The sequence below is a fragment of the Lagopus muta genome, chromosome 8, assembly GCF_023343835.1.
Source record: "Lagopus muta isolate bLagMut1 chromosome 8, bLagMut1 primary, whole genome shotgun sequence".
Classification (NCBI taxonomy): domain Eukaryota; kingdom Metazoa; phylum Chordata; class Aves; order Galliformes; family Phasianidae; genus Lagopus; species Lagopus muta.
The window spans coordinates 24,502,626-24,790,983 of NC_064440.1; the positions used below are offsets into that span (position 1 = coordinate 24,502,626).

The 288,358-nt window shown below is 40.3% G+C and overlaps 7 protein-coding genes across 27 annotated transcripts; 4 read left to right on the plus strand and 3 right to left on the minus strand.

Annotated features, from left to right (window-relative positions):
- Positions 1-3,135: 3,135 nt before the first annotated feature.
- Positions 3,136-83,794, plus strand: ADAM23 (ADAM metallopeptidase domain 23). 10 transcript variants are annotated; one of them, XM_048953805.1, is made up of 27 exons: positions 3,136-3,172; positions 20,733-20,959; positions 30,864-30,940; positions 36,898-36,961; positions 40,222-40,304; positions 40,983-41,046; positions 43,226-43,298; positions 43,808-43,881; positions 44,758-44,823; positions 48,039-48,110; positions 50,573-50,739; positions 53,251-53,335; positions 54,086-54,176; positions 55,095-55,143; positions 55,358-55,457; positions 57,565-57,636; positions 58,345-58,431; positions 58,677-58,757; positions 60,152-60,202; positions 60,667-60,730; positions 61,975-62,080; positions 62,872-62,991; positions 63,764-63,932; positions 65,521-65,632; positions 73,129-73,219; positions 76,557-76,611; positions 80,538-83,794. In XM_048953805.1, the coding sequence occupies exons 1-27, from the start codon at positions 3,151-3,153 to the stop codon at positions 80,682-80,684; spliced, it is 2,469 nt and encodes an 822-aa protein (XP_048809762.1). In that variant the 5' UTR covers positions 3,136-3,150; the 3' UTR covers positions 80,685-83,794. The 10 variants fall into 10 exon arrangements, with proteins under 10 accessions (XP_048809762.1, XP_048809761.1, XP_048809764.1 ...); XM_048953804.1 differs by lacking the exon at positions 3,136-3,172 and adding an exon at positions 19,589-19,756; XM_048953807.1 differs by lacking the exons at positions 3,136-3,172; positions 73,129-73,219; positions 76,557-76,611 and adding exons at positions 19,589-19,756; positions 69,779-69,869.
- Positions 74,813-126,182, minus strand: DYTN (dystrotelin). Its single transcript, XM_048953817.1, has 16 exons — positions 125,770-126,182; positions 123,680-123,754; positions 121,770-121,971; positions 119,911-119,996; positions 118,974-119,062; positions 118,226-118,297; positions 117,721-117,884; positions 116,749-116,860; positions 114,546-114,691; positions 112,821-112,989; positions 111,107-111,177; positions 109,433-109,592; positions 107,718-108,198; positions 107,010-107,154; positions 79,091-79,161; positions 74,813-74,925 (listed from the first exon to the last, which is right to left on the minus strand). Exons 1-14 carry the CDS (start codon positions 125,813-125,815, stop codon positions 107,012-107,014), a joined length of 2,016 nt encoding a protein of 671 aa, XP_048809774.1. The 5' UTR covers positions 125,816-126,182; the 3' UTR covers positions 74,813-74,925; positions 79,091-79,161; positions 107,010-107,011.
- FAM237A (family with sequence similarity 237 member A) lies at positions 97,548-102,373 on the plus strand. The gene is made up of 2 exons (XM_048953828.1): positions 97,548-98,058; positions 102,014-102,373. Exons 1-2 carry the CDS (start codon positions 97,650-97,652, stop codon positions 102,151-102,153), a joined length of 549 nt encoding a protein of 182 aa, XP_048809785.1. The 5' UTR covers positions 97,548-97,649; the 3' UTR covers positions 102,154-102,373.
- A 2,815-nt stretch (positions 126,183-128,997) lies between the features above and the next one.
- MDH1B (malate dehydrogenase 1B) lies at positions 128,998-142,637 on the minus strand. 6 transcript variants are annotated; one of them, XM_048953371.1, is made up of 10 exons: positions 139,591-139,660; positions 139,043-139,155; positions 137,989-138,120; positions 137,683-137,825; positions 136,508-137,010; positions 135,279-135,420; positions 134,228-134,382; positions 133,450-133,589; positions 132,670-132,754; positions 128,998-130,814 (listed from the first exon to the last, which is right to left on the minus strand). In XM_048953371.1, the coding sequence occupies exons 1-10, from the start codon at positions 139,610-139,612 to the stop codon at positions 130,783-130,785; spliced, it is 1,467 nt and encodes a 488-aa protein (XP_048809328.1). In that variant the 5' UTR covers positions 139,613-139,660; the 3' UTR covers positions 128,998-130,782. The 6 variants fall into 6 exon arrangements, with proteins under 6 accessions (XP_048809328.1, XP_048809327.1, XP_048809330.1 ...); XM_048953370.1 differs by having other exon boundaries at positions 128,999-130,814; positions 137,989-138,123; positions 139,591-139,679; XM_048953373.1 differs by lacking the exon at positions 139,591-139,660 and adding an exon at positions 142,564-142,637 and having other exon boundaries at positions 129,000-130,814; positions 137,989-138,123; positions 139,043-139,151.
- Positions 139,657-149,912, plus strand: FASTKD2 (FAST kinase domains 2). Its single transcript, XM_048953369.1, has 12 exons — positions 139,657-139,760; positions 140,212-140,973; positions 141,356-141,459; positions 142,625-142,733; positions 143,746-143,869; positions 145,467-145,606; positions 145,918-146,090; positions 146,501-146,661; positions 147,130-147,351; positions 148,169-148,253; positions 149,198-149,312; positions 149,775-149,912. Exons 2-12 carry the CDS (start codon positions 140,272-140,274, stop codon positions 149,892-149,894), a joined length of 2,055 nt encoding a protein of 684 aa, XP_048809326.1. The 5' UTR covers positions 139,657-139,760; positions 140,212-140,271; the 3' UTR covers positions 149,895-149,912.
- A 13,087-nt stretch (positions 149,913-162,999) lies between these two features.
- CPO (carboxypeptidase O) lies at positions 163,000-176,120 on the plus strand. Its single transcript, XM_048952676.1, has 11 exons — positions 163,000-163,079; positions 165,976-166,051; positions 166,467-166,591; positions 169,019-169,133; positions 170,071-170,172; positions 170,932-171,036; positions 171,609-171,719; positions 172,884-172,974; positions 173,459-173,661; positions 174,593-174,677; positions 175,852-176,120. The coding sequence occupies exons 1-11, from the start codon at positions 163,000-163,002 to the stop codon at positions 176,118-176,120; spliced, it is 1,362 nt and encodes a 453-aa protein (XP_048808633.1).
- A 26,675-nt stretch (positions 176,121-202,795) lies between these two features.
- Positions 202,796-262,241, minus strand: KLF7 (KLF transcription factor 7). 7 transcript variants are annotated; one of them, XR_007378495.1, is made up of 6 exons: positions 261,864-262,241; positions 232,774-233,386; positions 217,039-217,162; positions 210,395-210,681; positions 209,555-209,639; positions 205,096-208,728 (listed from the first exon to the last, which is right to left on the minus strand). XR_007378495.1 is itself a non-coding variant. In XM_048952817.1 (4 exons), exons 1-4 carry the CDS (start codon positions 261,963-261,965, stop codon positions 210,630-210,632), a joined length of 891 nt encoding a protein of 296 aa, XP_048808774.1. In that variant the 5' UTR covers positions 261,966-262,241; the 3' UTR covers positions 205,096-210,629. The 7 variants fall into 7 exon arrangements, 1 of the variants encoding a protein (XP_048808774.1); XR_007378493.1 differs by having other exon boundaries at positions 210,287-210,681; XR_007378492.1 differs by lacking the exon at positions 205,096-208,728 and adding an exon at positions 202,796-203,182 and having other exon boundaries at positions 209,555-210,681.
- Positions 262,242-288,358: the final 26,117 nt, after the last annotated feature.

The window sequence follows — 288,358 nt, forward strand, 5'->3', positions numbered from 1 at the left end:
AAGGAGTGCTGCATGGCCAGGAGCCCCTTCACCAGCTGGGTGAGTGCACATTTGTTATTCTTTTTGTACAGGACTATTGGTCTATTTGTGAAAACTTGGTCTGGTTTCACCAAGAATCTGTCAGAAGCAATTTTGCTTCCTTGTGAGCAGAACATTGATGTCTTAGTTTTCTAGTTCTTTTTGTTGTTTGCACCTGATGTTTATGCAGTAGTATCAAAATGCATCTCTGGAACTTGGATGCAGATATTCAGTTGTGTTTGTAAGACTGACCTAGTGCGAAGTTGTGTTTAAGTTTCACGCTGAATTTGTGCCCAAGTAAGGACACATCTTTATGGGTTTCATGTTCTCACAATTGGTAACTTTTGAAATGTTCTTGCCTGATGTCTCTTTAATTTGCTTCTTTACTGCCTGTGCTTATTTGGCACAATGTGTTTTTGTTGTTTTGTATGTTGATGTTAGAAGTATTTACAGTCATATTGTTAGATGTTCTTGCTCTGCATCCTCAACTTATTTGATGTCAGATTTATTATTTTCCTGTCTATTCTCAGTCATGCCTTTGGGTGTGTTTTGTTTTGTGTTTACATTGTGAAGAGCTAGACTATAAAACAGAGTATTTTATTTGGAAAAAAATTAGTGAGAGGTAATGGGAGTGGATGGTAACCTTATCTGAAGCATTGAGGACAGGTGCATCTTTGTGCTTCCCTGCTTGGTATTCTCCTTCCTTTACTGGGTAGTTTTAGAAGGGGGTGGTGTTATGAATCTTCTTCAGCTGTCTTCCTTTTTATTTCACCGAGGGTAAATCTAGGGTTTGAGAATTGAATAATCTGAATTCGTACTTAGGATTTGAAAGCATTTTCTATTTACAGGTTAATGTTTTGGGTATAGCTAAAAAAAAACCTAAGGTTTACCTCATTCACTAATGTAATTAAAGTCCAGTTATTTTTATCACTAATGACTTCCTATTGTATGAAGCATTCCAGATAATACATTTTGGAGAACTTTGTAGTTGCATAAATCTGAGTGTGCGTGGAAGGGAAGATTTTTGTTGTTCCTTGTTTGTTTAGGTTTAACAGTTACAAACTTATTCATTCCTTCACTAGAACAAATCCTATTTTTTCTTTCTTATTTAAATAAAGAGAAAATTTGTATGTGATGTAGTCTCTTTATTTTGGAAGTAGAATTTCGCTTGAAACAAGTTGCTATGATTTGTTATGGAGAGAACATTGCAAAATGCTTTGGAGGTCTTTGTTTTGTTTTATTTTACTTTTTAAAAGTTTATTTTATTTAGTTGGCTTAATAAGCAAGGGAGGTAGTGGCCAAAAATATCATAATGTTGAGTAGTTTTGAGTTTTTGAGTACCTTAAATATGTTTCCTGTTGAATAAAACATCAGCATTGTATTCTGTTTCCACTGAACAGTGGAATACCTTGTGTTGTCATATGCTGTTTTGAAACAGTGATGCATGCATGTAGTTCAGTTTGAATTAATAAATGCTTGAAAAGCACAGGCATGTTGTTTCTTGAGGCCTTAAGTCATAGATTTCAGGATACACTTCGCTGTTTTCAATTCATTGTTAAAGATTGTCATGTGTTTTGTTCTTAGCTGAATTAAGTTGTCTAGATGCATGCTATTGTGCTGTCAAATAGTGTTTCGTTACACATGTAGGATGAGGTTTAACTATCTAAACATGGAGATACAACCATCATGCTAATTTTAAGTCTGGTGATTGCATCTTGCATGGGATGTGTGAGCAATTAATGAAATGCTTATAGAGCATCGAGTATGACAACGATCCAGTTTGAAGGAATATTTGAGAATTATGATGAAGTTGGTCTTGGTTTCGTTGGAGTAATTAGTGGTTTAACATATGAAATTGTTTCTTTGGCTCTGGAAGTTGCAAAGATTTTCCTGAAGTGAAGCAGTGCTTTTGATGAGACCTGATCACTCACTGTAGCATATATTAGTTGTCAGTGATTTTTTTAAATTCAGGCTTTCTCGATAGAAGTTCCTCCCTTAAGGAATACTCAAAAGCAGTTCTTCCCAAATACTACCATTTGTGAATAGGCTTTTTTTGATCTCTTGTATCCTAAAGATATACATTAACACATTAAAGCCAGTCAGGTTTCCATATTTACTGTGTCACACTGCATTGACATTGGCACTGCTGCACTGAAAATACTGGTTGTACTTTACCATAGCCATTATTAATATTGACAAAGTAGTTGCAGACTCAAACTTAATCTTGCTATGTTGTGCATGGAGGTACCAGCTGGCCTGGAAATTGCTCTGTAAGAACAGTGAAGAGCACGGGCTTACAGTGCTCAGGACACGTTTCATCCTTTGTGGATGTGATGTGCATGCATGACTTGCTTTTGTTGAGATTAGAGGTAAAAATGAGTAAAACAGTTGCAAGGGATGAGATAGGAATGAAACCAATGAATAATCAGTTGTTTTTTTTTTTAATTTTAATATTTATGTTTGTTTTGCCTGAACCTTTGCGAACAACTGTCAAAATCCATTCACCTTCTGTGATAGTTCAGTTCATGTTCCATCATTCTTTCTCCTGGCACGTTACACTTATTTGCTTAAAACATGGATGGTATTTCTCTTTTTTTTACCTCTGGTCCTTTGGGCAACTGTTTACAGGGGAGAAAGGAGTGTAACAAAGGTTGTACACCTGTTTCTTTTAGAAGAAAGCAGTTAATAAAGAAGTTGTAAGGCAGTATGCGGCCACTGGCAGGAATTTCCAAACTCTGGAAACAGCTCTGTTAAAATTCTGAGTAGTGACTAATCCATCAGATGACCAAAGGATGACAGAAACTTGTGCTTTTCTTTACTTTTCAATAGCATTAGACTCAGCCTTCGTACAATTAAAAGTAAACATACTGAGCTTTTGCAACAGGTATTTCATGTCTTTAGATTTCTGAATGTCTAATATTTTCATTCTCCCTTTTTGTTTTAGCAAATTGTCGTTTCTTAAATTATTGCTGACATATTGCAGTTCTGGGTTGAATTTGGGGCACGATAAAGTTGGAGTCAGTCTGTACTTTCACCTACTAGTTAGTTAATGTTCATACCACACAAGAACACATAAGTGTTCAATATTATCCAGAATTATCTTCAGTATTCTTTGTTTAATGTTGGAGTTCCATGTTTTTTGTGAAATGCGTTGGTAAGCACAGGTCTTTTTTTGTTTTTTAAGAGCTTAAGAGATAATATGGTAACAGAAAATAATACAGAACTGAAAATAACTTTTTTTTAACTTCCAAGTTTACAGACAATTCTGTAACAAGGATTAGGTTAGTAGTCATTTTTTCCTGTGCTTTTTCTCTGTTACAGTCCTCCCTTTTTAAAAAAGAATTCCATCTGTGATGCAGAGTTGTTCATTTTTATTTTCTTAGAGATTAGGGTGTGATTAGTGTCATTTGTCTTTATCACATATATAGTAATTACACAATAAGCTATTGCTTATGTCTTCATATGTCTCTGCCTTTTCAAGAAAATTTTAGATTTAGATTTTAGAAGGCCAAGTATCCACATGTGCTTTTAGTGCTTGTGTCTTGTTCTGTTGGCTACTGCATCCTTTTCAGCTCTACTGTGCAGCCAGGGTCAACTTCTGTTTTCCCTTATTTCGTATAACTTCAGAGCATGTCAGAAAACAAAAACTTTAATTCGCAGAAAAGAATTGGTTAAAAATTCATATTCGTTTTTTTCTTCATAAGATCCACGTTCTTAAAGGGGGAAGAAACATGGACTGTGCCTTTTATATGTCAAAAGCATTTGTCATTAAATTGGACAGCTGTATTTTGGCAAGCCTTCTGTTCCTATCATCTCCTTGAGATTCACAGAACCATTTGTTTTTGTCTGAGATTTTTGTTTTGGCTTGCTTTGCCTTATGTCTAATATTTTGTTCTAACTGGCTTTGTGTTAATTAAATTTAATGAAATTTTGCAAATGTAATGCTCAGGGTAACTCACTGTGGCTTCTTTCTTTGGGGCTTGTTTTGAGCTTTGAGAGCTTTTTAAATGATTTCTGTATTTAAAAAAAAAAACAGTCAATTTTTTACAGTCAATTTACAATTTCCTTTGAAATTATATTTTGACTTTCTGCTAATCAGATTAAATAGCTTCTGATGAGAATGGGTTGTGGAAGGTGGTTTAAAACAAAATTCCTTCGCTGGCTTGTGCTGCCATTGCTTTCTTCAAACCGTTCTGTACAGTGGTGCAAAAAGGCAAGCTGTGTTAAGTGGCACCAGTGATATCTACTTCAGCAGCTAGGGATGTAAGTAAAAGTGCTGTAGAACAGCTGTGCCAGTAATACTGGACAGAACTTTTAAATCTGTTAGGAGCAAAAACTAGATAAATTTCTACTGGGGAGCTGAATTTACATTCACAGCATGTAATTGTTTTGTCTGTCTTGTTATGTTTAAATTTACAACGGGGATTTGTTTTCATTTTCTTGTTTGTGTACGGTGCCATGTTGGTATCATCGGTTCAAGTTCTTGGTCTGTCCTTGGTAGGAGGATAGAGCTGTCCTTCTGCTTTGTAGATATGGTAATTTATCTCAACTTTATAATGGGAAAGAATTGACATTTTTCAAAAAGGTTGCTTGTGAATCCACTGTCATCATACTGTATGATTCTTACCAAGTTCTTGAATTACATCTGGGGGGGGAAGGACATCAGCTTCCAGCTCAGGCATACTCCTCTGGAAATCTTATGCAAACTATTGAAGTTGTGAGTTTGTCTTGTCAATCCAAATGCTCAGTCTGTATGTGGATATGAAAGGACTGGGTGGTGAAATTCAGTGCAGGTTAATAACCTGATGTTTAACTTTGTTTCATGTTTCTAATTCTTCAGTGTGGCCTATCACTCATAACCATTTCTCACGTTTGTGCTTTCAAGAAAAGTGTGCATTTTTTTCTAGATGATGAATTCTGGAGTATTTACATGCTAAATGTCATGCTGCTTGCTCAATTTTTACATTTTTGAGTGAACTTTCAAACTTAATGCTGATGATGTAAGCAAAGGTTACATAAGATCTCAAACTGCTCGAGAAAACTTACTAAACAGTGTGTGGAAGTGTATCCGTTCTTTTTCAACCTTGTAATATTCTGTCAGCACACATGAAATGTTTCTTCTGTGATTGCAAAATATGTGTCTGTGTCTACTATGCTGAAGAAGAATGTTTGAAGAGATGTTAAGTAAAGGGGAAGGAAATATTTTTCTTGATAAAAAGAGATTTTTGAATATAGCACAAAAGGCCTTCATGATATTCACTGTGTGACATCAAGGCTTTCTTCATTCAAATTTAAGCGTGTGTTAGGCTTTATTTGTTGGCTAGAAACTGTTTCATTCAAAGATGGATCAACAAATTATTATGCTGAAGTAAGTGAGGTTTCTGAAACTTTGGATGTGGGTCCTGATTTTATACAAATTAAACTTCAGATTTGCTGTATCTGTTCTGTTCAGCAAAGGATAATAGAACAGGACTGCAATAAGTTGGAGCTTAAATCAACTTAGAGATTACCAGCAGGTTTCCATTCGTTCTGGGAGTCCTGCTTCTAAGCTTCAACTGAAATCTTTGAAGCTTTTTACTGCTTTAGACTGTCAGACTGCTCCAGCTGTGGCACAATATTCATCCACATGGTTGGTCTGAAATTAGCTGGTGTAAATGCAAAAACCTCCAGTTGCAGAAATATCTGGATCATTCCCCAAAGAGGATTTGTTATTCAATGGAGTACTCATTCCACTATTCAGATTCCAAAAATATTTCTGTTCATTTGATGCAACTGTGTAGCAAAATAAGCCATATATTTATCATTCTGAAAGCGCTTTGCAAATACAGGAAAGTCACATTAATTTACCTGTCTCACATGAAGAAGGACAAAAATGTTTGTATTGTTACAGTTTATCTGCTGCTTCCAATTAGGAATCTAAATCGTTTGCTTTTGTTCAATGGTTTACATATTGGATAACATAAAAATCAAAGTTTGTTTCCTGTCACTCTGCCTTGAGCTGAAATGCTGATTCTTGCTGTATTCTTAACTGGTGTTTTGATAGCATGTATCACAACACAGGCGATAGCACAGATCGGCTGCCAGAGTACGCGCTTCTCCCAGCTGTACAGCTGCCTCAGGCTTGCTAACTGTAGCTTTATTTTTGTGACTGCTGTGTCAAAGCCATCTATTTATAAACCAAATCAGAAAATGCCCTGGAACCATAATTTTTCTTTCAGGCTTCACTGTGAGTTATCCACAAGCTCAGTATTCTGCATTCGTAGATTGGGTTATAAAATTTTATTACCATTTAGGCTGGCTAAAACTTATTAAAAATCTCAGGACGTAAGTGCCAGTCACAACATTTAAAAATACTTGTGCTTTCAGCCCACAAGGTGAAATGTAGAGGATGTTGGGATGCTCTAACCAGACAACAAAAATGCATGTATTTTTTTTCGCTTTCCATTTCTATTTGGTTATTGTTCTTGACAATGTTTTCTCATGACAAACTAGTCTTGTGCTTGTTTTAAAGGTGGGGAAAGGGAGGTAAGAAGCTTAAAAGCAGTATTTTGAAAATGCTCACTAATTTTGACTTTAGTTTCAAATCAGTGTACGCGCTCATTTATTCTTAGATGTTTGAATGGTCTGGAAACAGCTAGTCTTTGCTAGCTATTTATTAGGATCAGGCCCTAGGTGACCTGAAACTAATACATAAAAATTGGCATTCAAATTAAATAGAGGTCCTTGATAATCTTCAAATCTTCCAGAATACACCAAAGAAACATAAAATCTCCAATTTCTTCCTATTTTCAGATTAAGAAAAAAATAATTGCAGGGGGTGACTTTGGTAGAGCCTGGCTAATGGGATGGACTAAGACCTCAATTGCATGAATCAAACTGCATTAACCTTTTGTGGAGTCATAGTTTAGGCTGCAGGCAACCATTCTTTTCTCAATTAAACAATTTTCTAATATGAGAGTGGTCAAGGAGTGAATAGCCAGCAGTCACCCACAGGCAAGTGATATTGGGAGCCAATGTAGATGGTTTGGAAGTGTTTGCATTACAAAATATTAGTCCTTTCTCACAGATTAATCTCCTATAACTAAGCACTTTCTTTAAATATAAATGGCCCTGTGCCATTTTTAGAACACTTGGATTACTTTGTTAAATTATTAACTAGTTTTTATCGTTGGGAGGAGAGGTTTTATAGAAATGAGAACAAGATCTTACTCATGAGTTATTTTTAAAATGTGTCAGTGTGAAGACTTGTTCTTGTGACATAAGTGCAGTAGAGCTGCTGTTGTATAGATATTAAAGGAATTACAGAAATGGCAGATAAGGAGAATTCTTTCTAGGTGTAAAGCTCTGTCCAGGTTTGGTCCCTACAATGTACTTCATGCTCTGATTCTGAAAACAGCTGTTCAGCAGTTCTTGGTAAAGTTTTCTGTTCTTTTTAGTCATTTTTTAGGATCCACCTAGTAGACTGTAAATACACTGAAGCAAGAGGAAAGCTGATCTTTGATGCTTAACTTACCAGTAAGCATTTTCTATCCTGATTTCGGACATAACATATAGCCTACTGCCATTTTATCTCCTCTCCTCAAGTTTCTTCTATTTGTTTTAGGAGATAGAGAAACACTAAGTTCCTGTTCAGCTTGAAGGCCTAGCAGGAGGGCTCACCTGCAGGGTACGTGCATGAGGGTCACAGAGCTGGTGGATTGCTGTGGGGCTCACGTCCCAAGCTCTCCATGATTTCCTTGGCATATATAAACGTACCTGCTCCCAAGCAATTCCCAAGTCCAAGCAGGGTCAGGTGTAGTTACGTGTCTCAGTAATGATGTCTTACCTGCTTCTGAGTAGCTCAGCGTCTGAAGAGGCATAATCTCATCTAGAGCTGGAACTCCAATCTCCTGGTAGGAAACTGAAAACAAGACAGGTGTGTTTGATTTCAGACTGCAATTAAACATAATGTAGGAATATTATCAAAATGCACTTGCAAATTTAATTATTCTTCTACAGAGTAGAACTTATCTGTTATCTTAACTGAAAATACTTTGAAAAAATGGTGTGACAAATGGGGATTGAGGGGATCACTACTTCTCTTCCTCTTAGCCCCTAGAGCATTACTTTCTCCAAATAAATGTCAAAGTCTTTTTTTCCCCATCTAACAAGCCATTTTCCTACTCAGATGGTTAATCACGTAAGGATTTGCTCAGCAAATATGAATGTCTTGAGGGTGACTTATGAAATCTGAATGCTTGCATTATGCAGACATTTCCCCTGATGTCAGTATGCCCCAAGTTAAAACCTATGATTCAAAAACATAATTCTATCTTATCGTTCTGTGCTGAACTTGCACCTCTCCTTTTTGCACTAGGCAAAATCATACTTTTAATGGACAACTATGAAGTTACAATATTGTAAGTGGATATATTCTTGCAGTTTATCGAGTAAAACACTCATCTGACATTGGCAAAGCATACTCAGCAGATGGCTGGGGGAGGCCTAATCCTTTTCCTCCTGGCACATAGTATGCTAATTACAATTTGCCCTGAGCAGAGAGCCTTCCGAATATTCAGTTAACTTTCATATTTGGACAGAAGTGTTTGTTGGGCAAGGTGGTGGGAAAATCCCTGTGCATAGCTGAAGACAACTATACTTTAAACAAAATCTGAGAAATCTGTGCTATCTGTAGAGTCAATTGGAAAGGTAACATGACTTGTTGTCAGCATAATTCAAATCCCACCAGGATTTATGCTGGATGGAAGTTGAGTTTGGCATGATAAATAAGAAGAAATGGCAGCATCTTCCATCAAAATAGTGTTGATTTTTCAGAGGAGGCAGCAAAGGATCTCTTGGTATCTCCTTGTGCTATCACACACAGCTATCTGAGTTCTGTGAAAGACATGCTATGGGGTTTGCTAAATGAGCATTTGGCACTTCTTGTCTCATTATTTTCACTTCCATTGAAGTGACAATGTAACATCACAGCAGAGGATCCAAAAAGAGGCCAGTAAAAAAAAAGCTGCTTGACTAACGAGGGAAAACTGTGTGATGAAACCTAAGGTGCTCCTTCACATGCCTGGAGAATTCCCTTTCTTCCATAGCAGTTCAGAGGGGTCATGCTTCCAATACAGTTCCAAAGTCCCCTTTTGCAGGTGCCTCACTTCCAACAGAGGCATGAGAGCAAGAAGCCCAGGGATGGTGACGACGAAAGGATGCTGTGCTTGTCCTGAAACCTGCAAGAGACAGCAGTTGTGTGTGTTCATGCAGCAGTAAGCCAGCTGGGAGGATTCTGAAGTGAATTGAGGACTGTGAACTGGCAGAGCTCAGACAACTGTGATCAGCTATGTGACAGTCTAATTGGAGGCCTGTTATTAGTGGCATTCTCTATGGGTCAGTGCTGGGTCCATTCTTGTTCAGCGTCTTCATCAGTTCCCTGGATGAAAGGGTTGAGTCCATCTTCAGGTAGTTTGCTGATGATACAAAGCTGGGAGAAGTGGCAGATGCAGCAGAAGGCTGTGCTGCCATTCAACAAGACCAGGATGACTGAAGAGTTGGGCAGAGAGGAACTTGGTGAGGTTCAACAAAGGCAAGTGTGAAGTCCTGCATCTGAGGAGGAATAACCACACGCATCAATACAGGTTAGGGGCTGACCTGCTGGGGAGGAACTCTGCTGGGAAAGGCCTGGGTGTTCTGGTGGACAGCAGGTTGACTACAAGCCAGCAACAGAACAAAGAGCAGTGGGCAGAAACTGGAACATAGGAAGTTCCATACTAATACAAAGAAGAATTTCTTTATTATAAGCATGACAGAGCATTGGAGCAGGCTGCTCAGAGATGCTGTGAAGACTCCTTCTCTGGACATACTCAGAACCCATCTAGATGCCTGCCTACGTGACCTGCTATAGAGAACCTGTTTTAGCAGGGAGGTTGGTCTTTTAGAGGTCCCTTCCAACTTCTACAGTTCTGTGATTCTCTTTACCGTGGATTACCTGGACAACATTGACCCATTTTGGCTGATGCACTGATATCTCTCTGCTACACGCATATGTTAAAATGTGCTTTGCAACAGTGATGGTGAGAGGTCAGCTGGCTAAGTACTTGGCACCTTTTGTCACAGTTCTCTTTCAGAGCATGCTCTTGGGCTGCAACTTACACCAAGGAAATAAACTCCTTTGAGACAAATACCTGAATTTTAGATTTTTCCTGTCTCCAAGAAAGTTACAGACACTGAATTTATGTTGCAATTGACTGGGCTAGCAGGAAAGAGAATTGTGGTCTATAACGACTTAGCATGAACCTTATCCTATGCATTGTTAACTTTATTTCAAAGGAAGTGGAAGGGAATGCATGTTTGGTTTGGCACGTCAAGTAATCCATTCATCCTGCTTACTTAAAGATTCAGCAAATGATCAAAGGAGATAGCCTTTTCTCAGAGCAAAATGAGTATCACTTTAATGGTTCAAATTAGCAGTGAACTTGAAACCTTACTCTAACACTCCTATCTCTAGTGAGTGAAAAATTCAAAAGCAAAAATTGCTTACCTGGACTTTGTAGGTGGTAACAACTTTAACTTCTGCTGTTTGCCTCTTTAGTACTGTAACATGGTCACCTGCTAGAACTTCTTTGTTGCCTCTTTTGTCCAGCACAGCTAGCAGGCTGCATTTCTTCTCATAACAGTATTGATGGTGAAGTTGTTAAGAGTCCATTGCTCCTGTGCCACTTTCTGTTGCTTGGAGTCCCATGAGGCCCATCACCAGAGCCATGGCGCGGAGAGGCAAGCAGGGCAGCCCGAACTGTGGTAGCAAGCTGGCAGTTATCGTACCTCCACCTTCAGAGTGTTCTTCTGCAGTTTAAATGCATCACTTCCTCAGTGGCATAGTACTGTGAATTAAAAACATTTATTCATAACTACAGAAAACAATAATTTTTATTAATATTTGAAGCTATAAAGGTTTCTGTTTTTTAATTTTACTAGGTTGCTTTTAAACCTTTAAAATCTTTATGTAAGTTAGGAAATAGCTTGCGATCAGCTGTCAGTTCTGTGTGCATGCTTCTAGAAATGACTCTGTAGGGATGACTCAAGCTTGGCAGCCCAACAAAAGATGTTCTCTCTGTAAAACAAATAGTTATATCTGAAAATGTGAGACTGTTTCTTCATTGCTCTCTTGGAGGGGAAGAAGAAAAAGAAGAGACTGCTAGCATGGTCATGAATATTTTAAGTTTGAGCTCTACAGTTCAGCTGTATGACAGCTCGTATAAACCAAATTATATTTTATACCCTGACTGGGTAAGCACATTAATGCTTCCAGTAGAGATGCCAGTTTTGGCTCCGCAACTCACTACCTCTGCACGTGTGAGATGAAAGAGTTCCAGAAGCCAGCATTTAAATGCCACTTTAAGCCAATTTGTGTGCTTATCTAAGCCCAGACAGAAGGCTGTTGTCATATGGCCACATCTGTAAGGGCTGCTCTGACATTAGGAATTGCTAAATACAACTTCCCTGGTAGTCCAGCAGTGAAGAGGAAGTACTCAGTAAGCTGTGGCCAGCATTTTCCTCTCTAAAAGAGAACAAAACAGAAGTGAAGGCAAATTGAAGGTGGCCATGCTACTGAGGATAGGTCCACAGAGAATTCAAGGTCACGTGAAACGCATTGGCAGCTTTAACCTGTATTTATGCTTGGAAATCAGGGAGTACTCAAGCATGGTAGCTCCTGCACAGTGACCGCTGCAGTTCTCCACTGGTCTGGGCACTGTGCTACAGTGTAGAGTAGGAAAGGCAAGGGTAAAACTGTTGGGGTCAAGAAAATAGTGTGATTGTTTAGGTATTATAAAACAGGCTGTGATTTTGAACTGCACTGTTGAGTGGCCAATCTTCTAGAGCTGGATTAAAATTGCATGGTTTTTCTCTGATTGTTTCTTAGCAAAATAATGCAGAAGAGCTTACATAACTCAGCTATGCTTTCATTCTCAATATCATTTCATTTTCTTTACGTACACTGATACTTCATGCCCATGTTAGTTCAGCCGTTGTCATTTCCTCCATAAAAATGGTAGGTGGCATAATATTATGAAAGGCTGCTGTATTGCTTAAAAAGCAGCTAAATCAATAGATGGCTGTGGCTGTTAAGATGCAGTTTTCTATAAGAAAACTCAATTTATCAGTTGCCAGAATAAGGAAAAAGACGTCTTGTGCTCAGTAGGCTCTCTTTGGTAAATGGAAGTTTCATTGATTATGCAGCAGTGTTGGAGAGCAGCATAAATTCTGGGATGAGGCCAATTTAATGTAAAAGCAGGAAAGTACTGTCCAGTGGGAAAAACCTTGGTCTGCAGAGGTCAGATTGTACTTCTAACTGTGCAATTAATCTGCTTTGTGTCTTTAGTCATGTTTCCCTACAGGTTTATGCTTTAATCTCTACCATTTGGAGTTTATCTATTTAAAAAGTCCTTCTGCGCTTCAAGCTCAATGTGCAGCATCAGCACATACGAACAGAAATAAAAACTAAAAGTAATTCAGTTTCTGTAACTAAGCTTTTGACTTCTGCAGCCATACAATGCAAGTTTCAGGCACGCCTTTGTCATGAGAACAGGGTTTGGTCTGAATCCCAATTTACTCAGAATTGTGATTCCTTTTGATTTTGGTTCTTGCTCACTAACTTGATAATTGCATTGCTTTGATTATCAGCAAATTGGTTCCTTTCAGCTAATTTTCTGGAATTGCTTACAATAAGCAAATGTTTTCTGCAGCAAGATAATGCAGGAGAAGCTGGAAGAAGGTTAAATTTGGAGCATTTATTAGCCGTAAGATGTGGATAGAATTTTAGAGAAAAGCAAATTCATGAATTCTCTGTAAGTAGTAGTATTATGAGTAATCAGAGAGAGGGGAGGAAAAAAGGATGGATTTTCCACAGTGGGGAGAAGGGATATAAGAGAACTAGCACTACTTCTGTCATGTATGCTGCAAAGATGCTGCACGCAGGGTACAATAATGCTATTTTAATTTCCATTAAGTCGTCAAGACCTGCTACATTTCCATATAACAACCCATAATTATGTGTGTTTAAACTTTATGGTTAACAGTGGGATAAGCAACCCCAGGTAATCATGGGGAACATATGCATGTAAAGAAATAAAAAGGTCTTTGAAGGGTGACTAAGTGTAAGTTCACATGGGCGAAAGGAAGAATGGAAGCTGTGGGATAAAGAGCACAGCTTCATATCCTCGAGCGTTGGTTCTTGATGTAGCAATCCACACGGTCAGATTGTATGGGGCTCTTGTGAGGGTGAGTGTGGAGTATCTGCTATTGTGGTTGTACTTTTGTGTGTTAGAGAGGTTTGTGACTGAGACCTTGGGCAAGAAAACAAGCAGAAAGTTGGAGAGATTAATTCTACGTTAGGAAAGACTGATGGGTCTCATTTTCCTGTGTACCAAACTGACAGAATAGAAGTAGTAATCACCTAGAACATTCACTGCATTACTGTGTTGACAGCTTGAGTCTAGTAAGCTAGTAAATATTGTTGACTTTAGATTATTTTTTTTATCTTTGGGGAATTGAAAGATCTCTTGCAGCTTTCTGCTGAAAGAATTGACTGCAGAAATTATAAAAAGTGCTCACTGGGAAGTGAATAATTTTGTTGTGATGTTACAAATCTGCCACGTTGATATTACTAGACAGTGACTTTGGTAGGTGAGTGCTGAGAATCGCCAAATCTGAGAGACCTCTTCAAAATTTGGGAACCCATGGGTCTGCACCAGTTAGTGGGGGAAAGCCAAAAGGTGGTGTTATATAGTTGTATATCAAACTTCTAAGAAATTGAGCTTAGAATGCAGGGGCAAGAAGGCTAGGAGAAGGGTGGTAATATACCAATCTGGTATGTTATTCACACACACACACAGGTATAGATAGACATCTCCATTTACACCATATTCAACACAGTTATTTATATAATTAAAAAAATACCCTATAGCAGCTCAAATGTAGGGGGCATCCTTAACCTTTAGTGCAATATTTTGGTATCACTTTACACTAGTTTTTCTTATAAATTCATCATAAGTGATGCTTAGATATTGATCTAGGGTCTCATGAGGAGTCAGTGCCAAATCCTATATATGTCCTCAAATAGGGATCTTTCAGGATAGTGCGTTTCACATCTGATGATTCATCCCTATGCCTAATTAGGAAAGGAACAGGGAAACTGGTCCAAGTTTATCTATGGAGGAAAGGCAGAATGCATAATTGGATGTAGCAGTTTCTATTTTTCTCCTATTTCGTAGAGCTGCATTTTATGGAAACACCGAGGCTTTCCTCTCCTGACTAACACTGCTGCTATTCAGCATTTTACCTACCTTTTATAACACAGAATTACAGCAGTGATGGCAGCAACATCAGCACAGGGATCTGCTGGAGGCGTGCAGAAAATCGGACTGTAAAGATTTGTTACTCGAGCAGCACCCACAACACCTGCAAATGCTGGAGAAAGAGTAGGGTTCTTTCAGAATTTTGGGAACATTTAAAAAAAAAAATCAACTATAGTACTTTTTTAAATGCTGTGTGCCTGTGTCCAGAAAACCAGCTTCCTACTACAAGCAGCTGTAGCTAGCACGTTCCTTTTCTTGGTGAGCTTCAGTACTTCAAGTAAGGATTATGCTGGCATGGCCACGTTCCTTCCTCCTCTCAAGATAATGCGGCCCTTGCAATTCTGGCCGTCTCTGTGCTGAAGATAACATCCTTTCTGTTTTCATCTGCAGTTTCATATTTTTACCCATTTCTTCTTGGGCTTTGATGCTGTAAGCATTGACATCCTGGACATTTCAACCAGCAGGGGGAATAAGCTGTTAATGCTAGTGCTGGCACAGGAACAAATAGGTTTCTGCTAGGCATGAATAAAATTAGACGGGTAGTAGGAGGATTTACATAGTGATTCACTGAGCTGCTGGAGCAGCTTTCCAGTGGTATTGGAAGGCCAAAACCTCTAGTTACTTTTAAACAACGTATGAAAGGAATTGCATAATAGAATAGCCAGTGTGGGCTTGACTGAATAACTCGAGAGATCCCTAGCAGCCCTTTTTTTGGCATGTGCAAATGGGTCAAGGAAAGAGTGCCGATAGGTTCCCTTTGCAAAGTCACACCAAAGTAGCTGCAATCTGTTTTTTCTAGAACCTACACTTGTAAGTATCTGATCAGCTGTGGCAAGTCCTTAGGATATGAACATGGGCTGTGTCTACTTACACTTCAACTTGCACTCACTTAAAAATATTTCAGTGAAACTTTCCCTGCCACCCCATTTTTTTCTTTCTTGACACTGTCTTTGCATGATAACACATGAGTGAAAAGAACTAGCGAGGCCCAGGCCCAATGTCACAGCCACAGTGACACAGTGAAGTGCTTATTAAAAGAGCAGCACTTTTTCTGCTGGTAGCTTATATTTTACTTGCTAAGTGTATCTGTATTGAAATAGATGACAGATGTGTTCTAGATGGCCTCATTGACCAGCATGTTTCTGCTTCTGCTCTCTATTACTAATAAATTGGACAATATGGTGAATAACTGCAGCCTGCAGAACTAAAATGCTTGCACCAGTGGCAAAAATACCTCACTGCAGTCACTTGCAGTATGCAATAACTTCATGCAGAAGTTTCAACATTGCCAAGGAACCCTAAAAACAGCTTGTGAAATCTTTTGGTTATGAATGCATGCTCACAAGCGAGTTCAGTCTGAAATGGGTTTGGTTTGGTTTATTCAAAATAAATCTTTCCTGCAATGAGAAGTATCTTACTGATGCTGGGTTTCACCTGGATACAGATTGAACTGTAATTAATCAAATCTTGGACTTGTTTGATAGTAGTGGCACAGCTGTGTTGTCTCCCTTGCCACATATAGCTAACATACATTTGTTTTATGATCTTACTTCAATTTACCATTAATATTTCACAGTGTTGAAGGGAGGAGATGAAAAGTATATCCTGATTACCATGTATATTCTAACCTGTGGTGCTGGAACAGATGGTGCTCATAAGAGTTCATTTGTGCTGTACTATTGTGGAGAAGAATAGCTAGCAGTAACGCCAAGCAAAGCTTGGTAAATGAGTGGCAATTCTAATGGAAGAAATTGCATTTTTACTGTACTCTATAATAGTAAGGTACTGTTGTGCCCAGTAGAAACTGGAGGGGAAAGCTGTAGTTAGAACTCTGAACTACTGAGTAACAGGAGAATGTTCTTCCTCTAGAGTATGAGGTTGAAATAAAAATTGCGAAGGTGAAGAGGCAGCAGAAACGCTGTGCTGCTAGATCTATAGTTTGGAAAGTGATGCTTCAGAAGAATCTAGAGCAAACAGTTTCCTGAATCTCTTCTGTGTTTGTTGCATTAGTGCAATGTATGTGCTGTCTTCCTCGGTTGCTGAAATGTATTTAATAAAACTAAGTGAAACAGTAAAATCAAAATGCTGGGTTGCTGCTGTGATGGAGGGATGCACAGCGAGACATGGACATCTTTTATGTAAGAGGGGAAAAAAATCAAAACAGCTTTTCTGATGGAAATATTCTCCTTCGCACTGATGACTGAGTTATTATTTGAGAATAGTTGAATATTGAGGATCAGTGCATGATGTATTATTTTAAAAAGGTTATACTCATGCATTGCATTGTTAATTATAATTCCCAGGTTTCTTCAAAGTATAAATTATTTGTATTATATCTGATATTTTTATACGTGCTGTAGTATATTTTATAAAAGTAATCACATATGAGTTGCATGAAGTTTCAGTGCAGCTTTGTTTTGGCTTTTATTCCCCTGCTGAGAAACAGAACAGCTACCGCCTTCTTTGGAGTGTACATTAGAGGTTGTGTGGATTAGCTCTGTGCCAGCTAATGAAGTTCTACTGTTCCTCAATGTCCTGTGTGCTTCATACCCCCTCCTGCCCAAGGCTCTTAGATTTGTGTTATTTACAGCACTGGCTGACTTACGTGCTACTGCAAATCAGAAGAAAATGTTTGTGTGACACAGGGCACAACAGGACCTTTGCCTATGGCTGAGCCTGCTAATTGTGCAGTAGTATCAGTAAGTCATAACCATGCTTGATTACTGCGCTCACTTAACAGCAGAGCTCAGCAGCGGATGCTTCTGCTCTGCTGCCTGGTTGCTGTGGTGCATGCCCTTTGGTCACCCAAGACTAGTCTTGAGCTACCCAGGTGCTCCTGGTAATTATAAAGGCAGCCTTGGTTAGTTGTGCTTGGAAACTCCTTGTTAAGCTGAATATTCAATATCCTATTCTAATACTTGATTCTGCAGTGATCATCACCAAAGTGAACTTGATGGTGATGTGATGCCGTTCTTGCAAAGAGATGACTGCTTCATCAAGCAGTAAATGTTTGCACCTCATGAACTTCTCTCTTTCGTGTTCTGTCTGCAAGAAAAATGTTCCTCTTTCTATAAAATCAGTAACCAGTTTGTCTCTATGAGCAACATACTGGAACACCTCACCTGCAGTGCACCTTACAGGGCTTAACTTGATTTTTGAAATTGTTAGGTGTTTGAACATATCTTTTACTGCTGTTGAAGTTTTTCCTCGCATCCCCGTGAGATGCACTTCCATAATGCTCAGTCAGCAAGACCAATATTTAGGCGTTGGGTAAGGAGAAAGTTCCTTAAAAAGGCTGTTTTCTGTAACTTTTTCCAAGTCGAGCAATACATTGACGCTGTATTTTCAGGTGATACCACAAGAAAGATTTGATTGTGTAGAAAAGTTGTCTTTAACATGGAGCCTAGGCTCCCATTTCCTGACTGGCTGTCAAGCATGAATAGAGAAGACAGTAAAGACAATATCAGCAGTTCTGCATCTTAAGTCTTTTCAATTTGAATTGCAGCACTGCATTTTCAGTCCATGTGTTCACTGACCCCCATGCTGATAAGCAAGTGATGAATTTAAAAGCTCTGGGAAATGGTCTGGAGCCATGATGCAAGCTTTGTTTAGCACCTAGACTGAAAATACGTATCTGCCCTGCATAATACATGTTTTTTCCATAGCCAAATATCGAAGCACTGACTGTCAGTGCTTTTCTGCGTGCCTCTGACTCACAGTTTTCAGTTCCTTCCATTGGACGCAGATGTTACTATGATAATCCTTTTTTTCTGGTATCTTGCTTTCAGATATTCACAGTACAATTCATTTGGGATTATTTCAGTCTTTCAAAGACGAAAGCTGATTTTTTAAAAAAATAAAAGGCAGCTGTCATTCTTAGTGGGTATTTCACATGGAAGTGACTTTGCTCTCCCATCTGCATGGCCACCTGAAACTTTTTATCAGCTTCATAAAACACAGCTTGAGCAGTGTGGCAGTGTGAGTGGGAGACTGTGTGCTGCTTAAGAAGTTCTGGTGACATCTGAAGCCGAGGAACAGCTGGGTTGTATGGAAATTGTCTGGGAAAATACATATCAAGGAATATCAGTTTGTATAGAAAACTGGTAGAGGTTCTCCGCAGTTCCACACAACAGCAATCCTAAGGCATTTTCTCCATCTTTATTTTTTTCCCTCAATCTGGGCCATTCTGTTGCTCTCTCCTGGCTGCCATTATGTGCTTAATTCTGAACTTCCATGTGCAGCACTGTCTTACCAGCACATGCTGGTAGGTAAGGGGCATGTGCAGATCAGAACAGTTTTGTGGTTTTTAAAAAAGGTAATTATATATATATATATATATATATATATATATATCAGTAATGGTACTGCTGTAAAACAGTCTGCATGGTAATGATCTGCAAAGTTTCTTGCATCTTCTAAATTAGCAATGGTAATTAATTTGGTGATACAAAGTTTGTGTTAATTCGGGCTGGCTGCTGAAGAGCCAGATGAAGCAGAGAAAAATTCTGTACTTTTGGAAATCTGTGTGGAACCGGCACTCAGCAGAGGATGAATAAGAAAAAGGGGATCCAGGCAAAAAGGAGAATCGCCCTTTTTCCTCAACTGGGAGGCCTGAACCCAAATAAAGTGTATCTATTCCTGAATATTGCCAGTCTGTAGGCAAAACGCACGCAAAGAGCTCAGCGTCCAGCCCGCTGAGGCAATGCAGCTGTAAGGCCTCCTGATTGCCAACGCTGCGTACGGACTACAAAGAAGCAGGTTAATCTACCTGCCTGAAGTTATTTTGATCTCCGCGACGGTTCTCCTCATCGTGCTGGTTCACCCAGGCGCGCTCGACCGGAGGCCGAGGGCTGCCGGCCTCGCCAAGGAAACGCGCAGCCCGCTCTCAGGTGCCACCGGCGGAGGCGTTAACGGCTGCGCGTAACGGCTCGCCACGCGCCGTAAGGGCCGTGAGCGCCCGCCCGCGGCGCGCGCCGGGGCGGTGGCGGCGCGGCGGACGGCGACCGCGCGGCCGCGCCTGCGCCTACCGCGGGGCTGTGCGGTTCGGGGGAGAGCAAAGGAGAGGGTGCGCGCGCGCCGCTCCCGCCCGCCCTCGCGCCGAGGTAGCGGACTCCGGTCGCGGCGGCGCGAGGAGGCAGACGGGCGGGTGCCGCGGTGCGGAGCCGCCTGCTCGGCCCCCGCAGCCTTCCCGGCCCCGCGGGCGCGGCCCGCGGTGGTGAGGGCCCCGCGCCGCCCGCCGGCCGGCCGCCCCCCTCGCCGCCTCGGGGCGCTATGAGCCATGAAGCCGCCCGGCAGCATCTCCCTGCGGCGGCCCCGCCGCCCCGCGCTCCTGCCGCTCCTCGTCGCGCCGCTCCTGCTGCTCCACGGCTCCGCCCGCTCCCGGGCTGCGGCGGCAGACGGTGGGTATGGCCGGTCCGCGGGCGAGGCGTCCGCCGCTCCTCGCGCCCCTTCCCGACCCCCCTCGCCTCCCTCTTGGGCGATGAACCCCGACGCGACGCGTCGCAGCCGAGCGAGCTCTTCCTCCGCCCTTTCCAGCCTTGCGTACGCGCCCGCTCCCCTGTATGTAACGCTGCGCTCGGAAAAGGTTTCCTTTGCTTGCTCGTGAAACGGGGAAAACGCGCTGTGCTGAGGCGATGCTGCAGTGCTTTACGGAGGGTGGTGTGAGGAGAAACGCCGCTGAGGTATGCGACAAAAAGGCATAGGTGGCTTCTGCGCGAGTCTGAGCGGGAGCCAACTTGTTCGCCGGGGCTCCGTGGCTGCCGGTGCCCTTATTTGCTTCCGAGAGACCGAGCTGGTGTCGAGTACCGCATACAGCCGCTCTGCCACTCGACTCGCTGCCGATTTTACGCTGTACGTTGGCTGACTGTATTTTAAGGTAGAAGGCTACGGCGTTCCATCTGAGAAGGTGCTACTGAAGCTAAAGGCTCTTGTCGAAGTTAAAAGATGTAGAGAACTTCCTATTATGTAGACTGTGTGTGCAAGTATTCTCAATCTTCTTGTACAAGTGTATGTATTTTTAATGTGCACGTATATCTCTTGATGTGGAAGAGACCATCGCTGACACGGGAGGTTGTAGAGCGTAACTGTATCCAGTAAGACTCTTTTCCTCTTGGTGGCTGAAAGGTGTTAAAATATTTATTATCAATGACTGTATGTAAAAATGTACATATGTGCATTTAAATAATTAACGTTATTTTAAAAGCCATTCATGAAAATGAATCAGATCTAGCTCAGTGAATAAATTCTTTTTGTTTTCTTGAGTAACTGATTAAATATTAGAAATCTGTGAGTTTGTCACTGCTGGTGTGTCACTTTTAAATGGAAATAAACGTATTCTGCTATGTAATTTATGGCTGGCGTATCTTTTTTCCTCAGACCTGCACTGGAATGAAACAGCAGGCAGAACTGAAGGGGTATGGGCAGACGAAGAGAATGCATTTCAACTGAATAAAAGTAACAACAGTGAAAATAACAGCAACAGCAATGCAATTCAGAAGGAAATCACACTGCCTTCAAGACTCATTTATTACATCAACAAGGACTCTGAAACCCCTTATCATGTCCTGGATACTAGGGCAAGGCACCAGCAGAGACACAACAAGGTAGGGTAAAAAGAGGCTTCTCTGTGGAATTTAAAAATAAAAATAAAATAATAGGTAATGCAGAACTGTGGTTGTGTATTTTATTTTGTAGATCTTCAAGGCTTAATGTTGGCCCTTACCATTGTTTTAGGAATTAACATAAAATGTTATTAAACAAGAACATAATTTCCTGTGTCTTAATTAAAAAATATTTTAAGTTTCAAGGTGATTCAGTAGTTGAACTGTAGATAAAATTGATGGTAATTAATCAAAATTGGTTTGTCTGACCAGTGCAGATTTTGGTAGCTTGACTTCATACCATCATCATCAAAATGCTTCTTCCAAAATTGCTCTACAATGGAGGAATGTTGTACAGGGAATTTTTTTAGAAATCTAAACTTAAGGTGTGAGTTACTTGACACTGAGTATATCATGCTCTACCTAATTAATGCAGCAGTGGTTTCCTGCTAGTGTATGACCAGTGAAAACCAATTTAAAATGGCTGGAGTTGGTGTGTTGGTTTTTTTTTGTGTGTGTGTATGTGAGATCTAATCTAGTCTTGTATTTTATATGGACAGAAATGTTTCTGAAATTGCTTGAGACTAGATAATTCTTTCTTTTTTTTTTTTAACAACTTGATGTAGGGTAAACCTCTTCTAAACTGTATTATTATTCAATTTCATTTTACAAATTTATATTTAAAAAAACAAACTTTTTTTAACCAATAAGTTACAAAGGTAAAGTGAAGACAAAGAGGGTTTGAATAGGGTGAGGTCACCATGGTAGAAAAAAACAGTAATGCATATTAGTGTATATAGACTTAGCTGTAGTATAGTCCTTACCTGTTGAATTACACTTCTTTTGGAATTTCGGAGTATGAATTAGTATGTGTTTTGTTTTTGTTCATACTATAACATTTCAGATGTGAAATTAATATGGAGTTACTGTATAATCTTAGAAATAGTTGTATGGTTTTGATATTTTCATGAGAAGAAAGGTTGCTTTCTAGCTTATTGAATTTGGATACAGTGTGCGTGTTCAGATGAATCTAAATGCACCGATACATTGGATGGCACGGAAAGATTGTCCCTGTGTTGGAAAATGAAGCTACTTAAGATAATACTGTCTTCTGAAGTTGCACCACAACCTTCTTGAAGCATGTGAGATTTTTGTTGGTTTTTTTTTTTTTTACACTGTGAAAATGTCTCAGACGTTACTTAGAAAAGAATAAGCCATGTCAGTGGTATACTACAAAGATCAACCTTCCCTCCTTTCCCCCTCAGTGCTCATGCAGAATGAAAGTGCTCTGTTTATGCAAACTTTAGAGACTTGGAAAAAGTGTAGATCCTTCCAAATTCTGTTTTCACGAGTATTGCCATGCAGTATTTCCTCTCTTTGGGGAAAATGTAGAGGCTTATCCCCTGGCATCTGGGGAGCTTCCCTTGAAGTGAGACCACTCGTTTCAATAAACTTACACACTGTGGACTTTGCCCCTTCTTTTGAGAGGAATATGGAAGAAAGGGCTGTGCTGTTGGTTGGAGACCTGCCCCTGGGGATATTGCTTCTCCCATGTTTCTGTGTGATGTTTTCACAAAACGCACAGAGGTGAGAGTGTGCCATTCTCTTTACTTATCCAGCATTCTCACAAGAACATTGCTGCCATTGCCTATCCTTCCCATGCCCCACCTTCTCTCTCCCTACCTGCTGGGGTAAAGCTCTGCAGAAATCAGTGCTGACAGAATCGGTATTGATTTCTTGGGGTATGCGTGGTGCTGAGTACTGTGTAAAATGGATCTTTCCACTCAGTGTCCATTTTAAGCTGAGGCATTGCAAACACTGCAGTATTCCCACGGAAAGGTTCTTTAGGTTTGGGTTTTCATGGAGGCTGGAATTTTGTTGACTTTGTTCTTCTGGCATGATACTTATTTTGCTTTGTTCCTTTTAACTGAATGTTGGTTCATTGTATTCCTTGTCTGAATTGCTTGTGTTGTTATTATCTTATTTATTTCAAATTTCCTATTCCCAGAGCGCAACATCGGGCTTCCCTTTCTCCCGCAGCTTTTCCTTCCCTCACCCACTTTGATTCTTTCATCTTTCATTGAGTGAGATTTTTTTTTTTTCTTATTTGCTCCTCCATCTGTTTCACCAATAACACAATAATCAGTATTTGGTTATTTTGTGCTGCTTAACATTCACTGTAATCAATGAAGAAAAAGTATTCCTACAATGTAAAGGGAAAACAACCCACAAACAATTAGAACATCACTAAGCAGCTGGACTGTAGAACATGCAGATGAGCATTTTGATTTGGGAGGAAAAAGGTATGGAGCTCTTACTGCTTGCTTTTATCCTTTCCTAGATTAAAAAAAATGCAGTATTGTAATAAATCCTGATTGTTAGGTTTTACTGTCTCCTATACAGCTAATAAAAATACCTTTGTAGTTGGGTGAAAAAAGAAATCTGTATTTAGGATTGATTGTTTGCATGTTCAAAAAAGAAAAACTTGTCTCTAGATACATTGGGCAGAAGTGGAATTCAGATGCTAGTATGGGTCATTTTATTTTTTTTTTTTCTGTATGTATATTTTCCCCTCCACTGTTTTTAGGACTGTATCCTTTAACCTAAATTTTCTTATATATTACATGATGTATTGAGACTGATGATTTATAGGTAATATGATGAGGATGTACTCCCTAACTATTTGTATTGCTCAGTTAGACCCTTTTGTCTTGAATTTTGCTGTAGTGGCCAGAATATAAGCTGTTAGGATCGTCTGTGGGGTTAAGCTTGAATGCTTCAGAAATGCTGAATCACTCATAAGGAGGGGAGAGTAGTAGAAGTTACGCATGTGTGTGGAAAAACGAGGTTAAGCTAGAGATATACAGTTATGTAAAATGACTTGAAATAAAATTTTATGAAGAGATTTTTAGAGAAAATCAAATTTAGAGTCTTCTTCACTTGTGTAGAAATGAAGAGCTGGCTAATAGAATAGTTGACTGAAGAATCAAAGGTTAAATAAGCTGCATTCTTAGCTCTGTTCTTTATCTCCTTCTACTTCTGAATTGGATGAAATGCCATGAGAAGAGGGCGTGTGTGTTGGTAAAATCTCTCTTGTTCATTCTTGTTTTTCCGAGAATGTTTTCTTGCTGTGAGCAGAAATGAACGTTCAGCATAGTTCTGACTTTGTGAAGTGGTCGCTCTCCAAGGTGGGCAATGTTGCAGTGTGTAATCTTTCGGTGCTAAAAGAATATTTTCACTACTTGATGCTTGAAGACTCTCAAGTCTGTACACTTCTGTTTCCTTAAATTAAGGCTGACTTTTCTTCTGAGGTTATTTTTAGTGTGAAATACAAAAAATGGGTACCTTTGTTTATAAAAGCACGCTAAAGAAGCTTGTGAGAAACCTGAAACTTGCTGAAAAGCTCTGAGTCATCTCTGTTCTGGAGTGTATCTTTCTAAACTTCTGCAGGTGGAAGTAGCCTTTCGATAAGCTCTTGGTTGAATCAGATAACTGCTTTGATACATTTGCACAGACTGCATATACAGATTGTAAGGACATAGGAGGAGGGCTACAAGGGCCACAACTTGGTATAGAATGCTAGGAGCAAATCTTTGTGATGGCCATCAGAGGGAAAACCTGTGGTTTTGAGATCACAGTTCATGGCAAACAGCAAATTTTGAGTGGAAAATGGCTTGAATTAAATCATAAGTCATAAAGAAGCAATGTATTTTGTCTTCATCATTCTGAGTTCTTAGTATAATTTTGGAAAAGGGATATTAAGACACTGAAAGAAGTATGTAATAGTAATATGTAATATGTAAAATAGCGAAGACAGTTCTATCCCCAAAGAAGTCTATTAATCGTGCCATTTTTCCTGGGATTTCTTTGGTTGCTTCTGTTCAGCTCAGCTGTTGGTAATTTAAATAAAGGCCTAATGCTGTGTTTTCTGCTGTTACCCTGTTTGAAAGGCTGAGATACCAATAAGTCAGTTTCTGAGACTTGGTTTCTTTCTTGATATGTAGCATGCCCAACTTGAAAGAGGCAACCTCAAGATGAAAGGAAAACAACTTTATCACAGCCATAGCAAAGGAGATGGTATTGAGGAAAAAACAGACCCGTTTTGTAAAGCTCGCAAGACTATCTATGGTTAATAACCTCTAAAAGATGGCATTGTGTGAGGTCTTACTGAAATAGAGAGAAGTCATATGCATTAATTACTATATTCCCTTTGCCTGTCTTATAAGTCTTTGCTTTAAATCCTCTTGTAATGAAAACATTACAATCCCCATTTAAATAACCAAATTAAGGAATGAACTTTATGTTGCTTACATATGAGTTTAATAGACTGTCAGGGAGTCTTTATCAGTCTTTCAGCTGACAGTTGCGTTTTTGTCAGAATTTTCAATGCTGCAGCTTCAGTTTATAGTACCTGCAAATGGATGATGACGTGTGCGTTCTTTTGGTTCTGCACTGAATTTATATTAATACAAAGGGCTTACTTGCAGCCTGCATCTTCAGTAGTTACAGTAGGGTTAAAACTGGTGTTCCTGTCTCCTTCTGAGGGTAGGACATCTGCTTTATCCAAACTTCTCAAGTATGAGGGCTGCTCCAGAAGTAATGCCTCCTATTTTATTGTGTTGGCCTGTGACCTCAGGTGGATGTTGATGGTACAGCAGTAGAAGATGAACCTTCCTGCAAATGTTCTGATGTTTGCTACACTTTGTTGCCATGTGACAGATGGCAGCAGAGGGGCAGTCTGACAAAATGGTTCATGTGAAGCATGTGAAGAAGTGCGTGTCACTGAAGCTCCACGTGGAAAAAAATTGCACCGCTTGACGCTCATTGATGCACTGGAATGTCACAAAGTTTGCACCAGGTGGGTCCTGCAAATTCTCTCAGAGGAGCAGAAAGAACACAATATGCCAGTTTGTCAGGACCTATTGAACCAGTCTGAGGCTGAAGGTGACAGTTTCCTGGATCATGTCATTACTGGTAACGAGACAAGGTGTTGTTGCAACTATGAGACAGAGTTAAAACAGCAGACTTTAGGGTGGCAGTGTGTGAATTCCTCATCAAAGAAAAGATTCAGGATGGGTACGGTGGGGTACAGTGCACAGTCCACTGAAGATGGGTCTTCAGTGGGTGCAGTGCACAGTGTCTTTGGTGACAGGAGAGAGGTGATCCTTCTGGGTCTCCTGGAACCTGGACAAGCTATCAGCTCTGACTTTTGCTGCAGCACTGACCAAGCTGAAAGCTGGAGCTTCAGACTTAGGCCAGAGAAGGAGACAGATCTCTTGCGACACAGTAACACCAGGCCCCATACCGGTTTGGAGACATGGAGCACGTTGTGCGTCTTGACTGGACTGTTCTACACCCACCATGTAGTCCAGACTTGGTGACTTCTGATTTCCGGTTGTTAGGGCTGATAAAATATGGGCTGTGTGGGCACCATATTCTTAGCAGTGATGCCATCACAGCAGCTGTGAAACAGTGAGTCACCTCCACTGGTACAGATTCTTACAAAAGTAGCTTGCAGGCTCTTGTTCATTGCTTGTGAAAATGCACGGCTGTTGTGTTTTGCAGCTGAGAATTTGCTCTATTGAGCAGTGTTGCTGGGCTCTTTGTATTTGTTATAATATCCATAGAAATGAATAGGAGGGCACTTTTGGAGTGGCCTATGTAGATCCCCATATTGGTTTTCTAGCTGAAATGTGGGTCATGTTATTTCTGAAAAGGAAATGTGTATGTTCTATCTAGTATTTGTAGGCAATAGGTTCTACAGAAAAGTGATTCAAGGTATGGGTACACTAGTTTGTAGAGTTTTGTTAGCAAATCCTAGAGGGGGATGTGAGTTTTAGAAGCCAGTATCAGCACTACATATGGGTAGCTGAGTATCATCATGCTGTGAGAGTTGTGGCTTACCAGTACTGTTGTCAGAAGGAAGGTCTAGATCAAGAAGTGTTTTGATTCAGTAAAATCTATCTAAATCTGATGTAGGTTTCTGATTCCAGAGTAGGGTGCGAAGCTCTCTGCTCACCTACTAAAATGAGAGAACTTTTGGCCCTTATTTCAGTCAGCAGAGCTATGTCGCATGGACATCATTATTTCTATGAACATAGTAGAAGGCCTATAGGTAGTATGAGTCAGTTAAATAATGCTGTTACACTTGTTAGTAGTTTTGCATTTGGAGTAGTTTTACTGTGAAGGTGTCACTTCTTGTGGTGATAGTTATGCAATTTCTGAAAATCTGTTAGACAGGAATGACAGACAAATGGTACTCAAGCATACTGACGAAAATGAGCTTTTGAGTTGTGACTTGAATCAGTGGAACTCAGACTCTGGTTACAAACTTCTAGTCCTTGCGTATCTTGAAACTTTTAGTAAGCCAGTGATTGACATGATAGAAACTGGAATTCTTTCTGTATATGTATAGATTTTTGATGTGGAATAAAACAGAGATGCTGCATTGCACAAAAAGCTACACACTCTTGGGATATTCTTAATATGAAGAATCTCTTTTTAGAGTGACAACATGAATAATCTAACCATTTAGAGCAGTGAATGTTTTCTATAGTTTTTTGTTGTTGTTGTTGTTTTTTTAATTCAGGTTGGGGAAGCGGAAAATATTTAAAGACTCCCACCATTCTTCAGCTCATTCCTGTATATCTGATCAGCAAGTCTGCTGCAGAAAAATTGTCCTGAATTTTGCTGCTTTGCAGTTGAAGTAACCTACGCCTATCAGAGCAGGCACCTCTGCAGAGATTTTACAATGATAAACATGTACAAAGGTACTTGGTTTCCTGTGTGCATAAGAATGTGCACCAAAGTGGTACACAGGACGATGCATAACGTGCAAATGAAAAGCACCAATTTTCAGATGACAGTCTTTTCAAATGATACTTCAGGCATTGTGTTACATACTAGCTGATAAGAGAATACAGTGAAATGATTCTTGTGTACACCTCGTTGCAGATAATTTTCTGAAATACTTTGTCCCATCATGATGATATACAGCAATTGTAATGGCTAAAACACCCGTAACAACTCACTGGTGCATTTCTGTGTGCTAGCCTGTTGTAGGAAAAATGTCAGTTTCAGGATGAAACAGTTTCATTACCTTTATCTGATTTCTGGCCCATATAGCTTTCATACGTGGTTACACATTATTAAACAGGACGAACAAGGTCTGTATTTCACTGCAGCAGTGGAGTATTATGTTCACCTGAATTCAAAGCAGTGCTTTTGCTGAACAGCAGAGACTTAAAATCTGGCGTTCTTTTTATAACCGATGGTAAGAGCTGAGTTTGCTGGAGAACATGCCCTACTGCAGGGTGCTGAATTACCTTGTCAGCTGCTTTACAGTAATTGCTTATGTGTATGGGCTTGCATGTATTGCAAGTGAAGCACAGTAATAGGTATACAGAAGTAATTGCTTTCAGAAATAGCACTAATATTATGTTTAATGCTACTGAATGAACGTTTTTTTCTGGTAATACTTTCAACTGAGAATACAATCGCTTTAAATAACTTTAAGTTGCAGAAATGGTTGGTAGGTTAGAAATTTGAATAAAGAATGTTACGCGTATTGTCAAATGGTTTGGGTGGACAAAATAAAGCCATAGCAGATCAGACTGGATTCTACCGAGCTGTCCTGAAGAGCAGTGAGTAGATGTCTCAGGAGGGCTATATGGTGTAACAGTCAGGGATGCTGTTGCCTGGAATGCTCTCCATCCTATAGCAATTGCTGAGTCAGGGCCCTCTAGAAACCAGAATTTGTCATTTGGATCTAACAGAACTTGATGGAATTCCCAATCTTTAGTTTATATGGTTTCTTTAGCGCATGAACTTTTGGTACCTGTGTTGTCTTCAGGATTTTCATGGGTTTCAAAAGCTGAAGATGTAATTGCCAACAAGCATTTTTGAAGTGTTTTACTATTGAGTTGATACATCTTCCTCTCTTCTTAAGCACTTCCTAAATTGGTTAAGTAGCTTGAAACATTGCTTGATCATTTTGAATGCAAGTATGTTCAGGAGTTTTAGTTATTTGGTTTATAATTGGCAGTCAAAACATAGTAGTGTTAAAACCAGAGAAGTACTTTGTAGAAAACTAAGTAGTTGCTGTCTCTCTCTTAGATGATGATTTAGCCTTATACTGCGGGTGTCCTAAAGAGTGTTTGAAAAGAACAGATATTTTAAGTCTTGCTTAGTCTGTTAGGGGAGGTGGAAGAAATGCTGCACCAGGACCAAAGTGAAGATGTTTTTTTCTAAGCTAACCCTGGAAGAAATAAGTAGTCACTTTTGATATTACTTTTCTGTTCAACGTAATTTAAAGGTAATGCTTGGGATCACTTTTCTTTTTGCATAAATTTAATCCTTGAAACAGACTCTCTCCATCAAGTCTCCTGCTTCTATGTGTACTCAAACTTTCAACCTGGTAATTCAGAGCATCTGTAAGCTCACCTTGCCAGTCCAGTGTTATTTCAGCAAATTGCTGAACTGCTGAGACAATCCCTTTGTTTACAAAATAATAAAAAAGAAACAAGAAATGAACCAAAAATCAGTGCTTGATACTGGTTCTCGTATTATTGTAGATAGCAACCACCTAGCAATGTTACTTTTAAATCTATTGTTTAGAGTTTTATATTTTTTTAATAAAGGAAAAAAAAACAGGCTTTGGATGAGGGCTGTTTAATACTGAACATTTTGTTTTGTAACTATACATTTTGTGGGGTTTGTTTTTGAAGGAGCTTTGTAAAGTTTCTGAGCTGAAAGGTAAATAATTCTGGGGGGCAAAGATAAATAACAGAAACATGAAAGCTGAATTTAGATGCTGTAGCAACTTCTGGAAACAGATTTTTAAATTGATGTTGAAGAGTTTTATGAAAATGAATGTGTTTGCTGAGGAAAAAGAAGATGAAAATCAGTGGTACTGCATGTAGTGCAAGAATAGAAGAGGAACAGGAAGAAATTGTTCATGGAAAAAAATGCTAAAGGTAAACCAGAGTTGCAGGTCCTGCGGGTTGTAAAAGGTAACCTTCAGGTTATCTAAGCTATGCAATAAACAGCTAGAACTTTTTGTTTTGTGATGTATCTGAATATTTATTGTAGTGTTTAATTAAAAATTCAATTTTAAAATGTAATTAGAAGCAATATGTTTTGGTCTTTTGAGTAGAGGGCACGGTACTCCAGCTTCATGTAGTTACTTGTTTTGTATCTTATTAGTGTATAAGTAAGCATGTTTTGATTATAATATTATCAGTAAAGTTCAGATCTGACCTCTTTTGCTCTGCTGGAACACAGTCATCACAAAACAGAATTCTTGGACCATCTTTTCTTTTTCTAGAAAACAGCTGAAGGTGTTTTGAATGTTTGTTGTGGCTGACATCGAAAAGTGGGGAAAAAAAAAGTTGAACTATACAGTCTATATGAGAGAAATTGAATATTTTTGAAGTTGACTGCCTATGTGAGACTAGCTAATGTCATTTTGTTTGTTTGCTTTGTGTAATATCAGTCTTTATTTATTGGTTTGGTTATAATGCCAGATATAAAGCCTTTAATTGTGAATGGATTATTTTGAATTAAGTCCTTGATAACGTGTAATACAAGCTTTACCCTTGTTTTCTTATAAGAAGGCTTTTATCAAAATGCTTTAATTATTTTGGGCCTTTTAAGGTGAATGAATGCAATAAACGTAATTAAAAGAACAGTATTCTGCATTACTTTGGTTACATAGCCATTGGGCTATGACAAAATACAGATACTTATTTGAATCTGGTTGGTTGGGAGATAATGAGCATGGTTTCTGTGACTTTTTCACTTTTTGTTAGTCACGAATACTTACTGCATATAAAGCTCAATTATTCTTTCTGACAGCTTGCAATGTTTCACAAAGCTCTATAGTATTGCTGTGTATTCGTGTTTACAGGCTGTACATCTGGCCCAGGCAAGTTTCCAGATTGAGGCCTTTGGTTCCAAATTCATCCTTGACCTCACTTTGAATAAGTAAGTGCACAATTTGAGGTTTCTTTCTTTCCTGTTCTAATTGTCTTCAACTTACAGCACAAGGTCAGAGCATGTGAAATTCCAGGATCTACAGAAAAGTGCTGTTGTCCAAGTTATATTAATAGAAAACAACATGTGGCCTATTTTAAGCAAGATTGCTGTTACCCTTACTGGCATCCATAACATGCCTTTAAAACTTCGTAACTCAGGAAGGAAAATGGTACATAAAGATGATAAATATAAATCAATACTGTGGTCCTCAGAAGCCTAAACCTAGCAGTGCAATTTAAAGGTCTTTAAAACTTACATTTACGTTTAAATTTGCAAAGTAGTCTTCGTATTAATACACATTCAGTAATTGGATTGTTACAATTATGGATTTAAAATCTGTAGTTCAGTTTAACTATAATTAAATTGTTGGCTGTTAAAACTTAATGCTACCAGATTTTGTGGTAATTTAAAAAACACCTCAGTGATTAAGAATAAAAAATAGCATTTTCTGTGTATATTTCATGTGAAAATTTTAAAAATGTCTCATTACAACAGAAGTAGTTGCAGAATGAACGACTTCACTACCTTCAGTTACCATGTGGTAACACCATAGATCACAGTAACCCACAGCGACCAATCCTTACATGTAGCAGTGAAATGTTGATAGGTATTACTGACTTACTTCCCATACTGGTACAATATTTCCATGCTTGCTGTATTTGCAGAATGTTACAGAAAATGATATATATACCATTTGTGCTTGCATCCTGGTATAGCATAGTTCAGCATATTGGACTGTGGCTAAAGATGTTTGCTGTCATCTTTGTTCTTTCATTTACATGTCTGCTCATATTCAGGACAACAATACCTATATTCATTTGTGGCCACCATGTGCTTGAAAGGCTAGATGTGTACAAATGTCAGTGGCTCCATTTATAGATGGTGAACATTCAGTAGCACCAGTATTGGAAGGGTGTCAATTTTCTTGTTTTTGATGTTTGTATTGTTTTAATATATTGATGAACTGTCACAGAGATGTTATTTTAGTTGTTCAAGTTGCCATGTGGGAATATTGCAAATATTTGTACAACTGGCTAGTTCTTAATTATCCAGAGAATGTATCATTGTCACTATAATCATGAAGTTCCTAATGAAGTGGGAGTCTTAGTGGTTTGGCTGCACTGAAAGGTACAGCCTAGAATGTATTTACCAGTAAAGTGAACAATAATTTTAGACAACTGTGGTCAAGAATGTTGAACTTGTAATAAAGGTCAGTGTTGGTTTAGTTGTTTACAGCACTTCTGCTTATGTGTCATCAGCTAAATATAGGGAACTGTTGGTCTAAAAAATGGGAGAGAGCTTTTGTGCCACTGAAAGTTTGTACTGATAAAGTTTAAGAATTAAGTGGAAGTATAAAATCAATACGAAATGACAGGTAAAATAATCTTTCATTACTGCATGAAAGTGCATTTGCAGCTTCTGCTGTCATTAGCTTTTCTGCATGCTTACGGGAAAATACAGAAGTAACGTATAACACATGATGTGTTTTTTGTTAAGTAATTAACAAGGTTCTCAATGTGATTGCTAAGTGTGGTTCTGAACTCGAATCACTTCACAGTACCTCAAAAAAATGACTGGTGGTAGGTTAGTGTAAAGGAAATTGAAGAAGGTAGAAATGTAATTAATCTGTAGTACGATTTTTCCACGGCCTGCATACTGAGTTCCTGGAAGCCAACTTAGTTACTTAAGTATGAGATCTTATGTCCTTTACCTAGTGTCATCATTTTTTTCCATAAGCATAGTTAGATGACAGCTGAGGTAAGCTATTTCTCACACGTCCATTCTTCTATTGGTAGTAGAAGAAGTGAAATGCGTGCCAAGGATATGGATGTCAGCTCCTCAGAAAGCATATGCTGCTTTAACAGCCGGCTCGTCTCTTCAAAGAAACTAGCAACCGTGGATGGCATTTCCATGGCTCTTTATTTTGCCTCTGTGTCTAAAGCCATCTCTCAACATGACTGAGGAGACAGTGAGGCAGCTCTGTTAAAAATAATCTAAGACAAGCAAGGTAGCATGGAGGGAACTGCAGAAGAGGGTGTAGCAGACTCTACTTCATTTTTTTTCCATGACTTTGTGCATCGTATCTAATTTTGGGTTGCAGTTTGTTGCAAGCGTTCGTTATTAAGTCGTGCTGACATGGTACTGGTCTAAATAGGCCTTCTTCTGATATGACCATAACTTACACAATTGTTGGGTAAACAGATGTGTAAACCGGTTGCATTTCTGCTGAACCAAAATGCGAATAGGTCAGCTGGCAGTCCTGGTGCAGATGAGGCACAACAAATATTTTCTGAAACTCAGAGCTGCCTTTCAAAAGAAGTTTTAAGCATTCTGGCAATAGTAATGAAGGATACAAGTTAATTTATGTGGAGTTCTCTACTTTATGACTTTACTACCAGTATGAAGAATAAGGCAGATCATTGTTAATATAGGAGCAACTGGTGTAATAGCAAAGCCATGGTAAAAATGCCTGCAGATATACTGTCCCCCCGCTGTTCTCCCTTGTTCCTCTGAATAAGATCCTGGCTGTCTGAAATCGGCAGCGTACATTAAAGAATTTCTGAATGATTGAAAGAATGTGTTCTTTTCAATGTTCACAAATACAGACTGGTAGTAGAAGTACACATAAGTGATACAAGGTGACCTCAATATGATGCTTTTTCCTCCCAGTTATGACAGGATTTCAGAAAATGAAGGAGGGTACAGACAAAAAACAATTGTCTGTAAGTGATCCAACATGCATGCTAGGTAAGAGGGTGGCTAGCAAAAATCAGGTATCAAGCAGGGTAGAAGCTTATTTTAAGGAGGAGATGGTTGATATTTTTCAATGGAATATATAAATAGAATATTTCCTGTGGGGAATGTTGAGTAAAAAAAATGCCCTTCCAATACTTTGGTGGTTAATTTTGGCAAAATGTAATGATCAGCAGCTAGCACTAAATACTCTGCTCTAGTGCAGCTTGTGGATCGACCAACTTCAAGGTGGTAGATCGTGTTGTATTTGTCAGGTGGATTGCTGACATATTAGAATGCATTTTGTTCACAGCCTGGTATTTGGGAAGTATATCATCAGTAGCAGGCCCCAGCTTTCTTCAGAGGGGATTTGCTCAATACAGAGAATTTTATCGACATGCCTTGTGTCCAGCAGGTCTGCAAGACATTAGAATTGGAAAGTCAGTGATGATGAAAGTGAATAGTCTACTGGAAAAGCCACTGTCTACTGCATGCTTTCTTTATGTATATGAATACATATAGGAATATTCTGTCATAAGGATATAATGTTGGATACTCGATAGAACTCAATTTACTTCCTGAATGAGGAAGCCCTCTATAGCTGGAAGCAATGCAAAGTTGAAGGCTGGAGAAGAACATAACTGAATTATGAGAGTAGCTCAACCAAAATCCAGGAAAATAACACTGAATTCTGGAAAGATTCTGTGAAGGTTAGACAAAAGAGCTTTTAAGCAGCTCTTACATCACATGCAATGGGACAATTCTAAGGGATAAATCTTGTAATTAAGTTAAGCGTGTTTGTGAGTCCGGATACAGTGAGCGACCACTCAGTGCAAGTCTTAACAAAATGCTAAAAGCACTGGAGAGTGGTGAGAGCAGTTTTGAAATGATGTCATGGCTATGAGAGGATTTAAAATAAAAAAAAATAAAAAAAACTTCCTTGATTTGGAAGCAGGTAAATCTAGATCCTGTCATTGTTTGAGGAAACAAAATGGAACTTGGAATTTGGAATTCCAAATGAAGCAGGAATGTCTTCAAAAATCTCACTGCAAATAGAAAACAGTGCTAGTAGTCTTAAGATTTGTATTAAAAAAAACAAACACCCAAATAAAATCAAAAGAGCAACTCTGGCCTTTGCCTGTACTACTAGCTTATAAGGCAAGAAATATAAACAGCCAGCTTTAAGACTTCAACTTTCAGCTGAGGAAAACTTAGGTATTACGGTGTGAATGTGACTTGTGCAAGAACAGCACTTTTATTCCTTGTGTCGGTTCAACCTCATCTCCTGAGGTTAAACTCATCTACTGTATGAGGCTGCAGTTGGCTGTGATCAAAGACTAATCAAAGCGTTTAGTGAGCACAGTGATAAGCACAGAATGATTGAGGTTGAAGTGGGATCATCAAGTCCAGTTGGAACCACTTGGTTAAGGCTGTTTCTAGTTGAGTGTAGTTGTAGGTTTTAACCATCCTCGTGGAATTTTCCATTTTCCCTTGTGTTTGTTACCTCTAGTCTTGTTTATACCATCCCTTTAAGTAGTTGAGGACAGCAGTCTTCATAACACTCATGAAAAAGACAAAGAAGAAAAGGATGTTATCAACACTCTTCAGTTCAAGTGCTTTGTATATATAATCCTTGTTAGAAGCTTTAAACCTTGTCGTGTTAAATGCAGTGAATATTTGTATTGAAGTCAAGCACTTGTGCTATTCATACTGTTTGTGTTTTCTTGCAGAAAATTTATAGTTTAGCATGATGCATATTGAGAAAGTCAAAATGATTTTATGCAGCTGAATTTATTTTTAAAGCAACACTTTAAATGTGTATATATTTAAATACTGTTATCAGAATGAAGGTTAAAACAAATGGTGAGACTTCATAGACTCATGGAATGGCTTGGGTTGGAAGGGACTGCAAGGATCATCAGGCTCCAACCCCCTTGCCACAGGCAGGGCTGCCAAGCTCCATATCTAATACTAGATCTAAACTTCAGTAGTGGTTCATGGCTATTGCTACTTTGCCCATACTGTGATCTCTCAGTGCTATGAAAAAAGGACTTTTAAGAGAAGCACTGGTAACTGACTTCAGCAGGAGCTGTGATAAATTTAATGCCTAATAAATGCGGGATGACAAATTGATTTTATGAGCCATTAGTAACAGTGTAATCAGGGCTGCTAATGGGGTATCTCATTTTGAGACGTGTTATTACAAATACCTGTTAGTCATGAATTCCTATCAGAACTACTTTGTCACACCAGGCTTTCATCATAGTGATGGTTTTTATTCATAGCAGCAGTACTTTTTTATCTGTGTCACTATCAGTTGCTTTCATGACATTTCTGTTTGGAAGGCTCTTAGAGGCCTTAAAACTGCTGAGAAGTCATTACATTGAGTAATGTGCTTATATCACATATGTGATGGTGCCAACTAACACGTTCAAATGCTTTGCTGTCCTGAGGGTGCTGTGCTGCAACCCGCTCACTGGGTGAGATGTGAATGAGACATTGGAGGTGTCTAAAAAAAAAAAAACCAACTGTAAGTTATTTACAGTACAGGGATTTCTTTTATGCTTCAGAAATGTATCTTGCCAGAGTGGTTTGGAAAAGAAAAACAAGTAAAAAAGGGTCTGAAAAGAAAACGTGAAGCAAACAAAAGGAATAGTGTGTGTTTTTTGCATTTGTGTTTGTTTGATTATTTTTAAAGAAAGTTTTTGGAAAACAGTTAAGATTTTTGCAGATGAGAAAGCAAGGTACAGATGATACAGATACACTTTTGTCTTTGGGACAGTCATGTATGCATTTGTCCATTCCTGCATATAATGTATATGATTTTTAGATCAAATATAAAATGTTTCTGAAAACAATAATGAACTAAGCATACACATAGAAAGTAACAGTCATGGGCAGCTAGCAAAATTCTAAAGTCACTGGATTTTTTATTTTTGTATGTTCAGGATAATCAATTGTAAGACTAAAATAGGATAGGGGAACTGAACACACTGTCTTCCAGAGTGCAATCAAACCATCTACTGGTTGCAAGCTGCGTGGTTGGTTGGTTTGTTTGTTTTAAGGTTATTTAATGGAAATAAAAATCGGTGCGATTCTAACTAAAGCATCCACATAGCAGTATAATCAGATTTTTCTCATCTTGATGTTTTGGTTTTTGCTTTTTTTTACAGTGATTTGTTATCTTCCAATTATGTGGAGATTCACTATGAAGATGGGAAACAGAAGTTGTCTAAGGTATTGCGCTTTTAACATGTGTCAGAATGGTATTTCTGGGGCAACAATGCCAGTAACATGTTTTGTTTTTTTTTAAAGGGTCAAAACATCAGAAGCCTTTTTACAGACACATAAGGATGTTCATCTGGGCTGGGGTAGGAAATAGGCAGTGATGGATGATCCAGGCAGTGCTAGGACAGTTGTGCTTTGTAAAACGTAGGGGATGGCAGGATGTGAGTCACGGTTAGCGTAGTGTTTATTGCGTGTACTTAGCACAAATTGCAAGAGGAACAGGTGGTGGAAATACAAGATGTACAAGCAGAAAACTTGCAGTGACTTTTCTTTGTAAGAATTATACAGCTGGGAAACAAAAAAAAAAAGAAGATGAAAACTTAACTAACTGGAGTTAGTAGAAATTCTGTGAAAGCTAGCATGTTATCTAATGACATCTACTTAATTTAGTTTGTCAGACTGGCTCCTAAGTTGGATTCAGTGCCAATAAGCTATTGATACAAAGACGTAAAGTTATGCTAGATAGTTTAGTACTATGGAAATCAGAATCAACTTCTGATTGTATTAACAACATGAAGACTGATAAGTTCAAAGGAGCATTATAAAATACATTTCCAGGGAATGACTTATTTCATAGCTGATACAAATGCTGGAACATTTGTTGTGAGCTTGTTATATGTGAAACATATCTCTATTTAGAGTGGAGAAAAGCAAGCAATTGCGTTACGCTTATGCATTCAGTGAAGTGACACTTTTTGGCCATATATTAGATAACTGATTATTTTGCCTTTGCTATAGAGAATTACAAATAAAAGAGATAGATTAGGTCAAAATAACACTATTGCAACCTAATTATTGCAGTGAATTGTTTTGTATTCTACTGAAAATAATTTCACGTAACATAGTAAGAAAAAGTGATTTTGTTTCATTAAGACTCCGTGCTGTGCAGAATGGGCAAAAAAGCTGAATGATGCAAGAAAATGGATCCTTTTGGAATTTGGACAAGCTCGTGCAATTGTTAGCTGCAGCGCTAGCACTGAGCACTGCGGTTGCTGAATCATGGATCTGACTGGAAAATTATATTGCAACTTTAGACTGAGCAAATGTACTGCCTTTGCATGCGGCAGTAATTTGATCCACGCTTCCTAGGGGATCTTCTCTCAATTGATTTGTTTAGAAACAATAATTTAGCTTTAATTTATAACTCTAATTAATGCATTGAAGTCTTCATTATAAGTTCAGAAAATACACAATCAATTAATTAAGGAGATCAAATGAGAAATACATCCTAAGCTTTTTACAGGATCTTATAATCCTTTTTAGACTTGAAAAAAATGATTGTTTTGTTTCTGGATGTGGATACAAATATGTGAGATCTTGATGAAAATACTGTAGATTTTTATTGAAAGAGTGAAAACTTCAGGGAACAAACAGTAATTTTCTCACTTGCGTGACAGTCTATAAAAAAAGGAAAAGATTGAAAAGCTGCTTGTGCAAGTAAGATGATCACCAGTTGTTAAAAAGCATGTTCTGAGTATTCTCACTAGTAGAGAAGTAAATACGTGGTGGTTGCATTTTGTATAATACTTTGATTTACTTGTGCAGAATGGACTCTGTTGGGAATTTCATTCAGAATTTGAATAACTCATTAAATAAGGCCCGAAGTAGAAATAATGCTGTGCATAGTTGAAGAGCATTTACATTTTTGTTAATTCCTCAAGTCATAGTAAGTGCGAAGAAATGGTTCTAGTATGCGTGCTGGAATTCAGATGACCCCAGAATTAAGAGTATGATGATGAATCTCATACTCATATGTCGTAGAAGCCTTTTAGCTTCTGGGTATAGAATTGTGCTTCCTCTTTCTGAGATCAGGAATCTGTCTTCCACAAATGAAGCTGCTTCAGCGTGCTTTATGGAATTCAGGGAGGGTGCTGTGACACATCGTAGCTGTAGACACAGTAGCCATTACATGTGGGATAGACTAAGCTCAGCTCAGTTTGTTCTGTAGTGAAGAGCTGGATGAGCTTGGGGAACTTGCTCTTTCAATTCGGAGGAAAGCATGCAGCATTCCCTGGAGTTTAGGTCACGTACGAGCAAGGCTTTTCTGGATTAAAACTTCAATATTTTATGTACCAATTTTTCTCTGTAGCATTTTGATCTCTCGTTTTGTCCTCTTCCCCTCGTATATACACATATTACAGCTTGACTAACTTTCCTGTGGAGACCTGACAGACTGTATTCAGAGTTGCCCTGAAAGCCCATTTGACAGCATATTCAGCACTAATTCTGTTCTGCCTAATTCTTACAGCTTCTGACTCGTCAAATCCTGTATTGCTGCATTCAACAGGGTCTCTTTCACTTTGTATAATTAAGGCTTTTGAGAACTGACATCTTGGGTGTAGTTCACCTAATGTTGAGGGGTTGTTGGGTTGGTTTTTTGCTTGTTTAATTCTCTAACATTTAAACATGCTTGTAGGAAATTTCTGTGTTATTTTTTAAGAACAGGAACTTGTCTAAAATATGACTGCTGATTAGTTTATGAAACCATGAAAATACTATCTTAACATACTATTAACATAGTCAAATTAACATAGTCACATTTTGCATCTGCTTTTAATTTTATGCAGTTAAAATCAAGAATTGACTTTTATTACTCTTTTGAGCTACAGAGTGAGAATTTAACTGTGCATTTTAGTGTTGCCAATCTAAAACACTAAAGCTCATAAATAATACTGGTACCTATAGTCTAATGATATAATGCTTAAATTAATACTTTTTTAGAGAGAGAAAATCAAACTTGGGTTGGTAGAACGCAAACTGAAGCCAAACACATGCAGGTAATTGATGAACAGTGTATTACTTATAAATTTAGTGGACCTGGCAAGTATCAAGAGACAAGTCAGCTCATGTAACCTGCATTACATAACAGTTCTGTAGCATCAATTTACAGCAAAGAAATATGTTTGAAAAAAAAAAAAAAAAGAAAGATGAGGTGTGCTGTGACATCAGCAAGAGAGTAACTCACATTGTAACTTGAAGGCATAAAATATTCTTTACCAGGCAAGGTTTACTTTTACTATCAAATTGTAATAGTCATTGGGATGCAGTTTAAGTAGAGGCTGCTTTCTCTGAAATTTTATCTAATGGAAGATGTTACATATGTTTCCCCGTAGATTTAAACAACAGACATGAAATCAGAGCAATTTCCTGTGTTTTTTCTTCTTTCTTTTCTTTTTTTTTTTTTTTTTTTTTAATTTAAACATGATTAGGGTGGGGAGCACTGCTACTACCATGGAAATATCAGAGGTATCAAGGATTCCAAAGTTGCTCTTTCAACTTGTAATGGGCTTCAGTAAGTGCACTTTCTCGTTTTTCAAACAAGGCTATTAACTAGTTATTACTCTTGAATATTATATCATAATGTGTGATGGACTAAAATTTTCCAGACCAAAAGATGCTTGAAATTTCAAAATACCAGTGCCTGTTATGCCAATCTGCTCACACCATTTTTTAGTATCATTAGAATTGAAGTCTTTTGATAATATCTCATGAAACCTTTGAATGTGGTAAGTGGCAAAAAGTATTTCACTAAAATGACTTACTGTAGTAGAGAATGAACAAGAATTGTCCTCTGGCAGTCTGTTTGCTCACTATGCATGCATGAAAGCCCACAGAAGCATTTTTCTTTTTGTTAGATAATGTAAAAAAAAAAATTAGCTACTGTTAAGTGTAACTTACCTCATTTTGCTGCTAATATCTGCCTTATGACTCCCTGTTTTCTAGGTCCAATGTGTATACTCTGGTTTTTCATCTTTACGTTACCATTATATGTACCTGATTTCTGAAAAAATAATAAAAAAAATTCTTAATTCTAAGTACGTATGATGATAATGTGTATACATATGGGGTTATTCTAATATTGATCAGAGTTTCAGCCATAATTTTGGTTTTATTTTGTTAAAAAAACATTTGATGGAGTCAAGTTAATTCTCATGTAATACTAAATGTCAGTTCTTTCTCCACGTTCCAGTGGCATGTTTGAAGACAGTGCTTACGTGTACTTGATAGAACCGATGGATTTGACTCACAGTGCAGTAAGTTTATTTTGATCTGATCTTCACTTGGTTTGAGAAAGAGAGTGCTCAGGGAGTAGCAAATAAAAACTAGAGGATAAATCAGTGAATCAGTGATCTGTGTTGTGTTCATATGGAAAACAAAAGTATTTTAAAACACCTGACTGGACTTAGGACGAGAAATGTGCAAGCGTGAACTGACTAACATTTTACTTTGCTTTCCTTTCATTTTTCCTCTTCCTATCTGCTGTTAATCACTTAGCTGCTGGAAATGGAATAGTAAGACGTTTTCCATAGCAGGTGGCTGGCACTGTCAAAAGGTGTCTATCCATTTGCTCTAGTACTTGAACTAAAGAATTTATAAATTTATAGAAGGGTGTGGAAGTCATCCTTCTCACAAAGCAGTTGGATCCAAGTTGCTCTTTGATCTACTGTACTTCCAGTAAGATCTTAATGAAATAGATAATTATATCTGAGTGTAGATGTTATGTGTGTAATATGTGTGTCACTTTAATTATTCTGATCCAGCTTAGTCATATATTCAAATATTTACATGGGATTTAGGACTGTATTTATGCAAAAATCTTACTAACTATAATTATTTTTGTACTTCACATGAAGTATATCACAGCACAGCTGTTCCTAAAACTGCCTATTTATAAAATTGACTACATTTCAGACAGTAACAAAACCGGGAAGGTCTCTACATCCTGAATGGTTCAAAGGTTTGAGTGGTTTTCAGCAGAATGATTCTGTAACATTGAGTTGTAGACCTTAAGACTTTTCTACCTCACCTAGTCTGTAGGGTCTGTTCCACATGCTGTATCACAGCTCCCAAACGTGCCTCACTCAGGTACTTACCAGTATATGATAATAACGTAGTGCTGCAGAATTCATGTCTTTTAGTGACTGTAAATATTGATTTGTAGCCCAGAGAAAGATCTGCAAAATCTTTGACTCCTGAAGCTTTCAAAGAAGGTGAATCAGCATTCAAAGGAATCACAGTTTCAACTCTTGGGCTGTGCAGGAAACTATATGGACACTGAAAAATGCTGCAACTGGGAAGAATGACATTTCTCAGTCTCCTCAAAAGCTGTACTACATGCCATGTGTTAAGCCACGTTAAGCTACATTTTGATGTAGCACATATTCATAAAGATTGTGAGGCTGAAAGCTGACAGTACAGACGGTGTAAATTTGTTGAAATTATACTTACAATTGTATCCGTACAGAAGTCAGAGGAGAAATTCTTCAACTGAGATACTGTCTGCCAATGCTGTTTAAGATTCAAGTGGTAGAATTCTAAATGAAAAGAGAACAGATGAATTTTTTTTTTCTTTTTCAAAATGCTGAAGATCAAAACAGTACAGCTACAGAGAATTTTCAGTGACTAGTTTTATTTTTTTTCCTGTGAGATAATATCTTGGCCATAGGCTTCAGGATGCAGATTATTCAGCTTGATTAACCTTAACTGTTGTGGATGCTATTTAAAACATTTTTTTCCAGAAGGAAAAAAAAAAACAAAACCAGCAAAAATGTGCTCTTATTTCCTTCAGTTCATTATATATTTCTCTCCCAGGAGTTACAGAACAGTAGCATCCTACCCTTCAAAAAGAATTGCATGTTTTGGCAGCCTCTATAGAAGAAGTGTTAGAGAAGAGAAGACAAGTGTCTTTTAGAGATATCAAAATGCAATAATTTGGGGCATGTCAGGCTTCTAAAGAACACATGCATTAAAAGGCTGCTTATTATTGGTGTACTCAACACTACAGTGGAACAATCCTCTTAAAGATACCGTATTCATTAGTTTCTTGCATTTTGCTGCACTGAAGATGGTAGGTTTTTGTCATAAATAGGAAACAGATCCCTGCATTTCTTCTGGGAGTGGAAGATTTCATCTAAACATGTGCTCTTTAATTTGGTTTATTGGAATCAATGATTTTGCATTCTCTAGCGCTAAGGGTTTTAAAGGACGCTTTTCAAACAATCTCAAAAACATCTCTGATATCCGAGTTTTGTATGCTGGTGAATGCTCTGTGATTGCTTAGGATTGCAAACATTACTTCAAATTGCTGCTGTGTGAAATTGGTACCGTGGTTGTGTTTTGTGGAAAAGCAGTAAGAATGATGAATATTGAAAGAAATGCCTTTTCACTCTACAGTATTAATTAGAAGAATATGTTGCATGTTTTTCTTAACAGGAAAGCAGAAGTAGACCACACATCATCCAAAGAACTTCTGGAACACAGGCCTCCAAGCAGCTGCAGGACTATGGTATGGTTTACTTATGAGTTTTTCAATATTGGAAATAGTTGTATGTATAACTTGAATAATTTGAATATTCGGCTAATAGAGATATTTAAAACTGTTGATCATTTAGAAACACTTGGAAAATAAATACTAAACTTTCTTTTTCAATAATTATTGCAATGGATCTCAGAAAAGTAACTGACAGACTTTCATCTATGAAGACCAACCAACTTTCTTCTGCAGATCATATAATTTAATCAGTGATAGGAATGCTATTGAGGAATAGAAATGAAAGAAAACGTATATCCTAAGCCCAGTCTACAATCTTTCTATCTTCCCTTGTGTGCTTTAATTCTAAATTTAGATTGCCAAGTGACTTGAGTTTTGATATGAAATACTTACTGCATATTTTGCAAGAATGAACTTTTCAGTATCAAATGTTATTCTAACTTTGGTGATCTTAATCTCTTTTTGGACTTTATACTCGCAGTTTGAAATAACGCCACAAAATTCTTAAATTCTGATTTGTACAGGGACTGAATCTAGTTCCAAATGGCCCTTTATCTCTGAACTATTGTGGCTGAAGAGAAAGAGAAGAAGGAGAGCAGTGAGTACAGATGTGACCCTTAGTTAAGAACATTTATAAAAACAAAGCCCAAACCATCCAGTTTGGATTTTGAGTTAACAGAAGCTTTAGAAAATAAATATTTTTGTAGCTTGAAATTGCTGTGTAATACAATTATCAAACAATTAAATTACATAAAAGCAAAACTATACATCAGTTGAACGGAAGATTAGTAATGAAAATGACTTTAGAAAGTGGGGTGAGTTTTAGATTTCAAATCTGCTTGATAAAGATTATTTTTGGATAAAATATTGCTATTTGAAGGTAGCTGATTTTATTTTCACTTGGTGTGTTAAGTAGCATGATCAAAGAAGAACTCCAAATAAGGACATCTAATTTGACTGGGTTACTGAGAGAACAAAAGTTGACAGTCCTCGTGATCTACACATGCATATGCATGAGAGCAAGGGGAATAATCGGGTTTAAGAAAAATAATTTGTATTTCTTCACTGACTTGTACAATTCGTGGCTTATTTTTGGAGGGCTCATCTATTTTTAGAAACTTTCTCTTCAATTCTGTGATGAATTGTACCCAACGGTTCCAGCAGTTTCAGCACTTGAGACTTTTTTTTTTTCTCTAAGTAAGGAGGGAAGCAGTGGTGACTTCTGTACTGAACCAAAAAGTAAATTCTAAACTTATTCCAAATGATGCAGCTCAGATTCCCAGCCAGTGTCAATTATCAAAGCTCACCAAGTTGGTGGAGTATTTACCATAGTAGAAGGTCTCACTTCAGATAGACTTACAAACTTTACATAATATGTACAGGTAATCCTATTAAATCAGCAACTGCAGTTTGTTTTTTGTTTTTGAGAATTCTTCCATCTTCATGATTTCTCAGAATTCCTTTAATCCATCAGGCATCTCGTGGTGTCTTTGAAGAAATGAAATATCTGGAGCTCATGATTGTCAATGACCACAAAATGGTAGGTGTATCAATTCAGCGATTCCTTGTGGTTATAATTTGTATACCGATGAACGACACATTATCAAGTCCTTTTGGGATCAAATATTTCATTTATCAGCAGCTGGTAGTGATAATACTCTAAGACGTAAGCTGTAATACCAGTACAATTTGTTTGATTCACAAAGTATTTCTTATTTGTTTAAAATGACAAAAAGGGGGGGAAAAAGTAATTATTGAGGATAAACTGGATAAATGAGGATAAATTGAGGAAGGAAAAAATGAGACCAGCTGATATCTGTAATATTGCTTTCACGTATTATGCCAGGTATCAAAGTGCCATTATGATACCTCTATTAAAAATGGAAAAGAGAATTGTCAATGGAGCAGTGTGTGTTTTTAAGAGAGATTATTGTTCAGTTTCCACTTTTTGGGAATCCCATGTCTCAGTATTGAAATGTTTTAACCACTGAACTATTGGACAGAAAGTTGATTGTTGTCCCTGTCATAGTCTTACATGTAAGTTATATAGAATATTCTCCTTCTACCTTCTTTCTCTCAAATTTTCTGTGATTTTTTTTTTTTCTGCTAGAATGCACCTGCCCCGTAGTTGCTAAAAAGATTTTTTTTCCTCTGTAAGACTCGGGTAACTCTGGCTCTCTCAGTAAGAGTTATGTGTATTCCCTGAGCTGTGGTTTATTCTGATGAGTACTTCTCATTTTGTGTTTTTGTAGATGCCAAACTGCTTTGGTATTCTGAAAATATGATACGCGTGTTTTCAGAACTTGTCTGAAGTGATCCCTTCTTGGAATCCAGTAGCTACGCTTTAGCCAGAGCACATGGCTAAAATATTAAGTATAGGTATAAATTTTTTTCTAGTAAGGAAGAACATACTGCAACCCATAGCAAGTTCCTCATGAACAACTTGATTTTTGCCTCATTTTGAGCCTCGTTTTAAGGAAATTTAGCTTTCCCAACTTGCCTCTTAGTATGATTTTGCTTCTCTGTATGCAAAACCTTTTTTAAAAAGCAAATTATGTTTATGAACATTCAGCTTATTTTATTTGCAAGTTGTAACAATTTTGAAGTTTCTATACAAGCTCATTGAATCTATCATGCTGCAGTGTGTTTTCCCAGTTATTTTTGGTGGTTTGGACTCTCTTGTCAGCACTGAAGGATAATGTTAAAGAGTCGGTCTCAGAGCAGGATGCAGTATTTTGCAGATAATACGACCTTTCCAGAAATATTTTACAAACTGTACAAGTACTCTGGCTTGAAAATAACCTACATTTAATCTGCATCAAATCAGCAACTTGGAGGAAACTTGCATGGGCAATAATAGTAGGACAAACATTTATTCAACCATTTTCATTTGTAAACCTGTGTACAAGGGGAGGAGTGTTCACATGTTAGTAATATGGTAGGCATAGTAAGTAAAGTTACTGATATTTTCTTATCTTGTCTGAGATCTGTGGTTGGTACTTCTTGTAAGGAGAACATTTCTGTGTCTGGTTCCTCTGCCCTCTCTTGTTAACAGACATGCTTACAGTACAACCATCCTGTTCCTTAGGCTTGTAACAGATGCTAACTGTTGCCTCCTAGCAAGCTTTATTTGTTAGAACTTGAGACCACAGACACTCGAGATGACTTGCTTCAGAATTGTCAGTGGCTCAGAAGCTTATTTTCAAGGAATAAAACAGATACACTTAAGGCAGCATTCCTGAGTCTGAGTTTGTGCGGACCTCTAAGGATTTCAGTTTACCAGTAGAGGGCAGATTTCTCCTGCAGAAGATTGCATGTTCGAAGTAGTGCCTTAAACCTCTTTGAACGTTGTGTTAAGTGATCAATATGTCTTTTCACAAAATTGTCACTTCCTCTAGCACTAAAACCACATATAAACGTATTTAAATTGTTGAACGCTTTACAAGCTGACTGTTTAATTTCTGTTTTAGGAGCTGTGTTTAACGACATCAAATACTGGTAGTGATTCTAATATTTAAGTAGTATTCTGAAAACAAGAACGTTTTCAAAGCATATTATTTTAATTTTCCATTTCTGAGACAATTTGACACTGCATCAAAACAAAGATAACCAAGCAGCTCTTCCCCCATTGTTTTTGTTCTAGTATCCTGGTTCCCTAGGGGGCAAAGTGAATCCCATAACATGGCTGCTATTCTCAGTGTGCATCCTAAGCACTAATACTGCAGCTGGCAGTGAACACCTGCATCTGTTTAAAAAACAAAAAAACAAAAAACAAACACCAAACGCTTTTCTGCAGTCAAATGAATGAGTCTCAGCCATTGTTAAACAGTTTGGTGAACTTATGTTGTCTCCTATAAAACTAGCTTGCTTGTGCAAAAGTAATGAACTTAAAGTGGTAGAAAAAAATGTCATCTGACATGGAGAAGGAAACTTTAAAGACTGCAAATCATTTTGTGTAATACAATTTTGTTTTATAATTTTAAGGTTTATTAAGGTTTTTTGAGGTCATGAATTCATGCTTAGACACTAAGGCAGCGACTTGGAGATTCATGATCCTTGAGGTCCCTTCCAACCCTGGCCATTCTGTGACTTTGGAAAAACTGGTATTGGGCAGAAGGGATTTGTGGGGCAGGATGTAGAAAGACATAAGCAATTACAGTGACATGCACAGGAAATAGGAGGCAGAGCTTGTAATACAGCTCATTGAAGTCTATGAAAATGGGAAAAAGTTTGATAGTCACCTTAACTCTTTTGATACTGAAAACACATCTTTACTTTTACCATGTGTTCCCTTTTCTTCTTGTTGTCATAACTCATTGCTACTGTCATAAAAATTTGGTGCTATAGTAAAGACAGAATGCCCTTGTAAAGAGCTGCACACAAGGCAACTGAGAAATGCCTCCACTTCGGGTTTTGTAATTAATGCTATGGAATGTGGCTAGTACTGTCTGATACTTAACTCAGCAGGTTAAGCACACTTCTAATGGGTACAGCATTCTCTCATTACAAGCTTACGTTTATGGGCTCTAGAGATGCAATGTAATTTTGTCTTGAACATTTGAACTCTGCTTCTAGATATGTTATTTCTTGTGGTTAAATGATTCTTCAGGGATTCTTGAAGATGAGATACAGGCTGTTAAGTTTTGAGTTTTTCCCCACAGTCTTTCTTAAAATATTAATTTTCCTTCCTTGCTTTAAAGTTACTGAACAGTAATAAATATTTACACTCTCACTGTGTTCTTTTTCTTCTTATAGTTCAAAAAGCATCGTTCTTCAAATGCGTACACAAACAATTTTGCCAAATCTGTGGTGAACCTTGTAGATGCTGTAAGTATCTGTGTGTCTTCTGAAAACTGTATCACTGATTTTATTAGCTTAGCACTGTATTTAAAAAGTTAACGTTAGCAGGTAGCAGGATTAAAAAATAAGCAGCTATAAAAATTTCATTTTACAACTCGTTTCTGGTCGCAAGATAGTGTGTGTGGGATGTGTAAGGAACCACCAAATTATTCTGGGAATTTTTCACAAGACTTCTATCTGCCTGATTCTACCTTTATCAGGGTGGATTTCAAACTTGAAGCAGTACTGGTCACTGCTTAAGAATAAGTTTAATTGAGTTTACATTAATGAAATGCGTCTAACTGTAAGTGGTTGAAGCTGCAAATTTCTTCACTTACTCACTGGGCAAAAAAACCTAAAGAATGTTCTCCTCTTTATATCTACTGAAATCTACAGTTGAAGACAAAATTGCCATTGTACCACTGACACAGATACCATAGTTGTATTTTTTTACAAGAAATTTTGACAATGCATAGAACACATGAGCTAGAAGTAAGATTTGTAGGAAAATTTGACTTTGTTGCTTTTCAGAGTTGTGTTTGCAGTGAAGGCAGGATGGATTTTTGGTAGAGATGAACACAATGACTGGTTTGTATAGCTTTGAGGAAGCAAAACGATATTTTATATTCTGTGTTTTATGTGAAGTATTGTTTGTTGAAAATTTAGGTGAGTATAATTGTAATACACAAAATAATGGAAGTGTTTTATAATATTTTTGTGTAACCATCTGAAAATGTTAACTAATAGAAACGATGTTGTTGGTGTTTATATTGCGCGTGTCCAAAGCAAAGGCGCTATCCCCATCTTCCTCTCATGTGATCAGTATTTCTAGGTATTTCTTCTGCATTTTAACAACTATTTAACCATCTTGTCTTTCTCTGATTGTTCCTTCTGTTTTTCCATTTTTCTTTGCTGTGTGTGTTTACAGAGACATTCTGCATCCCTCCAGAGTAGAATTCAGTCACATTGTGGGAATCTTGCAAAATGTCATCCTAGTGACATTCTCTGTAACTGGAGCATGAATTTCTGCCTTGTTATTCCTTCATGCTCCTAGGGAGTGAGTTTTATTTCTTATTGCATAGTATTCAGAAGATACTGGCTTTCAGAGATTTCAGTTACTCTGTTCTCTTTGCCGCCTTTTCGTTCCTGTTCGCTTCAAGAAATACAGTTTTCATCTCAGCAAACATTGATCCAGCCATATATAATCTCAGTTCTAATTTGTAACATTTTTTCTCAAACACGTAACCATCTTCTTGTGCATGTCCTCAGCCTGCCTCCCTCACAGCAAAGCATATTAGTATTCTTTCTTCTTTAAAAGTGCTTGGATAAAACTGAGCTTGTCTGGTAGCACTCTGTCTCTTCTGTATGTACCTCCTTTGTTTCTGAATATTATGCACTGACATTTTTTAAAGTACAGAAAGTCTAGCATGCTAGCTAGTGCTAGTTTGTTCATTACAAACACCATATCTTAAGGAAGATATTGGCAGTTCTCATTGTATGTTGCAGTTATGGCTTGAAAACAAGCTAATGAAAACATATCTTTAATATGGTGACTTATGGAATGACTGAGTAGCTTTTACGAATGTACAGATTAAGCAGCTAATGGATTAATTATGAAAAGCTTTTTAGATCATAACTGAGCATGTTTCAGTAGGTGTTCTTTGTGTCCCATGAATTGCTTTAGATCAGCAGGCTGTCTGTTATGGATAAAGAATATATCTTGGAGATCTGTAACTCCCTTGGTCAACAAAATGTGGCATCTTATGTCCTGAACCTAAAGAGAGCAGCTGTTTTCTTTCAGTAGCAAATACCGTGCACAATGTTAAAATGGATCTTTTAAGGATGTTTTGTAATGGTTAGGGCCTGGTTGTCGTTTACTTACCTACTACTACGGGGACATTAAAATTAACGTAAAATATAATATTCTTGTGTTGCTTAAGCTACATGAAGTGATGTTCTTATAAATGAAAATCAAGCTCTGTGTGATTTAAATTTTGTACTAGAGGAAGTTGTTTTTGACTGAAGAACTGTCTCTGGCTCTTTTTTTTTTTTTTTTTTTTTTTGAGATCACCCTGTGTACCTTTATATTTCTACTTTGCGTTCTAATTTTTGTTCAGGTTTTGTAAGAGACTGAATTAAGTCATTTGTGAGAATTAAGTTATTGAGAATTATAGAGAACAGGGAATCACTAAAAAAAAATGAAGGAAGATAATTTATTGGAATTTTTTGTTGTTTTTTGTTGTTGTTGTTGTTATTTTTTGTCCTGTCAATCAGAAGTTAGGTTGATGAGATGATTAACTTACAGGAAATCCAAGGCATTACCAGCTAACTGTTTCCCCGTGTTTCCCTCCTGATTTATCCCTCTTGTCCTTCCGCTTTACTCTTACTGGCTAACTGTGCATGTCTGACCCAGTGTTCTACTCCTGTGCCTGTCCTGTCTCTGCCTTCAGATATACAAGGAACAGCTGAACACCAGGGTGGTCCTTGTTGCTGTGGAAACTTGGACAGACAGAGATCGTATTAATATTCACCCTGACCCACTGCAGATGCTTCATGATTTCTCCAAGTACCGGCAGCACTACATCAAGCAGCACGCTGATGCTGTGCACCTTCTCTCGTATGTACTGTTACACAGTGATTAAGACTATTATTGTTCTACCTACTTTTCTGTCTATTGCTTTTCTGTACCTGTCTTTTAATTACCTTTTTGCTTGATGCTCATTACATCAACATCTGCCTGCTTTAACAAGTTATACCTATTTTTAGTGCATTAATCTATTTGTAATGCACGTAGTATGTACCATGGTCATATTTATATGTATGTATAATATAAGTGCAAAATGAAAGCTTAATGTCTTTGCAGCCTGGAGACAGTGTCAGACAATTGAAATGTCTCCTGATGAGCCCTTAAGGACACTTGCTTTTCCTAATGATCTGTAAGGCACAATGAAGAACAGGAGAGGGCAGGCTGACAGCATTATGTGTTGCTGCCAGAACATGTTTATTTACACATGTAGCTACAGTTGCATGTAATGTAAGTAACATGTAACTGCAGTTGTGTTACTGTAACAGTAGGAGGTCTCTTCCTGCAGGGATACAATAGACTCTTAACATAGGCGCTGCCTTTTTGAGGGAAGGGCAGGTTGGGCAGTTAGCCACAACATCAACCTTGGGCAACTCTATCTATTACTTCACAGCATAGTAAAGAGAAGGAAGAGTGTGGTTCACTGTTAAGCATAAGGATTTTAACCCTTTCCCAGCCACACTGCAGAGGGTGGAATAACAAATACTCCTCTTATTATTCATTTTTTACTGGGGAGGATTAAGATAAAGGCTGGAGGAAATTCTTCATCCTCTGTCATAGCTGCACTGCCTTAATATAGATGCTGAAACAATACTAATTTTGTTTCTCATTAGATATGCAAGCACTGATGATGTGCACTTTAATTACTTTTATGTGTGTATTGTCTTACTTGCTGAATAGATGTTCTAACTCTCTAACTGTTGTCTTGATTGTGAATCAAGATTCTTTTGTAAATGTAAAGTTTCAGCTTTTAGGAGTGACAAGTGATTGAAGACTGCTACAGGGACCTTGTCTGAATTTCTTCCTGCTTCAGTATCTGAAATCTCAATTGCTATTAAGTGATATTTTATAAAACAGTATCTTTGTAAAAATAAATAGAATAAGCTAAATGTGGCAGCGTGAGGTACCAAAGAAGGTGAAATCCATAGCTGAGTGAAAGATAAGAGTGTTCAAAGTAATAACACATCTGAAAAGGATAATAACCCAAGGCTGGGGCTGACTTTCCTGAAGGTATCTGTGCATCTGATAAGATCCCATTTGATGCATGCATGCTGGGGTCAATTGTCAATTTTACTACTTTTGCTGTTTATGTTGTTCAAAAAACAAAAAAGTAATAGTTATGGTAAAATCTTTCCCACAGTGTTCTGAAACACTGTTATTCCTCAAAATAAAAAGTAGAGATGACATTTTTATGAGTAGCCATTTTTATTAAATGGAGCAGCGAACACTGACAGTCTAATATTATTGCACTCATATGCTAACCAAATTTGAGAATCATAGAATGGCTTGGGTTGGAATGGACCCAATATCTAGGATATCATCTAGTTCCAACCACCTGCAGCCATGCCAACCACTAAATGAAGCACTTCACTTAGCACGTCCGTATTTAAATCTGGAGTTGAAACAGAACTTGAATGGTTTTATTTTAGATGTATCACCATTGTGAATGATCATTTCAGTACAGAATTCCTTCTTGACAGATTATAAACTGGAATACAGAATCTCAAGGTTTGAGAAGGCCTCCAAGCTGATCTAGTTCAATGATCATCCCTCTGTCACCAGTATTTCCACACAAAACCATGTCCCTCAGTACAACATCTAAATGTTTCTTAAACACCTCCAGGGACAGTGACTCCACCGCCTCCCTGGGCAGCCCATTCCAGCACCTGACCACTCTAATATCCGACCTGAAACTGGTGCAACTTGAAGCCATTCCCTCTAGTCCTATTGCTAGTTACATGGAAGAAGAGGCTGGTCCCCATCTCGCCACAACCTCCCTTTTGATAGTTGAAGAGAGAGATGATGGCCCCTGAGGCCTCCTCTTTTTCAGACTGAACAATCCTGCTTCACTCAGCTACTCCTTGTCAGGCCTCTGTGCTCCAGACTACTCCCAGCTTTGCTGCCCTTCTCTGCGCATGCTCCAGGGCCACAATGTCTTTCTTTTAGTGAGGGATGCAGAACTGAACACAGTACCTGAGGTGTGTCACCTCAGGAGGAGGTGTCACCTCCCTGCTGGTAAAGTATTCATTATTATATTTTTAGAGGAAATGCTGTTGTATTTTCTTAGCAATCTGCTTGGTTTGTTTCTGGCTGTTTTGACTGTGGGTTGGGACTGATACTGACTGTTAAAGATAAAAATAGTGGTTTTTGGCTGACGTTTGTGTCTTACCTCTTTTTATGTCAGTGTTCTTTTTGTAAACTTATACCAACCGTTGATGTTAGATGAGCACTACTGTGTGTGTAATGTGGAAGTTTAATATTCGGTAAGTTCTTGGTGCTCAGTGTTAACATGTTATGCTCTTTTTATTTTTGTTTGTTCATAAGGAATGTGACATTTCATTACAAAAGGAGCAGCTTAAGTTATTTTGGAGGGGTTTGCTCTGTGACCAGAGGAGTAGGAGTGAATGAGGTAACTTTTTCTACCACTAAATTGAAGTAAAATAGAAACTTTTATAACCATAGAGTTCATATGTTTCAGTATTCAGACTTTAAAGATCATTCATATATTAAAAAGATTGACACTTTGCAGCCAACCTTCCTGTGTTATCACTAAAGTTCTGCCCACTACGCATTTTGTTTAAAAGTGCATCCCCTCTATCTTCATTTTACTCTCACTGGAGTCTGAAATTTTTTTAGCATATTTGGCAAATATGGACCAAAAATCTCAGAGTAGGACATTTGAAATATAACACCACAATTCCTTCTAGGTTCTTTTACTGTAGGAGGTTTGGTCTTCTGATGTACTGATGATGTAGTTCTAACTTTTTTTTTAATTTTATTTAAAAGCTAAGATCATTAAAGCTAGCCCCTGTGTATTGATATTTTTCTTATTAATATTTTTAACCTCAGTGCAGTCTTAGATCTAGTCTGACAATGACATGTTTTGACATGGACTAATCATGTTATACAGTAATTAAATTGCATGTATATATATATCAAACAGACTGTTCTCTGTAGGTTGACCAGTGTACAGGATTCCCCTCAGAATAAGAGAGGAGGATTTTTTCTGTGAGGTACTTCATTGTGTTCATTTTTACTGTATGCACAAATAATTGTGACTGGCTGGACAGAGTCACTTTGTGGAATACTAGCTGCATAGTAATGCAAAATGAGCTGGCATTGTATTCATCTTTTTCTTTTTTTTTTTCTTCAAATGTAGTATGGCCTCCCATTAGCCATGGCACAGGAATTAGCACAAAGCCTTGCCCAGAACCTTGGAATACAGTGGGAGCCAGCTGCCAGGAAACCGAGTATGTACATGAATATGGAGCCACCTCTTGTCCTTCTTACCTCAAGCTATAAGAACTCTTTACTTTGTAATATTTGAAATGAATGTCATGCTTATAACCAAAGAATGAGAAATTTTGTTTTTTGAAATGTACTCACCAATATTCGAGTTTAACCAAGTGAAAATCTCTAGTTTAGCACTTGTTTTGCAATGACCTCAGCAATGTCTTGAGTTAGGAGGTTAAATTAATAATCAGCGTTCAAATGCATCATGCAAAAACACTGCTAGCTTAAAAACCATAGACCAGACCTAAAAAGAAACAAAGAAAAACCACCTTACTTCAGATGAAGAAATGGAAGAATCTGTAACCTAAATGACATTTGCCCAACTTGGTATCTGGCTGCTTCACGTCTACAAAATTAGCTTGATGTGGCCCTGACACATTACAAAAGCTGCTGCAAAAGTCATTTTGGGGGCTAAAGAAATTAAAGCAATTTGGTTATGTTATCTCTTTGTTCCTTCTGTAAAACTGAGTAATAAGAGTGACTTGATTGTAGAATCACTTCAGAAATCTGTGAATTAGGACACAATGTGAAGGGAGCAGTTGTAAAATCACTGTTACTGTGTGTACTCACACTGCCTGTGCTGAGAGCACATGGGGAAGAATCTTGCCCGCTATGTTTAGCATTCTAAACTGCCTGAAACACTGTGTTAAAAGTGTGCACATTTGTATGATGGGAAAGGACCACGTTAACTTTAAGTATATTAATATTTCTTCAGTTGGTCTGTTTTTTAGGGCTGAATAGCCAAGCAGTCTGTTAATTTTTGTACGATTTGTATAATTAGTCATGGTCCAGTTTATTGTGAGTACTTTATTTTTATTGCAAGGGTATTTATAACTGCTTTCCTTTTCTGTTGTATTTTGATCTTGTCTGAGAAGAGTGTGACTGCACTGAATCCTGGGGTGGTTGCATCATGGAGGAAACAGGGTATGTCATTACTCTCAGTAACTGAGCGCTCCAGAATGAATTCATAGCTTACATTCTGACATTAACATTTATGTACTGGACGTCGTCCGTGTGTTTTAGTACTAATAAATGAAAACCTGCAAGAGATTTACAGTACAAAAAATGGTATGATCCCTCTGCCCCCTTCCAGTTGATATTTCAAGGCATTTACTCAGCTGATTCTTTGTTATTTTAGGGTATATCATTCCAGAAAATTCTCCAAGTGCAGCATAGCAGAATACAAAGAATTTTTACTTCGTGGGGGAGGTGCCTGTCTTTTCAACAGGCCAACAAAGGTAATAAACATGTTGGTAGTCACTACCTCTGCTAAACATAGTGAAAATGAAATTGTTCCACTAAAACATCTGTTCTCGGATTTATTAAAACATCTGTGTGCATATTTTCTTGAGGCTACTTGTGGTTAACTGGATGTTCACTTCCATAGCATTTAAAAGTAACTTTAAGAGGAATCATATAATATGTTTTCTATTAATTCCTAATTTTGCAAGTAATGACAAACCTTGCAGTTGATTTGCGTAGCTAGACACACATCACTTTAGCATAAAGGCACTGCCTGTTAAGCTGGAAGTGGTGCAAAATAAATCCAGAAGTGCATGCTGAACGTTCACTCAATTCTTGAGCTTTTTGCTTTATGTTACTGAAAGGAATGAATCTACTTCTTAGTTTGTTAATTGGCAAATAAATAGTTTACTGCATATAGACAGCAGCAGCTTCTGTTTTTACTGAAGTTCATTTCATTGCTGATGTACAATTAACAAAATGTAATTTATAATTATTTCCTTGTACCATCCATCCATTTTGTCATTAAAAACTCAGCAAGGTCATATTTTTTTCTATGGTGACGCGAGCGTGACATCCCTCTAAAGCAGCCAAGTAGTGTAAAAATGCTCCATGTGGCACTTTGTTCAAATCAATCCAAAGTATTAATACTCTGTTTAATCATGATGTCAAACTTGCTGTCCTTGTGGAATTCAGCATCACGTGGCCCATTAGAGTGTGTTTTCTGTGCTACGGAAAACTACCTTGCACAGTTAACTAAAAAAATTTGCTTGTTGGTGTTTTTTAATCTTTTCCTCAAGTAGCAATTTTTGCTTACAGAATAAGAATGTAAGGATTAGAGAAAAAAGTAAGTAGAGAGAAAGGAAAAAGTGTTTTATCTTTTGTGATTAAAATAGGATAATTTTCTAGTAGGGCAATATGAAGTAATTATCAAATTGACTGCATACAGAATAAAAATGTGGTTTACTTGGGTAAAAATGGTCCCAACAATGGTTGAAATTCCCTTTATATGTTACCTGTGTTAGTGTTTTGCAGCCTTGAAATTAAAGGAAATAACTGGGGGGAAAAAAAGTTGTATGTCATTTTCTAATCTCATAGTTTGGAGGTAGAAGTCAGGTGGAAAATAGCATGTTTAACTTTAGATTAAAACATGCTCATGTTAAGCAGTCAGCATGATGCTGACTTTTAAGGTTTGGATGCTAGCTTTTTAGTTTGGCCCTGATGTATGTGTATGTGCTTTTTGTTTCTTGCAATTCTCTGACCCTTTTGATTATCTTACCGGCTGCAGGCCAAATAACCAGGTCTGTTCAATGGAAAACTGAATTTCAGGTTCTGAATAGCAGATCTTGGTGTTTCCACAGGAGCATAGGAGTGTCAATTGCTTACAGAGAGGAAAAAACAAAGAAAGAAGTAAAAAATCAATTTTCTGTATTGACATTGCTAGACAAGAAAGTACATGTGCTTACTGTTTCACTATACTTTTGATTTGGCACCCAAAACTGTATGTTCTATTGATTATCCATGTAGTTTGTGCTTTCTTTCCTTTAAATGAGGCATTAGTGTTCCCTCTGTTTATTCTTTAGGGAGTTTTAAAGCAGTTTTATGTGATTAAGCTCTGGTCAGCTCTGGCTGACTTCACCTGTAATAACCCTTACCGTCTGCAGGAAGTATCAGGTTGTTATTGGCAGTAGATATTCTGAAGAGAGAGAAACAGGGAGTGCGTGGAGAGTTGTAAAATGGATATATGAGTGAAAAATGTAATAAGAATAAACTAGTTAAATACTGTAACTGAGAAATGGGTAAGAAGATGTAAATTTAATAAATAAATAAATAAATAAATCAGTTATACCTATGATGGCTTATTGCACAGTGTCCTGACTGCCTATTAGAGCAGCTGAACTGAAGAACGTTCATAGGGCCTTGAAGTTTTAGCCCAGTGCTGTGCATAAAGGCTGACAGGAATTTTGATTTTACGTTATAAAAAAATCACACTTGTAGTTATCCTTAGATTTTCATCTACTATCGAAAAACACAGTTTAATTTGTGAATTACAAAGAGTTATTAATTGTTATTAATTGGGTTGTGGTGCTCTTTTGTTTTCAGCTCTTTGAAACTACTGAGTGTGGAAATGGTTATGTAGAAGCAGGAGAAGAATGCGATTGCGGTTTTCGAATGGCAAGTAAAGAGTTGCATATAATTCTCACAAAATACATTAAGTTAAATGATTGGTAAGAGAGGAGGAAAGGTCTTGGAAATTGACCTGTTTTGCCTTTTGCTATGAAACAACTCAGTGGAAGGACTACATTAAACATCATCTTCCAGTGAGAATGAGCGAGTGCAAAGCTGAGATCTGACCTCAGCTGTCTTCCTGTCATTCTGTGGGAAAGGACGTGCTGTTTCCTCATATATTTTGTAGAATCATTTACCCCTTTCCTTTCCCTGGACGCTGTGCCTGCAGTGTTAGGTTCCTCGCTGGTGTGCTGGAGATAGGTGTTCGCATTCAGACAATATGAGGAAGCTGTTGTTTTCTTCTCTAATACAGAATTATTTAAGATCTGTTTTGCAAAAGTTTGCCCCGTAGCCTTGAGTCCTAGTTCTGCTCTTTTAACATAGTTAGTCTTCTTAATTGTTTTTCTGCACTGTGCTATGCTGCACCTGTGCCGAGGTTTCAGAAGGTATGTATCTCCTTATTGCAATAGCATGTATGCCACTGTTTTCCCCTTGCTTCACTATCTGAGCATTGCAAAGGATTCTTCCACCTTATAATTTCAAGTTGTCAGCGCTGATTTTTTTGTGCTGGTACATGATAGTTTGTTGGAAAGATTGGGAAGAAAAAATTATTTTAAATAGAAAACTAAAAAGACCACTTAATATTTTCTTCAGGAATGCTATGCAGACTGTTGTAAGAAGTGCTCTCTTTCTAATGGAGCTCACTGTAGTGATGGACCCTGCTGTAATACATCGTGTCTTGTGAGTATTGTAGTTTGCGATTCTTCCCAATTGTCATTTACAGTCTTTAAAAGATGAAGAAACTGAAATCTTTTTCATCACTTGGAAATAGTTATTGAGAATGTGTTCTGACCTTAGCCAAAAACAAACAAACAAACAAAAAAACCCCACCACAAATATATATGAGCATTAAAATGAGCATTCATTCCAAACTGGAATTTTCCATTTTGCTTTTACCTAATCTTACTGTATTCTTCATTTTCTAGTTTTTTCCACGAGGCTATGACTGTAGATATGCTGTGAACGAATGTGATATTGCAGAGTTCTGCACGGGAGATTCTGGCCAGGTATGTAAGGAGCTTCTGTGCTCACACTGTTGATGTTTATTTGCAAGAGAAAAATCCAGACTAACAAAATGCAGTGTTGTGCGCTCACAAATAACTGTGCTGGGGGAGAGAGAGGGGACTGTTTTTTTCATTTGGTCCAAGCAGAATTTGTTAAACATAAGTACACAAACCATTAGAAGCTCAGTAAATAAATATTAATTAAAAATATAGCAGACTCAAAATATGATTTTTCTTTTAAAACTTACGTGAGGGTTTTGGTATAGCTTTTATCCCAGACATCCTCCTGTATTCTATAGAATAAGTACTGAGAATATACTGCAAATGTGAATAGGTTCAAAGGCAGTAACAGTAAGATTTTAAGAGATTAAATGGTTTGAAATGCAATTATGTAAAATGTATACACTTACAACAAATTGGGACTAAAACGCTATCTTTTTAAGAGTTCACTTGTGATAATTTTAAAAGTTCTATGCATTTCTGTTGAAAATACTTAACTAGTAAGCTAAGCTGCCAAAAGGTTGGGTTCTTTAAGATAGTCAACACTCAGCACATCTTCTATTTGCAAAGTAATTTTGTTTGGTTAGGTCATACGTGTTCCTTTTCAGTACTGCAAATTTTGCTTCAGGATTACGTAAGAACGTCTTTACTCTGCTGCAGTCATCTACTGCATCAAGTTCTTAGCATTGAAGAAATAAGATTCAGGGTAGATCGCGTGGTTCTTTGTGTAATTATAGATGATGATACAATCATAGTAACATTTGAGACATTCACACTTACAGATTTCATTGTAAGCCTTTCGTTCTGTAGATGGAGGGTTTCTTTATCTAGAACGGCTGCTCTGGAAGTGGCTGTGATGTATGTTACAGCACTGTGTCCTTTTCAAACCTTCACTGATCTCTTTTTGATGAAGAAAAGCACTGAGTCTGGTCTACTCTTAGCTTTAGTAATCTGAGGCTTCTGGAGCTAATGAATTCTTCATACCAAAATTTTCCAGTGCCAAGAGAATGTGACAGTATGATCATAATAAAACATGTCTCGAGTCTGTGGGGAAGTAGGCTACCACTAATTTCTCTTAATGGCACTGAAATGAATGCAGTGGAAATGTTGCATGAGCGAACGTATCCCCAGATATTAGTTATCAAATATCCTGTTCATGAATACATTTGTTTTGATTTTTATTTTGCCCCAACTCCTTAATTTCTTCTGGGGATATGCAGGAAGTTAGAATCAAGTCTTGTTTTTGTGGCTCAGGAAGTTAATTTCTTTGTTTTTATGAATAGCTATGAAAATTCCTGCAGCGATTACATTACCTACTTCCTTTGTATGGTTTGCGTATTTGAGACCATGCAATCTCCATATGTCATCTTCTGATGTATAATCTTTCTTTTTTTAAGTGTCCACCAAATCTTCATAAACAAGATGGATATGCTTGTGATTCTAATCAGGTATGTGATCTTCTAAAACCCCTGCATATCAACTAATACAAATCAACCAAATACAATTTTTTTTTTTTCTCTTAAAACCTGTCTTCTGTATTTATGCACAGATATTTGCCTTTTGGACATCGATGTTTTTCGTGCATTATACACTCCATGAATAGTACAAATTTGTAGCTTGAGCAGAATCTGTGTGGTATCTGCATTTTGAATGTAGATATATAATCCATGTAGATACGTTCTATATGACTCTGTAAATGAGAAGTATAAAGTAGCTGTTGAAATTGCTGTGCATCTTAGGCATCAACCAACTTTGAGAATCTGAGCAAAAATGTGTACTCCATCTATTCCAACTCATGAAAACTTGCACATCCCAAGATGTGGGTGAAGAATAAAATTGGACATTTTGTCAGGGGTGGGAAAGGAAAGGCGAGTGCTCAGTTCTCATTGCTAACCTGTTGTGTTTTGTTTAGGGACGTTGCTATAACGGTGAATGCAAGACAAGAGATAATCAGTGCAAATATATCTGGGGATCTAGTAGGTTGACTTTTCTTACCTTAAACATACTTTATTTGCAGTTAATTCTTGTCTTTGATTGTATGTTTACTTTTTGTTCTCCCTGCTGTAAGTGTAGGGTTTCTGTAGGCTGCTGTGTGAAACTGGCACGATTGCCAAGTGAAATTTCAAGTTGCACGCTTATTTGGCAGTGATGACAATGAGACATGGATAGAACAGTAAATACTTAACCCTCATGGGGTTAGATGAGATTAGCAACTTCAAAACAGTGTTATGGGGAGGGAAAAGTGGGTTTGAGGATGTCTGTTTTTTTATAGATCCTGACAGATGTTTTTGGTTGTTCTTGTTGCTTTCTTTTTAATGACAGTTTTCAGTTCCCTTATCTTAGCACTGGTTTCATGCTAAAACTGCTTCTTCTAACATTATTATCTCATCCTGTATTCAAGAAAGTTAATACAGTAGTATAAATTTAAATATCCATATCACAAAATTAAGCCCAGATGTGTTGGATAAACTTGTATTTGTGGACTATGCAGCTGACAGAGGATAAATGTTCTGTTCAATGACTTTGAGACAGTTCAGCAGAGGATATCCTGTACTCAAGGACTGAATGTTTTCTTGCATTCCATCTAAACATAGCTGCAAATGCTGATGCTCCCTACTTGAGACTGAAGAATCTCTGCTTTTTCAGGGGACGAGAGGGGAGAAATATAGCTTTAACATTTCTTGTCTATCTTAGCACAATAAAAAATATGCTATATAGGTGTAAAATTGGATGGAGATAAGATTTTGTTTGTGTTCTGATGCCTTTTTATGTGTTATGCTGCCCTCTGATGCTTATTTTATTGATAATATTAAAAACAATAGAAGTTTTGTTAACTAATTTGTTTGCGTCTCACACGTTTATATTTCTATCATTTGTTTTGTTTTCTGTACATTGATTTTACTGCAAATGACTCTTATTTACCCTTTTTTGTTGTTTTCTGCAGTGGAAAAAGTTAGATTAACGTTATATGGAGATGTTAAGAAGTAAACAAAATTAGACTACAGATAAATCCAAGTGAATAAAACAATAGTCACTGAAAGGATTGATTTTTAGAATAGTTCCAAGCAGATTGTAAACACTGAGGATTACCTTAGAAAAGCCACTTGTAGGTGGTGTTGGTGTGTTTGGTATTCCCATACCAGAAAACTGCTGCAATAAAATATTGTGCAGACTTTCATAACCTGTGAAATTCCTTTTTTTTTTTTTTGTTCATCAACAGAGTCTTCAGGATCTGACAAATTTTGCTATGAGAAGCTTAATACAGAAGGCACAAAAAAAGGAAACTGTGGAAAGGATGGAGACCGATGGATTCAGTGTAGCAAACAGTAAGTTTGGCTTAGTAGAGCTGATTTCTTTCAAAAAGAAAGATTAATAATGGTGTATTTTTTACTTTTTCATCAGTAATTCAGCAGTGTTTTGCATTATTTTGAATCTTCTCCCCTTCACAATGTTTGCAGCTTGAAAAAGTACCATAGGTGTTTCTGAAGAATCCATGTGCAACTCAGCACTATGCTTTTAAAGAATTCCAGATTTAAAAAAAAAAGTATAAAATAATTTCAATGTTCTCAGAGAAAGTAGGGGCTGAGGCAGCAAAAAGTCACACTTTTATATCCAAATGCCTGAGATTTGGTGTGTATATATATTTTGTACGTATAAATACTTATAAAAAAATCCACAAATAAAGAATGTACCAAAATTAACACAGGCGCTCTGCGCATTATTATTACTATGTTTCTGTGTTCCTGCAAGTGAAATAAAAAGCAATTAAAAATTCAAACTTCACATTAATGAAAAATGTCGAAGATGTTAAATGTACGAAAATGTGATGTAGCCTGGTGTTACGAAGCTGCGTACGGTTTGGTTCCTTTCCATTGTAGTACAGAACATGGATGAGTTGTTCACGTGAATGTGATATAAATATTGCTCACTGGCACATTACAATGCACGCCTACTTGTTTCTGCCTCTTGTCAGTAGTACTGTAGTTCCAAACTTACACTCTGAATGTCTGCTGTCTGGCTTATGGCAATGTATTACCTACTGTCATCAGCAGCATTGTATCTAGTCTTTCTTTTTTTGCAAGTCTACTTCATAACTCTTCTGTTTTTGTTTTTACAGCGATGTTTTCTGTGGCTTTTTGCTCTGCACTAATCTTACTAAAGTTCCACGAGTTGGTCAAGTTCAAGGAGAAATTATCCCAAATTCTTTTTATCATCAAGGACGAATAGTAGACTGCAGGTAAAAGATACTGCAGTGTTTCAAGATGATTTTGGTCTGTCAAATCTAGTTAAATGAAGATAAATGTATAAATATATTATTTAAAAATAATTGATATCTTACAGTGAAATTATTATTCTGAGTGGTATTTCTTGTGACTAAGAGAAAATATTTCATATTTAAAAAGGGTGAAAAGTGGGCTGCCCTCTCAACCCTTCTATCTGGACTCCACAGTAGCAAAATTGCGTGGTTGAGAGTTTGATGTTCAGCATTATATTTTTCTGGAAAAAAATAATTGTAACTGCCAAAGACCCATAGATTAAAGATAATATCTGCAGAGAAATAGCTGTACGAAAAGTGATGGTTGAGAGAAAGGGAATTGTGAAGAGTGGTGACCAGGTAAGATCTTAAGCTACGGTTCATTCAGAGGGCAGGTAAATAGGTTTTAGTTTACTGTGCACACTACTGGATTTATATTTTAAAGATATTGTCAAAATTACTGTCACGCAGAGAGTGCTCTATTAGAGAGATAGAACCTGAGTAATCAATGATTCTTAAGTCTTCTGTTATTCCACAAAATTGTGTATTTGCTTCATTATCTAGACTTCTTTTTGGTCCAACTACTTCAACACTTTGTCCGTGCTATGGACAAAGATTGTAATTTTGTTTGATCTTCCCATGTGCTTTAATGTGAGAAAGTCATGAGGATTTTACTATCTACACTGACATGTTTAATATTTTCAAAAGACTGCAGTCATAATACTAATATTACCTTAAAACTTATTTCTCCTAGTGGTGCTCATGTTCTTTTAGATGATGATACAGATTTAGGTTATGTAGAGGATGGAGCTCCATGCGGTCCTCAAATGATGTGTCTGGACAAAAAGTGCCTGCCAATTCAGTCCTTGAACATAAGCAGCTGTCCCATTGGTTCGAATGGAAAAGTCTGTTCCGGTCATGGGGTGAGTCTGTGCCTGCAGTTTGCAGCTGAGCCTCTCCAGCTCTCTCTGCTAGATGTGATCTTAATGTGTACCCTGTGGTGTTTTCTGCTTGCAAGCATTCCTGAGACCCGTTGATCTGAAAAACAAACAAAACAAGTTAAGATTCTGGGGAACGTTGCCATTCTGTGAAGCAGAGACAACTTTGCTTTCTAAAATAGCATCAAATTAGACCTGCAGCTATATCCAGAGTGTCGCTGCTATTATCAGGAAAGTTTTACTCAGTTATTGTAAAGGCTTCTGTAAAATGTTATCCATATTTCAAGCTACTTCTCATCTTAAAGTTCTTCCTGTATACTAATGCCTTTATTAGGTTGGTCCTGTATTATACCTGATGACTTAATTAAAATTGTAAAAGGCTGAACCTAAACAGAGATGATACGAACATACTTCATGAACATACACAAATTATAGCATTTTACACTCAGGTGCATTATATTCTTCTAGCCCTAAGTTTGTCTGTCTTCAGATGCTAATGTTTTGAAGAACAGATCCACTGCTGTATGTCTTAATGGTAAGATTGTTAAAAATCTCTCCAGTGTAGGATTCAGTGAGCCTGTGATAGTTGCCTAAGGATCTGAATTTTGTACATAAAAGGCTTTTTTTTCTTGTTATGTGTAACTGAAAATGAGAGGCGAATCTGAGCCCTGCAAAGTTAAGAAAAACTATAAAAATGGAATGTAGAGGATCAAGAAGAGATCTAGAAATCTTGGTATGTTTGAAAAGCAGCACTAGTCAGACACCTCTGATACCTTTTCCGTTTCAAGTTATTCTTAAAGAATACTTCAGTTGTTCAAACCCGTAATAAGATGCATTTGTTATCATCTTTCTAGATAAGTTTCTCCAGTGAATACTTCAAGAAGCAGAGTAAGATAAAAGTTAAATGAAAAAAAAAAAACAAATCACAGATGCTATTTCTAATCCTTCGTGCACGCATTACTTAGTCTGACTTTCTGATATTGTGTTCCAGTGTCCAAAAGATATTATTAGCTGGTACCTAACAGTTGATTTTCCTTTGAATCCCTCAGTCAAACAGTCAAACTTCCTTTTTTGTTTTGTCTAATTCTCACGTCCTCTCATGATGACAAATGCACTGAAAATCTTAGTTTTTCTGTATGGAAAGAGACTGTAAAACAGAGGCTGTAAAGCATGACCAAATCTTGAACATTTTTAAATATGAATGTTTGTATTCTTTCAGGACGTCCAGACTGAAGCTCTAATGACTGTAGGTAATTTGTTAGTGGATCAGATTTGTTGTCTCTTACATCCTGTGCAGATGTGAAGTGCAAATGATGATGGAATCACTGGGAACTAGCATACAAGTATATTTATACTTTTCCTAGCATATAAGTATATTTAGAAGGTTAAAGCAAACTTACAGGCTACTGGTGCATTGTTGCATTGTTATACTCTTTCTAAACATTGAGTGCGATTGCTATAACATATGAACAGATAAGTTTTTATTCCATAAATTAACTACCTAATTACTTGTTAAATAAATTTAAATAACAGCAATTGCTTTTTAACTATATTTTATTATTTTCTTTTCCAGGTCTGCAGTAATGAAGCCACTTGTATTTGTAATTTCTCCTGGGCTGGGACAGACTGCAGTATTGATGATCCTATCAGGGATACTGGTAACAAGAAAGATGAAGGATCCAAGGGTTTGTGTGATTTCAGTTTTGATATTATTGCAAATATTTATTACTCTTTGTGCGTGTGTGTGTCAGTACCGCAGTAAAATTCTGCTTCATGTAAATGATGTAGGTCTTCCTCCTTTGAGAATTGATTAAACTATTTTTCTAATTTACATTTTGGGGAGATCTCAGTAGGTAGCAATATGCAGTTTCTTTTTATTTTTTTTTTAAATCTTTTTTTTCAGGGTGTTTTTTTTTGTATGTGTGATTGGAAGCTCACTAAATGTAGCTCTTCTACTTTACATGTCTGAGTATTTATATTTTATTAGAGATTTCCACTTCGCTTAGCCATTCTCACATAATTCTGATACTGTGGAATAGGAAGAAGTGGAGTGTTCCTGGTGAAAACAGCTTTGGTTCTGGGGCATTGAGATTTCAAGGGATAGGAAAAAAAAAAATATTCAGGACTTTTATTATTCTTACAACCATTATTGCTTACTCTTGTTTATATAGAAGGTATTCAGTTCAGCTGAATATGAGGAGTTATTGAGGAAATAGTTAATCAAAAATGTTTTCCGAAGGGGAAGAAAGGCATCTGAGATTCTCTTTGACTTCTCTGCCTTGGACTGTCTAAGGTTTTTAAACTTTTCCTGTCATCAGGACATTGCCCTTATCAGACTGTGTTCATCCAGAATTATGTGTTTACAGATAAAGCAATAAGCAAATTATAAACCTGAACAAAATTTTGCAGCTAAATTGCATTTCTGAAGTCTTCAGACCATTCTATAAAGCTGATGAAAAGAAGCTTAAAAATGTAGTACTTACACTGCAGTTGATCACTCTTTGAAGTGTCCGGGGTTTCAGAGGAGTTGGACTCAATGACCTTTGTTGGCTCCTTTCAAACTGGGGATACTCTGTGATTCTATGATGAGGAGGCAGAATTTTGGTGTGTCCCTCTAGAATTGCTCCAGTTCTGTCAGGTCTGCCATAATCTTTTGGTCCAGTGGGTTCCAGTAGAGCTTTACCAAGAACTGTGGAAGAGGCCATCTCAGAACAGGTTCCTAGCATGAAGGAAGCTGTGTAGAGCAGTCTGGATTTCTCTTTGCAAATATTTGCAGGTACTTCCTGGACACCTAACCCTGCTGCAGCTCTTTATAGAGCTGCCTGTTCATACGCTGTCTTACAGAGATTCTTATCATTCCACTTTCCTAATGTTGAAACACTGCTTATAAAATCTGAAGTACTGTGTTGCTGGTTTCCAAATCCTAAGCAGTTATTTCATCCTGTTTAGAGAGAAAAAAAAAAAAAAAAAAAAAAAAAAAAGCAACAGAGGAGGTATATTCATCTTGGTTAGATTCTGGTAATTGAAACTAATTGGTATAATTTCAAATGGACAGACATGTAGTTTATACTCCAGTTTTCAGTGGACTCCACTGAAAAGAGGGAGAATATTTTTGTTACAATGTGATTCAAAGAATTTCAAAAAAGGAATTATTTTTGTATGTTCTTATAGTAATTTATTGATGTTGAATCACCTACAAATGAATTTAGGAACCTGAATACTGACAGATACTATAAACTCCTTAGGTGTGTTAATAGAGGATTCCATTGAGAGATGATGTCAACAGAATACAGAAATAATTTTCCATAGTTCTGAAAAGATCCAGAGTACTAAAATAATTTCCATTATTTTATCAGTGCTTCCTTTGTCATTGCCAGTGTACAAGTCTGAGACAGAAACCAAAAGACTCGTTTTTCCTTAGCCCTAAATTTGTTATATTTCAGAGACAGAACCAGTCTTCTTTTCTCAAAACTAAAAAAAATAATAGAATATAGAGTCAATTATGAGAACATCATCACATCTCAACCAAATCCAACATTAGAGAGTGATATCTAGTATGAATATAATCTGACTTTCTGAACTCAAGCAAATGCAAGAAATCAGGCATAGGCAGAGGTAATAGCCATACCTGTGTGTCAAACCTTCAATTTTTGCAGTTTTGATCATGGTTACTGACTGCAGTAAATGCATGAGAGTTTAAAGCAATTATATTCTCATGAGTGGAAAACAGTGAATTATGTTTTTCTTGCTCTTCAAAGCACATGTCCACATGTAAAGAAAATGGAAAAAGTTTTCAAGTATCACACTGTAGATGTACTTATTTTCCTCTGTATTAGAAAATGTTGGATCTATTTTCTTCTTTACAATAAGCAAGTTTGTCACTTACGGCAGCAGGTGTGTTGAGTTTTGACTGTCAGAAGTTTAGATATTTGACAGATTCAGACTGAAATCTCCCAGGAAGTACCTGCAAAAAGTAGAAAGCTATTTTGTATTGTAATAGCAGTATTTTTTACATGAACCCTGGCAAATGTTTTCCAGTCCTTCTACAGTTCTGTTACAAATCATCATTTGAAATAAATCCAGATTACTTCCATCTACCTATTTCCTTATACCACATACAAGTACAGACACCAGCTCTTTCTTACAAGAGCAACCTCCTGATGAGCTCTTTGCATTAAATTTAGTACCTCTGTTGGAAGTGTTATACTTTGATAGAAGAGGGGGAAAAAAGTAAATAAACCAGAATCCTCTTTGCACACTGTCAAAAGCTTTGGGAAAAGATTTGCTTAAGTCAGGAGCCCTGGTACGTTACTGAGTTGAGGGCTTTAATTTCGTCTGGTTTCAGCTACTTACCTTATGGTAAAAGAAGGTAATTATTTAGGGAGAGGTTATATAGCTTTTCAGAGATGTGAAAACTCAAATTGCTTTAAAACTTTTCACGCTTTTTCCACGCATTTTTCTTACTATGTTTTAACTATGTATAGGAAAATAGTATTGGTATTTGTTTATCTAGTATTATGATAGCTGATAATTTCAGTTTTTTGCTGCACTTTTAAGAATTCTGTATCATCCATCAATTACTGGTGCCTCTATACTGTATTTGAGGATTTAAAAATTAGTGGTCCTTAAGTATATTTATACATACGTCTTCAATTAGTCTAAACTCTGCAACCTACCGTACCAGCAGACCCACAGGAGAGCAGCTCAGGATGGTAGGTGTTTTGGGAAGGAGCTCCTGCTGCTAGTGTTTGGCTACTGCAGAAACTTTGAATTCCTTTACAGTGTTGGCTAATGGTTTTGAAGTTGGTGGGACTCCATATACACACAGGGTCTTTCTTGGCACTGTCATTTATGGAACTGGGACTTTGTTTGACTAGTGGAATACTGTTTGTTTGTTTTTAACACGAGAACTTATGTCTCAAATGTATGTGTGTGTGTGTGTGTGTGTGTCTGTGTATATGAAACAAACAAAATTAAGAAGCAATTTCAAAAGAGACTCCCAGCATGAAGGTGATATAGTCTTTGTCCCTGAAAAAGTTCCCATTAGAGAATTCATATGCTTGTTTATGTTCAATTATGATGCAATGAATCTATCAGCATTTTAACTTTTTTTTTTTTTTTTGCAATGTATGAAATATAGATTTTTTTTTTTCTCAAAAAGTTTCTTCCAAAAATGAGAAATAAGGCCTCAGCATATTAAGGCTCTGTAAACATACTGAAGTGCAGAACGTTGTGCAGAAGCACAGTTCCAGGGTCAGTTTTACCCTTTGAAAGGTGTTGTATGTCTTTCTATTTATATAATGTAGAGTGGTAAATACAGTTACAAAGGAAAATACTGCAAACGAGTAAAGGAATTAATTTAAATCATTTTTTGGTGTTTTTTTCCCCACACAAAAGAACTGTTTCTAAATGAACAGTTTTCATTTGCTTAGTTATATACTATGGATACAGTATGTTTCTGATGACCAAAAGGAAATTTTCTTGTTGGTGATTCATTTATGTTTTGGCTGTTTTAAACTTAGTAAGGCAGTAAGTTGAAGATGTTCCCTGTTTAAGTAAACAAGAATACTATCACAAGCTAAAAGAAGTAGTCTTACATTTATGGGAAAACTTCTCGCTGAAATATTTGCAGGCATTCAAGTAAGACAAAACTTATATCTGAATTTTTAAAGCTACAGTATTTGGTAAATGAGAGTTTGCTAAGAGGCTTGAATTGTTTACCAGACAAAAGTTTATAAAGTATTCCTTTGAGGAATTATTTCATGTTTTCATTTCAGACATATATGATGTGATCCTTTTCTTAAAAAATCTTCCCTTTTCCCTCCACACAGTGAGCATGGCCACTAACAGGCTAATAGGTGCAGTGGCAGGGACCATTCTGGCCTTGGGGGTGATTTTTGGAGGCACAGGGTGGGGAATAGAGTAAGCATTTTTCGTAGTTTGAGTTTTATGTTTGGTGCCTAGTGTGTGAGGTAACCGTATGCACCTGAGCCCCCTGTGTATTTACCCCTTTAGCTTTGTCATGTGGTGATCGTATTTGTCTGTGACTTGACTGTGTTTGTGTCGTCTGATTTGCTCATGCAGTGTTGAACCTTCTCCTGTCTGGGATAATGTGGGGCATAAAACAAATGAGTTTGTGAATTTTTAATTGTCACAGTGAAATTAAATGTCTGAATGTTTACATTACACCAAATTCAGAAAACAATGGGGGGAAAAAAAGTATGTTTGTAATTACTTCGCAAAATAGAATCAGGGTGACCTGGGCTATTTGATAAAAAGCAGAAACATGTTCTTTGTGGCTTTTAGTCTGATAACTATTAGCTAATAGTATATATAGTAGTATAGTATATTATATTTAGTAGTATATATAAACAAATTATTTTACAGTAAGGCTTCCAGTTATTCTGTTTCTAGTATTCCATTACCATGAGACAGTAGAATACTGAAGCATAGAATTCATATGTGAATACATATAAGCAGCTTTTACCATCTTCATAATTTTGGGGAACTGGAATCTTAAGTGTTTGCCTATTAACTCAATCTTAGCAGTGGCTATTTGATTCTTGTATATGTATACAGGGCTTGCAGGAAAGATGGAGATTACCAGGCCCTGTAGCAACACGAGGGGCAATGGTTTTAAAACTGAAAGGAGATAAATTTAGATTGGATATAAGAAGTACATTTGTACAATGAGGGTGGTCAGGCAGCAGAACAGGTTGCCTGGGAAGTTGTAGATGCTTCAGTATTGGGAGTGTTCAACAGCAGGTTGGATGGAGCTTTGAGCAACCTGGCCAAGTGAGAGGTGCCCCTGCCCATAGCAGGAAGAGTGGATGATATCTTTATAAGTCTCTTCCAACCATAACCATTCTATGAAAAATGGCTGCTTAGGATTCATTTATTATTTAACACAGTTTGGTAACTTGTCCATTAACTTAACCTGTCTCAGATCTCTCTTCTGTCTGAATTTTCATTGAATTTTTCCACGGTCTTTTTTCAAATATTTAACAACCAGGTAACGCAGTCAGAGGAGAGATGTTAAAAAGTGGCCATTTAATAAATTGGATAAAGATGTAATTTATATTCTAATCCATATTTAATTTATATTCTAATCCCTACATTTTTTTCTGTGGAAAGAGAGCATTCTATGTCTGGAAAGAAATCAGCTTTAGAGTTTTTAACAAGGTTTCTAGAATTTTTTATAGGTCAGTTAGTTTCTGTGTTTGCAGTCTTTTGTTGTGTGCAATCATTTGATAAAATCCAGAGTAAGCCATACGTCCAAGTCGGATACAATAGCTCGTTAGGTCGTGAAATGTTGAAAGCAAGCCTTAATTGGGAGTACAGTGCCCATCAAATGGCATTCATTTACCCTGCACCATACTCACTCCTATTAATTTAGAGCCAGGTGAGACTTCAAAGGTAAGTCTATGCAAGGTATTTTCTAAATCGTGAAAAATTACCTTTTAATTACTGTTGTAAAGTTTGTGTACTGCTCATATCTGTAAAGCTCACTCTATTTCTTTCCAGTTTTTTATTAATATTACTAAATATTCTTTTTGTATGAATTGCAGGAAGCAATTTTTTGAAACAAAGGCTTGGGATACTGTTTAAGCCTCATATAATTTTGCTATGCTTCCTTGTAGCAAATAATCATTCTTCTTGAAGTAAATGTGTAGCCCTCAGAAAAGAAAGTATTAACTGAAGTTCATGGCAGAATACAAGGTAGTTTTTTGTTGTTTTTTTTTTCCCCCCCCATGAAAGATGAGGGGAAAGTACTTTTTTATTTTACCTGAGTTTTATGCCTACTTATTTATAGTGATAAATCATGCTTATTTTCAGCATCACTTCATGACATGTTTGCAGAGTAATTGTTTCATTCTGATTAGTGTTACTAACATAAACTGAGGGCTTAGTTTTCATTTAGCTACTGGTGTATCCCAGAGCACTGATACAGCAAGTACGAGATGGAGACAGTGAAGTTAGGTCACAGCTCTAAATCCTAGACCATGGGGTACTTTCTTTTTGTAGTGTCTGGGGCCTGGCAGAAGGTTAAAATGTCGAACTACTACAGCTGTCCTTCCTTTGCTGATCTCTGGCTACTCCTTTTTCTTCCTTATACTAGCTGTCATATAACATTCAAAACTCAGCGTCATTTTATTGCTGTGTTGAAACTTTGATTTTCAGGGACTGGGAGAGGAGGAGCTAAGAACTGTTTCTAAAGCCTACTCCTGAATATTTAAATGTTTAAACACAGTATGCAATATATTGCAAAAGAACTGTTGTGTTGGTTTCGATTTGCCTTGAGCTCAGACGCAATGCAATTACCTTTACATCAAGGACTGCTCAATAGGCTTTTTTTTGTGCAGAGCAATTAAAATGGTAAAATGCTCAACTGTATTATCTGTTTTCTTGCACTCTGTGAAAGTAGAGCACTTAAGGTTCAGTTATGAATTTCTTATTTAGGTGTTCTCTTCCTCAGAAAAGTGCACAAATATATTTTGTGCTGCTGCTTTTTGTTGCTCTTTTTTTCCTGCTCCACCCTTCCCCTACTTTGTTGTTAAGTAGCTTCTTGAAGATGTGATGAAGACACGCTTTGATGTTTGGAAAGCTTAATGGGAATGCAGCTTTTATGTCAACTTCTGTCCTTATTATGTAATCCTTTCCTTTGTCAAGAATTGTTTGTAAACTTAGCATTGACATAACTAGGAAAAGTCTGGCCTCAGCAAGTGGTGCTAGATACTGTCAGCTCAAATTAAAGCATCTACCACCTTTCACAGTCTGTATTAAGTAGTGGGTTGTGATTTTTTTATTCCCTCCCATTTGCTGTAGTCATAAAACATACAGCATTTATACTTTTAAGTTAAGTAATTCTTCACAAACATCTCAGTTGAAAATGTCTTAATTGAAAATCAGTTAACTAGATAACAGGAAAAGTGGAATTTACCCTCCAATACTAGATGTTTATCTATGGTAGAAGTTAACATAGCCCACAGTGCAGAGACCAACAGATTTCTTCATTCTCTTGTTAAAAGTAAATTGGGCCTGCTGAAATTGTCTACAGACATCACCCTGTGCGTGCTGTCTCCATTCCTTAACTTGTTGACTACCCTTTAAGTTGCTTCACTTTATGTGAATATAGTGGTTGTTTTTTTTACATCTTTCTTACCGTAATCCTTTATCACAGGTCCTAGTGCCACCAATCTTATAATAGGCTCCATCGCTGGTGCCATCCTGGTAGCAGCTATTGTCCTTGGGGGGACAGGATGGGGCTTTAAGTAAGCAATGCCGCATGTCTTCTCTTCAGTGGCTCTGGCAGTTCTATTTCTTGCTTTCATCACTGAATGTTGAGTTCCTGCTACAAGAGTTTTGAGTTAACTCCTATGCAATTGACAGTAAACTAAAGAGAGAAATTTACACGTGTGCTTAACAAGCAGAAGAAATGGATTCAAAACTAGCCAACGTCACCAGGGTGCAAAGTTGAACAGCCACAAAAGAAACAATTTAACATTCGTGAGTTCATCTACAGTTAGCAAGCAAGCTCTTGTTTTCACTTCCAGCTAGTGGTGTCATTCTCTTTCAAGAGAAATTGAATACAAGGGTTTAAAAAATCCAAATGATAAATTTCTAACTGCTAACAGCTATGGCTTCCTCAAGATTAACCTTCCCTCTGCAGCAGACAATACCTTTCTTTGCCTATGAATTTGACTGAGCAGGTAGCAGTGACTGACCTGTGCAACCTGTGATAGGGACCTGCTTTACAGGAGATTGATCTCTTGAGGTCCCTTCAATTCCATGATTACTTAAGTCTGTTCACTTGGGATGAACAGTACGTTTTATATATATATGCTATATATACATTATAGTACATTAAAACTATGGTTTTTTAAATATTAGTTTTTCTTATGTGAAAATGCTGTGTACTGGCAGTAGGTGAATAGTTTAAGTAAAAAAAGTGTCTTGCTGAAACAGCTGTCTCAGAAATACTGGGGCCAACTTTTGGCTCTTGTTGCTGATTATTTTTTTTTTTTTTGTATTATTATTGACTCACGACTTTTTAAAGAATTTCAGCTTAGGTTTTGAGAGAACATTTTGAAAGCTCTTTGGAAAAATGAAAACTGTTCTCACCCATTTCAATTCAATGTGCTTTATTATCAAGAGCAAGTAGCAACTCTTATCAAGAGTTACAAGTGGAATGACTACAGTCATTCTACTCATAACTGTTAAAGAAGAGTCTTAAGTCTTAAAGAAGAGAACAAATGTTCTTGTTTTTCTGGCAGTGGGAAGTCTGTATGCACACACCGTCCAGTTTTTGTTTAAGAGGGCCTTAATTTAGAACCAGTGGTTTTTTAGCCTTAAAAATCAGTGCTAAGCACAGCAACAAGTAATTTCTCATGATATTTTTTTGCTATTGCTTTTCAATAATGTGAATTAAAAGGAGCCATAATAAGACAAGCTAATTCCTCAATTGGGGTTTTATAATAATTGAAAGAACGTAATATATGGTCCGTATTCATATTCTATATCTGAGTTGAGAAGTAGAAAAAAAAAGTTTCTTAATTGATTAAGAAGTTTATCAGAATAGAAAATAATGATCAGGCCTGCTTATCTGTTCATTCAGTTTCAAAGTCACCTAAAAACATTCGTTGTCTTACTTTTGAGTATTTCATTTTCTTAGGATCCGCTGGCCATAATGACACATGCATATAGAAGAAAAATGCAGCTATCTCTCAGCCCAGGTGAAAACAAAGCAGTTTGCCCTTTCTTCTGAAAACACAGTTCTTACCTCCTGTGGAACTGCTTTCCAGTGTCGGTGCTTTCAGAAGGACCCAGGACCTGCTGCATTCTTTCTGGTATTTCTCCCACGGCTGTTCTGGGCTCCGAGCGATGCAGCAGAGCTGGCGGTGAGCAGGGACGGCAGCGCTCCCTGTGCATCCCGTTGGCACTGGCACAAGTCGCAGCACTGGTGTTCCAGGCTCCTCATCTGCTTCAGTAAGAACAGATCTTATCCAGCATTTCAAAAAATCCTCAGTTAATCGTTATTTTTTAAGCATAGGTAGGTTATCTTTTTAACACCCGCTGATAGATTTACTTACCTTGAGCTTCTGGTTTTGTTTGGTTATTTTTTTTACAGCTCCTTCTTGGTTAAATAATTTAAGTCCCCCTATTTGTACAGTCAACATCCCTGGGTCAGCCTCTAGTACTTGTAGTTGCCACAGCGTATCTCAAAGCACCAAAATTTTAATATGGTCCCATATAGTTTTTGTAGTCTTATAGTATTTCTGAGATAAATGTTTTTCATATTTATAAACAATTTAAAAAAAATTGTTAATGAACATTTGATTTGTTGTGTTACTTCATCTTGTCTATTACTCAAAGCAAGGGATTCCAGTGAGGTCTGTGTTTTAGAGTATTAAGTAACAGATCTGGATTCAGCTGTGGGAGAGACTGAAACTGATAGATTGGAAGATGCCTTTATGTGTAGGTGCAGTCTAAGCATTGAGCTTTCCCTCAGAATTTCAGTACCTACTGGGCATATTCTGTAGCATTAACTAATTTATGCACTTTTTTTTAAATGAATCCCAGAAGATGCTAAATTATAGGAAATAATTCTCTTTTTCCCTAAACAAACAAAGTATGTAAGCAACACAGAAAAAGTCAGGTAAGCTGTCAAACTGATTTGTTGGCTTTTTTTTAATGCTTCAGTGCAATTAGCTTTTCAACTAAATACAACCAAATTTTCTGTGAGACTTGTGTTAATATTTCTGTTAAAAGCTTTCCTTTTTGAGAACAATCACATATAGACTTCTCAACTGTTAACGTTAGGAACACCACAAGTACATTTTGCTGAAAGAACTGAGTTTTCCTTTTGGACCAACGTTCTGATATCAGAGATGTGTTTTAATAGCATCTATATTTTTCTGACACAGTATTTACTCCTGAATAACAAACTTGTAATGCAGAATATAATTTGTTGACAGCACGCTACAACTCATTAAAACACAAAAACTTTAGGTGTTTTCTTCCCCTTTGTAAGCTAGCTCACGCTTTAACAAACTGCAGCCCTTCTGTAGCAGCTGCTGGCATTGCAAGCAGTGTGGGTATGCGTACACTCGAAAGTTTGCACAAGCAGAGATGGTTAGACAATTCCTCCCTGTCTTAAATAATGCAATATTTGATAACTTCTTCTTTGTGCTTTGCCTCCCTTCAGCTACTCTCACAAATGTTCCACTTTGCATCCTGCTGTCAGTCCTTTGCCTGTGTATTTGTAGAAAATTGTTATTTCTGTAGAGAATCTGTATTGGAAAAGTCTCTTGAAGCTGCTCTTATAAGAGCAAGACACAAGTGCTCATTCTGTAGCAGAACCTCAAACACACCGGCCTGGCCTAGCTCACAGCTTGAAGTGCATGTTTCTTTTGGGGGTTGGTGGCTTTTCAACTTGTGTACAAACGAGGGCTAGCACATGTAGACCCTCTCATACTTCAAATCTATCTGGAGAGACAGATGAGGATTTTAATGTGTCCTTTAAAAGCAAGCAATATGTTTAGTCTCTGCAAATACGAGAGAAGGTAGCTAATGCTTTACAAACTGGGAGATGTGATTTCTGTTTCACAGGTTATCAGATTTTCATATGAACATACGGTACTGTGGTGTCAAGTCCAAATCAAACGTAAGCTGCAACTAAGCAAACTTTGTTCATGAACTGAGATGGGGTGGGGGGAGGCTGGAGGGGGAAGCATAAAAGGCGGCTTGATGCAAGCTTAGAGAAATGAGGTTAAGACTTCCAGTTTCAAGAATGAATTCTAGATTAATTTTTCTAATCAAGTTGATGTGTGGATAGGCTAAGGAAGAAAAAAGTTTGACTGATTGAATTTTCAGGGATATAAGAGTCTCATTAAACATTTCTGGCTTGGAGTTAAAGGCTTTGAGAGGAAACCTTGTTAGGATGTAGATCTTACTTCAGTTGAGCCTGGATAGTACTTGTAAAGCTGTTGGATTTTAAACTGCACTACATATTTCTCTCTACTCTGCTGGGAAGTACGTAGAAATATGGTATTCACGAAACATGACATTCATTTCAATGTAGCAAATCTGTGCAAGATTTCAGTATATGACATTTTATACAGGACTGATCTAGGAAGGACGTTTTTACAGTGAGAGTAGTTTTTAATGTGGGCTTTTCGTATTGGCTGCTGCAATGTCAGTTTAAGGGACGTATGATTGCTTATTTTTCTAGCGTATATTCATTCTTGGAAAGCAGTACAAGACAATTAAATGCTTTGTTGCTGGCTTTAACAGTATTACGGCCATTTCTAGTAATGAAGCAGTGCTGCTAAGAATCAATACTAGGGGAAAGCACATGAAAAGCTGCTTCTCATTGTATCACTTCACTGACAGTGAAGAACTGATCATAGGTACCATTCTGTATAGTTCCAGCAGTTGTTTCTTGGCTAGAGCTCAAGCTTTCTGTTTTTTAAGCAGAGGATTAATAGTTAGACTGAAGACTTGCACAGTCCATATAGATGCTACTTTTTTAGCTGGTCCATGCAAATGCACGTAGACCCCAAAAGCTTATGCAAGATAAAGCAGTAAGACACTTGATGAGGAATGAGGTTTCGGTCCCTTACCAGCCGTGCCTTAACACATGCAGCATGACCTGGATACAGCCATTACCTACACAAACATCAGTGTTAGAATCACACAATGTGTTTTCTCCCTTTTTTTTTTTTGAACTATTACAATAAATAGCAGGTCAATATTTTAAGCTGCTAATTTTAGCCTCTTGTTTTCTTAATTTCAATCAGGTATCGTGTTTTTTTTTCAAGAAAAGTGTTATTTATTTAATCTCTTAAACCAGAATTTGAATCCTATGTTAGGAGGAATGCTTACGAAAACATTGGTTATTTTAAGTGATTAAACTAGCGGTTTGGAATAAATTTTTATGTAGTTAAGAAAAGGACTTGCAAAGTAATTTACTGTGTCACCATATTACTAACTAGGGGGAAATAATGCTAAGGATTGCACAGAAAGGTATTTCTTGCATATATTGAGCCTTCTAAAAAATATTCTGAAATACTTCTCATTTGTAAAGACAACCATATTATGCAGACAGTGTTAGCTGTATCATTTTACAGTGTAGTCTGCTCTTTTGATTCACAGTAGTCTATAATTCTGGTTACGTTAGGTGTTTTTCTGGTCTGATCAGAGACTGAAATGCTGAGAGTCATTACTTAACCAGGCATTAAAATATTAATTGCGAGAAGTTAAAGTTCTCACAGATTATTTTTTTATTTTACACGAAACAACAAAGAAATGCAGCACCCTTCTGTGTGGTCTGCTGTAGCCCCTAGCTTTCAAATTGCTTTTGCTGCACTGTTTAAAGAGAGCAGACTTGTTTTTTTCAGACAGAGGGAAGAATTTTAAAAGGTTATTTCATTAATTTTTTCAGTTGTGTATCGCAGGTAATTATTGTCATACATTAAAACATTCCACTGATTTTCTAACAGAAAAGTTGATTCATCTTGTGACGCAGGCTCTACCTATGCAATGTTTGCCCTGCTACCTGTCAAAAGCTATTTCAGCGTAGCGCTGTTGTTTGTGTCCTGGGCCATGTGCTCAGAGCTCCTGTTCTTCAAATACTTCAGTTGTGTGCAGCTAGGCATGATTATGGGCCCAAAGTAATAGGCAGGTATGAAAGCAGGCCCTGGAGATACATCTAGTTAGATGATGTGATTGGACCAGAGCCACGGAGATTTAGCAGAAGCTTACTTGATGTTTAGCTGAATGCTGTACAAGAACCTTGTGCTGCTATAAAACATAGCTATGAAACGGTGTGGACTGCAGCTACCAAGGATGTGATAGTCACCTAGTTTTTCTTTTTGTTGTAATTTTCTATGGGAAGACAGCAACTTGTTCTATCTGCTGATTTAAGAATGCTGTCTTCATTTTAGCATTAAAATGGTTGATAACTCATGATGAAGTTGTAAGGCAAGTTTGGGTGGCACCTTACTGTACAGCTCTGTAAAGCACTGAGATCACAGCAGAAAGATGTGGCAGGCCCTCGTTGATGTTTTACATGTGTGTACCATGTTGCCCTGTTCACACTGTACCTGATACTTAGGATTTCAGAGACTATTTTGCATTCTTACCTTAGATGTTTTTCTGGTGTCTCAGGTGTTTGGTTTTTTTCCCCCTCGTACCACACTGTTACCAGAATATCCTAAGTGAAGAAAGACAGTAATTTAATTAGCATCACATTCCTCAAAGTGTGTATTTCAGCTAGATGAAACTAGAGAATGAGCATTGTTTGGTCAGGTCAGATGCAGGGTGAGGGCATTATATTCGTACTGTTTACAATACAGCAGTTTCAGCAAGTTGACCTAGAAAAAAAAAAAAGTATATGCTCGCCTCAAACGTATCTGCTATACAGAGAGGATGGATTGAGACATTGAAGTAGTATTAGCCCAGCGGGTGTTATTCCAGTACTTGGGGAAGGCAACTGTTAGAAAGATGAACGTAACGATATTTTAAAAGCCAGTCGTTCTTAAACAGCACACACCTTACAAACATGTAGACAGTGGTACTCAAAAACCAAACAAGAGATGCCCAGGAACGACCAGTCTTTAGCAGTCTTCTCAAAAAGAATTTGCCTTTGCACACATTCGTTAGTCTCTTAACCACAAGGAAAGCTTTGCCTATAGTATACTTACTAATATTTCAGCAGTTATAGTAGTTAGCGGGCCTGCAGAACATAGGAAATCCTGGGGATGGTATGTAGCTTTTAGGGAATTTGTGAATTCCTGTTCCATATTTTTTGCATGTCAGTTTGGTGGCGGTAGTGGTGCATATGCCCAGTGGGACAACTAAATGCATGAGCCCCTTGCTTGATGCCCCACATAAAGCCAGATACTGGGGAGGTTGCACCTAACTTTTGTTGTTGCTTTGTGATGTCTTGCTGTTTGACATAGGGTAGATACCAGTATCGTAGGAGCCTGGATATCACCTACTGGCTTGCTATCTGCTTTTAACATTAAATTCTGATTACAACTTACAGAACTGTCCAGTCTCCTTCGAGTACGATGTCTTTGCTGTATTTTGCACCTTAATGAGATTCACAGCAATTGTGGTCAATAGTGTGGTAAGAGCTCACAGAGGCACTTTGAGGCTTCCTCACATACAACTTGCAAACTAAATTCCGATATAACCAAAGATGAGCACCTGCTCTGAGAACCCAAGTCTCTGTGTGCTTACATACTACTTTTGGCTCACTTTGCTTAGGCACATGCATGCATGCTTTCTTGGCCTAGTGGACACACACTACTATGGTTTGAGCATTTCAACAAATACAGACCACTTCAACTACTACAAAAATAGATCCTGCATACCATCATGATTTTCAAACTTCATAAAGAAACTAATGCTTATTACTATGCTACAGAAAGCACACAACCGAATTCCTTATTGCAAATGTTACATGCTGTCTCACTGTGAGCCTTTTACTTTACTATGACCTCAGCTTTGGTTTTCTTCCTGTCATACCTAACTAACGATCTGCCTTTCTTGTTTTTCCCTATTCCTTTTGATGCAACCTGGAAGAAATGTCAAAAAACGAAGGTTCGATCCAAGTCAACAAGGCCCTATCTGAAGAAATGCAATTCAAAGAGCTGCTTCTTTCACTACTGGATTTTGGGTATGATATCTTTAGCTGTGCAGGAACTAAATAAGGAAGAACATAAACCATAGCTACAACCGCAACGTTGAGATGTTTGGAATTGAGGAGAGAGAAAACTGTCCCTTTTGGAGATAAGTTGAAAATACTTCCTCCATTCACCTTTCACTGGTTATTATTAACTGATAAGTTAATAGCAAACTATTTCAAAATCGGTTTTCTTTTTTTCTTTTCTCAAACAAAGGAAGAGACAAAGACCAAGTGCAATAAGAGAACTATTCAAAAATCATGAAATAGCAGGAGATTTTTTTCCAGCCTACAGGCACTCTAACTTCACTTGCGTTCGCATGACTTCCTTTCTCTTAACAAACTCCAGTGGCATGAGAAGCTAATTTTGAAAGGGTAACCTGCATGGCTCACATTATAAACAACCAAGCTAGCAAGCTGACCCCAAGCAGAATCTGCAGCCCAATAACTACAAACCACTGGGAAGCTGGTAGCAGACTCCAACTGATCTTCGGCCACGCAGTGCATTTTGTCACCAGGCCTTGGAGCTCCCTGCTCTATGAGCTCCCTGCTCTATGAGCTCACTGCCTTGCCAGACCAGGAGACTGTTGGATATGGAAGCAAGTGAGTGATGGATGGAGTTCTCCCGAGAAGGAAAAAGTGTAAATATGGAAATAAGATTTTGATGTATCATTTTCACAGATTATAAATATATATAAATATATATATATACAGAAAAGGATTTCCATATAAAAAGGTTCTATTCTTTATGTAAATCTATTTTTGATGTTGATTTTTTCTTTGTTTGTTTTTCTTTTTTTTTTTTTTTTTTTTTTTGCTCCCCTCTTATTCTGTAGCATGTTTTACAGCCAGTGCTCTGGACTTGCTCCAGAAAGGCAGAGAATAGCATGCAGATGCAGGGAGTTCTAACACCAAACAGATACAATCCTAAGTTTGTGTGCTTGAAACTAAAAACAATTGAAATGTATAAATGCATATCTCTGTTTGACTGTAAGTCCGGATTCCTTCTTCACTGATTTTTTTGGCAGATTTTCTGTAATATAATGTAAGAAAGTAACACCCTCAAATCAATCACAGAAGTGCCAAGATTTTTTTTTTTAATTCTAGCTTTTTTTCCTCCAGTTGTCTAGATCCTGCGATATACAAATTTAAATAAGCCTTAAAATACTTGCAAAATGTTAAAAGCTTGGAATAAGTTTTTCTTCCCTTCTGCTTACTCAAACCAACTTGCAAAGATAACTGACATTTCTAATGCACTCCCTGTATCTCTTTGTTGCATTCGACTTTTCCAAGTATAATGCAAAAAAAACAAAAAACAACAACAAAAAAAATCTTTCTCACTCTGCTTCTCCTAGCTAGTTACAAAATACACAAAATGCATATAATTTATGGGGTGTTGTATGCAAGATGTATCTAAATAATTACAAGCAGATTATTCAGAAAAGTGCTGGGCAGCTGTGCTGCTCCTGTAAGTAAGCAGGCTACCTGCATGTCTGACATGGGAAAGATATGAAGAGAGCTTGTTTAGGACTCCTTTATAGGCCTTTGAGATCTGGCTCGTCCTGTTTAACTTGATTTTTAAAAAAATACATGGAGTAAATCATTTAAGTGAAGCAACCTAGAAATTGTATTGCTGCAACTGATAGCCCAGAAGCAAAGACTTCTGTAATTTTTGATTTAAAGGTTGGATATTAGTAACTACAGAACTGAAGTTACGTGAGGTATTCCATCTATTTTCAGCGGAAATCCATTTCTTAAGTTTGCTTTAGGAGCCAGAGCATTAAGAAAAATGCTGCAGATTTCCTGTGACTGACTTTAAAAAAAGTAATCTTTCTCATTTCAGTTTTATTTCTTATGATAACGTTGAATCCAACAGTCTCACAAGAGAATTACTACGTATCGTTTTGGTTGACAATTACTATTAAATGTTTTCAAACAGCTTTAACAATCACATTAAACACTTACTACATTAGGAGTTAAAGGTGCTGCACACAGGTAGTCACTATGGGTACATATTGGAAGTCATATCCTGAACAATTCCTGCCTGGCCTGAAGCAGAACTAATTTTTATGGCAAACCAAAAATCCTTGCAAATACATCGATGTCTTATAAAGTTAGTTTGCTTGGGAACATGATCCCAAGTTCCTAACAGTTCTGCTCCCAAAGCTGTGTAACCACAATGGAAATACTACTGGTTACCAAAAATTAAAGTGAATAAAATCAACTGGATGTATGTACGCTACCTGTGTAATAAACCTTTGAGAATCATTTCACAAACAACATTGTAAATGTGCGATGTGATGTTTTAAATCAGACCACAGTGGTCCCCAACTCTATGTACATACAGTCAGTGCTGGAGTAACTTTTTATTTACCCCAGCAGTTTCATAGGAATTACGATTTCCTGACTGAGTTTACGCTCCACTCATCAGCTGTTGCCTGTACATGGAAGTACACAGTGGCTTTCTGCCCCACGTGTACAGAATACAAGTGATGACACAGCACAGAGCAGGTCGAGGCTGAAGTGCTTTCTGCGGCATTAGACAATAAAAGCTGTTGTAGTTAGGTGCTCATTTTCTACACTCTGTCTTTGCTGCGCTTTGAAAGGTACGTGTGCATTTAATTTGTTCATCACTGTCATCAAATGTCACTACCAGTAACGTCTGTGGTTCCCCCACTGTATGTTTGCTCCATTATTTATCTGTTCACCTGGACAAGAAACTGTGGTAACTGTACAGCTTATTCCAGTTTGCATGCTCTCACTGAATTGATGTGATCCTAAAAGAGAATTAATTTGCTAGGCAAATTAACAGATGTATAGGTGCATGTTAAAGGGATTATTTAAGGCTGGAGTTTAACAAATCTTTCTTTACTATGCAAAGATGGGTACTGCACAAATTTAAGACAGATGTCTGAGGAAATGCCATAGAATACTTGAAGTCTAAGCCTACTCAGTCATGTTCTATATTCATTATTGCTTCCACTATTTTTCTTTCTTTTTAAGATTATTTGTAATTATTTTTAAGTGCACAACTTGATGTTAAATATCAGTTTTTGTTGGAAGACAATATTCATATTTTGTTGGCTGCTAATGAATGGAAACTCAATAGTCTTTGTTCTGCATCTTAGCAAGATTAAAAGATTTCATGAACATGGAATGGAGGAGTTTCTAATTTTTTTCATTTTTTCCTTATTTATTCTTATTGTTGCTGTTTTTTTGTTTTTTAATTTATTTGCTCAAGATGTCATCACAGCTCGAGCAGTGGAAAATGACAGGAAGTTACTTTTACCAAAGATCTCAGCCTGTCCCATGTCACAGCAAGGTTCCTTCTGTGAGAAGACATTGCCCGCGGGCTGTGTGGCACCAGAGCAGAGCTGCATTAGTCCTCTCTGCTGGCTGCAGGGAGGGCAGTGAGACCTGTGTGCAGCAGTTAGTGGAGAGGAGCCTTCTTGCATTTCACCAATCTGAATAATATTTAAAGCCTAGATGATGCAGCTATTACAAAATATTTTGAAGGCCTTACTAAATACTATGGTCATTGTTTTAGTGGATTACAGAATGAAACTCAATCACTGTTTTTATTTGTTTTCTCCTCATTATTGTCAGACCAACTCTGCTTTCTCAAGCTCCAGCCAGGAAAACAAAATAGTCTTTTGCCTCAGTTCCCTCAGAGATACATATACACGGCAGCATGCTTGGCATTTAGAACTGTCGTTTAATGGAGCCACTATCATCTACTATTATTTCCTATCATTTGAACTTAGAAGAATTTGTCTATAAACTGAATATTAGCATGCAAACATTTTGGCTATAGCTACAATGGACACTCATTCCTTAAAACAGAAGTGAAGAGTTTTGCAAGGTACAAACATAAAAGCAATAGTGTAGAGTCATATGTGCCTTCAATTTTACAAGACGATATATAAATTATTAAAAAATAAAAATAAAAAAAGCAATCAGGTCTTTCTTTCACTACTACACAGCAAGAGCAATCTTCCTAGATCTCTCACTATTTACCACAAAACCAACACTACAACAGCTGGTCATGGACAAAGCAGAAAATCCCATGTATTCCAAATGCACTTATTACAGATTCCTACCCACAAAAGAGGTAAAAACAAAAACAACGTGAAATAACAGAAACAATAGAGACTGAAAAATGAAATTCAATAACTAGAAATTTTAGTAGTAGTGAAGCTAGACCAAACACTATTGAAAGCTCAAAGTCACAGGATCAGATTTATCTTCATGCTATGCATTATAACTCCATTCAGATCTATTGTTTAGAGCTCAGCAGGCAAAGCAGCACGTGACCAGACATTAGCAGGTGTGTTGAAGAGGTTTTTAGTCAAACTGTGCAACGCAAGAACATAAATGCCTCTAGGTAAGTACAAGGACCACAGATGAGAGCAGTGCAGACACTCAATGTGTGTTACTTCTGAGCAACTTCACGCTGCTAGAGGCAACATAGTTCAGAATACACAGATGTACAGAAGCCCACTAATCACATGCCCATCTATTTAATCATCATTAAAATTTTCTTTTAAAATAGCCTGTCATAAAGGGGAGGCACCCCTCATCTTTATCACTGTTAGCATAACAAGCTGTGACGTAGCGTGCACTTTCTGAGCCAGCACAAGAGTCACCCCATCAAATCTGGTTAACCCAAAGCATGCAGCAATAAGGTGGTTTTTGTCTCTATTTCGTAAGCACAGCTGTGTCCAGCACCTATGGTACAGCTGGGGATTTGTCCCAGTCTCCCTGCCCCACCAACAGCTACACTTGGTCTAACACACTGACCCAGGGGAATTGCTCCGCTTTTGGAGACGCGTTTATGTGACACTTCAGTGTGAAGAGACGGAAACCAGAGCAATGCTCCTGGTCAAAGACCAGTTCTCAGGCTTCACAAGCACAACACTGCAACACCTAAAAAGTTTTCCTAACTGTTCATGTGCCCTAGATGGATAGATTTCCTCAGCCACTGGACTTGAAAACCTCTTAATTTGCTTTTGGAACCAAAAAGCAAGAAATTTTCACCTACAGTGTCTGTGACTGTTTATTTCTTGGAGTCCTGCACAGAAGTTCCTGAACACAGAAGTAGAGAGAAACACAGCTTACTAAAGTTCTGGACCAAGGCATAGTACACGGCCCCCATTTTGCCTACACACATTAGATCTGAGGTGTAAATTTGAAAATTTGCCGTGAAACAGAATAGGCTCTAACCATAACAATTCAGAACAGTTATTCATTGATTTGGTCTTTCGACTGTCAAGGTCGAGTTTTTAAATGCCTACCATACACCCAATCTTAAAAAGAGACAATCCAGAACACATTAGGATTCACAGAACACTGAAACATAGTCCTAATCATTACGTGAAAGTTTTACTATTCCCAGAGAGGAGCATTCAGCATTCCAGAAAAACAAACAGACCAACCACCAATGTCCAATGCAAGCAGCAGCACCAAGATACCTCACAGAGCTGCAGTACAACTGAATAATACTTGCACAAAGGTGATGGGACCAGTACTGAATGGCACCTTTTCCTGTCAAGGCAAAAGAGGAGACCAGACTGTGCTGACAGAACATATCCCTGCTTTGCATTGATGCTCATACCAAGCTCTGGGGCTGCAGCATTAGGGACACAGAGTTCCCACCATCTATAGCACTTAAGGTTGGCAAAGCCTGAACATTCATTCTTAGTGCAGTCACACAAAGTATGCTTCCACTCTCTCTTCAGTTTATGCAGACAGATCTGTTTATCTTCCTAGCAAGAACCTTTGTCTGAAACATTGTTTATACCACTGGTTTGCTCCAGAACAGAGCAGTAACTACGTAATTAGAGAATAACTGTACAGGACTTGCTGTAGCAATGCAGTAGTCTTAAGTAGTACAAATCAGCACTTTGAAGGAGAAAGCTCAAGCCACTTTCATAAAAAAGCACTACAGTCTAAAGCCTGCTCTCATACATTTATTTAGGCATTTGACATATTCTGGCCATCTGTTTCATCCCCAGACTTATACCTCGTTGTACTACCCTTGGAGCGGGGCATGTTGACAAAGAAATCAGATGAATGCAGACAAAGTGCACAAGCAAGCCTGTTTGTTCTGAAGTCATTCATTTCTCCCGTTTCCTTTCAGGTACATCCAAACCCTACATTGCTATTGCATGACTTGTTCCATTATGAAGTTACCGTTAACAATAACATAGTTTACAGACAATACATGCTTGACTGGGATTTCTGTGTAATGAAAAAGCAGTTCCAAGAAACTGGAACTATTATAGTACCCTCCATCATTCACTAAAAGCTTCAGGAAATTAAAGATTTTTTAATAGTCCTCTGTTTAATGGTGAGGCTTTGAACTCAAGACTCAAAAAAACCACCATTATTCAGAGGAAAAAAAGAAACAATTCCCTTACATAGCAGAATTCTGTCTGCATGCTGTTAAAACAGAGGGCTGGACAGGTAGACAAAAGATTTGTATTTTGCATCAGTTTTTCTTCCTCTGACTTGGCTGAACGTTCTCCACTAAAAACAAGAGATATCTGGGGCAGGAACCATTTTACTCAAAAATGACCTTCAGCATCTAGACCAGAGAGCTCTGATTTATGCAGAGCTAGCTGTCCAACAGGGTTCTGACAAGCCTGTGGTCAGGCATTCAAAGTAATTCTTCACAGAGCACGCTGTTCCTTTGACATGCTTAATGAAGAATAGAACAGGAGAGCAAAAACCTTGTCAAATCAGAATAGAGTCTCTCCAGTTGCTCAAGAGCTGATTTAAAGATAAACTTGCTAGACAGAATTTCTGCTCTAGCCTCACCTTTATGGTATCCCTTGAGAGTAAGTTTCAAAGAGTATACTTGTGAATGAAAAAAGGGTACGCTTGTGAATGAAAAACAAGGGTTTCAAAGGCCTTCTCAGAGCAAACAGAGCCTATTGGGTAACAATAATAAAATCATTTAATTAAATCAGTACTCTATCTGCCTCTATCACAACGCTCCTTGAGAATGTATCTGTTTTTGTCAGAAAATGTACTACTTCACTTGGAAAATTACTCAAGAAGGTGAATATGCCTGACGATGTACAGATATTTCTAACCAGATGTTGCATGGAAACAGCCATCTTCCTCGGACAGCAGCAGCAGCGTATGGATAAGGAATTTCTGGGTTAGGGTGATGCAAGTATCTTATGACTGCCGAAGAACCCTAGGCTAGAACTGGCAGCAAAATGCATAGTAAAGTAGATTGTTTGCTGGTTACAGTAGGTAACAGAGGAAAGCCAAATATCCCACCAGTCCATCCTTTAATATGAAACAAAATCTCCCCATTCTTCCCCAGAGCCTCCCACAACCCCTCTCCTGGCCCTTAAAAATCTGTTCTCCTGCCTCCAGTTCCTTCTTGCAGACTAGTTGCCCTAAACAGCCTCACAGCCAAGCAGGCAGCTTCCTACCATCACACCTGGCTGAGCAAGGGAGTGCCGTGCTGCAAGGTGAGAGACAGCCAACAAGCTGGCATGCTTCCCAGCAGCATGGCAACTCCCTGGAGTGCATTTCTGAGGTGAAATAATGGATAGCCACTGTCACATCCTTTAGAAGTTATTTGCATTCAGCATCATATATCAAGACATTCTTTGGTGCCATGAGGGCTGCTCTGAAAGTAATGCCTCCTGTCATTCTTCTGGCACAGTCTCAGAGGTGGATGTTGATGCTATGGCAGCAGAGGTTGAACCTTCCCGCCAATATTCTTTTACACGTTGTTGCCATCAGAGAGATAACAGCAGAAGGGTAGTCTGACAAAGTGGTGTCTGACATGGAAGTGCATATGAAGCAAATTCAGCAAATACACTTGCTGAATATCTATGGAGACCAAACAGCGCATGTGAGCACAGAGAGGCAGTGGGTGGTGCATTTCAGCAGTGGCAACAGGAGGTCACCTCTGTTGGTGCAGGGTGATTTTTTTTAATTTTTTTTTTTTTTTTTTTTTTTTTTTTTTTTTTTTTTTTTTTTACAAGCATAGCATGCAGGCTCTCGTTCATCAGTAGTGAAGATGGATAGCTAATGGCAGTGAATGCATTTTGTATTTTGTAGCTGAGAATTTGCTCTATCAAATAATGTTATTGTGCTCTTTGTATCTGTTGTAGATTTCATGGAAATAAATAGAAGGCATTACTTTCAGATCAGCCTAGGTATGCTCCGGGTGACTTCCCAAAGTTTAATTTAAATACATTTCCCACAAGAAACATTTATCTTTTTCACAAATTAACTTATAATCAGTGTCAGTGAAGACGACACTTCAATATAGGATTAATGGCATCTAAATTGGCTCTTGGGAAGGGGTCCCAAACACACTTGTGGTGACAGAGCTGCTCACATGTGACAGCTGGTAGACAAGAAGAGAGAATAACTTTTTATTTTAAAAAAGACAGATTTCTTAATGAAGAGCTACAGAATGCATGCTCCACCCATGCTCCATTATACATGCTCAGAACTGATCTGCTCGCATGAAGCACAACATGCTGCACCAGCTCACAGGTCTGCACGCATGTTACTCCAAGTATTCAAGCAAGTACCAATTAGTAGCAGCCAGTAACACACAACGGTATCCCAGGCAAATATCACAAACACCTGCTGTAACTCAAGCTATATTCTAAACTACTGAAATGTCACAAAAGCCTAGGCATACAAATAATCTAGGAATTAAACGTGAAATTAGACTTTACAATCTAGGCAGTTTTAAAAACGGGGCTTAACAGCAATGAAAATATTGCTTTCAAAAGTTATAAGGAAGAATACCTAGATACAAGGCACATCAGGAAAGAAATTCCTGAACATTGCCATTTTGAAACAGCTAAGGTGCAGCCAACAAAGATGACTAATGATCTAATAACTTCCTGCAACTTCCCTTCAAATAATTGGAAAGATAACAGTGCCAAGGCTTTCTTGGTAGGGTTACAGAGGGGCAACAGAGCAGCAGACTAGGAAACAATCTAAATAGCAGGAAAAAAGTTTCCACTGGCAGCGCTGCATTGCACTGGAACAGGTAGCTAGTGAGACTGCTAAAATTTCACCTGTGTGAAATTTCACCTTCAAAGTCTTGGCTAGAAAAAGCCACAACTCATGACCTGATGCTAATAACAGATGTGCTTCAACCCAAGCACCCACACCAGAAGCTATGCTCCCCTGTCCTTCCTGAGGGCAGAGAATTAGGTCCAGAGGATCAGTAGGAGCAGTGTGGGGTTGTGAAATGTGAAGCCTGCAGTTTAATCCACCAGCCTGCATCACAGGAGAAACCAGGGATTTGATTAGGAATGTGACTTCTAAGAGAATAGCTTAGAAGCCAGACATAAGGGGTCCCAGCCCATGTCATTTGCTGCCAGAGAGCACAAACATCTAATCTCATGGATGCTCACTGGACACTTACACTTAGAATGACAAGGCTGTGCCCCCACTGTCCCTCAGTCTAGCCCTGCTAATGGCTTTAAATAATGACCTTGCAACACAGGGCAATGGGTAGGCAAAATCCGTGGTGTGATCTGCCAGACTGTACAAAACTGAAAGAGCATTGCTGTATCCAGAGGACCCAACTGAGCAGAAAGAATGAGATTACTATGAAATCAAAGATAAAATATAGCTGAGCAAAATGATTTGGACATAAACAAAGAAACTCTACAAAAAAGACCAGTACTGCGGTACACCCACCAGTAGTCAGGAGTCAACTTCAAATTATTCCAATAAAAATGCTAGGACGGGATAAAATCCACCCTGGGATTTTGGCTGGTGCCTTTAGCTAGAACAGGTCTCAGACTCGATTACAACAATGCCCTTCACAACGTTAAAAAGGAAAATTTTCAGCAGCCACATTAACCATTTATTGCAAGCAACTTGCTTGGCAGTTTGCTTTAGAGAGATGGAATTAGACCTCACTTATAGCTGTCTGCAAGTACAGATACATGGCCCTCTCAACTTGATTACACATCATCTTCATGTTTCTTTAGACACTTCCTGCTTCATGCAATGCCATAGGTATAGTGGGACAAATATCTACAGAACTCAACAGGACATTATAGCGCACCCTTTATTCATGAACTAGAAAGACTGGAAGATAATGCATTTTTGTGGTACTTGCATGCTCCAAACACAAGTTATCTTGTTGCACACAGAAGTAATAATCAAGCAGAGCCAGCACAGTCCTCTGTAAATAATCTGTCCATATGTGTATATCATAGAATCATAGAATAGAATCATAGAATGGCTCAGGTCCAAAGGGACCCCAAGGATCATCCATTTCCAACCCTCCTACCACAGGCAGGACCACCAACCTCCAGATCTAGGTCTAGACCAGGCTGCCCAGAGCACCATTCAACCTGGTCTCTAGATAGATAGATAGATAGATGGCAGGTATGTTTGTCCACCTTATGAAAGCAGACACAGGAGAGGGGAGGAAAAAAAAAAAAAAAAAAAAAAAAAAAAAAAAAAAAAAGAGGCACTTGGCATTAAAAGCTTAAGTACCATTCTTTGATACAACACTAGGACCGACACAGCCTATTTATCAAGTTACACAAGGGATACAGGTAGGTGTAAGCAAATCATTTGATGAAGAATTTTTTTCATTTTTGCCCCTCTTTCCATTTATGGAATCTCCATCTCCTGCTAATAGAATATAGGCTCCTCACTATTTGACCTTCTAGCAGAAATTAATTGTTTGAAACAGCCACACAACTTTTCAGACAAGTTCTGCATTCAGAGACTTTCACTCTCCTTTACTAGGCAGTAGTGAAACTCCATGTCCTGACTTGAAGCCCTCTAAAAAAACATTTTAAAAATTAATAAAAAATATCCACAAACAGACTTTGGACTGAGCATAAGTATTTCATTTCCAAGAAGCTCTTAGTTATTTTTGTCAGGGAGCCAATTTTTATCTCCTGCTTAAAAGTGAATTTGCAAAGGTTTAAGTGGGAGTTAGATCCCCATTTTGCCTTTGAAGATTTTAAAAGAGAGCAGGGGGCAAAGAAGTATTTTCCATGTATAAAACCCAACAGACCTTGGAAGGGGGGAACCCCAAAGAATCACAAGTTTTGTATTTGCTGTCACTTGACTGGATATCATTAAAAACTTTGGATAATAAGGAACCCAGAGAAGCAAAAAATGAAATTTCAGCTAAAAGTATTTCTTAATTTCTCATCTAAGCAATGAGACACGTTTAAGGCAACATCATCTTATAAAATTTAATATTGGCTTTACAGCTGACTGCTCATAGGAGCTACAGGCAAGGGATGCAGTATGAGTACCATCATACTTTGCTGCCTCTCAGTCTCAGTGCTGAATGCAATTTTTAAAAAATCTGTAAAAATGCTCACATTGCTCAAGCAACTGTAAGCCCTTGTCTGTTAGCTGGCAGTGCTAAACCACAGTGGAGGGCTTGCAGGGAGCAAATGCAAGAAGGGAGAGGCACTGTACATAGTTGTTTATGCCCTTACTCCATTCTAAACAGAGATATCCATGAGATGCCATTCAACTATTCTTCCTACTCCTACAGTCCGATCATTTTAGCTTGTACTTATAAGCTAAACATGATTTCTGTAGTGTTAAAGGACCTGAAATCTCTCTCTCAGCTGCGCATTCAAGAAGAAACTTTTCTTGATAAAAGTCACCTTTTGCAAATGACTCTGGATATGACCTACATACTATCTGAATTAAATTTATTGATAAGCTATGGAGATCCACCAAGGACATGAACGTTAGCTGTCAGGGGAATACATCCTGCAGTACAGGGAAATAAAGATTATTCATAGCCTAAAAAGGGCACAGAAAGCTTTACTGAGAGCTCATAGAAGGGTTTGCCATCTCATTCAATTCTACGTTTCTTTTCCACTAGAAGGTTGAGGTGATGAATCCAATTAACAAAAGCATCATTCCCAGAAATAGAATGTGAGTGCTCTGGTTCAGAGGGAACAGAGCACAGTAGGCTCAGGAAGTATCTGTGGAGCCAAGTATTTCATCTGGAGCGGTATTTCCCTTGAGCAGTGACTCTCATTTCTCTGAGAACACCTAGTTCAGCACCCTTGAGTCTACCTGAAAGACTCTGAATGGAATGAAACCAGTGTTGTTCTTGGTCCAAAACTAGATAAAGTGCTCCTCAGAAGGGAACTCAATTAAATAAACTCACTTCTTAACAATGAATCCAGAAAGGTTCCAGCTTGGCAGAAACATATCAACTCTCAAGAAACATTCTGCATTTTCTTTTACAGTTACAGCCTTTTGCTTTACACTCCACAGCAAACGTGCAGCCCTTAGAGTACTTCACCACAGATCTACAGAGCAAGTAAAAAACATTTCTATAGCACCTAGTCCTATGCTAATCGGGTCTCCTGTGCCCAGGCCAACAATAAACACGAGGAGCCTCAGAACCTTTACTACTCTGGGGCTGCCTTCAAGTTGCATCACAACACCCACATCTTACAGCAAAGCTTTCTATTTTCCCTTAACCAGCTCAACCCTCACACACAAAAGCTAAGAGAAACATGCTTGTTATTCAATTCTTCCACTTGCCAAGGGGGCTCCAGAAAGCACAAGGGCCCAAAGTGAGCTCCTACAGAGCTGACTTTAAAAATGCTTGAGGATCCCTTTATTCCCAGAACCTGAGAGAAAACAGGCTTCTGGAATAGCCTGTGCTTGATAACAGTACAAAGCAGAAATATTGGAGTTCTGTCATGGAATAAGAGACCTTCCCTCTTTTATCAGGTGTTACACTTTTTTTTTCCCCCCACAACTCATCAAATTATGAAGGAGGGTAATTGAAATCCACATTGGAGCTGGCTCTGAGCAGCCTGGGCTAGTGGTTGGTGACCCTGCACATAGCAGGCGGGTTGATATTAGATGATCACTGTAGTCCTTCTCAACCCAGGCCATCCCGTGATTCTATGTCTCAAAGGCAAGGTATTGCACTTTGCTGCCTCTTGAAGTCTCTGTTAGCATTTGGTGCCTCCCATTTCCTCATTCACAACTCAACACTTCTTGAAAAAAATAAATGGAACATCTGCAAATTTGCCAAAGTCCTACAAACATGGTTAACTATTGGTTCAGGTCAGATGCTTTCTCACTACTCAGAAGTTTGTTTTGCTTCTATTAAGAAAGAATACTTTTTACACACCATTCACTCTCACATGGATTGAATCAGACTGAGAAAGAAATAAAGCACCAGAATAATAACTGTTTATTCTTATGGAGACGTTGTAAAATTATGAGTTAGTAAAAGAATGTGCTTCTCCATTTCTATGAACTAAATTCACAGAAATATGCAAATTATAAGTATACAGATAAGTAACAGAAAAAAACAATCACTGCTTTAGGCCAACTTCTCAGCTGGTATAAAATACCACGGCCCCCTGACTTCAAAGATAAACCTGATGCTACTGAGGCACAGGTTCTCATGGAGAAAGAATTATGGTTAAAAGCACCATGACAGAAAGGAGCTGCCAGTTAGTCTTGAAAAAACATGTTGCTTCCCAGTTGGTATGGATTGGTGCAGCTGCACTGACTTCAGACAGCCAGCAGCATGCTACATAATTTGGCCTGGAGTCAACACAGAGTTATGAAGAAGAACAATGTCACTCGCCCTATTTCCTTCAGGTAGCTAGAAGTTGGACATTGGTCAGTAGCCTGATCCTGGAGCACCAGCTATTTGTACTGTGTGGATTATGCACATCATGGGACAGCTGCAGCGCACACACCGAGCATGGGTAGAGTTACCACTTGCAGAGCTGAGCACAGTAGAAATGGGATACAGCTGAGAACCTCACAGAGAGGAAGCACAACAGCAGTAGATCACATTGTTAATAATTTTATGCGGAAAAAAACGTAGCCCGAGCCCTGCCCTTTTGGAAGGCACACAGCCTGGGTGGCTCTCATTTACATAGGCTTGTGTGAATTGAGCTGCAACCAGCAGCTCAGCCTCGTGGCTGCAGTTAATTCCTTTACTGGGCTCTTTTCAGGATCTCCGCCTGGGTGCCCAGGAGAGCAGGACCTGCTGCTGTAGAGCTGAAACACAGGCAGCAGATACCACTAGATGTGCCGCAAGAATCCTTCCCCAGAGAGAAGGGTGGAGGACAGGAAGGGGACACCTCCAGCAGCCACGCACAGCAAAGATGACGACTTGGTGGCTAAGCCTGGTCCAGACAACTGGAACTCCAGCATGGGGACCTCCTTCTTACCCTCAGTACATCACTGCTGGGAGAGAAGACAAGGAAAGGGCTGCCGCTTGGGCAAGTACCGGCTATGGACCGTTCTTCACCGACAGCCCACTCCCGCGGGGCAGAGGAGTGTGGAGCACGCCTTATAGCAGCCCATTTTCTCGCGGAGGGGAGGGAAGAAGCGGCGAGTGCCCAGGAACAGCGGCCAGGGCTCTGGGGGTGGGGGCTTTTCCCCGAGTCCTGACGTAGAAAGTAAGCCGGGATGCCCGCCCCGGCTTCTTAAGGAGCGCGGCGGCGGGTGCGGAAAGCGCCCTGCCCGGCCCGCCCTGCTCGCCGGAGCGCCGAGGTAAGTAAGAGCTGCGGGCGGCGGCGGGCGCGGGGCGGCCGGGCAGGGCTGGGGGCGCCCGCGGGCGGTCCCATAGCGCTCTGATCCCTGCCGCCGGCTGCGGCGTCTTTACGCTCCGGGATCGGGTGAACGGTCCTAACTGGGAGCTCCAGTCAGGGGGACGCTGATAACCAACGACATAATTAACTTTTTTTTTTCCTTTATTGTACGGCACTATTCATTATGTGAGGCAGGATGGGGGGTCAGTTAGCGAGGAGAAAAAGAGAGCCGCGAGGTGTAAACAGCACCCACACACGAAAGAAATTTATGGACAGACCGATCCTAAAAGTTGGAGTGAGCATAGGCAAGGCACTAATGAAACGCTATTTCGTGAGCACCTCTCCAGCTCCTGGCTACTAAAATAGATGCCGAGGCATGCAGAAGGCTGGCTGACAGAAATGCTCCTCAAGTTCGGCCAGCGCACAAGGAGCAGCAGGGCTGGTACCGGCCCTGCTCAGCGCTGCCCACACCACGCCTCGAACGGCACAGCCTCCCAGCTGCCTGCCTACAGCAGCCGCTTTGGGTTTTTGTTGTTGTTGCTGTTGTGTTTTTTTTGTTTGTTTGTTTGTTTTTGCCTCTGACGAGCCCAGAGTCTCTCGTCTTGCCCAGCTCTGTAACTTAGAATGTTTCCAAAAGGAGATTAGAGGGAGAGGGGGAAGGCAAAGCAGCCATTGATATAGCCCCTGTCCAAATGACAGTTAATCAAATTCAGTGTAACTCCTTAATCTGAACTATTTGCATAGGTTTCCTTCAGTTATTTCTTAAATCAGGTTTCTTCCAAGTTTTTCTTAAAAAGAATCTTACCAGGCTAAGTTAGTTATGCCCCTCTAAAAAGTCGAGGTAAGCAGATCTATGCACACACACCGGTGCCTGCTGCCCATTGTGAGGGCACCACTAGGGGGAATGAAGTAGTGACTCACAGCATGTCCTCAGATTTGCCTCTCCAAAAGCAATCCAAATCTGCTTTGAGCAATAAGGTACAGGGGAATTACACTTCTGGAGATCCTGGTAGGTGCACAAGGTCGGTGCTGTTACGAACAACTGTCCGAGCAGCATGGGAAGTGCGTTCTATCCCTCTTCATTAAATGCAAGTTTGAGATTCAAGGCTGTCAAGTCAACTTTCCTCACTAGATCCTAATTCAAACTGAATAGAGAGTTTACTCTCCAATTGCTTACAATTAAATACTTCCAAAGTCCTCAGAACTTGACCATGGAAGCAGACTGGGTGCTAGAGAACATCATCACTGTCAGGACTGAAATCGCAGAAGAGCCCTTCAGACCTGCAATAATATATGCTCAAAAAAAGCAGCTTAGCCTTCCCTGGTCTTGCACACAGGCTGTGGCCAGGCTACTTTCACACACACACAACCTCTTTGTGTGCACACATCTGCCTTTGACATCTTTCTTCGTAGAGTAGAAAGACACTGCTTTTATTTTAGAAGAGTTGCTGATTAAGTTAAGCTGGTTAAAAGAGGTAACTTGTCCTTTCTCCATTAAAAGCAAAAAAACCTCAACCACAACCAGTTACTTGGTTAATCAAACCAAGACCACAACACGTTGAGTTGTTGCTTTTAAACAGAGTTGTTTGTGCTAAAAACTCAGATGCTGGTTTCTACAAACAGGATGCTCTCCTCACACCATGATCTAAACTAAGAATAAACCCCAAACTTGTTCCACATCAGAAATAACACTAGCGACATGTTACAAAATTCACAACAGAAGCAGGTGCTATAAATGAAATCTGATGAAGACTACTGGGCCTTTCTGTCCCCAGAAGGTTATTATTCTCCAGATTTCTCCCCGTGTTGCTGCCACTCATGAAGTTTCAGGATGTGAAACGCTCAGTCGTCAATAATCATTGATCTATAAGCATCTGTACATTTATATACATGAATATATATATGCTGTACAATACAGATGCTGTACTATGTCTTTGCTATACCCTCTTTTCAGAATCATTCTGCATTTTAGCAGGTAAAACACTCCTGCTCAATGGATGATTTTGCAAACTACCATTAACTCATTAGAACATGCTTTCAACAGTTTTCTGCCTGCACCTGCAGATCCCTGGGAGTCTGTAGACTATTCTAAAGGACTTGGAGAAAAGCAAGACTTTCAAAAGACAAAAATGAATAGATCTTTACTGGAAGAGTTTAAGGATCTGCAGATGTGCCAAAAACTTTCAATACTAAGAACTTAGAGATAAATGAGTTTATCACAGGGATCTGTGTTAACAACCGTAACAGTTTTAACACATGCTTCTGCAGCACAGAATAATGCAATTCCACTGTATTTATACAAGAAAGCATATTTGGATTTTTAAAGATAAACTACTATGAACATCAAGTGCCTTCTATGTAGTGTAAGGCACAGGGCTTTGTGCCTGAATCTAATGGTGATAAGTTTAAGTTATATTGGTTTTACTATGTTTCAGTGACACAATGGATTTTGGTAACAGAGGGAGAATCCACTGCAACATGAGGCTCACCTACTCTCTGCTAGTCATGGGAATGCTGTGTGTGACACCTTCCCTCTGCCATAGCCAGATTGATCCACTGGCTCTTGGGCGAGCAGACCCTCAGTGCTGGGAATCCTCCTCAGTTGTCTTACTGGAGATGAGGAAGCCTCGCATTTCTGACTCTGTCAGTGGCTTTTGGGACTTCATGATCTTCCTGAAGTCATCAGAAAACTTGAAACATGGGGCTCTGTTCTGGGACCTGGCTCAGCTATTCTGGGATATTTATGTGGACTGTGTGCTCTCCAGAACCCACGGCCTAGGAAGAAGACAGCTCACAGAAGGTCAACAGAGGATCACTACTCTACCTTCTCAGTTCACAGGGCGAAACCAAGGTTACTACTCCTTTAATATATCTCACAGGCAGTAAACAGTCCAGGAAAGGATGAAAATGTAGGCTTCTATTGCTGTGCGGTAATAGCAAAAAAAAAATTCTTGATTTTCTAATAATGGAGACTTAAAAGCTGTCATTAGAGTTCCATTTTATGAGAGTTGGGCAGAAAAGGCAAGAGTAGAAAATAAAACACTGGAGGACTCAAACTAAGACAGCAGCTCAGCAACTGAACAAAGATATTCTTCAACACCAGCAATTTAATCAGTATTGTGCCACAGACAGGCAAGTGCCAAGTTCCTCATTCTGAGAAGTACGTTAGTCCAGGAACAGTCATACTGGTGCTGCTGGGGAGAGCAGCACTCCTTCAGCAGAAGAGTAAGGATATGTTTAATTGCCATTTCGTAACCAGCAACTACATGGTCGTATTTCTAGGTAACTTGGTCCAACATGTAATGGAAACAAAGCTAGCACTCAGGTGCAAGCAGGCTTTCAGACACAGCTGTAAATTCAGGAAGAACAGGATCTATGACACTAAAGTGCTGCAATTCCTTATCACTAGGTTCCCTACACTAAGAGCAGAATCCACGGAATTAAAGAATCTCCACAGGCAGTAAGGCAAGAGCTGGTACAGCAGGATCCACAAAAGGTAGCATGTCACTTAGCTTCCCCGTTCCCAATGGAAAAATATAGCACAGCTTTTTCTAGATCTCATTTTTCTACAAGGCTTCAGTTCTAATCCTGCTAGCAGTAGGTACATCTTTCCTAGAAAAGATCATCTTTCAGAAAGGGACAGTGCTATGCTTTGAAAGGATTCAGATTCTTATCACCACTTCCTAAATCAGTGTATAAATTACTAGGATTGGAATAACAAAGAATAACAAATAATAACAAAGAACCTCTCCAGGCAGTTACCTCTTCAGATGTCTCTGAAGAAGAATGTGAAATTAGCATTTTTTCTGTCCTAGTGACACTATACCACTGGACAATCCAGCTCTTACCCACAGATCTTCATTATGTGTGTGTGTGTATCGGAACATAGGACTCAATATGAAGAATCAAGAGGTCCTTTACACCCATTACTTACAAAGAGTATCTTAGCCATTAAGGTAGGAGATGGGAGCTGTGTTTGAATCAATCCCCCCAGACTGAAGAGGAACTTGTGCAGCAGCAGTTACTAAACAGAATCAAACAAACATTATCTCACAAAAGAAACAAACTGCTGTCCTGGTAAGGCCAGTACTTGCACTTCTGGGTGTAAGTAGAACGTAGCTTTAGCACTACTGCCTCATGAGTCTTTTAAAAGCTGGGAGAACAATTAGGCAAAAGCAGCTGATGAATTTTGTCTTTTCCCCAGGATTACAGCTTTGAATTTTGTTGCCTAAGATCCCTGAGCTTTTTCTTTGCCACTGGCTCCTCATCTCACGCTTTTACTTTCCTCAATAAACAACTAGTCTTCAAACTAGTAGTCAAGATTAAGAGCAACAGCATGATATCTTTTGAAGTATGATTTTTGTTTTGTGATTAATACCAACTTTTGTTTACTCTTATACAAAGGGATCTTAAGATACTACTAAAGATTCATACTTTAAGAGAAACACGAACTCCTTCCTCCCTCTCCTCTTCTCTCCCATTCTTTGACTTCTTTGTTTTGTAAATCGCAACCAGCTGGTCTGGTTTCACTGCACAATCGATTATCATCAGTTGGAAGCAGGCACATTATAGCAGAGTTGACTAAATTTTATTTCTTCGAGGAGCTAGCTAACCTCTCATTCAAGTCTCCCAGTTTCTTAACAAAGTCAGCTGTTTTAACCTTTGTAGCCTTAACACTACCGCCTTGCTTAGTGAAAGCAGAAAACAATTGTCAATAATTGCAGAGATAAATCACACCCTAGAAATTGATGAGAAATTGAATTACTACTTATTATGTAATGCAAGGATATGTACAAGCCTGTTTTCTTATTTCAAAGAGTAGCATTAACTGCATTTGGATGGCTTTGTGTTCTCCATTCCACATCTACATGGGCAGGTATGAATTGGTTTCAGTAGGCTAGTTTTAGAAGGGTCAACCAGTGCTGTTACTTCTGCAACTATTGGTAACTTCTTTATTTGAAATTTTTTTCATCTTAAGCATTTATAACAACTGTATTTTAATTTATTTTTTTTTTGAATGGCAAACCATCATAAACCAGAAATAATCTGTAAGTTACATACACTGTAGTTCTTCAAGCATACTGAACTAGAAAAAACAAGACAGATTTGTACTTGGCACAGAAATGCTGGTGTTAAAGTATCATTATTGTCATCCTGACAGATTTCTGAACTAGAAAACAAATCCCATGAGATCATTGTGAAGATTGAGCAATACAGAACCAGAAAATGGCTTGGGCCAAAAGGGACTGTAAAGATCACCTAGTTCCGACTCTCAGTAGCAGGAAGTAGCAAGAACTAAGCTTGACATAAAACAAAACAAAAAAGCAAAACAAACCCGTAAAGCCAAGAAAACTAGGAAAATCTTTGGTAAAGCTTGCAAGTAGCAATGAACAGAACTATTCCAACACATTCAAGAAGCACCTCCACAGTTCTTCAAATTTTGCCTTTTGGGAAAACAAATCTGTCTATGTACTATGCCACTGGTAGAACTAGCTCAGTTTCAGGCTTACAGTCTTACAACAGCACTGTTTTCTGAACCAGATCAGCCCTGCTTGGCTCCTGATCGTAGCTACCAATAGGTCTACAGATACTCCACACAATCCACCAAAAAACACAACTCAAATACAGCAATTTTGATTTTTGTTATCTGACAAACTATCCCAATTTCCTGAAACCCTATTTAAATTAACTGCATAAAAACTCCCTTGACAGTCTACTGCCTAGCACTAGCCACCTTTAAATTAAACAGGGAAAATCCTTTAGTTATCTGACCAACGTATCTTTAATCAACCATTCTCTACCTTTCCCAAAACTCAAACACTACAAAAAAAAAACAAGTTCCAAAAAATCACTTAATACATTACAACAGAGCAATACAATTGGATACATCATAGCTACATCAACTTTCAACAAGCCAAGGTAAAACTTCAAAAAAAACGCACAAGGAAAATAAAGCTTTTGTACTTACAGTAAATCTTTATGAAGAGCTGCTGTACAGGACTCCCCTCAAGGCATGTAGCACAATGCCACCATAAATAATTGAAGATTACAAATAAAAAAAATACTCTCTACCAATTTTCTGCCTCTCTTCTCCTCACCCAGCAGTCTCTCTACTACCTCATCACTCAGAGTGACAACAGCTGTGCACCTCTCTCACAGATGCAAGTAATTAGGCTCAGATGAGCTCTTGCACATATCCCAACTGCCAAGGATAAACAACTTGTTGTCCTAGTTCTGCTAGGGTGCTAAGGAGAGTAGAGAGAGAAAGACTGCTGTATTAAGTATTTGAGGTCTGGTAAGTAAATGCATATTGTCTTAATCCATTACTTTTTCAGAAGGCTAATATGTCAAAAATTAATAAAGCCACTCTGTTGGCTCTTAGAGATTATTGCTAAGAAAATATTCTATAGGTCCTCAAGGAAATAATAAACTTGCTACTAAATAGCAAAAGAGATCTCATTCATTGTGCAGAAAGATCAACAATAAGCCAATGAGTTTGTAAGATTGTGTGGACTCTAACAGGTAACTCTAACCCTGCTAATTACAAGTGGAAAAAGTTCTATAGGAAGGCTAAAAATGAAGGGAAAGACCAGAGTGGTTTGTCAGTGAAATGCAACTTGCAGATGGAGAAATACAACTATCACCAAAATGAAAGATTTAGGGCTACAACATGCAGTTACTACTGAGAATACTGGGACAGCAACAGCTAAAGATAGAGGAAACATGAATGTGAGAAACTGAGCACTCAGCAGCTCTTGGTCATTTTGAAATTAATTACTTATATGTGTTTTAATATCGCTTTTCAGGGATGTTCACTCATACTCAGAGGTCACCAGTTCTGAGGAAGAAAGACTTGTTTGAAGATTTAATAAAAAGCCACAAGCAGAAGAGTAAATCTACATTACTTGGAAGAAACACTGGAGAGCTAGGGGAAAAGAGGAAATGACACGCTTCATCCAAGATCTCAACTTGTAGTTGTTTTTTTTTTAAACTATTTCTCTTCAATTTTTGCAGTTTAAGTCTCACTGGTGTTCATTTACAGGTGGACAAATGCCTATAACTAGTACTGTATCTGATTAACTCCTGGCTTGTTTTGTTTTTGTGTTGTCTTTTTCTGAAGTGCCTATGAATTTAGTCTCCCTAATAAACTGCATGGTTTATAAGCAGTTGCCTGCTTCAATCTGTATGTATATCAGGCTTTTTGTAATGCATGTGATCTACTCACACTATTTTCTTTGGAGTGCCAAAGCAGGAAAAAACTAGTCCTCCAATGAGACCTTGACAAACAGAGCAGGAAGTTGCCCCAAACCTCCCCCATTGCCACTGCTGTATGTATAGCTGCACACACAAAACAACCACTGCTGAAAGACATCATCCTACTAAAGAAAAGTAGGTGTTTTTTTTTTCTATTAAAAATATATCCCGAAGACTTTGAAGTTTACCAGCAAAAAGCAAAATGAAAGACTTTAATAGGTGTCACCATCTCCTCTCTTTGCTTTCACAGGGCATTTTTATGGTATTTCCTTAGATTTCTAGTTAGACAAGTGCTTCATAAAACGTAACATATTCTCACAAAGTATTTAAACAAAGGAATTCTCATACATGAATTAAAATTGCTTCTTTCTTTTAGCTTGCAAGCTGTTTGTAACCTAGACAGATTCCTCTGACTTTTATTGATAACTCTCATAGGCAATTTGATATTATTATTATTATTATATATTATTATTATACCACTGATATATTGGATGTATGCAAATACAAAATTCAGCTGTCCAGGGCAGGTCCATTTAGTTGTTCAGTCAAATCTTCTTTCCTTGAGCATATGGCAATGTTTGTTCTTTTCTTCACAAAATATCCAAATCAAAACTCATTTGCAGAAGCATATTAGGTGTTCAGCAACTTGCAGATTCTAGTAGGAAAACGTGTAAATGAAATCTTGAAATGGCCATTGGACCTGAAGAAAATAAATGTTATTCATCATCCCATTGGATGGAATCCTGATTTTACAAAAGTAGACAGCAAACCTCAAGAAGCCTCCCAAGCTCAGCGGGATTGAATACATGCTTACAGTTGAGCATTCAAAGAATCATGTAAATGTGCAACAGAGAAGTGATCATGACAGTAATGTGAGTACAGGAGCATGGCCCCACCTGCCCCTGCCTGCTGCTGCTGCCTGAAAAAGTGCTCTGCTACCACGTGGGAGGGAGGCAAGGGTATTGTTACAACAGATCCTCTCATTCTACTGTTGTTTATTATCTAAATTATATTAGTGTATCTAAAAGCCCTGTTATGCACAGCTTTCTACTACCACAAGAGAGACTGTCTTCATGCACAGTCCCAAGTTACCAAGACTAGCAACAAAGTACAGTATGGGCCTGGTGCCCAGCCAAGTAGGACTGGAACTGTAGTAGAACAGATTCTATCCGTTCTCATATGCTTTCAAGTCTAGAAAACAACAACAACAAAAATAGAATGTAAACAGGTACTGTTAGACTCTGGTCCGTAGCACCCTTTGAGAAAAGGCAAACACATTGAAATTTTATACGTTCCTTCTAAACAAGAGGATCTCTTAGAAAAAGGTTACTGGCAGCTTTCTTCCTCCCTTCAGACAGTAACAGAAATTGAGGAATACCATTCCTGGTCAAGCAGATCTTTAGCTTAAATAACAATACTGTTCTGCTTCAGCAAGTTCTTTTATTAACAGGCTGTATCACCATTTGGCCTTTGAAGAAATGGGCAGGGAAGGATTAATGCGTGCAAGAAAGACTTAAGAGAACAGATGAATCTTAAGCATAGGTCCCACTATAGAGAACATTTGGAAATTGCTGATGTAAAGGAGATGATCTGTGTTATTAATTGTGCTGAAATCAATTAAAAGAAAAGGAAGGAGAATTAAATTTCATGTAAACATGTATGCGATAGAATTCCTACATAAACTCCTACTTCATTTTCTTCTCTCTGAAGGACTCACAAGCTTAATTCTGTTTTATAATCTAGGTCTTATGTCATCCAGATCTCAGTGACTTGGCATAAAATCACAGCTGGATGATGCTGTTTGATTTCTATTCATTTATTATAAACTGGGGCCTCCGAAGTTGGTTGCATTAAGGAAAAGCAAATACAGTGAGGATGAGATGTAAGCAGATTTGCTGTACTGTCTCAAAATGATAACTTAAAGTTGTTTCCTATCCTCTTCCCTGTGAATTTCTTAGCAGATCTTGGCATGACCCAGGATTGTTTCTGCTGGTTCTGCTCCTGACTTCCAGTTCCTCAGTCTGAGTGTGGCAGGAGAAGTGTGGAATGAACATTTATGACTGAGGTTGCTTCACTGTGTGCAGGACTGAGTAACAACAAAATGAAGTCTTGAGACTTTGCCCTTTTCATCTCATAGAGAGCTAGCAAGTAATTAATTGCTTACTGATGTGGAAAATACTTCCTTGAGTCTTCACTCACTGCCGCGAAGTGAAAGTTAAATGCTGAGATTCAGGGACATTTCAAAGATATCCATCCATTAGAATTTGTGTTCCACGCCTGTCCCATACTGCATCTGAGCAAACCAGTATTTGTCAGTTGTCAATGTTTCCAAATGGTTTTGATCCATAACCACCTGCTCTGAAGAGTATTTAAAGCCTTGTCAGAAATTGCTGTATATCTTCTCGTAATAGCCAGCTATGCTGTTTAGATTGTTGTTTGCATCTCCTGGCACAGGTATATTGGAAAAGCTACTGATCTGTTTATGCGAGAATATGGAGGTATGCACTTCCTAGCGAACTCTCTGCTATTTGTTTCCTGCTTTCTGGAGTCTTTCTTTGTCAGTTAGTTTATTTACCTTCCATCCTCTTCACTCTTCATTTGCTAGAGACAATCTGTTAGCTACAGTTGCATACTACTCTTTGTTGCTGTAATTCTTGGATGTTTGTGTCATGTGTACTTAAGGCTTTTGCTGACTAAAACTAGCAGCAAAAAACAGGAACGTTCAACACCATCACTACCATCCACAGTACAAGGTCCTTCAAGAAACTAGCTGAGGTGTTACAAACAGAAATGAGATTTTTAGCCATTTTCTAGGCAGCTCCTGTATCTTCGAGATTATGACATATTATGAAAAAAAAGATAAGGAAATATGTGGAAAATTGTGGTCTGCTGTGCAGCTTTTCTTCAGCACTGCACTTTTAGCGTTTTTCTATCACATTAATCTAAAGTGTTTCATTATACATGAAACTAAGTTTCAGAGTGTGCAATTTCCCCCCCTTTTTTTTTTCTTTTTTTCCCAAATTCAATTTCTTTTCTTAGTCATCACAAACTAATTCCTATAAAATTACGAGTCTTTTCTCTCTTGAGCTGGTATAATTCAAGTTACTCAACTAAACTCCTTAAAAACATGCAAATTGCTCTTGAACCATGACTGGTTTTGAGCACAGATCTTTAAAATACTTCCATGCACTATCAGTACATCCTGAAGGGATACAGCACAATTCCTATCAAGTAATTAAAGCAAGACACATCAAAAACTAAGAGGAAAGAAATGGGCTGAAGAATCACACTTAGTAAATTTGCCATCAGTTCATACAGTCACTTGATAAATAGTTAACAGTTCAAAGAAGGAAAACATCTGATAATAACATTCAGATCTTTAACATTCCCCATCTTCACCCATTATTTTAACCTTCAGAATGGCTGTTAATAAAAAAATATGCAATTGTGACACTCCCATCATCACAGAATATACCAGTGTATCTCACTGAAATCACTGGTGTTGTACTGCTGTAAAAACAGGTAGTCAACAAGAAGCGATGAAAGAAAAGCAATGAGTCCTATTATTTTTCTCGTAAGAATGAAGTAAGTTCTTTTCAAGGCTTTCATTTACTCATCACTACGAGAAATTAACCTAGGCTATACTATGAATGGGCCAAAGCAGTATTTCTTTTGTATGATCTATTCCTTTCTCTTCAAACCCCAGCCTACTTGTTGCTGAGGCTTAATAGATTCCTTGCAGTTTACGTCAACAGGTGCAATCTACTACCATTGCCAATTGTCTACTTCCACACTTCCACACAGTATTTGTATGTTTACTTACATAGGCAGATGTACTCCTGTATGCCTAAGTGCAGGCTTTGTATATATCTTTAATATTCTGGAAGTTTTAGATTCATACAGTGCTAGCAACCAATTAGAAATGACTTCTCACACATTTTAATGCTGTAGGTAACATTACATCCTTATTAACCATTCTGTATTAGACATTGCATTCTTAATAACTGTTCTATACTAATATAAATACATATATATCAATCCATAGTGGAACAGTTCATCTAGAGCAACTAAATTCCCTTAAACGTTCTAAACTTTTTTTTTCCTTTAAATACGTATTTTTCAATATTTGGAATAATGTAACTATTGAGTCCTGAGATATCTCACAGTAAAGAATTTATTCCTTTCATTTAGACTAAGAAAAAAAATCTTGATAGACAATATATCACTGAAACCATCTGCATCAAGCCATTTTTATCGGAAAAAAAAATGTTTCTGAAACACAATTCATTATCAGTTATATAGCAATGAAAAGAGACAGGACAGGACAGTTGTGAAAGCCAGTGAAGCATTAGTGATGTTGCACTCGTTTTAATCAGTTGCCCTGTATCTACTGTACAGGAGCTAGAAACCATTAACGGATAAGAAATGTTATTCTCTAACACTGTTTATGGTTCCTGGTGAAGTTGTTAAATGCAGAAATCTGTTAGGCTTGGTTACTACAGTGCAACATCTGAGATATTTTAAAGAGTGTGACATGGCTTTAATTACCTTCAATAGTTCAGTGGAGCTGTAAGGTGAATGCCATTTTCTGTCACTTCCAAGCTGGCAGTTACCTGGTTGATGAGATCAGAGAAGGATCTGCAAACATGTTCAGCTGTAGAGAAGAAATGCTGCTTCAAGGCTGACTGTTGATCTGAAAAGAACAGAAGAACAGGTCTTTCAGAAAACTTGGTTGCTGCCAGAACTCTAACATATCTTCATAAATCTCTAATATAAGACAATTCTGTATAAGCAGCAGCTTTTTCTGTTACTCTCCTCATTACAACCTCATTATCATGAGTGTTGAACAAAGTTTTGCTGTAGTAAGGCTATTGATTACAAAAGCATTTTGTACAGCTGAAAGTTTGCCTAGGACTAGAGCAAAAGTTACTGTGTCAGAGCATTAGTTGACAACAGAAAAGACCTGCAGTGCACCCGATCAGTATAAGTTTGCTCCTCAATTGACTGCAGAGACTGACTTCCTCTTACATGCTTGTTTTAAATTACTCAGGTATTAGGGGCTATAGTCTACCTTAACGGAGTGAGTTCCGCACCTTACAATACACCTATCCTGCACCTTACAGCTATGCAGTACTTTTATAACGGCAAGGGCAAGATTCTGAGTTTCCTCTGAGAGTTAAATGACTATGAGTGATTTACAGAGAAAATTGGATGAAGGTGAGAAGACAATGTCTAGACAACTAAGAGAAGTCGTACCTGGTTGGGCTTGAAGAGACAACGCATCCATCAATTTCATCACTAGCTGCTGCAGGTCCACTTCATCACAGAACTCCTCATCAGATGGTATCTGTATTGCAGCAGGAGTAACAGCTGTATTCCTTAGGATGTCACTGTTGTAGTTTTCCATCAATTCAGGCAGATATGTTTGATTATCTTTTATTTTTTTGAACTGTCCCATGAAAACTCTGTCACTCTGCAAGGTCACTGACTTCACCAGGTCTTCTGAGAACATGAAGTCCACTGTAGCAGGAGCCTCAGGTGACTCTAAAACCTGTATTCTATTTGCAGAGTTGAGGTGATTCAAAGCTTTCCAATCTGAACTTGTTCTGCAAATGGGTTTTATTTGAACAGGATATAATTCACCCTGCATTTTGCTTTCCTGAAGAACATGCTGATCTCTTGCAATCGTATTCTGACACAGTGAAAATGAAGGATGTGCTGTTGACTGTAACATTGTCTACAAAAACATAGAAAATATATAATGAAAATAATTGTTGTTTTTGCGTGTTGGTAAAATAGGTGGGAAAATTCATTCTGAGACAGATTAATATATATATATATATATAATTTCTGGTGTACTTTACCCAATAATTTTTACAAATAAAGTTATTTTCCTGCAGTGAAATAAAACTTTGAGTTTGGATAGATCTATGTGCCATTTTTTCCCACAATTCCAATCTGAGGACATATGCTTTAATGCCATTGAAAATTGAAGAAAATAGCGTTCTAAAGACTAAATTTGCAGGAAAGTCAACCTAAAAGAATTAAACTAGGGGAAAAACCATATATGCAAATTATGCACTTATCAAACACCTCACAACCACCAACATACACAATTCCAAAACTAGGCTAGCTTTGGTGCCACAAATCTATTTGGAATTTTCTATACTGCATCAGGATGGCAAACACCATAGCATGAACACTGAACTAACTGTGCATACACCGGGCACCTGACTGCATTTGCGCAGTCAATCCTGCATGTTGTGGACAGGGCAGCGTTACAGCACGCAGTATGGTGGCATGCCAGGTCATATTGTACTCCATGTGCAAGTGCCATAAAGCTGTGCACTGCAGATGTGTCTTGTATTCCTAGATGTTGACTTGAAAAACACTCTAAAAGTTGCATGGCAGAAGATGCCACAAAATGCTGTAGTGTAAAATACGTATGAGTTCCCTGTAACACAGAATCTCTTCAGAACCTCGGAGATAGTTCAAATGAACAAGAGTTAATATAACTGAAAAGAAAAAAAAAAAATTTTCTCTAGGAGGTCTGCATTACATCCCAGTACAAGACAACAATTAGGAATGATAGAACAGAATTTTATTTATTCTGTGTCTATATAGCATTCCTCTCTAAAGGAACAACTGCAATGAAATATCTAATACTTCCTCTGAGAACCATTTTCCCACTCTTATCAGAATTATTTCTCATTATCTTCATTGCAGTATTATCTAAATATCCCAGACATGTCTACCTGTACTAAGTGCTAAATATATTTAGAATGAGAAGAAAATCCCTGCCACAAAGAGCCTACCTGCTCTCTATGAAGGTAAAAACTGGAGCTGACTGAGCAGATAAACAGAGAATGCATGAAATAGACTCAAGGGAAGTGGTCTGCAAGAAAAGCAGTAGTTAGTGTTCGGTAATTGTCCATAGCTGAGAAGATTCTTCATTAACTTTATCACTATACCTTTACTTCTTGCTTCATTTCACACAGCTCCATTTGCAGGATTTCATGGCTTGCTCTCAGGCTTTGGAGTTCTGCCTGTATTTTGAAGCTTCTGTCCTCCTGGCAGTTATGAAGAAATTGCACTTTGTGCTTCCATTTATTCAACTGCTTCTTCATGCACCTTTCAGGGAGACAGGAGTGTGGGAATATTTCTAGATCCATTACACACACACATATTTCCAATCATGGAAAAGCGCAAACACTGTAGAGCAAGCTTTCTTCTATTTGTCAGTTGAGCTTCTGTCTGAGATGACAGCATTTCAGGAACTGGGCTGTACACACAGAATTATCAAGAACAGGAATGTACTGGAGGAAAGATGCAAGCTGAGTGGAAGTGCAGCCAGGACAGAGACTTGCATCTTGGGACTTACCATTCCCATAAAGACAGCTGCAATACAAAGAGCAGTCCCTTTTCTAGGAACAAACCTCTCAGGCAATTCTTAAGGCAAATCTCTGATCTGCAAAAGATTTGCATCCTTTTTCTGTAGGCATCATTAGAAAAAAAGCAGCCTTTCCCTCTCTAATTGAATCCCTTGTTGCGCCTGGCATTCTGTAAAGCTTGTTTAACAATACCAATAGACCCTGTGCAGGCCACTTTCCCTTGAAATGATACTGAGACTTTCCTGATCAGAAGCTTCACTCTCTCACACACAGGGAAGATTTAGAAATTACCTACACGGAACACAGCATGTTAAAACTACTACCATATCTCTGGTCTAGAGGTGGGATCTCTAAGAAGTCTGGGCAGAAATACAATTCTGCCTTTCCCATGGCTGAGGTGAAGACAGAGAGAAAAACTGGTTAATGATGCAGTAATAAGCCAACTGCCAAATATTACCCAGACAAAACAGTTATCTGTCTCATTTAGTTACATCCAGAAGTTTATCTGATTCATTTTTTTGTGCGCATTCATTGGCTTACACAGACAACAGCAACATCAGCTTCACTGAAATCATGCACAATTTGTCAGAATGGGACAAGTTAGATCACCTCGAATTTAATATTACAATTTGGTCCCCTATTAAAGCATTTAATGGGCCTTTACTGTAAATTAATGACTGCTTTTAACTACCTTAGAGTTTGGTTCTACGAGCAGACATAAACATTGTAAACTGGTCTGCAAACAATAACAAAAAACTTCCCATGTATAATGTAATTCATTCACCCGGTTATGGTAAGCTTTAGGTCAAAGGGTTTTTCTTTGCCTGAAACTGTTTTTCCAGTGATCTTCACTTGCAACTTTTGTTGCTGACTTTTTTCATTCATCCTCACTTGAGAGGAATTATTTAAAATCTCAAAATCATTCACTGTATTGCTGTCTTGGTTTTGGCTGGGATAGACTTAATTTTCTTCCTCCTAGCTGGTACTGTGCTGTGTATTGGTTTTAGGAGGTGGTGAGCTGTTGCACTGTGCATCTTTTGTTTTGTATACTATTATTATTTCTCCTTCCTTTTTGTCCTGTTTTACTGTCTTTATTTCAAGCTAGGAGTTCTATGTTTTCTCCGATTCTCTTCTCCATTCCACAGAAGGTGAGGGGAGGTGAGTGAACATCTGTGTGGTACTGAGCCATCTAGCAGGTTAAACCACAACAATTGCCCAGAAATCAGTGGTCACTGAAATACTGTTTTTACCTACCTGCTCTTATTGTGAATACTCCTGATGGAATCATGCATTTTTAACATCTCTGCTTCACAAAATGCAATTGCCTAAAATAAAACACAGAAAAATATCTGTTCATAACTTACCAGCAATAAAATTTTATTTTCTTTGCAAATTGTTATGAACAGGCATGGCAACTGGGGGATTTGACCGGTTCTATGGGTTTATTTGCTACCTTCCTAGTTAACTGACTGCACCCAACAAATACATGAATGTATTTGTGACGGCTGTTAAAATGGACTGACAGATTGCTCAATATAGGACAAATTCTTTGTTATATGACACATGCTGAGTGTTTCAGAATATGTTTTCTCTCCAATCAGAACAAAACCTAATTCTTTGAAAATCCTGAAAAATGAAATATTCTGATTTGGGAACAGTCTCTCCCAAGTCACGCAGCTGCTTTGGGACAAGGAAATGTAGGAAGACAGACTGGATGTAGAAGGGAGAAATTTCTGGTCTTTGGGTGCAAGTAGTAGCCTCTGGGCTATGCAGAACAGTAGTTCCAGAAGTCATGGTGTCAAATGTTTTCCAAATAAGCTGCTTTAGAGGCATGACATGAGCCGGGCTGGAACCTGGGCAACCAGGTAATTTTGAGACCCATAGTTGGGACCCTAGGACCTTCAAGCTTATGGACTCTTTTAAAAGTTACCTTGCATAGGACTTACAGTATGCATCTTTTTAAGCAATCTGCACTACTGTTGGAAATCAGTATTAAAATACTCTAAAAGAATTCCACCCAAGGGAAAGTTCAACAAGACAGTAATTGCATTTGACAGAGTAGCACTATAGTCGTGTCTCACTGTCTTCAGGAACGACAAGTGTGAACCATCAAAATGACATGCCTAAGCATTATCTGCTCATAATTGCTCCTGTGGACATATGCTTGCTGGCATTACATCTCATGCTGGGCAGAGACCTAAAAGACAGTCCTGCTTCAAAAGGACAAGCACAGGAGTAGCAGCCAAGGGAGTGACCCGACACATGCAGGGTAGTTCACAGTTACTGCACTCTTGGCTTGCGGGAAGAACAGAATGAGTAGATGACACAAACTGATTTGAACACAACCCAGTGTTCCATACTTTCCAGGTAAGGGCAGAACTATGAACCTCTCAAATAAATATAGAAACACAGAACTGCTATATACTTATTTTTATTTACACTATCCTTTCCACTCCTCTAGTATTGTTTCTGTGCAGGGAACCTGGAAATAGATTGGTGGAAAGCTTTTATGCATGAGCTATTTCAGTTGAAGTGGACACTACTTAATCCTTAAAAAGGGCCCATAATATCCTCTTATATTGCTATAGTGACAAAGGAGGTCTAAGCCTATTAAGAATTAAGATGCCCTTACTCGATGCTTGCAGTGTGTGGTTATGATGGCATTTTTTGTTTCACAATAGAGAGAGGGCTCTAGTATTAACTAGTCTTTAACATGCTGCTCTAAGACAATTTGAAAAGAAAAAAGTTAACAAAGCAAATATTCCTACAAATGCTACCAAAAGTCATGGAAGTCAAGGAGTTAGTGACTAATCTTGTTCACTAACTTTTCAGTTCCCTCATTCTTCACAGAAAGATGAAGCTGTCCATTACATTTCTTTTACATTCATAATTAGAGATCAACTAGATAGTTAACATGGTAGGTCTTCTTTCAAGCTTTAATACTATTACACCTTGATGTCTCACTAACCTGAATTTTTGTCTTGCCTTGCTTCAGTATCTTGCTGTTATTGTCATTCTTGTGCAGCACAGTTCTGTTTTTGGATATAAACTTGGGTGATTCCAGAATAGGGTTGTTCACTGGGAGAGACAGGTTTTCATGTGTAGGGAATGGTGAAGCACTGAGTTCTGCTGGGGGACTGTATACCAACAGAGAAATACTGAGTAGAGAAAAGATCAAGCTTTATATGGTTTTGGTACCCTGAAGGATCAAGATAAAACTGAAGAACTGTGGGCAGAAACAGCTGCGCTATTGACTAAGGAGGAGGTATGGTCCAGCTATATCCACTGGCAGATTTTGGCTGAAAGAATGAAATTTCTTAAAACAAATTCCACTCTTCTAACAGAACCTCAACATCAGATTCTTCTCTCCTTCCATTAGCATCAGAGCAATTTGTTCCTTCTCTTTTTCACATTAGCTAAATATTTTGGGAAATTCAACGATAAAAAGACTGGAAATGGCCAGACATCCTGTTGTGCTGGTTATTCTGGAAAAGCCCAGATAGCTATCAGCCACACAGTGACACCTGCAATGACACCTTCAAATGCTTCTTTTTCACTAAGTGCAATCCAACCATAAGGTAAGAAAAAACCCACTGAGAATCACAGAGAAATCTTGATTGCTCACAGAAGGATTAAATGATATTCAAGAATGAGGAAACGTATCACTGCTGAGAAGAAGTGGGGATATATTAACAATGGAAAATGGTTTGCATTTCACCACATTCTGAAGAACAAGCACTGAAATAATATTCTTTATGACAATCATTGTAACTATATACACTACAGTATAGTTCAAGTTTTATAACCAGATCTTTCTCTTTCTTCCCACAAGGATGAAATTATTTTATTGTAACTTTTAGAGAGGTGTGATGTTTTTTTCTCTGTTTTGTTCTCACTCTCATTTGCAGAAAACATGAGATGTTGAGAGTTACCAGGTCTTTACACAACAAGCAAGGTGTTTCACCTTTCCTAAGTCTTTGTGCTTATCTCATATAATTGTTCTCTTCAGTTTCTAGATTCTATCAACCAAAATCCCAGAGTAAAGAAGGAGTAACTACACAGAAAATCGTAACACAGCTTCCAGTGCTCATCATTAACTACTGCAATCTGTGGAAATACAGTAATGAATTTACACATTAACTAAAAGCAGGCAAAATGGAAATGACCTAAAAGAACTGTAATCATAATGCAAAAAATCAGCTACTCTCAACAGTGAGTAATCCCACAGAACTGCTATTCAGTGGGACTTGAGTAGAATGCTACTCAGTGAAAGCACTGTGGGTCACGTGCAGGAAGTATTCACTTAATTTCCAATGAATTTGTCACAGAGGAGGTACTTAAAACCCATGTGGTTTTTCCATGACAGGTACTAAATATTTGCAATGCTTGACCTTAGTCTGAGCATTAGATATGGCACAGAAAGAAAGAGATGACATAGGGAAGGAGGGAGGGAAGACACAAACATGTACCTTTTAAGACAGCTGGTCATTAGGTTGTCAGCATGGCAATCATGGTTAAGCAACAGAACAATGGGAAAGCAGCAGCTTCCCATTTATGTTTTCAATTTTTTACAGGAAAATCATGACACAGTCTGTCATAACAAAGTCACTTACTTAAAGAACAAAATCAAGCAATATCCTACAGCCTGACACTTCATTCAGAGAGAAAAAATTCATTGAAAACAGAAACTCACAGAATCTTTTTGTGAGTAGGGAAATGCCTCTCTTCCATTATCTCCAGAACCTTCCTTTCCTGAGCCTCTTTTCTTCTGCAGCAGTCCTGAAACAGGTTGTTTCTGACAGTGCAGAGAAAGTGCTTTGCATTCGCCTTTGCTGACATCTGTTGGGATAAGGGATTACAGAGAAGGGAGTGAATTTTCAAACAGGTGCTGCCCAAAAGTAGGCATAGCCCAAGGCAAAGGCAAGACATGTGCAAAGTTCCAGCTGTTCAACAACAGCTGAAGAGGTTCACGACTGCTGTCTGAGATGTGGAGCTAGAGAGGATGATGATGCAGGACCACAGGCAAGATCAGCTCCAATTCTTTTATGTAAGCAAAATACCCTGCCTGGGCCAAACTGAAGCAGCCTGGAAATGTTTAATACAGTGTTTGTGAAATGAACAACAAGAATTCTGCCCAATTAGTTCATAAATTCTCTTTTGAACAATAGAAAAAAAGTAATTTTTAAATTGGTATGAAGTTTTAATGTATACAGCCTTCAGTGTTTCACATCCTCCTCTTATGCAGTACAATGAAAACCATACTTGCAATTGTCACAGCAGGTAAAACAACTATGCTACACAACTATAGTATGGCAGGACACGAATCAATACTTTCCCAGAAAATGACTGGTGCAGAATATAGGGAAAGGCTTAACAGACTGAACAGGAAAACAGAAGAAAACATACAGCATGCATCCCAGTCATTTCTCAGTGGTAATATTACCACAAGGTGTCAGCACAGCAAAGAAAAACAATGCTGACACTTCAAATCCATCTCAGCATCCCACACCCTCGTAAAGAAAAAAAGTAAAAATGTAATTTGCTGAGAACTGCTAAAAGTAAAATGTATGGGAAAAAGGGCTCACTAGCAATACTTACATGTTTCACAAAAAGGGAAGAAATTAAAAATGGAAGAGGGTTGATTTGGATGAGATATTAGGAAGAAATTCTTTATTTTGAGAGCGGTGAGATACTGGAACAGGTTGCACAGAGAGGCTGTGAATGCCCCCTCCCTGGAAGCATTCAAGGCCAGTCTGGATGTGGCTTTGAGCAACCTGGTCTAGAGGGAGGTGTCCCTGCCTATAGCAGGGGGGTTGGAACCAGATCTTAAAGGTCTGCTCCAACACACTCCATTCTACATAACTTGAGAACACCTATTCAGTTGCAATACTGCAGCAACAAAATAGGAAAACTTAATGTCATGCAGCCTAAGAGAGAAAGAGGACTTAATTTTAAAGCAAAATTGATTTCACTCACTCACACTAACTCATTCAGAAGTACTACTGTGCATGTGTTCAGGTGGTCTCTCCAGCATTCACACACCAAGATGTATGTATCCACATGGTATGACTACAGTGACTCACACTGACACGGAGGAAAAGAGATGCCAGTTCTCCTTCAGACTCCTGGGTTACATGCACTGTGCTGTTTTTCGGATGCACCTTTAATTCCTTTAAGAACTCACAGTTGTGATCTTTTGTCACTCCACCTTTGCTCAGTTCTGTGGGTCATGAGGATTTATTTGCTATCTTCTGTCTCTTTGGATGTTTTACCACAAGTCTTGTCCTTTACCTTTACATTATCTTCAAATGGCTTTGTCCTTTTTTTTCAGGTTGTTTTTTATTTTCCTAATCTGAGCATCCTGAGAAGCTGTGTTTATGGAAGGGCTATGAGCTTGCTGACCAACTAATCTAGGTTGCATCATCTCCTGACTTTGACACATCCCTCCTGCTCTTCCTTCTTATGCTTTGACATTCACACCTTCCCATGCATTCCCCATACACATTCAATTGAATATCCCTAATAGAAATCTCTGCACGAGGAGATAAGTTGTCATTTGATTGTTTTGTTTTCTCATGGAGCATAAGGAAGGATATTTGGAGGAACTAACATCTCTATATTATTTTTAATGAAGATATTAACCAAACATCTCCCTGGGAAGAGGACTTGCAGTCTGACATTTCATGTCTCTATTCAGTTATTTCGGAACAGAACATTTCTTAAGTTAGAAGTCTTCTTTTTTTTCTTTTCTCTGACTCACTGCTCTCAGATAAATAAATCCTAATGTCTCATGGGTACCATGGCTGACATATACATAATTTTATAATCAGTTTAGCTCAAGAGTGTATTGTCAAATTGTCCATATAAAGAACCAGAACAGGGGAGTAGGACTCTACCTGCACACAGTGTTCCACAACAGGATGTGAACTCTTATGTGGTTTGCTGAGACGGCCAGTGAAAAAGCAGACCTGGCAAAGGTCAAAATTCAGGCACTTCAGACAGCGATACCTGTGAAAGTAAACAAAAGGATTAAGTTACTTCCTTGCAACTGAGAACTTGATGTAAGTGAGCTTGACTACCAGAAATTCATGTCCCTGCATTCTGAAATGCAGAGAAGCACCTAAGTTAGAATAAAGATTTTCACCAGCATTTTCTGAATAGCAAGAATTATTTTGTTCATATGACAATGGAATAATCTCCAGAATCCAATCATGAATTTTGGTATTATTAAATTGCTGCAATGAATTTCAGTCCAAAAAAAACCACCACAGTTGTTCTAGTATCATTTTTGAAAATGCAGTGACATCTTCACATGTTTCTTTTAGCTTACCTCTATCTGCTGTTCTCACTGAACTGTAATGTAACCACAAAAATAAAAAAAAAAAAAAAACAAAAAAAAAAACCACAAACCCTCTAAACTTACTGTTAGTGAGAAGACAGTAACAGCAAAATGCCGTTCTATGCATTCTGGTCCAAGGTAATGTCTATTTTTTAATCAGGAGGTATTTTTACTGAGATGAATAAGGTTGTATGATGGCTAACTGAACTAGACAGTTAATATGCCCAATTGATTATGGGAAAAAGAACTATAAAATGAGATACATAAGCTCAATTTGTGGCTTTACCACTGATCTGCAAGTTTACTTTCCATAAGTGTCCATAATAATGCCTGTGCCAGTGAAATAAAGTGAAACAGGATGGAAGCCTGAGTCAAGCTGGAGCCTGGGATAGTCCTCACTTTCCCACATCTGATTTGTTATGTTCAATGTCTATTGCTTAACATAGTAGTTTAAGCCTGCAGAGTATGCAAACACAATAGCAAAAACTTTCTACATGGATACTATAGATTACAGTAGTTACTGACATACCTGAGGCCTGTAATGGGGAATGTCTTGCAGACTCTACACCTAACATGGTGAGAAACCCTTTCTGTGGCTGATAATCTGTAACATGTAGGGAGCCATTGCAGAAGAGCAGGTCCTGATCTCAGCCAAGACAAGAATTTTTCTTCAACAATTCCTGAATTCAGAACCTGGAAAAAATACACATCTCGAGTTCAGCCATTTACTTGAAAAGAACTAGTGTCTCATCTACAGTTGTTAATATAAGTTCATACATTGGACTCTACTAGCAGGGATTTTTTCACTCATATAAAATACTCTGGGTTTAAAAGGTTTAGAATAAATGTAAGTCTTCGGCTGTATCTTACCGAGCATCTTTTCCATAGATATCACTCCTCTATATTGTGAAAATGACAAACAGCCCTGCTTCTTAAAAGTATATACTGGTATATGTCATATGGTGATGCACTTCCAATCTTAATTTATCATCAACAATCAAAGTAATTTCCCAGGACATCTGAATTTCACTCACCCCCTGGAAACAGTTGTGAGTAGCAATTTCCACACAAGACAAAGTGCAGCCTTCTCCTACAATGGCTGGGATCTGCATTGAGAAGAAAAGCTTAGAAGCACCTCAATAAAAAACAGATCTTCCCATCATGCTCAACTGAGATGGTGACAGCACACAGGTGGCGAAGAGCCTATAGAAATTCTATTTGACATAACCTCCTCAAGAAAAGCTGTTCAGATTCATACCATCAGTGCACAGTTTCGGAGTTCAACAGGTGTCAGAATGATTTGCATCCAGCTCACTTATTCTAATGGATCAATATACTATGTTGCTACATTAGAATACTGAAAGACAGTAGGTTTGAACCTCAGGAGTCATTTTAAGACCCCATTTTTAGCATCAGTTCAGCTGGACATACTTGCATGCTAAGGCATTATTCTGCAATTGCAAGCTATTCTAGTGAGTGCAAGCATCTGAAGATAGAAATTGCTTTAGCAACGGCTGTATGCAGCTGTTCCCAGAACCTTTAAGCTCAGGCAAAATGAATACACAGATACCGATGTCAGACATTATTTAGACTAAGAAATAGCTAGAGAACTTGATTATTTTGCCTACTTTGCGTGATAGATCCCTAAGTCCACACGGTGCCCTGCTGACATCAGTCCCATAATATAATCAAACATAAGTAGTATCAATGATACATGTTCTTCTTTCGGATTAGAATTCCTCCTGTGAGACTTGTTACCTAAAAGCACTGCAACAACATTACCTGATTCAAGTCTGTTAGCAGGCTTCTCAGAGCACTACAGGTAATCAAGGCCTTCTTCCCACCAGGAACAGCATAAAACTCAAAGAAAGCTGGAAACAACCAGAGAAAGGAAACTAGAATCCTAACAGGGCTTGAGGAGTCTTCTAGTTACTTATTCTCAAAACATCTGCATGATTATTACAAAGTATCAAGTAAACCTCTGAAAACAACTCTCCTTTAATTGTCAAATCTAGCAAGCATTCAGTGACTGCTGACTATACTTACCCCAACAGGGAAAAGAGAAAATGGAGAATAGCAAATTAAGAATGAAATTAAAGCAATCTCTTATTCTTAAAAGTTAAGACTGGAAGGATGGAGGAAACACGAAGCTCATTTTCATGGCTGTAAGAAGCATAGTTAAATATATCCTGTTCAAATTGTGAATTGTCAATTCCAAGTAACTTGAAAGAAAATGCATAATAAGCAATGGGAGTATGAAGCCAATATGCCTCTTGCAGTTCATTTGTTCTCCATTTTGAGCATTTAATTCAGGTGGAAGCCTTTGTGCTGTTCCATGCACTGGGCTAACTTTATCTTTTATACTTCTTTAAGCATTTCTTGTCTAATGTTTAAAAGATCCCTAAGGACTTCCTGGATCAAATATATGCATTTGTTTTTTGGCTCTAATGAAATTTAAAACAAAGGGTTTCTGTTCTTTTCTGCCAGACAAACAGAACTTGGTCTTCATTACTGAGCTCTGACCATTTTGCAGAGATGAATATGAACACTGATGAGCAAGTACTTTTCTGCATCAGCCTTTTCCTACAACTTAATTTACTTTCTGCATCAGATTTATAATCTTTTAAAGTAAAACAAACAAACAAACAAAAAAATCCAACTTGAGTATTTTCTCAAGATTCAGTATTTTACACAGTATATAAAACTGTACATTTCCCACCTCTGTATTTAGCAAGTAGAGTGTCTCCTGAAAGGGCAATTAGGGCAGCTGCAGCAGATCTAGTTTTGATATAACCTGTTCCAGAGCTAGAAAAATAAAATAAATTACGTTACATACACCAAGAACACAAAACCTGAAACCTCTAAAGAAAAAAAATAGCTATGCTGTAAGATAACTTCAACATTAATATTCTTTTGTATGTACACAGCAGATGTAGCACTGCAGTGATATTTCATGTCTAGGACTCCTTGTGACCGAACGTGACTACAACGTGCAAGATACCATTCAATCTTAAAACAAAAATACAATATCTCCTTAAAATCTCACATTCTAATTAAAACATAATTTTATTCTTATAATACTCATTCTAAAAGTAATTAATTAATTAATCACCCTCTTTACTTGTAGAAGGCCTTTCCAAGTATGGATGAGAAAGCAGGACTACAATCTGTTTTTTCTACTTTATCATGAGGTAACCTCACTGCAGCCCCAGACATACCCCTGCACCTACCTCTTGGATTAACTTCCTTTAATTTCACTGCAATTCAAATAGAACATGCATAGAATATTCACCACATTGCTGTTTACTGAAACTTACAAGAACATTTTTGTGACAATTATTTTCAAATCTCATGAAGCATACAACCAAAAAACACTTATAAAAGTTTATGTAAGCGTGCAATTAAACAACCACAGAGACATGGCAGAGCACTTGTATGTTCTTGCCTTGAATTTCTTTCAATTGGCAATGGAAAGCAGAGAACAGCAAAGAGAAAACATGTTTTGAAGAAAATTACAAAATGCATTTTCTATCCTATTTATGCAGCTTGTGGAAACAGATTTATAAAAAGATATTACAGCATGAAGAAAGTAATATACCATCCTTGCAAAACAGGAAAAAAAGACCAAAATAGTCCTGTTTAGGAGATTCTTCTAAATGGTTTTCCTGAGGTGATACTTACAGCAAGAAAATTACAAAATACACTTGATGTTTTTAGCTCTGCTTTGAAATACATCTATTTATTCTTAGACTTTATTGATGTTGGAAGTACAAAAAATTAATAACATGGGATCTTAAATAGTAATAATTGTATGATTAATTCAACACAGAATCTTGTAGAATATCTATATCTTACATTCTCAGTAAAAAGCTTTGCTCTGATGAAAGAGGGAATTAATTTCATCTGTGGTGAGTAAACTCAACAATGAACTAAGCCTTTTATTTTAAATCTGATACTGTAATGAACCAATCCTAAGATTAATTTAGGTCTGATATCCAGAAAAACTTCTTTACAGAAAGGGTTGTTAAGCACTGGAATAGGCTCCCCAGGGAGGTGGTTGAGAAACCATCCCTGAATGTGTTTAAAAACCATTTGGATGTGGTGCTCAGGGACATGATTTAGTGGAAGGTTATTAAAGTTAGGGTAGTATGGTTAGGTTCTGGTTGGACTTGATGATCCTTAAGGTCTTTTCCAACCTAAGCAATTCTATGATTCTAATGAATTAATCCATATTGTTTGTGAATAAGCTGGAGAAAAATGAATAATGAGAAATGGCTGGTAAAGTCTTTACCTGTGCATATACAAAGACAAATATGGATTTTTATTCAGAAGTGTACCCTGGCTGTCAAGTGAGTGAGTCTCTCTTTGTACACTGACGTTCACAGAAGGAGCTAGTATAGGCAGGCACACATCTGGACTTTTTGGAATTATCTTAGTACTATTTCTCTTCTAATGTTTTGTGCCCCACCTTCCTGTATCTTCAATACACTGTGCACAACTTAAAGAAAATACTATAATCATGGTAGAGTTTAATACAGAAGTGACATAAGATGGATTTATATTTGTGCTCTCTCTCACCTGTCATACATGGCTTCTAGCAGGCTCAATGTGAATTCAGCAGCTCTTGGATCTACCTGGCCTGGCTTTTCTAACCTTGCTCTTTCAAACAGCTCCTTCAGCATTCCAGAGAGCCGCTGCACTTTCAGAGAAATCTCCTTTTCTCTCTGCCTCTGCTCACTTGATACAATGTGCTGAATCAGAGAAACATTGATCAAATCCACTGTGGGAAAACAAAAGAAGAAACAAATGAGGATTCCTGCTTTCTCTTGAGTGGAAGCTGGACCTCTCTTTTTTAATCAGAAGTACCTACTTCAAGTAAGTCTAGGCAATTAAGTCTAACACAGCATGTGACTCAAAAAAAGAAACAAACAGGAAAAGATCTCACTGGGTTTAGGGATACAGCACAGCTTGTGAGGCTGTAAGAGTAGAACAGCTCAACTAAAATTTTCTGGAGGTAATTTTGAAATAGTTAGGAGGGGAAGGAAAATAACATAATGAACTGCGTGCAAATTATAAATGAAAACAGCAGAGTGACTGCAACTAAATTGTAGAGCTACATTTCATTATATATGTAGAAAGAGAGACTACGAATTCATGCACCATTTTGTATTTCAAAATTAAGTTCCATTAGGACTGTGGAATCAACGTGTACTTTGGAGTGGGGTTTCTTCTCATTCCAGATACAAAGAGAAATAAGATACTTTGTCCAAGAAAGTTGCTAATATGCTATACTATAAAATGTATCATAACTAATACCCAGTGGGAAGAATGAGCTATGGCTGCTTAGAGGACACATCCAGTACAACAGAAGCACGATTAATTAGAATCAATAATGAATGATTGGAGCATATGCATGTATTCATCTCTCATCACTCTCAAAACAATAAGGCTGCTGAAGAAGGAGAGAAGACCCTAGAATATGTCACCAATTGTCTTTCCAGTGAAGACTGAAAGTATCAGTGTGAGACAGTGGTGAAGCTCCATCTGTGTGCAATTCTGGTCACCAGTGTTAAAGGAAGAGGGTAAGTGGAGTAGTTTCTATGAATGCTGTGGTAACATGGAGGTCTAAGCAATAGAGCTAATGAAAACCAGTGCCTCTGTGAGTTGGTACCTCCATGCTGTGACACAGCATCAGGCAGATTTAGCATGCCAGGGCTGAAATCCAGCCAAATATGTTCACAGAGCATACTCAAATACACATGGCCACAACCACAAACTAGACATCTTTTGACATTGCCCTAAACATTTGACTTGTAATAACTACATTTTCAGCAACAGATTGTTAACACTGGAAAATTCAAGATTTCCATGTATTCTACCTCAATATGGAATTTAGATCCAGTTATCTCAAAGCAAGCTAGGTGCCCCTGGCTTTGTTCCATTTGCTTGCGCAGAATTATTACTTCAAATGCAGGGAGAATGAGTGCTAGGCTGGGGTTTTCTACCTATCATATTTTGGTTTGTTCTCATTAATACTTACAACATTCCTCATTAATACTTGTAACATTATAATATGTGCACATTATAATATTTATAATGTTGTAGTACAGTAATTCTCATTAATTCTTCTAGTGCCTGTATACACATTTCTGATTATCTATGATTACTTCCAATAATTCAACTCCTACAGATAATATATAGATAAAGATTCATTAATTGCCAGTGATGTCTATATAACAATGTAGATAGAAATAGCACCTTAGTTCTCTCATGCATTTAGAATTTACTAATATACTCCAATGTATATTCAAATAGGGAGAAGACTGATACAAGGAACTATCTAGCTCTTAAGCATTTATAATGCACTCTGAATTTTTCAGGTGGAAAATGAGAGAGGAAAGTAGTGTAATAACTCATGGTGACAGCAACACAGAATTTTTACACATTCCTCTTGCCGTAAAAGCACATAATTTTCTTCATCTACTAACACTGGCACAGACTTTGTAGTGAGCGTAGTTTTAGGGCTGTTCTGTAGACGGAGCTCTGAATGTCACTGAATGCCTCTGAAAAAAAATAATAGAGTAGATAATTAAAAAACCAAACCAAAACACACACACACACAAAATAAATAAATAAATAAATAAATAAATAAATAAATAAAAAACCAAAACCAAAAACTGAACCTAATTTTAACTTGGTCAAAACCCACAACACTTTTTTCAAGGAAAATTCTGACAAATTTTGATAAAAATGAAAGCACTTTTTATTTTTCCCATAGCTTTGTAAGGAAAATCGTCTTACTGCCAGTGGCATGATGAGTTGGAAAAACTGTATTTAACAGACAAAGCACATCTGCTTCTTCAGAAATTAAGTCTGAAAAACGGATATGCAGTACATGTACTTTTAGGTAAGATCATACTGAAACAGTACTTCTAGGCAAAACACATTCTTGATCAGAGTAGAGATGCTTTTCTACATGGAACAGATTGTCAGTCTGTACAGCAGAGTTATTGTTCTGGATGCCTTTTTTTTTTTTTTTCCCAAGCATTAAACAAATTTTCTGCCAAGATCAACATCTGGAACTGTCTTATAAGCAGTTTAGCAGGGCAACTAGCTTTTGACATCTCTGCTTAGTAATTTCACTCAAGTTTCTCAACTAAATCCTATGCCCTTGCATTATTTCAGGTCATCCATTTCACATCACTAAAGCATGACTTTCTGTGTGGAAAGTAAGGGTTTCAGAACTTGACTTACACCTGTTACTTTACACATATCTAGAGCTGCACGACAAAAAAAGAAAAAAGAAAAAGAAAAGGTCTTGATCACAAAAGCATAAGCAACAAATAATATGCATAACCGGGCAGGCAGAAATAATTCATTTTACTCTCTATCTGTTTAGTATGGAAATGGGCCAATCTGTGTGCAATGGTTCCACACAAATGTTGCAGACTAATGTTAATAGTCAGCAAATTATGGGCTCTGCTGGTTCCCAGAAGCAGGAGATAGAAATAAGCCCTATCTGCCATACCATCTGTCTACTCCTGCTCTTGTCACATTATGTTTCATGGTACTATTTCAAGATCTAGAGTAGCATGTCATACAGTGTGAAAAATGAGTTTTTACTTCCATGCAGTATCAGTTCTCTTTCTTAGTAATGTGATCCAAAGGTTTTTTGAAAGAAATACTGATTCCCAGAGTTTTCAGTGGACTATTCAGTAAGACCCAAATGTTTATTTTCTTACTTAGAAACATTAGAAACATACATAATCCATCTTAAATACTTTCCACATGCAAGATGGCTTTCTAAATAAGGAGAATCTGTTTTAACAGCCATTTGCTATAAACTTGTTTTCACTATATCTGTAGTTCAAATTCATTCTGGTAGGCAATATCTAGTATCATAGTAGGGCATTTTGTGTCAGTCAAGCAATAGTTCAGAATTAACTTGCATGAGCATACAAATCAACAGTAAAAATAAATACATAAAAATTTATGTATATATAAAATATATCAGGCTAATTATTTATGAGAGACTACTTGGCAGAACAATTAAATGCATTTCTCACAGGGATGGAACTTTCCCCTTGGGCAGAAAACCAGCATGCAATCATTCTGCAGAGAGTCAAATTTTAACTCAAGACCCGTAAATGCCTTTTGTTGAGTTGCTGACAAAAGAATTCCTGCATGTACAGGACATCTGCAGCTGGTTACTTTTTGTTTTGTATTGTGCACTACTGGCTGCTTAGCAGGTGAAATATCACCTACAATTTTATACTTAAAATGGGAGTGTATAGACATCCTATTCTAGAACATGTGAAAAAAGATTTATATTGTAAATTCAGAAACATAACCCTTGCATGCTTGATCATTCCATGAATCAAGGTGGTAACGGCAGGGAAGGTGCCATGACAGATCTAGAAGAAGGCATGGCAAAACAGCTGTGTAATTTGTCAATTAAGTTTTGTAGCACAGAGATTCTGAGAATTGTGTGACTTCGATACAATTCAGTAGTTTCCTTGTAAACAGATACAGAAACATCTTTCGAGAAAAGTTGGTAAGAAATGAGAAAAATCCTTACCCTGCAAGTCTGGATTCATTTTAAGTGGGCAGATGGCATTAGACATTCTATAATGAAACAAATCAAAGTGCAAAATCACATTATTGAGGCATATTGAACCATCCCAATCAAACCTAACAATCTGAAAAAATTACTGAATGCATTTCATAGATGAAGTTAAACAGAATTATATAAAACAACATAGTAGATTCGGTGTCAGGTGTGGAGTAACACCAGAAATTTGCATGATCTCTGCCTGGGATAAAGTAGGGGCAACCGTATTAACTGCAAAACTGCATGAAGGAGAAAACTGTTCCCAAAGCAGTTGAAGAATAGGAAATGAGATCTTTAACTATTCAGGAGTCCAGTGTTTACATAAAAGAGTACCACATAGTCCACACTGTATGATTTCAAGATAGCTACAGTATACCTTTACACCAGACTGCTCTCGAAATTCAGTGATTGCAATTGCTTGCAAGTCTATATTCTAAAATTTTCAAACCAAAGTGTTCAGGTTAGCTGACAGTATTCCTTCTTTGACCTCAGAAGGAAATTAAAAAGGAAGCTTAAGCATGAATCTGCTTCCAAACATACCCCTGAATGCAAAAGTAGTTGTGTCACTGATGATAACAGAAACAAATTCTCCTGTCAGAACTTATGTCTTTACACTTTAAACTACATTATATTTTTAAACATAATAATATAAATTTGAATTTGGTATAGGAACTATCTGTCAGCTAATGTTACATTTGAAAAACACTAGGTGTAATTTAACAGGTCTAAGTTACCAAAGATACTAAAGGCTGTATACACACACACACACACACACACATATTTATTTATTTATATAGATTACAGTAGAAAAGAAATTGAAATTCAATAGAAATAAAAATTAAATAATTGAAAATATCTGAAGACTAAACAATAAATTTGGTATTAAAACAAAACTTACCCGAGCTTTCACTGCTTGACATTTCTTGACATTTTTGCAGTGAGTCACTGATCACTTACCAGAAGCATGATAGAATATTGGCCAATTATGAAGCATAAAAATTCATTCATCTATGATTATTATATTTATCGTAAATAAATTGTTCAGCATTGTAATTGGTAAAAGTTGCAACTTTGTGTTTCAGACTCTAAATAACCTATAAATATTTAAAATAATGGGATTCAGACTTGCTTTTATTACTTCCTCATTATAGAGTACAATGCCTCCATTTTTATTGAAGTTCCTCTTTGAAAGAAACACCACTGTTCCTTTTTCAGCATCACTGTTTTCTTCCCTTAGCAAGATTTACAGCTTGGATTCAACCTTGAGTTCTGCAAGATTGCAGTTCTGCCCAACATTTACATAGGCATGCAATTTTGCTTATGCAATTACTCCTAAACAGGCGCAGCATTATTTATGTCCACATACTTTGACAGAAAAATCGATTTATAGAAATCACTGAAATCAGAAGATCCTAAGCAGTGAATTAAATACAAGCCACATGTAGCAACTTAAACTCTACATGTTTGGTAAATGACAGATGTACAAAAACAGAACTTGCCTCTTTTTTCTTCCTTTTGTCTCTTCACCAAAGGTATGTAAAATAAAACAAGATGAATATAAAAATGCACAGGCTAAACTCACCTATATTAGAATTCAGCTTACTCTAATAAGAGCAGCTCCATTGGCTTCACTGAGTTTAACAGTGTGCATAATATATTAGCAATTGATACTTAGGTAGGATAACGAGCTCTCCATGCAGTGAAATGCTTACCCTATAAATTACTCATGTGGATAAATACATTATACATCTGAACTGTGGTCCTCAAGGAAGGTATCAAAGTTACGTACCTGCTTAAGTGTTTTACTCAACTAGTGGTCATGATGCAACATCGTAACGTCAGACAGGCCAGCTCCTTGCAGTAGGACTGTTGAGCTGAAAGGAGTGGGATCTACTCCACTGTTAGCATATCTACCTCATAATGAATACAATATGAAGGAAAAAGATCATCCATCTACTAAAACATTACACCTGAATTAATAATGGTCACTGATAACTATTTCAACCAGTGTTTTTGGATGTATGTGCCCTTTACTAATAGTAAGAGCAATTCCACAGAACAAAAAAGAATTATAAAACTAGTTACAAATGTACAGAAAGAAGTTCTATAATTATACATTCTAATCCCATTAACCCAACTATTGTAAAGTGCAGAACAACAGTAGCCTTATTCTGGCACCCTTGTGTAAAGTGCAAGAAAAGTAATATGCTTTAACCACCTACATGTATTTTGTATGTCTATACAAATTCTCAGAATATGTTGTTTAGCAAATAAAATGCATTTTTAAACTTAATGCACAAGTAAGTTAAAATACAGGAAAAGACAAATCAGATCAAGTAAAGCAGAAATCTCTCAACAGATCAATTGACTTGCTCACAGAAGCCTTTCTTCTTTTGAAATCAGTCAGACAATGTATGAGCAACATTTTACATATGTATAAAATAAAGTACAATTACTTCTGTTTCCTTAAAAGGGTGAAAACATTCCATGTTGTGTTCAAAGCCTGAGATTACCGTCTCCTTGTAAACAGAGTAACAGCGCTTACCTTTATCTCAGCTAGCTGCTAAAAGCCCATAGGTCAGAAAACACCTTCAGAGAAGTCCAGTAGTTTTGTAGCACTTAGAAGTTGACTTCAAGACATAGTTCTAAAGGTTTTGCTTTTAAATGAATACTGTTCTCAACAAATGCCTAGCAACAGCTCAGATCAAAGCATCAGGTAATTGTCTAAGCAGTCAAAACAGAAAACACTAATTAATTAGTAATAAATATCTTCAATAATTCAAGATAAAGCTTCTTTGATCTTTGTTTCAAAGCCAATTTTTCTTATCATCGGAATGCAATGTTTTTCAACTGAGGGGTCTTTGCGAAGCATCTCCCAGTTGCTGAGAAACAGTGTTGCTATAGAGAGGAAAAAAAAAGGTGGAAGCTGGAACACTAAGGCAGCAAAAGGGCTGTAACAGTTGGTGCAACAACAAAGAGAAAAAATAGTAAGCTCTAGTGTTAATGTCCTACAATAAGGAATGTTCCAATTACACAGGAAGCTTACACTCTCTTCAGCAGATCAAAATATGGAGAATATATATAACATTTTTAAGATATATCCATTTATCTTAAAGGCAATTTTCATGTTTCTCACTGTGGAACACATTTCTCAATATAGAATTCATCAAAGCTATGAATTCCCTGCGTACAGAGCCCCAGCAGTAACTTCTGAGAAAACATGCACAAGGAATTACTTACTACCTATAGAAAACCCACATTTGTCAATATATGACTAGGTCTAACACGATACAATCAACTTTGAATATATTATCATATTTTACCTTTCTTATTATTTTTATTCTTTCATACAGCCCCAAGAAAAGGACAAGAAACTTCAGTTTCCATTCTGTTATGTTTCCCTGACTGAAGATCTGAATTTCCTTGCAGGCCACTAATTAATTACTGCAAATTAGTTCATAACTATTAATTAGAATAATTTTGGATATAAGAGACATCCAAGACATTGTTTTCCCATTCTCCTCTAAAACACTGAGGTGAAATTCTTTATGGTTCACAGGCAGTAACTCAGAAGCCCAGTAAGTCTGCATAGAAAGAAAACATTTCTGCAATATATTTCTCATTAACAGCTGTGTATTGTTTGTGCTTGAAATGCGTAGTTTGAACTGCTACCTCGACAGAAGGAGTAGAAGAATTCAAATATTAAAAAGACTATAAGATCATATTCCATATAGAAAAACATAAATTTAAATACACTTTACAGAAGTTCCTGTCTTAGAATAAGAAACAAATCAAGCGCAGTTTGTAAAAACTACTGATAGCATCCTTCTCTCCTACAGTCTGCCAAGACACCCGGCTCCAGATTCTCCCACAGATTCAACTAATTTTCTATGCACACAGTTCTAGAAACTAATTCTCTAGAGAGCATTTCCACATGAAATTAATGATTCCTAGCCCTCCACTTCAAACTTCTTACAACTCCTGCCTCTACAACTTCCAGGTGAACTTATCCATGAAGATGCTTGTACCAGTGAACCCCCGCTTCTCCCGTATATATTCTGTGTAAGAAACTACACTCTCGCTTCCATCTCTCCTTTGAAATCCAGGTTTCCCAAGCTCATTTTTCTATGAACTCCTCATTCACCAGCTAAGAACATAAACTCCTCTTGATTTCCTCGTGTAAGATGAAGGCTATCCCTGCTAAGAGTTTGAAGGTCCACTTGAACAGAAAAAATGTGTTATTCCAATTGCATGAGTTCCATTCAAGGAATAGAAAACTTTTTATTTTGCTTTTAACATTCACAACTGATAAGAAATTAGCAAGTACAATCATAGTTCATTTATCATAGTCCCCATCTTTTGAGATACTGAAGACATGAAAATTAAAGCAGTTCCTCAACAACCTGGTCTAGACACAGAGCTAGTTAATGGTATGTCTGACTTGAAATGTATGAGCAGTCCCTATGAAACTAATGAAAAAGAATAATAGAAATAAAAATGATCTTGTCACCAAGAAGATGCACGCAGTTAAGCTGTTGTGTTAAAAATCAATCTTGCCTAAGAATAAACATTCTCACATTGGAGATGTTTATCATAATCTACAATCACCATAAGAGGCGGGAATTTGGAATTATGAAACCACTGCTGTGTGAAGTATTGCTGAAAGTCATACTAATATGAACATTTCAGACATGAAAGAGTTTTTTTCTAAACAGTTCATTCACCTGAAGAAGTTGGGCATAAATTAAATTCTAGACACATTAAATTGAGTGAATGTTTTTCTTTGGTCTCTAGATTAAGACTTCCATTTATTCTTTTCTTGAGATATTTTCCACCGACTGATTTCCAAGATTTGGATGAAGACAGCACAATAAAAGCTATGACAACACTTCACATTTCTTTCTAGTTTACTCTTTCGAACAATAGAAACATTGTTTTAGCATGGGAATTTTCACCACTTTCTCTTGAAGACAACTCTTGCTAAACTGAGCCAGTAGGACAAGCTTCCATCTCTGTAAAAACATAAAGTAAAAGCAGTACATATTTTTGCTGATTTCCGAAAAGAGTTAAACTTGCAGGGAGATAAGCTTAGATAATTTTTGGCCCTTGATGCTAATGTCAGAAAAGTAAGAACTAAACTGTTAGTTGCCAGCAGTGGAGTGACTCACTTAGTATTTAAAACAGCTACAGGAACAGGGCTGCTCTAGAAAAGGAGTGCCACACAAGTAGACAGCAGAGAGGAGGACTCTCCTGTCTAACTGGGAATCATCTGTCTGGATTAATCAAAATTACAATAACTAGAGGAATAAATAAATTCTGTATTTATCAGGAAAATCATCTTGTGTCTGTAGTTCTTTTCTGAGAAAAGAGCATGGATAACAGAAAGGCTGATGTGCTCACTAAGGGCTCTGTGCATCAGCCTCAAATAGCTGCCCCATTATTTACCCTGTCCCTTAATGCATTCGATCACAGGGTAGGTAGATAACACATGCAAAGCGTAGGAACTAAAGTATTGGAAAGAATTCTAAAGGAAAAAGGGCAGTGGGATTTGGATGTAGAAAGAAATGGCTAGTACAAGAGGGAGAGCCTGGGAAAATGTATGGAAACGTTATGTTTGGGAACCTGATCATAAAGGCAATAAAAGTTATGTTGAAATGAAAAATAATCCAAACTATGCAAGCTAGAAGGAATACATAAGGATAATACAAAAGGTCAGGGATAAGCAGAGAAACATCTTATTTGCATAAAAGGACAAAAGGCACAAATGGGATATCAAAGGTAGAAGAGATACAAGAAAAAGAAATATAAAAAGCAAAAAAATGTACCATAATCTGTTTTTATTTTGATTACTGAAATTAATGAGATCAATTATGCTTTCCTTTACACATTCTTAAGATGACTGACAATTGAAAAGCAGCACCAAAGACATAGGAGAAATTATTCCCATTGTTCTACATGGGAAAAGTAGACCAGATTCAAGGGAGTTTTGCCAAAGCTGTACCTATGACAGACTTCTCACTGCTCCTAATCTTAGCAATGGATACTGGAGTTGTTCAATAGGTTTTTAGTTGAAACTTGTTGTATCATTGTGTATTGTAAAATTAATTAATGATAAAACTGGCATCTCGTTAGTGAAGCAAAATGGGTAAATAATTTAAAATGTAGTGATCTTGAACAGATCTTTCACCTATCGTAATTGGAAGAAGTGACAGATGTGAGTGCTCCTTACTGGCATCTGACTTTGCCTTCTTTGTAGCAATAAAGAATCTCTTGGGTTTTTTTAAAGTCTGCGCTCTTTGGGTGTCTCAATCTTTTCTCATTCTGGCTATCTTATAGATCACAAATATTAAATGAATTACAATAAGCAGAAAAATGAGGAGTTTGATTTCCAATTTGCTTTTTTTTTTTTTTTTTTTCTCTGTTAGAAATTCAACTTTATTCCTGGAGGATAAAGAATAGTAAAGAATTGCCTCAAAAACCTTTAGTAGGTTATATGCTGAAAGTGCTTTTCTTATAACAGTTACATAGTTTAAAAAGATGTTCTATTTAATAATAATCTAAAATAAAATATATTATATTCACTCTACGTTGAAAAAAAACTAGTACTTTTATCCTAACTGTATTATTCATGCTCAGTTTTTATATTCATTATCTGTGAATGACATGAAAGAAATTTATAAAAATAAGGCATCTGCCATGCAGACTTCCTGCGGCATGTTCAGGATTTATCAGACAAGCACTTGCTATTTATGTTCCTCCTTGAGCAATTTTATATTCAGTTTAAAGGAAAGGGACATAAAATAAGAACCCATGACTTAAATTCTCACTTAAAACTTGGTGTTGTCTCTTACAGGGAAGAAAACCCACCTTGACACAAATCCTTTTTAGCAGTGATTGTATCAGCTCCGTAAGGATGCATTTCTTTTATTTCCTTTAGTGCAATGCGCTTTTCCTGAATAATAATAAAAAAAAAAGAACAGCTTTAATGCCCCCTAATCATGGTGCACTGAAGTGTCTCACACAAAATTAAAATATGTTCAAACGAAGATAATAGGCACATATAAACCACTGTGACTGAAGATGACAAATATTTTATTGATGGTAGGATATGGAATTTGGGACTTTTTGTACTTTAATACTTAACCAAATTAAATTCTTTCTGTCTCACTAAATGACAAATAGCTAATGATGAAATTACTGCTTGCTGATTCTGTATTTACTGAAAAATCCCCTTTCATAATAATGTCTGGCCTTCATTCATCGAAAGTCACAGCCACGAGCTTCCCAAAAGACATGTTTCCTGGCACAGAACCACTCTGAGAACACAAAATTAAAATCAGCACCACAGAATGTAAAAGCTTTAAAGCTAACTTTTCAGTTTGTACAAAGCCTGCAGAATGTTGGAGTGCAAATTTTACATTTCCATATGTAAACTTATTTTATCGACTCCGTTTTGGGGAGCAGAACAATATTCTATTCATCTCAATACAAAAATACTACCTTATCTTTTTTAATACTGTTTTACACACATGAGCTCTAGTGTACAGTTTGCATATGCCTAACATCTGCAATAAGGGTCTCAGTAGTCCAAGTTACACTGCAATGGGCAGAATGGGCATCATACCATCAGATGCACAAAATCATTACCTGTATCAGATCATAGGATAAGCGTCCCAGAACTTCCCGTGTTTTTTCACTAATTTCTAATTCTGTTACAACTTCCCAGCTACCATTCTGGAACCTCACAGGCATAGAGAAGACAATCCCTTCAGGAATGCAAAACTGACCTGCAGAGAAGGAAGAACTGCCCAGACATATTATTTATGATTATAAACCACATTTTCAGCAACGTCAAGATTAAGCCCTACAAATTTGCAGAAGTTTGTAACTGTGCAAGATCTCAGTACAGAGGCTGACTGCACAATTCAAAGACTAAAGGGCTTCCCTTTGACTGTAATTCTGAATTTTAGTTTGATGGACACATAACAATTTCACATTTTAAAAAGTGTAAATCCGTTCTTTCATACAAGGTTTAAATGGCTGTAGCGTAATACTCTGTTTATTGGCCCACATATTTTCACAAGAAGAGCATGCTTTTGTACCTTTAGCTCTAACAATTACAAAGATTCCACGCACAAACCACATACATGAAAAAACCATTTAAAAGACTAAGTGACAATCTCCAACAAGATACTACCAACCTAAGAGACACTTTTAAGAAATGAATATCAAATCATGAGCTCAAGATAGCATAATTGTGTAGATTTGCAGGCTATTACAGTGAAAAAAATTCTCAATTTCCAATGATACAATGATTTTTTATTACATTAAAAAAAAAAAAAGATTAATAAAAAATCACATTATAGAAATTGGGGAAGGCTACAAGGAAGCTATTAAAGATTACATGAAGCAAAAGTAGACTTACCTTCACTAAATATTCCCATAGAAACAATCTCTCCAGGAGGAGAACCATGAAACCAGTATCTTAGTGCAGTGGCTACTGCATGAGCAAGTAATATTCCTGCACAATGGCAGACACGGGAACTCTGTGCAGACATAAATTCTGAATTGATCCATTTGCTGACAACAAAAAGAAGGGTGGGAGGGAAGCCCTGAGATGACTATAGGAAGAATAGAACAACAGAACTAGAATTAAGTGAAGATAACGGTTACAGTTTATTCAGGCTTTGCTGAAGGCAAAGCACTTGAAGGCAGAAAATAAGTAAAAAACAGCTGAAGAGGTGACAAGGATTATTTGTCTGTGAAAGGTCATTTACTCAAGTTATGACCTCTATTATAATTACTATTTATATCTGTTACTGTCTTATGTAAGAATCCAGCCATGCACCACAATCCCTGCTTGGCACAGTACCAGTAAAGAACAAAAGAAATATCTGCTACCCTGTAAATGCTGGAGGGCTTACACCAGAGTAGGAGCCCTGCAAATCCAGGCCTGAGTACTTGTAACATCAGCTGTCCTCTCACTCCAAACATCCTTTCTCTGCTATTTCCCTTTTCTCTAGAAGCTATTTAGATGTCATGCATCCTTCTAACACACATGAACTAATCTTCTTATGGGAAATTGACAACATCAGTTCCCTCAGGCCATAAATTCAATGTAATTCAGATACAAGATGCAGATACATGCTTAGCGTTGTTTCAAAGTCTTTTCATGCATACCAGACATCCCATTCACTATCTGGCTTTTCAGTACTTCTTGAAGCCTACTATGTAGGAATATATCTTTCTAAACAAAGTTGGCAGAGGAATCAGACCAATGTATAGGAGGAGGAACTACTCAACTTCTTTTGCAAACTTAGTACTTCAGCTCAAGTTTTCCTTTATGTACAGTGCTAGTCAAAGACAAATCTTGAAAACAATCATATTTCTTGATGTTCATTAAAAAGTTCAGATAATCTCAGATGTAAAGAAGTTATTTAATTTTACTTTAAAAAACAAATCTGTCCTGTACATACCTATCGTAAATCAAATTCAACAAAGGACGTGAAAAATTAGCTGGGCCCCAAACAGCACTGTCACATCTGTAAAGCTTTGCATGTGACAAATCAATGTAGATACAGCCAGAAATGTTGCCCCAAATAATCACATCTTTAACACCTGCAACAGAGGAAAACATACAGATTAACAAGGAGAAAGAAAAATACTTTCACAGTATCGGTTGACCTGGATGAATTCTGGAAGTTCACTTGAAAATAAACTATTTTTCATTTCAGTGTCCTGCCTTAAATAGCAAAAATGTTTTCATCTGAAAATCACATGAAAGTTCTCCATAACATAATATGAAACCTCATCATAATCAGTAATGGGACTTTAATTAATATCATGTTATTACATAAAATAATCAAAAGTCAGTAAATATTTTTGTGTTAGAAAACAAAACAAATCATGTTACAAATACAGAACAACCTTCCATTTAAAGTTCTGTACAAGCAAATACAGACCGTTCAAAAGAAATCTATTAAAATATTTCAAAAATGTTATAGCTTTGGTACAAAATGAATTTCTGAAATAAACTGTTGATAGACAATTCTGCCTGCTAACTTCTTTTTCTATATTATCAGGCTCCCAAATGTCACTGTCGTTGACTACCAGTTCCTTCCATTGCAGTGCTTGAGAGAATCTTGATGCTGAACAGACTGTTGGAACACAGCCCTGCTGTGCTGTCCAGAACTCTGTGAATACGACCAAGTTATGACAACTAATCTGAGAAAGAAAACCAATTAACCCAGAAATAATGCTATAGCACAAATTTCCCTCGCTCTTGTTATCCACACAGAAGCATGCTGTCATGCTTATTCACAGCTAGTTTGTGTCTCTCCAAAATAATGTGCTGCTCGGTATAAATGTGATCGCAAGTTCTAGGTCCTCATCTGCCACATGGCTCAATCTAGCTTAGTATATTCCAACATAGTAGAGACACAAGACTAGACAGGCAATGCACAGGAGTTGGCAAGAAAAGTAATTTTTATGGGATCAGGCAGAGATTCAGATAGCAGTAAGCAAAGAGAACAGTAGCACCTGCTAGTCACACCCTGGCATTCTGTACAGCTGTGCAATTCAATGGGTGCACTGCTGCGCTTGCATTTCTGCACGTACATCAACTGTACTTTTCTATGAAGTATGTGCTCTCAACATGTCTATCCACTGGATTCCCCAAATGCTCCCAGAACACATAAATACTCACCTGCTGTACTCATATTCAGCTTCCTGGCTAGCATGGCTTTAGATGCACTTTCCCAGGATGTTGCAACAGCAATGACATTTTCAGGCTTAATGGATGGGCCGTAAGTGATAATCATCATTGCCTTAAGGTTTACAAAGGTTTTTCCCGTAGAAATTATTCTGACTCCACTCTTGGCATTCTTCTCAATCAGGGGAGCATACACTTGACAGATCTCACTCACTGTTCTAATGCAGTCCTCAAGGGTCTGGGTGTCTCTTTCTAAAACGATATCATCAAGAACAACGATAACATCAGCTTGAAGAAAAGCCTTATCTGTCTCAGTGTGCCATGAAATACCACGGAGAAGTGGGAATGCCATGTCTTCAACTTCCATTACAACACCAGAAAGACATTCCTTAAACTGGACAGCATCAAGCAAATGGATACTGATTTCCGTGGTCATTCCAAACACATCACCACTTGCCAGCAGAGGGATAAGCTGATAGCAGATTGGAGCTGATGCACTGACAAAAGAAGGATACGGACAAATTATAGTTAACCACTGTACACTGCTTGTACAGAAGTGTTACATCAGTAAGCACAAAGATCTTGTCTTTGCATTTGATTATGTTTGAAAAGATAACTAGCTTGGATCCTTTATTGCGCTCCCATTTTAACATCTTAAAATTAAAAATCTGGGATGTTCTTTCATTTAAAGGTTTTTCATCCTATGCATTTCAAGTGATGTCGTCATTTAAAAATGTCACTAAAGAACTATGATTTTAAACGTTTTTTTTTTAAAGGTATCTCTTGGATATTTTTGATGGGACTACGGGAAATACATACATTTCTATAGCTAGAACTGCAAAAGACTATTTAAATATTTCAAAAATTATTTAATGTAAAATATTTGCACTACAGCTTATTTTGTAAATAATTGCTTTTCCACAAGGTGCTCTAGGGGGCTCACTGACACCTGTTCACATCAGCCACTTACACTGGAACAAAATGCAACTAAAATAGAAATACTTTTCAATTCATACATTGAATGCTCATAGTGAGGGATGCAGGATCTAATTCAAATCAGCAAATTACATGGATTCATGTATAACCTCGGCTGGTTATACCTCATGTGATAAGAAAAATTGTATTCTTCTGCAACTGAGTGAAAATTATACTCTTTTTACTACTCTAACCTGGTGATCCAGATCTGCAAAGGGTTGATAAGACTTCTAATCTCTTCCTGCTCTTTTTCAGATTCTATATGTGCTTGCAGGTTCTCCTCGGCAATCTCTAACATTTCCTCAGTCAGCATCATTGAGGTGATGCCATAATAGTTCTAAGAACAAAAACAGATGTTCTCTAATCAAATGACAGCTCAAACACAGCAAGGGAACACTGGAAAAGATAGCTTTATTTTACATTTGAAGGAGGAATAAATATCAACAATGTTGTAAGAAGATGTAAATGATGGGCTTACTGTATTAAGAGTTGCTCATTACCTGAGCATGTTCCAGAAATTCATTAAGTCCTCCCAGAAGCAGACCCTTGCCTCCACGGTCCAACAGTTCTCTCCAAATGATTGGAGACCATTTGTGCTCCCATCCATTCATTTCACAAACATCATGAAGCCACTGCTAATGCAAACATCACCCCAGAAGGTTTTAATATTTGTTCACATAGTAACACTGTATTATATACATATACATATTATATATAATACATATACATATTATATGTTACAGCTATAAACATTATTCCCTCTCAATACATAATTACCAAGCATTTAAAACTTATCCACGTAACAGTGCGCAAAAAAAAAGCAGACTGACACAAAGTTACACTGACGTGCACAGCAAGTCACACAGACATACTACAATATTCCAGCAATAGAGCAAAATAAGCAACTTCTTAGTAATTTCCTCCTGGTTTTACTGCTGTAATTCTGCTCTGTTCTCTTAGTGCTATTGAACACATAAATGTTGCAAATCAACAAGGAATCTCAGGATTCCTTAAGAAAGTAAGAAGGTAACCTCTGTGGGAGGTAAGTAGGCTGCAGAGGTTAACTGCTATTGACTTTACTATTTGAGTTACTTGGCTGAGGTGTCACGCAAAGTATAATGGGTAAAAACATCACAGTACCATCTGTCTTGTTAAGTAATACTGCATTTTTTTTCCCCAGTTTTTTATAGGGACCACACTGCAGATGCAGCAATATGTAAAATTGGCTTCAAGTAGAAAGAACAATTGGGCATACAGCAAAGCACTCCACTGAGTACAGGAGAAGCCTGTCCGTACTATAACTATCCGTACTTCCTATCAACTAAACAGTTTCACACGGCTCTCACCTTATGCCCCTATCCCGTGGTAAGACTGACAAGAACGCCAGACTCACAGCATCCAAACTTTCCCTCATGCTGGCACTCACAGCCAATGCTCTGCAGCACCTGTGCTCGCTTACCCAGGCGCTAACGCGGGACAGCGAGACCCACTGGAGGTGTGCGCGCTCCTTCCCCGCGGAGTGCCGGGCCCTACGGCTGGATCTGCGCTCCTTACCTCCCACCTGTCGGGGTGCTGAACCACCTTGTGCACGCTGAAGGCCGGCAGGTTAGCCTGGAGGTAGTCGGCCAGGAGCTCGGCTCTGGCGTACTGGGGGCAGCCTGCCCTACCTGTGGGAGCAACAACGGCACGGCTAAGGGAAGGCTCCGTGATACCAGCGAGTCAAATGCTCTTTGAATTGCTCCCGGTTGGCACAGAGCCTGCGTGACCGGTATCACACGAGTTCCTCTGGGAACTTTCTGAAGCGTCAGGGCAAGCAAATTACCAGCAAAAAAAGGGTAATTTCAGAGGCCATACTCCTGCTCAGTTCAGGAGGAGTGTTTCGGCCAACGCCTAAGCGGTGCTTCACCGGACGAGCGAAGGGGAGCATAGCAGAGAGGGAAGCTTCCCGATGGAGTGAGGGTGACAGAGCTGACTCGAAAGCGGCGGCGGCGGCGTGACGGACAGACGCCACGCTCAAGAGAGAGTGAAGGCGCGAAAGGCGGCAGAGCCGGCTGAGAGGAGCAGCCGCCGCAGCCCCACACAGCGCCCAACGGCCACCTCACCCGCCAGCACCAGCTTGGCCATGCGCGCGCCGCTCCTAACGGTCGGTTTGCCGTCGCGCGGCAACGCGCCGCAACCGTTTGTCCCTCGGCTCGCGCCGTTCCTCTCGCGAGGCTCGCTCAGGGCGCGTGCGCGAAGGGCGGCTGGGTGTTATGGCGCCTTGGAGAGCGAGGTAACCGCTCCTGGGCGGCGGAGCGTGGTCCTCTGCAGTCAAGCGCGCGTGTCGCGAGCTCTGCAGAGCCGCCGCACAGCCCCCGTCCGCGGGGAGCCGGCAGGGGGCCGCTCGGCCTGCGCGGCAGTGGGGCTTTCCACGGCGGCGTGGCCGCCCCGGGCAGGCTCTGCCGAGCAGGCAGCGAGCGGACCCGGAGTCCCGTCAGGGAGCGGGCCGGCCTGCGGGGCAGGCGGTGGGAGGAGGTTCTGTCTCCCGGCGAGGTGGCTTTGGTCGCAGCATCGATCGGAGGAAAAGGTGGTGCCCGGTGTGCGGGAAGCCCAATAAAATCCTCTGCAGATCCGTTCCCAGCTGCTGCTTTTACACGTTTTTCCATGGCAGTATTACTTAAGAGCCCGCAAATCTGTTGTGTATCAGTTCCACTTATGTAAATGTCTTTATGTTCATTTTCCAGGCCGGTTTCCAATGGTAGGATTTCTTCAGATCCCTGATCTTGAGCGAGCGTTTCACATCCATGTGTGAGACGCTGACAAAAATAAATCCTAAGATGGGTTACCTGCTGAAGGCAGTCAGGTACTTGTACAGGTGCAGCCCTGGGCCCAGACTGTCAGCTCCTACAAGCGGGCGCGTTGTATGGAGCAGCAGGCATAGGGATCACCTGGAGAATGTGAACTGCAGGAAGTTGTTTCTAAATACTTTTCCCTCTCTACATGGATTGCCTCTTCGATTTCTGTCTCAAAAAGCAGATGTTTTCAGCACAGGTGATGAAGCACAGCAGGAAAAGAGTAGAGAGGTTGCAGTGAGCGAGCAGGCTCTGCAGAGCTCCTTGGAAATGGAGAAGTTGGGTGGTGATGCACAGAGCTTTGGAGTGAAGGCAGTGCTGGATCAAAATGAACAGTTCTTTAACAGACTCCATAAGTGCGCCTGTCCTAGTGACGTACTGGACTTGGCCTCAGAGTCTGCTTTCTCCATCAAGCAGTTCACCAACTGTTTAACTACCATGTGGAAACTCTTGAGAAAGATGTCGGAAGACCAGCGGCGCTACGAGAAGCGGCTCATCTTTGAGCACCCAGCCTTTGTCAGGCTTTGTCAGCAGCTGCTGCAGCACTCCAGGAGGATGACACGGAGCGACCTGGTGTTCAGTCTGCACGCTGTGGTGAACCTCGGTGTTCCTCAGAACACTCTCTTAGTCCAGACTTTGTTGAGGGTGTGCCAAGTAAGTATCAAAATCCCTCACGGAAGTTTGGGCTGAAATATCAGGGTTGGTTTTTTGAGGCTGTACAGCATCAGAGAGGTTTGGGTTACATCTCTGGTTTACTCTGATGTTCGGAGGAAACGGGGCTCCCTTAGTTAATCATTATGCACATCTGGTTTCTTTCATTTTTTAAACCGCTGCCTGATTTCACACATAACTGAGAAGTCTGAAAAATCGTTACCCTTTTCAAATGAACTTGGAGACTGTGGAGGTCAGTGGAGACTTAAGCTTATGACCTGACTTCTAATGGGAAGACAGGATGACGGGTACAAAGTAAGAGGTTTTCTTTTCGGAAATTTTTACTGGTCTGAGGTAATCTAGCACTGTGAAAACTCTTTAACAGGAGAAGCTCAATCAACTGGATAACCGCTGTATGTCAGTTTTGGCCACTACGTTAGCCAGGATGGATGAAGACAAGAATGTGAGCGCTCTTCAAGCTGGATTACAGTGAGAAAATTACCTTACATGTGTTATTAGTATTTAAATATTGTTTGAATATATGTGTCTTAAAAATCATGGAGGGAATGTGTGTGCATAAAAGACATATTTAACCTGTAAGAAAGAGGTAATGAGTCTAGCTTAAATTATAAAGTATTTTGATTTTTCGTGATGAGAACAGCCAGGCCCTATTTCTTTTTAATTTAGTAAGGAAGAATTAAGATGAAAACAAGTTTTGATTTTATCTATCTGTGAATGCAGCAAAGCATTCAGGTGAGTGCTTTATCAGAATAACTTCTTTGACTTTAATGATTTTCCCTAGGCCAATGAGATTTATATGGATATCAAATCTGCTGACTCGTATGAGATTCTTTTTACTGAGGCTAGCACAGAGCTTGCACTAGTTTTGTTCTTTTGGTCCTGAGTCAGGACCTGCTCTGAAAAGGTGGATGTGTTAGTGACACACAAAAAGCAGGCTTTCCTGTAAGCTCAGGTACATGGTTCTTGTAGGTAGAAAGCAGGAGATCCACCTATAGGCTATTCTTCTGTCCATTTGAGGGAAATGCATCTGCAGCAACGAATTTCAGAGCAATACAGTGCCTTAGACAGTGACACTTTGTACTTTGGTAGTTGCGTAGATATATTTAAGAGTGATTCAGAGACAACAGTTACAGTACTTCCATCTGAGCCAGAAAAGGCAGTGCTGGGAAAACAGAACACCTTCATCATGCACTTATGTGCTATGATATCTCCTTCTGTCTACAGCTCACAGAACAGCTTGCTCATTTTTTTTGCACAAGGTTGTTGTCATTGTTATAAAACATATATTGTTCTCTACAGAAGTGTTAATTCCTCGATGCTTAACTGCACTCACATTTGCAGTCACCTGTAGTAGCAAGGAAGGTGTTTCTGTTATTCAGAGTTTGTGAGGGACAGCACTTAGGTATCAGGAAGCATTAAAAAAAACATATCACTGTAACAATGTAATGATTTCCAACTGAGCCACAGCTACATCATGTAAAATTGTGCTGGCCTTGCAAATAAGTGATGTAAGAGGAGGAAGGAATTACTGCTTTAACTTGGGAATATGCTAATGAAAAAAAATGGGGGTACCTACCTGCTTTTGCTGAAATGAGAGAACTGTCTCAAGGCCTTGCATTTCTTTCTTCCTCAGATTACTAGTAGAGCAGCGACTCCCAAGCATCAGAGATATCTTCATACTGCAAAACTTGATGAAATGCATGGGAAAGGATGCTCCAGTCTTTCTGAAAAAGAAATTAGAGGTAAACTTGTCTGGAGGTTCACTTTTACTTCCACAAAGCCTGTGCTTTTGCTTTGTTTTGTAAATTGTGTATGGTTCTTTCCAGGTGCACAAAGAAATTACATAAAGGTTTTGGTGTATGAATCATGGTCCAGCTATATCTGTAAAAAGATCTTAAGTTTGGTGCTGGAAGAATTACCCCATGAAATGGGACAGAAAGCAATGGAAATTGCACAAAAGGAGTTGAGACAGTAAAATAGTTGTTCCCTTGCCTCTGGGCTGGCCACGTAGTATTTCACAGAAGAATGTGTAGGCTGTTCCCTGATTCCCTTTACTAACCTGTAGTTGGAAGACTGACATAAAACTGTATAATTTCTATTGTAGGTGCATTTTGTATTTACCTGTTGATACGCATGAATATTGTATTTTTTTAATATGTATGAATATTGGTTTTATTAATATCCAATAAAGCTAGACTCATTTTTGCTGTCACTTCTATTAGTCTAATTGCTACTTCTATAAATGAAGTCTCTTCTGTGGTATCAGAGCTTCCGTGCCTCAGTGCACATTTCAGGTTGGATGTTTGTATTAAAAATATTCTAGTCAGTATGGGGTTGGATCCTGTTGAAGGCTTACAGCTCTCAAACACATCCAAACTAGTAATTGCAGTAATTTAAATGTCAACTATGTTAATTATATTTCTGTTTCTTTTTTTTAAGAGTTGGCGTAATGTATATATTCACAGCATTAGGAAATAAGTTTTACTGAGACTTCTTGTAAAAAATCCATGTAAAAGCAAATTGCTGTGAACTTGCTAAGTGACAGAGTTCTAGAACACTTGATCTGTTCTAATTGTGTTTTGAGAAACTGAAAGAGCTTACTTTATGCTTTTGCTTTCTGTTGCTCCTTTTTCTTACTTGTAAGTCTGAACAGGTTAAGAAATTTGGAAAAGTTTTGGTGAAAAGTTTTTCATAATAAAACAACGGTAGTGTATGTGGAGAATGAAGAATTTAATAAATTCTAATTCACTTTAGATGGCAGTTTGGAGAGAGATAGACCACATGACTTACCCGAATGCTCACCGTGTGTTTTTGGGTCTTGTTGCAATGAAGTATTGTTCCATTCCAATCCTGAATGCCTGCAGTAAAAAGATCCAGGGTAAGAAGAAAAAAAAACAAAAAAAAAAGTGTTTATTAAATTTCTCTTCCTTGTGCAAAGTTCTTCCTCATTATTTCTTTCACATCCCTTTCTCGATTTCCTTTAAAACTCAGGGAACATGTTTGTTTTACAGGATAAGACAGTAATGCAGAGTGATTTCATGAGTGACAAGACAGAAAATTACTCATGGATAATGATAACAAATAGTTCTTGTATTCTCTCCCCTTTTTAACGTTTCCTTGAATTATGTTGTTTTTTTTCTTTGATTTTCTTCTGCATGCATTATTTTGGAAAAAGAAGTGAAGGATAGCAATAAAACGTAGATTTCAGATAAGTTTTTAAAACAAATCTGAATGGGAAATAGATATTGATAGATATCAATAGATAGATTGATGGTCTAGTGCAATTTGTTGATATACTAAATGGAGTACAGTTCTTCCCTGTTTAGCTGGATCTCATTCTTGAATGCTGATTAATAATTGACCTCATGCTGCAGCTTAAAAACATCTAAATGAAAGTTATTGCTCTCACCTCTCTCCATACCTTTATAATGCATTTCTATGTATACAGAGTCTGCATGTATTTATTCACACTTAAAATACCTATGAATATATGTCTCATAAACTATTGAGATAGCAAAACAACATTCTTAACATTTAGGAAACAAAAATATTTGGGTTGCTTGTACAGTCTTTATTTGTTCTGTGGATTAGGATGCAGTCTTTAACCGCCTTCTACCACAGGACTCTACCACACATAGACACAGGCTACGTGGCGTGCAGAGTCAGCAGCTACTCAGTACATTTTTCTGCATGTTCTCAGGACTTGCTGCATATTGTGCAAATTATGCTGTGGGCACAGTGATTTATTTCTTGGTAGAAACTTCTCCCTTTCAGAGCTGGGGATAGAATAGGAAGAGGAGAGAGGGCATCCTTTGGGGCCCATGAGGTAAGGGAACTCCCCAGCACGATTTACAGGTTCTACTCAGTTGCTGGGGCTTTCAAGAAAGTAGTGCCCTCTCCCGTATCTAGGGACCTGACCGTAATTGTAGTAACTATGTATTTCATAAATTGAGTGAATTTTTGCAGAAGTGAAGAAATGACCCAGTGGTGATATTCATTTTCTAATTAAACAGCAGACAGAGATTCAGGTCAAAGTGTCCTGTAATACAAGATTCCTTTGGCCTGTTTTTTTTTCTTAAGAATACCTAGCATTACAAATCACTTCATATGATGCAGAGCTTTCATTGTCTTCAACTGCAGTACTGCTGCAAGTACTCAGCACCTCAAGAAACGAGGTGTTTCATGCTAAACCTAGAAAACCACTGAGCACAACTCAGAGGATGTGAATTCAGTTATTTTCCTGCTGTCGTCTTGAGTCCTCTGGCAGAGGAAGCAATGAAGTCTGCAACTGATGATTGTACTATTGTAGCTGTGCTCTTTTCTCCTGCAGTCACTATCTTTTATGACATGCATGTCACTCTTTGCAGCACACAGCGTAGGAGTTCAGAGAGAGCATTGCTTTTTAGTACTTCATCTTTTTCAAATCAGGCTTTCATTGACTTGTATCATTTGTTCTTTTTTCTTTTATGTTACAGAGAATATTCACGATGCTCCATTTTGGCAATTAATTCTTATTCTGGAAGCTTGTCACAGTCTACAGTACCGTAATATAAAACTGTTTTCAACAGTAGCAGACTATGTTAATTCTGTTGTCTGCCTCTTGGACAAAAGACAGGTGAGTTTGAGACCAAGTACTTTATAGTAGTAGCAATAAAATAAGCAATGTCTGGTTCATTCTGTTTTACCTTTTTTCATGTGTGTCTTCGGTCTCTGGAACAGATATTTTTATGAAAGTCACTTTGAAATTCATGCAGTTAATTTTCATAAATGCATTTCTCTTTGTTGACTTGCAGATTAAATTAAGAAATAAAAGGCATATTAGGGTTTTAAAAGTTGCTTTCATTAAAAAACATTTCTTATTGAAAACAAAAGATAAGATCCACTTCACTGACTTTCTTGACTTTATAAAAATGTCTTTTGTTTTAGATTATCCTTTTTCTTTCTGCCTTCGAGTCACTTGGCTTTCAGCCCACTGAGCTGATGGGTGTTCTTGCTGAGAAAGTTACAGAAGACTCCGAATTCCTGGACTTGAAAAGCCTTTTGATTGTTCTTCGAGTGTATTCACGACTCAACTATATTCCCAGAGGCCAACATCATTTGTAGGTTTTCGTTTTAGAATGCCTGATGTTACATAGCTGTCATGGAGTAATATAAGGAAATGAATGGAATGGCAAGTGGTATTTGATTTCAATTGTGAAAAAGTCCATAATCTAGATTTATTAATCTGTAAGGTAAATTTGCTGTGCTTTTAGTATTTTTTTGTACTACATAGGAATTGTTTTCTGTAGCTGAAAATGGGTACTTTCTTGGAATTAGACTGATGAAGCTACTAAGTCTCTTGATAAGTAGCTGTAGCCTCAAAGATTCTAATGGGAGTGGTGAACTAAAGAACATAGGATTATACAAGATAATAATTATTTCTATGTTGTATTTTTGAAATTGTTTGAAAACTACATTTTATATAGTCTTATTTGTGTATTCAGCTACTTTCCTTCTGCTTTTGGAAAAGGTTTTATGAGACTCTTCACAGCTGCTTGAATAAGTACCTTCCCCAGATTTCCAATACAGAACTACTGAAGGCGGTGTATTCACTTTGCATCTTAGGAAATCTTCCTCACCGTGCACTCGATCAGCTGCTGAAAAAGGACAACTTTGAAGAACTTGTGTCAGGTCAGGCCTTGCTTCATCATATTCTTTAAAAGCACAGTCCATCTCCATACATAATTTGTTGTAATTGTACTAAAGTTTATAGCTTGGAAAAGCCAAACTCCATTAGCATTAAACATGACATTTGCAAGAAAAAGCTGACACAGTACCTGTGACCTAAGTGACACCATATTCTCTAATTATGTGCTAAGGCATCAAGTTTGTTGTCTTGGGCTCCGTGGTGGCTACAGTTCAATAATTTGCACAAAAAATGAATGTGAGGTTGGTGCAAATGGTAGAAGTGTGTTGAGAGGTAAGGGTTCCATATTCAAGATGTTCAGGCATCTTTAAAAATATGAGAAGTCCTAACATTTGTAAACCAGCTTTAGTACCTGGAATCTGAAGAGGTTCTGAATAGGCTGTAAAAGATAACAAAATGAAAAATCTTGTGAAGTGATACACTGGCTGTAAGATTTTTGTATTCATTTTCAGGTGATCTTTACAAGGAAAAAAGGGAAACGATGCTTCACTGTGTGAGAACATGTATGGAACTTGATAGCCCTTCCTTCATGAAGCCTGCATTTGTGCCAACTGAAAGCTTCTCTTCATTAGTATCTGTTCATCTCAGAAAGGCTCGGGAGGCACTGCTAGAACTTCTGGGAGATGAGAACATGTTTCGGCAAAATGTTCAGCTGCCATATGAGTATCATATTGGTACGAAGCCAAATTACTGTCATGTATGCCATTACTTTTTAATGTAGATTTGTAATCCCTAAAATAATCAGGTGGTAACAATTTGCATGGGTTACAGGTGAGTAAAAGGTAAAGTTTTGAAGACAGTCATTTAAAAAATGGTTTCTTTGATTGGTCAATCTTATTTTCCAGGATACCTGTTAATGTCAGTTCACTGCTTTTATTTACAAAACAGATTTGGACTTTTTTGTTGAGTATTAGCAAGCAGTTTTTAACTGCATATAATTCCACGGTGTCCAACTGTTTCATGAAGTTGACATCTTAGTATTAAAGCTAAAGGAAAAACAAAAATTCACCACCTTTTGTTCTCTGACTTGTTTCTTCTCTTAAGATCTGGCTGAGTTCAGCTTTCATTTATGAAATGGAATATGATCTTTGAAGGGTGATCATTTCATAACATTTGGTTTCTTTTACATTTTCATTTATATTTACTAGCAAACTCAGATTACCAGGTGTTTTGTTTTGTGATATTTGTAGATTAAGTATTTCTAACTAGAAATCAGACTACAGGACAATCTGAGTAGGTTTAACAGACTCAGATCAAAACTGGTTTCTTTAAGATTTCATCTTGATAAACTAATGTCTGCAATTTCAAAAAAAAAAAAAAAAAAGAAACATAAAACAAAAAACCAAACCAACTCTTCCTGGAGGTGTGCAAGCTGTAGCTGTTCAGATTGGTTGGAGGGAGGGAAAAGCAACCAATAACTTCCAAATGAGCTACATAGGTTGTTAATTGTAAACTCTTGCAGTGTTTAACATTTTGTTGTTTTGTTTTCAGATTTTGAAATCTGGATGGATTCAGACAGAAAGAAAGTGCTCCCAGTAACTGCAGCAGACAGTCATGCTGAAATAAGTGCTCAAAGGTGCCTTTTTTTAACTGGATTTTTCTTCTAGCAGGCTAGTTTTGCTGCTATTTATTCTATCCAGTTACTATTTCTGCTGATTTGCAGAAGCAAAGTAGACTGTTTCTTATTTACGCTCACAGAAACATACAGAAATTGCCACACATTGAGTTGAGAAAAACAACTCATTCAGCTCACTATCTTCTTCTGACAGAGGCTAATTACATTTCAGAGAACGAGGCAGGAAATTTCACAGGAAGGAATGTTTCAGCCTCTTATAGTAGATACAGATTTTGAAGTATGATTAAAATTGGGGAAAAAAAAAACATTATGGTGTAAAATTCCAAGTATTTCTGTGTCCAATTAAAAATTCAGTTATTGTTCTAAGTCTCCAAAATTTGCATGTCAGTGATTTATTTTTAGCAATGAATTCAGCTGCTGAAATACTATTTGAAAAAGCATAAGTCTTATGTGAGAAAAAAAGACTTCTCGCTAACTGAAGTGGGACATCCATCATTTCAGTAAGGCTCAACTAGAATTGGGTAACTTACCTTTGTGTTCTGGATCACTGTACAGCAATGTATTTTCTGTAATTTGCTTTAGCTAGTGAATTGTGAAACGAACTGATTTCCAAAGCGTTCATTTTCTTGCCTTTCAAAGTGGGTTCAATGGCAAGAAGTAACTGATCCTGAGTGTTAGCAAATGATCAAAACAGGTGCACAAGCTGTCAAAATGTAGAATATTTCCTTCTTATTATGGGGGAAGTAGAGATTTAAGGACTTAATTCTGCTCTTTACCCAGTTTGGGTAAATGGGCAAAAAAAAAAAAAAAAAAAAGTTGCAATTAAGTCTGAAGAAATAAAAAGGGATAATGAAATGTGTGCAGTCTTAATACTTAGCCTATCAGAAAGATACCTATGTATTCTGCACTACTGAATCATTGTCTTACACTCTTCTTGGTTGTAGACTGGCTTTTCTCTTTGTTCCTCCCTCTGCTTTTTGTTTGGGTACAACACACCCCCAAGGGAAGCTTGCAATGAAGAAGCGGCATCTAAGTAAACTGGGCTATCATGTGATTCTGGTAAGAAGAGTCCTTCTGTTTTCTCTTGTTTAGGTCATGTCATCAGCACAATAATGAGAATGTTTGTTTGGCAGAACGAGTTCTAAAGGGAACTCTGGGCTTTCATCGGAGTGACAACAGTGTAGCATATCTACATAGAAGGTGGCTGTGTCATAACAGAGGAACTCTGAAAGACAAACTACCACTTAGTATTGGCACTGAAATAAATATTAGCTCAGGAATAGGAAAAAAAAAAAAAAAAAAAAGCCAAGCACCTCAATTGTTTGTATCTAAAAATCCTTTGGCTTATGTCTGCATTTTTTTAAATTGCTGTTTGTTGTTTTGTTTTAACAGGATTAATTCTTCAAATTAACTTCTCAAAATACAGCAAATCCCTGTGGCCTTGCCATCAGCGAAGGCTTGGTTTACGGGACAGGGTAGTTTACTAAAAATAATGTATCCTTTTGTATTCCCTTGTTCCAGGTCCTGAACAAGAAGTTTCAAGAACTGACGCCTGAAGGTGCCATTGAGTTTTTGAAAGGAAAAATCTATTCTGAAAACATTTCCTCTTTTTCTGAAGTGAATTTGTATGATAATAATTAAAGTAAACCAACAATTGTAGGTCTCTGTCTTTTTCCTGTTTAAATAACAGACTGATTTTAATAGATATAAGCAGTTTTTTGCATAACTGCCTACCCTGAAGTATTGAAGGTTTAGAAAAGTTTGTGAAGCCTTTAGAAAAGTTGTGAAGCCCAATGCCTGCTGTATGGGGGGGGGGGGGGGGGGGTAGTCCTTAATGAAGAGGCAATGTTTCTTTAGTGAAACAACTACTTGATTAATCTGAAAAGTATCCTGCTATCTATCCCAGCTGAAATGCCATAATTTTATAAGCTCTTCCCCTCCCCCATGGCCCAAGTCAAACTTTTCCCCTCATGAGCTAGGTCAGAGTTTTGAACTCACTAGAATTTTGAAGCACAGTTGGAACCTGGCCTACAAGCAAGCACTAGAGGAATTTTTTCCAACATCCTGTCCCCCATGGTCTTCTCTTTATGGAGAGCTCTAGCAAATAAGTCAGCCTAAGGGATGTATTTAAAAAATCCAGAATACGTGAAAAGTTCCTAAAGAAATCAACTTCACCCAGTTTTCAGAAGTTTGGGACAAAATTGGTTCCACTAGTTGTATGCTTATTCTTTTGAACTTTTTTGCTCCACTGCTCCTGTAATACAGGTAATACAGAGGTTTTGCAACACTCCAATTTGTTCTCTGTATGTTACGATGCACCTTCACTGGTCTGTTGTGTATGAAAAGAGAATAGCATGATGGAATTTATTATGTTGACAGAGGCCTACGCATTCAAAATAACTTCAGACCTTTGAACTGATAAAGCAGAGATAATTGGTACATCTTTTCTCTTCTTGATAACATTTCCAGATAAAATACCTTTATTGTGCTGAAGCTACTGGAGTACAGAGCAAGAACATTGGAAAGTCCAAACATACCTGCATTTGTAAATTACAGGTTGTTTTTTTTTCTTCAGGACAATCAGATCTTCAGTCACAATTTTTTTTTCTGCCATAACCACAGCCAAATAATCATTAAGGGAAACAGCAATACTTTCTGCAGTGACTGCACGTTACCCAAAGGGGGTGTTCTTGCTTCACTTGATAATCTACAAGAACTATGTTCTTTGTCTTTCTGGAGTACTATGCACACGTGGATAAAATATTACAGTGATGAGATGAAGTGAAAAGGAAGAATGCTTAAAAAAAATTCACTGTGCAACTTTAAGCAGAACATACAGATAAGAATGTGGTGCACACTTACGAAGGAAACTAGCTCAAATGCCAGTCTGGCATAAAAAGCTCAGACAACTGCCCAACGTTTCAGTCCCCGAAATGCAGCTGAAAAACAAAACTTACGCAATTGTAGTGCTTAACAACTAGACCAGAGTTAATCTTCTAAACTTGGTGTGAAGTTCATTGTGCTATTTTTGTATTTGCTGCTTGAAGAAAGTATTGTTTACACAAACTCATCTGTAAATCAGATGGAGGACCAGTCTGATGTTCTGTGCTGGCTAACTGATCCCAGTGCCTTGGCCAAAACTGGAGGAGATGAAAAATACTTGTCTGTGCTGGGGTATTGAGTGGGTGCTAAGAGCTGTGTTTGAGATAGCATTTGGTGCTATTCAAAGGGGAAGCCTTGCAAACCAGGCTACTACATCATCAGCTGTGGCTCTCACCTGGACAGGGGAACTGCTCCCTCCACTTCAGGTTTTAAAGTCAGGTTCAGGAACAGGATCATCGCTCCATCTGTTGAGGGACAAAACAGGAGACAGGAAAGCGTACTGTTATCTTGGATGCCAGCAGCCTGGACAAAAGCTGCCAAGCCAATGGCATAGCACTTTACGCTGAATTAGCTGATCATCTTTACTTCTGTATTTCTAAACATGTTACAGATCGATGGATACTTATACAAGCAGTATGGAAGTATAGTGGTCTACCATAATGATCACCTTGTTCATTAAAATATCTTGCTTTATGTTTCTGTAGTGTTTTTTATTCTCACCTACACTGATTCAAATTTCCAACCAATTTGTAGCTGCTGCCTGAGATTTAAGGGTTTCTTGAATCTTTACTTCTGCTTAAAAGCTATTCTGCTGCAATGTCTTAAATACACCCAGATTTCTTAGGTGTCCAATTTATGCAGTAAAGAAGATGTGGTTTGTGCAACAGAATGTATTTAAAGCATTCTCTTCTCTCCCCTGAATCATGCTTATTGAAGTCAGTGGGAAAAGATTAACTTTGCTTGAGGTTTTGTTACTGCATGGACTGTTCAGTGTGAAAGTAGCAAAGTCCCTTCTTTTTAGCCTAAATGGATGTATTTAGCTGACCTACCAGTGAAGCTAAGGGGATGTGAGATGATTCCCTCCCCTTTTTTTTTTTCCCCTTACCATTTTCACAGCTTGCCTGCAGACTTGGGGAGGCATGTATTTCTAACCTTTATTCACACTTGGAACATTTTCTAAGTGCAGTAGCTGGAAAATTTCTTCTGAACCTGGAAGCTTGAATATGGCTTTAGTTTATACAACATGTGAGTGTATCTTATTAACAGATGGAACCCAGATACTTGCTGTGGTGTTTAATTCGCAAAAGACATTTCAGGGGTATATCCAATCCATAGCAAGTTCTCAACCCCATGTGAAGTGGATTATTTAGTACGTGAACTGAACTGCTCATAGATAGGAAGATCCTCAGTGAATTGAAGGCTATTTAAAGAAAATAAAGCAATTAGGAGATAAAGTAATTATGTAGCTATAAGCACAGTAGGGTCAGCTGCATGGAGTAACCATTTGATGAGACTCGTATATGAAGGCAGCATGTTTTGTTCCTGACCTGCAAGGCAGTCTGAAAAGCAGAGCAGACCCACACAAATGTTTCCTTCAGTCTGAGCTTTGAAATACCAAACTTGAGTATCTATACAGCTAATCTCAGAGAAGATACTGCCTGTTATGATTCCTGCTCTTTTTTTATATGTTCTATTAGACATTTTTAAAATTCATAAATGTTACTTTATTACAAAATAATAAAATGCAATGATAAAGCTGGCTTTTCTGTTTGTTTGTTGTTGTTTTTCCTCCTTAGAATAAGCATTGATTATTCCCCCCTTTAGTTCTGCAGGTCATTTGAAAAATATTCAAACACAAAGGGTAACAAGCTCCAATCACTGGCATGTATCATATAATTAATAAGAAAACATTGTGAAAAGAGTTCACAGATATGTCAGGCAGCAAACCTCTCTGGCCCAAGGATGATATTAACCATGCGGGGATGAGCAAACTCTTTAAAATGAGAGTAAGAAACAGGAGGACAGAAGATGTGTGCTACAAGGGTCAAGAAGGCTCTGGTGCAAACAGAAAATAAACTAGTACCATCTGAGCAAAAATTAAACTGAGTTTGTCAAGTTACACAGAATGAGAACAGCGAAGGTCTGGAAAAAACACAGGCAGCTGAATTTGCAGACCTTAATGACCTCTATTTCTCTACTGCTGGATTTGCTTTTGTCTGAAAACACATTTGATCCCTTCCTCCAATCTTCTTAGGTAGTATGAAACCTCAACGACTCATTCTTGAGAAGCATCCCAGAACTCTTCAAAACATCTGCCTTGCTCTCAAATTGGTTCCAAAGCAACTAGGAAAGAGGGACTGGCAGTACGTTGCAATAGTTCCATTTTTGTTAAAGAAATCAGAAACTAAATAAATTTAATTTTAGAATTAAGGAATGGAAGTCTGTTTCTTAGATATTGCAACTGTTTCTGCATATGCAAGATGCTGAGTAGTGCTCTGTATGGAGAAGATAAAAGACATAAGAGATGTAGCTCTTAACAATTTCTAAAAAGAAAATTGTAATATCCAGAGCTGATACTAAGGCTTCCCTCTCATGCTGTTTTGTGCACATGTGGTTGTTGACCACTGCAATAGGAATAATTTTATACTGCCATTTATAAATGCTGAATTATTCCTTTTCCATCCAAATCTCAGAGCACATAACCTGGCATGAGAGAGGTATCAGTTTCACTTCCTTCTTGCTGGCACTAAAGTATCTGAATTCAAGAATTGCAGGTGTACTGCACAAATCAAAAAAGGTAGAATATTTACTCCTAGGCCAAATGTAATGTAATTAGTTTTCCTGGAACAAAAGCAGAGCCAGTAAAAATTAGAATTGTAATATGATGGTTATCTGCTGTTCTCTACAGGCATACTTTTAAGAATAGATTTTACCAAAAACAAGATCTCATTCCAGTACTTTGCTAGTAACCACGGATGTTTGGGTTGTTCTGCATTGTTTTTTTATGTGATGCAAATATGGCAGATGGCTACTTTTAAGATCTGCCCTTCTAGAACTAGCAGGTTTTGTTCTTTCTTTCCTTATTTCTGAATTATCACATCTCTGGAGTTGAAACTCCAGAGTTTCCAGGAGTCCAACTCCTGGATCCACACAAAAAGCCCAAATTCTACATCTGAGAGCACTGCCCAAATGCTCCTTGAACTCCAGCAGCTCAGGGCTGTACCCAACCACCTGTTCAATGCCCACCACACTCTGGTAAATAACCTTTTCCTAAGCCCAACCTGACCTTCCCCTGACACAGCTCCATGCCATTTCCTCATGTCCTGTTGCTGTCACCACAGCAGAGCTCTCTTCCTGCCCCCCACATACAATCCAGCACTTACTCTTGTTAAACTTCACGTGGTTGGCGATTGCTCAGCCCCCTGCTCTGCCAAGATCTCTCTGCCCTCAGGACAGTGCCAGCTCCTCACAATTTAGTACTGTCTGCAGACTTACTTAACACACCTTCAAGTCCCATATTCAAATCATTGATAAAAACATTGAAGAGAACTCGCCATAAAATGGATCCCCGTGGAAGCCCACTGGTGACTGGCTGCCAGCCTGATGTAACCACGTTTCCTGTAAGTCTTGGTAGCTTGGGGTGAAAGTATGAACATGGAAGTGATTGCAAGTAACAGCCCAGGAACAATAAGGATAAAGCTGTCTCTGAGTTTGCAGCAAAAGCATTTGGGTCCATACACAATCAGCAAGCTTCCCATTTCATCCAGTTTCCTCTCTCTGAAATTGTTCTCATGCTATACTCCAGTAACATTGTTGCCATGGCACCCATCAAAACCCAGATATGCTCTTGCTTTAACGTAGCAAGATGCAAATTTTGATAACAGGAGAATTTCTTTTCAATTTTCACTGCTACAGGTATAGGATTCTATCTATGCCTCCAGCCAGAGGCAATTTACTAAAAACTCTTTGTCATTTCTGAATATGTTCCATGGCTTACTCTTATCAGTTCAATCCACAAAGGTGGCTCTTGCTAAATTTTCTGTGTTTGCCTGTTTGATTTTCACGGTACAGATTTCTCTACATATGTCATCTGCACTCAACCACCCTTTTAAAAGGTGGGGAAGTGTGTGGGGTAAGAGGGAGTGGCACCATCGTCTGGTTTAAGTTAAATTTAATGCACCACAGCAATATAAACCAGTTAAGGATCTGGCTGTGCATCTTCAAAAGAAAAACTTGAACTGTTATGTGACACAGTTTTCTTCTACAACAAAAAGAAGCTGGTGAACCTAACTCTGACTGTATGAAGCCTCAAGTAATTGGTGATAATTGTCACTGAAGTCTTGATTTGTGCTGATACAGCTTGTTGTTGAACGGATTACATATTTGTATGTTCAGACTAGCTCAGAACAGCTAGGCAGGGAGAAGTACCCAAGCATTTGTAATCATGTCAGTCATGTCATAAATGACTGTTTAATCTTTTCTTGATACACGTATGAAATATCAGCGCTTGGTTTCTCACTCACCCTTTGTGCTGGCTTGGTAATTAGGCATCAGCTTTAGTGGTACGATAGACTATTCCTTGACAAGGAAATTCTCTGGAAAGTACAAAAGCAACCAAAGCCCCTCGTACACTGTAGTGTATGAGGTAAGAAGAAGGTAAAGATTGCTAACGCCATTGTCTCTGTTGCCTTTGAACACGCTCTGTTTCGTGTGAGTGATTTGTTCAAGGGACACAGCACTTGGTAAAGAAATCTACGGTCTGGGTCACTGCTGTATAGAGGTTTGGAAGATTACAGAGGTCTGAAAAGTTAAGCTGGCAAAAAATATGCATGTATATGTGTGTTTGGAAGTTTGATGTGTATACATCCACGGTGAATAAACAACAAAATGCTGAATGCTTTTCCAATGTCAGCAAGAAGACTTCCTTTCAGGAGAAGTACTGACTCTACTGAGAATGAAGTACTAAGCTGCATGAAGGTTGGCTAGATTTCTGCTCATGCAGAATAAAATATTCCAAACATTTCACTGCTGCTGGCTTTGATATTCATTTGCTTAACCTAAGAACTCTGCATTTGAAGAGAGAAAAAAGAACAACAATAAAAGGTATCCAAAAATCACTCTGCCCGAACAGAGCATAAAATCATCTGACACCAAGGTATAGACTGATACAGGCGATCTGGGTTCAGCTCCCTGCTTCCCCCACTCTGTCTGCTCATGGGCAAGTCGCTTACACAGCTCTCCTGGTACACCCAGCATCCAGGCATTTGCAGCTGTGTGCATTAACACAAAGGAATACTGTTTGACATCACAGGTGCAATCACAGTCCAGCCCAGTGTCTGTGCTCCCCACCTGCACAATAGGAATGTCCCCATATTGAGTTGTTTAGATTTGACTGCTCTCCTGAGCAGAGCTGGCTGATGTTTTTAAGTCTGGTTCTTTTACAAACAGTAGTGACAGTTCAGCTATGACTGTGGACAAGGTTTTGGCTATTACAAAAAAGAAAAAAAAAAATCCCAGCTCTCTTAACTGAATATATCCAACGCTTGCGGGTAGAACTATTCAGTGCAAATCAGCCAAATCAATCGCCTTATTGCAAAGCCCTCTCACAACAAGCACTTTGAAGTTACACCAATCAGTCTTCTGACAGTACCAGCAGCAGCCATTTATTACAAAATTCAACAACAAAAATGCAAGTTCCTACTGCTTGTCATACTTAAGACACGTAGCACACTCCAAACCTGGCTCTTAGATTCTTCAAGGCTCTTTTGCAAAAATAGAATGAAAATTCTACCAAATAAAAGTTGTCTAGACTAGACTTATCTATCTCAAAATCTGCTTCAGGATCTTTTGCCACGTACTGCTGCTTTCATTCATCATTACTGAGATACTTCAGAGACATCACGATCCTCTTTACCAAATCCTGATGCAGGTTAAGGAGTCTGCAGTACTCTTCACCTTGCACAGACACGTATAACTGCGTGCGTGCTAGCAATCCCGTGATGCTTGGTGGTGCTGCTAATGAACAGAAAAGGCAGTATGGGTATCACTGTTATTGGAACTAAGGCCAAAGGTTAATGGGAAAATGTTTCATAGCTGCAAAAGCTACCTAACTTAAAGCAAATATAGTATATATTGTTTGGGTCTAAGAAATTGTATGCAAGGCTATTTGCACTTAATAATTTATGGCATGTTTAAATAGTTCATACAATATTTTAGGGCTTGTAATAGAACTCATTAAAAAGGATGCTGGTAATTCTAGAACGCAGTGCAGTAAGCTCATTTTTTAACCATTAAGCAGTAATAGAGGCTTATGTGCTGTCTTCTGCAGTTCTGCAAGTAGTAATAAAGTAATACTGGTTTATTTACTTACAAAAATAATTACTGTGTTCAAAAAAAAGAGAGCAAGATAGACCTACATGACATCTTTAAAAAGGTCTCATCAAAACAAACCACAGTTCTTTGACAACAAAATTTTTACAATAAGTTTTGCATCTTTACAGAATCAAAGATTCTTGCCTAATTGTTGCTCACTCAGAAAGCCATTACAGAACCAAGCACCTCTGAAAAATCATTTTGCCCTAAAACAATACCTTTGAGATCATAAGATCTAATCATGTCTAGAAGAGTAGTTACTCTTATGAGCGAAAGATTTCAGGGCTGGACAAGGTGAGTGTGAAAATCTAGCTGGTCTTTATAACAGCAAATTCAGACACAAAAACCTGTCAGTAAGAGTCTTTCCTTTTTTCAAACTAAAAGGGCAGTTTTTTGCAGCCAGCTTGTAAGCATAGATTTGAAGTTCAATAGTTTACCACTGCACTTGTAATACACTACAAGTTGTTTGGTTGCTTTTGTTTTAAGTTAAACTGCACAGTCCTTATTCAGATTAATTTCCAAATGGTGTTTACACAAAGGACTGCAGGATTTTGTGCACAAGCCCTTGTAGGGAGGGATTGCCCATATCACCAAGAACTGAAACAACAATACTTGTTGCCTGTTTCTTGTAAAACATTTCCTTGAATTCAGATCCTTTTATGAAGGATCAGCTAAAGGTTCCTTAGCAGTGACATTTTGCTGTCTAGAAGATGAAGGCAAAATAACCACCCAGCCCAACTGCCATTAAGGAAAGGCAATTTACTAATAATATCCTGGTTAAGGAAAACGGTATCTAAGGAAGCTGCTCTGCCAGCCTCATTAAAGCAACACAGACCTTGCCAGTGTGCTTCAGCTGCCTTCCATAAGGAACTGCTTACGGAATGAGTACTCGACGCTCTTGTGAGACAACAAAGCTGTCTACAAACTATATCATAGGACTTATGGAGAAAAGATAGGTGTTATTTCACATACAATACACTCAAATTCCTAGTTTTGGTTCAAAACATATTTGTGTATAACTGCAGTAAAAACAACTGAATAATCTTTGAAAGTATTTGGAAATATACATGTCTTGAAACTATTAGATCACAAACCAATTGTCAAAGCAGTTTTGCTGAGCTAAAGCTCAAGTTTCCTATGTCAGCAGATGATCTGGCAGACACTTACGGTTGACTTAGAGGAATTACTTTTATGGTTTCCTAGTAATGTCATTCTAATCTATTGTACGTTGGCTGGAATCTTTTCTAAAAGTACTTTAAAATACCAAATGCAAGGTTAATGGGGTGTTTGCTGTGTCATCTCAGAGAGAGAGAACTGTTTCCACTACGTTCTCATCCACAATAATATTATGGTTGGAGATGAGGTCTGAGAACTGCTAGTGCTGTTAAATCAGAACAAACTCTAAAAAACTTCCAGAAAACTCTCTAACAAAGCTAGAAAGCTGAAGACTTCGCATACTGGTTTGAATTGTAGAACAAACAATGTACTGCACTGAAATATTTGGAATGTTACTCAGAAAGACAGAGAAATATCTTTCAATACTCTCAGAAAAAGGAGATACTGTATAGTTACTCTCTAAGTCAATGGCAAACAGAACTATCAATTCAATGCGTGCTTCCTCAAAGTAAAGTCACAGTGATAAACAGAGGATTTTAGTAAAACAGCTGAGTTACCCAACCCCCTATACCAAAGCAGAAGACTAGGATTTAAGGCACATTAGTCAGCATGCTACTGTACTGACCCTGCTTAGTGATGATTCTGACTCGAAGATATACCGTAAGCTTTTTGAAGCCATGAGAGAAGATTTACTGGATTTTTTTTTTTTTTTTCCCCCTCAGAATTAAGGTGACAATTTAAAAGAAAAAAATCATGTTGAAATCTGTCTAGTTCTAGTTTGGGTTTAGTCCAGACAGAGTCAGCATGGAAGCTAGTCGTGAAACTGGGAAAGCTTGATGTGGTAAGCTGATGTTTGTGGAGAGATACAAGTGTGTAAGATTGCTTTTCTTCTTAAAATTCCCATCCTTGAAAGTTACAGGCAGCTCAGGAGAAAATCTGGCAGCAAGCAGCAACCAGGATTGAACTCAGCACTATATGATAGCTGTTCAAAAGATGGTATGTTTCAGTATGGGACTTTTCAACAAAACAGTTCTAGCTTGTGGCTGTCGCTAAACAGACGGTATGCAGATAAGTCACAAACAGCCAAGCATATGTGTGGTGCAAGGGTAAAACAATAACAAGCAGGTCAAATCATTCAAACACTGGAAATCACTTTGACACCAGGCCAAAAGCTTAGCTTGTGATGATATCAGTATGGGATAAAACAAAACAAAAAAAACAAGATGAACCAACAGGCTTAGTAGCCAGCTTGTTGGAGTCAGCATATAGTACCTATACTTCCAATAGGAGAGCAGATGGCCATATATTTAAAGAAGCACCAGATAGGGAATCAGGAGATCAGAGTTCTATTCCTGGCTCTGCAGCAATGTTCCTATGTCACCCTGGGGACTCACATTTTTCCTCTTTTTTCCTTAGTCTTATAAGTAGTGGAAATAATATTTACTTGTTGAGGGGGGAGTTGAGAGGCTAAACTGATGCTGAAAAAGCACTTGGGAGCTCTAGGAAGAACACATGCAAGATCTGCAAAGCAAATTTGTTTGGAAGAAAGGACACTACATGATTTCACATAGCCATATGCATATGACCTTTCCTCTTCTCAGAGTGCCCCATGCCTTGTCATACACAGTTTTCCAGAAGAGTATAAACGAATTAATCTGCATTCCATATTTGCTGGAAAGATAAACAGCTGCCAGTAAGAACCTGACCAAAGAACAGACTTTATTACTGAGACAGACATTATTTATGCCCGAGAGAGCAATAGGCTTGTTGACACTGTTTGTCCCAACATACTTCTACATCAGGGGCAGAATAACATCTCTAATGGCTTTTATTCTGAATCTAGCTGTGCTTCTTGCAAGCTGAACATCAAGTACAAAATTAAGTATCCTCTTCCAAGAATAAACCTTGCGCCAAACTCCCCCCAAAAAGCCTATTTTTTTTTAGAAACCAGCCAGTACTGTCCCTGATTATACAGGACTTTCATCTAAAGCCCATTAAAATCAACTAGACTTCAAAGGAATTTGAATCAAAGACCTAGCAAGCAACTGTCATTTACTCTGAATCCTATGCCCAATAAGCAAAATGACCTTATCTATCCTAATAACTGTTTGGAGTCAGAGAAGTAATGTTTTCACCATAGAACAAAGAGTTTGTTCTTTCAGAAAGAAGGTGTAAGCTTTGGGGTGAAGTTGAATTTCAGCACAATCATGATTTGGGCCATTTTTTGTAAGAGAAAAAAAAAAAAACAAAAAAACTATGAAGCCATTTTTTCCCCTCCTTTATGCCTCTATTTTTCTTAATTCATGGTTTTCTGTTCCTGTTAAGGGTTTGAACCCCATTCAAAGCCGGTTCTGGTAAAACAGAAAAAGCAACACCACAGAAAAATACTTCAAAATATTGGTCTATCTCATACAGCAACACTGAAGACAGAGGAAGCACAAGAAAAGTTATCTGAGCAAAGGTCCTTACCATCAGTACTGAACGTGGTTTTCCTACATGAGTTTGTTTTTCTGATTCCTTCACAAATGAAGCTGCCTCTAATCTTTTTTAAGATAGATCTATTCCAGTCATTCTGGAAGACACTGTGTGTTGAATATCTGCATAGGAGGAAAACATTCATTGTTTTCAGGATCAGGCAAGTCATGCTACGGGACAAAAACCAAGATCTGGTATAATTTATGAAGAAGAGCATTTTCTTCTCTTCCTTGCAGCCTGGTTTTGTAAGAACACACTTCTGAGTTAAACTGATTGGCTCTGCTGCCTGTTTCCTTGATGACAGCCTTGGCAGTAATGTAAGAGGACTTCAGCTTGCTGAGGACTTACCAGAATTGCTGAGAAGGATACCATTTAACAGTCAAAGTCTACAGCATATACACATGAACAAACTGACTTACTGGACTCTCCTCATTCCAAATCCATGCAGCATGCTGCATTAAATAACAATGGGAAGGCTTTCATTCCAGAGGGAAGCTGAGTGAAAAAGTTTTTTTCTATAGAATTGTGCTATATGTCTAACTGTATTCTAGTAAGGAAGAAATCCAATGACTTACACTTGACATATGAACTGAATGAGAAATGAAATTTTTGGGGTGCTTACTGTCCAAATTTTTGAGTACATCAAAATACTTTTCATCTGTGTACAATGAGTAGACTGTGGCTTGAAACTGACCCAGCCCAAGAGAATATATTTTATATAACACTGACATCCTTCTCCTTCCTTTTTAAAGGAATGTTGGTTATTTCTTTTGTATCTTCTTTTTGGCTCTCTGAGTGACAGAATTGCAGTTAAAAGGTCAGGAAACTGTTCCACAGAAACACAAACACAGGAAGACAGCAAGGATGGAACTTATTTTACCAGTGCTCCCTGTAATTCTTACAGGCATCTCTGGGTCCTGATGTGGTTGCCAAGCCACACTCCACCGTATTTGAAAAGTTGTGGCATCCAGGTGAACTCTCTAGTGACTAGAAAAAGAGAAACATCACTCCTATTTTTAAGAAAGGGAGAAAGGAAGACCTGGAGAACTGCTGGCCAGTGAGCCTCAAATCTGTTCCCAGAAAGATCATGGAGCAGATCCTTCTGAAAGAGATGTTAAGGCACATGCAACACGAGGAGGTGATCTGAGACTGCCAGCAAGGCTTTGCCAAGGGCAGATTGCATCTGACAAACCTGGCAACCTTCTGTGATGAAGTAACAGCATTGGTGGACTGAGGAAGAACAATTCATATTGCATACCTGGACTTGCGCAAGATCTTTGACATAGTCCCACACCACATCCTTGTATCTAAATTGGAGAGATATGAAGGCTGGACTATTAGGTGAATAAAGAACTGGTTGGATGGTCACAGCCAGAGGGTTGTGGTCAATGGCTCTATGTGCTGGTGGAGGCCTGTAGTGAGCGGTGTTCCCCAGAGATCAGTCCTGCTCCTCAGCATCTTTATCAAAGACATAGACAGTGGGATCAAGTGTACCCCTGACAAATTTGCTGATGACACCAAGCTGAGTGCTGCAATTGACACAACAGAGGGAAGGGGCACCATCCAGAGACAAGGAAAAATGGACCCATGTGAATTGAATGAGCAACAAGGCCAGTGCCAGGTGTTGCACTTGGGTCAGGGCAATCCCAAATATGTATACAGAAGAACTTGTTGAGAGTAGCTCTGCAGAGAAGCAAATGCTTCACTGGGAATGTTGCTACGTATATACTCTTGTAGTTTGGGGTGTAGAACACACAGCTTTCAGAATTAATAAAAAGTTCAACATTACAAAGTGAAGTTAATGATTGAATAAGGGCAGGTCTGGCTGTATATGATAATTGTGCAAATCAAGTGTTCAGTCCGAATCTATCTTCATCTATCCCGTGTCCTCTGAACAAAGATGTCGCTTTTTCTTAGGATGGCTGTTTGTCTGGGGATTCTAATTCCTGGAAAATTCAGCTTGAAACTGCAATATGACGGGTGAGTGTGAAGAGGGTTACGAATAATTGTGCACGTTCTAATTTTCTCAAGAACCGTGTAAAAATGACAATTGCAGTTTGGAAATGAACATGGAGAGAGGCTTATTAATCCTTAAGTTTGTAAGATCTGGGAAGAAAACAAAAAGGTGAGAAATTAAGAAAGAGCGTGTTAATGCAAGCCAACAAAGACAACTGCAGGAGATGCAAAATGTCCCTGCAATACACCTCTCTACTTCCATTTGCTGAAAATCATTTGGCTGACCCTCTTTAAAAAGTTCCTGGAAGGAACATCTGATATCAGATGCTGAGTACAAAATGGTTGAGCAAAATTAGACCTACTAATAAAAGAAGTATGTGGTTGTGTGAAAAGATGGTGTTTCAAAAGCAGCTCAGATACTGAAACCTTGTTGGAAGTCTGCAACAACAACAAAAAATGCTAATTAAACAGTCCAGACAACATTCATCCAAAGATGTTCACAAAATGAGGTTGTTGCTTTTTCTAATAGACAAATGTTTTGGAAAAGTATGCTACAATCTCCGTTCTCAAATCTGCTTCCTAGGAGATAGGTGATATAAAATTATACTTTCACCTATCTGAATAGTTCTGCTCTGTTCAGCCTCCATTTTACATAGAGTGATACTTAACTCTGTCTTTACAGCACTCACGGGTTGCAGGAGGGGCACAAAGTATGGAGGCCAGCTATCCACGTATAACTTTATAAATGGAATTTTCTAAAGTCAACAAAGAAAGCAGCCCTATGCTTAATACTTCTAGATTAATTATATTCCCTGGTCAATCTTTAATTACTCAGAGGCTGTCAATTTCACTTGGTGGAATTTGATGGATGCTAGATAATGTAAGTGTTCATCTTTGTTTTTAATTGCTACCCAGGTGTGGACCTGTTGAGTACTTGCACGGGATTTAAAATCGCGTTGAACAGAACAGTCATTGGGACTTTGGGCTAGCAGTACCTGCACAAAGATGAAGCAACTGTTAAAGCCCAGCACAGCTAACATTTTTGTTGTCATTTGTTCTGTGCAACAACTTAGATTAAATATCTAGATCATCTGATCTGTGAACATCCTAGGAAATGTAGCTTGTACTAAGAATGACCCTTTAATTTGGTAAGAAAGCTTAACTGCAGCACTTTAAAAAACTGTTGTCCTTGCATGGTCAAATGGGATGACTTTGCACTTCTGCACTAAGAATCCCAGTCCACAATCATAAAAGAGTGCGTGCTTTCTAATCTTAGTGTACTATTAAAAATTATCTGTCTCCACACTGGCTATTGTAAAAGGTTTATCAGTAAATAAGAGCTAGCCATCTGGCAGCAATCTGATGGTCTGGCATTTCTTTCATTTGGTGTAATTAAGACATAATGTCAATGAGGATAGAAAGATATTACAGGATATTGTTTCCCTTCCTGACAAAGAGCAAAGCAAGCCCAGGCATTTGGAGAGAATAAACTCTGAACTGCAGCTGAGATGTTTATTCTCCCAACAAAGATTTTTATCTATCCTACAAGGTTCTACTGCAACGATATCATGGCTGTCTTATCAAATTGTTAGCAGTGCAAACATAGTCATTTTGCCCCATAGATGAAGATGCCATACACTAGCAGCATTTCCTGAACCAGTAGTGAATAGCTTGTTCTAACTACCAAGTTCTATGTCCACCTGCAAAGGAGACATTCTGAAGAAAAGTCTGAACAAAAATCCCCCATACTCTTCAGTGAATAATGTGAATGAGCTGTAAATTCTATATTTCTGTATATTAAGCTGATAATTGAACGGCTGCATATGGAAATACAAACAATAGCAGTTGCAATTCAAATGATGAAAAGATATTACATTGATGATCATAATGATTGAGCATGCAAGGCTTCTGCAACAAAAGTTTCTGTAACACACTTAAAAATGTAAAATGTTATTTTTTTGTACATGATTTGTAAAGGAACCAGAGCCCAACAAAGTCACTGAAGACAACTGTGAAACAGTGGTTACTAGATACTAAAAAATAAGAGCACCTCTGAGTAATGCAGTCAACAAAATCCATTCCTCATTAGAAATATCACATTTGCTATCTGACCTGAAAAGTTGGTCTGAATAAACAGTAGAAAAAATATAATAAAAAAAAAATTGCAATTATTTCTCTAAAGAGTGCATACAGATTTGTTTTCTCTATTTCCAAACATTTTAATTTGCTCTTAAGTCTTCAGTAAATGGACATTTCATGAAGCCTAATGAAAATATATTCCCAAGTACTGGATTTGTATGCATTTTCCAGAAAAAAAAAAACATGACTAACATTGTACTGCAAATAGCAGAAAAAAAATATAAGTAAAATCATGTAATTCTGGAGAACACTCTATTCACTATTTGTGAAATAAACTGGTTGTTCTCATGGCAAGTAGCTTGTAAACATCTCAGTCAATCAGCATCATTTGCGCATGGAGGCTATTTAACTTTTTTGCATGCTAAAGCAGATCAGCAAAGCACAAAGCCTATTTGAAGTAATTGAATAATTCCTGAATAGGGGGTAGAAAAATGTTTTTAACCAGCGATCTTGCTTTGGCATTCGTCCTGCAAAGGTAGAAACACACACTAGCCTAACGTACACAATTGGCTTCAATGAAGCTGATATGATGAATAAGGGAATGAAATCAGCAGGAAGCAGAATTAACCTAACACCCCACCAACAGAAAACTGACTTCACACAGTCCCATTTGCAGCTAAAACTTCCCAGGAATTCATCATTCAGGCACACTTCTGTTAGAACACCACCCGGTTACATGCTCTGTCATTCCACGTAATAAAATATCTCCTTCTGATTGATGGGATTCGTGGATACTTCAACAGATACTGAAACTGATCTTGTTTCTCTTTTTAATGTCCAGGGATCAGGTTTTACATATTGTGCCAGAAACACTTCAGCAAGTCCAGCATCTCCAGCAGCTTTGCAGCACTTTACTGGTGAGTATGAATAACCAGGTGTGCCCAAAAAGGCTGTGGGGGGGTCTTGGCTTGTAAAACAGTTTTGTAAGTAAGTTTGGCAGGAAAGAAGGAATGAAGATGAAAAACTTGAAAAAGCTTTACCTAAGATTATTTCGTAAAGTAGGGCTGAATTATCCTTTGACTTGATGAAGGAATTTATGGGGAGAAGCTACTTTCCTTGCATGGCTCTCTGAAGGTGTTGTTCCTTATCAATGGTGCCTGAGGCAATGAAAACATTAAGTCTCTGCAGCATGCTCTGTAAGGAGATGGCTTGAGAAGAGTCACAAAAGGAATTAGGAAACTATATTTTCTCTAATATGCAACTACTCCATCTTATTTTCTTATTCTGAAAGCAGATCTTAAATAGTGCATTTCTTTTTTCTCCTATGCCCAGCTGGATTTGTGGAAGCCCCTGCTGCCTGAAGACATCTGGGCTGGAGAAGATCTGCACATAAGAGTTCCAGCTCCTCTGGTGCAGGAGGTGAAGGACAGCTTAGATCAGCATATGATCTCTTACAAGTATGATCTCTCATTTCCTGGTAGGAAGGGCTGACTCTAGCAATCTTCATTGCCACCCGAGAACGACCAAACCCTTTCCAAAGAACAGTCAGCAAATAAAGAGAGGACCCAATCTTTCTTCAGGTGTTTCCAACTCCTTTTGAATTGCCCAATGAACAGCTTTATAACCACATTCCCCTTCGTCCTATTTAATCTTCCAACTAGCCTGGACTGGGAATTTGGAGCTGGGATCTGGGACAGCCGAGTCTGTCATTCCCTGCTGTTGCCTCCTCAGTGGCAGAGTGGCTCTCAGATACACAACTCAGACCGTCTGTCTGAAGTCAAAGCTTGGTACAACCACTACTGACAGGAGTATGCTTTCTTCTTAGAAAGGATGGATACTGGGACACAGGTTCCTCCCAGTTTTGGAGAGCTCAAAGGTTTACAGCAGAGAGCCAGAGTCTGTAGCTCTCCATTTCTATTCCCTGCCTTTTGTTGCTTACTGGTTTATTGAAGAGCCATTTCAGAGGGATATATTTAGGCAATTTCTTCAAAGCTGCAGGCTTCCTAACTGTTCTTCCTCTGCCTTTTGCCCAGGCACGTGCAAATTTCGGGCACCACTGAGTGCAACAGAAATCCCAGCCTGGACCAAAGATCCCAGTGACTGGTCCCCACAGCACATAGAATTGAGATCAGTCACTTCTGCAAATGGCCCCCAGATGCTTTATCACCTGTCCAGCAACACATCTTTGCTAACAGCCACACTTTCGCTTCCAATAGAAAATCTAATTCAGATACAAAGAGTGTTAAAATGGAATAAATATGATCTATTCCTCACAGTCTCATTCTGAGCTAGCTTTTTCAAGTAAACAGTATCCCATATAAATAATCCTGAAGTAATTCAGAACTGATGACTAGCAGCCTACAAACACAGACTTTCATTTACCCATGTGAAAGGTAAGCTAGTCACTTCAGAGTTGTTTAGGGTTAGAGCTGAACTTGATATCCTAACAAATTCTTTAATAAGTGTGATGCCCTGACAACCAGTTAAGGAGAGATTGGAGGTGAAAGCCAGTATGAATGATCTAGCATCAAGTTTAGGTATTCAGGACCTAGATGACATTCTACAAGATAGTGAACTTCTTATTTATATCAAGGTCCTTAATTTTCTAATGATTTCAGTTTAATCTACTTGAAATCTAAATACTAAATCAGAAGTTAACATCTTAATATTTTTGTGTGTGTGTTGGGAGTGAGGATTGGAGCCACAACTGTACTGACCTTCTGTAGAGTACTAAAGAAAAAATCAGTAATTGAGAAGTCAAGCAGAAGTTTGTCTTTGTATTGCTGAGGGGAATGGATAAGGAATAAGACAATGCTATAGTTAAAGTTCCTGTAACAAAGCAAGAAAACATCTTCCAGAAGGTAACTGACATGCGAGGAAGGTAACTGACAGTTAGATGAATAACGATAGAGTCATAAATGACAAATTGTAATCAGGACATCAATATTCTAAGCGTGTCAGATGCTGAGATTTTTGTTCTCCAGAGCTTTGGTAAGGCATTTTGAATGTAGTTTCAGTTCACAGCAATTTGTGCAGCTAAATTTTAATTTGAAGATTAGATACAAATATCAAGGCCCAAAGAGAAAGTGAGCTGTAGCCACACACTAAAAGGTTATATTTGCGGTTTACAGAAGTGCTGGTTGATGTTTGGTGTCAGCAGAATATCCTATTTGCACTTACAGTACCTGAAATCACGTTTAGGCTACCCTTGCAATTGTCTTATCACAAGTATTTGCAACAAGCACAGTTTGAACCTGTGTTGCAAGGAGCTGCTCTCAGTGAGAAAGCGCAGTGTCTGATCCAATGTTCTCTGAAGCTAGGAAAAAGGTTTTATTGACTCCTTTGGTCAGGGAGTTAGACCTATGCAACACTCATTTCTGAATTAATTTGTAGTTAAAAAAAAAAAAATGAGAAAAGCCTTGTAAACAAAAGGTTTTTGTTGTGATTTTTCAAAACATGACAAGTACGTACTTGAAGTTTTGCAAAATGAAAATGGTTCTACTATAACACAAGGAAAGAACTAATCTTAACATTTTCCCACTTTCCCCACTGCCTTTCCCAAATATTAAAGGTTTGCCCATGAATAGAATCTGTAAAGGAAAGTCTTCAACTTTTTTTTTTTTAATAGTTAACCTTAAAACAAAACAAAAAAAATCTGCTAAAATTACTTTATTTATAAAAATCCAACAAAGACTTCTGTACTTTTAACTTCCTCCTTCATGAAGGTAACCATTTTGCTGTTGGTGATGATTTTGCCAGGCAGCCGACAACATAAAGGTCTAAATCTTTTTATTTATGAATGCAATGCAGTGCACGTGCCACTACAGCTCTCCAGTAATTGTTAGCAATTGTTTTCTTTATCTCCCCCTTTTGCCTCCCCTCAGAATCCTAATACACGACGTGCAGGAACTTGTGGATCAGAGCACACCGAAAGACACAAGCAGTCACAAGCAGATCCCAGAAAATTACAACTATACCCAGTATCATCCAATGGAAGAGGTAAAGAAGAAACTATATCAGTTTGTTCTCTTTGTTGCTATTTTGTATATACAAGGAAATAAACTCTGTGCTTGCAGGGACTACTCTACCGGGTTCACCAAAGCTCTTTCTGGTTTTAAGGGTCTTTTCTGAAGGATCAGCACCAACTTTGGTACTTTGTCTAGAATCCTGGCCTGGCTGAATTGATCATGTATTAGCCACTGATTTTGATCAATTCCTCAATTCCTTCCTGGCCAACACCTAAATGCTCTGCTTGAAGCAGCCATATTATTTTGCCAGCAGTATTCTGGGATTCAGTTGATTAGTTTCCTATGTTTCTACCTAATTATGCCTTATCATAATCTTCAATATTTACTCATTGAAGTCCTGGTATATTTGGTGCTGAACCAAATGTAAAGTGTAATGAACATTTGTCTCTGGCATCCCAGTGAGGAAGAGAAGAGGAGAATAGCATCATGTGGATAAAGGTGGACAAAGGAGAGCTCAGTGGCATCCTTTCTCCCAGCTTTGTGATAAAAGCAAGAGAGCAGAATCATCCTCATTAATATTCTCAAGGCTACCCATTGAAGTACCATGAGATTCCTGCTGAACTAACATGTGGAAAATACAGAAAACACAGTAAAGCTGTTTTGGAGATTTGATAGGTTCCGTATTCAGTGAAGACAACAAAAAGATACTTTATGAATCTCACTGAACCTGCCCATTACATATGATCAGTTTCGTATTGCAATGAACACCTAAGTGAGGGGGAGCATGTTTTCGCTCACAGACAAGTAAAACTCCTTCTGTGAGAGTCAAGTGATAAAACAGTTTGATATCACAGCTTAACAATGGAAAATGTTTGCCTAAGCAAAAGAAAATGCTTTAATCTGGAAATGGAGGTGGGTAAGAGATGGAAACTCCCCTTTGCCCCAGGAGTTCTCTGTGGCTGTTTCAGATTTATACATGGATGGCTCAGATCCAGAAGAGCAACAGTGAGCTGGTGACTCAGCACTACCTGGGGGAAACCGTTGAGAATCGAGAAATCTATTACCTGCAGGTAAGACAGGAATTATACTAAGATAAATAAAAGGTAGCTTTATGTAAGTATAGAAGTACATGGAGAAGACAGGATGCAGATCATTAAGATAGTCCAAATCCCAGTTCATTGAAACAAGAGATGGTTTTACTCCTCTACAGTGGAGGAAGCTTTCCAAACACTCATATGCACCATTGCTATAACCTCATTATTGCTATTTTGTACTGAAAACAATCAATTCAATAGGAATCTTATTTAGAAATACAAATCACGCTGAAAATAACTTGAAAACAGCTGTGTGAGGATCAAAAGTTTTGTTTCACTGTTTTTACTACTTTTCATAGCATGAAATGTTTTGTCCAAAAGTATGCCATGATACTCCTGCTAGAAACTCTAGCAAAAACTGTGGTCTTAATAACTAGATGAGTTATTGTCTAATATGCTCTTATTACTGAGTAAAGTTAGATTCCTTGTCTTTTTGTGATTCCCCTTCTAGAAAAAGAATCTCAGTGTAAGAACAGTAAGTCCTGTGAATGACTAAGATAAATGAAGAAGGGACTATTTTATTGAAACATCTACTCAGATTAAGACTCTCGTTCTGAGGTACTTAAGATACAGGGTTATTAGGAAGGAGAGCTTGTCATAATGACATCTGTAATAATAATTATCTTAGATAATTCAACAGTATATCAAAAAAACATTCTTTTCCCCCCCTATATTAGGCTAGACTAATTTCTTGTAATATTACATTTCCAAGTGACCATTTTTACACTTTCTCAGATCAGTCAACCATCAGATAGAACCAAAAAGATTATTTGGATGGACTGTGGGATTCATGCCAGGGAGTGGATCACACCTGCCTTCTGCCAGTGGTTTGTGAAAGAAGTGAGTCCTACCTTTACCACTTAAATAATAAAAAACCACCATGGATTGTTTTGGATAATTCAGTTCTTCCTCTATAGTGGTCCAAAGCATTATTCTTTCCCTGCTTAAATATTATTTTCAGCATTTCTAATTATACAGAAACCTGTGGAGATCTAATTTCAAACCACAGTTTGAGATGAGATATGGAATAATATCTGTTAGTGTACTGCTTCCTTCATCTGAACTGATTCCAAAGCCACTAAACTAGTCAACAATCTCTCCATTTTTTACAGCGACTTTTGGATCTAGCTGCTCTACACCACAAAGTCACAGCCCTCCTGGAATTAAAAACAGCCCTAAGATGTGGTATAGCAATGTTCTGCTTATACTAAAGGTGTTTGGCTTACAGTGCCGAAGGTATCATGCAGCTTTCATTCCTGCAAGACCACATCCATACAAAATGCATGTAGACAATATAACTAGGGATCCAGCAGATCTTGGGTGCCACAGTGATATCCAAGAGCGAGTGATTCTTTGAAGATGGTTCTGAACTAGCTCATTCCAGCTATTTCCCCCCCTCCCTCCCTTTTCAGATTCTGCAAAATTATGAATCTGACCCAAAGATAAGAAAGTTTCTTCAGAATCTGGACCTCTACATCCTACCAGTCCTCAATATTGATGGTTATATCTATTCCTGGGAAACAGTAAGTAACAAAAATCCAAAAGTGATCTCAAATTTAGATGTGTACGATATGCTTAATTTTAAATACAGTCATAGCAATTATATTTAAACAGAGAACAGTGACAGGATCATTACACAAATCCTCTCACTGCAGAGGTTTTGTTTCTTCTGGTAAAAGAGAAGTCACTTAAGATCATAGAACTAAAAATTCCTAGCAGATATCAAGAGCCTTGGGAAGATGGAAAGTCAAAACCATAGGATCCACTCCATTTGGGATTCTGGAAATTGACTCATTTCCCTGCTAACAGCTTGGGGCTTGGAAGACAGAGCTAAGCATGCCTGGAGGGCTCAGCTGTGCTTTGCAAGATACCTCAACTAGCAGATGAACCTAAGCATCTTCGCAGCATGGGACAGGAGGAGAGTTGGTCAGATAACAGGCGATCTGGTTCTGAAAAACAGGTGTTCTCCTAAGTAATCTTAATTTTCTTGTACTGAGAATAATGAAAAAAAAAAATGCTGATCTCCAGCAACACTCATCATGCTTCCAGGTAGTTGAACCCAGGATAAATATCTTTTTAAAACAGGACCTCAGTGTGGCCCAAAAGGTTCAGCCTGCTGCCACATGGACCCTCCTATCTCCAGCACGCTTCCCAGCAAGGTTTGGAGCAATGGAGCCTGCCACACTCTGTACTTGGATACATCAGTAATTCAGTCAGGAGGCTCAGACAGGCATCGCAGGGAGTTCTGCAGGGAGCCAGGTGTAGCAGTGAGTACAAGCATAGCAGAGAAGCAAAGAGCAGCAAGTTTAGATGACAAAGTTGCATCTGAACTAAATGTATGTTCTGCTATCATCTCTTTGGGATACAGGCATATTCATACCTTTCCCAAAAGAGCAAAGCTCTGTAGAAACAGTTCAGTGCCACAGAAATTGGCAAGTATGTCTGATTTCGGAAAACCCTTAGGAGGCTCATTTCAACATGCATGAAGGTTTGTGGAAGATGTCAGCATGGCTGTAGAAGATAAGTTCTCTACAGCAGGTAGAAAGTTTCATCATCCTTGAATATAGAGCTCCCTACAACGTAAGAATTACTCAAGATGCAGAGGTCCAAAACAAAGGTGTCTGAACAGTGTACTATTATTAGTTCCCTTGGATTATAGAGTTAATAATTAGCTTATTTTTGTTCAGGCTCGTTTGTGGAGGAAAAACCGTTCTCCGCATATGAATGGTACCTGCTATGGGACAGATCTGAACCGAAACTTCAATTCCTCCTGGGGCAGTAAGTTTCAAGTATTTCAGGTCAGCTACATAAACGTAAAGCAGGAGAAATAGATAAGCTCTGAAATAAGATGAAGTCCAATACAATAGAAATACTCATCCCTTTTTTCAATCAAGATACATGTAAAAATAAAAATCCGGTTTGTAAAAATACTGTCATCAACTTTTGACTGGCATCTCCTTTTGCAAGCGGATCACAGCTTATGAAACTATACCTCCAATTCACTGCAGGTGAAAGCACCACCAGTGTTAGCAGCCATGCAACTAACAGCCACTATTTGTCCAGCCTGGAGGCGTGCACAAGATATTTCACAAGGTCCAAATTATATTTTCTGTCAAGAGAGGAAAGGGTTACTCCCCCAACCCCACAGCCACCCCCCTCTAGCTCCCTGCCCATACACAGACTTTAACACTCCAAGGTCAACTTCCACTGAACAGAGGTTTATATGCCTTTAATTTGGTCCTCTTTTTATATTCTTTTCCAGCTCTTGGTGTTTCTTATAACTGCAGCAGTGAAATCTTCTGTGGGACTGGACCAGAATCAGAACCTGAGACAAGAGCTGTGGTTCAGCTTATTGAAAGGAAGAAGAGTGACATTTTGTGCTACTTAACAATTCACTCCTATGGACAGTACATCCTCACTCCGTATGGTTCCACAACTGAACCTCCATATAACAACGAAGAACTGGTAGGGCAAACCACTCACCTTCTACACTAGTACAGGCGGTTGCACACAGCAAAACTCTATTTGCCCTGTTGCATTTTCTTTAAAGAAAACTTCATGTGAGGAATATCTGAGGGTTTTAGCATGTTCATCTACCTTGAGTAGGGTTCTGGTCTTTTCATTTCTCTTGGCTACCTGTTGTACGTGTGGTATCAGCCAAGTCCCTTTGCCTCAGAATGAATCCAATGAATCCTAATCCATCTTAAATCCAGAAAAATTGTTACAGGTAGTGTTACTTCTGTGCAAGCTAAGTGAAGAGCATCAGGTTCTGCTTGCAATCAAATGCTGCGTGCAACAATGTATTTGCACTTCAGAATGCTGGCAGATTATGTGCACATGGTTGTGTCCAGAAGAGATAATCAAATGCATTCAAGAGAACGGGAGAATAGGCACCTACTTTTTGATTACTTCTCTGCTTCAATTTCTGAGTGTTTTAAGTTCAATAAAATGAGTATTCACAAATACTCCTGTAGCTGTTGCACAGGAGTAGCGAAGAGCATGAGGAACTGGGCTCAAACCTCATAAGAGAGATGAAACAAGTCATTCAGTCAATCTATGATTTAGTTTTTAAAGATGGTGAGACAGTCTGTGGTAATAGAAGCGTAAGAAATCATTACTGCTACAAGCAGTACCCCTTGCACTAGAGAGAAACAAATACCTTCTTCACCTAACAGCTGTCATCTTTTTATTTTAAATGAAATTTACGTTCAAAAACAGGAAGAACATTTCACTCAAGAAACACATTTGTAAAGGGTTTCTTTAACATCTTGAGTTAATACTAGTAAAATTTGAAGCTGATTACATGTAAACTTGAAGCTGGAAAAAAATTGGCAGACAGAATAATTGCCAGATTTACTGGTATTGGAGAAAACATTCATACATTTTCACTTTCCAGATGCATGTTGCACAGACAGCAGCAGCTGCTCTGACAGAAAAGTATGGCACCAGTTATGAAGTAGGATCAACCTCTTTGATTTTATGTAAGTTTGTTTTTCCCTTTGATTGCCCTGTTTTTCAAAGAGAGCCACTCTTATGTCACAGGCATCAATAAGTGCTGTTTTGCTGAGTTTCCTCTTTGAGCAATGTTTAATGGGTTGGTTCGGTGAAATCGCGAAGGAGCAGTCATTTGAATACAAGATAACATTGTACGTTAAAGCTGACTGCAGGAAGGAAGGAAGCATTGATCAGAAGCCAGTTCTTACATGAATTCCTCGCAGATACATCACAAGGGACAGAAAGAGATTGGTGATAGATCATTCTGACCCTGCTGAAGTCAGCAGCAGAACTCCTATTTGTCTTCACTGGAGTCAAGCAAAAATTAAAATCCCAATCAGGTCTACACTCACTCCACCAGATATTAGCACATTGCAGCTGCTTGCATTTCTGTGTGGAATATGTTGGCTACAGCCTCATTATAATAACAGGACGGACATATTATGAACGCGCCCTCAAAGCTGATATTAGCTGACAGTATTAACACTGAGGACCCGAGGGCCCTAGGGGCTGCCTGGTAAAAACAATCTTTTCATCAGAACAGTAAGTAGCTGGCTCCAGGGCCCACGGTTTGCATATTCACACTGTCTGTCAATGGCAGTCCCCTGGTCACACAAGTCACCTTCTGCATGAGCAATGTGGTGCAAACATAAGGTAACTTGTCCTTGCCTAAATCTGCATTTTACCAGGGTTTCTACTTACAGCAAATGATTTAGAGAAAAGATCCACGAGGCAGATGAACAACAGTAGCCAGAATTTTTTCAGGCTTTAGCAGAATTATGCAAAATATGCATATAGGCAAATAAGTGCCAAACAGTGCCAATGTTGGAAATGAAGCATCAGAACAGACGAGTGGCCGATTCACCTTGTATTCAACACTAATCACAGCAAAATGCTATAAACACAGAATTCATGGAATTCATTTCCTGTTATTTTACAATATCATCTTATGGAAAACTGTTTCTCTTAGGAAGCTTCATGCAAGACTTTTAGGATAAGTAAGAACATCATCACCTAGAAAAACTGCTCTCCATGCCACAGTGATGTATGATTACTGCTTTCTTCAGGGATTATAGTATACCTTGCATTAACTACAGCAAGAAGTATTTTCAAAGAATGGTGCTTAATACTTACATCTCCCTTCTGTTTTTAAATTCACAGACAGTAACTCAGGCTCCTCACGGGACTGGGCTCACATGATTGGCATTCCTTTCTCCTACACATTTGAACTGCGAGACAAGGGTACTTATGGATTTATTTTACCTGCTGACCAGATCCAGCCCACATGTGAAGAGACTATGTTGGCTGTGACAACTATTATCGACTATGTTGATCAGAAGTACTTCCCAGGTGGGGCTATGATGTTGACCTCAGGTAGCCTGGGCCTGAGCCTCTGCTTGACTGCTGTACTTACACTGATTGTTCCTTAAAACGGATTAGAAAGCCCCGCAAGGCATAATGCACTTTTGCCATTTCAAAGGGGTATTAGCAGAACTAAATGTCAAGTATTTCAATAAAAGCCCATCCCATAAAATACAAGCATCCACTTGTATTTTTAATAATTACATTTTAGGGAAGGAGGTAAAGATGAAGAGCTGTGGCAATTTCCCAAGCTTCATTTTGCTGGTTCTACAAGAAGCCAGCCTGAGTACACACAGAAACACAGCATTATTTTACTCTTTAAGCTCTTCGAATGCGTGTTCAAGAACACTTGGACCTACGCGATCCTTCTGTCAGCCACAGTGCTGCCCTATCCAGTTCTCCCCACCTCCTGATCCTGGTGACGTTACCAGGTTCAAGGCATTCTGTAAAATAGAGAAAACCTATTCTAAACCTGTATTGTCTGCTTTTGAATCTAGGAGCTCTACATCCCCAAAATACATTCACAAATTAATTACCTATAATAGCCAAGCCTTATTTATTTGAATAGAAAATGAAGAGCTGAGAAAAAAACGTACACAAGGTCTGAATTAATTTTTTTTTTTTTTTAAGCAAACTTCAAGTTTCCACATGAAAATTCAAAGTGAGATTGCAGATTCTCAGCAAAATCTTTCCAACTTCAGGGTAGATAACACCTAGTTCGTATCCTTGGTTTTTTTTTTTTTTAATGACTACTTGAAAGCTAGCGTTGGCAAATATACATCAAGAGCTTCCAATACGAAAGTCACAGATAAACAATGTGAAGAGGACTATAATGTTGCTGACCTCAAGTTATAAAATACAGAGAGACTATGACTTGACTAAGATCTCATATACTGTATGTAGCATAACATGGAACGTTCCCTCCTCCAATTCCCTTTCAATGCCAGCAAGAGAAAAATGCCTACCACTTCACCGCAATACCCTTCAAGACATGAAAGCAAAACCCTGCAATCACTTTTCCAAAGCACAATTTACAACTTTTTTTTTCTCCTGAATCTTTGCTCCTGTCATTGTTCATAGATTATTACCAATCAGTGTAGTTAAATCTGTTTAACTCCTGCAGGTTCCCCAGAGTATATTCCTTCCAGAACAACCACTCATTTACAGTAAGACCCGTCTGTTGCTGAGCCCTGTAACAGGTGTCACTAATTAGCACTTCTCCCCACAGGAGCATCAGTCCCCAGACTTATGTTTAGTTTAGGATGTGACTTGTAGGCCTTTACATTTGTTTGTATATTGTGTTTTTTGAACTGTAAGAAACAAGACAAGCCCATCTGGTCCATCACAATGTGCTGTCTCCAAGCAAGTAAGTTTTGATGCCTAGTGTTTCGTAGTCTTTTGCTGGCAAGCAGCAGTGAAACTCTTCAGTCCCTCCAGGGATGCTGCCAGCACCAGAAGGTGATGCCCTCTGGTGACCAATGTCCACACATTCACACTGACAAAGCCAACCCAAGCTTGGGCTGACACCAAGCACCAGAGCCATCCCATGACTGCACTGGAACAAAACCACTGCTGGCCAAGGTCATTTTACTGCATTCAGAGACTTTGCACAGCCTGGGCTCCTCAAGACATAGGAAGGAAGTTGGTTTTGCTGATCCTCAGTATTTTCTGATAAAGTTACTTGCAGCTGTAAAATGCAACCAAATGTGTCCCAAGGTTAACTAGCAGATCTCTGTGGAGTGATTTAGTCCCTCACCAGCTCCCCTTGTTGGAATAACCACTAGTAGGTGGGGAAAGAGGCAACTGCACAGGACTTCCAGGCAGGGGCTGAAGGGATTCCCAGCGCTCAAGAAAATTCACCAGAAGTAGAGAGAAAAACTTTATAAAAAAAAATTATATACATACATATTTAGCAATAGTCATTATCCAGAAGAATGCCTGTTACTGTCAACACACTGATCATCCCTGGGCATACAGCTCCTTGGATCTGTCAGCAATGACCCACTCATTTTCCATAGTAAAACCACAAAAGAAGGTGTGAAAGTGAGGTATTACTTCCACTGTCACTGCAGCAGAGATGTACCACAACAAATATTTAGTCCCCTTTTAGGAACCATTGTTGCAGAAGCAAGTCAAAAATCACTAAAAGGCCAAGGCTGCAGCAAATTGGTCTTCACTAACATTACATGGGCTCTATATTTCACAAATCCTCCCAGATTGCAGACATCTTTGCATATCTTTTGTGATTGTAGAAGGGTGATATGCACAGCTGACAAATGACTGCAGGAAGGGTATATTTTGTCAATCATGCTTTGCAAAGAAAACCTTTAAAGAAAAACAAACTATGGCTGTATTGAAACTCCCCTTACTTCATGAATCTTCTGCCTGGCTTTGTCACCCCTGCATTCTTTTATCACCTTGACTCCTTGGTTTCACTTTACCATGAAGTATAGAAAGTCACATTCTAATTTCTTAGCAGAAGAACAGTCTTATCCTACTGAGGTAATTATATGTCTTCTGTTTTAACTCATATGGAAGTACACCAGAACTTCTCATACAAAACTGATTATTTTATTGATTGTTATTTCTCCCCAGTAAAGACCCATGACCCTCCTCTTTCTCCCTCATAGTTAAACACCCAGCTCATGCTTACTTTACTGATATAATTGGTATTAAGAAGGATTAATTACTTTTGGTCATTCTGGTTATTGAATAAAAACAAGGGCATCCTAGGTTTGAGTAACAGTGTTCTGTATTATCCTTATTAATATTCCTTAATATAAAGATAAAGTTCAGAGAAAGGGCCATCAGTGATCTCATTCAATTTCAGGCAAGGAACTCCTCTCTCTGTTAATTTCTCCTACATGCTATGTTAATTTTATACAGTCCTCAGGCTCCTAACAAGTTAGCAACACTGTCCTCATTAAGGAAAGATATCACGAGGGAACTATACTATTAAATGAAAGCATGTAGCCTCATTTCTTAGCGCTACACATAATGAAAGATCAAAAACCTGCAGTTTTAAAGGGAGCGTGAAAATACCTCTGTTGGTTCATATTTCTTGGGAGGGGTTGGGAAAATGACAGGGGAACAGTTATTTCCTGGTTGTTATTTCCTGATAAACTGCTTACATCCCAGAAGTCCACCCAAATGCTTGCACTTTGGTGCAAGCTCTATTCCAAGTGAAAAACAGAGGCTGGGTCTAAACAAAGACCTCATACTTGAGAATATACAGTAGATCAAAACTGGACACATTGTTACCTGGTACAGGCTTGCTCAGAAATACAGAAAGATGGCCTCAGTGTTTTCCAGGCATTATTGCGGATGGAAATGTACTGATATTCAAGAACAGAAGACTTAACCATTTGTGCCTCAAATCTATGTAGCCAGAACTCTTTTTCAAAGTAGACCTGGACCAGCTTCAGATGGGGCAGTCAGGTTTCAGCTGGAAACCAAAGTGCCCTGGAACTGGTCTTGACTTCTCTCCAAATACAATCCATAAGTATTCATGGTCCTGATAAGCTCTGTCTCATTCTCTGTGCTTTTTTTTTTTTTTTAATTATTTTATCTAAATCTTGGTTTTCTTAACTTTTTCAGCTAAACCATACACACACACACACACACACACACAAAATATATATATAGCAGAGCCCCTTGCTTTGATGACAAGCCACACACGACTTCCTTCTACATAAATGGCTGACCAAGGCTATCTTTCCCCACCTCCAAGCTGGAAGGGGAGTAAAAACAAAGATAAAAATAATTCTAAGTTTCAAAGTATTACAATTAGCAAACTTGATGAAAATATTTTTAAAATAATTTTTTATTTCCTGTACCTTTCTTCCAAGGAATCTGGATGATCCTTGTTGGTATAAAATATAAAAGAATAATTTGATCACAACTTGCCACTGCTTGCATCTGTCTGCCAAATCGCACAGTATCTGCCTCTGAGCACAGTAGACATTCTTAAAACCAGCTTCTTTCTGAAAGCAGGCAAGAAGTATGGGTGTGCTATAGAACCTGTGGCAAGCAAGAACAAACAGTGTCACGCTCACAGCTTTTAATTCTCCTCAGTGTACTGAACACAAGGTACGCACCACAGCCACCCTCTGTTATGGGAGAAGGCCTCAAATGAAGGCAATATAGGGAAGAAAGTGGATTAGAATTGCATGGCACTGACTGCAGTTGAAAATGCCTACATGAGAGAGAACACTCGCAAAATTATGGAAATTTATTGTTCTGTCAAAGACTTCAGTAGGGGGAAAGAAGAAATGGGTAGGTCACAGATGGATTAACTTCATCATTCCTAGCTTTAGTTTCTTCTGCACGAGTCTTGGAAAGCAACAGACTCCATCTTGAAAATACAAACTCTCCCTATTCTTAAATACCCATACAGTTTAACTGGGGGAGAACTGAGGAGGAAAAGGATTGCCAGTGAACATTATTTAGTTCTGATTAGTGAGGTATAGAGCAGGAGGAGTAAAACCAGTGAGGAAGATTTGGAGTAGAAGTATAACCAGGCACCAAGAAACACACACAGTCAGCATATTCTCTGATAATTAGGTGTAAAAGTCTATTCCCCTAGGTCACACAAGAAACACAAGTTTCTTTCCTGAGGCGACAGTCCAGGTGTTTTATCAGTTACTGATAGAGCCAGGGTGGGACAGTTGCTACCATCAATTGATGATAGCAGAATTCTCTATCCACCGCTGTCATCTAACAAAACAAACAAAACCAAACTCCATATATCATGTTCCTAGTTCCAAAACAGAGAAATCAGGCAACAACAAAGGCTGTTTTACTCCCAGTTCTCACATCAGTCGCTGTTTCTGTATATTCCTTAGATTTACATGTTGCAATTTTTTCCCAGGCTAGCTCAGCTAGATATAAGAGGCTTTTTTGTTATGCTTTAGCTTCTACTTGAAAAATGAATCTTGTATGGAATAAACAAGATCCTTGTGGCCAAACACAGGTGATACTGGAACTGTTTCTGAATTTGCTGTTTGCTTCACCAGTCACTTGTGACATTGACTCAAACTAACCAGGGTTACTTTGAAAACATAGAATACTATATAAGAGTCATTCTCAGAAAAAATCAAACCCTCCCACGTGAGAATGCAATTCCATTGGGAAAATGATTACATAAGAGTTCCACAATCAAAATGCCTTTCTTGACATTAATCCCAACATAGAGGCAGGTATCAAGCTACTTAGTAATCTATCCAGCTGCCTTCTGCCTACTACTTAAATAATCCCATTACTTCAATAAGCTTGCTAGTGCCTGCAATTCCAACACATTATCTGAGGATATTCTAGCATCTGAGCAACTGGGAATCAATAACAGTTTTGGAAGGGGGAAAGACTTGGAATAAGGGTTAATAGCAATTACTCACGAAAAGTGATCTAAACTACTTTTAAAATTTAATTTGGTTTGCCAAATTCAAAGGATTCTTGAATACTAAGGCCACTGTAATCATGCTGATCCTGTGTCTTATTGAGTAGAACCAGAGCATTACTCATTTTTTTCCACAACCCTGAGTTATCAAGTGCATGCTGGGCAAGCAGCCAATGTAATACATGCTCAGTAGTAATAATCTATACTTAAAAGTAACATGATGGCTATTACATGATGACTGTACTGATTGGAGCAAGGTTAGATCTCCAGCTCTGGTAACTGCTTGACTTAGTATTTGTTTTAGCTCATGAGAAACACTAAAAAATAAAGCATGTATCTTAGAAGCAGGAGAGAAGTCAAGTAATGTAAGCAGCAAAGAAATGAGAAGAGATAGCAGAATGATGGAGGCCAATATGCTCTGAACAAAAGCAGTTTGGACATTTTTATTTATTTTAAAAGGCAGTGAAATTTCTGTGGCTCCATGTTCACAGAGGACTGTCATTGTGTGTGCCAGGAAGAGATCAAGAGATTGATAGGAATCCCAGTCTTAGCAGATGTGGAAACGTGTAGAGCCAAAGAAGTTAAAAGTAATGAAAAAAAGGCCAATGAAAAACCCAAAGATTGCTCTCTCAGGTACACTGGGAGCAGGCTCTCTCATTCAGCTGTTAGTCTCAAGCTCTCCTCCTCCATTCTTCTCCATTTTCACTGGAAAAGAGCAGGTTCTAGAAATTGTCACTTCCTTTAGTAAGTATGGATAAGATGGTCCTGAAGTGCTTCTTTCCAGCTACAATGTGTGTTTTGTCTGGGTTACCAGGAATCCGATGATGTTATAGAGCAAGTATACATATAATGTCAAGAAAAGATTGAGCTCTTTGACTAACTTCCAAGGAAATACCAGGAACTCCAACCTATTACAGATATTATCCTTAACACATAACCCTATATCTATTCCATGCTCAGGAATGCTCACATTTGGCAGGCTGGTAGTCCCACTGATCCAGCCATGTTATTCTGCAGGTCTGTGCAAGGTGAAGGCCCTTTCAGTGAGACTGTATTGCTGCAAAAACAGGCAAGGCAACCAAAGGATTAAGATGTTTATTTTCTGAATAGGCTAAAATGGCACTTCCCCATACTGCAAGTTTTCAGAGACAGAAGCACTTATTCCACATCTCCTTTGCAATTAAGGACAATGACACTTGCTGCAGAACTTTCTTGGAGTTGCACATTTTCTTACAGCAAAAATATTATCTTTCATGTGACTATAGTACCTCATCTGGTACTGCTTCAAGTGAGACCAACACACGTCTATTGGTAGTCTTAATCTCAACAGCAAGAGAAACTACTTAATAAAATTCCTGTGAACTGAGGGGAAAGCAAAACAGCTTGCATAAGGACACCTGCAGGACAAACGCCAGAAAACAGAACAGACCAAGATCTTTTGAGACTCAATTGGCAACCTGCTTGTTAGACCACAACGTTCAAACAGTGCCACCAAGGTTTATAATGAAAAAGGATTTCAAATAAGGGGTTTCTAAGCATAAGTCCGCTTTAAAAACATATTGCATTCTAGAGCTAATCAGTATTTTTTGTCTATAGCATTTGTCATACATGCTATTTTAAGTAACATGGTGCTGGTCTCACATTTTGCTTTTCTAAAGAAAAATCATTAAATGCACTTGCAAGCATCATGAACAGGTGTTCTACTAAAATATGCACTGCTTAAAGTCATCTCCTTTGTCAGAGGCTTTTGATTTTTATATTAAGTGCAGTAGGTTTTACTAAAAACAAATGGTGATATTCTGCTACACTACTCCATTTCTTTTCCAGCTTCAAAACAGAGACACTTCAGATAAACCTAGAAGGAACATTAATATGATAATATGCCAGCAAAAGTCTGCAGCAAGCCAATGAGGCATTCTGGCCTCACAGAAAGCAAGCCTCTGAGGGCTCTTTACTAAAGATCAGCAACATTTTCCAAACATAAGAGTAGAAACAGAAGCTGCCTAATGTGAAATCATCCTCTTTGTGGAACAGTCATTTTTTTCTGGAGAAAAAGGAAGAGAATTTGCAAAACTACAATGTACTTAAGATATTTAAGTATATTTTCTTTGACGTATTGTACTTAGGAGAAAAGACAGTTCAATTTAATAGGCAATGTTAAACTTGCTGTACAGACAATTCCAAATTTAGTTAAACTTGCTGTACAAACAATTCCAAATTTAAGCTTGAAGTTAGTCCAGCACAACAACAATGCCTCAGAAAATGTTAAGGTTTCTGTCACTATAGTAGCTAAGTGGCAGCGGCTTAGTCCTGCACTGAAATCCATAGCAGAACTTCTGCCTTTTGCAATGCTGGATCTGACTCTGTAAATCCCAACAGTTGCCCAATTTCTAAAACCTTTTTACCCAGTTTCTCACGGTAGCTTAGTCTGGGAATTCTGTGGGGACCATTCACTTGGACGATGTCAGAGAGATTTCTTTCATTCAACGACAAAATCCTGACTGATTAAAAGACCTACACTGACAGCCCAATAGAAAGCCTCACCATCTACTACTTGGGCAGCCTGCACTGCTGCCAACATGCACCAGTTAAGAACACAAGGAGCAGTAGCGGAGGGGAACCGGGAATCAGACAAAGCCCCTGGAAGCTTCCAAGCAGTTTAAAATAGAAGGGAATTGTTAAATGCAGTCTCTCATAGCCAACTAGATAAATTAACCACTACCCTGAAACATTGCTAGCACAACGTTTTGTTGTTGATCATGGTAAAATACTAGGTTTCAGGTTTTATTGGGTTAGATTATGTCCAGCATCATGATCAGGTAACGTGCTGGAGTACACATAGTAACTCCTCAAAAAAAATATATATATATCACCAGCTCTGAGATCAGAAGATGCCTGCAAAAACCCATATCCATTGACAAAAAAACTTAGGCTCTAATCACACCTTATTTTTATCTTCTTTTCCTGTAGAACTACAGCCTAAGAAATACATTGTCTATCTCTTTTCTTCTCCTTAGTAATTCTTGAACCCATTGGCTACTTCCTACCAAACAGGGAACAAGAGCCAGAAGTTCCTACAAGCCCAACATACAAAAAAAAGTGGTTGCATAGCATACGGAAGTCCATATAAACACTTGTAAGAGGAAAATTTAGGAAAATTCCAAGGACCAGTAGTGTTGGTCCTTGGAAGCACTGAAATTGCTTCTGAGAAGTTCTTTACAATACTAGGCAAAGCACCATCAGGAAAACAAACAAACCAACCAACCCAAAACACTCATATAAAAAAAAAAAAATACTGACTCACCCAACTGACAATAGGATCTCTGGCTGTAGAGCATTCCTCACCAGAAAGTAACCTTCGCCCAGGAGACCTTCTCCTATGGAGACTAGCCCTTAAATGAGCCCAGAGAGGTGGACCCATGGTCCGCTACTTCTGGTCATGGGGGAAGCACGGGTGAATTGCTTACACCTGTGCTTCCTGGGCCAGCCCTCTTCACTCAGGTGCTCAATCATCAGTTCAGGCCACGACATAACTCTTCCCTTACAAATAGAAAAAACCTGAACCAAATCACAGGAGAGTGATGAAAAAAGAAGCTCAAATACTGAAAAGCCTTGTAATACATAGTATGCAGTGGTACGAAATAAGAGCCAACATCAATACATAACTTAAGCTGCATTTAATTAACATGCATGATAAAAGTCCCCAGAAACTGAGGGAAGGACATGCAGGGTGTTTACAGCAAAGACTGCATATTTATCTGCTGAAAAGAAGACTGCCTCATTCTTCAATTGCTTTTTTAAAAGCAAGCAGTTTTAGGAAGAGCTGGTAATAACATACCCTGTATCTTCAGCAGGTGGCAGGATGATAACCTCAAACAACATTTTCTGTTGAATGTGTCACAAGGCTCAAGATGACTGCTAATTCCCTTTCCTACAATGACTCAGGCTGGGATTTCCCCCAGTTTTGTTATTAGCCTAGTTGCTATTTTTCCTCCTACTTATTTTGTTGCTTAGGAGACTGATAGTCATTGAAAAAGAACAAACAAACAAACAAACAACAAAAAAAAAACTAAATAACAAGTCCTATTCCTGCCAGTGTGATCCCAAATTAAGAAATGCTGTATGTGCTTGCCTCATGGGATCTGCCTATGCAGAAAGAACACGACTTGTTAGTAAAAAATGTGTCCAGGGAAGAAAATTTTAAGCATATCCGGTGTTTGCCCTCCAACAGCCAAGCTGTGTGGATTTACTTTTTGTTTTCAGGGCAGTAACAGAAGTTTCTCCAGTCAAACAATGTAACTGGGCAATGATTTATGGGGCAGACCATTGGTTACATGAGTCACAGAACATAGCTGCAATTTTCCTGCCAATCAGGAGTGTAGTATTCCGTAATAATTATACTTACATCCCTGTAAATACAGGAACAAAAAGGACTCTTTTCCCCAGGGAGGGTCCACTAAAGCCTGTTCATTTACATGAATACGGTGCCCCACGGTAATTGCTGGATCTTCTGCTCCATTTTCATCAGGAGATCACAATCTGCTTCATAAATCAGGTCACCATAATTTCCTCCATTCCCGTTACCTTTTTATTCTTTCTTCCCAACTTACATTTCCTTTAATGTGAAACTATAGCCAAGAGAATGGGGCAATAATAAGAGCTACTGAAAACTGCTGGACTCTGATCCAATCCTCTAATGTATGAATATCACTCTAAAGAGAAACCAGTGTACAATCCCAAGATTACTGAAGAAACAGCACACTTCACAAAGGCTAGAAAATGAATCCTGCATTACAAGCCCTGTCTCTTGTTATATTCTGGCTTCTCAAAAGGACCAAATACATCATTTCTTATTGTGGTGTTGAAGCTCTTTTAGTCTTCATCTCTCTTGAAAATTCTGGTGCTTATATTTAGGATCTCAGCCAAAGGTTTAAGAACTTATGCTAAGCCTCAGTGCTTGGCATGTTGAATGTGTGGGTTGCTGGCACATGTATTTAAAAAGAAATGTGTTATTAATTGGCTTTCTAGGAGCTTGAGGACTTTGCAAATGATTTATTAAATAACACGTGGCATTTGAAAGCAGAACATCTTCAAAAATTGCTGCTACACAAGATGACTCATAATGTGATAACACTGATTTTACTAGTAGCACCAGAGGAAAGTCCTGTCCCAGATCAGAAACACTCAGATGCAGTGGGCACATTCTAGGAAAAACACATGAAATGTTTCACCAGGCTTGTTTCCTCAGCTGAATAAAGCAACTGAAAAAGTAGGTAATGCCTGAATATTCAATCCAAGTGGTAGGTAATGAGGAGATAAGTTCTCATGTCACAGTCTGATCCCTACTTGCAGATGCTGACACATTTCCCTCAAACTACACTGACACCAGTGTAACTGTTTTTTTAATTTCCTGCTTCCTCCTTCAATCAGTTGGTTGTACCTGTGACTGGTCTTTTTAGCTTGCCACTTTCATAAGACTTGCTTATGTCTGCTTATCTATTTACTTGTGCCAGTGGAGCAGTATAGGTAGCTCTTTACCTTTACACAACATTTGCTTGGTATTTTTGGAAGAACTGACACATTCGTTGATCTATCTGAAGCACATACCAAACAACAGACCACTAATACCCTTTCAAAATTACTCCCTCCCCACTGGCAGAAATGAAGACACAAGAGGCTTTGCACATGAACCAAAATATATGATCAAGAAAGAACAGAGAGACAGAGGCACTTTCCCACAAGGTAAAAGCTTATGAGGTTACACTTAAGAGATGGTAATACGTGTTTTCTCCTGGAGTGACAACCTTTGTTCAAAGACTCTCAGAGAGGTTGGGAATATGTAGTATAGGGTCATGACCACCCCACCTTTCCTATACTGTTGAAGTGGGAGGATTTATGTATTAATTTCTGTTACTATAGTTCTTATAGACAAATGCCAATGGGTCAGGGCCATGCTGGACAAGGTACGACAGTGACATTTTAAACATAGACAGCACCTCTCCCGCAGTGCATATATCTTGTTATCTAGATGGCACACAGCACAAGGAGGGAGAGACTTATAATGAGAAGACAAATTGGGGGCAAAAGAAGAGCTGAGCTGGGGGCACTAGGACAGGCATGCTGCTCAGTCACAGGCAGACACAAACATTCTGATAGATATCTGCTGCAAACTAATGGGGTCATGCTGGATGAGGGTGGAAGAGGATCTCATTTTGGGTACCATGCTACTTCTGCTACAGAAAATGCATGAGTCCAGAAGTCCACAGACAACTGTCTGGTGCCCCTAGTACAACTTTTTTGGCCCCGTAAGTACAGGCACTCTGATCCCCATTTACCTCAACATCAGCAAAAATAGCTGAGTCAAATTTGAAAGTCAGATCTTGCTCAAGCTACTGGACTTCAAGCTCTCTTCTGTCACCTCCCTCTGTTCAGAGCTACTCATTTCTACTGGGAACCGATCACATTTTCTCCATCACTCTGCTTTAGAAACCCATTTTGCCTCATCTATTTAGATAATAAGCTCTTAAATAGTCTCACTGTGGTCTGCGTATACAGTACAAAGCATGACATGGCACTGGACTGCTGCTCAGAGAATCCATGATTTACCAAATCCAAATGGAGTGAGCCATGGGAAGGGCAGTGCAGAGAAATAACTCTGAGAGGCTATGGGGAGCATAAGAAAGGCCAAATTTACCAACATCCCATTAGCTTCTGCCTGAGAAACGAGGCAAGAGTATCCGTGATAGCAGTTACCTGAGTAACTTCCCTTGGTGAGGGGAGATGTTAATTATGGTTGTTAGTAAATAAAAGAGGCAGTATATCTCACAGCAATGTTCTTTTTCTATTAACTTCAGATTTTCTTTTGGCAGTCTCTTTTTTTTTTTTTTTTTTTTTTGGTTATCAGAGACAGACTGAACTGGGGCCATTTCTGAGTGCTTTGTTTTGGAAAACATGGGAAGTACAGTGCCATCTCCATCTTTTCTGAAAGAGATAAATCACAGTCCTTACATAGGCTTCTGCATCTTAGTTGGTTGTTATTGAAGGGTTATGGCCAGTGTGGAAGAGATGGAAGAGAACTAAGTGTGTATTAAAAATGCCTGCAGGTTTTTGAATCACTTTATAAAAATAGGTGCCTAAAGAAGAAAAAAGAATAAAAGAAGAAATCTGAGAAACAAATTCAACACCAAATAGTTTCTACTGTGCCCGTCTACTTCAACTAAAGTGATATTAATAGAATACACAACAGCAGGGAGTGGGAAAATAAACATATTTTTGCTCACATAAAGGAACTGACTAAAAGACTCACAAATGCAAAAGTAAATAAATAGCTTACTACGATAATCTGAAATGATATTATAACCACTGAAACAAAACAGCTTCTTAACTGTAACCTAGCATGTTAAATTCAATCAGTCTTATCTGAGGCCACGGACAGATTGAGTGATCAATCTCTATTACCTTAGGCTTTTTTTTATTCCATCTTTACAGTACCATTTTTCTTCTCACTAGATAGTTCAGTTCATTTCCCTGAGCCTTTGTCAGCTTAATAGCTGAATTTCAGACTTACACACAAAAAAAATGGCTCTCAAACTTCCAGGGGGTGAGCAAGTGTGTGCTGTGTATGGGAGGGGGGAATATAGCAAAAAAAACCCACAACAACAAAGGGTAATTGTTAACATTGCCTGTGCTGCAGTTACTGGTTAAAGTTATGCGTTCACATTTCATAACGGAGATGTTCAGGGTCAAGAAGGTGCTGGCTTTCAGATACTGTAAAAATTAAGAGGTGGGATATTTTTGGTCATGTATAATTGGCAAGCAGGTATTTCCCCTAGAGAAACAGAATGAGGACACAGCAATTAACTCTTCTAGTCCTGCAATCAGAGTGCTAATCAATCACTTCCTTAGCAACTGCATGGTCACTATGGTACCGACATCATCTCTTGCTAAAATCCTTTCCAGTTTATTCTCCTAGTAACTTTGATAATGGTCAGAGCAGAAGTTACATACACTTGCTCACACTGTGCTGAATGATTCCATCAATCTCCATTCTGCAATATTGGACTCTGTTGTAAATGAGAATCAGCTGCAAGGCTAGAAAGGAAGGCAGTAAGTGTCCAGACAATCTATGCTGTTTGATTTTCAGAAACACTGTGCAAATGACAAACACAATGCTTCAGTGCAGCCTCTCTGCTCTAATTGTCTTAAGTGTGAGACTAATGAACTTTATCTTTCAACCCCATTGAACCTCATTATACTGTAAATACACTTTGTGTAACATCTTCTCGTAATTCAGCTGCCAAAAATAATACTATCAGAAAAGAAGGAAAGGACAAGGCTACGGTCTTAAAGTCAATCCCATCAGATGAATCTTTCCACAGCAAGTATTTGTCCTGCAGTGAAAAAATACAGAGTTTGTAATGAAAAAAAAAAAAAAAGCTAGATGTTGAGACCTTTTAAAATGCTAACAGAAGCAGAAAATAGCATAGGGGAAACAGACTAACAACTTGCCCCTGATGGAGTCACGAAGAGTGGATGGTGAATCTCACCTGTATGTTCTGTCCCATGAGACATATTTTCAGTAGCTCCTCAGCCTTGGAATTCTGTCCTCTGACAAAAGTTGCACTGATCATTTTTGGAGGCAGAATAGCAAATTGGATGGAAGCTGTGTGAATATAGTGTGACGACATCCATTTTCACACGTGGAAGATGATGTTAAAATAGATGGCTCAGATATTGGGAGGTAATCAACTAGAGTGACAGTTTTAGTGATACTGACTGAGAAGCAGATAAATGCACAGCTTCATAAAGATTTACAGAATGTACATTCTCAGTAATGTCAGCGTTTATTATATAATTCTAATTGGAGTACCTCATTCCTTCATTTGCCTAATTGATTACTGTAACAAAGATGCCCTGAATATTGCTGTATATTGCTCACTGATTGCTAAGCAAACATTATTGGTGCGTCAATATTTGCTTTTTCCTACAGCTATCATTGTTTGTGAGGGTGTAAGTCACTAAGTCATTTGTGATAATGCTCCAGCAGTATTTTATTAAACACACGTGGAAAGCACCCAGTATGCTTAGCCTCTGTGGTTTTTCTTTTTTTTTAAACTTTGCAGTAAAAACAACTGCTCATCAGTTGTTGAAGCCAAAAGACAAAACAAAGCATTTCAAAAGAACTCACGATATTCCTGTCCTAATGGTTTCACGTTACTGGGGCTCTAAGTTCAAAGAGGTTGAGAATTCAAAATTGTCAACCATTTTATATTCGCATAGCTGGTCCCACTAACCAAGGACTCCACTAAATTCCCACCTCCTTCTTGTTTGTTCCTAAACAAGAATTCTGCTCTCACCAATATTTTATGAGGCTTTCCCATACTTCCAGGCTTCATCTTTTCAAATAGCATATAGATTTTCTCTGTAGCCCAAAGCTCAAGAAATGATCAGCACAGTAGTTAGAGACAATTCCATAATTACAAGTTTGGCCAACTTATCCAAAGCCCCCACCAGAAAGGTTTTGAAAGGTACTGTTCACTATTTACAGTACACAGAGTATGATGCTTTAGACGTGCTGACTGAGATGCATGTCTGTGAAATAATACTTCAGATTATCCTAATGGTTCTTTGGTCATTCAAAATGTAACTCCTTTTAACATAACACTGTCCTGAGGTAGGAAGAAGATCACTGTGATTTCTGGTAAGGAAATGCCTGGAGAATCTCCGGCTGCACTTGGAAAGAAGACAGAAGAAAAGTGGATGGCAAAACCCAAATGCTATAGTCTTGGCTCCTGATATGGGTCAACAAGAGGTTGGTTGGAGATTGACTGCACATTTTAGAGCTAAAAGTCCATACCACAGAACCAGCGTTGTTACGCTAACTTAAATGTTTTTCCTTCATCCTGCTCTATAATTAGGGTAGACTTTGACCTTACATATACAAAAAGTGTGCCCTTCAGTGGATGTTGAAATCAGATGATTACTCTTATGCAAGCTAATTGGGAAGGTGTATAAATAAAACTATCCTATCTTCTTACGTGTGCAGAAATGTGGTCTTAGGAATGGCAATTCGAGGCCTCTGGAGTAGAAAAAAATTCACAGTAAGGATCTGAGAAGAAACTTTCATCAGTTCTGCACTAGAACTCACAGTCACAAAATATTATCAATATTCTGCTGAATAGGAATTTGTCTTGTTATTAAACTGATTGATTGGGAACCACTGGTCAATGTCAGTCATGTTTTTCATTTCTGCATAATCTGAAGAGAACTGCAGTCTTACACAGTTTCAGTTGCAGAGCACAAATCCAAACACAAAGGCTCATGTTTTCAGCTGTCCGTACGTTCTCGGGATGTTCTCCAATGGGTCAGCTACTTCAACGGCCAATCACAACAACAGAGTTTCTTACTTCATCTTTTTCCACTTCCGATCACAGAGCAGAGCTAATGGTCCAGATTTAATCAACAAAGGCATTTACATTTCAAAATAATGAGAGTCACTCAGCTGGTAACTTGTTAATTAGTTTTCAAGCATTCTCCCTTTCAGCCTTTATCCTCTCAAACAGCAGCTTGCTGAGGCTGACAATCCTTCCAATAATAAGGGAAGTAACCTGAGCAAATGTTATCTCGGAATTCTATCTTGCCCTAAGTTCGCTTTACACCAATCTGTTGACTTCAGAAGTACTCATGATTTACCTGGGGGTAAATGTTTCAGTGTATCAGACCATAATATTTTCCCTGTTTTCTTCTTTCTGTTTTTAACTGATGAATGTCTGCAAGGCAATTACATGCCTGAATTAAAGCTTCTCTCATCACTTTATTTTTTTAACAGCGCTACTCTATTTGGGGACAGATTCACATTTACAGAAAAGCTATTTCTGCCACTTTATAATTCAGTGCAAGTATTTTCTCGATTCTTACAATGAAAGCCCTTTTACCCAAAGCTACACAAAAGTACCAGAATATAAATAAGAATCTGTCTATTGTATTTTTTCTAGCACACAGCAGACACTTGCAGCTGAGGATGAATGTAAAGAATGAGAATCCGTTCCTAGTATCTGTCCCTGTGCTAATAAAAATGGAAATACAAATGCTGGGTCTCACAGTCTTCCCCAGCATATTCCTTAACGACTGCAGAACTCCAATTAGTCTCCAGCACAGGATATGCTTCAGCTGACCTGTTGGCAATCAGTTGCTCCAGAGCCTAGATCGATTTTGTCCTGTGATTATCAATTCTCCTGTCAGACAGAACAGACAAGATTTAAAAGAAAAGAAGATGTTTTGTGAAATAAAATCGAGATGTTCCACTCAGCACATAATTTCTTCTTATGTCCTCATTTTGCACGGCACATAAGCATGTGCTTAACTTCAAGCATATGATTAATCACCTCTGTGGAAACAGGAAGTCTTTCCTGAACTGGAGGATATCTCCTCTCCTTTGCAGCTCTATAAATGAATGTCTTCTTTAATTTTGTTTTCTTTCTTTTTTTTCCCCTCCCATTTCCCTTCCTACTTTATTTCCCCTTTTTTTATTCCCCACTTTTCGTTTCTTCTTGCCATATGTAATATACCTTCACAAAGTTTTTATCTTTTCCAAACATTGCCGGTGATTGAGGAACTGTAGGATGCAGCTATTTATATAAGGTGGGGATTAGCTTATAAAAATAGCAGGACATTACCAAACTTTTAAGAGGAATTTGCTCTTCAGTTTCTCTGGAATCCTGAAGATAAAGTACACATAAGACTGAGCCTGGCTTTTTAATTGATGTTTTTCATTATAAGCTAACTACTTAATGATGATTTTGAAAGACATAAATTAGCTGCACATAGCCTCACAAAAGGAAGAAGGAATAAATCTGTCATACAAAACTCTATGTCCTATGTCTCCAGGGCATCTTTTGGAGACATCATATTTTGTGTGTTTGTGACCACTGCATAGTGCCTTCTAACATATTGCAAATTTTGACAAATATCACCAATACTTTTAAAATACTATAATAAAGAAGCCATATGCTTTAACGAGACATTTAGAGCCTGTGAAGCCAATTCAACAATTCTGACTTTCACAAAAACGTGACCAAGTTTCAGGGTTGAAAGAAGTGATCGTTTTTGATCTGGGCTCCAAGAAACACTGTTCTGGAAATGTGATTCATGAACTGGAGAACCTCAAGATTGGATGCATCTCATTTGAAATATTTAATAGTAGCCTTGCCACTTTTTAAAGATTATTTCGTATGCTTGTAAGGGTTAGCCATTAAAATTTATTCTGTCACAAGATCTCCAGCTTAACAATCCCTACTAGGCATAAATCCTGAAGAATATCACTTGATATCCAAGCTTAAAACATCCATTGCACAAACTGCCTCTATCTACAAAAACCACTCAACTGATTAAAACCACCCGACCGAAAATATGGTTCTGTAGAGAAAGGAAAGAACTGGGGTACGTGTTTAATTACATAAATATTTGGGAGGATACCACTGTTCCCATTTTCCTTGACTTCTATACTTGAGAAAAACAACAACCACACATCGATACCAATGAGTCTGACCCCAGATTATGCATTTGCAGTTGACTTGTCAGAGCTCAGCTTTGTTGCCTACTTGGCACAGCACACCCCATGCAACTGGTTACTGAGTTGGGAAGTGAGACTTAAAGACAATTTGTTCTGAATGACTTTAGTCTAATTTGGGTATTTCTGGGATTCAGTACAGAGCTAGCAAGACTAATCTGGTTATAGAATGAAAATACTAGCTATTGCAAGTCAGGCTCTGGCAAACTTACTCAAATATAAATATAACTAACCATTTTGTTTTATATATGAATATGCAGCTATTTTTCTAAATTTCATGTGGAATTTGGAGTATGTGCCTCTGCAGAGATTTGTATATACGTTTGACTTAAACCACTGCGGAGCAGTGTCCAGTGTCTAAACCTTTCTCCCTTGCAATTTCAGCTAGATTCCTTGCTTTTAGTATGCATAAGGTGTAAGGTTTAGCAGTTCAGGGGGACACTTTGAACAATTCTAGGCTATTATCTGTACAGTGGCTGGTGTAGGAATCTTCTGCATATATTCACAGCAGCAAGAAAACAGCCAGACTGTTACCATAACAACAGTTTTGAGGGAGGGAACTGTAGAGAGAAACAGCAGGATGAAGAATTTCTTTGAAAATGTTTCAGTGTAGCATTCGCGTGTGAGATGGGAAGGTAGAGAAGCAGGCTTTAGATAATCGAGTCTTTAATATCTGCCGTCTTTTCTTTGTAATTGCTGTGAGTTACACAGAACAAAGCCCTCCACGCTCAGCCTGAGGCTATGAATATCTTTATCTGCAGCTCTGTGGCTTGTTGACCAGTAACTCCATCCGGTTTTGTGTGTTTACAATTAAACATCCCCTTTCCAAATTTTAATATTGGCAAGCTGCTTTGTTATCCTTCTTCCCCAGAGGAGCTTAGTTTGAGTCATGCTTGGTCCCTTTTACTCTATCCTAATATATATTACTTCTTGCTGACCATTAATAGATACAAGCTTTACTATCTGGTTTTCTTTACCTATAAAATTTGATATTTATAGATCCAGTGGTATCTTGCAGCTACAGAGCTCGTTCCCCCCCACTCTGTGACCCTCTAGAGTATTACAATATCCCTTATAATTTTGATTGTCTCATTCTTCAGAAATACCCATTATATTAAGTACTCCTTCCCTGTTGTACATTCTGCTTTCTCCTGTTATTAAGCTTGAGGAACACATTGATGGCAGTTATTTTTAGCCATCTACCTATTTTTAAACAAATTCATTGCTGAGCTCCCTACTTCAAAATACACCGCTGCGATTTCAGTGTAGTTATACTCAAGGTCATTCATCACCCCTCTTCCCATCTTCCAGCACTGGATACACAGGCCACTGTTGTTCTAGCTGCTGCTGATGTGGAAAAAAGAAGGCGGCACGTGGAAAAGCAGACCCTCTTTTACCCAGGCTTAACTACCCACCTCTAACTGCTCAGTCCTGCACAGGGTGGTGAGGTCAGAGCTGCGTGGCTGCAAACCCTTTTTTGAAATTAAATCTGGGCTGCATTTTCCCTTGGAAATGCTCCCTCTTCATCATCACGACATTTCAAGGCTCACTTCTACTTTTTTATTTACTACTTTTCTTAAAGTAGTGACACAACTGATTTTTCTTTTTTTTCCCTGTCATGAAAACGATAATGAAAAACAATTTCTACTTTGATTTTTTTTTCAGCTATGCCATTACTGATCTTTCCATTGGCTCAGTGGAAACAGTGAGAGCAGTTTTGATTCTTTTCTATGGAAAGAACATCAAAAACCCTGTTAGGCTTTTTGTAGAAGAAGAACAATTTTTCTCTTATCCATTATTTTGCTTGCAATTTTGCATAGCACTTCTTTGAAAATATACGTGCCAGTTTGGTTTTAAATTTCCTCTGTTCTGCCAGTGGAAAGACTGCAGATGGAAGGGAGAGCTGGGAACTCCCCGTGTCCATCAGCTCTGTTCATTCAATGGCTATATTTAGTAGTTTCATTAAAAACATATTGAGTGGCCCTGGCTCCTCAGTTCTGCATGCCTACACCATCCTGACTGCCTTGCCATCCCTGTCACTTAGCACTTTATCCTAAGGCCTCTCTCAGCTTGGCATTCCACATGAAACTTGAACACAAGAAGACATAACATGTTTTTAGGTCTTGCTGGAAAGATTGCACACGGCATGATGGTGGGGTGGTTAGTGACCCAGGAGATGAGTAAAAAGAACTGCCCGAGGTGGAGTGATAAGTAGATACTATAAAGAGGAAAAGAAAGAAAACGACTATGCAAAGCCTGGAAAATATCCCCACTGCTACTCATATTTGGTATATGTGACACGAATGTACATATACAACCCACCCAGAGTGTTAGACATAAAATAAGGTTTCGTAGGAAATACGAAATGCTGGTCTAACATCATACAAAGGAGCAGCTCTTAGGGGAAGCACTTAATTTGCTACATTATTAATGCTGAGGCATGGACTACTCCCATGGCTATTTCCACTTGCCTCCACTGTTCTTACAAAAATCAGTGCTATACAGAAGAGCAGAACTGTGGCCTGCTCTTTTTGGGGACAAAAGAAAGAGTGCCAACAGAAACATAATAATTAAATTGACTCTCCTTTAACACTTTTGTTAGCGTTCTGTGAGTTTGTTGTTGTTTTTTGGCATAAATCAATAAAGGACTAAGGACTAAGAATTGAGGTTGCAGTCTAAGCTCCACTTAAGTTGCAAATATACTAAGTAGCTTTATTGTCTTTAGACCAAACACCAGGCTTAAGAAAAAGGATTTTTTAAAATGTATTCTGCCCTGAAAAATGATCCACAAAAACCTCCTCAGAGACATTGGAACTGAATTTCTTCCTCTCATCGGAGATGACCTCTCTTTCCACAATTATCAGATTGAATAATTGCTAACTAAATACTTCAGTTGCCTTTTTCCTCCCCTATGTATTTTTGGACCATGAACTTTAATGCCTGAAACATAACAACACTTCAAGAAAGGAAGAGACTAGAGTGTGCACTGATGCTCTTAAGCACTCCCAAGGATACGTAGCATACAGCCTCCTTCAGAGGTATCTTCTATTTTTCTAAACAGGTCACAGTGTATTAACACTGGTCTCTGAGCTTCCTCACAGAAACACTGTACATTTTTACCTCTTATAACAACAGACATTCAAGGACACAGTAAACAAGATCCACTTACTGCCAAATAAATAGTATTCTCAGAAGTTAAACAGCCCCCTCAAAACATTTCATCTTCACAGTTGTCCTGACAAGATGCTCTTAGTATTACTTACCTGATTCGAGGTGAAAGAGCAAAGGTACACTGGCATCACAAAATATCAGTATCACACAGCATATATCAGTATTGCATCAGCTGAGATTCAAATGCACATGCTTCATTAAATGTACACATCTTTAAGTGATGAGAAATAAATCCTACTGAACTGGGGAACTTGTACAAATCACAAGGGTATGCTTGGCCTTTCCCAGAATAAACAGAGAGCCACTGTTAATGCAGCACACAAAATAACTGCCAATAGAAAATCCAAGCCAGGGGTGGTAGAAAACCATGGGAATGTAATACTTTCACCTATTGTGTTTGAATGTCATGGTGTTGCCACAAAAACTATCACTTCATAGTTTGGCAGTCACATAAGGAGAAGCTGATATTCAACAGGATGTAATTTGGTGGTAGGTAGTATCAAGCAGGATTTAGTTTTAGTAAAGGAGACTAGGTGGACTAGGCTGACAACTCCTGAAGTCTCAATTTAGCACGGAACTCAGTAATAGCAAGTGACAGTTCAAATCACCTTTCTTTGGTTTGGCTATAACATCAAGAAAAGTGGCCTCCCCACTGCTTATTCCTAACTTTTGTGTTTCTATTAAGTGGACCACCTCTGCTTTGCTCATACAAAGACAAAACCAATATTAGTTTTCACAGCAGAATCACTCAGGCAAAGTATCCTATATAGACATTCACACCTTGTTGTGTGGCTACTAGAGTGAGAGAGCAAGTGAATTCCACATACATACCTATACTTCTGCTACATAGAAGCATACAGAGGAAAAGGGTGTGCATACCACTAAAACGGAACCAATACAAAATTATGATATTTGGTTAAATTTACCTAAAACATCTGTTGTGGTATAGGTACAATCTGACACCATCAAGTTCTGGTACAATTCCTTGCTATGCAGCTTCACTAACATTTCTCAACATATTAAAATCAGACTTGAGGTTGTTTTTTTTCCATGTTCTGTCCTGAGCATTCTATTCATCTTTGTCCCTTCTGCTAATAAATAAAATATTTAAATCTCAGTGTATATTTATATATATTAAATTGACACAAACACACAGGTAATTTTCTCCAAGTTGTTTGCTTTTCATCAGTTTAAGTCCCTTCCGTGCAAGTCCACCCCCTGTGAGTAGGTGGAGCCTTTCTGAAAAGTAAGGGACCTTTCTGACACAAAGACTCATTGCCTGTATTTTCTAACTAATTAGGGGAATGTTCTCCCCTTAATATGCACACAATGTAATTCTCAACAAAGGGAAAACTGCTCTCTTAAACATGTCAGGCAGCAACTACCTGAAGTCTGATTTTGGTTGCTCAAAATTGCTCAGACCACAGATGCTTTGTGTACCTGCCTACTACAGCAGGCCAACTTTCTTATAGAGCACGCACTTACCCACAGCTGCATAGTAACATCAAACAGAAAAAGGGGGACACCTGCCCAGTCTGGCAGCCTTTGCCACCACTGCTGGCACAGCCTTCATCTTGAATCTTCTGTGCTGTAGGAGACAACCGAGGCACCAAGCCAGGGAGACTCAGCTGCCAGAGACTGTGTTTGAGAAGAAGCACAGCTACCATCTCACCCTGCAGATCAATTAATTTTGGGCAACACCTGATTGCTATGACACGGCTCCCTGGCAGCTTGTTCTGCACTCCTCAGACAGCTGTGACCACATCAAGAGCCCAACAGCACCTGTAGGGGGAAATGCACTGTGTGGTAATGGTGGTATTTGTAGGGACAAGTAAAAGCTCTCATTGTGGCTCATATCTTTTTCATCTGAAATCTTGATCATTTCCCTATGTGATCTCCCAAATCCCCACCCAATCTCTGAAATAGTGCCTCTGGCTGGACTGACTTTGAGCACGGCCAAATACCAAGCAGCATTGGGGAGGCTCTGGCATGGCCATATCAGCAATTAAGCAGTATGGACGACTGGCCTTGCTGGGTTTATGAGTGCAAATGTGATGCAGGGATGCCTAGTGCTCATTTTTTATTGGAGTGGTGGCCTGAGAGGGCAGGCGCCCAGCATCAGAATTACTGAGAGAAAAGCAGGTAATGGGTTAACAGCAATCCCCACCCTGAAGAATCTTTCTAATGGCAGGATTTTTATAATTATTTGGTGACCACCACAGTGAAAAGAAAATCCTTGTGGCTCAGCAGAAAGTAGTGCTAGCTTGGCAGTTGAAAGAGACTCCAAAACGAGAAATGTGAGGATGGGACAGGAGGAGTAAGAGCATGGCTATGTGGGGAGAAAAAAACAGCATGGCTCTCTTGCGCCGCAAAAAGACCTACCTGACAGGGAGAATATTTCCTCACGTGCTTCTTCTCAACCTTAAAGCTCATGCCGTCACTTCTGCATTTCATGGATGCTGCCTAGGGGTGGGCGTAAGCACCCTCAGCACACAGCTCCTCAGCTGCACAGAGCGCTCTGAGCAGGGGCGCACTTACAGTCAGTGCCACAAGTGGCCTGAGTGGATGGTTCACTGAGGAACGGCCCTTGGCGGGAAACCTGAGGGGCCGGGCGCCATTTTGAGGGGCCGGGCGCCATTTTGAGAGGCTTCGGGTCTCTCCTCAAGGCCTTGGCATTGTGGCAGTCTAAAACGCCTCCACCTTGGTCCCTGCCACATTGAATTGATGGACTGTCCTTCCCAGCATCATCTGGGGAGTGAGGAGGAGCATTTTTGTCTCCTGTCTTATCAGGGACTGCGCTGTGCCCAGGCTCTGGGAACACAGGGTTAGTGTCATGCAGGAACATGCAAACCCCTCTCACCCCTTGTGGAGGCCAGGGAACGAGATCACCTGATTTTATGTGGAAATAAAGATCTGTATCTGGAACCTTCCACTCCCTGCCACGACTCATGAGCTGTATTCAGACCATTTTCCAAAGCATTAAGCACTGTTCTGATCAAGGGGACTGTCCCATCCTCCTGCTTCCAAATTACTTTAGTAGCAGCCAGACACAGTATCCCAGGGTCACAAAAAAGCAGGTGGAAGTAAATGCATATTTCAGGGACCAAAATATTCACCTCGGAAGGCTACAATTTTCATCACTGAATTTTAGGAATTTTTACCTATTTTGCAGCTATCTGCCGAAAGGATAAGAGGTCTTTTTGCTGAAGGGTAGGAAATTTCCTATTCTCCTTCCTAAATACCCCAAAAATACCATTTAAATGCCATCACTTAACCGTACTTCTCTTTAATTACGGGACTAGTACTAGTCTTAGGTTTGCTAAAACCATTTAGACTAGATCATGAAGGCAAGGTTAGCTTCTGATTACCTCAGTAAATTAGAAATATTAAATATGAGCCTCAAACTGGAAAACAATGGACAAATAGCTAGATAGCCACGCACTTCACACACAAATTTCCTGCCCATAAAGTGTTGAGCTCACTCAGCTTGTGTCAGCCTGAGAAAGGTTTAAGAACTCCTATGCCTGGGTTTTACCACTCCACTCTGCTCAGGTGCATCTGAAAGACAGGAACTGTCTGGAAAATTATGCAAAGTTTGTACATGATTTTGCATCGTACAGGTCCAACAAGATGCTCACATACAATCTAACCCCGAAAATGAAAAAAATCTTTCCTTACACAACTCCACACTTCAACAGTGGGAGCTGCCTAAGGTGTGTGACTGTGTGCTACCTGAACAATTTCAGAGGGAAGGTGTTTCTTTCACACTATTTCCATTCCCTGGTCTCCAGCCCAAGGAAGTGTCTGACAGCTGATCCTGCAGGCTAAGCTGTTGTTATACTATATAAACTACCTGTTCATGAGAGGAAGTGTAAAGCACTGCATTTTCTGAAAGTTCCTGGAAAACAAACAGTTTGAGTGGTTACCTGTAATTGATTATCCTTCCTCTAATTCAAGCCAATTGAACACAGGCCAAAGAACCAGCCATGCTGCCTCCAAGTTACCTTCATAAAAGCTTTTCTAGAGCTCTCTGCAAGAACCTCTCATAGGTGGAGAGGACTAATTTATACTAGCGATATACTATTTATACTTAGGCTAGACAAACAGTCTGTCAGAAAGCTCAAGGCAGGTGAGATGCTAAAAGCTTCCAGAGTATTTCAAGGAAGAGAGAAAGTGAAACAATAGAACCCTGTCTTTACAAGAAAACAACAACAAAAAAAACAATAACTTTAAAACCAGATCCTGTGTGCAGAAGTTGTGTGTACTTCCAGTCATACCTACATTGTACAAATCCACATACAAAAAAGAGACCATTTTTTTCAGCCCTGTATTTTTGTAGTAGTGTGCTGCAAACTCTATGATGACCGCCTCAATTACTCAAGCTCTGTGAGTGACATCAAGATACCACTGCTGCAGTGATATCTATAAATTATGTCCATCCAACATATGTATGTATGACCTGACTGAACAGAGTACCCATGTGCATTGCTGGAACTTTTACCTTCCAACTTACCGTGGGACTTTCCAGAAATGCTTGATGCCACCCCAGTTCTTTTGCATTCAGCTAATGCCTGGAGTGAGCCACCTCTGGATTCATCTCTCTTCACTAGCTACAGAGGGAGTATAGATGATTAAGTTAGAATGGTCATCTGAGTTTTAGGTGCAGAGGAAAGGAGGGCAATCCTACCTTCTGTCTGCCATGAACAGTCCTAGCAGGTCTTCCAACAGTGAAAGTGCATGTTGCTGCAGAAATAAAAGGTAGCAAGTTTGTATTAGATGAGGCTTACAGGATGTTCATATGTGGTGCCATTTAGGTCACTGCCATGTGTGATCACAAGACACCAAAAACTTAAAGGGATACAGGTCGATTTTAAAAAGTCAGTCATTCCATTTTATTCTACGACAATGCAAAGTAATTGTGCTCAAAATTACTGTATTTACTCCCCAAATACATTTTTAGTACTTCATCATCCAGGTGGATTCAATTGTGTTCGCAATTTTGTAGACATTAAAGAGGGAGGCTAAATGACAGAGGCAGGGCAAAGAGAATAACAGTGCATTCAGTTCCTTCAGTGCAGCATTACACACAGATTAGAGCACCTCATTAATGCTTAGGAGATTCAAAGTCTAGTCCTGTTTTGACCACTGACTGACAAATGTTTTGATAGCTAGGCATGGAAAATGCAATGCAAGTGATCTTCGTATTTTTTACAAAAATACTGGCTAAGATCTTGAACCAGTGCAAGCAGACAAAGAATAAATTCACTGAATCCAGCAGAAGCAAATCTGGAAATCTAGTCAGCTTTTAAGATTGCAAATTTCTTTCTTATGCATCTTATCCAAAAGCAACATGTGCAACAGCACTGATATAAGCAACACTTAAGCCACTATAAAATACATCTTTAAAAAAGTTATTTAAATCCAAAAATGTGATTCTGATAAGCTAAATCATTCTTGGAAGTCATGTATTTTATGCCATGTGTTCTTACTGAACCACAGCTTTAACTGATATTCAAAAATGACTTCACTGTTCACAGAAGCTTCAAAAAGAAATAATAGACAAGGCACACTAAACATTGTTGGGCCAAACACATTCTACTGTTTATTACACATATTACATTCTTAAATAAAAATGCGTCACATAACATTTTTGCATAGATATCTTACAATATACCAATTTAAAAAAGAATTATGAAACAGACCAGTAACAAAAATAAATTTTTTCTTCATTAATAATTTTGTAACATTAACATACCACCATCATATAATACAAATAATATTTTTAAATCTTAAGACTTTTGTACAGCAAAAAAACTGACAAAGTAATATATATATATATATATATATATATAAAAAGCCTAAAAAAAATAAAATGTCAAAAAAAGGCAGAACTGAGGGCTACAAGATTGGGTACTTCTGTGATATATTAGAAATACCAGAGTTGGCCTGAGAGAACGTGACCGAGGGCATCTCCAAAATGCACTTGTCAGACACATCTGGTAAAAGAAAAAATATAGTGCAAAATGAAAGTCCTTCAAGCAATATATATATATATTTATTTATTTTTAAATCAGGAGCATTCATACTTCTTATTGTTGTTACTAAAAAAAATCCCCCAAACAAAAATCTAATGTGAAGTAGAGAGAAAGAAAGGTTTTAAAGGATAAGTAAGAACACAGGCCATTTTGCAAAGCAATAAAAAAATTCACAGCCTGCATTATTATTTTTCCAATTCAGATGAGCAGACATGCAAAACTAAGGCCTTGTTTCTAAGAGAAAAGCTGTCGTGGTTTATATGCAGCGACTACAAAACCATACACTTAAACTGGTGCAAGAACCTTCTTGTATCTTAACTGGTTTAATCGTTTCTTACACTTTTGCTTAACTGCATAAGATGCCAATGCAAATACAGTCTAGGCAAACGAGTACTGGGTACGTCTACAAAGTGATCTTAACTAGACTGATGTTTCAAACTAGAACAACTTCCCCGGTAGAGACATGGCCTTGGTAACAAAGCAGTGTGCAAACCAGTGTTTTGATCTACTTCCAGATTCTGACAGGCCTGGTTTTTAAAATACAGTGAGATAGGAAAATGCATGTTCCAAAATATAAAGATCAACCCTTCAGCCAACAGGCCTTTCAGGGACTGCAAATTAGCTTTTTTTATTTCCCAAAGAAGCCCAATAATAAAGGCGAAAATTGTCACCTTTCTGTCCATTCTAGTTCATTTTCAGTGTGTACATGCTAAGCCCACATCTCCCTCCCTTCCTACCTCCCCTCCCAATCCCCAGTTTGCAGCCTATCATTCACAGTACACAGCAACATGTATTTCCCCGAATCGTTGAAAACTTTCCTACAAAAGCTGAAATGATTCCTAAAATGCAGTGACAACAGTAGGTGCCCTCCCTAAATCAAAGCAATAGGCACGGTTGGCTACTACACACTGTAAATCAGTAGCTCAGTTTCCTCTTCTGTGTAGGTGTATACAGTAGACTGTTGTACTGCCACACACAGAGATAAAGAACCTGTTTTCTGGCAGTATATAGAAGTCAGGACCAAAGCACTTAAAAAAAATCATCAAAGCTTTCATTTGGAAAATTGTGAAGAGTTTCCACTTCAATTATCACACCAAAAATACCATTAACAAGCATAAGGAAAACTATAAAACCCTGTTTGAAAATGACACCTGCATTTGAAAGCTTTCTGGTAGGGAAACTCATCTTTGAGGTGATAAAGGCAGCCTACCCCACCATCTCCACATTTTTATATATATAACTTATATATACAACTACATCATTATATATATAACTTATATAGTACAAGTATGTCTTGGACCTCTTCCTCTAAGGGAGGAGGAAAGCCTCAGCTTTATGAGACAGATCTTAAAACCCAGTAGGACAGACCCTTAGATTCTTGTGATGCTAAATCTTGCTGTTGAAGCCAGTGTAGATCTGTGGAGGAGGAAGACTGCAGTAACTGACTCTAAACTACCAACAAAAACAGATGCAAACGTGCCACAAGGAAGAAAAGTATCCAGGCGTGATCTGGAAATAATCATTCAATAAGGTGTAGACTTCATGTGCATGAAAGACAGGCGAGATTTGTCTATGAGCATCTGTAAAATCTTGGGAGGAAATAATTTTTATTTTTCAAGCCAAAACCACAGAGTTAGTCAAGCACTGTTATTGTTCTTGATATGTGATGACCTTTGCAAGTGCAACTCTATCTGAAATCAGCAAAAAGTACTTCAAAAAGTGTTGGGTTAAAGGCGTCACCTAGAGATACAAAAGCTAAAAAACAGTCTTGCTGGATGGAATGTCTAGATGTGCTATGTCCTGAATAAAACCAAGAATAAAAGCCCTTGATTAACTGGATGCTAACCAGGTAACATTAAATTACGTAAAAATGATTCTCTTTTTTTTTTTTCTAAATTTAAATATTTTGATACCTTAAGGAAAAGAGAGACAAAAGGAAACCCTTAAGACAGTTGGATTTTCATCAGTTTTGCCAAAAGCACCAATTATGACCTCTTCTGTACACAGACAAATGAAGTTTGTTAAATAGGAGGAACCTTTGTGTTAGAGACGGCTAAAAAAGCCCAAACTGTCTCAAGTCAGATAAAATGAAGAAGAAAGCCTGAATCTGTAAATATCAAAAAGGTCATAGATAAAATACACTCAATCACTGCAATTATTCAACTCCATTTTAGCCACAACCTTTGTGATTATCCTTTTTCAGACCTGAAGGTAAAACAGTTCCAAAAAATCAAGGGACTGGAGGCTTTTCTCGCATTTAGGTTCTTCTGTCTGATCATGTTTGGTCAATGTTTTCTGGGTATTAAGTGAAAATGTGGCATTTTAATAATACAGCAAACCCAAATCCAAAATATCTGAGGCAAGTAAGAATGGAAAAGGAAGAAAAGGTTTTATTATTCACTTCTATAGAAATAAAAGTTGGCAGAGATTTCAGGTACTGGGAATCATTTTGGAGACATAACATGGGTCTTCCAGGCTAGTAAATCTGTTTCCACAATCTTTGGTTGGTCCCTGCAGCTGTGACACATCTCACGATAAGATATTCCTTCAAACTGCTTTGCTAAGTTGTTTTTTGCTGCTTCAAGATTTTTTTTCCAACTTCCTCATGAAGAAACAAAGGTAATAAGGATTAAACTATCAGAGTTTGAGAAAAATCCTACAGGCCCATTCTACAGTTTGCTCTGCCGGAGCAAGACTAAGAAGAGCTATAACCAGTACACATTTAATTACAGAGGGCTCTGATATGAATCACAGAAACAAAAAAATATTAATGTTGGAAGGTACCTCTGGAGGTTAGTTAATCTTACCCTCAACTTAAAAAACAGTTCACTTAAATCAGAACGCTCAGGGCTTTGTCCAAGACACTGAATAAATGCAGGATTTCAGTCCTGGAAATAGGATTTCTTTTGTTCCTTTGCCTAGTCTATCCAGGTGAAATAATTTTCTAGACTGAATGCTGGCTCTTGAAAGAGAGAAATTCTGAGACAATGAAAAATAACTGACTCTCTAAACCTGTTAAACTACTCTTTATAAAATACCCATGATGTTTTAGGTTGCTTTTCTCCTAAGGGGGAAAAAACAGCAGCGCAAAGATGCACTGAAGCATTGCTTTGTTCTAAAAAGTGACTAAAATATATGTCTCCGTGTTTGATACTAGTGATAACATTTTTCCAGTTTAAGATAAAAAAAAGTGATGATTGTGTTAGAAAAGACAGATTTTTGCTTGCCAGGCCTCAATCTGGCAGTATAAAAAATGTATTTCCGTAAACATAATTAATAAATTTAGTAAATCTGATTAGAAAAATCTTGATACTGGTACTTTCTAAATGATTTTTCAACACTGCTACACATAAAGCACATCTTCATCCAGAATATTCCGTCCAGTTTTGGTCTCCCCTTACAAGAAAATTAATGAGATACTGAAGCAAGTCTAGCAGAGCTCCACCCAGGAGATCAGGAGCCAGAGCACATGACAGTCGAACAGAGGCTGTGGACAGAGTTAAATCTTAGGAAAAGGGTAGATCTTATTGCTGTTTACAAACACCCTACAGAGATGGTGGAGAAAATGAAGCCAGACTCTTCATATCAGTGCACAGTAGAAGAGACAGCAAACAAGTCGGAACATGGGAAATTCCTACTTGACATACAGATTTATCTTTCAATTGTTTTTGTTTGTTTTTAAACATTTAAGTGGTCAAAAACCAGACCGGCCTATACAGAGTAGCTGCAAAATTTCCATCCTTGGTAGCATTGAAAAATAGACTGGACACAGCCCTGAGCACCCAGCTCTAGGTAAAGGTTGGCTGAGATGGCCTCTGGAGCTCCCCTCCCACCTGCATTCTCCTATGATTGATTCTATGCTCTGCTCCAAAATGCTATTTACTATCACAAAAAGGGACATTTCTTCCATGCATACTATTTTCCGTGATATTTGTCTCAATTTGTTCTCATTCTACAGCTCCACGGCCTTGGAAATCACATTTGAATTTCTTCAGAAAAGCCAGAAAGACCTGGCTGCCGTTCTGCCGTTACCAAATCATCTATTTATGGTTTTGCTTCCAAAGAAGACCTATAGAATGGATTTGCCTTTCCTTATTAGCCTATTTCTACTCACAATTTATAAATAGAGAACATCTGTACAACTTTAGCAAGGGGATACAGTCCAAAAAGGATCTAGCTATAATGCATTACTCAGGTTTGAAGTGTACAGCTTGAAATATCTGCAAGGAAAGAAAAGCTGTCATTGTAAAAAATGACTCCTGGAATGTGCCTTTCCAAAATGGAGACTCCTACAAAATACAAGTTAAGGTTTGAAATTTCAGTAATGATTAAGACACTTGCAAAAGAGAACCCAAGAACTGAAGTGCAGAGACAGACAGAACACACAACACACTTGTGAAAAAACACCTCCCTTAAGAAACAGAAAAGATGGTCTCAAAGCCCCAAATTTGGCTTCAGAGTTCAAGACCTGCAGCAGAAAGAGCCTGTTAAGTCTAAAATCTGGTTAAGTCTGTTATCCTCTTTTCTTCTATGTTTTTATAGCTAGATAGACCCAGGATTTAAATTGTAAGCATGTCTTCAGAACAAAATAATCATACATTTCAGCATGTTTGTTTGTTTCCCATGGGGCCCTTGTTCTGCCATATTTAAATGAGACATCAACAAGACCACAAATGAAAACTGGAATAACTGGTACTTAAACTGACACTAAATAACTATGATTTGTAGGCTACTGTTAGCATGTCTAAAGGCAGGTGTGTTCAGAGGTCAAGGAAAGATATTTATGCAGGTTCACAGCCAAAGAGTACCATAGCAGTGAGTTTGAGAGCATATACTTTAGGATGCTACAGTAATGAAATTCTAGGATTCTGTTAACCTTTTTCTAATGTAATGCACTGACTGGATGGTCTACAGTTTCACACAGCTGCGGTTTCAGTTTCCATTAGACATCTGGCAGGATGCTCCATATATTCCAATACAAATTGAATGCTAGGGCCCTCAGTCCCAGTAGAACAGCTGGATGGAATGGTCATAAAAAGTATGCAAACACAGAAGCAGAGAAATACAAGATTGTCAGCAAGCAGTGCTCCACATACGTATACATAGCATGGTTAGTTTTAAATCTTTGGAATAAACTCAATTTTCTTTCTTTCTCTTCTTCTACCTTTCTTTTCTTCTCACTCACTTTTGCTCTCTCTCTCTCTCCCTCTCTTATCATGAATGTTACATCATTGCCCCTAAAAGATGGTTAGATTTTGGTCCATATTTCATGCCATATGGGCCAGACGTTGTAATTCCCTCCTGTCCCAAAAGCATTTAGTTGACAGTCACAGTGCTTTGCAAGAACTGTGAGGAAAACCAGCATCTTTTGAGTAAATTCAATCTCTCACTGGAACCAAAGGTTGCAAAATTCTGAGAATTCAAGTGCCAAGGATCCCGATGACAGCTCTTAAACATCTATTGAGTTTCTTGTTTGTTCTTTTTCCCCAAGAGTACAGTTTCAACTCCTAAAACATGAATTAAGGGAAATATTTAACAGTCAATGTGTCAAAACAGTCAAAGAAGGGCAGCTGGCTAATACAGTATAAAAGAGCAGCAACCATTTGTGGACCATGCACCATTTTGTTTAATTTTTAGTCATCCTTTAGAGATGGTCCCAGAACATACAAAGTATACAATCTAATGACCACACGCCTGCTTGCACAAGCCACCTTTATGGTCCTAAATGCAGTCTTTGGAGTCAGGGCCAGCGCCAAATAGTTTCAAACATGAGTTACCGTAAGATGCTTTTTTGTTTGTTTTGTAACAAAGACTTTAATCCACTTTGTGCCCAACAAAATCAAATTACCAATAGGACTGAAGGGTGAGCATGAGACCTTCACTTTCCCTTGATGGTTCACACAGTAGGCCAAAATGGGCCTCAAGGTTATTAGCACTTTAGATCAATCATTCAGAAAAGTCTCATTGCTGTACGTAAAACCCAACCCTTCCTTCACTGTTTACACTGTTACACATAGGAGCAGGCTACAGCATCAACTTGATGAATGGAAAAGGAGGACTTTCATAATTTCTTTAAAAGGCTAATGCTGAATGAAGCCATTGTACTTGGAAGAAGTTCTTTATTTCCCACTCAGAGACTGGAGCAGGATTTTTGGCTTGTTTGTATGTGAGTGTGTAAGATGTTCGAAAAACATCAAGTTTAAATTAAAATGTCTGCAGGTGCTCTTTACGCAAACAAAAGTCTAATGTTTTAAATTGGTTATTAGAAGAACTGCGAGACAAAGCAACATAATTCATCACTAAGTCACTGTGAGTTGTGGCTAACATGCTCACATGATGTGGAAGGAATCCCGTAGTCATGCCTGTGTGGCCAGTCCCAGACCGATATCCAGGTGCAGACAAGGAGTTCTGAAGATCACTTGTTCGTAGAGAAAAGAGGGAAAAAAAAGGTTTAAGCTTCCAAATAAGCTTTTAAAGTTTTCATTCAACAAATAAACAAAAAGTTCTAGCTATGGCAATAAGGTGAGGCCTACAGAGATATTAGATACTGTTTCTCAAAGTTTATCCCTTGGCCACTTAGCCATCATGGCAGCAGCTTCCAGAGTCCCTAGTGCATATGTTGTGCAATAGCCAAAACAAAAATTAAAACAAAAACAAGAACAAAACCAAAATATAGTCCTCCGTGAAGTCTACATAAACTCAGGCCAAAGAGAGGATATTTGTGTAACAAGTGTCACTCCACAGTCTACTGCCATTAAGGCTACTGGTATTGACTTAAATGAATCTCAATAGCTCAGTTCTAGGAAGAAGAACAAAAACCAAGACAGTCAAAGTGTCTGTGAAAAGTCTGATGCATTGAACATTAGGAATCCTCAGACAAAGAACAAATGAACCACGAGGTTAATTTGGCTACCAAACTGGGATTTGGTTTTCTAGGTCATTGTTTTCCCCCCATCTATTTAAAAAGAAAGTTAGTGCTACAAATATGCAACTTCAAGACGACATTTTCTCCTATTGAGTTGCACTGAGAAGCAAGTTAAATAAGCCCCTCCTACTGCCGTCCACCTGCAGGGAAGCCTCCTCCATTTCCTTTGTTTTCCATTGGCAAAACCAGGAAACAAATCCAAGAGAGACGAAGTACTGTAAGCAATTGTTCCTTCTCATTGACTTCACCTCTACAGCATTTCCTCGCCTGCATCTTCTCCCATCCAGCTGGGGCAAGGCATAAAGAACCAATGGATGTATTGAAGTATAACTGGGTGTATGACAGTGTGAGTGTGTGGTCTCTGTACAGAGGGTTACATGTGATAGAGTTCTCTTCTCTTGCAAGGCAGCACATTATAACTTGAGTTCCACTTCATCTCACAACACTTAGCTCAGATGTCATCCATGCCAAGCTGACAGATACTTAGATGTGCCTCTTCATGTGGAGGGCAAGGTGATCAGACCTGGAAAAACACCTGCAAAATAAACCAAATGTCACATGAAATCAAGATTTGGGGAAAAGAAAAAAACAAACAAAAAAACCCGGCTCCTGCTCCTCCCTCTTTATATACAAGAGGAAATATTTATCATGGTTTAGAACTGTTCTTCAGATTCACACCACCAAATTCTGTGTGATTCACCACAACCACAGATGGCCAACTGCGCTGCTGAAAGCTAAATAGACTATTCTCCTCTTTTCACTGTTTCTTTCCCTCCTCCTCTTTCACTGTGTGAAATACCAGACAAGTGTGCTCATACATGCACCTGTAGGACAAAGTCAAATATTTCGTGTCTGTGCGTGTGCATATGGTGAAAAATAAAACAAATCAGCTTTACTTAGCAAAGCCAGTTTAAAAAACCACTACCTTTAACAAACACCAACATAAGTTTCAAAAACTAAATTCCCATTTTTAACTCCAAATTGGAAAGAAAATGGTTCAAAGCTCATGGGCTGGAAATCATCCAGGCTATGTATCTTTCCTTTTCTCCCTAGGGAATCTCAGTGGTAGTATGTGGATGCTGATGAATGATATCCCCCTGAATTATGTTGAGATAAGTTATTATTAAACCCACCCTGTAAACGTGAAAATTGAGACACAGAAAGGCAAGGAAATTGTAAATAACAAGAATTAAACAGCCAGGACTTCCACTTTCAGTTTCTGTTCTTCATCCACAAAGCCATCGTTCCTCCATCTCCTCATTAAAAATAACTTTCTGAACATGTAAAAGGATTCTGATGAGATTGTCTTAGAACTGCAACCCTAGAGAACTAGTTGCCTTTTAGGGCTGGTCTAAACATGCAGATAATTAAGGATAAGGTAGGGCATGAATTTGAAATGAAGCATCTATTCTTGATTAACTCCCTCTCTAAAGGCTTATGACTGCCTTCTTCTGAAATTACTTAATCCACTTGGGAAAGTGAGTTAACATACTCAGAATCAAACACTCTCCCAGAGAAGAGCAACCCCAAAAAGAGTTAATCAGGAATTACCATTCTAAAGCAACTGCCTTGTAGAAGACATGCTGCAGGGAACTCACAGCAGCAGGAGCTGCAGCCCAAAATCTGGGACTTCACACCACTAACATATTCTCATTGACTAGGGGCTCTCAGGTGGACAGGCGCTTTTCTTCTCTGTCAGTCAATACAAATTCCATTTTATTAAGGCTGACAGTAAGCAAGAATATTTTTCCAACTCCACGTCCATTAGAAATGAGGTTAAATGCACCAACCCAGTTCATACTATCACAATAAAGGTATGTACAGCAACAGGGAACAAACTGCTGGACAAGCAGACAGTGGTTCTGGCTGCCTACCCTAAAGCCTTGAGAAGGAGCTCAACTGTCAGGCAGTACAGAGACATCCTAATAAATCAAATTTCTGAGCGTTCAACTTGAAGCGTGTAGTAGAAATGCGAGGTTTCCAAGTTCCCTGCAAATCTTGGCTTGCTTTCTTTCCACCCTAAGCCGTAAGACACTGGCACATTTATTTTTAGTAAGAGCAAGAAGCATTCATTATGAATATCACACACAAAGACGCGTATCTGTGGCTTTTGAATAAATTGTTTTTGTAGGCTCTGAGGACATAATGATAAGCAACCTCCACAACTGATTTGCCTGCAATGTCTTTCCACTGTCACTATATTTTAGAATATAGAAGTGTAAAATACCAGTTAGGAGAATATACTAATGGCTTACTGTGAGAATCTCCATAGCTTACAAGTGGGCAGTAAGTCTACTTTTCAAAAGGCAGTAGCTGAGTATTCTTTATTTTTCAGAAAGAATGTAAAAGAATAAATTCAACTATACAATCAAAGAAAATAAAACAAAAGTGACCTCAATCTAAAGGCAAATACCCAGACAATAGAAACCCTAACCAGAAAAAAGGCTAAGAAATTGAAGAACTAATGAAAATGAAGAGGTTTTAAATAGTTAGGGAATCTCTTCTGTCTTGCTGGCACTGTGCTACACAAGCAGTCTGTCTCCATCTATACAAAGATGAGTCACCAAAAGGTAAACTCTTAAGACAAAGAAAGCTTGTAAGGAGGCACTTTCCTAAGAAAAGCTTGATTCTCATCATCTGAGGACAAGAACAACTCTGCTCAAACCAGCTGTTCTCAACTGATTTCTATCAGCTTGACAAGGTTAGTACCTTTCTGTAACAGAATGGCAAAAAATAAAGATTTCAGAATGGGATAGTGGCTGTATTCCTCCAAGCTCCTGCATGAAGTGCAGAGACACAGATGAGGGTCTGACAACAGGCACTTGGCTCTCAGCACAGCAGGCTCAGCACAGCTAGAATTTTCTAGCCTCAGGGTGCCAAAATACACCCATGGACCAACATTTCTCTCATCAGTCTAAACAGAGAAAGCAGCATGCTCTAGCTGCAAGGGCTGCCAAAACAAAACAACAGCTCGAGTGACTGCCAAAAAGACATGCACCAGCTGGCACTTTAGCCTAGGACTAGTCATAAGACCACTACCCAAGAATGGCTTTTCCTCTCCAATTGTATTAGAGATGCGTCCCAGGAAAAAGAGTGCAGAGTCACAACACAGTAAAATCTGTTAAAAATATGAATTTAAGCCACTGCTTCACTTCAATTACCATAGTATTAGTATCCAGGGTATTTTTCAGCTCTATAATGTTTTTACAGATACTAAAATGGCATAATTTTTTGCTAATTCCTGCTAATAAAATGGTACAACATGAATTCTTCACATTCTCCTGCTGACTAATTTGGCTAGCTCTCTTTATTGGTAAGGCTGGTAGATTTTGATTTTCAACAGTAAAGCAGTCTCTATCAAATGTTGCAGCTAAAGTATGTCAGAGGGAAAAAAAAACCCACTACTGATCAGTAGGCACATTTTCTCTCTGCTGGAACAAGAGCCAGCAGCGAAGAAAGCTCCACAGGACAAACTGACAAGATAAATTCCTTCTCCCACATAGAAAGCAGCAGCAGCTTGTTAGTCCCTCATCCTGCCTGCAAGACAAGACCTTGCTGCACAACTCGGGCTCTGCACCTCTTCCAGTTCTAGACCAGCACTGTGTGCTGTGCATGGGCCCATCATCCCCACGATGCAGCTCTTCCTGGGAAGGACAGTTTATGCTAGGTTAAGATACCCTAATTTTGAAAGTCATGCAGTGATGCATAATGCAAAACTTTCCCGCTCTGAAACACAATTGGCTCCTTTCTCTTTTTGCTCTATCTCCCTAGCAACACAGTACTGCTCAGCACTGAAGTCTCTGCAGGAGAAAGAGGGAAGGTAACAATGACGAGAAGAGAATGTACTGTTCAGCCATCTTTCTTACCAGCTGTGGATTCCCTGCTGTGGGATTTGTGCATTCCAGCTAAGCGCACTCTTAACTGTCCAACTTGCTATTAACTTGCTGTCCAAGAGGACACAGGCATTACAAGCAAGTGCCACTTCCCTGTCATCCTCTTTCCCTTGGAGTGCCAAAGCCTCGCACTGTGCGAGGAACATAACCTGCCTGTGTTTCTGAAGAGCATAGCTCCTGGAGGATGATGATAAACAGCATACCCCTTGTGTCTGGAAGGCACGAGGGACTTGCACACCGCCTTCTGCACCACCTCAGCTGATTCTCCTTTCCCCCTGCTGCCACCAAACCACATATCATTTGCAGCACATATGGTGATACTTAAACCAACGGTGGCCTGGCAGCTGTAACTAACAATGAGATCTGTGGGGTATGCAGTGCTTGGGCTGGGACAGCAGCAGAACAGCATCACATCATCTAATCTCTTTCGCTTTAGAATTGTCTTGTACAGAGATTATATGAATATTCCCACGTTGGTGGCCAGGAGGTAATAGATACAACTGCTTCTGAAAATAGACTGGAAGGGAACTGCAAGCAAAATTGTACAGTTCTCCCCTTTACTATTTCAATCACCGCTTTTATGCTCCAATTGCCCAGGTACAGCCTTCTCTTCCAAACAATTCTGTGATGTCAGTATTGCAAAAAGTAGCTCCAAAAAGCTCCTTAAGATTTATCAAGCCAAGATGTTTGTGGGAGTGATCACACCTTGTGTCAATAAAGGTGGATGCAGAAGAGAGCAGCAGTTCAGATATGAAGAAACTGTTCTCCATTTGGGATCTCTGGCTCAGGAGGAAGCTTCTTCAACATTAGACATCTGTCTAAATGGCTAGGGACAGACTTATGCACATTTGAGTGCCCACTTGAAGTGACATCTGCAATAGACAGTACTAGAGAGATCAATGAATGGGAAAAGAAGGAAAAATAGTGGTATGGCAGAGTGGTCCAAAAGAACAGGCAGCGCCAGTCAGTGAGCTTGCAACTGGGAAAATAAAGCTGAACCTGACTCCTGCCACACATAAAAAGCATGTGCATGGAGTTTAGTGCACAGACTTGCAGTCTTAACTTCCTAATTAATCTTGTTTTCTTTTATCTGCAGATCCATTGGAAGTGGAAAAGATGATGTATTAGACAGTTGCCGAAATGCATCTCTTCACTTTAGCAACTGAATTGGCTGCCAACAACAAAAACCCAGATAGTAAGGGGAAATATGAAAAGGGAGGAGAATGAATGCTGAAAGATGGACTGACGGAGACTGAGGAGTTGAAAATACTGACTATTTCTTTAAATCTCTGCTAAAGATTCTAACAGAAACCCTGCAGTTTTGCACTGCTTGTGTTAGTGCGCTTTTGGGGCTGGGGTGGTTACTCTGTTCTTCAGAGAAAAAAGAGAAAGGAAATGCCTTACACTAAAAACAGAACACAAATGTCCTCCTTCACAGAGGTGCTTATACAAAAACACGACTCCAGAAGTCCCTACTTAGTTTATCCTGTCCCTCATTCTCAGAAAACAAAGAATAATCCAGGGCTAAGGCAAAAAACAATCCGAGAGAAGGGCTCTCTGTGGCTGAAGGGGGGCAGGAAGAAGGGAGACGAGGGGAGAAGAGCGTTCAAGGAGATGAAGCACTTGGAAAGGCAGGATGTGAAAATGATCAAATTTCCTTCCCATAAAAGGATGGGGTCCCTTGTTTATGTCCCATACATCCTCTCTCCATGCATGTACTCTGCTGGTCTGGTGTACCCAGAGGCTTCCTAGAGCCTTTATTGTATTACAGAATGTTTTCTTATCAGAGTAGAGAACCTTAATGCTGCATTAAAAAGACAGGTAATTTTCTTAAGTCTCTTTTAAAATATATGTACAAATAGGATTACCAGATAACGTGTTCAGATGCAAGCACATTATTTGATTGCTCTACACTGCATCCAGGTTTTACCCAGGGCACTGCCAGCCTCCAGCTGGGGGTTTGAGGAGAAGTGCTCATTGTTCGATCCTGACAGCGCTGTCAAGAGTCATTACAGTGGTAATTGCTTTTGCTCCACCCTAATTTCTTATCATCTGGGACTGGGGATAGAGAGGAGGATTTTCTTTTGGTTTTGTTTCTGCATTCAAAGAACCCAGCTTTCAAAAGCACTCAGCACCAAGCAAGGACAATTCAATTTTTCAGAGGAGCTTTTTCATTCAGCAGCTGAAGTGGCGAGGACAGCAAAAAGTGGGCTGCAAGCAGCAGCTTCCACTGCCCTCAGTAGGAATTGCTGGGTGCTCAGCTCTCCATGCAAACCTGGTCCCTCAGCTCCGAGTGCCCAGAGGAGGACTGTTACATATTAAGCTCTTTGAGAAGCCTGGCTCTAGGCACCTACCATGCTTTTAAATCTGCGCCCACTCAAAACAAGGTGGCAGAATATTTCGCACATCAAACAGACATCAAGGTTGAAAATTAGAACTGGAGAAAAGATTCACTCATTAGCAGGAATATGCAGCAATCACTGATCCAACACAAAACAATCTCATGAACTTGAATTGTCAGATGTGCCTGAATTAGTCTTTTTTTAGTGCTTTTGAAAATGAAGTACCCTGCCAACATACAGGAAGCCAGCAGAGGTGCTTGGGGTAGCCCTTGAAGGAGGCAGGTGGGGAAGGAGCTCTGCTTTTCAAGGGACACTGGCATAACAAGATGGAAAGCTGTGGAGATACTCTGTGGACCTACTCTGACAACAGCAGGTCCAGGGCCTTCTGAACTTCCACTGTGATTATGGAGTATTTAAATAAGCTGCCCTATGGATTGAGTCCTGTGCCCACAACAAACATGGGCAGGTTCCAGTGAGACTTGCATCCAGCCCTTTCTTTGTGCCCTCCTTTGGCTGAGGAATTAAGGAAGGGGGACACAAGACATGGAGGGGCTGGGCTGCCCCACCACTCCAGGCTGCCAAGGGTCTGACAGCTCCACACCAACCATTCACAAGGACCACATTTTGCTTAAACACCACATCAGGAGGCTGCATTACCTGTCACAATGGTTGCATTTAAAGGGCTTTGCACCCGTGTGCTTTCTGTAATGCCTCGTGAGCTCGTCGCTCCGTGCAAAACGCCACTCGCACCCTTCCCACGAGCACTTGTAAGGCTTCTCACCTGCAGAGGGGAGGAGAGAAGAGTCAGCGCAGCAGCAGCATTACTGAGCACTCCACTTGCAAGTCCCGTGTCTTCCACCTCACCCCTTCCCCACCCAGGCAGGTTAGCGCACACTCAGTCACACGATCAAGGCCACAGTGCAATTCAAACAACTTAGGACATATGACACACTGTACTGTGGATGGATCCAGCTTCACCTCCTGTTGATCTGTTAAAATTCTCCCTACACCTCATTTCCCATTTCTAACAAAGCTTGTTAACTGCTCTTGAGTGAAACCCTCAGCACTTCCCAAGAATCCTCAGCCCTGTGCTGTTACAGCCTCATTTTCAGTCAACCCTGCAGCTTGCTCAGCTCTTGCTGGCTAATTGCTCTGGTACTTGTGATGGCTGTACCCATACCTAACCACACCACAGGCGGGAGCAAGTCACATCTCTCCCTGCACACCCTCCAACAGCAACCACCACCACTGCACCACACGCTTTTCCCAGGCTGCAGCTCACCCCTTGCGTGGCCAAACTCACATCTGCTTCCCCAAGTTTCCATGCCCACAGCCTCCTAAAGCTGCACCTTCTCCAGTTGCTCCCAACAATTTTTGGGGCTGTTTTTCTGCCCCCAGATATCAATCATATCGCTGCAGCAGTAAGACAGAAGTGAGACTGGTCTGCTGTGTTCACCTTTAGCCATCTTCTAACAAAGAGCAGCCTCTGTGAATCAGGCTGCCGTGGTGCAGCACCAGTGGAGTCCTTTAGACCTCTTCATGGAGGCTTCCCAGGGCTGGTGCCCCCCCTTTTCTCATTCAGTGCACATGTATTCATGTGCATTCAAATTTATCATCACCCCCACAAGGAAATGCTCCATTGTTTCTCTTTCTGTAGGAATTCAGTGTCACTGATCCCCACACAGTCAGCACAGTGCAAATGCATTAGGAGAGAAGGGAGTTGAAATAAAATAAAATGTTGACAAGAAATCCCTTGCACTACCAAGATCCTAAGCCAGCAACTATAAGCAGAGAAGGGATTATTACTTATTTATCCTTAAAATTGCTAAGAAGGCAATCTTAAAAAAAAAAAAAAAAAAAAAAAAAAAAAAAAAAACAAAACCCACCACTGGCCAAACTGAAGTTGCAATCTGTATGACCTCTCTTCTTGGCCACAGCAGGCAAATGTCTCAGTGCAGAGACTCAGATTTCTATATTTAGCATGTCTATTCAGCAGGTAAAGAAGTGAGATCTCATTATGGTAGACCTATGTATTTCAAGGTGACAAAGTGGAAAAGCCAAATGAAAAAGAAAAGCAAAGAGGGCAAGAGAATTGTGTCAAAATACTTAATAATAATAAAAATATGCTCTGCTGTGAGTGAGTCTGCAAGCTTCTTACTGCTAAGGCAGCTCTGTTTTACAATGGTCACCCACCCCAGACAGCAGAGTGGGCTGAGGTGTTAACTGGAGCTGAGCCACTTTACCAGACATTAAGCACAGTAACTCAATTAAAGGATTCACTGGGTAAAGCAATGAAGAGGGAGCAGCAGCCAGCGAGACTTCACCAGAATACCAAATTGTCCCCTCAGTCCCTGAAACAAGAAAGGCCAGCCTGGATGTCCCTATGGTGTGCCACAACCCACCATAGGGACACACCAAACAAGACAATAATAACTCCATCTCACACTTACACTGTGCCTGACTGGTCAGCCCTGCAGACTCGTACAGTTTTTAGTGAGATTTTTTTCTTTAATTGTTGTTTGTTTTTTTTTTCCCCCCAGAGAAAAAAAAGGCAAAAAACTTCTTGTTAGCGAGCCAAGTGCTGGTGTCCTGCTTCCGTGCTGCTTCCTCAATTGCAATTCAAACACTGTCACCAGCACTGCCCCAGACACCAGGGCTGCAGTTGTTTGGCACTGTCTCCACAGCCCGTGACACCCTACTAAGCACATTGTATTTCATCCCCCCTTGTCAGAGAAGAAGGATTTCCCCTGCTCTGATCACATCTGAGATGGTGCAGCAATTCTACGTGAACAGTTTGCATGCATTATTTTAAAAAGCTGTCAGTAAATGAACCTCGGTGATAATTCAGCTTGCTTGGTTCTCTGATGCTCTCTAGTGCCTACCTTAGAGAGCAGACAGCAAGGCAGACAAAGCACCTCATACCACATTTGCTACATGTGCCATAAAGGTGAAAGATGAGTGCTCAGCCAAATCTGGCAGGTACGGCCAGTGTGAGAGCAGAAGGGTGAAGGCAAAACATTGCGTGGTTCTGTGAAACAAGGGCTGTTAGGACTGAAGCTGGGTTTGGATTGTTAACATTTGTCAAAAGCTTTGAAAACATACAGTGCTATATATAGGTTAAGAGAGACAGAAATGCCAAGCATGATTACTGATAAACCCACAGGATGCCACGTATCTCTGCTGCTTGCTCCGAGGGCTCCTCTCTCAAGCGATCTCAATTTGCAGCTTACACTGCCCTGAGCTGAGTTCTGTTCTCAGATGCTTTTCCTCTGTAACTGAAGCCACACAAAATGTCAGCACACCTCCTTGCGCTCCCAGACAGCAGAGCGCACTGGTGTGCAGAGCTCTGCGTGGCACACAGTGAAGGCAAAGGAGCACAGTGACCTTTAAAGCCCTATAGACTCCCTGATGCAGAGACCTCAGGGAGGGCAGCATCCTGCTCTCCTTCAGCCACTCCATAGTCCAAGAGGGCATGGAGAGAGAGAGATCTCTGTATCTCTGCATGGGAGGACAAAGAACAAACTGCATCTTTAATGGCTGCTTTCATCTTACTCACAGATGAAATGAGAGCTATCTTGCCAAGGTGTATGTCTGTAGGAAGCGTGGGCATGAGAGGGGGAGAGGCCCCTCCTACCTCACTACTGAAATGGCAGGCAGGAGAAATGGGAACTCTCATTTCCACGTGCCAGTGCTCTCCTGCTGTTGTGGAGGAGTTACAATAAAAGGATAGATGGCAAAATTCTCCTCTGCTGAAAGCAATGGCAAAACTCCCACTCACTTCTACAGGACGAGGATCTCCCCTTTTTTAGCATATTAATTATGGGCTTTAAAATCCAATTAAAAATGTGCCATCCTGACAATTTTCAGGGTCTAATTCCTTAAAATTAATAACTGAACTTAAACCTTGTGTATGAGAGCCGTTCTCAGGAAGGAGCTCTGCTCCTTAAATCACCCTTGTTCAACACAAGGATTCACGCAGTGCTTACATAAATCCTCAAATTCACAGTGCACACCCAAAAAGAAGCCAATACCCAGCTGTGTGCCTGCAAAAAAACTCCACCACAGGGCTGGCTGAGCTTCTACGTGTCCACAAGCACACCTGGGAAGGGCAGGCAGCCAGCAATGCAGATTTTAAGCATCAGATTATGCAGGTAACACAAAGTCCCACTTGTGCATGAAAAAATTCTAGAACTGAGCTAGGGTGGTGGAGCAACCCATGGAACACGCTTTAGCAGGGGAGTTGGACTTGATGAATCCCAGAGGTCCTTCCCAGCCCCTACGATTCTGTGGTTCTGCAATACTGTGCTTCTGTGTCTGCTCTCCGGGCTGAACCACAGCGCTGGGAAGGAGGGCAGCAGAGACCAGCCCTAAAAGCAGAGTTTCAAACAGCAGAAAATACTCACATGAACACATCCTTAGCTGCAAACTGATGGTGCTTTAGCAGCAGCCTGCAGATACTTACGAGCACATAGAGCACTACAGGAAAAACTACTGATCAGTCCTTAGACCATTTCTAGCCTTTCATTTTCCCAGAGCATTTATTGTAGCCTGAGATTGGTCTGCCTGGGGAAGAAGCTCTCTGTTTCACTTCTGTTCATGGCATGTTTGCACAATCAGTAGGTGCACAGTGAAAAGATACACAGAGGTTAGGCTTAGTAAGATTATCACGGTGGAAAGATAATCAAAATAAATGAAAATGCTCACCAGTGTTGTAGGCTCACAGTAAACTCCACAAGCAGCAATCTCCAGAAAAAGACCCTTCTGCAGTGGGGGTCAGCCCTTAAATGGAGTCTAGGAGAGGTGCAGCCAGGCTCCACCCCTTCCGGTAGCACAGCTGCATTGCCTTCACCTGTGCTCCCACAGCTGACTCAGCGCTTGCCTCAGGTGGTCAATCAGAGGTTCAGGCTGTGGTCCAACAGTTCCCATACACACACCAGACAACCTCCTTTTAGAAACTACACCCACAGTACACTGTTACGGTTTGGACCTCCATCCCTTTTCATTTCATCTAGCTTAGTGCATTCTGCAACAAAAAACTTTGTAAATTTATAGGAAGCATGCAATGATAAAAGGTAAAATTGAGTTATTGCAAAAAACCACTATTACAATTAGTAGAAACGTTATGTACATGGAGGTACATAACCAAGATCTGCTGAGGATGCTGTCATGATCACAAAACTACAGTACACAACAGAAGATGCTGGGGATATTATACATCTTATATTTTGCACTATTTATTGCCAACTCCAAGAGTTTACAAAGTCTGTGAGACCTATCTTCCCCCCAAAATAACGAGATTTTAAAGAAGAAAGCAGTAACACATAGAGATCATTTGCCTTCTGCTTTAGAGATAATCAGGGTCGTGATTTTAAACTTCTCTTGGCAACCCTGCAACTAGAAATATTAGTTACTAAAACAGAATAAAAGAAAAGAAACTAAACAGTTTAGTTTCTATTCCATAGATTTCAAGAGTGAAGACCTTAGAAGAAAACCCTACAGATTTGGGTATGTGCATAGTAAGACAGCACAGGCTGGCAGAGCTGTGAGGTGAAACCCAATGGCTGGCTCCATTGGAAATATGCCCGTTAAGGCTCGAGTTTCACACCGTATCTTTACAGAATTATAAGCAAACAAACATAGTATGGTCATCCATGCCTGCTTGCTTCTGGCTCCCCACTCCCCTCAATTTAAACACACAGCACAGGCATGTTGGTTACAGAGTGCTTTGTAAAATAAGCAAGCCATTAAAGCCCCACAATCCTGCAATGATCTTCAAAAAGAGACCAACCCAAAAAAGTACAGTGGAGGATTACAGTCAAAAACTCTTGCTAGGATATCTCAGTGCTAAAATGCGGTGCAGTTAAGAAGTTTCTTTTATCAGTATGACTAAGTTAGCCAGGAAGGTTTAAAGAAACTGAGGAAAAGAACACATCCTGTCTGCATGCACATTGTGAAGGGCAATCAAATAGAATGTTTGTTATGCTATAAGAGCTCCTTAATATAGAATGTACACCAAAAAAAAGTGAGTCTTTAAAAAAGAATAAACTCCCCTGAAAAGTCACCATATGTTCTACTTATTTACATACAGTTTCGGAATTAAAAATAAAGTTTTATGAAAGAAACGCAGAACATCTCCTTCCTTTTTAAATTCTGTGATTAAAAAAATACTCAAAACGAAACCAGTTCTAAAAAGTCTCAGTATATTGAAAGACAGCTTTAGCCATGCTTGCTCTAAGACTGGCATTCCCAGAGAATCAGACAAACTGCAAATTACAGCTGAGAGAGGAATTAAATGCAAACGGATGCTCTAAGGGCCTGAGTTGTATAAAGTGTGTGAAGAACCAAGGAGTCCCACTGGCTTTTTCAGAGAGTGTTTTAATAACTTTCCTTGCCACCCTTTCTGAGAAATCCTTTTGGGACCTTCTGTTCCTGGGCTGGCGGTTGGGAACGCACCGTCACACCACGTCCCTGCAGTGTCACTAGTGGGACAGCTCTGCGCCGGGGCTGCTGTCCCTGCAGATGGAGGTTGCTCAGGAACACCAGCAAACGGGGGGCAAATGAGAAAGCAGCCCCCCAAGTTGCCTTGCGGAGAAATGCCAGGCAGACATTTGTATTTGCTTTACAGTTTATTACAAAAGTCTGCCACGGCACAATGGGAAGCCTAATGTGGAACATCACATTAACAATATTTTATATTTATGTAGCGCTCTTCATCTGTAAGGGTCCCTGAGAGCTTTACAAGCTCCATGCGTGGCATACCAATGAAGCTGAGCCATAATTCTTCTTATTAGCTGAATATCAGTACACATCACATGACATAACAGAAAATGTGACTGGTCACACCTCTATTCGTATGGAAAGTGCTATGTGATATTGAACAGGAGCATGCTGCAGAAGGAAATTCAGATTTAAGGAGTCTGGAAAAAATGAAATCTCCCAAGGAAATAGGTCTCCTTTACACCTGTGTCTGTCCTCCCTCTTTGCACTTGCACACTCCCTCAAATGCAAGATGCAGAGGAAGAGCATCCCAAGATCTGCTGTTTGTCAAATATCTCCACTTTCATGCTAAATTCAGCAAGTTACCACCACAGGACTCCAACGTGCTTTGCTGGGGACTTCTCAGAAAAGCTACAGAGTGGCTGCAGTTCAGCACACAACACCACCCTCTTTTTAAGATCAGAAGGTTCATGCCTTCAGCAAAAAGGAAGAGCAGGCTATTTAACACACACATCCTCTGGAAGTCAATGCCACTATTTAAGTGTATGTACACGTGACCCATCAACCAGTAAAACTAATTATAAAAATCAATTTCAGATACTTTCCTGAGCCTTTCATTCCTCAATACACTCCTAATTGATTTTTGTTGGAGAAATAGCAAGCGTAATTATTATTTTTATTATGACAAAGGAAGGCAAGGGGGGGGCATGGTCAGTATTTTAAGTGGCTCGCCAGTGCTTTCTACCCAAAAAGAGGAAAAAGGGAAAAAAAGCATTTTATTCACAGTTTTGCCACCTGCTGGAAGATAGAAAAGCCTTTGAAACGGTGACAAAGCACAAGAGAAAAGCTGGCAGCAGACAGTGCAGGGCTGGAGAAGAATGTGACAGAATTGTGAAAAACACAATGTGAGAAGGTTGTACCTATTTATAGGCGAGCAGGGATGATCAAGTGTAAAAGAAGTACATTTCCGTGAATGATGAACAGCTCCTTTCATCCAAAAAGGTCAGAAGTGCCCTTATAGAGAGATGGCTCTAATCATGTCTGTATTAGAGATGGGGGGGAAAGAGGTTAAGAGCCAGATCCAATGTCCAATCAGTCTTTCCACGAACCTCAAAGCTCCGGATTAGTCCCCAGGGCCCTTGTCAAAGCTCCTCTACCAAGCCAGCTGCAGAGGATGTGAAAATAAATGATTTTTTTCAGCCTTATTTCTTGCAGACACACACACACATAACACACATCCACAAAGCCTACTTGTCTAGCTGAAATGCAGAGGAAAGCAACGCATGCCGCAACGCTCAAAGAAATGGCAATACTCCATTTTCTACCCCACTCGCGAGGCCACCTGTAACGAACCCCACTGCAACCCGTGCCCCACACCAGGCGTGGGATGGCTGATGCCAGCCTTTACCTCCCTGGCTCTATTCAAACTTCCACTGAGACAAAGCCCCAAAACAACACCGCCCTTCCAAATCCCCTCGGCGCCAGCCTGGGCGCGCACCGGCCTCCTGCCTGCTAATTACCAGCCCAGGGGCGGCAGCCGGGTGGCACGGCCGGCAGCACCCAGCAGCATCGCCAGCAGCACGGCTCCCCAATTAGCCCTCCAGAAGGACTGAGAAGGGGGGAGGAAAATTAAAATGTTTTGAAAAAAGGATGGATGGAGTTGCTTGGCAACGCGAGGGCAGAGCAGCTGTGCAGCAGGGCTGGTACCCGGCCGGGCTGTCAGCGCCCTGCGCTTTGTGCGAGCCGCAGTGCCGCGCATCCCCTCCTCTCCTCCTGCCTGGCCCCACCAGCAAGGCATCACTGCCTGCCCTAATTACACATTCTGTGCTGCTTCAGGCTGCCATTGCTTTGGTCCCCAAGAGAAGTTGTAAGAACTTAAAAAAAAATCTTGGCTGAGGGCTTTTAGTTTCAAATTCAGCACAGCTCTGCGAGCTCAGAGATGCAAGGCGAGGCAGCAGCAGCAGGAGATGAAAAAGAAGAAAAATTCAGCAGTTCACCAGGTCAGAATTTATGATTTTATCGTTCTATAATTTGTCCAGGACTCCACAACAGACTTTTTTGCCTTTGTCTTTTTTGGTAATTTAGACTGGGGGGTGAACAATGGTGAGAGCCCTTCCCAGGACATGGTGTGTTGTATTCAGTGCAGAGCAGGCAGCAGATCTGCTCCTTGGACACTTGCGTATTGGTCCAAGAGTTTCTGGGAAATACTGTGCAAAAAACAAAAGTAAACACAAAAGATATTTGTCAGTGACTAGAACTGACCAAGAGAAAAACAACAAAACAATTGAAGACACGCCCACTTTCCCAACTATTAATGTTTTAAATTGGTTTTGCTCACATTTTTGCTAATGAATGTGATTTTTCGATTATTCGAACCATTGCAGTGTTGGTGGTTCATTCTATTTATGTGTCGCTTCCTTTTCTGCCCTTTGCCACTGAAAAAATCAAATAAAGATGACAGAAAGAAAGTGATGCAGAGTAGCAGAGACAGCACAAGAATAAAACACGAGGGAAAATAATACCCATTCCTCTCTGGTTCTCAGTTGTGTCAAAAACAAAAAGAAGAAAGGAACAAGATTAGTATGCTTTTGTTCATTCAAATATTAGACTTGACTGGGAGGTGCACAAATGATTCCCTTTCCTCAGCTCTAAGGGAGATGCAAGCACATGGCTGGAAGTCACCCAGGTCATTCGTGCTGCCAAATAAAGAACGGCACAGATGTACTACAAAACCCCACTGCTGGGTGACACTGCATCTTCACAGAGACATCTTGAAAGACATAGATGTCTTGTGTATGAAACACACTTCCTAACACACATCCAGTGGCAAACAAAGCCCTGGAAAAGAATCACCTTTGTGGCTCTCCGGGTTTTGCAAAGGACTGACAATAAAATGCAAATCATTTTATGACAGATCACAGCTTAGTCCGCTCAAATTAATTTTCAACCAGATATTCACAGACAGAAGTCTTCTACTCAAAGGCAATTATTTCCCATTACACAGGCCAAGTTTTAGCTCAGCCTGTTGCACGGAGGAAGGCTCTTTTCTCCCTGCCCATCCCCAGCACACATGCCATGTTTTCCTAAAAACCAAATATTTTTTCTCCACCTTCTAAAATAACTAACAGCAACCACATTGGAAAACTGTCAAATGTGGAAAATTGCAGCTTCGAGGAAAAAGCTTAACTAAGTTGCAGGTGACCAACAAGAAGGCATCCAAATGGAAGTTCATGGAGAATTAACCATAACGCAGTTCCACACAGTTACAGATTGAACAAAAGTATATGCAGGTACGAATGCCTGTATTTTTATGACGTTCATTTCCAAGAACTAATATGCACTTCTAGTGCTCTAATGGTCACTTAAGGTCGTCATAAAAAACTAGAATGACATTGCAAAATTGCCCAACTAATCTATTAAGTTCTCTCCGTTGGTGATAGGAGTGAGTCCAGGCGTATCGGAGCCCAGAGATCTGCAGGTAAAGAAAGTCCTGTGCAGCATTTTGTCCTCCCCTTTCCAAAAGGGCTGCACAAGTCTTTAAAACTCCCCCCACTCAAAATTCTTGTTTCGTATTTATTTCAGCCTACAGCTGTACACTACCATTTCCTGCTTGACATTTGGTAACCAACTGGCTTTTGACAGTGGTGTTAGGCAACAGTGTTCTGAAGACACAAACACGCTTTCTCCTGAAATCCAGCAAAACTGAAATAGACAATTTTATACATGAAATCTGCCCTTCAGGCTGCATCGTATGCTTGCCCTTCACCTACCTTCAAATACATTTTTCAGACTACACTGTGGTGCTATACCACGTGCACCATCTGCTCACCTGAGGTGGTACTCTGAGCCACATCCTCCATCCCCTTTGCTAGGTGACTCCGAGGGGTTCAAGGATGGATGGATGTGAGCAATGCACCGGGTGGCAAATGAGCAATGGCCTGCTGTAGCATTCAGAGGCAACTGCACTATCCCTCCCACTGCTGCTGACAGACGGCAAGCATCACTTTCTAGGTCTCCCTTGTACCAAAAGTCATCTCATATGGCAAACAATAGCTGTGTCTATTTTCAAGCCCCAATATTAAGACCATCTCCCTACCTGTGCTACTGAATTGGCAAATGATGGAGCAGAAACACAGGACTGGAGATTATGGTAACAGCAACCAAGCAATTGAACAACATGGGTGTGTTAAATGCTGAGGGCTGCTTTTGGCAGGGCCTCTCCTGCTGTCTGTGTCACTCACAAAGCGCATTGTCTCAGCCTGAGCTCTCACTGTAATAACAAAATGAGGATCTGGCCCAGTACAGTGAAATCATAAGACTTCCCTCTAATCTTGCCAAATGGTTAAATGGCTTCAAAAAGAAAAAGGTTTTAAAGAGCTCATGATCAGGTTGGGCTTCTTTTAATCAGCTTTAATTAGATTAAATTAAAAAAGAAAACAGAGCTAACAAAACACATCTTTCCAAATTGGCAATGCATCTATACCTCAGAACAAACCCAGGCATGAATGAAGGTCTTCCTCACACACCCCTCCTGCCTCGGTTCCCTTGCTCTTGTTTCCAGCAGCACATTCATCCACTACTTCAGCTGCTGCCATGGGAGTTTCCTCCGTGTCCCTTTGCCATGTCCCAGCCCCGCATGCAGAGCTGGGGAACTGTGGCAAAGCTGTGGATCTCTTGCTGTACACCAAAAATTCCCGGGCCCTGGCTGTTAGTCCTCCTGTTCTAGATATACTCTTCTCCCAGTCATTTTTCCCTTACTCATTATTCAGAAGCTTGCATCCTGCAGAACTAGTGCTTTGTGTGGCCACTTGTATTCTCTTTCTTATCCTTGGCCCTCTGTTCACCAGAGCCACCTCATCAGCACAACACAGCACTGCAGCTTCCATCCATGGATTATCACTGATGTATAGAGTCTTCATATTCTCTATTATTCTTTCACTTCAAATTAATCTTCTTCATTTATCATCCAGCCTTCCCACCTCAATTCTTTCATTTCCAAATTCTTGACACTTCCACTTCTAGCCCCAGCAATGTTGGAAAACTCTTCTCTGTCATTTTAAATCCCACCTTAAAATCCTTCCTTTCTTTAATGCTCTAATACTCTTGTGTACCTCTTGTCTTTTTCTTTCAAACATAGTAATGTGTTTTCCTGCAGGGTGGATTTATTTGTTTTGCTTACTCTCACCCAGCACTTTGGATCAAAGAACTGCATAATTTAAAATAAGATGTCATGACAACGTGAAGTAAACTCCACTTAAATAAGAGCTATCTTAAGACAGTATGTAGACTACTACTATCTGTTTATGTGGGCATCTCCTGCTTGTTTTTGGCTTAAGAAACATAAGTAAAGATGTGAGGTGGCAAACTTACGTTAATTGGAGTTAATTTGAGGCTATATCAGATATCCTGGTTTTAGGTGTGTAAACTAAAAAAAACTTAAAACCTGATCCTCACAAAATGCAAACCCCAGGATGCTCTGGGGGTCGCTCTTTATCATTACCACAATCTTCAGGATTTCCTGGTTAGATTATACATGATGCTTTATCTCTGGCCATAAAGCATCCATGTCACCTCATACCTTCCCCTGTACATTATGGCAAGGAAAGCTGATGTGAGCTGTTTGGTCAGGAGATAGAAATCTCTTCCACAGGTCTTTGATCCAAGGGAATCAGCGACTTCCTCATGACTAATCTGTCCATAGGTCACAGGTCAGCTCCCCCTTAGACATATTTGCATCCAGATACTCACCAGCAATATCCTGTTTTCTAATTTAGGAAGTACTGATGACTATACATTTTCTTTGGCTCACGCTAATTCCCTTCCTCTCTGTTCTCCATTATGTTGGCAATTCATCTCCATGCCTGTGTGAAGACTGGACTAGAATTCCTGTCTCTTAAAGGAGACACTGATGTCTGCTCTATGAATAAGGGTGAAAGAATGTGTTAGAGCTGGGTTACAGTGCCAGCCCCAGTGGCTCCTTTGCTAGGTTTTTTTTTCCTTCATCCCCATGCTGGCAGCACAGCCTTTCCAATCCTACAGCTCCTGTTTACAAGCACAGCCACCACTTCACCCCGGCATGACCTCTTTGCTGCCCTCTGACAGACAGACAGACAGTCCTGACACTGTTCCTAGCTCCTTTACACATCCTTCACTTTAGGTGCTCTAGACTTCTTCGAATCCAATCGAATGTTTTGATTTCCCATTTCACCCAGACAATGTTTCCCCTTTCCCTTCCAGATTAAATTCTCTCCCAGAAAGATAATTGTTTCTCCCTCTCCAAAGGTCACTGAGAAGTTGTTTTCATAACCAGTTCAACCATTGATGGGCCTTACAGAACTGTCCTAATTTCTGAATGGACGAGATACAGGAGAACAACTAGAGAGGCTTGCACAGCACCACAAGCAATGTGGGATCTGACTGTCTCGGCTCTCCAGTGAAGCGAAGCCACAGGAGTCGGGTTCCAACCCAGCGAGCTGCTATCAGTCTGCACTGCCTCCAGCCCCGTCTGGCTCATCCTGCTGTGAGGAAGGCCAGCCAGCCTCTGTCTGGTCAGCATTACGTATGAACGAAAGGAATGCAACCTCCTTCCGCTGCCTTCCACCCCGCAGCTCCCCGGCCTGTGGCTTTCTTGTTTTCATGCGTGGCAGTAAATCCCTTTCATCCAGCAAGTAGTGCACATGCAAATTGTGACCAGCCCACATCTACCTCCCTGCCCCACATTGAGACCTTTTTGTCTGTTGGAGCGCTCATGCCCACTTGCAAAGAGCTCACACTGGCAGACTGTTCCCTCCTGACATACTAACAAGCTACCAGCCGAAGGAAAGTATCTTGCAATCATTTCAGACCCCCTGGCTCAGCCACTAACTAAGCCTAGTGGCTACTAGCTGTTGGCACTGCTGGGTGCATTCAAAACTTACAGGACACATGGCTCGCGGGCCACAAAAAAACAAAGCACTGATGGAGAACAGGGCTGCTTGTCCCCATTGCCGAAGGCGTGCATGGGAAAGGAAGCAGCCCTGCCATTTACAGTTCAATCCCAAATTTCCACAGCTAGGCCCCTCTGTACCTCTCTTCTACAGGAAGCTCCAGAGCTCCCTGTGAGGTAACCCCACTGCAGAGGTCAGAGTAAAAAGACGTAATGTCTTGACTATGCCACTTCTGATTGCTGTTAGTGATATCAAAGGAACAGAGCACTGAAACGGGACAAAGGGATCTAAATGACTTTGTGCTTGGACCCAAATAAGCTAGTTACATAGTCCTATCACACGACTCCCCAGCATTCACTCAGATTGCTCAGATACTTTGAACTTTGTGTGCAATGAGAGTCAGGTTCCTATCAGCTCCCAGCACCTGTAGCAAAGAGTTTAACAACGACGATGCATCAAGTCCATGCTGCAAAATCAAACCATGTTTTCTACACAGCTGTGGACAGCTGGGATGTAAATGAGTATAGGATGCTTACTGGCTGCAAAGAGGAGGGCTCCTCCTCTGGGTTTCTGTCTTGCCTCTCTTCTACTACTTTCCTGTTTTTCCCTAACAACCTTTGCTGCCTCTCTTGAACTTAGTGGATGAAATCAAGAACAACTCCACATACCAGTAAATAGTTTACAGACTGGCTAAACTCATGGTTTAACCAGCAAGCTTAGGCAGAGAGCAGAACCCACTATGTGAAGTGATGGGTGCTGTATCCACATAGTGCAGTGCCTTCATCCCAATACAGGTCTCCCCCATCAGCTGGCAAATGGACTTGCCCATACCATGCTGAGTACTGCTGTGGATGGATGGACACAGACACAACAATGGCACTGTGTGCAGTCTAAGGCTATTCTATGGAAGTATCATGATGTTAGTGAGAAATGTTTCTTATCATGGAATAACTGTAAAGCACAAGACATGACATGTTGATGTTATCCAGAGGAAGGACACAAAATTTGACCAGACCTAAGGATGGGTTCAAAAGCATGCAAAATCTTGTGTGATTCTGACATCAAAGGGTGGAGGTCTTGCAAGAGTGGCTAACAGTTTTTTCAGGATTCTTTGTCCCCATTGCCACCTGCTGGGTGATAAGAACATAGAAATTCCACAAGTTTATCCACCTAGGTGAACGTCCTTGGCTAACTTCAGGAACAGCCATGTAAGACTGTCACTTGCAGCTTGAAGAGGAACGCAGGGGCCACATCTGAACAGACAGGTTATCGTGCCAACTCACAGCCCAAACGTATGCCAGGAAGGATAGATGTGCCCTTGGCTCACAAGGAGGCTTCCTCTGGGACATCCACCTGGGCAGCCCTGGTGGAGCCTGTGTCTCTGTGGTTACCCTGGCAGCACAAGGAGCCTCCTGACTGTACCACTGCAGGTTTTAAAATGAAAGCACTATTTTCACTGGCTTTGAAATCACGGAATTGAGAGAGAGGTCACTCCTGGTAAGGTGGCTATCTCCAGTAAAAGCACTAGAAAGCACATATTAAAAGATCAGAAACAATGCCTTTATGTCTTAATATGATTTATACTTCAGACCATGTAACTTTTACAGTGCTGCCTAGTACATGATGGATGCAGCTCTCTTAACAGCCCACACATTTGTTTGATTTACTGCACCGGTCCAACATGTTATTTTCTACCTTGCAAGAACCACCTCGCTTCTAGGAATCTGCGTGCATGATAAGATCATGAATTAAATGTGCAGTTATTGTAGGAGACCACACATTTTACAGTAAAATTGAGAAAACTGATTACAGCAATCCCTCTGGAAACAAGAATAATCACATGATAAGATAGTGCTAATGGGAATTTATCATCTCACATGTGAGACTTAGAACAAAGCAGCAACGCTAGCAAGCTGCACGGCTATTACTGCCAATGAATGCCAGCCGAAAAGCTACTGGGGACTGTGAACAAACGACAGGAGAGGAGGGATGCTGAACAGCCAAACTGAAGCCAATTTGCTATGCTTCAAGACACTTACACAGTAAAGCTTATATGCATCATTAATCAATACTATCCAAAATAACTGCCTGGTATCTTTCCATACATCCTATTCCCTCTCTATCTACTACTCCATCCAAACTCCATGCAATTCTCCCATTTGTTCTCACTGTATTTCATCACTAGTGTAGCCCAAAATAGTGAGATCTCAAGGGTACGGCATCTGTGTATGCACACATCTGCATCTACACACAAGCTTCCTCTCACACAAACATTATTCCTAAACTGCATATCTCAAAACTGAAATATGCTTTTTCCTTTCTCCTACACAAAAAGCAGCAAAAACCTACCCACAGTATTTTCTATTTGAAGCAATTAACACTTGACTAAAATTAACATTTTTAAAGCTGTCTTGGGAAACTGAATGCAGAAAACCGAAATTGGCATGCCCACAGTTCTACAATAAATGATACATCTTCCACCCTTTAAGTATCCTAAAATTACTCTCCATCAAGCCCCATAAGGCACATGAAAACTCAATGCATTGATGGTAGACCGCGAATTCCTCCATTCTGTTGAAAAGAGGAGATATTTGCTGGCCTGCCATAATTTTCCATTGCCCTGTTTCATAGATGGAGGCTTGGACTTTTCAGAAGAGATTTTTTTTCTCTTTTCTAAATGAAAATGAAAGGAGATGGTTACGGTTAGGTGGCAGGAGGACAAGATGAAAGAAGCATCCTACACAAGTACCTGTATGAGTCCTCTGGTGAGCCTTTAGGTGGGAGCTCTTTGTATAAACCTTCCGGCACCCATTAAATTGACAGCGGTGAACCCTCTTCTTGTTTTCTGGAGATGCTTCCAGTCCTGGTCCTCCTTGTTCACTGTCACTTTGCCCGCTCTTTATTGTCCCCGCGGTTGCTGCCGCTACACTCACTTTCATGGAGCTGAGGGAAGATTTCTTGGCCACCAATTTCAAAGTCACTGTGCCATCCACCGCTGAGAGAGTCTGTGAGGTTTTTACGAGGTGGCGGCTGAGCTCCGGAGAGGAAGGGGGTGTTAATGAGGTTACTGCATTGAGTTGGGCCTGGTTAACGGCCGTGTAGCTTTCTGTGGAAGAGCTGGTGGGCTGCAAGCTGAGGCATGTCTCAGACAGCAGCTTGTCCCGTGAGAGGATAATGTCCATGTTGGCGCTTTTGTCACACATACTCGTCTCCACCGGCAAAAGAATGGGATCCAGCCGTCGGATACTGTCCTCTGCATCTGGAGCTGAGGAGGCATGAAGGAAGCAGTCCAAGTCCTCACCAAAGCTCTCAGAGATCTTCCGTGGTTCAGTCTGAAGGTATCGCTCCAACTCGAGGCATGTCTGCAGGAGGGGAAGGGAGGGAAAGAAAGTGCTATTAGAGAGAGATCACAGCACAGCTCCCACCGAGGGCAGGGGAACAGCATGGCCCAGAGCCATTTAGAGACAGCACTCATGTGCAGCAGCCCCTCCTTAAAAGACGGCTGATTTTGGGAGGCATGGGGATTTGGCACTTGTTTGAAACTGCTCGGACAGAGGGCATGGGAATATCTGTGTATGGTAGAGGATATTACGGTAATGTAGGCAATAATAACTGGAAAGCATCCACTAAATTTTCATGGAAATCTGCACACAGCCGCATTTCAAATGTAATCTGGCAAACAATCACCTCTACATGAAACATTCAAACTGCCCAATCTCCTGGTGCACACAAAGTCACCTCTCCAGCAAATTCCTTCCTCTTTCTTCACACACATTACGTTTTACTACAAACTTAACTCTGCATTGTTGGCTGAGGCCCAATCTTCTCCTAAAATGGCATAAATCTTAAGTAAATCATTTTAAGATAGAAAGAGGAGACAAAGAAAATCCTCCAGTAACAGCATAGCTTGTTTGAAGGGGCTGAGAGAAGATGAAGATGTGACAAGAAAGCGGGGACCTAGCGCCTCTTTTAGAGGGTTTTTGTCACATCTGAACAAGGAGACCTCCTGTATACAGAACACACACACAAGGACATGCACACAGCATCTTGAAAAGTAGGTGAAGATGCAGGCAGAGATGCTGCCGCATAAAAATGTGTTCCTACATCTCCGTAGCAGTGATTATAGCATTATAGAGGATGGGGTGAACCTACTTCTTGAATGTAGCTTGTATGAGCTGCCCTAAGCTAGCACTAGCACCAATAAAGCCTCCAGGCACCATCATGCTGCCCAGTGTTCTCCAAAACCAACATTATAGACTTTTATTATTTATAGAAAGCCGTTATCTGTAGTTTTGGGAGCTTTTAATGGAGTTTATTAGTGTTGTTTTTCATTTCTTGCTGCCTGAAAGGATAGTTGGTTTAATACCTTCACTGAAATTTTACAGGACTTAAAATAACATACATACCAACAGAGATATTTTTTTGAAACTTTTAAAAACTACTCCTGAGGGAACACTTTAAAGATATAAAGAAAGGGATTTTTAGGCAGAAATATTCAGTGCAGCTTAATGGAGCTAATGGTCCAACTACATCTCAACCTGGAAGCCCAACATCTGATTAAGAAACAAAAGCTTCCTACCACTAGAGATGAGACAGAGACTCCTGTCTTTTGAGTACAGACCTCAATAGGAGCACAAAAAGGCTCCATTCACAGCTTCCTGGGAGCTAACATCTAACTCAGGATTATTACTTTCAGTGTAGCCTGGAAGCAACACTACTGTTTGCAGATACAAATTGGTGAGATGACATCCAGAGTTTCTGAATTTAAAAAAAGATTCTGTCAGACAGTTATCTATTTAATTATTTCATAATACCCGGTCATAGATTTGAGCTGTAGAGATGGACTTGGCAAAAACCAAAAAAAATGGCAATTTATGCAAGCGAGAAGTGCTACACTTCAGTAGAGTCACATGAGACTGTGTATGCAATGCGTCTGGACTTACTAGTCTGCAATCTTGCCTTAAGCAAACCACCAAATGATCAAATTGCTCAAACTTAGCAGGGGGCCTCACTTCTTTGTCTACCATAAAAGGGATCTCTGAAGAACTGTTTTTGCCAAATCCCTAGAAGATGAAGTTGGTAACTTTTTGGGCTCCTGACACTCAGCAAGCAGAAGTTCAACCAGTGTGCCCTCCCAGAATTACCTGAAAACTGGCATCCACGAGCTGCAGCCCACAGCTTGGGCATTCTGCTGCCTTCTGCTCTGGGTTAACACTAAACTGCTGCACTGCCCCAGGAAACCAACGGGCTGCAACAACCACCTATCCTCTTTTCTTCCAGCAGTGATTTCAATAGACAACAGCAGACAAAAGCTGAAGCCAGATCATCAGAAGCCTCTACTCTACCTCCTAAACAGAATGAGACTGAGGAACAATGATATGGACACTAACTAAGTCAGTGCAAGCTCAACATTCAGGACTTAGGGGATTCCCTTTGGGGGCAGCCAGCTCATTTCTCCAACAGCCTTGCTCCAAGCATCACGAGAAACCATTCATTTGTGCTCTCTGCTCTCACCACTGCTCCTTCAGCTGGATTTTTGGATTGGTTCCTATTTCCTGCTGCAACAATGTGACTTGGCCCTGTACATCCGCTGGGCTGCCCCTGAGGCTACCCTACTTCCTGAGCACAGCAGAAAGTTGGAAATGATGGGAATCAGCAATAAGCTTCACATCGAGGTGTCACAGCATCTGCTTCTGCTGCAACCTAACCTTGCTGGCTTGTGTGACAGCTGAACCTTTTCACCTTGAACCCACCTTAACTTGGGGCCAAGGACTTCCCCTGAGGGACAGGGGCAGGGGAGAAGGCTTTCAGCTTTCACTCAGGAGTGCCCTGTTCTGAAGGTCCATCTGATCTCATTCCTGAGGCAGCCCCTATACTGTCCCTGTAGCACCAGCACCTACCGACCCTGCTCACTCTCCTCCCCCTGGAAAGCAGACACTTTGGTACCAGCAATGAGGGAAGCCATACTGGGGCTGCTCACCGTAACAATGGAGAGCTGCTCTTGTGGACACAAAAAGCCTACTTAACATGCAGTTCTGGGACTGGAGAATGGCCGTAGGTGGGGATCTGGCCTCTCCATAGATGAATTAAGGGATTTGGGGGTAGCTTTCCACGTGAACCCCACAGTTCTCCAGGATTGATCCCACACACAAAACAAAAGAAGTGATGCTTTTTAACTCTCCACATCATGTAATTTGGGCTTTCTGTCTCACTTAGCCTTAATCCAGTGGGGCAGAAATAGATCGGGGGCTAATAAATAGAAGGCTTCCAAAGTAAAATAAAAACAATCAGAAATTAGGGATAGAAGTGGGGGAAAAAAAAGGAGGAGACTGGGACTGAAAGCCATTAAACGTGACAACAGTGGCAGGAGACTTCAATTGCCAAGATCAGAAAGCTGCACGTTGGCTCTGGGGCCCATGGGTGCAAGCAGAAGGTGCTGCTCCTTTAAGGCGCCACTAGCCCAGCGATAACAATAGTAGGCCTGACAGTTTTTTTAGCTTCACCATTAATTTTCCATAAAGAGCAGTTTCTCGATGAGCCCTTTTCAGGCAAAGCCTGATGCTTCAGAAACCTGTAATTATTCTTGGCTCCCCCCTCCCGCAGCCATTGCACCTGTGCCATTTCAAGACACCAGCTGGTCATGCCTTGCCTTCTGCCTCAGAAATCCAAAACCAGTGGATCAAGCCCATCTCCCCATAGAGAGGGAAAAAAACAACTCAAAGGAAAAGAAACAATATAACGAAGCCCCTCCCTCCGTCCCTCCCGCACCCCTCAGTCCCTCCACCAAGCCAACAAGGGGAAGCTGAGCAGCGCTGAGCCGGAGGATCTCCATCTCATCTGCATGGCAGACAAAGCCCGAGGAGAGCTCAGGCCTTGCGGCAGCCCGGTCACCTCCTACCTGCTGTCGAGGCAGGGCTCGGCCTGCAGAACAAAGCTTCCTTCCCCATATGCACTGCCTGGCATGTGCCAAGTACCTTATGTGACCTTCCCCTCGCTCGGGCACAAATTGCCTGGGGAGTGGCAAGCAGCGTTTTGAATGCAGCCTGGTTTTTTCACTCCTGCCCCAGCAAGGCTTAGCATTTTTAGGCCGTGTAAGCTTAACCCCTTGTCTTGAGCTCTGAGCTGGTGAAGCCACTCGGGCTGAGACCGCCAGCCTTAGGGACCTTCAAAAGCGGAAGCGTAGTTCTTCCACCTCCACTCCCACAAAGTTACTTGCCGACAAGTGTAGCAAAACCTAACAATTCTGTGTGAGAGCAGCAGGACACTGACAAATACCCAGAGACATGAGCCCACACGGCTAGATTCAGACACTGGTGAAATCTACTGCTTCCACTTCCACCACCAGCCTGAGAGGACAGTGTTCCAGAGAGCATGAGACGAGAGCAAGCTGCTCCTGTCGTCACTGCCAGTTCTGCTGGATGTCTGGATTCTCAACACGTACTCATGCAAGAGATGGGGAGATTGCTCTAATAGATGTAATACTTCACATGTGCAAACTAAGCCTTCCTACACTGTAGGTTGCTACACAGCAAGTAACCTGATGGGTATTAAACTTTCTTACCCGGTGCCTGTAGGATTAGTTGCAATAAAGGCTTCAAAACTGTAATGGGAAGAGGAAGATATTTCCCTTCAGGAACATAAGAAGATCGGTAAGACTGTTGACTGCTGTCAAATGGTTTTTGCAGGGTAAGGATAAAAAGTGACCCAGCTACTTCAACCCACCTGCCCTGACTAACAAGGGTCATTCGCTTTGCCCCTTGCTCCTCAGTTTAGCCAGTTACAATAAACGTTGATTAATAGCTGAGAAATAATAAGATATGACTTTGGTAAACTCCAGATACTTGCAGAAAGCCAGTGAGTAAAGGACGACCATCTGGCACATGCACATTCCCCACAAAAACTCAGCCTGATTTCTTAATTTTGGATTCAATTACAAAAAGGTTCAGTTTCCCAACAGAGGTACATTTTCATCACCTACAAAAATGATGGGTGTTTCCTGACTACACTCTGCTAAGCTGGGACATCTCTTTGTTCCCCACGCCATACCACCTCCTCAGCAGAGCAGCAGAATACACCACAAAGGACCACATCCTTCTGGCAGTACAAGACAACCACTGTAGCACTGCTCTGTGCCTGGCAAGGACCTACGTCTTACAGAACGCAGTGGAGAAGAAACACACACATGCCTCTGAGAGTGGAGATGTGACACGTACCATTTTCAGCAGAGTTTAGCACTCACCTAACAGCAGCCAGCAGAAAGCCTTTACAGTATTCAAGCTCCTGTGTGTTTTGTACAGCTAAAGACAGGACAACACGGTGACAGTGAAGTTCAGCCAAGGATAAAACAAAAGCCCAAACACTTCAAATGATTTGAGGCCAGTTGGGGAAGACACCTAATCAACACGTTCAGTGGGTTCCTCTGTTTTGTTGATGCTGAAGTATTTTATAACATCTTGATTCTGAATTTTTCTAGCAGATTATGGGAAGTCCTCATCTGGAAGTGCTAGTTAATTCTAAGTGCCATTTTACTGCAGATAAAATGGGACATCAAGCACCGATCTTGGAAGCTATCCAAAACCTAATTAAGAAGTTGGATACTTAGATCAGGCTGTGACAGAGAATGAAAATGTCAAATGTGGTTGACAAGCAGGTCTGATCTACCAGCTCTGTTTACAGTACTTGAAAGGATTCTCTTTGCAGCAAATCTTTATTGGTGCAAAGCAGAATTATATATGCAGTAGCTAAGGTCAAATTCCATCCTACATTGTGATCTCACCACTATCCACTGGCACATAAAAAATGGATCTCATTTGTAACATGAAAAAATTACAGACATGTCAAGACTGCAACAGAAAACATCCTCAACCTGAAAGCATCCCAAAACAATAATTCCAGGGTGAGGGTTACCATGGCTCAGACCAAGCTATCACAGTTTGCTTCCGGGTCCAGTGCCTGGTGTCAGTATGTCGTTCACCAGAAAAGTAAAAGCTTTCAGCTGCAGTGGCACTTGCATTTTGGTTCCTGGATATTGAACGGAATGCTGTGAGACAGCTCTGAATTAAGAGGAGTAAGAAGTCGAAAATTTACCTGCCTTTCCTGGAATGTCATGTTATTTTTCCCTTTAACCCTAAAGCAAGTTTTGAAAGCTCCTGCCACCAAAAGCCTTCATTACTTCCTGAACAACAACAAACCCCAATACTCTTGCCCATCTATTCCAAGGTTGCCGTCTATTTCCAGCCAGCTTCCAAAACCTCCAGCTTTTCCTCTTGGCAACCTTTACTGGGCAGTTGCTAGTTGTCAAAAGCTGCAGCACATCTGAAGCCCAACATTTGGGATGGCATAAAATTAACAGAATTTTAGTACTAAAGTAAGTAGTCCTGCTAAATACATTCAGCAAAATGGGAAAACTGCACTCTGAAATAGTGCACTATCCACTCTGAGTGGATAGTAAGATTTCAGCTAGGCAACAGCAAATAGTTTTTATTTCAAAGACAAGAAAGGCAAAACTCCTAGCCATGTGCCAGCGCATCCTGCCCAGATGTTATACAGTTCCTTAAGAAAAAGACAGCTATACTTTTCAGGTACAATAAGCCATTTGCAGACACCTAACTCACGGCAAAATTCTGCATGCATTCTTAGCCCCCCTGTAAATATGAGGCAAATCCAAGTTAACTCTATGTCAACAAGCAGGCTTTTGCCAAGAGCAAAATCAGGCACACACATGGTCAGCATAGATCAGCTGATTTACAAAGCCTTGTTTTCCTGTGGTAATTCCAGCGCATGCATGAGCTGCCAGGCCAGTCCACTCACAGAGGCTAAGTGCCTCTGCAGCCAGCAGTCTGGACTAGGCAAGTCTGTTAACTCTGTCATTTCTGTTGAATATTCTACACAGAACCAAAGTCTCTGCACATGTCTTCAAGATAATTATGACCTGTGTCCGTTTTTTCCCCCTGGTGTCAGCCCAAAGAGTGAACTCTTAAGGAAATGTATTTAGCCAAACCAGCCCATTTGCTATCATTCAGGCACAAAAACAGTCTCAGAGAATGTTCCCGTACCACGACCCTGGCAGCTTTCTCCCCGCGTTCTTTTCACAGCGTTTTTCTTCTGACCATAAAAGATACTGAAGTCAGAAGCCTCAACGTCATTAAGCAAAGATACCATTTAATGTAAGAAGTCTGCAGATTTACTTAAGGAGCAGCATCACAACCTTCACATAAACAGAAGCCATCTTCCTGTTGCTCTGGGGCATGATGTAACCAGGGTCAGCAAAGACTTTGGTCAGCCTCTAAAGCTGAAAGGAAAAAAAACACTTCTGCTATAAATTAGCAATTTCCACCAGCAGAAATGGGTAGTGAAACAAATGCCTCGAACAGAATAATCCACAAATCTAATCAAGAAGTCAAAATCAAGATTTGTTCCTCAATTAGTGATATTAAAATTAATCATATCAGTCAAATATTTTTGTAAATGGACAAACCATATTTGTTCACTAAATATCTGTGGTATTTGGGCTCCAAGCATAGAGAGTTTCAGTGCACTAGTTGTGAGATACTGAACAAAGGACTGCAGATAAGCATGGCTGAATTTGATAGGCATCTAGATTAAAAAATGGATGAAAGAAATCTGTGAACACTGAACCAGGGCTTTGGAGAGCTTGTGTTGTTTTTCTGACTGTTTAATAATGATAGAAAAAATATCTGAAGCAGTCACAACAAAAAACAGCAGCAGTGTCAGCAAAGGATTAAGGACGGCCAAATGAAGAATTCAAAAGTGGAGGCAGCCCATTGTGCTAGTATCAAAATATGATAAAACCCATGTGTGCTTACACATCAGAGCACGCACTGTCTGCTGCCATGCAGTTCAGACCACAAGTAGCCATACAAAAGCCCTTTAAGCTATTATATATAGATATGTATAAATAATGCCTTTCAGAATCTTTCTGAAGAGATCACTTCTTTGTGTAACAGCCTTGCATGGCTCTGAGTAAGCTGGCTAGTGACCCTTGCTATGAACTTTCCTCCAAACTTCACTGAGTAGGTATTTAACCTGTTGCTGTCCCACTTGGAAGCAGCTTTAATTTATATATATAAATAGCAAAAAGGGACAATTAGCTTCTAGAAGTGCCTATTCTAGCTCCCACTGAAATCAAAGGATCAGGTTCAAAGCATGCCCCAGAGTGTGGTAAACTTCTCACAGGAAATGGATATGCTAAAGTAAATGCTGACGGCTGTGAAATGTACAAAGTAGAGCAATATTTTAGGTCTCGATCCTCAATTAAGATTCATCCCTACGAAGTATTGCTGTGGGGTTACAGAGCAGAACTGGATTCCTTGTAATTAGTCCGGATTGGATCATGAATGAAAAAAATGTACTAGCTAGAGATGTTTCATTAACATCCAGAGATAGCTTCACATTTCCTCATCAGCTGGCACTAATGTGTACACCGGCTGTGCTCTCATGGGCTCAGGCAACATATTTGCAAGCACAATTTTTCACAATTAACTAAAATCTTAAGAGGAGGTGTCATCAATACACTCGACATGCGGTACATTTCATAAGAGAGCATTCTGGGTTGTGAGGGCTGTGAGTCACCTCTGCTCTGACCTAAAAACATATGAAACAGGAGGATGTATAGCATTGAATTCCTAACCTAAAAATGTCCCATTCCTCACCTTAAATTTGTATGACCAACATCCGTGTGCTGGGACTATTGCACCTACTCCACACACGATGCTCATTCACTGCCACATCTCACGGCTCAAAAAGACCTTTTGTACATTGCCTTTTGAATTGTTTTTGGCTGTGAGGAGGAAGAGGTGGGGACCTGTCTGGGAAACAGGAAGCAGGAGGAAGTAGGGGAATACGGAGCAGAATAAGGTCAGAACTAAAAAGAATAGAAGAGCATTTATACCATTTCTAAACCACAATAAACATACAGGACCAAAGTCTGCCTCAAGCCATGCAGGGAACAGAGCGCTGCTTGGCTGAAGTTTAAACTCTTATGTGAACACAGCAATGGTCTAATCACTCCTACAAAAGCCATTTGCTGCTTTTTTCTTTCTCCTTTTTTAAAAATCATTTGGGCAATTTGTTATCTTACAAGAGCAAGAAGATGCATGTGCTGCTGTGATAAATATGCCAGTCTGAGAAGGGAAAAGAGAAGACAGCAGCCTCAGGTTTCACCATCACACTGAGAAAAAACTCAATCCAGAAGCAAAGCGATGGGAAGCACAACCGGATCCTCAGCTGGGGTAAATCAGCACAGAGCAGCACTGATTTCATTGTTCCTGTTTACATCAGCCGAGGACCTTGCCAACACTCCAACTCCATGAAGTTCTGCTCTAAATTATCACCATTTAACTCTGGCTTACGTGAAGCAGAATTTGACATGTTCTTTGATGGCTGGAGATTGTTACTTTATATTACAAATCTTGTCTACTTTATTAGGAACGATGTGACCCAAATGGAAAAATTGGAAGAATTTAAAAACACCACATCCTGATGCTTGGATTGGCTTAATGTGTAGTGTATTTGGAGGTACTCACTATCAGGTTACTGCCATGTCTATCCCAGGATTTTCATCATTGTACAGAAAAAGAGTCTTCATGCATCCCACTGCAGGTAAACTTGCCTGTTACTCAACAGCAGGTGCTCTTTAAAGGATACCCCCTTGCTGCCAAGAATGTTTTCCCATTGTTTTTCCTTTCTGTGTTGCACTGCCAAAGCATTTGTGCCAAAACATAAGCCATCAGGGATTCTGATCCAGCCTCAAATCTCACAGACGGTGCACTTGTGCTGCCACACGCCCCAGTAAAAGCAGCAGGGTCCTCTTTTTAAAGCAATTTGCTGGAGCATACTGGAAAAGAGCCTGCCAGAATTGGCCCAGCCACTCACCAGCAACACAGGTGCCTGCCCACAGGCACCTGAGGAGACCTGTGTCCCCAAAATGCCTTAGACCAAACATAAAGGAATCTGGCACATCCTTTTGTGGATACTATTGGCAAGTTGAGGTGTGCTGTCAGATCTAGACCGGGTAGTGCTTCCTCCCCATGAAAGAGATCTTCCCTGCATCAGTGTAGTTTGCAGCAGGCTGTACAGCTAGCAGCTGCTGCATAAGATGGACAGCTGGGAGATGCCACCAAGAGCCCTCCCATAACTGACTTAAGAAAGCTCAGCAGGTCCCATCACCAGCTGCCTGGAGCCAGAACACCTCTGTGAGCCAACTTACACAGGCACAGCTCTCATTCTGGCTTGTTCAGTCTGTTGATTGTGGACATCCACCCAGTTGTTACGGGTTTTAATACACTGCCATATGAAAGTGCTATTTCAGGACAAAGCTATTAATAGTAGTAGCAGCCAGAAAATAGCCTAGAAGGAATGCAATGTCTTGGTATTCCTGGAAGATCTAACAATTTCCCAGCATCCAAGAGGCCAACATGGTCAATTCAAGATTTTTCTGTGCACAAGGGCCTTGCTCTTTTGTTAGAGGATCTAACTATGCAATAAGCCATCATGACATCCTCCACAGAAATGCCCAGTATGGATACCTGCCGAATGCCAGGTCTGCAGAGATTACAACACAAAGTCCCAGAGGGTGGTACTACATTACTGCAAGCAGAGGCTGAGTGCTCTGACGAAGCATCAGGAGATACTGACGTTCTGCAGCAGCAGGTGAAAGAGGTGAAGGATGGGAGAGGACCTGACTAAGACCTGCTCAGAAAGCTGTCTGATACAAGTATTTCCCAAAGCCTCTTCTTTCCAGGCTCTTCCCCCACTAGCATCCTCTCCTTCCTTGCTCCTTCACACTGTATCTCCTCAGCAACATTTTACTTTGGCAGGAACCTTGTGGTTAAGGCAAGGCACTGCCCCTGGTCATGCTCTCTCTCCTGGCAACCTACTCTTTTTCTCCTGGCAAAGCGTCTCTGGAAACATTGGAGAATACTGTGCAAGACTGCCAGGCCCTGCCTCAAGTTTTTCCTGGCATTTGTCCCTCTCAGATTAATTGGGAAGGTTCCCAAATTAATTCCAGGTCCGTAATGAGCACAACACTCGGCACCACCTTCTGAAGGTGAGGGCATCTCTGCTGACAATGCCGTAAGGCTTTCAGCATCCATTCTGCCTGTACCTTACTGCTCAGAGGATCTTACTGAGACCTTTGGCTTTCCAGACCCATCCTTAAGTATCGTATTTGAGTAAACCAAATGAGACTTGCCACTTTCTCAAACATTGGAAAGCCCTAATGATGTTGCTGGGAGTTAGAAGATAACACACTCACAGCATAGAGCCTTACTGAACCATCACACACATCTCCAGTTCACTACAAACATAAAGGGTTTGGTACAGGGTACTCTGGTCTCTCACTACCCTCCAGAACAGAAACAAACAGAACTCATTTACCAACAAGGAAAAGAGAAACAAACTGTGGCTATTATAATCCCAACAGCAGACATGCTATTGGGTCTATTTCCAACTCAGACATTTTAAAAATTTAGTTTACCTTAAGAATCTTATTTTCCCTGATTTTCCTTTTCTATTTATTTAAGACTATATAGTACCTTCTACAGTAAGTCTGTTTTTGTAGGGCAGCTGTATACTGCTCCTTCCCTCTATTGCCTTTTTGCAATGAGATGGAAGTCTCTGCTATCATGGCCTGGAAGACTGTGGCCAGGCTCTCTCAGCTTGGTCTGTGGGAAGAGGAAGAGCAAGGACATGTTCTGTTGCTGAAGTACAACAGCTCTCCTGTTGCAGAAGTGGTGTCCCCTTCCTTGTGGCACAACCAACCCTCCCCATCATTTTGTTTATCATCAATATTGCTTAAGTCATTTTTAGTAGCCCTCACAGGCAGGGTCTGTTGCCAGCTATCATCATCCCAAACACTTTGAGAACTCTGTCACTCTGCTATGGTACAATCCCTGTAACAGATAAACACAAACATCATGTTCCCCCACGTACAAATTACAGCTTTCAGGAACTGCAATATTATTTTGGTTATAAACACACAAAGGTAACCTTTATGCTAGGCAAGGAGGAGTTGCACAAGAGACCACAGGCTGAGCCTCTGCCTCACAGGGAACGATGCTGGGAGCCTTTGCTGCTTCTCCTCCCACCGCTTCCCAGGCAGTTGCAATGATATCAGTGCTAAAGTGAGAGCCAAAATTCCTTGTGGTGGTAACTGGGGCTGCTGGAGGGATTTGCTTCAGTCCCACAGACCAGGAATGAGGATTCAGAAAGGGAGAGAAACAAGCACAAAACACGCTGTGTTAGCTATCACTAACGCTACGTGCTGGCACAGTTTGCACAACCAGGATGCAGTATTTCAAGCACTATTCATGACTTTTGCCATCGTGAGTCCCTCCAGAAGTCAAAAGTAGGCCTTTTCAACACGTGGACACATTCAGGAGGACAGCATGAGCACCTCAGTGATTGATGCCTTCCATCACGAGAGCAATGTCCAGAGGGAATTCATCCATTTTACATCTCTAACCCTTCCCATCAGACCACAGGTATCCCCAGTTCTGCAGATCTCCCATCAACACAGCACTGAGTGCACAACATGTGTCAGAAAACCATGAAGTCAGATTGACCCTGCAAGCTCCTGGGTGCTCCCTGAGGTGCTCCAGTCCTCCTCTGAAGATGCTAATGTGTCCCTAACCCACCAGAAGTAATGAAGCACTCCTGGAATAAAAAAAACTGCATTAAAAGTCTACTTTACATGCGAGCAAAGAGCTTTCTTTCCCTCATACCATTTTTACTCATAAATATAATATCAAGGTGATTGCGTTCTCCTCAGCCTACTCAGAGTGTTCTGTAAGTAAAACCTGCAATTGGCAATTTATCAGATGAAAAAATAAAAGCCACACTTCGTTTTTCCCTACACTCAAAAATGACCACGTGCAGCCTCTGAAGCACACCGATCTTTTTAACAAGGTCATGAATATCAGCCTGGAGGCGGAGGCAGGGAACAAAACCACCCTGCACATGTTTTCCTTCTCTGCCGCATTCTTACTGATGTTTTGCTCACTTTCTAAGCAAAGAGGAAGCCTCTCCTGTTCCCGTAACTCTGTTTATTCACATTCCAGCAGCAGCGGTGCTTACAGCCACAAGGAGCTCTCCAAGGGCAGAGAATCCGATCTTGCTGCAACACATTTTGAAGCTTGAGACATGGCCAGTTCTGAGCAGCAATGAGGTGGAAGCCGTGAGAGCAGAAAAGAAAGGCAATGGGTGGTGGGACACCATGAAATCTTTTGAAAGCACCATTCTGTAGGCTAGGACAAAAAGCACAGCACACCCTTCGCCCAGTGAAAAGACTGGAAAATGCTCTTTAGGAGGCACAGCCTTAGGAGTCTGAACAAATCCCCCCAGATGTCCCTGGTGACAAAGAAGCCCAATTTGATCAATACAGCAGCATTATTAACACAGCGATGGCTTACACGCAGCTGGTCATATGTTCCTGCCTCTGCCGACTGTGGGGGAAGGGGTGCAAACTCGGCTGTGGTTCACAGGGGAAATGTCTCTCAAAATCATTACACTGCACAAAGAATCTCTTACCCATTTCCATGCAAGCTGCTTTTCTGAGAGAACTCCGCTTTGTCAGTATTGATCAAGCTCAGGTGGAAACCCACACATATTTTGTGCATTATGCATTGGGTTGGTTTTGTTTTGTTTTTCAAAAAGAAATGTTACTTTAATTGCTTTAAGATTCCTATCTTCAGACTTTTCTTTGCAGCTATAAAAAGCCTTTTCTTCGTGGGCTGGGGACAGACATAAATGTAGGCAGTTAACAATAACGTGACTGCAGAGGGCGGGACTTTATGAATAGCATATCTTGTAAAATATTGTGGGGACTAGGGGCTGAGTTAAGTGTGTTTGGATTCAAACAGAAGGAATGGTAGTAGAAGGGTATACATCTCTACCACTGCCAAGCCCTGGTCAGAGTCGTAGCCCTTCTGTGTTTGGCTCTTCACAAAGAGAGTTTACAGACAGTCCTTGCAAGTAGCTCAGGAATTGGCAAGAGAATGGAAGGGGAGAAAAACACTTACAGCTAATCATCTGCTCAAGTGTGGCCAGCAAATCTGAGGATTCAGTGCAAACGGGCCCTGCATGCGCCACAAGCCAAGTGGGAGGAAGGGCATCACGCAGGCAGCAGTGTGCGTGTGCACCATCCCAGGTGGTTTGTGAAGGAAAAAACACAACAGAGAACCTAAAAGAAAAAGCACCACAGAAATGATGCATCTACACCAGTTGTCTTTCTTCAGCATTCAGTTTGGACATGGTCAAAAAACAGGGAAAACAACAGACTTGTTTCTCCCCTCCACTGGGAAGAAATCCTGACACCTCTCTGACATAAAAACACAAAGACTATCAAAGCCAAAAACTGCACAAGGAAGGTAAAAGGCTGAACTTGAACTCACTATGGGTCTCTACACTGTATTTACCAAGATTTTCTTATCAGAAAAGTGTGGTGCTACTCCAGAGCTGCTGGCATAAAGCTCTCCCAGAAAGAGGTGCTGTACAAGTGTCTAGACAGACTAAAATTAAAAAGAACAAATTATATGACACTGCCCACTGTCTGCAAGCCAGGGCCAGATTCTCACAGGGAGGAGTAAATCACTAGAACTGTAATCATAGATAGTGGAGTTATCTTAATTTACACTAAGCAAGAATTTGGCCCAGAAAAACATTCCTGTCAAGTCTGCAGCCAAAAAAAATTCCTCCGCTAGACCACATTCCACCAGCTAAACTGCCAGGGAAGACAATTGCAAAAAGAATTTAATTAAAATAGAGACCAGGGAACTGGTAGCCTTTTCTCCACTCTCGGCTTCCTCTTTGTGACAACTATTTGGGCACTCCAATTTCTCAGCCAGAAAAATGGGCACCTACATCTCCCTGCTCTCTACGGGCAATGACTGAAGCATCCTATGTGTTCAAAGCTCAGTCATCGTATCAAACAGACATCTGAACGTTCTAAAACCTGGGTCTTAGATGGAAGCATATGCATTTTGCTTTGCTGAAACAGCTCTGTCATTGCTCTTGGAAAATCTGAGTCTCAAAAAGGCAACCGTGAGAGGCTGTAGGTGTCAGTCCTCTGACTCACCAGGGTACTGCTAGGGAATTTTACTGCCCCAGACCACACAAATCCACCGGCACAGTGGGTGAAGGAGAAAGTCCTTCCTTGGTCCCTGGTCCTGAAATACAGGTATGCACAAAGACTACTGCTTTTCCACTTTTCTTGTTCCTATTTTATCTCTGAACTTAAACTTTTGTATTGATTAGTATCTCAACAGAAAGCGGATTTTCTGCACACGCTTCTTTTTTCAATTCCACCTGGAAGTCATTAAGTGGAATAATACACCAGGGATGTGGAGCAATGCAATCACGCCATCAGCTCATAAGGACGATGTCACATGGTGCCTAATTGCAGCAGGTCCTTTCTTCCCTTTTACTCCTTAATTTCCATTAAAACATTTGGCTTTTTACATGCTTGTCTGCGAGAACATCTGTGACAGCACACTGTGCAGAACCTACTTCTTTGCAGTCCTTGTGTTCTGCACAAACATTCCGAAATGGTGCTCACCTCTGTACTGTCCGTGGAACGCTTGTGCTTGAGAAAGCTGCTAATTCCCGGGCAAGACCCTGTTTTATACACCTTGCTACCTGCACTTCCAAGAGAACACAGTTACGGCCCCAGAGGCAGCTGAGCCTTATATATTAACATGTTATTTTGTATCCTCTCACACTCGCAGGAAAAAAAAAAAAAAAAAGAAAAAAAAAAAAAAAGAAAGAAAGGAAAAAAAGAAAAAAAAAAAAAAAAAAAAAGAGGAGAAAGATCCCAGTTTTTGTGAACAGTTTTCACAGAAGCACAACCCGGAGAAAACCATCACAGCTCTGCAGCACACAAGCAGCTGTGATGCTCATTACTATCCAACGAGGCCCCACTGCTTTGTTACAAGCCCAGCAGACACTATGGGCTGAGCAGCATTCCTCCTGTGCAGGAAGGAAGGGGAATCACACATCCTCCAAAACATCAGGAAAATACTTCTTTGCAAGCCTCCTCTGCGAGCATCCTGAGCTGCCCCAAAGGAGCAGCAATGGCTAAAAGCAGCAAAGCGGACAAACAGACCAGGAAGGTCTCATGGCACTCGGTGCTTCCCTGCACCTCCAGCATGCCTCCTACTAGCAGCTTCCTCAAATCCTCCTTTATGGTGGCGCAGCCAGGATGTACCAGTCCTGCCTCTCTTGGGTCCAGTCCAGAACCCACTTGGATGCGAGGGAATTATTTCCATTGCTTCCAGCAGCCTTGGGACAAGGCCGAGCTGCCTGCCCAGCACTGACTCAGCAACAACAGCTGCAGAGAAGGTGGAAATGGTGCCCTTCTGTGTTGCAAGGACTGGGGCCACGCAGCGAGCTGGTGGAAACACCAGGAAGGTTTCTTAGTGGCAGCCAACTCAGAAACATGTTTACAGCCTCACAGGGTGAGTCCAGGAAAATGTACTCTCCCACTGATGCCTTCCATGCTCCTCACACTGACGACAGCATCTTTCCTCTGCTGCAGGATCAGCATGAGGATGCTGCAGGTCCAACATGCTCTCCCATGGCCCCGTGGAGCCTCCTTGCCCCAGGCCACCAACAGGGGCCACCTCCTAGGCACTGGGTGATGCTGGGACCCTGCCCACACCGCTCCCTTTGCTGAGGGGCAGGACAGAGGTGTGTCAGGTGTCACAGGAATTCAAGCAGCTTTTCTAAAGAGCCATGATCACAAAAACCAGTGACCTTCAGCTTTTGGCACACATACACTGTTTTCTGAACAAGGGGCAGCAATTCATGGCAGCCCTGCTCTTCCCATCACTACTAACCATGCAGTTTTCAAACCCATACCTCTATTTGTTTTTAGACTCTAAAACCACTGTCTGCTGTCAATAGCCACTCTGATCAGCTACCATCACATCCAATCATTAACACCATTTTGACTTCATCTACTTAAGTTTTGATCTGTTTCATTAAGCAAACAAACAAAACTTGGCATCATTTTGTTGTTGTTTCCATTTACTCGATGGATTGCAGCCCCCACTATAAAAGACATCTTAATAAAAACAACCCAGAAAACTAAGGAAACTGATCAAAAGCTTCCACTGTGAAGAAAGCAGGGAAAAGGGCATAAAGAGTAAATGCTACAGTTTTGGGGGTTTTGTATGTTTGTTTGTTTGTTTGTTTTGTGATCCACCAGAGAGAGGGTGTATGTAAAGAAACACACACAGGGCAGGGAACAAATCCTTGAGACTGAATTTGGAGAAAGATAAATTAATGCATTTATAGAAGAAATAGCAACAGAGCACACACACACTAATTACAGAGCTAAGGTCCAGTTGGGCTGAAAAGAGATCCTGAGCAGATAAGACAGCAAAGAGCAATATGGTTTGGAGGACACATTCTTAGCATCTGATATACAGGAAAACTGGAGGGAACACCAAGATGGAAAGCACGACAAAATTGAAAGAGACATGCACATTTATTACTATTTTTCATGTCTGCTGCACAGTTGGTGTTATAATCTCCAGTCAGTGAGAGGAAGTCTCACTCAACATTGAGATGAAAATGCTTGAAAGAGTTAATATAGCTAAAGGTAAAAAGCATCACTTCATTCTTTTATGGATTGGATATGAAACCAAACAAAGCATGTGCTCATGGACAAATGAGAGAATACAGGACAGCAAGGAATTTGATTCAAGCAGGAAGGAAAACAGGCTTTTAGATATTCTTTCCCCACATGAGGTTTTAGCCCACGCTCCCAAGGAAAGCAGGGTCTCACACTAGGTGGATTTCCAATGAAATGAGGAAGATGCACCAGGGCATGCAGTAAGAATTGGCATCTAGAATTTTATGATGTTACAGAGATTACATTTTCTGTGCTTGTTTCGGGATTAGAAATTTCCAAATTAGCAGAACTGCTGATTAGCAATTTAGAAACTCAGAAATTAGCAATGGACCGAATCTGTTTATATGCACAGTTAACAGACGTTGGATGAAGGTAGTGACCAAAAATGCCTTTTCACCACATGTACTCTGTTCTGTGCACTCTGCTCTTGAACCCCATTTGTCTTCAGAATTTGTCATTCAGATCGCCCCCATGCTGAACACAAGCTCTCCTATGATCATTCTCAACCTCAGAGGCCGATCTGCAGGAAGAATTCAGCCCCACACTCTCTCCATGTCATGGCACTGCACGACCTCTCTCACCTGTCTTTGTTTCCCAGACAGGTATCACTGTCCTGGTAGGAGCAAAGCCCACAGCAGGTATCATCCTACTTTGCAGTGCTGGGGAGAGCATGTTTAAAGCTTAGAAACATTTCTTTCCTTCCCACCTCCATGCTTTCTTCATTTGAAAAAACAAAGCAAGTGAACCATGCTGCATCCTGTTTCATAGACACTTTTTGATGGAGAGAAAATTTCTTTCCAGCAGTTTCCATTGTATATTAGCTGAAAGTAGGGGGAGAAACAATACTTATAAGACGCCTAAGGCCACACTCACTATAAAACAGAAATAAGCCAATACAGTCAGGGCATAACTTACTACTGCACAACATTTGAAAAATATGTATCCTCTCATTACGGCTCTTGAGACTATCTCCTCCCCCGATAACATTTGAAGCACATTTATGAGAGCCATAGAGCAGCAATATTGTTTTAATCAAATCATTAAAATGGGTGTGCTGCTTTGTGCCCATATCCTGGTATTTATTCCACATCCTGACAATATTCAGGATTTGTACAGACCATTCTCCTCCAAAGTGTCAAGTGACTTTGTAGATGCTGGGCCAGTGCAAATCTGCGTATCACCACTGTGACTTTGGCAGATCTGCATCAGTTTGCATCAGCCAGGATCTGACTCACCAACTCATCCAAAACCCTCATGTGATGTGAGAATTATTTTTCCCTTTTAAACAGAGAAAAAGAAGTTCAGAACCAGATGTCAAAGGTTTTCTTAACCTCTTCCACTTAAGCATACAGAAAAGGAAAGGAGACAGAAATTCCCTCCTTTTCACAGTATAACATCTGATGAGAGATGCAGCTTGCTCAAAGAAAATCCTAAATTACAAGGCCTCGCAGCTGATCTAGCTTTCACCGTATGAAGAAAATCCATCTGAGACAGTCCCAGTGGAGTCTTCAACCTAGGAATCACTCAGCATCCAGCTGAACAGGCATTTGACTCCTGAAAGATTAGTTTTCCTACCCTAGGCTGTTCTTGTACGATACCAGATGACATGCACTTATCCTAAAATTCCCCAACAGCTACAGAAGCACCTTACAGTCCCTTTCATTGGGCTGGGTCAGCACTTGAACCCATCAACCTCTTCTTTTGAGACAGGAGATCTCTGATAGTTTTCTCCTGGACTAATCAGACAGAAACCCCCCTTCCTCTCGCTATGTAACTGCAACCCCTCCTGCTCCTTCATCTGTTTCCTAAAGCTCCACCCTCAGAGGCTTCCAGTTACACCAGAAGCGTGTTTCTTAACACCAAAAACAAGCTTCTGGTTTCCTCAAATGTCTAGGAAAGCCTACAAACACAACTTTACGCTATCCCAAAAGACCACAAACCAAAACCACATAAAAACAATGAGCACCTTGCCCAAAGTACAGCAACCTTTCAATGCTCACATCCATTCTGAGGTGCTGGCATAGCTTATGAACAGCTGTGACTGGGATAGCAGCAGCATACAGAATGGAAAAGAGCTGTTTTGCCCAAACTGGTCATACTCCCCACCAGTCATTCCATTGCCCACTGTTTTTCCATTATTTTTTTTAAATGTAGACAAATTTTAAAAAAGAGATACTGACATTCCTCCCCAGCTGATCTGGTCACTGATGAGGGAGGTCTCTTTTCACTGGCACAGACTTTCCATTGAGCAGCAAACGCAGCCTCTCCTCTGTCCACGTGTCGGAAACAAAGCCATTTCTGTCCTGATGCTTTCCATATGAAACACCAGCTCCCATCTTTCTTCTTCTCTCTCCCTCCCTTTCTTATTTTATTACTCATGCAGCAGCTGTAGTAGCTTGCAGATGAGTGGAACATTTCCTTCAGAGCAGTGTAAATTTTCCAGGCTGACATGGGAGGCCAAAAGAAAGAAAAGAAGAAAACAACCTCCAAACAAGGATCATGAGGTGCACTAGTAAGAAGCAGACAGCAAGCACAGTAGGGCTGTGACCCGTTAAGCCACTATGCAGCCACAAGTAAATGATCAAAGCCCCTGAGCCGCTGCGCTCTAGGATGTGAAGCACCTCAGAACCAGCAGTGAGCCAGGGTGCCCAGGCAGGATGAGCACAGAACCCTCACCCAAAAGATGACAAAGCACCTTGCATCTGGCTGTGAGGAGTCCTGTATGAGCAGAGCTGAGTGGGAAGAAGTGACCAGCAGCTCTAAGGAGGTGATGGAGACATGTGGCTGCACAGCTGTTGCACACCTCATGCATCTGTATGCCTCAGATTTGTACTTCCAGGTTATAGATCAGAAGCAGTCAGACACTGCTTATGGCATCACATGGTGCTCTGGCTGCAGTGCTCAAACAATACAAGAGTCACAGGCTGCAATGAGCCCAGATATCTTTTATTAGGCAAATTGATACTAGGTGGGAAAAATGAATCAAGTCTGAGTGTCACAGGACAGCAAAGCAGACTTAGTGCCAAACCAAGTCTCTCACATCAGAAATAGGGACAGTCCCTGAGGAAAGCCTCTAGAAAGTAACCCTGGTTGAAACATTTGCTACCAAGCAGTCTGCAGCTGGGAAAAAAAAAAAAGAAAGAAAGAAAGGAAAAAAATGATATTTTTATTTAATCTAAAGTGTTTTATTAGAATACATGAATTTTGGAACTACCACATCATCATCTAAAGTTTCCCACACCCAAGAGGTTATGTGAATCGAGCAGAAAAAGTGATCAGTGTCTAACATCACACCTAAGGCTGTGATGAGAGTGTAAAAAGCAAGTAGACAAGAGCAGCTCTCTCCCCTTCTCCTCCACTTACCAAACATTTCCACTAAGGCCCTTGCTTCTGGAACCTTTGTTTTCCATTCAGCATCAGTGAAACACAGTCCCCTACCTCCTTCCCCAGTACAAAGCTCGATGCTGATTCCCCTCCCAAGCTGGAGGCAACACAAATCAGCAAGGGGTAGAAACTGCAAATGTTTGAACCCAAGAACTCTCCTTCTTCTTGGAAATGAAGCATGCCCACTGAAGAGTCAGGATTAAAACCAAATGGCTAACAGCATAGTAGCCTATTAGTAGCGAAAGCATTTTTAAATCTAATTTACTTGTCACGCTGCATGCATTTTCCTCACTACACAATCCAAACAGTCGCTTTCACTTTGATTTCCAGTCACTTTACTCAGTTGCATGGGAAGGATGTTGCAGTGCAAGAGCTGCAAAGACAGCAGGTGGGCAAGATGATCCCGTCCAAAATAGCACAAACCTTGCTTACGGCATTTTTTTTTTTTTTAATTATATAGATGGAGATAATTTCACTGATTGCAGTTCATGTCAAAGCACGTTGATTTACAAGCTCCATCACGGTCAAATGTCAACCTTATGCCAGTATGCATTTAAAATCGACCTTGGGAGGCTGTAAATTTAAGGGCAGGATTTGTAAATCAGGACACGAATTGGACTCTCTCAGAAAAGCCTCTCACAAGCCAGTGTCCTTCTCCTTTGCATGCCCCCCCATCAATCACATTGTCTCCCTCGCTTCTGTTCCCGGCTACCTCCCTACCCCTTGCTGAGCAGGGGCTGTTGGCACCCTCGTGTGATTTAAGCCCTAGCTTTGCACGCAGGTCCACAACACTGGCAAATAACCAGCAGGATTAGGATGTGTCAGACATGGTCTATAAGCCGTGTTCAAAACCATTATGACACTTAAATGCGTATGTCTGTGGGACCTTCACCAAGCACTAATACGCTGTCTGTGCGTGACTTAGACTCTTTAGTGTACACTGTAAAGTATACCACATGCATCTTAATAGTCCTCTAAACAACAACACGTGTAATGAATACACAGTTGCACGGAGCGGAAACGCTCTGGATTGGAAAGGATCCTTCGTGTGAGAACAAAGAGAGAGCAGGTACCTGTTTAAAATAACCAAGAGCACCAGGGCAGCTTACCAATGCAGTGAAAAACATTAAAATGTTAAAAATAAACAATTGCTTGCCTTTCTGTCCAAGTTTCTTACACGCAACTCCTGTTTGTCCCACTTTCTAAAAACCAAGATGAGGTAGCACTAGCACTATGCACCAGTTGTCTCAAATATACCACAGACCCTGAGGAAGGGGGGTTAAGGTCAACTTTCAGCTATTTATCTACAGTATTTCACAGAGGTGATCACACAGCCACAGAGGGCTCTCAGCTGCCCTGTGCTTTCATCGCATGGGACGGGGTGGCTGGATCTGGTGCAGCCCCTCTCGCCCCAGCCACTTTCCTGAGCACCCCAAGCTTCTAACAGTGACCCTCACAGCATCCGCAGGAGAAGCAAAGAGCTGCCAACTTGTCTTATAACTGAAGAACCAAGGAGAGGTTTGGCACCCTGATGCAATCCAAGATGTCTAACTACCCCAGAGCACAACGGCTGAAACAATTTCCTCTAGGAAGGGAGAAGAGATGCAGACCCTGCTCTCACAGGCAGCCAGGCAGCCCTCCCCACCAGCTGCTGCCAAGACCAGGGGTTGCAAGTGCAGTCTGGCTAGCAGGCACATGCAGGGACGTATACATATATCTCCATGCTGATGTCTCTCAAGCTTAGACAATAGAAGCATTTTCTCAATGCTGCTGGAATCAAGTAACCAGCATTTTATTTTTAAAAACAAAAGACCACAGGATATGTCTTCACTGGCTCAGAAACAAGAAAAGTAGAAGGAATATCATAGTTTTTTTTTTAAGCCTGTATCTTTAAAGACCATCTCAGTGCTTTGTGAACCAAGCATATGACTTTAGAAGTGTTGAAGTGGCAACACTGGGAAGGAAACACAGCCAAGAGAGTACTCAACTCAGACATTCAAACAAGCGTAGTGCCTATCAAGACCGAAGTCAACAGAAGAAAACTGGGATGGTCTCAAACATAACAGTATCACGCTGGGAAATATTCTTTAATCAGATCTGTACTCTGTACCCTATTTCGTATAACAAGGGAGGAACAGAGAGGAAAGTAAGAGGGGTTCGGCATCACTCTTGAAAACTTTTATTAATTCTCCAGAATCCAGCTTTACCATCTAAAATAAAAATTCCATCAATTAAAATACCTGTGAATAATTTTTAGGAGGTTTTGAGTGTTGTGATCATAAGAATTTCTTCCCTTTTGCAGGATTTGACAGATTTGGTATGAGGTGTACTAGTACACAACTGCTCAACATACTGAACACCAGCTTCACCAGTGAGCAACATCCTTTTTTTTCTAAGGACAAACGCAACCAAAGTTGGCCACATGCAGCTACAGTCATACAGAAACAGCTTCCTTCTTACATTCCTGGACCATGTGTTCCATGCAGAATGGAGAACCAAAGCACTGGATGTTTCTCAGTGGAAAGATATTGGACAAGGCCTCAAAAATATGGCAGTATCCTGAAAAAAAACATTGTCCTCTAAGCTCAGAAACTTCAGTGTGCAATTACTGCATTGTACTGAAGAGCTTCCGCTGCTTCCACATGGAAGCACTGCACTGCAGACTGGCTACATATCTTGATATTTTTGTAGCCTACTCAAATCTATGTACTGCCTATTGTAAGATAAAGACAGTGGTGGGCTGAGAGGTGCAAGGGTTAAAACATCCCAAAGAAATAAGAAGTATATTGAAGTTCAGTATCCGCAGGATTGTGTATTGCTTACAGGTATATACTCCATTTCAGAATCACTTGCCATAAGTCACACACAGTCAACTATTTAACACTTGTAATGTGGATTGCAGGGTTCTACGCTTTCATAATGCTTTAATAATTTATAACAGCAGATTCTGTAATTAAGGGGAATCAGAAAACAATACTGACAGCAGTTTTCAGTTTGTCTCTCCTTTTTCTCCATCTTCTACAGGATGACAGGAGCTTGCTTTCAGCACATGGAGCAAGCAGAGCGCATAGACTGGTGCTCAGGTCTGAAATACACTGCCTTACACATGTGGCTGTTCTTGGAAGTCAACCATTTCTGCAAGTTATTCTCTAGAGGTATGATGTACTATAAGCACTTAAGAAACGTGTTGCACTGTGACTGGAACCAAGATGAAATAGCAATATTAAAAGAGATGTTTTAGTTTATGTAGCGGCCAACTATGCCATTAAACTAGAACAATGGAGATGATGGGGAGGCAGGAATGTTTTCCAGTGTCATTTATGCCTTTCCATAGGAAACTTTTCCTACAGGCCTGAAAATGATCCTGTCTGACAAGTGGAAGTCAGCATTAAGATGTAAGAGATTAGCCACTTCGGGATCCTCTGCTCTCACACAACACCGGGATCTCCAGGCCCTCTGCCAGGATGGGTCATTTCAGCCTCCCCACCCCACAAACACTGTACCTCAGCATCATTGGTGTCAGCCATTTCAGAACAAGACAAAATGAGGCTTGAAGACTTGATTAAAATATACAAAGAAGGCTCTACCACAGAGTCAAAGGCAAAACAAAGGTTTCCTTGATTCTGTGCTTTCAGGAAACGTATCCCCCTTCGAAGGATCAGGGCTTGCTGCAGTTGAGAGCAACTGAGTCGGCCAAGGAAAGAGGAAAACATCAGTTCAACGATACAGTGCTATTCTCACCAAGATCTGTTCTGCCCAATGACACGTGGGAAAGGCTGGCTGTCTTGCAGTATAAACCAGAATATGACACTCAAACCCTGCAGATTTTAAACTTCTGAATCAACCACACGCACGGTGGCCCTGTGCAGCTCCCTGCCTGTTGTGCCCTGGGAATCACATGCTAGAGAGTGCTCTGTGGCCCTCACAGATAATGAAGAGAGTCCCTCAATATATTCATCAAGACCTCTTCTCCACAGAGAGATGATGAGTCCAGAGACCTCCAAAGGGACAGGATAGTAGGGCGGTTTGAAGTTTGAAATGCCGCATTTAGAAGAGACATATCCAATTACTGGAGACGCTCTCTGTACGTTGATCTTTTAATGACCCCTCAAACACTGCTGTGAGGGCACAGCACAAGGAACAGGCTGAAGCCCCAGGTCCAGCTCCTGCCACTCATTACTTTGCAGCCCAGCCCGCTGACAGTGGGACCACGTGCAGTTCCACGGGATACACTCCTTGCAGCCACCTCCCTCAAAACCAGCCTTCTGCCTGCTTCCTTCCATGCAGAGCCACAGGGTACTCCCCAGCCTCGTGCTGCTCTCCTTGCAGCTTGATCCCAGTCTCGAGGATGCCACATCAGACGTCTACTCCTGGTGAGCAATGGCGTGTGACCAGAGCTCATGCTGCAGGGCAGCAGCTACACAAGCACTGAAATCTACCTCCAGATGGATTCTGAAACGCGGAGTCAGCTCACAGGGACGAGAGCGGCCCAGACGGTTCACATTACTGCAAGGATGGAGCATCAGGCAGAAACAGACAGATACTGAGATACCAGCCAGCTGGTGTACAGCAAATGCCTGATTTTTCAAAGCACAACCCACCTCTTTCTTTTATCTCTCCTAGTGCTGTGGCTGTGCAGTGCTGCTTGAAGAGACTAAACAAAGTTCTCTTTCTCCTGATGAAGCTGCGCGACTTATTAGATCCCAACCTCCACTCCAAAACACTCCTAACCTCACAAGCTCTTCAGCTGAAGGAGGACAGCCAAAGCTGACACAGTAAAACCAAGCATTTTCTTGCCTAAAACCCAAACCTCCCCCTTCCCACCAACATCTGTTTTAAAATAATGCAAAACACATCATGGATTCAGTTCCAGCTTTGCTCCAGGTATTTCTACTTTTATTATGTAAAATATATCTGGGATGGAGTGATGTTTTTTTGTATTTTTTCCTCCTATAAAAGGAAATGTAGGAAGGAAGAGATGACAAAATTCACTTGTGTTGTACATATTTTGGGCTGCTCTCATTCAGCTCCAGTGCTGTCAAAAGTGTAAATGCCAAACTTGCTCACGTTTCTCTTGTAGTGGGAAGGGAAAAAGGGAGAGATCAGCTGACCACATGCAAGCATTTAGCAACCTGCCTGTTGCTGCCTGTCGGTGCCCTCTCTGAGCGATGGTGTTTCACAATCGGAAATATGAGCAACTGCCCAGCTGTGAAATCCTCAGCTACAAAAGCATGATCCAGAGTCAGGAGAACAGGGAGTCAGGACTGTGGCAACACTGATGCTAGAGTGCTCTCAAATCATCAGTGGGGCATGCACATCTTTTATAGTATTGGAAGAGACTCCTAGAAGCAGCAGCAACTGGCATGGACTAACCCCTCTCCATAGAGGGCCAACAGCCTGATAATCACAGAAAAAAACTGAGCTCATAGCCTGACCAGGAAGCCTGCTCTTGACCCACACAACTACTTCCCTCAATTTAAGAGACTGTGAAGTAATCTCCTGGGGACATGGCTTTGCTGATGTCAGAAGCATTGCTTTGCAGCCACCATGGAACTCAGGTCTTGCACTAGAGATCTTCATGGGAGTGGAGGCAAGACCCATTCAAGCCCTTTGCTCAGAACTAAAGCTGCTGCCCTCAGCCTCAATGCTTCCTATGAGGATCAGTCACTTCCCTGACAGCTTTTAGGGATGCCTTCAGGTGCACACCCACACACATGCAATGTGTCCTAAAGCTGCTACGGTTTGCCCAAAGTGAATAAATCCCTAAGACCTGGCGCTGTTCACAAGTGACTGAAATCGGGGTCTCTATGTCAGTGGGTCTGCCAAGCCCATGTGGCAGCATGCTCAGCACAGTGACAGCAGCTGCTGCCACCAGCGATCCACCAGCTTTGCTCCCCCATTGTTTGCAAGGAGAGTCCAGGCAGCAACAGGGGAGAAAAACAATTTGTAAATACAGGATGTATTATGAAACGTTGGGCACTGCTTGGAAGATTTGAGGGGAAGAAAGGTAGTAATTTTTTCTCAACTTTGCTTTCCAAATATGCTGAGAGTCAGTGGGGTATAACCATTTAAGGGTTACATTTCAATTCTGCAACACTACAAGTGAGCTTGGGTAGGTACTTTGTTCCGTATCAAACAAACCACTGCCACACATAAAAGAAGGCAGTAGAAGACAGAGTATCACACACAGTACTGCCTAAAGCATGCTGGCTATGTCAACACATTATCTCGCTTTGGTCTTCCCAGGCTGTTAGTAATATGCAACCCATCCAACAACAACGATGCTATGAAATTATTATTTTTTTTAATGAAATTATATCAACCTCTTCAGTTTAATTAGCATGTTAAAATTATGAAAGGAAAGCAGATGTGACCACCATGGATATTGAGCTGAATATTAATAACAAGAAGCATCCCCACCCCCTTGGAGGATAAAGCAAAGTTGGATCAGTCATTTTGCACATTAAATCCTGGATGTGTTCACACGTAGCTGTCAGTAAACCTCTTGTAGGTGTGTGCACACACAAAGCTGGAGCCAAAACAGTTTTGCTAGGGCAAACCTTTAAAGATCCAGTGATAGCACAGCCAGATGACAAAGCTACAGCCTGACCGGCCACATTTCTCCCTGCACACATGCTTGTAAAGAAAATTAAATAAATGTTCCACATTGTCACTTGCCGGAGAACTAACACAGATTGCCTTTACACTAGCCAAGACTAATGTGAGTGCTTGCAAGACAAAAACCAGTGGCCCATTATTTCTGAGCTGATGGTGCCATGGTCTGTGCGTGGCATTAGCACCACATGTCATTCCAGCCACACTCCACTATTCTTACTCACGAGCACATTTTTTTCTGTTAAAGAGACACCAGTTTAGAGGATTCCAACTGGCGTGTCACTTCTGCCAGAAAATCACCTCCATAAACAGGGCTACAGGGAGGAATGCTGCCTTCCCTCTCCTTCCCTATCCTGGCAGATAACTATTTATAGGTATATGCATTTGGGCTCGTCGTTAATTTCATACAGCTTCTATCTGCCACCAGCCATCATTTCAATGCATTCATAATACACAATTTCCACCTTTAGAACTACCCTGATTCTTCCTGCATGTAACCAGAAGGCGCTGGTGATGGGAACCAGCCAGAGGCGGCATTGTCTTAAGGCACGGCGAGAAGCGTGCACTTCTCCTCATGCTCCAAAAAAAAAAAAAAAAAAGAGAAAAGGAATAAAAATGAGTTGCCCCCTGCTTACAGAATTCAGCTTCAAAGCTTTTGCCTCCATGCACCTGCCCGCACCCGCTTCTGCTTTCAGCTAGGATTTTTATTGACATGTACTAATTACCTGAAAATAAGAATGATCTACTCCGTTTCCACCAGCTGTCAGCACTGGCTGGAAGTGATCAGCCTCACTTAAAAGACCAAAAATAACGAGAAAAAAAAAAAAAGGAAAAAGGAAAAAGAAAAAAGAAAAACTAAGCTCAAAAACGAAAGGAAATAAAAGCAGGAGTGGTGACAAAGGCAGACCTGGCGGCTGTCACCGGGCCTCAGGTGCTCGGACAGCTGCGGGCAGGCAGGGCTGCACGGGCTGCTCAGCTGGCCGTGGCAAAAAGAGAGAAACGTACAGCTCTACCCACGCGGAAAAAAAAAATAAAAAATGGAAAAAAAAAAAAAAAAAAGAAAACCAAAAGGAAAACAACCAACCCTGAATCAGAGAACAAAAAATGAAATAAAAGGCAGAAGCGCAGCCCCGAGGCACCGACTGCCTGCACTTAAGAGATTTACAGGAGTAACGTAAAGCATTCACCTGCTGCCAGTTCTCCTCCAAGGATGGCAAAGCTGAGAAGTAGCCGGTGTCGTGGACAAGCTGCAGTTCCTGGAATATACTATAACTAGCCAAGACATCCATGCTGCTGCCGGCCGGCCCCTGCTCTGCTTTGTGTGTGTTTGTTTGCTCTGGAGGGGGGTGTTTGGGATCATAAAAAAAAGAGGAGGAAAAGCAACCAATGATAGATCCAGCGTCCCTTTTGCTTTGTTTTGTTTCAGTCACACTTCAAAAAAAAAAAAAAAAAAAAAAAGAAAGAAGAGAGGAGAGGCGGGCTGTCAGCGCGGAGGGGACGCGGGGCCGGGCCGAGGCGGCCGCGCTCCGAGCACCCCGCGCCCGCCGCACCGGGGCACGTCCCCGTCCCCGTCCCCGTCCCCGTCCCCGTCCCCGTCCCCGTCCCCACCACCGCGGCCATGCGCGCTCGCGCCACCCTCCCCGCCCCCTCCCCGCTTTATTTTCGGCCCCCCCCGCCCGGTTCCCTCTCACCCTCCCTCAGCAAACCCGGCCCAACTCCCCCCCTCCCGCCACCGCCGCCTCACGGCCGCCCCGCCCACCCCCCGCGCGCAGCCCACTCAGGCAGCGCGTGACCATGTAGGGTAAACGGCGGGGCGGGGGGGGCGGGGCCGCTTCGCGCCCGGAGTCACGGCGATCCAATGGAAGCGCGAGGAAGGCTTCGGGAGCGGGGCTTATCCGCCTACCGCTCGTGGATTGGCTGGCGGCGAGGCTCCCGCCTTCTCCCCGTGGCTCGCGGGGCGGTGCGCGGCGAGCTATTTTTAGGGCGCTATATAACGGGGCGGCGGTGCGCGCGATGGCGGTAGAGCGAGGGGCGGTGCGGCGCTCCTCTCGTGCCTTGGGCTCGCGGCTTTTGCCGCTTTCAGCAGAAATCCGCCGCTCTTGAGCGGCTGCGGGGCGGGCAGCCGCCGCGCCACTCCCCGCCGCTGGGCGTGCGGCCGGAGGGGAAGGCCCGGGTGGCTGGGTAGGGAGAGGGCCGCTTTCGTGCCCGGGGCCTCTGAAGAGGAGAGCAGCCGGAGAGCGAGGGAAGCGCGCTGCCGTGGGGCCGCCGCCGCTCCTCAGCGAGGGATCCGCGCGCACTGCTGGCTTCAAGCACCCGCCGTGCGCAGCTGGCGCGGACTGCTGCGGGGCCCTGACGTACCTCATGCTACGTGTCCTGCCCCGACTGATGGGAGAACGTGAGGCGGCAGAACTCATCGGTGTTAGTTCGTGGTACATTGTCTTTCTTAGTGATGAAGACGAATTACCTTTTCCAAGATCGAGTCCATATTAACAGTTACAGAAGCCCCTCTTGAAGAGTGCTTCTGAGAATAAAGCTGTTTCCCTGACAAAGACTGCACCAAGGCACGTGTTTTCCAGGCTGCTGATGGGCAGCACCGCCATCGTTTTTAAAAAACAGTAAGCGCTACACTCTCATTTTGGGAGCCAAAATATGGAGGAAAAGTGGGAAGTGAAACTGCTCCACAGTAATTGGGAGAGACTGGACAGGGGGCATTTTTTCACATAAATGGTCTCGCCTATGCAGAAACACGTGTGGATGCAGGTTTTGACCCCTGTCTTCATGCTCCTTCCTGCCAAAGAGCTCAGCACGGGCTGGGGCCAGGCTCAGAAGGATGCCCATTTCTCACACTGCACCTCAGGAGCTGTTGGCTGTCTCGAGCGTGGCTATCTCCAATGCTTTCATCCTCACAGAAGAGCTGGATGTGAATAATAAATTGCTCTTTCTCATAAACACACCCACAAAGGTAGCAAAGCACATGTTGGCAGCAAGAGGAGAGGGAAGGTTAGCGCAGTGAGCGCTGCTGAAGGTCCTCCAGGCAGTCGTTACCAATTCCAGGCATGCCTCAAGCTGGCACAGCAGTGCCTTTCTGGGACACCTTGAAGAGCAAAGAACTCATCTAAGGTGGTCAGATATGATAAGGAGCAGTACCAGGTATTGTAGCACAGCTCCTGTACTGAGAGGCTTTGCAAGAAATAGCTGTTTCAGAAGAAGATTTCAAAAAGCAGCACTCCTAAAGAGATTGTCAGAACAAGGCCACATGCATATGTAGAAGCTGTCTCTGACCTAGGTAAGGAAACAGGACAAAAGCAATAAAGATTTATAGCATGAGCTACTTAAACATACACTTTATGTTCAAATCCTGTAATTCCTGTGGCTGAAAAACATTTCGGTGCTATAATTCTGTCCTTGTTAAGCATAACTACCCTTTGATTAAGGCTGTTTAGTGCTCTGATTGCCAAGCCATCCCTGTAACACCAGTGCAAGAACAGTGGCCTGCATGAGCTGTGGATTGCTTGTGCTTAGATTTATTGGAAAGTTCTGCACCTGCAAGCATCTGTGTGCAGACAGCCCAGGAGTCCCGTCTGCTCTGACAGTCACATATGCTTGCACCAAAAAGCTCTGGTTTGAATTGTCACTTAAAATCTTTCTGTCCATCAATTTTGAACTTCCTGCTGAAGGCAGGCCCCTGTAGGAACAACTTCTTTTTCACCCTTGTACTGAAAGTTGTTCCTGGTGGAACCAACACTTTGCACCAGGAAAAATCCCTGCCTATGCCCAGGCTGCACTGTAACTGACGGCCAGATCCTGTGTGCAGCTGCTGGTCTGCTGCTCTTTCTGGCTTCAGAAGAAATTGTGTGAGGGCAGGATTTTGGCTGTGAGCCGTGAGGTGAAGAGCTGGGCTATGGATCTGGCTGCATGCCCAGGTGGTTTCCAGGCAGACATTGCATTTTTATTGTCTTGGATATTCCGTTTTGGAGGTCAGTCGAGAAAGCAGAATGGGGTTATCATTTGGCAGAAGTAGAAAAGTCTGGACAAAAAAATGAACGTGATGATACACTGAGTGTAATGTTCTCAGTCCGGCATCTGGGATAGTGTATAGCTGTGCTAACCCAAAGGTAATGGAAAGCAATGTTTGCCATACTCCTTTGTTTTCCAGGATACACTGACCTTACTCCTGGCAGATAGCCACTCTCCCTGCTCTGGCTCAACCACGCTGCCCATCAGAGAGCAATGCAATCTCATATGGAGGAGGAGCACCACCATCACACAGCTGGGCTTACGGGCGTTGAGGTCTGCACAAACATAGAGGTAAAGGGCACACGTTTGGACCTGCAGAAAGTTCAAGGGAGAACATTTCAGCCCTAGCACAGATTTGTCCTGAAATGGGTAAAGACAATAGCCTGGCTTGTGGAAGGATTTTTTAGGCTAGCCCTGAAGGTATCATTGCTGCACTTGCTGAAATGTTGGGAAGATGCAGGGAGTGGTATGGCTGACCGTACCATAGCAGTAATGGGTCTTGGCTCCTGGGAAGAGGAAAAGGCTAGTATTTTTTGCATTACAGGGCCATGAGAGTGGTTAGTCCTTGTGAAAGGAAAGAAAATGTTTCCTTGTTCCTTCTGCTCTTTTGAAGAAAGAGTAGAGGTGACTTCTCTGTTTTCTGGAAAGAGCTTGAATGTCTCATTGCCTGCCACAGGACCTTTGGTAACAATCTCTTCTACCCTCTCCAAGTTGGGAGTGCAGAACTGCCCCCTGCATTTAAATGGGTTTCTGCGATACACCAGTGTACACAGATTCACAATTTTGGTCAGTCTGATTGCTTTCCATCGTCATATTTCCAGCCCTGCTGACCCCAGGCATGATAGTGAGGGGGTACATAATGGAGACCCAGCAGGGAAGGCTGATTTGCTGGGAACTCTGGTGTTGTTTGCTTCATTGCTTTAAAATGGACAGTGACAAAGTGCCATAAAGCCATAGGGTTGTATATCAATTTACTGTTTAAACATGTCACTGAATTTATTCCCTTTGGTACCAATGAAACAGTTATGCTTAGATCCCCTGTACGCAGCTCGGGATACAGTTTTAAACCCATGGTCTTCATAGATGGCAAAAGTACTGAAGCACTTTCTCCAGCAGGGGCAAGTTATTCTAGGTGTGTAGGCTATGAGTTCTTTCTACTGTCACATCTGTGTGTTGTCCTGCCATCTGCGATTCTTCGTTTGCCCCTTTGGAGTTTTAGGGTTAACACAGCTTTGCTGCACTTACAGACTGCAACAAGGCTGTTAAAAAGCATTGGTCCTTCAGTCAGTGTCCATCCTGAGGACAAAGAGGTTGGGTGAAGCCACTTGTGTAAAGTGAGGAGGAGGACTGGCACTAAGAAGTCTGCTGAGTTTGCATCTGTAGCCTCTCCAGAAGTGGGTGCAGAAAGCTATTGCCAAGCAAGCAGGCTCATTTTGGTGGTATTGAGCTGCCAGGTGGCATGGCTGGAAGATGCTTCCAGAGTTGCAATGGGACAGCTCTAAAGCCAGCTTCAGACCTCAGTTTCCTAGAGGAAGGCCTCTGCTGTTGGCCCCACATCTTCCTCCTGCCCCTGCACAGCACTATTTCAGTGACCTGAGAAGTAGTTCAGTGTTTCACATTCCCTAAATTTTTCTAAACCTTCTCTAAACTGCGTGACCGTACTGCCAGGAAGGATGTTGAGGATCCCATCTCTTCCCTTCAGCAGCTCATCCTGGGGAAGTGCAATGAGAACATGAGGAAGAAAACCTTTTTTTTTTTTCCTTTTTTTTTCCCCTAATAGTGTGGGGAGCAAAACACGTAGGTTACATCCCACATCATAGACACATCATTTTGTTGTCACTTCTCCACCATGTTTATTCTATGCTGTTCCTCTCCAGACCGGCTCATTGGTCAGGCTTTACTCACAAGTGTCTGTGTGTGTTTCCACCTTGCATTTTTTACTCTTCCACACCATCCACCAAACAGCTCCTCTGAATGCAAGATGTTCTTGGTGCATGGGGAGCTTTCCCTGTTTGCACTGTCCGTGAGGGGAAAGCATAAGTGGATGCTTATTGTTGCCCCTTGGGGCAACACGAAAATGGAGGACAGAGGGACATCAGAGAGATGCAAATTGTGGTGCTGTGATCCTCTGCATTGCCAAGAAGGTAGATCTCAATAGAAATATTTAAGTTAGAGCTAAAGCTGAATACACTTCATGTTCTAGCAGGTGCAGCCCAAAAACAGCATCCCAAGGACAGCTGGGGCAGAAGTGATTTCCCCTTCTGTCTCTATCCAGGGGAGCTGGCATAGCTGTGGCCTCTGCTGAACTGGGAGGCAATGCTGTAACATAATCATTGCATTCACCTTGCACATGGCACTGCTTGGTGTGAAGCAGGGTGGCTGCATCTCTGCAATAGACCTGCATGGCTGGAGGTGCTTCCTGGTCTGTGAGCTGCTCTCTGAATCTCCACTGATAGAAAAAGTGACTAGCATGAAGCACTGCAGGTTTCCTCCTTCCTAAAAACAGGCACCATTTGACTCCCTTCCCTTCTAAATCAGTGCTCTGTGGACAATGCAATGGCTTTAATTGCAAAGCAGATAATGAGCACCCTCTGGGGTTAGAGATGAATGGGTTTAACCCATAATCACAACTTAGGGCATCCAACAGTCTTGGTGGACTTTGCAAGCTGATTGATGGCCAGATGCAGATGTTTGGTGGGAAAGCAAGACTTGCCATCCTGAAGCAGAACCATACAACTAGTTCAGTTCTCTGGACTGAGCTGAAAAACAAAGCCTGACGCTTCAAGGGAAAGTTTGAAATAATAGTTGAATAGACCTGATCTGGTTCTGACCTTGAAGCTTTCTGTCTTTCAGGTCCTGAACCTTTTACCACCCATCTGTCCTTCTTTCCAGAAAAGCATCATGTCTGTGTAACTTTCCTTCTCACTCCTCTTGCCCTCCAGATCCTTCTATGAATCTAAGAGCAGACTGGCAGTAGAGGTGTGAAGTTGTGCTCAAATTTCTGGTGGTACCTGTGCTTCCAGCCTCTGGGGATGAGAAAGGTCAGCACACACAGAAGCAAAACACAGACCTCTGCCTTCTGCCCAAAGTGATCTGTGTGTTTCTGAACCTCTTTGCAAGGGCAGTTATCATTGCTATTCCGTTAGTGTTCAGCATCTGACATAAACAGTCTCTGATCGTATTAGTAGGCTCTTAGGTACTTCTACAGTACAAATAATAAATAATAATGAGCTGCAAGGAAGACCTCTGATTCTTGAATGTTAGCTCAGGCTGGGCTCTTATGGCTCCCACCTGATGGGAAGTGTCCATTTTGTGAACACTTTGTGAACACTTCTGGCCTACTGTTGCCAACAGTGCTGCAGTGCCACTCATAATAGTGGCTTGGGGACAAAGGTGTCTTTGTGCTAGGAATGAAGGAGAAGGTTGTCCTCAGCCCAGAGAAGCATGCTTGAAAGCGTGGTAGGATGCATTCCTGTGTAGTGGTGGTTTGGTGATCGTGGTGGTGTTGCTGAAGGCAGCAGGACTTCTCCTCATGGATTGGGTGGGAAGAGGTGCCAGCCCTGGGCAGAGACTGAGGCTCTTTGTCCCTCTGCTGCACTCTGCAATGTGACAATAGGATGCAGTACCATGGGAGATATACTGAACGGCTGCTACTAGACATGAGAAAGACTAAGAAATTCTAAGAGGAATCTCTGGGTTGGTGGCCTTTAAATGACTGAGTTGGATTACACTTGGGAAATCTGTAGAAAACCTTACCGTAAAATGGAAAGATTACTGGAATTGTTCAGGAGCTTCTAACCAGGGTTTGTGTTGTTATACACACTGCACTGAACAAAGTGTTGGTTTACCTTTGCTGTAGCTAGCAAGAGCTCTTTTTAGAAGAGCTGTCATTGCAGCACAGAACACATGCAGCAAAGACAAGCACCACAGGGAACTCCCTATGCAAAGGAGAGGACTGTCCAGAAAGCAAGGGATATAGAGCATTGCTGGATTTTTCTTTCTAGTCTTGTCACATATTAAGGAAATTCAGTTCATTCAAAACAAAACTCGTCTTCGGCAGGAAGCTGCAAGATTCTTACTGTGCTGTTTTCACATCCTCTTGGGGTTTCTCTCTAAGATCTGTTCCTTACAAGTAGCTACTGAAGATGTGGCTCTCACAATAAAATGTGGATGTGTGAATTAACAAGGAAATGCATCAATGCAAGGAATGAAAATCAAGGCTTTGAGCTCACTTTTCAGAGTGGATCATGCTGGATGCAGGCAGGTATTGCAGCTGCTCAGAATACCTGGTTTGACACTAGCACACAACTCACAGCAGTGACCAAGCCACATGTAAACAGTGAGGACCAAAGACAAACTCAGTTCCAGGCCAAACTCTCTGCTCTAACTCATCAGTTGGGTTCTGCTGGCTTTACTAGCGTGACACAGACATTGCCTGAGTACCACAACATCTCTCCCTCTGGAGAGCATCTATTTGGTTATTGTGTCAAATGAAACAAGATAAATGGTTCTTCCTTTGGGCAGCCCCTTCCCATCCCAATACCAACTGCACTTCCAGGATTTCTCCATCTCTCAGCCTTAATCCGACTTGAATACAGACCTTTGAACAAACTCCTGCTCACAGCCAAGCTCTTCTGGGATCTCAGCCCTCATCTGCCCAGCTACTATTGACTGCTGAAAGGAAAGTGGGAGGAACCTGTCCTTGGCCTGTCTCTCACCATGCTTTTTGTTACTTTGATTTCACTTGAAGGTCAATGGGGATCTGCTGAGCTTCTTGCACCTTTCCAGCCAGTGTTGTGCGGGGGGCCAGGTGAACAAAGTTGGCTGCTGGTAGAAAGACAGCAGTATCAAGAACACTCCCTAAATCTTGGGGTATTGGTTGCACATTGATGCTCATGGGTTAAATACAACAGAAATGAAGCTTTGTCCAACATCACAAAGTGAGTCAGAATCCAGAAAAAGACTGGATTCTCTCATATTGCGGATTGATGCCAAGAGACTGGCCTGTCGATGCTGCTCCCTCGGAGCCTTCTGCAACGGGAGAATACTCCCGGCTCCCCACATCAATTTGTGAGTAGGGAGCTCTGCTGAGCTGTCATTTCCTCCAGGGCAGTGCTCAGCAGTGCAGCCAGCAGTTTGTCTTCCCTGCCTTTTCTACCCATAGCAATTGCTGCCACCAGTGAGTAATTGGTTATTTCTATTAAAGCCATGGGGAATGTTATGAGATTATTTTAGAAGGGGTAGGGGAAATCCATTTACCCATTTGGTAAAATGGAGGTCACCAACATAGCCTCCCTCCTTTGTAATGGGAGGTAAATGCCTGCAGAAGGCAAGCTGGGGCTTTTTTATTTCTGAGGAAAGAAACAAAGAGGTAATACAAGTGATAAGTGGCAGCTGAGGAGATGTGAGTCTTGTTCTGAAGTCCCCTGCCTCGAAAGCTGGTTTGTGAGTGGCTGTGGGTACAGATGCTGGGTGACTCCTGCCAGAGCTCTAAAGTTGGATTCATGCTAATTTCTGAAGCCAGGAGTTAAGAAACTGTGCACAGCCTTGGAAAAGCGAAGGCAGAGGGAGGTGTGCATCCCTCCATAAACTCTTGCAAATTCCTGGAAGCAGAAAAGTACCAGCTGCTTCTGTCTCTGACATCACTTCTTCTCCATGGCAACGCAGAAAGACATCACTGGGCTTTTGACAGAGGAGTCACAAGAGCTTGCATGGCTGGGACGAGTGCCATGCAGTGTTACCTTGAGAAAGCCTCAGCCCTGAGCCTGCCCCCCTTCGGCTGCTCCACTCTGGGTACACATGGGCTTACTGGAAGCCAACTGGGGAGCATGAATGCCTGGCTGAACATCTGCACCCTTGCAGTTTTCAAGTGTGTTGTCTTACTGCAGCGAGAAATGGTGACTCACCCCTTTCTGGGATGAGCCACTACATCCTGCATATATTTTTAATCATTTTTATGAACCTATTCACTGAATTCTGCACACATTTGATTACGTTGTTCATCAGTGGACGTGACGAATTTAGCAGAGTATTCCTGCAAAAACTTTCACCCAGCTCTTGCAATGTTATCTGTGACCGTGACCTTATAAATGGGCAGGACTGCAAGCATTGTGCCAAAACTGGGGATGCCTAGTCATTCTCCTTAAGAAGAGCAACTGCTGCAGGAGCTTGCTCTGGTTTGCTTTGAAGTCAATGGCAGGTTTCCCATTGGCGTAAGTAGGAACATGTGTTTACGGAAATGAATAACACTGCTCCTCATTTTTCCAAGTTTGGATGATCAAGGCACGGCCTGAGTTGACCTGGAAACTCAGCCTGTTCAGCCTCCATCTCTCAGCTGCGCAGTAGGCGTTACGACTTTGATTTGTGTGGAAGAGAGCTCCATACTATTGGTAACTTAGATTATGAGCATTAATTGGGTTAGGACTGATGAACTCTGAAGGTTTCCTTGTTTTCCACTGGTAGTTTTCACTCTAAATTGGGCTTGGACAGTGTGTGTGTCAAGGAGCACAGCACTTTTGTTTTTCATGCATGTATTGCTCCTACTTTGGATGAACTGCCTGTGAGGACAGCGCTCCCATGGCCCTGTCTGGGGAGGAAGCTGTCACTGCTCACACAACCCTTTTCTCCCCACACAGTGTGTGCAGGTCAGGACTATAAACCAATGTCAGCACTGGATAGGGTGCTTTTGCTGCCAAGATGACAGGTACTTTGGGAACAGGTGGATTTTGAAGCTCCAGACAGAACACTGTAGTGGAGCTAGCAGTGATATCACTGGGGACCTGTCCCCCAAGGGCCACCTCATATCTGCTGAAGCAGAGGGAGTCTGAAAGGGCACTACTGTTTTTCTTGGCATTGATTGCAGGATGAATGCTTATTGAAGCAACTGCCTCTAATAGCTCAGGAGAGGCCTTTATGGTCTGCTGTGGCAGTGATCTACAGATAATGGCTTCCTCCGAGATTTTCACACTTTCCCGTGATCCTCATACTGGATACATTAAAACTGACCTGCAAAGAAGGATGTTTCATTTTTCTTAAAAAGGCTTCGTAGATTTCTATGATGTGCCACTATTTTTGGTGCATTGCTTTTTCCTGGAGATGCCATTATGACATTATGATGTGGGAATACAAACTGCTTCCTTTTCACTTTAGAAATAGGAGAACCATCAAGTCCCACGTACACAGAGTGGAGGAAATGTATGAGTCTCAGGGCAGGGGGTCCAAATCCTACCAGAGGGTCAGAGGTGCCAAAGAATGACCAGGAGTCCAGTCCCTCAGCAGAAAGGGCTGCAGAGGTTTTCAGCTGGAGTGAGTTTCCTTCATTACATGTGGCTTTCCTTTTGAAATTGAGGCATTTTGTGGGAATATGTCAATTTGAGCATTATTTTCAACAGGAAAGGCAAAGTGAATCATTTGGGTTTTTCTGTTTTGTTTCATTAATGTCAAAATGTCTTGTTTTGATAGAGACAGAATTGTCATTTCTGTGATATCAAAATGTCTTACTAGCTCCTGCTCATTTTATTTCATTTTCTACTAACTGTAAATATACTGTTCTTAAGTTATTAATTTATCATTATCTTCAGATGATATTTAATACTGTATCTGATTTTGATACGTGCAATTTTTTTGACATCTAAGCCAAGTGTGTTTTTAGCGAAATGAAATGAATTTAAGATGCTATACAAAACAACTCACTGTTTGTTGGAATTAATTTTCTTGTTTCTTAATCAAAAAAAAAAAAAAAGAAGAAAAAGACCACCTGTTTTTTAATTTTTTCTCTTCCTGGTGGGGAATGCATCAATATTCCAGGGTGTGAGGCTGTAGAAAGATCTCTGGTGTTTATGAACTTGTAGCTGAAAGCGATGAGAACTTGCTATTGCTTCCCACATGAGAGGGTGCGAGCTCTGCCTCATACTTGGGTCACAAAGTGCCAAGGGCACACGGCTGTGAGGCACTTGGGAGGGGAGAAACTCTCTAGGCGTTGGGACAAACAACTACCTCTGGGTGCTGGGATCTCTGTTACCAGTGTTGCTAACTTGTGTGATGCTTTCAAATTACGCTGCGATAATGGCATTTATACATCACGCTTTGAAGATGCTCTTTATTGACTTAATGTGAATATTATTGCCATCGTTTATTACGGGGAAGTATCTCATAGTAATTGAAATACAATATGGTGCCATTAATCACTTTGAATACAAACTGCTAACTTTTAACTGTTCATAGTATATTAAACGCTCCTCTAACCATAAAACAATTAGACTTGCAGTCAGATAGTTTAGAATTGGCCAACGGTTAAGATTCATGATGATTGACGTTTATGTGGCAATGTTTACATTTTTGTGTTTGAGCAACATATTTCCTTTGGAGCTTCTGTGAAGGAATCGGGACCTGCAGCTTTTTGTTTGCTGATAAAGAGGTGTAAGCAGGTGTAAACTGAAGGCATAGTAGTTGCCTAACAGCATCTCTAGGACATAATGGAGATAGCAGGGAGTCTGCAGTGCACAGCAGGCTGCGTACAGCGAGTGTTGCTCCTAAGCATCACCAGCACTCTGTTCCCACCATTCCTGGTTAAGGAAAGTGGTAAGAAAGAGACAAATTCACAGAGTCTTTAAGGTTGGAAAAGACCAATAAGATCGTGTAGTCCGAGTGTGAGGTTTGGGGCATATTGAGGTTTTGGGCAGTGACTGCTAAAATAAAGCTCCTTTGTTTTCATAGGATTCTTTTTGAATTTTTCCTCTGTCCTGCATTACTTACAAAAGGGTTTTCCACCTTGGAAGATAATTTTCAATTAGAAAATTACCTGTCTACCAAAAAGACTATAATTTAAACTGCCATCATAGGAAAGCTATGCCAGTACCACCTGCAGTACTTGAGCCGGGTGGGATAAATCCCCTCCAGACCTGCCAGGCTCCCAGCTCAATGGCTCTTTGCACTGCCCAGCAGCTCCAGCCAGCTCCTGCCACTCCAACTCCCCAGGCTGGGTGTGGAGACCCTGCGGGGCAGCAGCGTTTGGTTGGACAAGAGGCAGTATTTTAGAAAGCTCCAACATTTGCTCCTGCGGCGGCTCTGGGAAGCCTGGCTATTCAAATGCTTGCAGGAGCCTCCCTTTTTGCTGCCAGATTTTAAAAGCATACTTCAATGGCACTCACAGGAGGTGAGGAGATATGTAAGGTCACTTCTCAGGGCACATTTTAAAGATTTTCCAAGAAGAGCAGAGCAAGGTCTTCCTGCTGGGGGGAGGGGCTTTTTTTTCTTAGCTGGAGCTTTTATTGTCAATATGTATTTTTAATAAAAGGGAAGTGATAGAAGCGGTAGCGGGTGACAGAGCCCTGCGTTGTTCAGCTGCTGACATTTATAAGACAATGCCAATGTCTCTTCAAAACAGACTCCTGCTTGCCCCTACTGTATTGATGCACACATTTATTGTACGACTGACAGCAGCGAGATGAAAATGATAATGTATGAAAAAATCCCAGAGGCACAGACCGGCGGTTTTGCAATGCAGGCTCTTTGCCTTTGGCATCCTTTGGAGGATAACGGTCTTAGATGAGTCACTGTGAAGCAGCACAGGCTACTCTTTCATCCAGCCTCGATACTCATTTTTCCTGGTTTCTGGTGACACCAGCTGTGTATATCTTAATCATCTCAGCGCGTTTACAATTCTTTCTCAATTATCTATAAACAAACCGTGGCAATTACATGACAGGTGATGGCTGGAGTGAGCTGGTCAACTGTGAGATTGTGCAGCGTGGTGGGCACGGGAGAAGTGAAAAATAAACAAATGCACTCCGGGTGCTGCAAAGGGAGCTGCAACCTTCCAAATAGGACAGTGGAACAGAATAAATTTACTGCACAGCCTCATTGCAGACCAGAGGGCAAACGAGCACCAGGCGTCCATCCGCATTCAGTCCACGTGTCACCATCCCAGCTGGGCAAGGTGCTCAGCCAGGGAGCACAGAGGTGAGTTGGCCAGAGCTCAGTGCCCACTGCTTTGGGGCCATCCACAGCTGGCACAGAGCAATGCCTGGGTTGAGGAGGAGGAGGCTGTCGTGTTAAGTTAGAGCCCAGCCCTGCAGATCGGTTCTCCATGAAGTATTTTTGGTTGTGTAGGAACAGTCCCTGTGGCAGCAGGCTGACCTTCACTGTGGAAGAAAAGCTTATTCATGGGGTGCATTCTGTAGGATAGTCTTCACCCCAAGGACACCGGCACTGCAATATTATTATGATGTTACGCACGAGCTTTTATTTCCAAATGAAAAATGGAAATAGAGAATGCTCTCCACCTATTGATTCTTTGAATTTGCATACTTGGGTACATATGTTTGATGTCTGTCTTTGTGTGCAGCTGTTTGCCAAACGTGACAGGATTTGTTTTTTAAACCTGGGGGCGAGTTCTGCCCTGTGCATTTAAAATAAGATTCCTCTGAATTATTGAATATGTCAATAAATAAAGCAGAGGAAGCAGGCAGGGAAAAAACCCAGAGGTCCTTGGCAAAAGGAGGCTGTGGATGCTGGCAATAGGCTGTTACAGCAGGAAAGAAAAAGAGAAAAAATGAAAGGGGGGGCAACTTAAAAAAAAAAAAAAAAAGTGTAAAGGACAAAGAGTTGGATCGAATATCTGTGCTCTGCTTTTCTCTGGGTTGGATGGTAATTACGAGCTAGGCTCTGGACTGCTTTTCTTGTGTTCCTGTGAATTTAATTCCACCTTTAATTTCACCCTTGAGGGTGAAAGAGAAGTGGAATACTTGAATAGAAGCTGAAGTGGAGGGGGGACAGCTGGGCTGTGTCTGTGGGGTGGGAGCCACCAGCGCCCTGCAGCCAGGCATGGGGCAGTGCTGGGGAGAGGGCTGGGGACCAGCGAGGAGGAGGCATGCATGCACCTTTCCAGAGAGTTTTAGCCTGCAACACAGCTGAGCAACGAGGAGAGGAAAAGGAAGAGGAAGGAAGAGGTCAGTCCCCAGAGATGCTCGTCCACAGAGCATGGGATGTGCGAGGCTGCAGCCGTGTGGATTTTGCACAGTCCATAGCAGCGTACTGTGTTTGTAGTGGCTGTCACCAATTGGCTTGGATGGATGGCTCACCTGAGTGCCAGCCCTCCTGGTCACCCCATGGGTGTGTGCAGGAGGAAGGAACTTCCTTGTGAGAAATCATTTTGCAGACAGGGTTGTCAGTGTGTGGGGCAAAGCATTTCCTTAAGCGAATAAAGTGAGGTGAGTTCGCTGTAACTGTTCTGGGTTGGGGAGAGTGACTGGTGTATATCAGGAACCAAAATACTGGGATTTTATCTTAATTATGTGCAGTGTGAAGGAGGAAGAGAGGAATTGGGTATTGAGAGCTGCATGCACATGGCTTGTGGGAATGGTCACATTGATCGCTGCAGGAAGGAAAGCGTGCCCCATTTGTTCACAAAGTATGCAGCACAGCCACCACCCCCAGTGTGCTCCTTCAGCAGGAGGAGTCCTGATCAGCAGGGCTGGGGGCTGCCCACTCCTCAGCCACATGCTGCTGGGAGCCCACAAATAAAACATGGCATTCTACAGAGCTCGTCATCCCATCCCCAAAATTATAACATCCCTTGCACTCCTCTCAAGAGATCTTGCATGAGCAACCATTTAAATGAATGTTACATTATTTACAAGTTCTGCTGTTATTAAATTAATGTTACATTCATTGGAGTTTTTGTTTTGTTATGTTTTCAAGGCAGAGCTGTAATTTGAGCAACATATTCATCAAGTCGGAAATGGTGGCTCCAATTATTTTAACATTCATTTGCCCATTCAGCTTCCTCTACATCTGCTGGTTTCTTGGTGCAGCAGCGTGTTGGAGCGCTCGCACACAGCCCAGCCAGGGACGTTTCTATGCTATTCAGCAGCAACATCTCCACGAGGGAGACAATGGGAAATGTTCAGTCTGGTACAGCTGAGACAGCCAGAGCTCTGCCACGAGGGCCGTTAGGCATCGGTTGCAGCAGCAGTGCATCCCTGGGTATGGATTTCCTTTCTCTGCTGGCGCATCCCTCTTGGCTTCAGAGCATGGGAAGTTGGGACTGGCAACTTAAATTTAGGCTGAATAACGAGAAGAGGCTCCAGTAATTTGGCAGCACGGGAGCCTTTGTGCAGCAATCTCATGTGTGTGTAGTAGTGATGCTCATCGGGGAGAGTGTGAGATGATTTATTTAAATCTGAAAGGATACTTTTGGTCACTGGGTAAGAGACAAAGCATCAGCCCCTCAGAAGTGCTGAAAATAAGCCAGAATAGCAAAAAAATGTTTCATTATTTATACTGGTGCTTGAAGTGTAGGCTTTCTTGACATGACCATAAAATCTTGTAATCTATTAACGCTTCTCTCTTTGAAGCTACACCCATCCCCCCCCAGGCCTCAGCTTGGGCCCAATCCTGCCATGCAGCTCTGACAAGCACTGCTGGAGCACTGCCATGCCTGTCCAAAGCTTGTGGTTGTCAGAGCTCCAATCCTCCTGGGCATGGGACTCTCAAGATGGTATGGGTTTAAAAATAATCAATAACTGTGCTCTCTTTTCTCTTTGTCTGCTTTTTCAGTCTGTGAGACTCTCTTGAGCTACTCCCTGCAACTACGAGAGCTACCTGCGTGCTTACAGTTTTTTTCTTTCCCAGAGATGGGAGATTTGGATGATTTTTGGCCTGCAGGAGTTCCTGATGAAACCATGGGAAGAGATGGGCCATGATGTCTGACTGTCCTTGTAGGACCATCCCTGCACCTATATGGGGCTTCAGCCTCCCAAAGAAGCTCCCTTCTATCTTGGTAGTGCTCTGAAGTGCTGATATCTCTCTGCTTTTGCCTGTGCACATCTCATTTTTCAGTTAGATATTTGCAATCAAATGTATGCAATCCAGTCGTTCAATATGGCTGGATGGAGCCAGGCACAAGTGACACCTCTCATTCCACTGAACCTAGAAAAGGAGATGGATAACTGGATAACCTACATTGAAAGGCAGAACATTCAAAAATGTTATTCAAAATTGGATTTTGCTGAGTACCTCCTATTCCTAAACAAGGAACAGTACAAAGCAGTGCTGGCCAGCTGCAGGTTCTCCATGGGTTCAGCCGCCCAGGGGTGGCAAGGCCAAATATGGAAGGGAGCTGCTCAAAGGGGAGCACAGTGTGAGGCAGGCAGGATGGCAGTACTCAGAAAGACGATGAAGTGTGGCCCTGCAAGACCCTCAGCAGTGGCTTGTTGGATGTGCCTCTGCTCTGTTCATTAATCTGCGATAATTAGACTTTATTTGCAGAGGTTAACAGCAGTGGCACATGGTAATTAACCACTCATTCCCCACTAAAGGAGTCATAAAGCTGCTTGTGTGACACTGGTCTGGCAGTGGGTATTTTTGGTGCTGGTGGGTGCTCTCAGGAGGTGATTCGCCCCTAAACCACTTGTCTGTGTCTGGCCCACTCTGTGCCCTCTCTGCAAGAGGGGTGGGGGGTAAACAGACACAAATCCTTTGCTGCTTGCTCTGTGGCACCTCGCTGGCCAGCTGGGAGCTGTTATTTCCCTAGGGCAGGAGCAATACTGCTCAAACACCTGCTGCTGCTGCGAGCAGTAGCGTGCCCCCCGTTTTGCAGAGCATTGCATATGGCATTAAAGCTGGGACCAGCCTGGGATTAGGGAAAATGGAGCAAAAGTGCGGATTTTGGACAAGATCTCCCCCTCCCCTTTCATTACTTCTCCCTCCCTTTTCCCCACATCCCCCTCCAGCAAAACCAATCTAATTAGCTGAATAGATGAGGATAGGCCAGGCAGGGAGAAGCCCCGTTGCGTGCCCTATATTACTAACCCATGTGGGAGCAGCAAGATTGGAGAGAGATTGAAAGGGAAAATTGTAGGTGCAGGTTGAAGGAGAAGTGGGATAAGCTTTCCCCCGACACGGCAATGGTGTCATCTTTCTCCAGTGCCGGCCAGCAGCACCGCATCCATCTCCTGCAGTGTGATGACCAGCAGGGAACCTCTTGCTCAGGGACTTCAGCCCTATGCTGGTGCTGCACCCTCCTCCCCAGCAGGGCAGGGCAGGCACAGCCAGATACCTCACAGCAATTCTGAGGAAACCCAAAGAGGTGCCCAGACACAGCCCTACTGGAAGGGATCCCACGGGAGGGATCCAGTAGGAAGTGGGTAGCAGAGGCAGTGGTTTCAGTAGGCACCCTGTTGTGCCTCTGTTTCTCTCACTGAAGCGGCACCAGTTTTCCCTACAGTTGTGTGCCAGCAGTGGGTCTGCCTGATTTCTGTTCCCCTGCCCTGGAGCCACTCCAACAGAGGCAGTGTTTGTTTGCAATTACTGCCTTTGCTCTGGGATGGGGAGCCTGCTTCAGTTATCAAGCAGGTGAGTGCAGCTAGCAGCTGCAAAACCTGTGGGTGCTGGAACATCCCCTTGGAAACATTCAGCCCTTATCTGTGTGTCCTATGTCCTGCTGCCAGCTTCCATGTTGCTTCCATGGGAAAAATCACGTGAGGAAAATAGCTCACAGCTCCAGGATGGCTTTTGCTGATCCAACATCTCACTGTTTCGTTTCTTCCTTTGCTTTCCCAGCAGCCATCCTTCACAGCTTATTTTACTGCCTGTTCTTCCTTTCCTGGACCATGCTGTGGTTGTAATCCTGTGCATTTGCTGTACCACCTCCTGTTAAATCTCTCAGGCATTAGTTTGTATCGTGCTCACACTGCCTTGCATGTGTTCATTTCACATATTCTATCCATTGTTTCAACTATTTGGAGTATCAAATGAGTTGATAATCTTTTTTCTCCAAAGTGACTGGACACGAGACCTTCCACAGCTCTAACACAAACCTCTCCAGTTCACAGGTATGTACTCATAAATTAAAAACAAAAAATCCTCCTGAATTAGACTAAAGCTGAAAAAGTAGCTGTTTCCTCTGAATTGGGCGAATGTTGTGAGTAAGGCTGGGAGGCTCTTCAGCTCCTGGCTCTGGGCACATACACCAGAACACAGTCATGTCCTTACAGGTCTTTCTGGGGGGCCTTCAGTGACAGTTTGTCGAACAGGAGAGATTACATCTCTCAGACTGACATTTTTCAATGACTTTTTGATTAGCTGCAGAAATTAATGCTTGCATGTGAAGGAAAAACATAGATGGACATATCTGTAGTGATGAGAATGAGCATTTGGTCGGGAGGACAGTTCTTTCCCAGCCTTGCTGACAGGGCTCAGGGCTCCCGTGGTCCAGGATTTCCTCTTACCATCTGTCTCATCAAAAAAGATGATGCAGATCCCAGCACACAAGGCTCAAGTGCAAAAGCAAAGTGCTGGGCTAGTGCGGTTGCTCCCCAGAAAGGGGCTGTGTGCTGTGTTACCTGCACACCCATAGCTTGGGAGTCTCAGTTTAGATCCTAGCCTGCAGATCCTAGCCAGCATAGCAAAAGCCCTAACCTCAAGGGCTTTGTTTGAGTACTGCTGTGCCTGTCTGTTCTCCCACCAACACGCACTGCACCAAGGAGTGCCTCCTGCTCTTCACTCATGTGTTCCCACTGTGTAGTTTACTGCTCAGGGAGGCGGCTAGCGATTGAACCATCCTCAGCCACACCTTACCACCTCTGCTTTATAGGGGGGCTGTGGCTGACCCTCTTCAAGTTGTCAGCAGGGCAAGGGCTCATTGCTCTAGCTTTGTGGCTCTGCCCAGGGCAGGCTTTATCCCAGGCCTTAAGCTGCTCCAGCCAGGCGTAAATCAGCCTGCAGACCTGGGCTGTGCCACCTCCCTTCCACCAGTTCATTTTTTTTCAGAAGTGAAACATGAGAGTAATAGGAACTACAGTGGAACAGCAGAGATTTTTAGTGGTGAGAGCGCTGACACAAACTCATCTTCTGAACTACAGGTTTTTTTCTGGGAAAAGAAAATATATATAGAAATGACCTCAAATAAAAACCGCTCCTTTGTGAGGCTTGCAGAATGAAAATTACTCCAATGTTTCAATTTTCACTTCATGAAAACAGTTTCCCCATTTTCCGACCAGCTATTGCAAAAGGATTTGCCATTAGTAACAGAAGAAGCCTCACATCTGGTCGAGTTTTCACCATCAGACAAAGGGAAGGACGTCAGCGAGGCATTAAATGTAGATAATGGATTATCAACAGGGAAAGAGCCCTTGGGGGGTGGGTGCGGGGCGGGGAGCAGGGCCGGGCGTCCTGAGGCACAAAGGCGGCCAAGTGAGACGTGGGAGGGCTGTGCCTGGCTCCAGGGCTCACGCTGCTTCTGGGGGCGGCTGCGGCTGGTCCCCTGATTCCTGCCAGACGTGGCCTGCAGGGAAGAAATCAAATATTAACTGGTTCCTGCTCCCAGACCTGCATGAGGAAGATGAGCGAACAGGGAGGGAGACTGGTGGAGCCAAGAGAACAGTAGGAAGCCAAGCACAAGCCAAGCAATAAATTATTAGTGAGCATGAGTAGGAAAGCTTTCAAAGGCAGAGTTGACAGGGACACTAGCGAAATCCCCAGTGTAAGACAGAGCCTTTACTAAACTTAGCGTAAAACCCAATAAACACTTTTGGTGGGTTTGGAGAGCAGCCCTGGTTTTGGCAGAGGGTGAGTGGAAAGGATCAAAGAGCCAACGAAATGCTCAGAAGGAAGTGGCAGGGAGCTCTTGTAGAGCTGAACAGCTAGGAAAGAGAAGGAAACTCGGCAGCTTTTATGCTGCCATGCAAGACCCCAGAGCCAGAAGCAGCATACCTCTCTGCAGAGAGCTTACTGCCTGATGGAGATTTGCCCAGCATCTGCAAAATGGGCTGAAGAGCTGTGCACGGATGAATAGAAAACCAGGACAGAGAGGCAGTGCTTCATGCTGCCTCACCTCTGACTGTGGAAGCAGTTCAAGTTGAGGATTTGCCTCCTCTGAAAGATGGTCCAGATCCTCCTCATGTCAGCAAGGAGCCTGGCCCCAGCAGAGTCTGATCAAGTTGGCTTGGGTCTGGTGAGAGCCCATCCCTCGTACACAAGTATCAAAAAGTGGCTCAAACCGAGAGGTCTGTGTGTCCCCAGCTGCCTAAGCATCTGGGAATCTCAAACTTTAAACACAGGCATCATTACAAGTGCCTCTGTCCTGCTTCCAGGCAGAAGCAGGGGCATCCCACATGGTTTTGCCCACATCCTGGTGAGGATGAGCAAAGATCTGTAGCATCCACATTTGTGCTGCCCTCCCTCTGCCTTCCCAGGACCTCCCTGTCATGAGGTGGCTGGAGGACATGTGGCAGGGAGATGTGGGTGTTACAGGAGTTACTGCAGGAATCTGTCCTCTTTAGCAATAGCAATGGCAAATGTTAATGGTGTTAGTAACAAACCAAACAGGAACACAGACCGGCATGTTCTGGTCACCTTTCCAATGCTCAGCCAAACCATTGTAACCAAACTGTTTATGAGTTATTTTGTCCCCCTAGATTCTTAAAGTTAAGCAGGGATCCGAATTTCTAATGCGTGAAACAAAGCTTTGTAAAAATACATACGTCCAGATCTTTTTTTTTCTTTTTTTTTTTTCAGCACAGGGAAGTGAACACTGGGCACAAGCCCAGATTTTTACTTTCCTTTGTGGGTCACCTTTAGGAATTGAACAAATGGAGGATCTCATTATTAAAATAGAATATGACTGGAAACTTCATCAGTGGCTGTGCTCACCTTGGCATTCCTCCAACCCGTGACAGCAAAGACCTGGAGCTTCACAGCACAGTGTTGTCCAGGAATTTGCATGGGCTGGCTGGGAAAGGGCTCCGAACACCCATTCATCACTACGGACTCACTGTATCGAGGAGATGCACCATGACCCTTGCAAGGAAAAAGCCCTGTTCTTGACACAAAGGAATGATGAGGGGCACCAGGATGGCCAGCATGGGGGCTGACCTTGTGTCTTCTGGTGCTTGGCTGCTGGCAGCATCTGGAAGATTCCTGAGCTGTCCCTGTGCCCTGTCTCCATGCATCATGAGGTGGGAGCTACCACATGGTCAGCCCAGGCTCAGAAGTCTTATTTTGGCATGAGGATTTTGCCCTGGCCAAGCCAATCTTTTCATATCCTCCAAATACTTCTCTTTTTCCCTGCAAAATTTCAAGCCATGCCGTTGCAAGCCTGAGGCAAGTGGGACCATGGTGAACACCCCAGGTGCAGGACTAAATGTTGCTCCCACAGAATGCCAGCACTGCTTCTCAAAGCCTGGCCAGCCTGGCCAAGTGCATGCCTCCCCCTTACTTACGTCCAGAGAACAAATTAAATAAATCCTGGATGCAACAAGATTTATAACTTAATTGGCTGGCTGTAAAAAGTTATTTCCCTTTTCAGCCCTTGTGCAGTCAAACCACCCCTCCTCTCCTCATTTATCTCTTGCTGTGAATATCTGATGGCTGACTAACATGGAATGTAAATACCTAAATTCTTTCTCCAGGACAGGCATGCTAGCAGTCCCCTGCCCAGGGACAGCACTGTTCTGCTCTGCTCTACCCTCCTCTCCCCTGCAAGAGGCTGCAGATCTCACACATGGTCAAACCAGGAAACACAGAAACACATCCTAATGGTGTCACAGTGGATATTGGTCTATAGGAGAAAAGGAAGAGTTTCCTTATTTCTTACTCAAGCCAGCTGCCAACTCTGCAAATAAATGAACTTTGTTGTCAGTGCTATTGTCTGGATCAGGTCTGGCTTGCTCTTAAATAAGGCAGAGCAGCAAGAATGAAAGACCTGTGGTCCTGCTCCTCTCTGGCTGTTTGTATGCCCAGATTTGCATAGATTTTCTTGTGCAGCACAACCTGCCTGCTCAGCAGCCTGCCTGTAAGACATGTTTCTCAGCATCCCTGTGTTCTCTCATCCCAGTAGCCACTCACAGCCCAGCCTAGCAGCCCCAGCAAGAGGACGCATGTGCTCCAGCACCCTCTGTGTCCTGAGCCCACTGTGTCGTGTCTTGAGTGCTGCACTTGGAGACAGGCTGTACTGAGATTTCAGTGCGCCTGGCTGACTCCATCCAGATTAATTATCAGTGCCTAGGAAAAAGATCTCACGTCAAATTGGTGGGAATTCAGCTTTGTTTTCCCCATGTTTGGCCTTCTGCCAAGGGAGCAGAGCAAAACCAGCGCTGCCTTCCCTTCCTTGCAGAAGCCTACAGTCACTCTGACACAATTAAAAAAAGACTCAGAGGATGCAGGGCGTTTAAAATACAGTGGTGCTTCCCTTCCATCCATCACGCCATTATGGGGAAAACAAAGCCCGTCGCCAAAACAAGGCGAGCAAGACGCCCTCTGGAGCGGCGCGGCAGTGATGGACCCATGCACACAGAGCAGCCCCATTGCCGAACTTTGTCGGGGGACACGAGGTACTACAAGGTCCCAGCACGTCCCTGTGTGGGTACACTGCAGCCTGCGCCGGAGGCTTCTAGGGTATAAATAATTCAAGAGCCGTGAAGAGGATTTCTCCCTCTGCCTCCCTCTCTGCCTTGTAACAAATGCTAATTTAATCAATCGGCAGTAAATCTGGCTGCTTGCTGACTCATGGCAGACGGTGCCCCTGCGGACTGGAGCAGCAGCTTTGCTATCTCATTTGGAAACGAACAATGTGGGTGCCAGCTTCGTTGCTTTTCACCTTTTCCCGGTTTTCCTCGAGTTGGTACGAAGCGGAGATGATTGCAAAACGCATCCAAGGCCATCGGCCGTGGGATGCTGAGCTGCAAATACCGAGAGGGAAGGGGCATGGGGCATCGCTCCCGGCTCCTGGCTGCTGCGGGTCCCCGGTCCGTTGTACGTCGGCTTCCACGCCCATGCAGCTCCCTGGTGCAGCAGCAGCATCTCTGGCCAACCTGCAGAAAGCAGCGGGACATTGCTGTCTGGGAAGGAATATTAACATTCTGATTACGATTAAAGCAATTTCACTTATCTGCAATGTTTATCAGCCTCCCGTAACCTTTTGACCCACAGAAGAGTGGGTCAGGGAGCAAGCTAGGAGGCCAAGCTGAAAACTACTACATAGTGAAGTGTTTTCCCAAATGAAAATCAGTTTGCAACAAAATGGATTTTTTCTGCTTGATCGTGTCCATTTTTGCTTCTGAAAAATCAATGACAGCTTAAAAAAATTAAAGCATCTCCTCAAATGTTTGCTGCAGGGAAAGAGGGAAGCCCATCCCTGATGAAAGCAATGTTTTCATCAGATAAAACCTATTAATACTAGCTATAAAGCTTTTACTTTGCGGGTTAAAAAAAGTCCTCCAGTGGCCTTTTTTTTTTTTGCTGAGAGCAAGATCAGTGTGTTTATCTGCTACAATCTCTGTCTGCAGACTTAGCTACACCTCAGCAGCAGATGGAGCCTTTTGCTCCTTAACTTCCCCCTATAGAGACTTGGTGAGGTGAGGGGCTGAGACCAAGGGAACCAGCAGGGCCCCTACAGGACTGGGGCTGTATGGGGTCTGCACAGAGCATGGGCATGGGTCACATCTTCTGCATCTCTAGTGGCATCCAGAGTTAATTAGCAACAAAACCCAGCAACACACTGATCTTTGGTGGTCATCTGCCTTGATATGGGCAAATACCAGGGCTGTGAAGCAGCAGCACCCTCAACCGCTTCCTGCAGAAAAGTTCCCATCCAACACATTGATTTTGTATTGCACAGCTCCCTACATGGTGTGCAATCTTTGCTCAAAAAGCTTTTATTCAGCTGATCAGCAGAATTGTCTGCTGCAGCATGCCTTAGGGCTCTCATAAATGAAAGAATTATAAATGTATATTAATAAATTACATCCTCTATTTGCTAGCAACTCCTGCCCAGTGCAGGCCTGGGTACTATCACTGCCAGCATCTCCTCTTGCAGAATTTTGTCTCCCTTTCCTCCAACATGATGGGCAAACACAGCCCATTGAAGCAGTGTGTTTTCTATCCCTGCATGCACCTTTAGTACTGTGTAGTAATGGGGCCGTCCACATCTATGCAAATCACTCCTGGGACAAAACATATGCATGACAGAATTTCTGTAAGATTCTTAAAACATGCTTTTAAACCCTCATGTAGAAACATGGATTTCTTCTAGACTGTGGCACTCTGAAGGGGAGCTGCATGGCAACTAAAATGCTACCATTGTTCTGTTTCAATTAGAAGTCCCCTTAATTGCCAAGTCTTCAAGGTTTTTAAGCTAGCCTCTGGTGAAAGATGGCAGCAGTGTGCACTGATGGATGGTGTTCATGTGTCGCCTTACACCGCAGAAAACATCACAACAGTTACCCTGCTGCAACCACATTAGACTATCACGTCTTGTTTCTGTATTTCTTTTGTCAGTCGTGTTCGTTACCGAAGAGCTCGGCTGCTGTTCAACAAAGCACTTAAGGCCCTGCTTGATTTGTGCTCAAGTCAATTCCCTTTGCAGTGCTGCAGCATGTCTACATTAAGGATCCACATGGAAACCACACATCTTTGCCCGTGTGAGCCCTCCCAGGCCTGCCAACCTGGAAGAAAAGACTTACTGCCCAAAGCACTGCAAGAAGTATTTATCAACAAAACAAGAAAGTAAGAAGGGTGTATTCTCCGAACTGCTGAGCCCCTCTGTGGCCCAAACGGCTGCCTAATTCCTGCCAGTGCCTGGCACAGCAGAAACAAGAGCTTTGCTGCTCTTTCTCATTTTAGTCCCATTGCTGGTGGCACCTGTTAGCATCAATCCATTACTCAGAGAAGTTCCATCAGCTGTATCTATTGGCTTCAGCCAAAATGCCCCAAACTGTGGCATGGTGAATCTGTCCCTAACGAGGTCTGCGTCTGAGCAGGGTGGCTGGGCTTAGGCTCCCAGTATCCCCTCTTTGCCAGCCCATGCACAGGGCAGCTACATGGGGATGCTCGCAGGCTGGGAATGGAGCTTTGTGGCAGCGGATGCTCTTGGTGGTGCCTTAGAATTTTATGATTCTAACTGAATAGAATCATAGAATCATTGAGATTGGAAAAGACCACTAAGATCATCTAGTCCAACTGTAAGTTGCTTGCAAAGGAGCATGCATCTCCAAAGGATGCCAAGCAGGTGATCTTTCTCAAAGCTCCTGTGCTGGGGAGCACAGAGCAGCTGTGGTGGCAGTGCTGGAGACCTCAGTGACCACTGGTTGGAGTGCCTTGCCCATGTCTTGCTTTGCCAATGCCCTGTCATTCAGCCGCAGGCATTTTGATAAGACAACAGCTCCAGCTGGAGTGTGCTAAAGCAGCAGCATACTGTAAGCACACAGAGCCACGACCACGCTCTCACACGGCTTGCACAGGATGTGTAATGAGAGCTGCCAGGAGGTCTGACTTGGAGGTTTTGTAACAATGCCTTGCAAATAATCGGTGCTTGCACATCTCCTTTCGCTATGAGGCGCTAGCACTTCTTTGCGTGTGTTCTCCTGGTAATTGCACAGGGAATGGACACATTTGGTCCTGTTGTCTGCTATGAATAATGCATAGTGAAGGGGGGGGCGGGGGGCAAAAGCGCTGAGCCGCTCACGTTTAGATGGACATTCTTATCATTGTTATTTAGATGTCGTAACCGTTCTTTGCCTTTGTGGCTGCAGAAGTGTACTGTTAAGGAGCGGGAGAAAGCAGCAAAGCAAAAAATAAGCCACAGACTAAAACTAATCTGAGATTATCCATGCAAATTAGCAGCTGAGATTCAGTGTGAAAATCTAACCCCAATAGAAATGACTGAGATTATTTCTGCTGAATGTTGGTTTTCTCCTGACTCACTAAGCTGCGCTGGTGGAAAATCCTCCCATTCATTCTTGTTTAGTTTAAGGAACATTAATCTTAAGCCCATGGCAGCAGGCACAGGGACCCGTGCTTAGCACATGCTGCTGGCTGCTGCTGCTCAGTTCACAAAGCAGAGGCTTTGCCTTCACTACTAGATATACCTCACATTCGCCTTAAATCAGGTAGTTATTAAGCACAGCCTGCTCTTTTGCTTTCTACTAGCTATTTCCTCTTAGAACTCCCACTCACAAGTCAAATCCCAGGAAATCTAAAGGCTAAGCAGGATGCCTGTGGAAAATACAGACTGTGTATTTGCATGCTGAGATGTGAATACCTTGTATCAGGCAGTGCTCTGGGTGTATCTGGATTATACCTTTTCCACATTGCGCAGAATAAGAACATCTTTTAGGGATGTGGATGTCCAGTTCTGCTCAGCATGAGCAGCTGGGGAAGCTGCAGTGCAATAGTGACTCCCAGCTTCACAGCTCATTGTGCTGCCAGTCCCAGGGAAAATCCAACGTGCTAGTTAAGAGTTTACAATGCACTGGTTTGCAAAGATCATCAGAGAGTGCAAGAATTGAAACCAGCAGCAAGTTTCCGTCTTTATTCATTTATTAACACAAAGAGCTTTAGTTCCCTGTGGCAAATTTTCCTGAGTCCCTTTGGGGATGCTGTGCCTGGGTGCAGCTCAGGGCTGAGTTTTGCTCTGTGCTCACTATGAACACACACCAGCTACCTTGGCATTTTTGCAGTGCCCCAGGCTGCTCAGCACCAAACACCCACTCCCACTTCACCTGCAGAATGAGTTTATGATGAATATCGTGCACACATGACCAGGCGGCCACTTGGTGTGGGGTGGTGGTGGGGATGGGGACAGCCACCCCACACCACCACCATATGCTCTTAGCATCCCATCCCATGTGGCTTGGGGGATGGTTGGGAGAAGATTGAACATTTGTGA

Bases quoted from the DNA above. Each gene is read 5' to 3' on its own strand.
- ADAM23 (XM_048953804.1), top strand. From the start codon at position 19,636: ATGAAGCCGCCCGGCAGCATCTCCCTGCGGCGGCCCCGCCGCCCCGCG. The intron at 55,458-57,564 runs GTAATAAACATG...TTTTGTTTTCAG, and splicing joins TTTTCAACAGGCCAACAAAG to CTCTTTGAAACTACTGAGTG. The intron at 65,633-73,128 runs GTTTGTGTGATT...CCTTTATCACAG, and splicing joins GAAAGATGAAGGATCCAAGG to GTCCTAGTGCCACCAATCTT.
- FAM237A (XM_048953828.1), top strand. From the start codon at position 97,650: ATGGATTTTGGTAACAGAGGGAGAATCCACTGCAACATGAGGCTCACC. The intron at 98,059-102,013 runs GTTACTACTCCT...ATCGCTTTTCAG, and splicing joins GTTCACAGGGCGAAACCAAG to GGATGTTCACTCATACTCAG.
- DYTN (XM_048953817.1), bottom strand. From the start codon at position 125,815: ATGTCTAATGCCATCTGCCCACTTAAAATGAATCCAGACTTGCAGG. The intron at 116,861-117,720 runs GTATGTCAGTAA...TTACTTTCACAG, and splicing joins TTCCCCATTACAGGCCTCAG to GTATCGCTGTCTGAAGTGCC. The intron at 107,155-107,717 runs GTACGACTTCTC...TGTTCTTTTCAG, and splicing joins GTCTCTTCAAGCCCAACCAG to ATCAACAGTCAGCCTTGAAG.
- MDH1B (XM_048953370.1), bottom strand. From the start codon at position 139,612: ATGGCCAAGCTGGTGCTGGCGG. The intron at 139,156-139,590 runs GTGAGGTGGCCG...TTGCTCCCACAG, and splicing joins GGCCAAGCTGGTGCTGGCGG to GTAGGGCAGGCTGCCCCCAG. The intron at 134,383-135,278 runs GTATGTACAGGA...TTTTGTTGTCAG, and splicing joins TTGAATTTGATTTACGATAG to CAAATGGATCAATTCAGAAT.
- FASTKD2 (XM_048953369.1), top strand. From the start codon at position 140,272: ATGTGTGAGACGCTGACAAAAATAAATCCTAAGATGGGTTACCTGCTG. The intron at 145,607-145,917 runs GTGAGTTTGAGA...CTTTTGTTTTAG, and splicing joins GCCTCTTGGACAAAAGACAG to ATTATCCTTTTTCTTTCTGC. The intron at 149,313-149,774 runs GTAAGAAGAGTC...CCCTTGTTCCAG, and splicing joins TGGGCTATCATGTGATTCTG to GTCCTGAACAAGAAGTTTCA.
- CPO (XM_048952676.1), top strand. From the start codon at position 163,000: ATGTCGCTTTTTCTTAGGATGGCTGTTTGTCTGGGGATTCTAATTCCT. The intron at 171,720-172,883 runs GTAAGTAACAAA...ATTTTTGTTCAG, and splicing joins ATATCTATTCCTGGGAAACA to GCTCGTTTGTGGAGGAAAAA. The intron at 173,662-174,592 runs GTAGGGCAAACC...TTCACTTTCCAG, and splicing joins CATATAACAACGAAGAACTG to ATGCATGTTGCACAGACAGC.
- KLF7 (XM_048952817.1), bottom strand. From the start codon at position 261,965: ATGGATGTCTTGGCTAGTTATAGTATATTCCAGGAACTGCAGCTTGTC. The intron at 233,387-261,863 runs GTGAATGCTTTA...CCCCTCCTGCAG, and splicing joins TGGAGGAGAACTGGCAGCAG to ACATGCCTCGAGTTGGAGCG. The intron at 210,682-217,038 runs GTAATGCAGCCT...TTTATTTTGCAG, and splicing joins AAATGCAACCATTGTGACAG to GTGTTTTTCCAGGTCTGATC.